The 288,358-nt window shown below is 43.2% G+C and overlaps 2 protein-coding genes and 1 pseudogene across 5 annotated transcripts; 2 read left to right on the top strand and 1 right to left on the bottom strand.

The window, feature by feature from the left end:
- The first annotated feature begins 10,904 nt into the window (after nucleotides 1-10,904).
- LOC140187636 (cytochrome P450 2D17-like) lies at nucleotides 10,905-58,428 on the top strand (annotated as a pseudogene).
- Nucleotides 58,429-127,875: 69,447 nt separating this feature from the next.
- Nucleotides 127,876-230,034, top strand: LOC140187480 (NADPH--cytochrome P450 reductase-like). Of its 2 annotated transcripts, none has more exons than XM_072242810.1 (17): nucleotides 127,876-128,671; nucleotides 139,649-139,737; nucleotides 162,601-162,805; nucleotides 176,243-176,291; nucleotides 179,523-179,651; nucleotides 194,194-194,343; nucleotides 195,063-195,187; nucleotides 196,075-196,164; nucleotides 202,141-202,239; nucleotides 210,112-210,228; nucleotides 211,458-211,576; nucleotides 212,273-212,454; nucleotides 212,963-213,112; nucleotides 214,587-214,854; nucleotides 219,261-219,406; nucleotides 224,113-224,198; nucleotides 224,454-230,034. In XM_072242810.1, exons 3-17 carry the CDS (start codon nucleotides 162,612-162,614, stop codon nucleotides 224,596-224,598), a joined length of 2,049 nt encoding a protein of 682 aa, XP_072098911.1. In that variant the 5' UTR covers nucleotides 127,876-128,671; nucleotides 139,649-139,737; nucleotides 162,601-162,611; the 3' UTR covers nucleotides 224,599-230,034. The 2 variants fall into 2 exon arrangements, with proteins under 2 accessions (XP_072098911.1, XP_072098912.1); XM_072242811.1 differs by lacking the exon at nucleotides 139,649-139,737 and having other exon boundaries at nucleotides 128,359-128,532; nucleotides 128,577-128,671.
- Nucleotides 227,716-273,007, bottom strand: LOC140187481 (transmembrane protein 120A-like). Of its 3 annotated transcripts, XM_072242812.1 has the most exons (12): nucleotides 272,820-273,007; nucleotides 265,641-265,759; nucleotides 264,608-264,724; nucleotides 262,607-262,666; nucleotides 262,427-262,522; nucleotides 261,170-261,259; nucleotides 250,112-250,177; nucleotides 247,668-247,729; nucleotides 246,503-246,595; nucleotides 245,552-245,616; nucleotides 244,517-244,585; nucleotides 227,716-232,854 (listed from the first exon to the last, which is right to left on the bottom strand). In XM_072242812.1, exons 1-12 carry the CDS (start codon nucleotides 272,880-272,882, stop codon nucleotides 232,738-232,740), a joined length of 1,017 nt encoding a protein of 338 aa, XP_072098913.1. In that variant the 5' UTR covers nucleotides 272,883-273,007; the 3' UTR covers nucleotides 227,716-232,737. The 3 variants fall into 3 exon arrangements, with proteins under 3 accessions (XP_072098913.1, XP_072098914.1, XP_072098917.1); XM_072242813.1 differs by lacking the exon at nucleotides 244,517-244,585; XM_072242816.1 differs by lacking the exon at nucleotides 265,641-265,759 and having other exon boundaries at nucleotides 272,820-272,931.
- Between the last annotated feature and the right edge of the window lie 15,351 nt (nucleotides 273,008-288,358).

The following is a 288,358-nucleotide window of genomic DNA, read 5'->3' as shown; positions in this document are numbered from 1 at the left end:
CCTAGGGAAGAAAGAGGTGCAACGCACAGCTCTCCTACACGTACGCGTGGTGGCCAGGCTGGCGCGGGGCCTTGTTCAGGCAAAGCGGCAAATATGATAAGGATTTTGGAAGAGATAAGGGAAGTCCAAAAAGGTATAAAACAGCAACTAAATGATATAAAGTCAGAGGTCGCTAACATCAATCAGAAAATAACGGTGGCAGAGACGTGAATTGAGAAGGTGGAAGATCACGTGCAAAACGTGGAACAGGTACTAAGTAAGACAATAAAAATATTAAATCAACAGGAAAGTAAATTGCTTGACCAGTTGGGAAGATCGCGATGGAAAAATATCAGGAATTACAATGTTCCTGAAGGAGCAGAGGGATTGTCGATGACGGAGTTTGTAGAGAAGTTGCTGCAGGAAGTGCTGGAGTTTCCCCCAAATATGGAGATTGAAATTGAGAGGGCGCATTGTGTGCGACCGGCCAGAGTCCGAGAAAGTAAGCCGCGCTCAAAGGTAATTAGATTCCTTCGATTCAAGAGCAAGGCGGAGATTCTACGAAGGGTTTAAGAAGAGAGTGTTTTGGAACGGGAAGTTAATATATTTCAATCATAATTACGCGCCCAACCCCTCGGTGGTCCTACGAAAACGGAAGGAATATTTGGAAGCGAAACAAATATTAAAGCAAGAAAAGATTAAATTCCAAACCCTGTACCCTGCTAAACTGAGAGTATTTTACGAAGGAGAGATAAAGCTATATCAGACAGTGGAAGAGGCAACTACAGACATCAACAACAGAGAACTGCCCGTTAGCATGGTCAAACCAAGGGAAAGTCTGGCTGAGCAGTTATTCTGATCTGCTAGGGAAATAGTAAGAGAACTGAGAAAGCAGGGTATGGGAGGAGGACGAGAGAAGTTTATTAGAAAGAGACTGTGGGTTCTCTGAAGACAGCCCTCACCTCCTCCAGAAGAGCCATAAGGTTTGGCTAACTTTAAAAGTGCTGATAAACTAAACGGAAGCAAAAATAGACGGTAATATACCGATCTCAAGAAATACGTATTATAATGTGGATTCATATTACTCAATTTTTTTATTCATTCATTCACTCCTTTTTCCCCACCTAAATGAGAATATATATATGGGAGGAATACACAGGGAAATCATTTCATGGGGGCCCTCAACTCACAGGTAGGAGGGGCTAACCCCACGGCTAGATGTTTTTTTCTAGCTCAACCCAGGGTCATCTAGAGACCCCAGCTTTGGAATCACACCTTTGTTACCTTTTTTAATATTTGCGTTTCTTTTGTTCAGGGAGTAGATCGATTAAGTTATATTCTGCAAATTTCAATGATATACTACAGATAAATACACATGGCTGAGGACAAAGTAAAATTCATTTCTTTTAATGTCAATGGGCTGTTAAATCCAATCAAATGAAGTAAAATTCTATCAAAAATGAGAAAAGAACAAGCCCATGTAGTATATTTACAGGAAACTCACAAGTGATAATGAGCATGGAAAATTAAAGAGAATGAGCTTCACTAATTTGTTTTTCTCATATAAATCAGGACATAGAAGAGGAGTTGCTATTCTCATCTCAAGCAAGCTGAATTTTGAAAAGGTATTCGAAATGAGAGATAAGGAGGGCAGATATGTTCTGGTAAGGGGAAATATAGACGGAAATCCACTTACCTTATTGAATATATACGCACCCCCAGGAAGTGATATTAGTTTCTTCCAGAAAATTACTAATATTATGGTAGCGGAAAGAGAAGGTCTCTTTGTATGTGGGGGAGACTTAAATTTACAATTACAACCAAAATTAGACTATTCCAATAGAAAAACTTATGAAACAAAGTCCTTACATAAGAAAGTTAACACTCTTCTTGAGGATGTTGGACTAATTGATGCATGGAGGGATTACACTCATTTTTCTGCCCCCCATTCAATATATACAAGAATAGACTATTTCATAACATTTGGAAAAGATAAAGACAAAATAAACACTTGTGGAATTGGGACAATGGATGCAAGTGATCATGCACCTATATATTTATCTGTTGATTTTGACCTACAACTAAAGAATACTATTTGGAAATTAAATTCAGGTCCACTCAATGTTTCCTATTTTAAGGAACAAATTAAAAAAGAAATTGGTCTTTACTTAGAATTCAATGATAATGGAGAAGTTTCACCTCCCATTCTATGGGATGCTCTGAAGGCTGTCTTAAGAAGGAAAATTATAACAATATCTTAATATAAGAAAAAAATAAGGAATAAAATATTAAAGGAATTACAAAATAGCTGAAAGAACTAGAAAAAAATACAAATTGAGTTTGGCACAGGATACACTAGAGGAAATTAAAAAAATTAGGAATGAAATTAATAGTTTGGCTACACAAGAAGTTAGAAAATGTTTTATGTTTCTGAAACAGAGACACTATGAAAGTGGATCTAAATCTATGAAAATACTGGCGTGGAAACGGAAAAAAAAGATAGCAGAAAATACAATTCATACAATTAGAGATCCAAGAACAAAAGTGATAAAAAAAATAAGCTAAGTGAAATTCAAGAGGCTTTTGAAATGTTTTACAAAACTCTATATTCCAAAGCTCTAGGGGGAAGCATAGCCCAGATTCACACCTTCCTGAATTCTTTAGAGTTACTCACTTTAAGCAAAGAACAAAATAGAACGATGACTGCTGACATAACTGAAGCTGAACTAAAAACTGCAATTAGTAGGCTTAAATTAAGCAAGTCACCAGGATCAGATGGATATATGGCAGAGTGGTATAAGGAAGTTAGAAGTGAGTTAATTCCTGCTTTACTCCCCACACTGAACTGGGCTCTAAGAAAGGCGCAAACGCCACCCAGCTGGAAGGGGGCGATAATCTCAGCTATACCGAAAGAAGGCAAGGATAAAATGGAATGTGGGTCATTTAGACTAATATCTGTTCATAATGTGGATTATAGAATATCTACCTCCATGATGGCCAAACGATTAGAAGAGTTTCTACCCACACTGATACATAATGATCAGGCAGGTTTTATACAACAATGCCAAACACAAGACAATATACAAAGGACACTTCATATTATGGATCATATTTTTAAAAAAATTAAATTGAAGCAATAGTGATAAGTGTGGATGCTGAAAAGGCATTTGATTCGGTTAATTGGAATTCTCTCTATAGAGTTTTACATAAATTTGGTCTACATGACACAATTATTAAACTATACAGGCACTGTACGACAATCCTACTGCTAGGATTAAAATCAATGGATAATTATCAAATATTTTTACCCTAGAAAGGGGCACGAGACAGGGTTGTGCATGGTCACCGCTACTCTTTGCATTATATCTGGAACCATTAGCTCAATACATCAGACAAAATGAAGATATCAGGGGAATTACTATTAAGGGGACAGAGCATAAATTGGCCTGTTACACGGATGACATTTTGATCTATCTAGGGCAACCAACATACTCTTTACCTAAATTGATGCAATCTTTTGAACAATATGGCCAATTATCAGGATACAAGATCAACATAAACAAAACCTAACTACTTTCCTGTAACTATAGCCCACCACGAGAAATTGAAAGTAGATATCCTTGGGCATAGCAAACAGAGTCTGTCAAATATTTGGGTATCACTATGCCAAAACATTTGGCAAAATTATCAGAATGCAATTATCAGCCTATATATATAAAAAAATTAAGGAAGACATAACAAGGTGGAACCTAATTCCTTTTCTTGGCCTCAGTTCAAGGATTGAATCTATTAAAATGAATATACTGCCTAGACTACTATATCTCCTTCAGACCCCACCAATAGAGACTAACCAAAATCAATTCAATGAATGGAACAAGATGCTATCAAGATATATATGGCAAGGTAAAAGGCCTAAAGTCCATCTCAAAACCTTGCAATTAGACAAGGAAACGGCGGGGGGGGATGGGGCCTACATTCTCTTAGAGATTACTATTTTGCGGCACAGTTGAGAGCTGTGATATGCTGGTGCAACCCATCATATGGCGCTCAATGGAAAAACATTGAGGAGAGGATACTTTCCATCCCCATACAGGCAATTTTGGCTGATAACAACCTACAAAGTTACATAAATACTATTGATAACCCATGGGTGAAATGGACTCTTAAAATATGGAAAACTATTATAAATGAATATAAACTAGAGAGAGATTGCAATTCTTAGATGGTGTGCATATGACTCAGATTTTACGCCAAACAAATTGGATGCTAGATTTAAGGGCTGGACAGCTAAAGGAATAACAGCTATTTGCAATATAATGAAAGAAGGAACCCTGTTCGGTTTTGAAATGCTCAAAGAGAAACACTTATTAGAAAAACAAGACTTTTACCGGTATTTACAGATGTGACAGTATGTTAATTGGACAGTTAAAAATGTAACCAAGGCAAGTACATGTCTGATAGAGCTATTTAGAAAAGCATAATTCAGACAACGGTAGTAGAATTATTTCAAGCGTGTATAAGGGTTTGTCAAATCTTAAAACACATTCGACTTCATACATTAAAACAAAATGGGAGGAGGAAGGAGGGATAATAATATCTGAGGAAGACTGGACAATAATATGGAGGGATCAATGGAAGTGTACCAGTTCAAAGTTTGGGTGGAAAAACTTGATAAGATATTTTGGAAGGAGTTTGGGTGGAAAAACTTGATAAGATATTTTATTACACCCTCTCAGAAATCCCATTATGATAGTTACATCTCTGTTTGCTGGAGAAATTGTGGAAATCAAAATGCAAACCATTATCATATTTTCTGGGAATGCCCTGTTATCAAAGACTATTGGAGTAGGATACATAATGCCCTACAAGACATCTTTAAATGTGAAATACCCTGAGAGAGTAAGACCATATATTTTGGGTATATACCTTAAGAATGGTTGAAAAGAGATAAATATTTAATGAATATACTGCTGGTGGCTGGTAAAAAGACCCTTACCAGGAAATGGTTATCACAGGAGAGCCCAACTTTAAATGTATGGATAGAAATTACAATGGACATTTACAAAATGGAGAAGATAACAGCATTAATCATAAGTTGGAACAATTTGATTCATACTGGGAAAAATGGTTTAACTAAATAACAGCTCATAAGCCTGATTTTATTCTCACAAGTCAATGAATATGTTGTACAAAAAAAGATCACTCCCTACTTTGTACATTGTTTTCTTCTTTTGATTGTTCTTTATTTCCTCTCTTTTCTATAAGTATCGTCATTGTCGTGGCTATCCCTGGAGGTTCAGGATGATGGTCTTCGTTCTGAAAAAGTGGCCCACAGAGCGAAGACGCCTGTGCGTGTATTTGTTAAATGTGTACTTGGTGTTGCACTCCAGGAAGCACACGATGCTTCACAAATCATCCAACTGATTCCAATGGCATGGAAACCACAACGATTGGAGCTGATGGATTTGTCGCAGCCTTCATCCGCCTTCACAGCCGTTGAGTACGAAGTAACTTTGTCCACCTGTTCCACCGTTGAGGTCTTGGTTGGATTGTTCTTTGTCAGGGACCTCACCCTCGACCTTACCACCATGGGTGACCCTACCAGGAGCATAGCTCCAGACGGCATCGCTCTCGGGATCTCAGGACCACACAAGCTTCTCCACCACGACAAGGTGACAATCAACAGAGAAGTCTATAAGTGTATACCTCAGATAAATATTATGTGGAGATTTGTGACAAATATGACTATATGATATATGTACAGTATCTCAAATACATCTTATGGAAAGTTTTGTTTGATGATGAGCTTCAATAAAAAATAAATTACAAAAAAAAAAGAATTTCAGAGTTGTTACTTTGATCATAAAATGAACATTTGAACATTTCTCTTTGCATTGTTGCAGATTGCATCACAATCTTTCCACCACTCTGTAGTTTTACACTCAGTGGTGTAAAACATAGAACATTACAACACAGTACAGGCTCTGTGGACCACAATGTTGTGCCAACCTTTTAAGCTACCCAAACATCAACCAATCCCTTCCCTCCTATGTTACCCTCCATTTTCCAGTGACATAACAGGCAGTGAGTAAGGAGGGGAAGGAGGATAGCTAGAAGGTGGTAGGTGAAGCCAGGTGGGTGGGAAAGGTAAAGGACTGGAAAAGAAAGAATCTGACAGGAGAAGAAACTGGACCATGGGAGAAAGGGAAGAAGGAGGAGGCCACAGTGGGGAATAGAAAAGGGAAGGGGGAGGGAATCCTTCCTCCCCCTGACTCACCACAGGGATTTACCCCCTCCCCCACATTGTTTGCTTTCTGCAGGGACCCTACCACCAAACACATCTTCACCTCCACACCAACACCGCCCCCCCGCCCCCCCGCACTTTACACAGGGATCGCTCACTCTGATTTCCTTCTATGTTCATCCATTCCCACTAACCTCTCTCCTGGCACATATCCCTGCAAGTGGCAGAAATGGTACAGCCATTCATTCACCTCCTCTCTTACCTCCATTCAGGGCCCCAGACTGTCCTTCCAGATGAGGAAAGACTTCACTTGTTGAGGTCATCTTTTGTAATCCGGTGCCCCTGATGCGGCCCCCTCTACATTGCTGAGACTCACCATGAATTGGGGGACCACTTTGTCAAGCACCTCCACTCCAGCTGCCATAAGCAGAAATTTCTGGTAGCCAACCCTTTTAATTCCTATCCTGTTCTGACCATTTTGTGAAGCATCTCCACTCCGTCTGCCATAAGTGGAATTTTCTGAGGTTGACCATTTTAATTCCTATCCGCATTCCTGTTCCAACATATCAGTTCACAGCCTCTTCGTTTGCCACCATGAGGCTACTCTCAGGATGAAGGAGCAACACCTCATATTCTGACTAAGTAGCCTCCAACTTGATGGCATGAACATTAACTTCTCCTTCAGGATTTCTTTTCTTCCCACGTTCATCTTCTTCTATGCCCCTCTCTGGCTTCAAACCTCTCCTCACCTGCCCATCACCTACTTTTTCCCTTTCTCCCACGGTCCACTCTCCTCTCCTATCAGATTCTGTCTTCTCCTGCCCTTTACCTTTCACATCCACTTGACTTCAACTATCACCTTACCCTCTTCCTACCTTTTTATTCTGACGTCTTACTCCTTCCTTTCCTGTCCTGAAGAAGAGACTCGGCCCCAAGCATTGATTATTTATTGATTACCATAGATGCAGCCTGTAGCTGAGTTCCTCCAGCAATTATTTGTGTGTTGCTCTAGATCTATTCTCCCTTTCAATGCCATGGTCCGGATCGGGTCCCTTTAAATTTACCTTATGTTACGATCCGCACCATTGATTCCCTGTTTTCCCGTGTCCCTCGGCTTTGGTGATTAGAGGCAATTAATGCTCGGCTGAACCAGTAGTTTATAGTCTCCGGCCTTCAGCCGTTCAGCGTGGGAGCATCTGCAAAGTCATCAAAGGTACGGTGTGCCAATGTCATCTGGCCGGAGCAAGCCTAGTCTCTGCCGAAGCGAGTGCCGGTAATTCGCCCTTCCTCACCGGAGCAATCCTGTCCAGTTACCTCGCTGAAGCGAACCTGCAAAGTTTCCTCATCAAGGTCGGTCCGTCAGCTAACCCGCCAGAGAGAATCAGGAGCCACTGTCTACTGTTATTGGGCCGAGTCTAGAGCTCGCCACTACCCGGAGGTTCCAAGTACCATGTCCTGGCTCCGGCAGCATCCAAGTACCATGTCCAAGTCCTGGCTCCGGCGGCTTCCAAGTACCACATCCAAGTCCAAGTCCTGGCCCTGGCGGCATCCGAGTACCACGTCCAAGTCCAAGTCCAAGTCCTGGCCCTGGCAGCACCCGAGTACCAAACCAAGTCAAGTCCTGTCCCTGGCAGCATCCGAGTACCAATTCAAGTCCTGGCCCTGGCGGTCTGTGATTCCTGTCCTACCCCTGTCTGAGTCCCTTTTCTGCCCCTCTCGCCTCTAGCCCTCGTCTGTAGCCCTCGCCTGCACTTCGGTCTAGTTCTATCGCTGGAGGTAGATAGGAACTGTGTTGTTCTTTGGTGTTTGTCTTGTCTTGTCCTCGTCTCCGTGGGGTAAGTCAGGCTGTCTTGCTGTTGCCCTGCGGGGGTCATGAGTCCCGGCCCTATGTCCTGTATCCAAGGAGGGGTCCCGGCTCTCTGTTCTGTGTGTGAGTCCCAGCCCTATGTCCTGTATCCAAGGAGGGGTCCCGGCTCTCTGTTCTGTGTGCGAGTCCCAGCCCTATGTCCTGTTCCCAAAGAGGGGTCCCGGCTTTGTGTTCTGTGTATGTGTCCATGGTTACATGTACCTGCTCTCCCGAGACCAAGGCTCTGTGTTCCCATGTTCCTCCTCTCCCTAGTCCATGTCATGTCCTTGTCCTTCTGGGGTCCGAGCCAGAGGCAAGACCCAGGTACTGGGTCCTTGCCCAGTCTCTGACTCAGAGTCCATAACCTAGCCTCTTCAAGTCTCCTCTAGTTCTGGGGTCCAATTCCCAGTCCTAGCCCAGACCCCTAGTCCCAGCCTAGTAATAGTCCTGAGTCCTTGTCCAGTTCGCTACTCCTGCTCCTGCCTAGCTCTCCTGGTATCAAACAATAACCTAAATCTAAGTAACCTCACAAGATGTGTCTTGCATTTGGGTCCACCCTTGCTCCCAATGCTCCCACCACTGTGATATTCAAAGCCTGCGTACCAGACCTTGAACTCACTAAGGAGTGACCCATCACACCCAGTTATGCTGTTGGGCTTCACACTACAGGAAATCATGACACACACTCCCTCCTAAAGCTGACATGCATTTGTAGCTTTGTTCCCAGATTCCCACTCCTGCCTTATTATAATATCGTTAGAAAGATCACCTATTTTTAGGTGGTGACAAATTAGCAAACCTTGGTGTTCAAAGGACCCTTTGGGGCCCCTGTATACGATCACTAACAGTTATCATGCAATGAAGCAAGTTAAGTAGAAAGGAACCGATTGTTAGCCTGTAGTGACATACTGCTGCAGTTCTACAGAGCTTTGCTGGGACCACCTCTGGGGTCCTATGTGTATTTTGACAACATCCACTTGCAATAGTCGAAAGATAACCTTACGAGACGTCAAAGAGTTGGTTGCTGAAAAATTGGATCAGAGAAAATCTATTAGTGCCTATATTTTATATTTCAAGTGCTAACAGAGCATGTGGTTTTGGAAAGGTGTTGCAGTGTCTACACACAGTCCCTGTGATATGGTGATATCTCTTATCCTGCAGCTTCAGATAGCTTCAGCATGTGTTGACCAGAAGTGAGTTCATCATTACTGCCTCAGGCCTCTTGGAGGACTGAGGTGGAGGGCTATACAGGATGTCAGCATGGGAGGCAGAATGGTGAGAAATCAGAGCACTGAGGTAGAAAACCTTGAGTATTGTGAACAGTTTTGGGCTCCTCATCTAAGAAAAGATGCATAGCGTTGAAGAGGGTTCAGAAGGATGATTCCAGGAATGAAAGGGTTATCATATGAGGAACATTTGATAGCTCTGGGTCTGTACTCACTGGAATTTAGAAGGATGGGGGGGGGGTTCTCATTGAAACCTTTCGAGTGTTGAAAGGCCTAGACATGGTAGTTGCGGAAAGGATGTTTCCCATGGAGGACGAGCCCAGGACAAGAGGGCACAGCTTTAGGATAGAGGGGCGTCCATTTGAAACAGAGATGTGGAGAAATTTCTTGAGCCGGAGGGCAGTAAGTCTGTGGAATTTGTTCCTACAGGCGGCTGTGGAGGCCAGGTTGTTGGGTGTATTTAAGGCAGAGCTTGATAGGTTCTTGATTGGACATGGCATCATCGGTTACGGGGAGAAGGCCGGAGAGTGGGGCTGAGCAGGGAGAAAAAGAAGGGTCAGCTATGATTGAATGGCAGAGCAGACTCCATGGGCCAAACAGCCTAATTCCACTCCTATATCTTGTGGACTTATGGAAAAGCCAAAGCAGAAGTGATTGTGATTGAAGGTCTTGATATCCAATATTGTAATAAATACAAAATGGTTGTTAAGAGTTACTGGGCTGTGTTTTATGTTAACAAATAGTATTCAGAATAGGTAATCAAATAGATCTGAGAAACAGAATGTGAGAGCAAATGAGTTTCAAACCAAAATAATCCACTAGAAATAATAGTGAATAATTTGAGGATATTAAGTACAGCTAAATGAAGGGTTTGGTAGAATATATTATTTCATTCATGTGAATAGCTAATTATACATATGTTTATTCTTTTCTTACTCCTGGCGCATGTCCCAAAATAGTGAAGGGCTCGGTAGGTCATGGGCTGAACACGGGCAACTGGGACAAGCAGGGAGGGTGCTGTGGTCAGCCTGCAGCATTTGGGCCAAAGAGCCCGTTTCCGTGCCGTGTTACTCGGTGTCAGTGAAAAGCTCAAAATAAATAGTTCATGGAGTTTTACCGAAGTTGTATCTAATTCATAGCACGGTGTCGCCATGTTCTGAAACTGTTTGCCCCTCCTTGAAATTAAACAATTCTCTGTGCGCCACTTCAGACTGCACAACAACCTTCGCGGCATTCTGCTGTTTTGCGTTCGACGTCGTATTTACCGTTTATTCATTATTTATTATTAACCATGTACTCGCGTCTCACACGAGCAAAGAATTTCACTGCAGCCTGCTGTATAAAGTCAGTAAACTAATCTGAATGTCTGGGCCTGAATCGAAGGAGTTAAAAACATTTCGATTGTTGTTTCCTCCTGTCTCACCTCATCCCGCGACCTGCCGCCGGTTTCAAAAAGCGAAAAGCTTAATGAACTGATATCTTCAATACCTTGGGGAAGATTTAAAATGCAAAGGAATGATTGAAGTAGAACTATTTCTTTCTGTTCAGCCGGGATTGGTTGAGCAATCTTCGTGCCAACATACTGGGATTTGTTTGCGAGCAGAGGTCAATGCTGGCGTCTCATTGCCTTTTACTGACTGTGCGCATTTTACTTACTGCCCGTTCGCTCTGGAGAACATGGAGTTCTCGGCTTTCCCCCTGCTCTTGTTCAAACTCTTCGACAGGCTCACGGTGCTGGCCTTGTTCCGCACCATCTTTTGTCTGGTCTTTGACTTCATGAAGAGGCGGAAGACGTGTGGGAACTACCCTCCCGGGCCCCGGGGGTGGCCTTTCGTCGGGAACATCCTGCAAGTGGATCTGAGCAACCCTCACCTGTCATTCGCAAAGGTAAAGGCTGAGAGACAGTGAGACTGTGTGAAGGAAGTGGCCCCCCACACTCCGGGACACCTTTAATCCTTCAGTTTCTCGTCTGCTCTTGGATGGCCTTCACTTCCACGCTGCCGCCCTGTTAGTTGTGCCTCCATAGCACCCTGTTCCCTTTTATCCTTCAGTTTTCCTTTGCTCCCGATTTCCATTCATACCTATTTTCAGTTCTCTATTTCTTCTTCCTGGATGGGATAGAAGCTGAAGTAAAACGAAGATGTAAAAAACTACTGACGTTGGTTCCCCGATGAAAAACAGAACGCTGGAGAGATTAGTGTCATTTTAATTTCTCTACTGTTCTGGAATGGCTTTAACATCCACACTTCAGTCCTATTAGATGCATCTCCTGCATTTTTATACCTACCCCTTTTATAGATAGCAAAACACACAAAACCAGGTTATCAGCATCTGCAGACCTCCCTCTGCTCCTCCGTTTATTAACAACTCCTTTCTGTCTTTATCTTTCTTTTTGAGTAAATGAAGCATGTGTTTGTAGCTGTCATATTGATTGAGAGAGAATTCTAGAAATAGGAAAATCTGCTCACTGACTGGAAGTAGTGCAGCCAGCCACCTTACCAGCAGCACAGAGGGACTGGTCTGCAGAATGTGCAGTACTGTGGGAAAGGATAACATAGAAACATAGAAAATAGGTGCAGGAGTAGGCCATTCGGCCCTTCGAGCCTGCACCGCCATTTATTATGATCATGACTGATCATCCAACTCAGAACCCCGCCCCAGCCTTCCCTCCATACCCCCTGATCCCCGTAGCCACAAGGGCCGTATCTAACTCCCTCTTAAATATAGCCAATGAACTGGCCTCAACTGTTTCCCGTGGCAGAGAATTCCACAGATTCACCACTCTCTGTGTGAAGAAGTTTTTCCTCATCTTGGTCCTAAAAGGCTTCCCCTTTATCCTCAAACTGTGACCTCTCGTTCTGGACTTCCCCAACATCGGGAACAATCTTCCTGCATCTAGCCTGTCCAATCCCTTTAGGATCTTATACGTTTCAATCAGATCCCCCCTCAATCTTCTAAATTCCAACGAGTACAAGCCCAGTTCATCCATTCTTTCTTCATATGAAAGTCCTGCCATCCCAGGAATCAATCTGGTAAACCTTCTTTGTACTCCTTCTATGGCAAGGATGTCTTTCCTCAGATTAGGGGACCAAAACTGCACACAATACTCCAGGTGTGGTCTCACCAAGGCCTTGTACAACTGCAGTAGTACCTCCCTGCTCCTGTACTCAAATCCTCTCGCTATAAATGCCAGCATACCATTCGCCTTTTTCACCGCCTGCTGTACCTGCATGCCCACGTTCAATGACTGGTGTATAATGACACCCAGGTCTCGTTGCACCTCCCCTTTTCCTAATCGGCCACCATTCAGATAATAATCTGTTTTCCTATTTTTGCCACCAAAGTGGACAACTTCACATTTATCCACATTAAATTGCATCTGCCATGAATTTGCCCACTCACCCAACCTATCCAAGTCACCCTGCATCCTCTTAGCATCCTCCTCACAGCTAACACTGCCACCCAGCTTCGTGTCATCTGCAAACTTGGAGATGCTGCATTTAATTCCCTCATCCAAGTCATTAATATATATTGTAAACAACTGGGGTCCCAGCACTGAGCCTTGCGGTACCCCACTAGTCACCCACTGCCATTCTGAAAAGGTCCCGTTTATTCCCACTCTTTGCTTCCTGTCTGCTAACCAATTCTCCACCCACACCAATACCTTACCCCCAATACCATGTGCTTTAAGTTTGCACACTAATCTCCTGTGTGGGACCTTGTCAAAAGCCTTTTGAAAATCCAAATATACCACATCCACTGGTTCTCCCCTATCCACTCTACTAGTTACATCCTCAATCTCAGACATGATTTTCCTTTCACAAATCCATGCTGACTTTGTCCGATCATTTCACTGCTTTCCAAATGTGCTGTTATCACATCCTTGATAACTGACTCCAGCAGTTTCCCCACCACCGACGTTAGGCTAACCGGTCTATAATTCCCCGGTTTCTCTCTCCCTCCTTTTTTAAAAAGTGGAGTTACATTAGCCACCCTCCAATCCTCAGGAACTAGTCCAGAAGCTAACGAGTTTTGAAAAATTGTCACTAATGCATCCACTATTTCTTGGGCTACTTCCTTAAGCACGCTAGGATGCAGACCATCTGGCCCTGGGGATTTATCTGCTTTCAATCCCTTCAATTTACCTAACACCACTTCCCTACTAACATGTATTCCGCTCAGTTCCTCCACCTCACTGGACCCTCTGTCCCCTACTATTTCTGGAAGATTATTTATGTCCTCCTTAGTGAAGACAGAACCAAAGTAATTATTCAATTGGTCTGCCATGTCCTTGCTCCCCATAATCAATTCACCTGTTTCTGTCTGCAGGGGACCTACATTTGTCTTTACCAGTCTTTTCCTTTTTACATATCTATAAAAGCTTTTATGGTCCGTTTTTATGTTCCCTGCCAGTTTTCTCTCATAATCTTTTTTCCCTTTCCTAATTAAGCCCTTTGTCCTCCTCTGCTGAACTCTGAATTTCTGCCAGTCCTCAGGTGAGCCACTTTCTCTGGCTAATTTGTATGCTTCTTCTTTGGAATTGATACTATCCCTAATTTCTCTTGTCAGCCACGGGTGCACTACCTTCCTTGATTTACTCTTTTGCCAAACTGGGATGAACAATTGTTGTAGTTCATCCATGCAACCTTTAAATGCTTGCCATTGCATATCCACCGTCAATCCTTTCAGTGTCATTTGCCAGTCTATCTTAGCTAATTCACGTCTCATACCTTCAAAGTTACCCCTTTTTAAGTTCAGAACCTTTGTTTCTGAATTAACTATGTCACTCTCCATCTTAATGAAGAATTCCACCATATTATGGTCACTCTTACCCAAGGGGCCTCGCACGACAAGATTGCTAATTAACCCTTCCTCATTGCTCAAAACCCAGTCCAGAATAGCCTGCTCTCTAGTTGGTTCCTCGACATGTTGGTTCAAAAAACCATCCCGCATACATTCCAAGAAATCCTCTTCCTCAGCACCTTTACCAATTTGGTTCACCCAATCTACATGCAGATTGAAGTCACCCATTATAACTGCTGTTCCTTTATTGCACACATTTCTAATTTCCTGTTTAATACCATCTCCGACCTCACTACTACTGTTAGGTGGCCTGTATACAACTCCCACCAGCGTCTTCTGCCCCTTAGTGTTACGCAGCTCTACCCATATCGATTCCACATCTTCCCGGTTTATGTCCTTCCTTTCTATTGCGTTAATCTCTTCTTTAACCAGCAACGCCACCCCACCTCCCCTTCCTTCATGTCTATCCCTCCTGAATATTGAATATCCCTGAACGTTGAGCTCCTATCCCTGGTCACCCTGGAGCCATGTCTCTGTGATCCCAACTATATCATAATCATTAATAACAATCTGCACTTTCAATTCATCCACCTTTTTACGAATGCTCCTTGCATTGACACACAAAGCCTTCAGGCGCTCTTTTACAACTCTCTTAGCCCTTATACAATTATGCTGAAAAGTGGCCCTTTTTAATGCTTGCCCTGGATTTGTCGGCCTGCCACTTTTACTTTTCTCCTTAGTACTTTTTGCTTCTACCCTCACTTTACACCCCTCTGTCTCTCTGCACTGGTTCCCATCCCCCTGTTGTGAACTAACCTCCTCACGCCTAGCCTCTTTAATCTGATTCCCACCCCCCAACCATTCTAGTTTAAAGTCACCTCAGTAGCCCCCGCTAATCTCCCTGCCAGGATATTGGTCTCCCTAGGATTCAAGTGTAACCCGTCCTTTTTGTACAGGTCACGCCTGCGCCAACAGAGGTCCCAATGATCCAAAAACTTGAATCCCTGCCCCCTGCTCCAATCCCTCAGCCACACATTTATCCTCCACCTAATTGCATTCCTACTCTCACTGTCACGTGACACAGGCAGTAATCCCGAGATTACTACCTTTGCGGTCCTTTTTCTCAACTCCCTTCCTAGCTCCCTATATTCTCCTTTCAGGACCTCATCCCTTTTCCTACCTATGTCATTGGTACCTATATGTACCACGACCTCTGGCTCCTCACCCTCTCACTTCAGGATATCTTGGACACGATCAGAAATATCCCGGACCCTGGCACCAGGGAGGCAAACTACCATCCGGGTCTCTGGACTGCGTCCACAGAATCGCCTATCTGACCCCCTTACTATCGAGTCCCCTATCACAACTGCCCTCCTCTTACTTGCCCTTGCCTTCTGAGCTACAGGGCCAGACTCTGTGCCGGAGGCACGGCCACTGCCGCTTCCCCCGGGTAAGCTGTCCCCCCCCCAACAGTACTCAAACAGGAGTACCTGTTGTTAAGGGGCACAGCCACCGGGGTACTCCCTATTACCTGACTTTTCCCCTTCCCCCTCCTAACCGTGACCCACTTGTCTGCCTCCCGTGGCCCCGGCGTGACCACCTGCCTGCAACTCCTCTCTATCACCTCCTCACTCTCCCTGACCAGACGAAGGTCATCGAGCTGCAGCTCCAGTTCCATAACGCGGTCCCTTAGGAGCTGCATCTCGATGCACTTGGCGCAGATGTAGACGTCCGGGAGGCTTGGAGACTCCAGGGCCTCCCACATCCGACACCGAGAACAGCAAACTGCCCTCACACTCATACTGCCCCTCTCCTCAAATAACAACAGAAAATGAATGCCAAACCTTCCTCGCCTGTTTCTGCCTAAGCCCGTTGAGCCGACGCCCTTAAGCCTTCACTCTGCTCCCGGCTCACTCCGCAGCCCGCAAACTACGCTGCCCGCTCTATGAGGCTCTGTTCCTTTTAAATCTGCCGCACTGCACAGCCCGACGTCACACGCCTGCACAGTCTCGCCTCTCAGAACGCCGTTGGAGAAAAAAAATAACGAAAATTTCAAAAATGTCTTTCTCCGCACTCCCACTCAGACTCTCAGACTCCTTCTTCGAATCAAACTCGAAGCAGGATGTCTGCCCTTTTAAATCTGCCGCGCTGCACTGCCCGATGTCACACGCCTGCGCAGTCCCACCTCTCAGAACGCCGTTGGAGAAAAAAAAATAACAAAAATTTCAAAAATGTCTTTCTCGGCACTCCCACTCAGACTCTCAGATTCCTTCTTCGAACCATGCAGGTCGTCCCAATATTGTACATAAATTAGTTAAAAGTTCTATTACAACTCCATGAGTTAGTCAAGTGTGTAAGTGGATGATAATTCCTAATGTATTAATGTCAAATATAGAAGTGACATTACCTTAAGTCATGGAGTCACATCTGCGGTGATATTACGTGCAATGATGTGCCAGTACATGATTGGACAGAGCACTGAGCATGCGCGGGATTGCCAGAATGTTCCGGCACATGGCTGGATTAAGACGTGTTTGTTTATTACTGTAAATAAAAGTCCTCTAATTCTTTCAGAATATAATTCTTTACTGCTAACCCACGGTACACTTAAACAGAAGTAACATAACATGGTGTCAGAGTGGTTCTGGAAGGATAATACGGGAGAATCGTGAATCGAAGATAATCAGAAAAAAAGAGAAGAAGAAAAAAGTTCGAACTGTAAATGGTAAAATGGAAGGTTTACAACCCCAACCAAAACTTCAACCGACTGGCAATGTAGCTGAGAATTGAAGGATCTTCAAACAACAGTTTGAACTGTACTTATCGGCGATCGATTATGAAGAAAGATCGGAAAAAACCAAAGCTGCGCCTTTGCTCCATGTAATCAGGAATGACACAGTAGAGGTATATAGTAATTTTGTCTTTGAAGATGGAGATAATTTCAATTTAAAGTTGATAATGGACAGATTTGAAGTATTTTGTATACCTAAGCATAATTTAATGTACGAGCTATATAAATTCTTCACATGTGCGCAGAGAGCTGCTGAAACAATTGATCAGTATGTTACTGAGTTAAGAAAGCGTAGTAGAACATGTGAGTTTGGATGGCTCACAGACTCTCTCATTAAAGATAGACTGTGGCATTCGAGATAATGCTCTGAGAGAAAGGCTGTTGAGAGAGCAAGATTTAAATTTTGAAAAAGCTTTGCCACTTGGCAAAGCTTCTGAGACCGTGGTATATTGCAGGCTGAAGAGCTTTTTGTCAAAAACTGCAATGTAAACACTGTAAAAAAGCACGAATTCATCAAGAAACATAATAATACGTCGATGAAACCAACAAAGAGCAAGAAGGCATCGGAAAGAAAATAGTTATGTGATCGCTGTGTGCAGAAACATCGTCCAAATCAGTGTCTCACATATGGCAAAATTTGCAATGGCTGCGGTAAGATTAATCATTTTTCACACTGTTGTAGAAGTAGAAAGAAGGAAAATAAAATGAAGCAAGTAAATGCTGTGCTTGAAGATGAACATGAGGAATTTTATGTGGATGTGCTTTGTGAAAATAAAGTAAGAATGACTGGACTATTCCGTTGCTGTCACGGTCCAGACCAGTTATTTACTGGTTCCCTTTAAATTTCCTTTGTGTCATGATGGGGACCGTTGACTCCTTGTTTTCCTTTAATTCATTGTTTCCCTGTGTTTCTTGGGCTCTGTAATTAAAGGCACTTGATTCTCAGCTGAACGAGCGGTATTTAGTGTCCGGCTTACAGCTATTCAGCACTAGACTGTCACCAGACGTCACTGAAGCAGGTGTGAGCAAGTTACCTTTACCTTGCCGGAGTGAGCCAAGTCACATCGCCATATCAAGTCAAGTCTTCTCCCCGAAGCAAGAGCCAGTAAGTCGCCTCTCCTCACCGGAGCCAGCCTGTCAAGTTAACGCGCCTGAGTGAGCCCGCTGTGCTACCTCGCCGTAGTGAGTCAAGAGCCGCTGCCTGTAGTTCCAGGGCCAAGTCGAGAGCTCACCGTTTGGAGCTACTTCGTGCCAAGATAAAGAACTGTCTATCGATGTGTGGTTTTGTCTCTTCATGTCCTCGCCTCCACTGGGTAGGTCCGGCCGTTTGCCGCTACCCTGAGTTGGGAACTGTCTCCTGTGTCCTCGCCTCCACTGGGTAGGTCTGGCCGTTTGCTGCTACCCTGAGTGGGGAACTATCTCTTTGTGCTCTGTGTCCTGTGTCCAAGAAAGAGTCCCGGCTCTGTGTCCTGCGTCCAAGGAAGAGTCCCGGCTCTGTGTCCTGTGTCCAAGGAAGAGTCCCGGCTTTGTGTCCTGCGTCCAAGGAAGAGTCCCGGCTCTATGTCCTGATGTTTCAAGTTCCAAGTCCATGTCCGGGTCCCGAGTTCCCAGGCCAAGCCCAAGTCGAAGTCTGGGTCCCGAATCCCAGGCCAAGCCTAGGCCTTGAGTCCCCGTCTTAAGTTCAGGGTCCGAGCCCAACTCCAGCCACACATATTCCTACTTCCGCTTCATTCACTCCTTGATGTCTTTCTGTACAATCCTTGCTTCCCTTCTTTTCTAGTAACTATTAATAAACTTTATTTTTGGTAATGCTACAAAATATTTTTGTGTCCTGCATTTGGGTCCACCCGTGCTCCGCACTTGTGACAATTGGAAGTGAATCAAAACAATATTCTGTTTAAACGTGATACTGGAGCGTAAGTAAATGTTCTTGCAGAATCTGAGTTTAATGCTTTAAAGGCAAGACCAAAGTTACATCAGACAAATATAAAAGTGACTGGGTATTCAGGTGCAGACATCCCAGTTAAAGGAACATGTGCAGCAAAGGTATCACACAAAAATATTGTGCACACGCTTTCATTTGTGGTTGTGCCAAAAAATGTACAGTCAATTCTGGGTTTATCTGCCCGTGAAAGACTTAATTTGGTGAAAAGAATTTTAGTTTTGGATAGTGACACAAAGTCAGAACACAGTGACTCGATGAAGGAGTATGAAGACTTGTTTAAAGGGCTTGGTTGACTTCTAGGAGAGCACTTGGTTAAAATTGACCATACAGTGCAACCCGTAATACATCTGTGCAGAAAAGTGCCTTTTGCATTACGTCATCAACTGAAAACGGAGCTAGACAGAATGGAAAGGCTAGGAATCATAAAAAATGATGAACCAACTGAATGGGTCAATTCGCTTGTCATTGTTGATAAGAAAAATGGAAAACTGAGGATTTGTTTAGATCCAAGAGACTTGAATCGCGCCATTAAATTTCAAATTGCCTACTCGTGAAGAAATTATATCACAATTTGCTAATGCAAAGTATTTTAATAAATTAGATGCATCCTCCGGATTCTGGCAACTCAAATTAGATGAACCGAGTTCAAACTTGTGTACCTTTAACACTCCTTTTGCCAGATACTGTTCTCTTGGATTCCTTTTGGAATTGCATGAACTCCTGAAGTGTAACATAAAACCATTCACATGTTATATGAGCACATTGAGGGCATAGATACATCTGTGGATGATATTATTATTTGGGGTGTGACTAAACAAGAGCATGACGCCAGGCTCAGACAAGTCTTTGAGGCAACATGCAAGGCCAACCTGAAATTGAATGAAGACAAATGTCAGCTAGGAGTGACTGCACTTACATTTGTGGGTGATATCATTAGCGAAGAGGGTGTGCGTCCTGATCCATTGAAGGTTTCTGCTATTGAGAACATGCCAAGACTGCAGTGTAAAAAGGATGTTCAGAGGTTTATGGGAATGGTTAACTATATCGGAAAATTTATACCCAATCTTTCGGAACAGCTTGCTCCACTGAGGCAGCTAACGGAAAAGAGAAATGAATGGAGCTGGAACCATGAACAGGAGAAGGCATGGCTAAATCTCAAGACAGTACTCACCAAAGAACCTGCGTTGAAATTCTGTGATGCTGAGAGACCCATCAAAATCTCATGTGATGCATCTCAAGCAGGCTTAGGAGCAGTATTACTCCAAAAACATGATCAAAAATGGCATCTCATTCATTATCTGATCCAGAAACAAGGTATGCCCAAATTGAAAAAGAATTGCTCAGCATTATGTTTGCTTGTGAGATATTTCATCAGTTTGTGTCAGGGCAATCTATTGATGTGAGCCATTGATTACATTGTTTAACAAACCTTTAAAGGACTGGCCTTTGCGAATTCAGCGAATGATGATCAAATTGCAAAGATATGCATTGAATCTGTCATGCATACCTGGAAAATTCATGTACACAGCTGACGCACTTTCCAGAGCTGTGGATCCAACAACAAAAGACAGTCACAGGAACGTTATTGATGTCCAGGTATTCATTGATATGGTCATAGAAACTGTACCTATTCCTCCCAAAAAGTTGGAACTGCTGCGTCTTGAGACAGAGAAGGACAGAATTCCCAGTCAGGTAATACAAGTGGTGTTGGATGGATGGCCAGGTAATAACTATGACTCAGTAGTACAAGATTATTGGAACCACAGATCAGAACTGTCTATTGTGGATGGGATATTGTACAAAGGTAGTAGAATTGTTATACCTAAAAGTCTCCATAAAGAAATGCTTGATAAAATTCATGAAGGCCACCTAGGCATTGAAAAATGTAAGAGAAGGGCACGGGAAGTGATGTTTTGGCCCAGGATGAATCAAGTGGTTGCAGGATTGTTGTCTTCTTGTCAAATATACCTTAAGCACCAACCTAGCAACCCTAAAGAGCCACTGTATCCACACCCGAATCCTCAGAGACCTTATCAGAAGTAGGTGTTTATCTTTTTATTAATACTGTAACAAGAAAGACTATCTATTAATAGCAGATTACTACTCATTGTATCCTGAAGTGTACTGTCTGGGCAGAATGACTGCAGAAAATGTAATTTACAGGCATGAAGTAGTTTTTTTCAAGACATGGTGTACCTGATGAAGTTTTCACAGACAATGGTCCGCAATTCAGTAGTGAATGCATGAAACATTTTGCTCGTGAATGGGGCTTCGTTCATACAACATCTAGTCCATTTTTCCCTCAGTTTGATGGATTAGTTGAGAAATCGGTAGGAATTGTCAAGAAACTGATGCACAAAGCAAAAGGTAGTGGAAGTGATTTTTATAAAGCTTTGTTAGCCTACTGAAGTACTGCACTTGAATGTGGATTTTTGCCTGCTCAGCTCTTGATGGGACGATGTTTGAGACCTAATCTGCTAATGGATGAGAGCCTTCTGAGAACAGAGGAAGGTGAACAAGTGAAAAGGTGGAAAGATGAACACAAAGCAAAGCAGAAGATATACAAAAGTTTGGGCACCCAAGTCAATACTTCTGTTACTGTGAATAGCTGAGCGAGTAAAAGATTTCCAAAAGGCATGAAGTTAAAGATGACACATTTCGTTAATATTTTAAACAAGATTGCTTTTTTATTTCCACCTTTTACAATTTCAAAATAACAAAAAAGGAAAAGGGTTGAAGCAAAAGTTTGGGCACCCTACATAGTCAGTACTTAGTAACACCCCCTTTGGCAACTATCGCAGCTTGTAAATGCTTTGTGTAGCCAGCTAAGCATCTTACAATTCTTATTTGGGGGATTTTCGCCCATTCTTCCTTGAAAAGGGCTTCTAGTCTGCGAGATTCGTGGGCCGTCTTGCATGCACTGCTCTTTTGAGGTCTATCCACAGATCTTCAATGATGTTTAGGTCGGGGGACTGTGAAGGGCAACGGCAAAACCTTCAGCTTGTGCCTCTTGAGGTAGTCCATTGTGGAATTGAAGGTGTGTTTAGGATCATTGTCCTGTTGTAGCAGCCATCCTCTTTTCATCCTCAGCTTTTTTACAGATGGTGTGATGTGTGCTTCCAAAATTTGCTGGTATTTAATTGAATTCACTCTTCCCTCTACCAGTGAAATGTTCCCCATGCCACTGGCTGCAACGGAAGCCCAAAGTATAGTGGATCCACCCCCGTGCTTAACAGTCAGAGAGGGGTTCTTTTCATGAAATTCTGCACCCTTTTTTTCTCCAAACATACCTTTGCTCATTGCAGCCAGAAAGTTCTATTTTAACTTCATCAGTCCACAGGACTTGTTTCTAAAAATTTTCAGGCTTGTTTAGATGTTCCTTTGCAAACTTCTGATGCTGAATTTTGTGGTGAGGACACAGGAAAGGTTTTCTTCTGGTGACTCTTCCATGAAGGTCATATTTGTGCAGGTGTCGCTGCACAGTAGAACAGTGCACCACCACTCCAGAGTCTGCTAAATCTTCCTGAAGGTCTTTTGCAGTTAAACGGGGGTTTTGATTTGCCTTTTTAGCAATCCTATGAGCAGTTCTCTGGGAAAGTTTTCTTGGTTTTCCAGACCTCAACTTGACCTCCACCATTCCTGTTAGCTGCCATTTCTTAATTACATTATGAACTGAGGAAATGGCTACCTGAAAATGCTTTGCTATCTTCTTATAGCCTTCTCCTGCTTTGTGGGTGTCATTTATTTTAATTTTCAGAGTGCTAAGCAGCTGCTTAGAGGAGCCCATGGCTGCTGACTGTTGGGACAAAGTTTGAGGAGTCAGGGTATTTATAAAACTTTGAAATTTGCATCACCTGGTGTTTCATAGAATCATAGAAACATAGAAAATAGGTGCAGGAGTAGGCCATTCGGCCCTTCGAGCCTGCCCGCCATTTATTATGATCATGGCTGATCATCCAACTCAGAACCCCGCCCCAGCCTTCCCTCCATACCCCCTGATCCCTGTAGCCACAAGGGCCATATATAACTCCCTCTTAAATATAGCCAATGAACTGGCCTCAAATGTTTCCTGTGGCAGAGAATTCCACAGATTCACCACTCTCTGTGTGAAGAAGTTTTTCCCAATCTCGGTCCTAAAAGGCTTCCCCTTTATCCTCAAACTGTGACCCCTTGTTCTGGACTTCCCCAACATCGGGAACAATCTTCCTGCATCTAGCCTGTCCAATCCCTTTAGGATTTTATACGTTTCAATCAGATCCCCCCTCAATCTTCTAAATTCCAACGAGTACAAGCCCAGTTCATCCATTCTTTCTTCATATGAAAGTCCTGCCATCCCAGGAATCAATCTGGTAAACCTTCTTTGTACTCCCTCTATGGCAAGGATGTCCTTCCTCAGATTAGGGGACCAAAATTGCACACAATACTCCAGGTGTGGTCTCACCAAGGCCTTGTACAACTGCAGTAGTACATCCCTGCTCCTGTACTCGAATCCTCTCGCTATAAATGCCAGCATACCATTCGCCTTTTTCACCGCCTGCTGTACCTGCATGCCCACTTTCAATGACTGGTGTATAATGACACCCAGGTCTCGTTGCACCTCCCCTTTTCCTAATCGGCCACCATTCAGATAATAATCTGTTTACCTATTTTTGCCACCAAAGTGGATAACTTCACATTTATCCACATTAAATTGCATCTGCCATGAATTTGCCCACTCACCCAACCTATCCAAGTCACTCTGCATCCTCTTAGCATCCTCCTCACAGCTAGCACTGCCACCCAGCTTCGTGTCATCCGCAAACTTGGACATGCTGCATTTAATTCCCTCATCCAAGTCATTAATATATATTGTAAACAACTGGGGTCCCAACACTGAGCCTTGCGGTACCCCACTAGTCACCGCCTGCCATTCTGAAAAGGTCCCGTTTATCCCACTCTTTGCTTCCTGTCTGCTAACCAATTCTCCATCCAGATCAATACCTTACCCCCAATACCGTGTGCTTTAAGTTTGCACAATAATCTCCTGTGTGGGACCTTGTGAAAAGCCTTTTGAAAATCCAAATATACCACATCCACTGGTTCTCCCCTATCCACTCTACTAGTTACATCCTCAAAAAATTCTATGAGATTCGTCAGACATGATTTTCCTTTCACAAATCCATGCTGACTTTGTCCGATGATTTCACCGCTTTCCAAATGTGCTTTTATCACATCTTTGATAACTGACTCCAGCAGTTTCTCCACCACCAACGTTAGGCTAACCGGTCTATAGTTCCCCGGTTTTTCCCTCCCTCCTTTTTTAAAAAGTGGAGTTACATTAGCCACCCTCCAATCCTCAGGAACTAGTCCAGAATCTAACGAGTTTTGAAAAATTATCACTAATGCATCCACTATTTCTTGGGCTACTTCCTTAAGCACTCTAGGATGCAGACCATCTGGCCCTGGGGATTTATCTGCCTTCAATCCCTTCAATTTACCTAACACCACTTACCTACTAACATGTATTTCGCTCAGTTCCTCCATCTCACTGGACCCTCTGTCCCCTACTATTTCTGGAAGATTATTTATGTCCTCCTTAGTGAAGACAGAACCAAAGTAATTATTCAATTGGTCTGCCATGTCCTTGCTCCCCATAATCAATTCACCTGTTTCTGTCTGTAGGGGACCTACATTTGTCTTTACCAGTCTTTTCCTTTTTACATATCTATAAAAGCTTTTACAGTCCGTTTTTATGTTCCCTGCCAGTTTTCTCTCATAATCTTTTTTCCCCTTCCTAATTAAGCCCTTTGTCCTCCTCTGCTGAACTCTGAATTTCTGCCAGTCCTCAGGTGAGCCACTTCCTCTGGCTAATTTGTATGCTTCTTCTTTGGAATTGATACTATCCCTAATTTCTCTTGTCAGCCACGGGTGCACTACCTTCCTTGATTTATTCTTTTGCCAAACTGGGATGAACAATTGTTGTAGTTCATCCATGCAACCTTTAAATGCTTGCCATTGCATATCCACCGTCAATCCTTTAAGTGTCATTTGCCAGTCTATCTTAGCTAATTCATGTCTCATACCTTCAAAGTCACCCCTCTTTAAGTTCAGAACCTTTGTTTCTGAATTAACTATGTCACTCTCCATCTTAATGAAGAATTCCACCATATTATGTCACTCTTACCCAAGGGGCCTCTCACAACAAGATTGCTAATTAACCCTTCCTCATTGCTCAAAACCCAGTCCAGAATAGCCTGCTCTCTAGTTGGTTCCTCGACATGTGGGTTCAAAAAACCATCCCGCATACATTCCAAGAAATCCTCTTCCTCAGCACCTTTACCAATTTGGTTCACCCAATCTACATGTAGATTGAAGTCACCCATTATAACTGCTGTTCCTTTATTGCACACATTTCTAATTTCCTGTTTAATACCATCTCCGACCTCACTACTACTGTTAGGTGGCCTGTACACAACTTCCACCAGCGTCTTCTGCCCCTTAGTGTTACGCAGCTCTACCCATATCAATTCCACATCTTCCCGGCTTATGTCCTTCCTTTCTATTGCGTTAATCTCCTCTCTAACCAGCAACGCCACCCCACCTCCCCCTTCCTTCATGTCTATCCCTCCTGAATATTGAATATCCCTGAATGTTGAGCTCCCATCCTTGGTCACCCTGGAGCCATGTCTCTGTGATCCCAACTATATCATAATCATTAATAACAATCTGCACTTCAATTCATCCACCTTATTACGAATGCTCCTTGCATTGACACACAAAGCCTTCAGGCGCTCTTTTACAACTCTCTTAGCCCTTATACAACTATGTTGAAAAGTGGTCCTTTTTAATGCTTGCCCTGGATTTGTCGGCCTGCCACTTTTACTTTTCTCCCTAGTACTTTTTGCTTCTACCCTCACTTTACACCCCTCTGTCTCTCTGCACTGGTTCTCATCCCCCTGTTGTGAACTAGCCTCTTTAATTTGATTCCCACCCCCCAACCATTCTAGTTTAAAGTCACCTCAGTAGCCCTCGCTAATCTCCCTGCCAGGATATTGGTCCCCCTAGGATTCAAGTGTAACCCGTCCTTTTTGTACAGGTCACGCCTGCGCCAAAAGAGGTCCCAATGATCCAAAAACTTGAATCCCTGCCCCCTGCTCCAATCCCTCAGCCACGCATTTATCCTTCACCTCGTCGCATTCCTACTCTCACTGTCGCGTGGCACAGGCAGTAATCCCAAGATTACTACCTTTGCGGTCCTTTTTCTCAACTCCCTTCCTAGCTCCCTATATTCTCCTTTCAGGACCTCATCCCTTTTCCTACCTATGTCATTGGAACCTATATGTACCACGACCTCTGGCTCCTCACCCTCCCACTTCAGGATATCTTGGACACGATCAGAAATATCCCGGACCCTGGCACCAGGGAGGCAAACTACCATCCGGGTCTCTGGACTGCGTCCACAGAATCGCCTATCTGACCCCCTTACTATCGAGTCCCCTATCACAACTGACCTCCTCTTCCTTGCCCTACCCTTCTGAGCTACAGGGCCAGACTCTGTGCCGGAGGCACGGCCACTGTCGCTTCCCCCGGGTAAGCTGTCCCCCCCAACAGTACTCAAACAGGACTAACGATGACTATGAACAAGCCATAGCCCTAACAAGCTAATTAAGGTCTGAGACCTCGGTAAAAGTTATCTGAGAGCTCAAATTTCTTGGGGTGCCCAAACTTTTGCATGGTGCTCCTTTCCTTTTTTTCACTATAAAATTGTACAAAACAAAAATAATACACTAATTTTGCTTAACATGTTGAAAAGAACGTTTCATCTTTAACTTTATGACTTTTGGAGATTAGGTCATCTTCTACTCACTTAGCTATTCACAGTAACAGAAATTTTGAGCGGGGGTGCCTAAGCTTTTGCAAGCTACTGTACTTTGATAGATGTTCTCATCCATTACCTGAACTGCATCAAGTAAGAATTCAAGACAAAATGAACACATGGACACAGAAAGCTGCAGTACTTGAGGAAGTAACCCAGATCATACATGGTCCAAACAGAGGAGGGAGCAGTGGTAAGAAGAAATCACCAAGACCGCAAGAAAGAGCCAACTTCAGAGATTCACCTAACGGATGCAGACGAAACAAAACATGTAAATAATAACAAGGAAACACAAGATCTATGTGTACCACTTAGGAGGTCTACTCGTGTTTGTAAACCCACAGAGCGACTGATAGAGACTTGTTGAATTATGTATTTGCTTTGATTAACGTTGTTAATTGTGTTTCTTTTTATGGAAAGAAAGATGTGTTATCACGTGCAATGATGTGCCAGTACATGATTGGACAGAGCACTGAGCATGCGCGGGATTGGCAGAATGCTCCAGCACATGGCTGGGTTAAGACGTGTTTGTTTATTACTGTAAATAAAAGTTCTCTAATTCATCCAGAACATAATTCTTTACTGTTAATCCATGGTACATTTAAACAGAAGTAACATAACAACATCCATCATTTTTATTAGCATCCTACTGCAGTTAGACCTCATTTGGCCAGTGTGGTTTGCTTTGGTGTTAATTTTCTAAATGCAAGCCTTGTAATTCTGACCCCAGATTCCCACTCCTGCCTCATTGTAATAATGGTAAAAAAAAATAAAAAGTTGGTATAACTTTAAATGGTGACAGATTAGATTTTGGTGTCCCCCACACAAATCTCGGAAGGTTAACGTGCATTGGCACAGGTACTTAGAAAGGAAGAGTTTGTTAGCCTGAGATAGTCGCTGAGGAATTGGATCAGAGAAGGTAAATAAATAGTGCAGAAAGATGGGGGAAAATGAGTTCATGTTTATGGGTTCAATATCCTTTCATAAATCTGATGGCAGAAAGGAAGAAGCTGTTCCTCAATAGTTGAGTGTGTTCCTTTAGGTTCTTGTACATCCTTCCTGATGAGAACAGGGCATGTCTTGGGCCATATCTGAACTGAGTAACAGCAAGTCTCGACCACACAAAGATGGACCCAGCAGACAGAGAGAGAGCAGCTGACTTTGGCCGTGAGATCCATTGGTCAGGTAGGAGCCAAGCTATAGGCAATGGAATCCGTCCTCGGTGAAGTTATGGAGGCAATGAGGCAGATAACCAGGTGCCGACAAGCGCAGTCCACAAACTTCAATGCGAAGTGTTAAAGGGAAAATAAACAATAAAGGACTTTCACAGACGAGTTAGTTTTTGATCAGTCGGTTTTTGTTCAGGACCCACTTAGTATGCCAGGAATCAAGGTGGGTCCTCCTTCTGTTGGATCACTCCTGTTGAGAAGCACACTGTACACTTTGTGATAATTTCACACAATACTCAATAAACTATCTCTCGTAAGATGTATATGAGGTCAGGCACTCTTGGAGGTGCATGGGTCACCCTGTTGCTACCTTGAATGTTTATCAATCGGCATAATTTCTGACAAACACTCCCAGTGAAATGCGTTCCTTGGTGGAAGTCGACGTGACGTGGCAATCCCCATCTAGGGATACAGTCTTTGGTCAGAGTTTTTGCTGCATGTGTGCCCGTGACTTTCCTTTCTGGAGTAGGTTCCACCTATCTTGAAAACTTGTCCCCTACTACCAGTATGTTGGAGTATCCATAATGCTTCAGCGAAGGTATGCAATCTACTTGTCAACAATATGTCAGCTCAGGATCTCCCGATGCTTCTCAGGTAGATATTTAAACCCATAGTGAAGCTTGTCTTTGTTGTCCATCTTGTTTTCTATGCCAACAATTTTTAGCCCAATGTCCTCTTTACCCCAATATTGACATTTTGTTTCAGGGTGGGTCTTGGCAGTGTGGTTCAAACCAAGATTGCATTGGATTCCAATACTGTTTCTTAACTGGTGTTGGCTACACAGCTACATCTGCAGAACCTGTGGCTGATGATGTAATAATCTCACTCAGACTTCTATATAGTGACCTACTTGCTTGACGGCTTGCACATGCTCACTATATGCAATGCTGACTTCACTCCTCTTTTATTTTGTCAGCTTCGCCAGTTTGGCAATATCTGGTTTCAGGCAATCTATAAAAGTTTACTTCAAGCAACGATATCTACTGTAGATTCCTCTGCCATCTTCATTTGCTCCCAGAACTCCTGAGTAAACTTATCTGCACATTCCTGCAGTGATCCTCATATTCAGAAAGATCCTCAGGTATCATTTGCTTGCATCAGCCACTCTCCTTTGATCAGTCTGTTTTTCCCAATCACCTCTCAACAACATCCCAAGCACTTTGTACATTTTGTTTATCATCTCCTATATTGCTATCAGCTCTACAAGTCAACTATCTGATTTGCCGAGAAGACAACATATTTCCAGAATTTGAATGCCATCACACGCATGTAATTCGTACATATTCTTAATACTTTGTTCAGCCCAAATCTTTAAACTTTCTTCTTTAGGATGTTAAATTTCTTTTGACTATTTATCAATTTTTTCTGGTTCAGGTGACTGATGAAGAGCCATCTGTGTTCCTTCATGGGTTCCATCTGCAGTTCTGCACATCTTCACTTTCGTGGCCTTTACTGGGGAAGTTGGGACATGGCTGTAAACCCTATTATTTCATCATTGTCATCCTCACCTGAGTCATTAGAGGTCGCTGTAGAATCCATATCATGTCGATCCCATAATTCCTCCAAGTTCAGATGATGACACTGCCTCAGAGAATTGACCAATGTAAGGGTCATTTTCCAAAGAGGAGCACCATCGTCTAATTGAAAACTTTGCTGGGTTTTCTGATACTGCTTCAGTTTTTTTTTGAAGCTTTGTGCAAATTCTGGTGGGCTGCATTGGGGGAGGGGCTACTGCATTGGATGAAAAGAAGCTGCAGAGAGTTGTCCTTTTCTCACTGTTACCATCAGGTAGGAGGTACAGCAGCCTGACGACACACACTCAGTGATTCAGGAACAACTTCTCCCCCCTGCCATCTGTTTCCTAAATGGACATTGAACCCTTGAACACTACCTCACTTTTGAAGTATATGTTATTTCTGTTTATTGCACTATTTTTAATCTATTCAATATAGGTAAACTGTAGTTGATTTACTTATTTATTATTTTTATATTTTATTTTTTTCTCTTCTATATTAAGTATTGCATTGAACTGTTGCTGCTAAGTTAACAAATTTCACGATACATGCCGGTGATAATAAACTTGATTCTGATTCTGCACTTCGATTTGATTGCACTTGTTATGTTTTTTTCACACATTCAGTTAATACAAGGATTTGCTCTTTAAACTTAACTTTTTTGCTTGTACTGTTAACTCACATACTTGGTTTCCTGGCTCAGCACATGGCACGTTTAAAGCCGCATATTCGATCTTACAACTCAGCATGTTCACATTTCCTTAACTGCGATAAAACTGCCATCTCCATTCAGTTTAATTTCTTTCCCTCAGGCATTCTCTGGAGTTTACCTCATTCCTTTTCAATATCATCTGGCAGCCAAATTTCATCCTGATTTCTACATTAACCTTATTAAAGTTAAATACATAGTTCAGATCAGAACTGAAACCCTCAGTTATCTGTTCACATCTTAGAACTGAAGGTTCAATCTCCCTTTTTCTGTACTGGGTTTCACAACTTTGACCATTTTCTTAATTTTGTCATGTAGAACACTTAATTTGTGCTTGCTTTTGTGAACAAATTGGATGATCAAATGAAAATTAGATTGCCACACCAGTTTGTAATAATTTTAATTTTATTGATGCTCTACTGCCCTGTAACAGTTGTTGTTACACATAACACATTAATTTGTGCTTGCTTTTTTCTCACCAAATTGCAACTTTATAAGTGTAATAGAGCAACATAAAGTTAATAGAATTTTCCTTCACTATTAAACTTCCTTTAGATGGTGTATTAAGGCAAGGACTAGGTGAATTCTCTGACTGTTTGGAACATAAGGAGCGTGGTCTTACATCCTATTAAATGTGTGCGCTAAAACTTACCCTTTCACTTTGGATTCTTCAATGTCCTTAAATATTCACAGCCATCCTGCCGACTATGCCAAGCTGTTGAATCCTGATGCTTTTGGGATCCAAATGTTATTCAGAAGTTAAGAATGAGCCATAAAACTTGTTGCTTATGATCGTTTCATGAAACAAGAGGAAAGAACAGAAAGGAAGATGTACGGCAAGGGACAAAAGAGAGCGACTAAACAGTAATGTGATTTTCTTATAGCAGACTAGAACTAACAGAAATTCCATTAATAACAATTAACCAATAAGTTAGCTAGATTCAGGCAATAGGCTAGCTGCTACTGAAACCAGAAAGTTTCCAGAAAAGTATTGAGGCAACTGTAACTACCAGAAAACTCACTGAACTCACTCACATGTATTCAGGTGATTATATACAATACAAACAAACATAATAAAGTTAAAGAATAAAACTAACAATTATACACCTCCGTCCACCAGGGCCTTGTTACTGGCTTTGTTGACTGACAGTAGACTGATTCGGTGGTATCAGGCAGATTGACGATGTCCTGTTTTATGTGAACAGGATATCCCTGGGCACCTTCCAAATTCAGTATCATCTTTTACTCTATTCTATTAACTTCCTTTTCAGTATCAGATTCACCATTTTGGACTTTCTGTTAGCATAAAACCCAGAGTTTCAAACATACAAGGGACATTCAACTGCAAGATGCTATAATGCATTTCTCAGCTGCAGTTGCAGAGGACATGGTTAAGGCCTCTTTGCAGCATTTGCTCAGGCAGTGGTGAACAACAGTGTGCACTCACTCCAGAGGTGCCTGCAAGCAGATATGGAGGGTTGAGTGAAAACATGCCAGTGCAGAACCAGAAGGTGGGGACTGCAGCATACAAGTGGGACGTGAAGAGCTGGGGCCCACTAACAAAAGGACATCTTTGGATGCTGACCTGTGGGACTGCAGATTCTCTTGGCCATCTTCCCAATGCAGTTTGTTCCTCAGAACCAGCATTTCACAACACTAAACCAGCAAGCGGGGACGCAGGGTCTACCTGAAATCTAGCAATTCCTTTCTTCCCACAGGTGCTGCTCAACCCACCAAATTTATCCAGGCTCTTAGTTACAATTGACATATGAAGGGTTAATTTCTCTGGAGTGTTGGAGAGATGATAGAAGTTCATAAATTTAAGAGGCATAGATAGGGTAGTCAGTCAGAATTTTTCTCCCAGGGTAGACGTGATAAATGTCAAGGGGCATAAAATTAACATGAGAGGGGGAAAGTTTATAGGAGATGTGCAGGCAGTGTTTTTACACAGAGTGGTAAGTGCATGGGTTGGTCTGCCAGTGTTAGAGGTGGGGGCAAAGATGATATTGGTGTTTACCGGGCTGTTAGACACATGAATATGTAGGGAATGGGATGGGGTGGAATAGGGATCATGACAGAGGAGATTTAGTTTCATTATTTGGCATGGTCAGTGTGGAATGGGGAGTCTGTTCCTGGGCTGTACTGTTCTCTGTTTACCACTGGGGCACTGGTATCTGTCCATCCTGGGGTGGATATGTGAATGTATCAGTGAGGAAACAATGGTGAGAGGAATCCCCTGTTGCATTCAATGTTACAGGGGCCAGAGAGACAAGCTCACTGGGCCCGGCACCAACAGCCACAGGGATGCAGAATAAACAGGTGCTGGGTCTGACAGAGAGCTGAGTGATAGAGCTGCCTCTATTCGATACTGCAGTAATGTCCTGGTGCTTTCTCTTTCAGCTGTGGAAGAAGTACGGCGATGTGGTGAATTTAGAGTTTGGATGGACAAACCTGGTGGTGCTGAGTAGCTTCAAGACCCTGAAAGAGGCTCTGGTGAAGAAATCGGAAGATTTTGCAGACCAGCCACCCTTTCCGATTTATGAGAAGTTCTTTCAGCGGGTCGGGGAGGGTGAGTATGAACTGGGCACCAGGGAATGTCCTGGGCACTGATGGGAGGGATTGGGGATCGTTGAACATCAGGTTTCTGTGAATGATCATTGCACTGGGAACCCGAACACCAGACTGGGGAGGAGGATGAGAGATCATCACGTCCAAAGAAATTAGGTCAAAAATATCCAGAAATACTAGAGACCAAGATCTCTGTAACTGCATCTTAATATGTACAGACAAAAGGAGTCTCACTGGGTTGTTTTGACGATTTAATGTTCTGCATGGTATTGAAGTGCCTCCTAAGACACTATTTTATCTTTTATTTCGTTATATATTCCCTTCCTCAGTAAGGGTCCAGAGGCAGTTGACAAGGATGATTCTGGGAATGAAAGGGTTATCATATGAGGAACGTTTGATGCCTCTGAGTTTGTACTCACTGGAACTTAAAGGGATGACGTGGAGCTCCTTGAAACCTTTCGAATGTTGAAAGGCCTAGACAGAGTAGACGTGGAAAGGATGTTTCCATGGTGAGGGAGTCTAGGACAAGAGGGCGCAGCCTCAGGATAGAAGGGCATCCTTCAGCCAGAGAGTGGTGAATTTGTGGAATTTGTTACCACAGGCAGCTGTGGAGTCCAGGTCATTGGGTATACTTAAGGCAGAGTTTGATAGGCTCTTGTTTGGACATGGCATTAAAGATTACGGAGAGAATGCCAGGGAATGGGGTTGAGGAGGGAGAGAAAAGGATCAGCCATGATTGAATGGTGGAGCAGACTCGAGGAGCCAAATGGCCTAATTCTGCTCCTATGTCTTATGGGATAAATACCACCAGTCTAGATATCATCCCTGAAGAAGATGGCAGAGTTTGTCATTGAAACGTCAGGTATAATCGATACCTGTACCCGGCTGGAAGCTGGAGAAGAGATTATTTGTCTTCTGCCACTGACAGTTTGTAGTCCTGACTGAGGTGAAATAATGTGAGTCTGGGATGATTCAGCCTTGTTAATTATGAATGAGTTATTGAGACAATGGGATGCTGGACTCACCTGATTTTGGTTATTTTGCCAGTTCACGATATTCATAAATATTTCTGAATGAGCATTGTAGAAAATAAAGCTGAATGGAAACAACAAACAATCTGATAGAGCAATGTAACAGATCAAGCCCCATCTCGGGAGGTGGAGGTGGAGGAATTGTCGATGTTTTGGTCTGAAAATCTGCGATCAGGGCCCACAACATTGACTATTCCTCCCCCCCCCCCACCTCCAGATGCTGCTCAAGATGCTGAGTTTCTGCAGCAGATTGTGTGTTGCTCCAGATTCCAGCATTCCAGTGTAAGGTGAATGTAACACTGTGTGGGTTTTCTGTTGTCCATTTTGTACTGCTGCTGGCATTTCAGTTAATGTTGTCTGTTTCACAAGCACACTCCAAAGTCAAAAATCATGGAGTCAAATGGCACAGAAACAGGCCCTTCAGCCCATCATGACCATGCTGATCATCAAATACCCATCTATACCAATCCCATTTACTAGCATCTGACCTATTGCCTCCCATGCTTTGGTGAATCAAGTGTTCAGGTAGAAATTCTTAAATGTCTTGGGAACTTATTTCCACCACTCTATCAGGCAGGGCGTTTCAGGTTCCAAACATCATCTGTCTGAGAAGCTTTTCCTCAGATCCCATCTAAACTTCCTACCCCTTCACTATAAACTTTAAACTCCTGTCCTCTAGCTTTTGACTTCTCTACCATGGGGAAATGTTTCTTACCATCTGCTGTCTTAGCCCCTGATAATCCCCACTGTTCCTGCAGGTATCGTCTTTGCAAAGTATGGGAACTGGTGGAGAGAACAGAGAAGATTCTCACTTTCCACACTGAGAAACCTTGGGCTTGGGAAGAAGTCGCTGGAGTTGCAAATTGTGGAGGAAGCAGAATTTTTGAGTAAAGAATTTGAGGAGGAGAAAGGTAACAAAGCAACTTTCTAAAGAACCAAGCGATGCCTTGACTGCTGTGGAAATGTAAACTATTTATTTATTCCAACACTGAAATCCACGAAGAATTTGGAAGGTTTGTCAATCTGGTAGGAAGAATGGAGAAAACCAAAGTAGAATAAAATATGTGGGAAAACAGGAAATATCGAAAATGCACAGCAAGTCAAGGAACACATGTAGGAAGAGAAACATTTGATATTTAATCTCTGAGACTCTTCATCAGAGCTGGGGAAGAGAGAAAATATGTTAGTTTTCTGTAGTGCAGAAGGTGAGGGAGGAATAGGTAGAACAGGAACTATCCCTCATAGGGAGAGACCAAATTAGTTAAAGTAACATTGGTTTGGATTTGTGTCCATGTGGGACTGGGGGACATGCCCAGAAAGGCCACGTATTCAAATACAAATGACTGAGCCCAAACACTGACTGGCAGAAATGGCTATTTCTGGTACAGACAGAAAGAAGGGGTGAGATCGCTGAAGCTGGAGAAAGTGATATTGAAATTAGAAGGCTGCATTATGCTGAAACAGAAAATTAGGTGATATTTCTCACTGTTGAAACCATGCAGCAAGTCCGAGTGGGAATGGAATGAAGAATTAAAGTTCCAGGCAACAGGAAGCTCAGGGTGCCTAAGATTTTCATTGAATAAAGAATCACAATCAGAATCAGACTTATGATCATGAACTTAAATGGTTTCTGAATCATTGAGTGTGGGTCTTCAGGTCCTGTACCTCCTCCACCTTGGTAGTAACAAGAAGAGGGCATTTCCTGGATGGTGAGGGGTTTTACTGATGGATGCCCCCTTTTTAAGGCCTTACCTCTTGAAGAGGTTCTTGAATGGGGGGGGTGGGGGGGAGAAGCTGTACCTTTGATGGAGCTGGATGAGAAAATGACCATTTGCTGCCTCTTGGGCCCTGTGCCAGAGAGTCTTTAGTGACACTCTGAACTCCGTTCTGAAAGGGCAACAGGAAGTAGAGGGGGGGCCTGGGTTTATGGGTGCATGCCATTGAAAGTGGTAGTGTAGGTTGAGAAAATGATTAGTATGACATAAACAATGTTGAACTTCAGCAGTAGAAGCAGAATGTATAAAAGTAGAAAATTCATGCTGGACCTTTATAACATTCTGGCCTGGCTTCAGCTGAGCCATTGTTTTCAGCTGGAGTCACCTCAATATAAGAAGGATCTGATGCCATTACAGAGGGTTCCAGAAAATATTGATGAGAATGGTTCCTGGGATAAGAAACTAACTTTACAAGGATAGACGAGAGACAGGCGGGCAGTTTCTTCAGAGAAAGCTGGGGAGATTTGGTAGACTTCTATAAAATGCTGAAAAGTCTGGGCAGTGAAAGGTCACAGGTACAAAACAAAAAGGAAAGGAACTAAGACTGACTTGAGGAAAGTCTATCTCATGGAGCAGGTACTTGGAATCTAGAATGCACTGTTGTCAGATGTGATGGTCCTGAGAAAATGGTCATTAGACAGCAGGGAAGTGACCTTTGACACATAAAAGTCAGGCGAAATCTTGCCTGACTGGCAGAAGGAAAACAGTGGGAACAACGAGGGCATTTTCTGACCGGCTGCCTGTGGATTAGCGGCATTCCATGGGGAGGGGGCGAGGGTGGTGTTGGGTCCACTATTTTTCACGTTGTACACTTGTGATCTGGATGATAGCGTTGCTGGATTTGTGGCCATGTTCACAGGTGACCCAATGATATGTGGAGGGGCAGCCCGTGTTGAAGCAGGGAGTGTTCAGAAAGACTTGCACAGATGAGGGGAACAGCTAGAAAGTGCAGATGGAGCAATGGAGCAAAGTCTGTGCTCATGCACTTTGGTCGATGGAATGAAGGTGTGGACTATTTTGTAAACGGAGCACGCATTCAGAAATCAGAGGTGCCAAGGGACTGGGGGCTCCTCATACAAGGTTCCTTAAAGGTTAACTTGCACTCTGAATCAGTGGCAAGCAAGGCAAATGTAATGTTAACACACATTTCCATTGACCAAAATATAAAAGCAAGGAATAATGCTGAGGCTTTATAAGGCATTGATTAGACCACAGTTGGGGTATTGTGAGCAATTTTGGGCCCCTTATCTGAGAAAGGATCTGCTAGAATTGGAGAGGGTCTAGAGGAAGTTTATCAGAATGATCCTGGAAATGAAAGGGTTAACGATGAGACCTTAGATAGCTATGGACCTGTACTTGCTGGAATTTAGAAGAATGAGGAGAGAGGGTCTCATTGAAACCTACCAAGCATCCTAGTATAAAGGCCTATAATGTATGGATTAGCAGAGGATTTTTCCAACAATGGGAAGTCCAAGTCCAGAGGGTACAATTATAAAATAGAAGGATGTCCATTTAGAACGGAGATGAGGAGGAATTTCTGTAGCGAGAACACAGCCAATCTGCGGAATTCATTGGCCAAGCCATTGGATATATTTAAAATGGAGTTTGATTGATTACTTAATTAGTGAAGGCATCAAAGGTTATGGGGAGAAGTCAGGTGAGTAGGGTTAAGGGAAAACAAATCAGTCCAGATTGAATGGTGCGGCAGACTCAATGGGCCAACTGGACTAATTCTGCTCCTATGTCTTATGTTCCAGACATCAGTTACTGAATCTCTTAATACCATTGATATATTTAACAAACGGCTTTTACTTACATCCCTACACTGGAACACTCACAGTTTGTCGTTATTGTTCCAGGACTTGCGTTTGATCCACATTTCAAGATAAACAATGCCGTCTCAAATATCATCTGCTCAATTGTCTTTGGATATCGCTTTGATTATCAAGATAAAAAATTCCTTCAATTTCTCCACATCATTGAAGAAGTTTTCCTCTTGGAGGGAGGATTTTGGGGTCAGCTGAGTTGGACTCAGAGTTTGTAGATATCAGAGAACTCAGTCAATGCGAGGTTAGAGCTTGAGCTAGTAGGTGTTCACAATGTCACTTGTGGGAGAGACTCAAAGAAAGGGACGTGACTACAAGACAAGGGGGTGGAAACATCCACTTGAAACATCAGGAGAAAAACAGAGTTAATGATCAGGATTGGAGAAGTGAGAAAAGTGTGTTTCAATTTTCAGAGAGAGGAAGGGATGGAGAGGGGACAGGAGAATGTCTACAGTAGGATAGGGACTAAGGTTGTTCTGGCATGAGTGACTCTCAGACCTATTGTAGGGTTTTGCCTTAAACCATCAATGATTCCTTTACCCCTGCGGTTGCTGAGTTCCTCAAGCAGAATGTTTGTTGCTCCAGATCCTGGCATCTGCAGTCCTTGTATCTCCTGTTTACTTATGTTGTGTTTGGAGGAAATACCGAGAATATTTCAGACACCATGAAGGTGAAAAGACCAATCTTTTTCCACTATAAGTCTTCTTCATTTCTTAATATGCAATCAATTTTACCTCCACCCACTTAACACATTGGAAAAATCCTTGGAAATCATTTAAAATGAGAGAGAGGGAATGGCTGGATTGACACCTTATAGTTTGCACGTTCAGCCAGTCAAATATTTGGTGTATTTTTGGTTCAAGTGTGATGCAGCAAGTGTTCCTGCCAGAGCTATCCGAGAACATCTGTCCAACATTAATAAAACACATTGACCATTTTCTGGTCAGATTGAAGCATTCCTCTTGACTCATACACTTTTCCCGCAAAACCCATCCACGTGTCTTTTAAGTTTATCGTTGAGACTTTCTGTTACGTTTATATCCCTGGGCCGTAGACATTCTACATAAGAATCATTTTACCAACCCTTTTGTTCCTTCAGCTTTGTGTTTTGCATCAAGACCATTGACGGGAGCTTTAATTTAATAGACTTATCAAACTGTACCAAACTTACAACAGATTTTATTGATGCTCCTACAATTCTTACATATGACTTAAATGAGTTCCAATCCACTTGAAACAACAAAAGATGACCCACTTAACCAGAGTCTTACAGAGTTTCATCAGATTGTCAGCTCAGGCCACCAGTCTACCTCAAGTTAACTGAGTAGTTCAAAACTTCTTCCACTGCAGCCTTAGTTGTCCAAGCTCTTTAACCTTGTTGTCCTCTGCTTTGGATGAGCTGCCTGACTGGACAATGAGGTCCACCTTTCCTCGTATTTTGCTTAGTATCTGTACACCTGTGTCTGGAAGCATTATGTCGCCAGGATGGCCTTGGTCCCCACCCGACTGTAGGCATTCCTTTTTTTCTCTCCATCCCTCTCTCTCTTTGTAACTTAAGATACATTTCTCCAGGCCCGAAACATTAATCCTTTATCTCTCTGCCCTGATGTATCTAGTGTTACTGAATATTTCTAGCATTTCCTGTTTTTATAGCAGATCTCCTGCATCAATTTTTGCTTCAGTTACCAGCCATTTACATGTTGCCCCCTCATGTAGATCTGAATTGTTAGGTTTTTGTCACTGTTAAATCCACAAGGCCCTGGCTTGTCCTGTGCTTCACAAATTGGGAGCTGCCTGTGGATGTGATACAAGCCCACACAGCTCGTGGTTTGGATCTCCTGGAAGAGATGTTAGTACCCCAGGCTTATCGGTATTTTCAATAGGTTACTCACCTCAAAGGCAGAAGAGAAAAGCAAATCTGAAATAAAACCAGTAAAAGTTAAAAATATACAGCAGACTGGACAGTGGAAAGAGCAACCAAGATGAGATTTCATCAAAAAGAGAATGTTTGAGCTTCAGAATCTGAGAGTAACAGTAATGTTTTCAATCCTTTCCAACTAATAATCAAAGGAAATGGAAAATGAGGGCAGCAAAATTCCAACCCATATACCAAGCTCTTTGCTCCTCTCCTGGACTTCTCATTGATCTCTCTAATATCCAACTCAAATAAAATTATTCTTCATATGTAAGCTTAGCATTGTTTAAATGAGCTTAAATCCTCACACTCACCAGTGATAGAGAGAAGAAAACCAGGAATTTGAGGAAATGCAGAGATTTATGGATTGTATGAGTATGGCTGGCAAATACAGAGAGGGGTTTCAACGTGGACAATTTATCAGTGCAGCGTTCAGAATGATGGTGTTCAGCAGTGTGACTGAAACCACAGTCAACATAATTAATTACCTTAATTACAAAATTAATCATGATTAGATCTTTTAGTTGCTCAGTAGCCCCACAAAATGCCCGTTATTTGGTGATTTGTTTCATGGATACAACTCTGTGTGATTATCTCCTGTGATTCCCTGCACTGCATCAATGATGACAATTCACAGGTAACACGTGGACTGTCTCTGCAAGGACCAGAGAAAATGCACATTCTGTATGTGGGTGTATCTGTGATGGGTATAGTGAATGAATTTCTACATTTTGAGTTTTCAAGAAAATCACATATAGGTTGTGAAGTTATATTTCAATCCCTGTCTCTATTGCAGATGATGAATACATTTCCCTTTATTCGTTGTCTCCCTGCGCCGCAGCATAAAATATTTGAAAATCAAGAGAAAGTAATTCACTTTTTACAAGAAATCGTTACAGCACATAAAGAATCATGGGATCCAAACACACCTAGGGACTTCATTGAGGCTTTCTTAGCCGAGCAGGAGAAGGTATGTAATGGAAAAGTTACATGTTTCAAAGTGACTCTCATCCGAAACATTAATTCTGTTTTTCTCTCCACAGATGCTGCCTGACCTCCTGAGTGTTTCCAACATTTTCTGCTTTTTTATTACAGATTTACAGCATGTGCAGTTTTTATTTTTGATTTTCTTTATAAGCTTCAAAGTTCCGTAACACTGAGTGCCTGCTGACAAACCACAGTTATGCATGAGTTGGAATAAAACCTTAAGATATAGGAGCAGAATTAGGTAATTTGGCCCATTGATTCTGCTGCACCATTTCATCATGGCTGATCCAATTTTCCTCTTCACCCCAGTCTCCTGCCTTCTCTCCATCTCCCTTCATGCCCTGACCAATGAAGAATCTGTCATTCTCTACCTTAAATATAAATAAAGACTTGGACTCCACACCCTCTGGCAAAGAATTCCAGAGATTCACCACTCTCTGACTGAAGAAATTCCTCCTCATCTCTATTCTAAAAGGATGCCCCCCTATTCTGAGGCTGTGTCCTCTGGTTTTGGGCTCTCCCACCAGAGGAAACATCCTCTCCACATCCACTCTATCAAGGCCTTTCACCATTCAATAGGTTTCAATGAGGTCACCGTTCACACTTCTGAATTCCAGTGAATACAGGCCCAGAGGCATCAAACACTCTTAATATGACAAGCCATTCAATCCTGGAATCATTTTCATGACCCTCTTTTGAACCCTCTCCAGTTTTAGCACATCCTTTCTAAGATAGGGGTATCCAAAATTACTCATAATACTCCAAGTAAGGCCTCACCATGCTTTACAAAATCTCAGCATTACATCCTTGCTTTTATACTCTAGTCTTCTTGAAATGAATGCTAACATTTCATTTGTCCTTCTCAATATAGACTCAACTTGCAAAGTAACCTTAAGGGAATTCTGCACAAGGACTCCCAACCCCTTTGCTTCTCAGCTTTTTGTATTTTCTCTCCATTTAGAAAATAGTCAACCCTTTCATATCTTCTACGAAAGTGCATGAACATACACTTCCTGAGACAGTATTCCATCTGCCATTTCTTTGCCCATTCTCCCAATCTGTCAACATCCTTCTGTAGCCTCTCTACTTTCTCAAGACTACCTGTGTCTCCACCTATCTTCATATCGTCTGCAAACTTTGCAACAAAGCCATCAATTCCATCATCCTAATCACTGACATATAATGTAAAAAGAATCAGTCCCAACAGAGACCCCGATGGAACACTACTAATTACTGTCAGCCAGCCAGCCAGAAAAGGCTCCCTTTATTCCCACTCTTTGCCTCCTGCCATTCAGCCACTGCTTTTTCCATGCTAGAATCTTCCCTGTAATACCATGGGCTCGTAGCTTGTTGAGCAGTCTCGTGTGGCATCATGTCAAAGGCCTTCAGAAAATCCAAGTACATAACATCAATCGATTCTCCTCTGTCTGCCCTGCTTGTTATTTCTTCAAAGAATTGCAACAGATTTGTCAGGCAAGATTTTCTCTTGAGAAAACCATGCTGACTGCAGCCTATTTTGCCATATGCCTCCAACTATCCTGAGACCTCATCGTTTATAATCAACCCCAACAGCTTCCCAACCACTGAGGTCATACTAACTGGCCTGTAGTTTCCTGTCTTCTACCTCTCCACTTGAAAAGTGGACTGACATTTGCAATTTTCCAGTCTTACGAAACCATTCCAGAATCTAGTGTTTCTTGGACGATCATTACTAATGCCTCCATGATCTCTTCAGCCACCTCTTTCAGATCTCTGGGGTGTACACCATCTGGTCCAGGTGACTTATCTATTTTCAGACCTTTCAGTTTCCTAAGAACCTTCTCTCTAGTTGTGGTAACTTCACATGACCCTTGATACCTAGAACTTTCACCATACTGCTGGTGTCTTCCACCATGAAGACTGATCTAAAATACTTATTCAGTTTGTCTGCTATTTTGTTGCCTCCCATTACTACCTCTCCAGCATCGTTTTCCATTGGCCTGATATTTACTCTCGCCTCTCTTTTACACTTTTTGTATCTGAAGAAAATTTTGGTATTTCCTTTAGTATTATTCGCTCACTTACTTTCGTGTTCCATCTTTACCTTCTTAATGACTCTTTTAGTTGCCTTCCGTTGTTTTTTTAAAAGCTTCCCGATCCTCTAACTTCCCACTAATCTTTGCTGTATTATATGCCTTCTCTTTGGCTTTTATGTTTTCTTTGACTTATCTTGTTAGCCACGATTGTGTCACCTTTCCATTAGGATACTTCTTCCTCTTTGGGATGTTTATATCCTGTGCCTTCTGAATTGCTTCCAGAAATTCCAGCTACTCCTGCTCTGCCATCATCCTTGCCAGTGTTCTTTTCCAATCAATTCTGGTCAGATGCTCTCTCATACCTCAGTAATTACCTTTACTCCACTGTAATACTGATACATCTGACTTTAGCTTCTTCGTTTCAAATTTCAAGGTGAATTTGATCATCTTATGATCACTTGCCCCTAAAGGTTATTTTACCTTAAGATCGCTAATCAATTCTGGTTCACTGCACAACACCCAATCCAGAATAGCTGATCCTCTCGTAGGTTCAACCACGAGCTGCTCTAAAAAGCCATCTCGTAGGCACTCTAGAAATTTCCCCCTCTTGTAATCCAACACCAAACTGATTTTCCCAATGAAGTCCGCTATGACTATTGTAACCATGCCCTTTTGGCAAGTATTTTCTATCTCCCATTGTAATTTGTAGGGATCATCCTTAATAGTGTTTGGGGGTCTGTATACAACTCCCAACAGGGTATTCTTACCTTTGCAGTTCCTTAGCTCAATCCACAATGATTCAACACCTTCCAACCTTATGTGACCTCTTCCGAATGATTTGATTTCATTTTTTACCAACAGAGCAATGCTGCCCTCTCTGCCTTCCTGTCTATCCTTTCAAAATGATGTATATCCTTGGACATTAAGCTCCAGCTGTAATCTTCTTTCAGCCATGATTCAGTGATGCCTAGGACATCATACCTGCCAATCTGCAACTGTGCTGCAAGTTCATCTACCTTATTCTGTGTACTGCACACCTACAAACACAACACCTTCATTGCCCTTTTGGCATGCATTTTCTATCTCCTGTTGTAATTTATAGGCCCCATCCTTACTCCTGTTTGGGGGACTGTTTACAATCCTTTTCACCCTTTCAATTTTGTCCACCTTTTATGTTGCAAGTCATCTTGTTGACTGCAGTTTTGCCCTATCAACAGCCTTTCCTCACTACACGTTGCCTCACTTTGTAAACCAGCTACCTCACTTTCAGCTCTATGATCCGCCTTTCCTATGATACCTCTTGCATGGAAATATACACAGCCCTGGATACTAATTGGACCGTGCTCAACATTTTGATTCCTAACTTTGTTTGAGGTCTTACCAGCATCTGTCTCCCCAACCTCTCCACTAACTGTTGTGGCACTCTAGTTCCCATCCCCCAGCACCTCTAGTTTGAACTTCACTGTGCAGCATTAACAAACCTTCCTGCTAGGATATTAGTCTCCCTTCAGTTCAGTTCCCACCTTCCCTAGAAGAGAGCCCAATGATCCAAAAATCTTCTGCATTCAACCCTACACCAACTCCTTAGCCACGTACTAAACTGTATAGTTTTTCTAGTTCTGGCCTCACTAGCACGTGGCACGGGTAACATTCTTGAGATCACAACCCTGGAGGTCCTGCCCTTTAACCTGGCACCTAACTTCTTGAACTCCCTGTGCAGAACCTCATCATTCATCCTACCCATTTCATTAGTACCTACATGGACCACGTCTTTTGGCTGTTCACCCTCTCACTTAAGAATGCTGAGGACTCAGTCTGAGATAGCCTGGACCCTAGCACCCGGGAGGCAACATATCAACCTGGGATCTCGTTTCCGCTCATAGAGCCTCCTGTCCATTTCCCTAACGAATCCCCTATTACCACAGCATGCCTCTTGTCCCCCCTTCCCTTCTGAGTCACAGAGGTATACTCATTGCTAGAGACTCAACGATTGCGACCATCTTCTGTTAGATCATCAGTGGTCAGATGGCGATCAGCATTGGGTGTCTTGCTTGATTTTGCTCTGCCAGATTTCTTTCCTGGCTGACAAATAGTGACTGGACATGATTAGAAATTGAATCTGTGTTGTCTTTGGTCCCTGATGACTATGACAGTAACGTACCGAGTCACCGGGGGAGCGACCAACCAAGCCAAGTCAAGGTCCTTTTGGAGTTTATTGTCATCTGAGAATCAATGTATCAGAATCGGGTTTACTATCACTGAAATATGTCATGGAATTTGTCATTCTGCAGCAGCAGAGGAGTGCAATACATAAAATATTTAATAAAAAAATGTATCTCTTAAAAGTAAGTAGTGCAAAAAGAAAGCAAAAATCGTGAGACAGTGTTTAAGGATTCATGGGCCATTCATATATCTGATGCTGGGAGTGAAGAAGCTGTTCCTAAAGCAGTGAATGTGTGACTTTAGACTCTTGTACATTGTCTTTGATGGTAATAATGAGAAGATACCTTCTGGGTGGTGAGAGCCCATAATGATGCAAGCCGCCTTTTTGAGGCATTGGATTTTGAAGATGACCTCGATGATGGGGAGGCTACTGGCCATGATCGAGCTGGCTGAGCTTGCAACTTTCTACAAGCTTTTTTCCCGATCCTGTGCAGTGGCCCCTCCATACCAGACGGTAATGCTACCAGTTAAAAGGCTCACCACAGTACATCTGTAGAAATTTGCTAGCCTTTGGTGACATATCAAATCTCCTCAATGAAATATAGGCGCTGGTAATTGTATCAGTATGTTGGGCCCAGCATCGATCTTCAGAGATGTTAACATACAGGAACATGAAAATGCTTACCCATTCCACTGCTAGCCTCTCGATGAGGACTAGTGTGTGTTCCATCAACTTCCACATCCTAAAGTCCACAGTCAATTTCTTGGTGTTACTGATGTTGAGAGTGAGTTTGCTGTTGCGTCCCCACCGAGCCGGATAACCTGTCTCACTCCTTTAGCCCTCCTCATCACCATCTCAGATTCTGCCAACAGCAGTTGTGTCATCAGTAAATTTATGGATGGCGTTTGTGCTGGGTCTAGGCGTGGATTCATGAATGTGGACAGAGTAGAGTTGTAGGCGAACCATGTACCCTTGATGTAGGCTGTTGTTAATCGTCAGTGAAGAGGAGATATTATTTCAATCTGTGCTGATTGTGGTCTCCCAATGAGGAAGACAAGGATACATTTGCAGAGGGAGATACAGAGGCCCAGTTTTTAGACCATAAAACCATAAAACATAGGAGGAGAATTAGACCATTTGACCCATTGAGTCTGCTGAAATAATGGCTGATTTATTTTCACTCTTAACCCCATTCTCCTGCCTTCTTTCCATAGTGGAAACATAGAAAACCTACAGCACGATACAGGCCCTTCAGCCCACAAAGCTGTGCCGAACATGTCTTTACCTTAAAACTACCTAGGCTTACCCATTGCCCTCTACTCTTCTAAGCTCCGTGCACCTATTCAGGAGTCTCTTAAAAGATCCTATCTTTTCTGCCTCTACCACCGTCGCTGGCCGCCCATTCCATGCACTCACCACTCTCTGCGTAAAAAAACTTACCCCTGATATCTCCTCTGTACCTAGCTCCAAGCACCTTAAAACTATGCCATCTTGTGGCAACCGTTTCAGCCCTGGGAAAAAGCCTTTGACTATCCACATGATCAATGCCTCTCATTATCTTGTACACCTCTGTCAGATCACCTGCCGTCCTCTGTCGCTCCAAGGAGAAAAGGCCAAGTTCACTCAACCTATTCTCATAAGGCATGCTCCCCAATCTGGGCAACATCCTTGTAAATCTCCTCTGCTGCCTTTCTATGGTTTCCACGTCCTTCCTGTAGTGGGGTGACCAGAACTGAGCACGGTACTCCAAATGGGGTCTGACCAGGGTCCAATACAGCTGTAACATTACCTCTCAGCTCCTAAACTCAATCCCACAATTGATAAAGGCCAATACACTGTATGCCTTCTTAACCACAGAGTCAACCTGTGCAGTAGCTTTGAGTGTCCTTTGGCTCGGACCCCAAGATCCCTCTGATTCTCCACACTGCCGAGAGTCTTACCATTAATACTATATTCTGCCATCATATTTGACCTACCAAAATCAATCACCTCACACTTATCTGTGTTGAACTCCATCTGCCACTTCTCAGCCCAGTTTTGCATCCTATCAATGTCCGCTGTAACCTTTGACAGCCCTCCACACTATCCACAACACTCCCAACCTTTGTGTCATCAGCAAATTTACTAACCCATCCCTCCACTTCCTCATCCAGGTCATTTATAAAAATCATGAAGCATAGGGGTCCCAGAACAGATCCCTGAGGCACACCACTGGTCACCAACCTCCATGCGGAATATGACCCATCTACAACCACTCTTTGCCTTCTGTGAGCAAGCCAGTTCTGGATCCACAAAGCAATTTCACCTTGGATCCCATGCCTCCTTACTTTCTTAATAAGCCTTGCATGGGGTACCTTATCAAATGCCTCTGGCTAAAGGAGTTCCTCCTGATGTCTATTCTAGAGGGACATCCTTCTATTCTGAGGCTTTGGCCACTGGTCTTAATCACATCTACTCTAGGTCTTTCAATATCTGAAAGTTTTCAATGAGATCCAACCCTCATTCTTCTAGACTCCAGCAAAAAATGGCCCAGAGCTATCAAACTCCCCTCATACCCTTTCAATCCTGGGATCATTCTCATGTACTTCCTCTGGGCCCTCTCTAATACCAGCACATTCTTTCTTAGATAAGGGCCCCAAACTGCTAACAATACTGCAAATGTGGTCTGACCAATGGTAAATAAAGCCTCAGTATTCCATCCTTGCTTTTATATTCTAGTTATCGAAATGAATGCTAATATTCCATTGGCCTTCCTTACCACTGACTCAGCCTGCATGTTAGTGTTTAGGGAATCCTGCGCAGGGACTCCCAAGTCCCTTTGCATCTCTCATTTCTGAATTTGCTCCCAATTTGCCTTTATTCTTTCTACCAAAGTGCATGAGCATACACTTTACTATACTATATGTTGATTTCTTACCAGCATTGATTCAGCCTATGACAGTGGTGTCATCAGCAAATATGAATATGGCATTGGGTCTATGCTTAGTCACACTGTCATAAGTGTAAAGCAAGCAGAACAGGGGGCTATGAACACAGCCTGTGCTGATGGATTCTGGAGCAGATGTTGATGCTAATCGAAACTGACTTAGGTCTGTAAGTGAGGAAATCAAAGATCTAATTGCACAGGGAGGTATTGAGGCCAAAATCTTGAACCTTATTCATTAGTTTTGAGGAAACAATAGTATTGAATATTGAGCTGATGTCGATAAAGAGCATCCTGACGTTTGTATCTTTGCCATCCAAATATTCCAGGTTTGAGTGAAGAGATAATGAGATGGTATCTGCTGTGGATCTGTTGTGCTAGTAGGCAAATTGGAGCCAAGTCACTTCTCAGTCGGGAGTTGATCTGTTTCATCACCAATCTTTCAAAATGCTCCACAACAGTGGATATAAGTGCTTCTTGACAGTAGTCATTGAGGCAGATTACCATGTTCTTCTTAGGCATCTCTAGAGTTGAAGCCTTCTTGAAGCAAGTGGGTACCTCAGACTGCGGAAGCCAAGGGTTAAAGATCTCAGTAAACACTCCAGATATTTGATCAGCACAGGTCTTTAGTACGTGGCCAGGTAGCCCATCCGGGTCAGATTCTTTCCATGGGTTCACCATCCTGAAGGATACTCCCACATCGGCCTCAGGGACTTTTATCACACAGGAGTTGTGGGAGTTCATGATCGTTCCTCTATGTCTTAAAGGTCAAAGTGAAGGCATTGAGCTCATCTGGAAGTGAAGTCCTGTTCAAGGTGAAAGAGAGCATGGAAGGCAATGAGCTCATCTGGAAGTGAAGTCCTGTTGTTGCTTATGGAGCTTGATTTTACTTTATGTGGGTGATCCCATTCAATCTCTGCTACAACTGTTGAATATCCTTTATTGATTTATGTTTAGTCCGGGAATGCTCATTCGCCCATGAGATGGCTTTCCAGAGATTTTTTCTGGACCTCTTTTCGCTTTCTTGGTTACCAAACTTAAATGCCTCTGATCTAGCCAATTTATACAATCTAATTTAAACAACGTGTATTGTTGGTTGTTAAGCTCCCAACTGTGATCTTTTTCAGCCATGACTCAGTGATGCTCTCAAGATGAAGCTTATTGATTAATACTGAGGGGATGATGGGATTGAATGCTGAGCTGTAATGAATAAACTGCAACCTGATGTAGGTATTTATGTTGTCCAGATGGTCCAAGGCCAAGTGGAGGGCTGGTGAGATTACATCCACTGTAGACCCATTGTGGCAGTAGGCAGATTGCAGCAGGTCCAGATCAGATCTTCGCTTCGGCAGAGTTAATTCTAGCCATGATCAATCTCGACTCTCAAAGAACTTCATCACATTAGATATGTGTGCAACTGGGCGATAGTCATTGAGACAGTTCACCCTGCTCTTGGGTACTGGGATGATTGATGTCCTTTTAAAGCAGGTGGGAACCTCCGACTGCAGCAGTGAGAGATGGAAGATGTGCTTGAACAGTCCTGCCAGTTGTTTGGCTCAGATTTTCAGAGCTTTACCAGGTACTATCAGGGCCTCATGCCTTGCTAGGGTTCAGCCTCTTGAGAGAAGTTCTGACATTGTTCCCTGAGACAGTTATCACAGGGTTGGCCATTGTTGCAGGGATTCGCACAGTTAGAGCTTTATTCTCCTTTTCAAAGCATGCATAAAATGTGTTTAGTTCATCTGGGAGTGAAGCTTCACAGCCATTTATGATGTTAGGTTTCCCATTGGCCTGCAAAGCCAGCCAGAGCTGATATGAAACTGATTCCGTGCAGAATTGCTTTTTTGCTCTCAAGATAGGCTCTGAAGGTTATACTTGGACTTCCTGTAGATTTCCGGATCACTGTTCCTGAATGACACAGAACTAGCCCTCAACAGACAGCAATTTTCATGGTTCATGCAGGGCTTTTGGTTTCAGGATGTCCAGTATGTTCTCAAAGCACACTAATCCTCAGTAGTTATACGAGTATGTATTTACACATACGCATACACACATTCCCAACACACACACATACAAACATTAACAGGCATGCAGCCATTTTCTTTATAGTCTCAGGTCCTGATGATGTCGGTGACAACTGTGCCAAATTTATTCCTATTTGAAGATGAATCCTGAATATGGTCCCATCCACAGATTCAAGCCTGTCCTGCCTTGACCGTATCAACACGGTCTTCCCCACTGGTGCAGTGGTGCTCAGTCTCTGCTTGTACACCAGGAGTAGAAGTGTAGCTAAAGAGCTACAAGGACTTGCCAAAGTACGGGTGTGGGATGGCATGTTAAGTGTTCTTTGTGCTGGTGTAACAGTGGTCATGTGTGTTGGCTCCTCTGTTTCTGTTTTTGATATGTTGGTGGTAGTTGGTCAGAGACTTCTCCAAGCTGGCCTGCTTGAATGATCAGGAAGGCATCGGGGGTGCTGTGTTGTGACTTCATCACAGTGCTCAGCTCCTTCAGTATCAGCTTTGTATTGGTCAGGGGCAGAATGTACACTGTAACCAGGATGACAACAGACAGTTCCCCGGCAGATAAAATGGATGACACTTGTACGCGAGATATTCCGGATTGACCGAGCGGGACTGAAACACAACTGCTATCTCTGTGCATCACAATGATGGAGCAAACACTCGTCTCTGCCTTTACCTGATGGCGCTCTCTGGTCCATATAGTGGAAGGTGAAGCCTTGAACTGTAGTCCTTTGTCCGGAGTGCTAAGGGTGAGCCATGTCTCTGTGAAGCAGGGTATGTAGCAGTCCCTGACTGCCCTCTGGTACTGCAATCTTGCTCTGTGGTCTTTCATTTTATTCTCCAGAGACATACATTTGGTAGGAAAGTGGGGCCTCAGTGCCCTGCATTTCAGTTTTGCCTGCAGTCCAGCGTGTTGTTCACATTTTGTTACAGGAAATCTGCACTCACTACCGAAGGAGTCGGCTGATTCTGAGGATCGATGCAATTTTTAAGCATCCTAAAACAATATTCCTTACTGAAGTACCTATGACTGTGCCTGTAGATTTGAGCTGCTGTAGACCTAAATGGGAATATTTGATGATTCCTTCGGAGTGCACGCAAAGAGCTGCCACTCTCCCGCGCCATCTCAACTGAATGGTCAAGTATATGAATACGCAGCTGAATTGAAAATGTACTTGCAGCAGCCCCACAGATGTTGCATCAGATACACAACAATCAGAAAATATAAATTAAACATAAATTATGCACAATGTTTGCAAGAAAGAGCACAACTAGAACAAAAGAAACATTGTCATATAAAGAGGTTAAAACAGTTGTCCTGTTGTTATACTGAGGTATCGATTAGGGTTGTGGAGGTTTGTTCAGGATCTCAATGGCTGAAGGGAAGTAGCTGTTGCTGAACCTGGTAATATTGGGGCTCAAGGCTTCTGTACCTCCTGCCTGATTGACTTCTTCACCTAGAGACATAGGTTAAACTCTGAAAATTCCCAGAGAAAGGCAATGCAACAGCTGAGACAATAAAGAACTGGTTGCGCAGGTATGTGGGAGATCTTCCTTCTCTTTGCAGCAGACGCTAGGACTTGCTGACTGCTGTGGCATTAGATGTAATTACAAAGAGAAGGACTCCATTGACTCCAGTTGGTGGGAAACCACTTGCACTCTGGATATTTCCTTCAGGATATATTACACTTGCTGACAATTTCAATGTGATTTTATTTCTGCATTTAGCAAAAGGATAATCCGGGGACAAGTTTCCAGGAATCGAATCTGATCGGTACAGCCTTTGGCATTTTTGCTGCTGGTACGGAGACGACCTCGACCACCCTACGCTGGGGTTTGCTCTTCATGATGCTCCATCCAGACGTACAGTGTAAGTGACACCGGGGCTTCTGTGCCTGAGTCAACTCTCCAATCAGATGAGGCCACAGATCACAGAGTCAAATCTCCGATCCCAGTCTCGACCTGGTTGTCACAAGCAGACTGCCTTCTATTGTAGTTGCAAAGTCACACAGCATGGCAACAGGCCCTTCGGCCCACTGACCCCATGCTAACTGTCGACCACCCATTTACAAGGGTGCTACACTAATCTCATTTTACTCTCCCCACATTCCTATCAACTTCCCCCTCAGATTCTAAACTCATCCACGCACAGGAGTTTATTTACAGTGTCCAATTTACCCACCAACCTGTCTGTGTTTGGGATGCGGGAGGAAACCGGCGCACCCAGGGAAACCCATACAGGCACAGAAGAACGTGCAAACTCCACACAGACAGCACCCGAGATCAGGGTTAAACCCAGGTCTCAGGAACTGTCAGGCAGCGACCTTACCATCTGTACTACCACAGAACTGAAAATGGTGTGTGAAAAACCAAAAATGTGAACTATACAACTTTCTGTAAATCCCGATTGCACTGGCTGTGTAACAGTGTGAATGGAGATGTAAGGACCAGTGTCCCCAAAGCACACAAAGGGGATGGCTGCCCACATATCCTGAAATATTGCTGGGGTTTGGGGTCTGACCAGTCTCTGGGTCAGCATTCCTTAGAGTGAGGGTGTTGACAGCGGAACACAGGCCAATGCTGGAAACAATTCCTGAAGCTTGGCACGTTGATGTACTTGGTGATAGAAAGTTCAGACACTCACTCACACTGTGTTGTTGGAGAGATTATCTGTAAAAAGAATTATGCAATCTAAGTTGTATGTTTGTTACAGAACTGAAGGATGATTCCATAAATGTCTGCACAATACTCCTTCACCATTGCTTCCTCAGGGAACGGGCACTGACCTCAGAGGATTATACACATGTTGTAGGTGCACTTAGTAATGGGACATTTGTGCCAATACTCTCAGTGATATTTAAACACAATTTCATGTGGCTTTCATTCAGTCAGTTCTAAAATAGGGGTTACACAGATCTCTCTTTCTAGGATGTTTGCAAGCTTTAAACTCCCAGTTTGACACAGTGGAAACAGCCCATCAATATATTAATATCCCTTCTGTTTCGGATCTAAGACCCACTCCAAAGATTGTGGACATAATTCTGGTTAGCTTTGGGACTGCTGTGTGGTCATTTGGATGAGGTATCACACTGAAACCTTTTTCTCTTTTCTTTCAAAGATTTGGGATTTATCCCTCAATTCACTGTATTGTTCGTGAGAGCTTTTGGTTTGGACTTTCTAATAGAGACTACATTTCAAAAACTTATTTTTTCTGGTTGTAAAGATGCCCTACTTATTGACACTCAACATGCTAGAAATACTCAGCAGTTCAGGCTGCACCAATGGAGAAAGAAAGAAAACTTACTTCCTGTTTCGTTCCTGCAGCTCGGGTTCACGAGGAGATTGACAGAGTGATTGGGAAGGATCGAAGGCCGAAGTTTGAAGACCGGGAGGAAATGCCATTCACGAACGCTGAAATGCCATTCATGAAACACAACGCTTAGGGAATATTGTTCCAGTCTCACTGCCCCATCAAATGTACAGAGATACCACAATTATGGCTTACACCATCCCTAAGGTACAATCTAGAATTAAACTTGGGTATGAGGCCATCTCCTCTACATAAGAAACAGGATTAGAAGTAAGCCTTGTGACCTCCTGGGTCTTCTCTGTCATTCAGCATGATCAGGGCTACTCTCATCTTGTCATCAGTTGCACTCTCTAGCCTGTTTCCCTCAACACTGACTTGCCTGCAGACCAAAAATGGCTCCATCTTGGTTTTGGATACTTTCGGCAACTCTGGCATCGAGACAACTCTGTGAGATAAGAAAGTTCTCATCATTTCTGTCTTAAGAAGGTGATTCTTCCTCAAGGGAGAATCATCCTTTTGGCATCTACAACACTAAGCCACATGAGAACTGTGTTCCAAAGTGATCATCTCTTGTTCTTCTTAACTTCAATGACTCGGTCCAATGTGTCAATCATTCTTTATAACAAGTTCTTCAACTTAGAAAGTATCATGATGAACCTTCTTTGAAACACTTCCAATAAACTATATCCATTCTGTAAAAAGAGACAATAATTATATACAGCACATAATGTGTGGTATTGTCAGTGACTGTACCAGCTATTATGCTCCACCCCTCCTTGTGTAATGAGGGCCAATGTATCATTTGCCTTCCGAACTACCTGCTGTACCTGTATGACAAATCTGTACATTAAGAACAAGGACAGTTTAATATCCCCAACCACTGTATTCTGTCCTCACTCCTTACTTACAGTGCCTTGGAAAAATATTCAGCCCCCAACCCTTTGTTCACATAAATGAGTATTACAACCAGTGATTTTGATCAATTTAACTGAGAATTTTTAATTGTGAATCACGTGCTCTTTTTTTGACAGTAGAGTCACATGTACCGCTTAGTGTTGAGGCCAAAAACTTCCACTTTAGTCTCATCCGACCACAACACCTTCTTCCACATCTTTACGTTATCTTCTAATTGACGCATTGCAAAGTCTTTATGGGCAAAGATATGCTTCTTTAGCAGTATGTGTGGTCTATATCTAACACTGTGAATCAGCCAGTTAACACGCTCCTTACTGGAAAGTATGGCGGAGGTAGCGTCATGTTATGGGGATACTTCTCAGCAGCAGGGACTGGAAATCTGGTTAGGAGTGATGGGATGATGAATGATGTTAAATACAGAGAGATCCTGGATAAAAATCTGCTCGCCTCTGCTTGAAAGTTTAAACTGGGGGAGGGAAGTTAGTCTTTCAGCAGGACAGTGACCCAAAGCACACTGCCAGAGCAAACATGGAGTGGCTTCAAATGAAGAAAATTGATGTCTTTAAATGGCCCAGTTAGAGTCCTAACCTTACCCCAATCAAACATCTCTGGCAAGATCTCAAGATTGCTGTCCACTGCCATTCTCCAAATAACCTGGCATCGCTTGAGCAATTTTGCAAAGGAGGAATGGGCAAGTATTGCTCCATTGCATTGTGTGAAGCTCATAGAGACTGGAAAGACTGCTAGCTGTAATAGCTATGAGAGGCCGTTCAACTAAATACTGAGTAAAGGGGGATAAATACTTTTCAACTGCTGACAGTTCAAATTTTGAATTTTTAGTTTTTCATGCTTTACAATTTTCCCTATTTTGTGGGGGGGGGGGCGGTCTGCTGTGGAAAAGAGGAGCATGAGATTCACAAATAAAAAATCTCAGTTAAATTGATTAAAATCCCTGATTGTAAAAATCAGTTCTGTGAACAAATGTTTGGGGGCTGAATACTTTTACAAAGGACTGTATATTCTTCCTGCCAAAGCTTCTGCTGTAACTTTCATTTTGCCACATCAGCAACACAGACAAAATGTTGGGAGAGATCAGCAAGTCAGGCAGTGCTGATCAAGGGCACCAGCTTGAAACATTGACTGTTTATGTTCTTCCATAAACTCCTCCTTGCCTGCTGACTTCTCTAAGCATTTTATGTGTGTTCCTCAAGATTTCTGGGATCTGTGGAATTTTTTGTGCAGAATTTCTGATGCATTTTAATTATTAGGGGAAGTGCTGAGTTTTTGATGTTATCTTCGGTAATCCATCGGGATAGGGTGACTCGTCTCCAGTCCAGTTTTAAGGTGTTTGTGTGTAGATGATTTAATGGTGGGGTTACTAGCATATACAGGCTGAACAAAGAGAGGTCCTGGGCCAATGACAAGAGGTCCAAGTAACTGGAGATAAGCCGTCATCGTACACAGTCACAGGTGTGCAGGCAAACACACACACACACACTTGCTCACAGGTATGTGCACAATTAAATACACAAATACACACATGCTTATGCACAAACATGCACATGCTAGCTCTCTCTCACACACACACACACACAAACAGCATTGATATACACAGAAACAAACACTTATGTGTGCACACACACAAGTACACACAAACACAAAACTTTTTCCGCTCCCTTGTTTGGACCGATCACCCTTCCCGAGTCTTCCCTAACTGTACCCTCCAAACTCCACCTACTCTTGGTCCCTCTCCCTTCAATTCACTGACTTCCCAGCCGGTGCCTCTGCCTGTCTCCGCATCTCTGCCTCTGCAGAGCTGCTCCCTGAAGTGTGATTACTCTCCCAGCCCCACATTCTGCAACCTGCAGCCCAGCCCGAAACTCCCCAAACTCCTCATGGGAACCTTGGGAGTTTGATTGCACATCAGTCAGCAAGCAGTCCCTGCAGTCCGTTAGGAGTACCGGTAGGTTTTACATAGTGGGAGCGTCTGCACGTTCTTCTGATCTAATAAGCCAAGAACACACAGGACCCAGACATCTATGGTGGATCAATAAGCCCCAATCTTGTATAGTGTGACTTCAATGCCATTAGACCACAATGGGGGAGAAATGTGTATGTGGACTGTTGATTATGTTCCATACAGTAATTCACATTCAGAAGGCAACTCCTTATTGCTCTGACTAATGTGTCTTCTTTAGGGAAAGCTGATTATTCCAAACCTTACCTCAGCCTTGTTTGACAACGACTTGTGGTCGACTCCATATCAGTTCAATCCAGGACACTTCCTCAACATAGAGGGCAAGTTTGTGAAGCCAGAAGCCTTCATCCCATTCTCTGCAGGTAATGTGGGATTCAGGGATTGTTCAACTTGCCAAAAGGTTGTCCAGTCCCCATCCATTTTTAGATGGAGGAGGTGAGATAGGGAATGTGTTCGTTTCCCGTCACATCTTGTCTGGGCTCTCTGTCAGGTCTCAAGCTCCTGGGACAAGAAGATACATAGTTTGGATTTATTTACATGTAATGCCCTGGGAACGATTTTTACTGCTTTGCTGTGAAGTATTTTTATTTTAGCAGATTTCTGTGAAAGCAGTGTGTCCTGCTGGTAACAGTGTTCTGGCTTCGGCTAAAGATAAGGAGCCATGTTGTCCAACTCAGGAAAGTGGTGTCAGCCAGTCAGGGTTGTCTTGGTACCTGCTGTAACTTTCTGCCCAGTGAAACATGCAAGAGTGCAGGATGGGAGCAAATTTCTGAAGGACAGTGGTCCAGTTTGGGGTCTTTTTGGTGGGAGCTGCGAAGCGGGGCAGAAGGGAAGATGCGTCAGAATGCCTTTCGAAGGAGAGTCCCATTGTAAGAAGAGCTTTGTGCAGATGAGTATTTCCAAGAAGGAAGCCAGTTCGTTCGATATAGTCTTCGAGGGAAGGCTGGACGGTGGCTGCTCTCTTTCACACAGTACATGGGTTCAGCGTGAGAGTATAGCGATACACACAACCAGTTCAGAAATGAGCTCCAACGTTTATGTGCACATTATAACTGTAATGGGCCCTTTTCTATTTCTTTCCTCTTCCTTTTAACTGTTTGATAAAGTAAAAAATTGGTAAATATACTTTCTTTATAATTTTACACCGGTGTACAATCTGTCATTTCTTGGCGACCGATGATTGTGTATGAGCAATTTTTATTCAGCAATCACTACAATCAATGTTCCTTAGTCAGAATATCCCAACTTTCCTGTTTGGTTGAACCCCAAATCACACCAGCCCTCAAAGTATATTGTTTATGAAGGTTACCTTCGCACCACTGATTCACGTGGCCATTAGCAGAGTTAGCTAACGAGCCAAGTTTGTACACGAGCCCCGCTCGGAGGGTTTTATACATAAGCTGGGGAGACCCAAGTAGGGAAACAGGGGAGGCACAAGAGAATGCAGATGCTGGAATCTGGAGCAACACACAGTTGCTGTCTGCACTCCTTGCTGTCTCGGTAAAGAACTGTAGTTAATCAAAGATCGCACCCATTCTGGACATTCCGGCTTCTCCTCTCCACCCATTGGGCAGAGGGTACAAAAGCCTGTTAGCAGGTAGCAGCAGGTTTAAAGACAGTTTCTTTCCCAGTGTTATAAGACAATTGAATAATAATTGGACTCTTGACCTCACAATCTACGTTATTACGGCTTTCAAACTTGTTGTCTCCCTGCACTGCGCTTCCTCTGTAACTGTAACACTATTATTGTTTTTCCTTGTCCTATGTCAATGCACTGATGTGATTAAATGATCTGTATGGATGGCATGCAAAACAAAGATTTTCACTATGCCTCCATACGTGTGACATTAATAAACCGATTTTATTTACCAGAAAGCTGGGAGAACTCAGCGGCTCAGGCAGCATCTATGGAGGGGAATGTACAGTCAACATTTCAGTTTGGGAAAAATCTGGAAGTAGTGTGTGTGGATGGGAGGTGTGTAGTGGTGGTTGGTTATGAAAACCATTTAGAAAAGAGGGGGTGTTTTTAAATTTTGGGTGATGTACTGGGGAGTCCATGGGGCTTCTGCTCCTGCATCATTACCTTATGTTGAATTTAAGACAAAACAAAATATCTGTGTAAGAATCTGCTTACCCCCTTTCCCAGTTCTGATGTAGCATCATAGACCTAAGAAGTTCACTGTGGCAGCCTGACTTGCTGAGTGTTTCCAACATTTTAAGTTTTTATTTTAGATTTTTTGATTTCTCAGGATTTTGTTGTAATGACCATTCACTCTGTATTTTGGGAACATGTAAAAGAAAGTCATACTTAGTTTGCAAAAGGATGGATGGCTTTATTATTTCTTCTTTCAATGTTGCCACTGCATTGGAAATTCTGACAGTTTCATGTCCAGAGTTATGTTTTAAAAAAAACAAAAAACTCTTTGCATTCCTTTGTGTGATAACACAAGTATATTGCCAAAGCTGTTAAAATTCTTGCTGGTTAAATTAGGAACAGATTTGTGAATTTCTGAGCAAGAGTTGGAATTGGCAGGATTGCTTCACAAAATCCATGGTTTCAGAATCACCACAGTGGTACAACAGTAGCAGAAGCAGATGTGGGAATTGATTGCTTAACTAGAGCTTGCCTGTCACTGTTCTGGGACACTGACCTCTCTTGCCCCTTGCCCCTACAGGTCATCGTGTGTGTTTGGGGGAGCAGCTGGCAAAGACAGAACTCTTCATCTTCTTCACATACATGCTCCAAAGATTTACATTCTTTCTCCCAGAAAATGAGCCAAAGCCAAACTACAGGGATGCTCAATTCGGAATTACCCTCAGTCCAGCCCCCTATTGGCTCTGTGTTAAAGTCAGATAAGATGTGTGCGGGACTTTTCCCAGGAATTTCCCTGCCTGGGTTTTGTCCATATTCCATGGCATACTGTAGTTTGAAATGATTTAATTTATACATTTACAGAAAAAACATGAAGACATAATTTGAAAGTATCCCAAGACAGTACAAAACTGCGGAAGAATAATGTAAGGAACATCAGTATTTGACACCCAACCCTCCTGCCACTGGAAATGAGATTATAGCCAGAAAATCTCTGCAAGGACAAGGGAACCAAAGTCAACATGTCTTCCAGTCCTTCACCCCTGTACTGATCCCCAGTTGCACCCACATGGCTCTGTTGGGCAGGCTCTGTCCTTCACCTGCTGACTGTTCATCTCATGATCTAGCCTCCTCTTAGTTGATGAAACCCGATGTAAATTGGGGGACTGCTTCGTTGAGCACCTCCACTCCATCCACCTAAAGTGGAATTTCCCAGTGGCCAAACGTTTCAATTCCTATCCCTGTTCCTGTTCTGACATGTTGGTCCATGGGCTCGTCTTTTCCCATGATGAGGCCACTCTCACAGTGGAGGAGCAACATCTCATATTCCGTTTAGGTAGCCTCCAACTTGATGGCATGAACATCAGTTTCTCCTTCTGGTAACTTTTCTTCCCTCTCTCTTCCCTCTTCTTCCATTCCGCACTCTGGCCTCTTACCTCTTCTCCTCACCTGTCTATCACCTCCCTCTGGTGTCTCTCCTTCCCTCTGGTCCTCCCTCCTCTCCTATCAGATTTCTTCTTCTCCAGCCCTTTACTTTTCCCACCCACCTGGCTTCACCTATCATCTTCTAGCTAGTATTTCTTCCCCTCCCACCCCCACCATTTTGTTCACTGTCTTCACCCTCCTTTTCCAGTCCTGAAGAAGGGTCTCGGCCCGAAACATTCACTGTTAGTTTATTTCCATAGATGCTGCCTGAACCGCTGAGATCTTCCAACAATTGTTTGTGTTGCTCTGGTTTTCCAGCATCTGCAGAATCTCTTGTGTTTAGCATCGACATTAATATCATGTGACTGAATCAGAAAATAATGTTCTTAAATCATTGGAAAACTATTCTATATTGCATTTTGCAAATTATAAACATAATCATTCTCTCTTGTATTTTGGTGATTACAAACATCATCTCCTTCTGGTGTCCAGTAGGATCAGAGGTCCATCACATCCACCTCACACTGACTAAACACATCTGGCTCCCATCTGAACTTGACTTACTCTTCACTCCTTCTGTCCCCCAAGTTCAGGTTTGGACTTGTGACAGGGTCATACAGCATAGAAACAGGCCTTTCAGCCCAACTGGTCCCTGCCAGCCAGGATGTCCATCTGAGGTAGTCACATCTGCCAGCATTTGGCTCGTAGCCCTCTATACCAGTGATTCCTAGAGTGGGTGATATTGCCACCCCAGGGGTGGTGGGAGTTTCTAAGGGAGCAATAGAGATAAAGCAGGTAGTGGGGGGTGCTTGGTATCAGTGGGGCAGCTGGGAGATTAAAGGTTAATTTAAGAAATGAATTAATTATTATAAGCATTTGATCTTACGGGTCTCATAGTTGATTATAATGATCATGTAATCACTCATCTCTTGCTAACCCACTGTTCAGTTAGACTTTGCTCATCGCGTGCTATAGTTGTTGAAAAGCAATGTGATGCTTGTGTATCTGGCACATCATGAGGAATCTGAAAGCAAGAAATCCTGTTATTTCTGGACCTGGCCCACACATTATTGCTGTTCTGTACTGTAGTAAGTGTTAGCGAGTACGATTCCCATACTCTAATCACGCAGTTCCTGTGCATTGGGGTATGGCATTCAATCGGGTAAAGTGCAGAATCAGCCCTCTCAAATGGTCTTGATCACATTTCTCCGGCCCACAACCCAACTGCTGCTCTATAGACAGAGAATCAGGTTTTGCATGAGCTATGATGATGTCATAACTTTCTCCCTTATGGATCACAGCACTTTACGTTGGACTTGGACAATAGGCAATTGGCAGTAGCCACAAATCCAGAATGAAAATGGCAGAAACAGACCAAACAAAAAGGAAGTGTAGATAGTGTAGTGTGGAGTATCTGAAATATGGATTTATACCAGCATTAAGCAACCTTACAGCCAATGAGTCTGATGTGTGAGTTTTTTTTCAAATGAGGCAATTAAACTGTCCAGGCTCCTTGAACATTTAAGAGAATACACTCTGATAAAGCAAACAAGAACTTGATTCATTTTCAGTCACTTTGTGAAAACTTTCAGAAATGTGAAACACTTCTAAACATGTTTCCAGTACTTCACAACAAAACAGTGATGGTTTGCATACCACATACAACATTCCATTGCTCATTGCTAAATCTGGAAAGCCCCATACAATTAGAGAAGAACTGATTTTTCCAGCAGTAAGGGAGGTACTGTATATTCTTCCCACCTAGGTGAGCTGCATAAAGACATTTCAGAGAGATTTCAGGATCTTCTGTCAGTCCTAATTCCAGATTGGGTAATCAATCCATTCCTGAACAATTGCAGTGAGCAATTAACAGGAAGGATGGAGGAAGAACTGATCTCGCTACAAAATGACTTTGAGCTGAAGCCAAGGTTCAAAATATCACACCAAGACTTTTGGTTGTGGAAAGAAATCTCTGAACACTATCCTCGCTATCCTGCAATGTGGAAAAAGATCAAAATATTCTTTATTGCCTTTCCAACATAATATTCAGTGCAGTCACCCAACTTCTTTCAAAGCAACAAAACAGACTGCAAATTGCTGAATGTGGGGATATGAGACACCTTCTGAGTGACATTCATTCTTCTGAGAAGCTGATATCACTGCACCAAGCGCATGAATCTTACTGAACAGTGAAAAAGCAAAGAAGTGCTGAATAGTTGGTCTGATAATGTATGCTCTAAAATTCTTGATGAAAATTGTTTTTCCTGTAATTAAATGAATAGTTTTATCTATAGCTTTAAATAGATTTGAATATTTCTTGCAACCAATTGTCTCTGCTTTGCATTTGCAGTTTCTATTTTTTTTTACTATGCATTGTAAATCAAAGTTCTTTATAGTTTTTATGCAATGGCGAGAAATAGAAATGGACATGTTGAGGATGTGATCTGGGAGCCAAGGGCATGGTAACCCAAAAAGGTTTTGGGAACACTTCTCCAAACTTTTCCTATCTAATTACCTGTCCAAGTGCCGTTTAAATGTTGTTAATGTATCTGCCTCATTCACTTCCATTGGAAGCTCACTCCATATATGGTCTACCTTCTGACTGAAAGTGTTCCCCCTCAGGTTCCCATTAAATCTCTCTCCTGTCACCTTACACCTGTTCTGGTTGTTGGTTCCCTAATTCATAAAAAAAGGCATTGTGCATTCACTAGATCTGTGCCCATCATGATTTTTATACACCTCCATTAGGTTTCCCCTCAGTCTCCTACGTTCCAAGGCAGTAAAGTTCTTCCCTACTCAATCTCTGTCTATAATTCAGTCCCTCACATCCTTGTGGATCTTTTCTGAATTGTTTCCAGCATCTTTCCTGTAGCAGGGTGACTAAAATGGAACACGATATTCCAAATGTGGCCTCACCAATGTCTTGTGCAACTGCAACATAGCATCCCAGGTTCTATACTCAATGTGTATCTTAACATTGAGACCAGAGGGTGAGACTGATCACTGAGACCATCTAAAGACTAAACCGAGGGAAGGTATTAAATGTCTTTGTGACTCTCCCCAGCACCTGAGCTTGATGCTATCTGTGTGGAATTTGCCTGCTCTCTCTCTCTGATTGTATGGGTTTCCCCGCGTGCTCTGATTTCCTCCCACAACCTAAATACCTGTAGTTGGCAGGTGGGTTGGTCATTGTAAATTACTCTGAATGTGTAAATGAGTGGAAAAAATTAGTGGGTTTTAATGGCATGTAAGAAAGTATTAATTTACAGATCTCTAACTAGGGATTGCTCTGTGAGCCAGCACTGACTCCATGGGTTGAATGGCCTTTATGTCATTGCGAAGTGAGAAATATTGGAATTTGTTTCAGGAGGAGGTATATTGAGGTGCTGTGTCAATTTTAGTGAAGGACTCAGTCTTTGTCCATCCCAGACCAAATGTACGCCCCATGTGTTATAAAAACCCGACTTAAAGAAACCCCTCCACATCAGGGAGCTCCCCTCATATCATTAAATTCACAAGTCTGACTTACATACGTACATTTGTTCCTGCAAATGGCAGAACTAGTTTCCTTTCTCCACTTTCCATAATTGTTCTTTCTTATCAGTCTTGTATGATTTTTACAATATTGTGAAGATGTGATTATAATAATGTGTTTTTCAGTATTTTCTAATTTATTGACAAAATCATTTTATGGATGTATGTAAGAATGGAACCCATTCCATACCCATGGATGGTCTGAATGACAAAGATCCAATACAAACAGTTTTTGAGAGACCGGTGTCTCAGATGTGTTGCCAAAGCTGCAAAGCCACATTCAATGCCCTGGGTTCATAAACCATAATCGACCACTGATAATCAAACACGCTCTTTCTTCTCCCCGAGGCTGTGTAATATTCCATTTGTTTTAATTGCTATTTTAACAATGCATTTAATGAGCACTTTTACTTCATTTCCTGGTAAAATGATGAAACACAAAGATTGCTGTGACATTGACATTGCTTTCACTTTATTTACTGCCCTCTTCACCCACCATTTTAAAGTGCCTTATGCTTATAACTGCACAGTCAAAAATCCAGGGGAATTATTCCTTATTATTTTAGGATCTTAAAGATTTGGATTTCTCTGATATTTGCTGATTGGCTTCAAGAAGTGGGAGGAAGCATTATTCTTGACCTACTGCTGGCTGTAGTTAACAAAGCTGACATAGTTAACATACCCTTTGCCAAGTCCACTCAGTTTCAGACTTCATCACACCATTGGTACAGGTTCCCCACTTTCGTGACCTGGAAAAATATAAGAACATAAGAAATGGTAGCTATTCAGCCTATTGAGCCTGCCCCGCTATTCAATAAGATCCTGGCTGATCTGTCCATAAACTCAGCTCCATCTACCTGCCTTTTCCCCATAACCCTTAATTCCCTTACTATGTAAAAACCTATCTAACCGTTTCTTAAATATATTTAGTGAGGAAGCCTCAACTGTTTCCCTAGGCAGAGAATTCCACAGATTCACCACTCTCTGGGAAAAACAGTTTCTCCTCATCTCCATCCTAAATCTTCTCCCCTGAACCTTGAGGCAATGTCCCCTAGTTCTAGTCTAACCTGCCACTGGAAAAAACTTTCGTACTTCTATCTTATCTATCCCTTTCAAAATTTTGTATGTTTCTATAAGATCCCCTCTCATTCTTCTGAATTCCAGAGAGTATAGTCCCAGTCTCCTCATAGGTTAACCCCTTCATCCCGGGAATCAACCTGGTGAACCTCCTCTGCACTGCCTCCAAAGCAAGTATATCCTTCCTCAAGTATGGAGACCAGAACTGCACACAGTACTCCAGGTGCAGCCTCACCAGTACCCTGTATAGTTGCAGCATCACCTCCCTGCTCTTGAATTCAATCCATCTAGCAATGAAGGCCAACATTCCATTTGCCTTCTTAATAACCTGTTGTACCTGCAAGCCAACTTTTTGTGATTCATGAACAAGCACTCCCAAGTCCCTCTGCACAACAGCATGCTGCAACCTTTCACCATTTAAATAATAATCTGCTCTTCTATTACTCCTTCCAAAGTGGATGATCTCGCATTTACCAATATTGTATTCCATCTGCTTATCCCTGTTCCCTCAGCGTCACAGAGGCTGAACTGTGGAAAGCCACACTTAAACAGTACTGCACCGAAAGGACTGCATTTTTTCAAGAAGATGGCTCAAAAGGAAATAAAGATGGAGAATGAATGTGGCCTCCTCAATAACATCCAATTCCCAAAAGTCTTCAAGAGCCAGTGAGCAATAAAAGCAGCTACAAGCTCATACACAAAACATTGAAAAGTACAGCCCTTTGGCTCATGATGTCTGTGCCAAATAGGATACCAAATTTAATACCTTCTGGCTGTTCATGGTTCATTCTCCTCCACTCCCAGCATTGTCATGTGCGTATTTAAAAGCATCTTCTATGCCACAATTATATTTACTTTCACTAAATGTAGTGCCAGCGTGGTGCCAACACCTTTGTATAAAATAAACATGATCTGCACATTCCCTTTAAACTTTTCCCCCTCTCACCTTAATGCTGTGCCCTCTAATATTCAACATTTCTGTCCTGGGGTGAAAGGTTCTGACTATCTCAGCGTTCCCCCCCCCCCGCCCCCATAATTTTATACATTTCTGTCAGGTCACCACCCAATACTCCAGTCAAAACAGTCAAATTTTGTCCAACTTCCCATTATAGCCAATAGCTTGTAATCCGGGCAGCATCCTGGTGAACCTCCTCTGCAAACCCTCCACACGCCTCCTGTATCTGAGCAGCTAGAACTGCATGTTTATCTTGAAGGTGATCACACAATACTGTAAGGTAGAGAGCTGCAAGGCTTTGATCCAACAGATACAAATGAAAGGGAATATGTATCTATGCCAGGATGACGTGTGACTTGCTGAGGAACCTGCAGGTAGGGTAGACCATTGACCTTGGGTGGTGGAGAGCACCAGTACATTGCTGCAGTTCCTTTAGTCAATGTTACAGCCAAGGTACAATCCTGAATGCATGCATGCTGACATCCCTGTTTATTTGTATGAAGGAATGGTGCCCATGCACATAGTAGGCAGGCAGATAGATAGATGACTGGACATTTCTACACTCGTGTTTGATTCTGGTTCTACAGTGACAAGAAAATCTCAAAATCTGGACGGCACAGAGAGTCAAAGCTATTCATTAATGTATAAAGCTCTACCATTTTGTACGCAGTCATTGCAGAAGCAAAAACATCAAGTGCAGCACTGCGACATAAGCATTGATCTGTTATAGCTAGTTTTGCTTATTCATGTTGAAAATGTTACACCCACCTCATCATACAGTACACACAGAAAAGATTTGAGTGTGCAATCTCATTATCTGTTTTTAAACTGGGTTCAATCTTTTAACAAAACTTAATTTACAAATGAATATTGATGCAAATCCTCGGGATATAAAGGGATATTTCCTCGTGTTCTCCCTGACTGCATGGTATATGCTTTTGGAAGTGCTGTGGAGAGCATTCTGATGGGCTGTCTGGTATGGGGGGGGGGGCGCAGGACCAGGAGGGGTTGTGGATTTAGCCATTCCATCTTGGGTACTGGCCCACAGCATACCTAGGACATCTTCAAGGAGATATCAGAGGTAAGTTTTCTATGCAGAGTGGTGAGTGCGTGGAAAGGGCTGCCGGCGACGGTGGTGGAGGCGGATACAATAGGGTCTTTTAAGAGACTCCTGGACAGGTATATGGAGCTGAGAAAAATAGAGGGCTATGGGTAACCCCAGGTAATTTCTCAGGTAAGGACATGTTCGGCACAGCTTTGAGGGCCAAAGGGCCTGTATTGTGCTGTAGGTTTTCTATGTTTCTATGAGTGGTGTCTCAGAAAGGCAGCATCCATTATTAAGGACCTCCAGCACCCAGGGCATGCCCTTTTCTCACTGTTACCATCAGGTAGGAGGTACAGAAGTCTGAAGGCACACACTCAGCAATTCAGGAACAGCTCCTTTCCCTCTGCCATCCGATTCCTAAATAGACATTGAACCCTTGGACAATACCACATTTTTTTAATATATATTATTTCTGTTTTTTTGTACAATTTTTAATCTATTCAATATATGTATACTGTAATTGATTTACTTACTTATTATTATTTTATTGTTTTTCTTTTTTTTTGTTTTTTTTCCTTCTATATTGCATTGAACTGCTGCTGCTAAGTTAACAAATTTCACGTCACATGCCGGTGATAATAAACCTGATTCTGATTCTGATATTGCAAATTCCAGTTGTTGGGATGGGGCTTTCCCAACTTGCATTGGTGGGATGAGATTTTACAGCCTTCCCAATGCTCCTGGCATGCACAGAGCTGTTAAAGTAGATTTCCCCTATCACATTCATGTCTTCACAAGATTTACTTTTAATTTACAACCTCTGCAGTGTTAGCAATGCCTTATCAATGGCATAAAATTGATAAAGAATAACTTAAGAATTACATCCAAGTTTATTAAGAATAAATAAGTGTAACAGGAAGTGTGGTGTACCACTTCCTGTTAGAATGGGAAGTGCAATCAACATATAACGTACTTGCTACAAATTGTTTTTATGACAGTTTTCCTCCTTATCCAACTGATTTGATGGATTGGATTATTTGCTCTCACAGACTGTCCTCTTTGTGCATTATCCACATATGCACACATAGAGAACTGACGGATAGAAAGGTATGGTACATTAGGACAATCACTCGCAATTTTCTGCTTACAGTTTCATCTGTCACACGTGTCCATCCTCCTTGTCACTTCTTACATTTACAAAATTTATGCTTTCTGAAAACTTTGATGCTATGCTTCAAACCAACAAATCCAGATTACAAATTTGCATTGAGTTCTTCCCTACTCCAAGGAACACTTCCATCCAGTGTGAAAAACTACAGTTCACTGCTCTCCTTAGCAACATTACCCAGACACTGATGTAACCATACTTACACACAGATACAAGCACTCAGATACAATATGTAGATATTGTGTGGGATGGGGAATAGAACTGGAACAGTATAGAATTAGTGCTTATTGAATCCCAGGGCAGGAGACAAACTCTGGATTGCTAGCCCAGTGACAAGCTGTGGCTAAGTTACTGGACCAGTAATCCAGGAGCCTTGGAATGTGTCTATATGGCGAGGGTGTGACAACATATGCACAGATGCACAGTCATTTGTCATTATCTACAGCAGGAAGGGGATCAATTTTTTCTTTTATTTTCGACAAGACATCATTGATTCTTCTGTAATTGTTCTGAAGTCTCGAACATCCACCTCTGACTGCTGTGAGGACCCAGGTCTCATTTCCTTCAAGACACACTAAAGGGCTGCCTCTTTGGACCTGCAACAAACCACAAACACAAGGTGATTAAATCCAGTGGACTATACCAGGCCTTTGGACTCAGAGAAGGAGGAGTCCCACACTAACCAACTTTTACACTACTGTGCACTCATTTCCAGTTATGTTCTTGCACTAATGTCTTGTTTTCCAGTCTTTTTCTTCTCTCTTGTATACTTTGTGTACAGTTTGTGTACAATTGTATGCCCTGTGTGCTTCTGAATCTGTGTGACTGTGACGCTGTTGGTGGAAACACGTTTTTCATTGTGCTTTTACCACACCATACTTGTGCACACAACAATAAGCTCAAATCATCAGGGAGATGACATCCAAACTCCAATAGTAATGGAAAACAAATAACATTGCAGATGCTGAAATCTGAAGTAAAATCTAACTAAAATGCTGGCAGAACACTTTCTTAACCAAACCAGCTTTGAGCTTGCACTCCTGTCTCAGCTCTGTGTGGGAAACTGTAACTCTTCCTCTCCAATTCTGACCTGAACTATTAACTGGTTTCTTTTCCCACAGATGTTGTTTGACTGGCTGAATTCTTCCAGCATTTCTGTTTTTGAATAAAATAGATTACATGGAGGAAGGACTCGGAAGATAAGAGCTCCCATGGATTGGAAGTCTCGAAAGAGACTGAATATAAGTACGATATGCTGTATTTGGTTTTTACTTTATGAGAAAATGAAAATAAATAGGAGTAAGGTCTACATGGCATAGTCGATCTGATCTATCCAGGGTTGAGACATTTCCATGCCCAGACCCTTGATTACTCCAAAGTCAGACTAAGTATTCTAATCATTTAATGACTCAGCAGCATAATCCTCTAGGGTAGGGAATTCAAAGATTCATGAGCACTCAGAGAAGAAGGTCCTCATCATTTCGCTCTTAAGCATCCAGTCCCTTATCTTGATCTTCCGCAATGTGGAAACATTCTCCTAGCTCTACCCGGACAAGTCTCCTTATACGTTGCACTGTGATCACCTCCTTTCTTCCAAACCCCAGAGGCTAGGCCTATTCTACTCATAGGACAGCCCCCTTGTTCCAGGAATCCAGCCACCAAGAGGCCAGAACTGTACACCAAGCTCCAGGTGTGGCTTCACAAATGTCCTGCACATCTGCAGGAAACCTTTCCTAGATGTGTACCCCAATCTCTTAACAACAAAGTTCAATATTCTACTTGCCTTCTAATTTTTTCCAATAACTTGCACCATTGAGGGCAAGAATGAGATGATTTGGCAGATGGCTGAAAACTAGTGCAGGGGGTAGGTCTTCAGATCTCTGGAACACTGGGATCTCTTCTGGGGGAGGTAGAATGTGTACAAAAGAGATAGGTTACACCTGAACCCGAGAAGGGCCAATACCCCTGCGGACAAGTTTGCTAGAGCTATTGCAGAGGGTTTAAACTAAATTGGCAGGGGGATGGGAAACCAGTTTTAGGGCTGATCATGATGGGACAGTTGGTATACAGTGTGCATTAAGACTGTCAGGAGGCACAGGCAGATGATCGAGCAAAATTGCAGTCAGTGGGATGAGTTGCAGTGTAAGTGGGGGACAAAATCCAAAAGAGTGTGAGTACAGGACTGAAGGTGTTATATTTGAATCCATGCAGTATATGAAATAAGGTAGATGATCAGTTAGACATTGACGTTGTTAGATATCAGTTAGTATGATGTTGTGGGTATTACTGAGTCATGGTTTAAAGATCATAGCTGGAAGCTTAACATCCAAGGATACACATTATATTGAAAGGGCAGGCAGGTAGGCAGAGGGTTGGAATGGCTCTATTGGTAAAAAAAATAAACCAAGTCCTTAGAAAGAGGTGACATAGGATTAGAAGATATAGAATCCTTGTGGGTGGAGTTAAGAAACTGCAAGGGTAAAAAGACCATGATGGGAGTTATATACAGAATGCTGAACAGTAGCCAGAATGTGCGCTTCAAATTACAATGGGAGATAAAAAACACATGTCAAAAGAGCAATGTTTTGATAGTCATGGAGGATTTCAATATGCAGATAGATTGGGAACATCAGATTGGTGCTGGATCCCAAGAGAGAGAAGTTGTATAATGCCTATGAGATGGCTTTTTAGGGCAGATTGTATTTGAACCTACTAGGGAAAAGGAAATTCTGGATTGGGTGTTGTATAATGAACAGGATTTTATCAGGGAGCTTACGGTAAAGGAACACTTAGCAGACAGTGATCATAATATCACTGACTTCACCCTGCAAATTGAGAGGGAGAACCCGAAGTCAGATATATCAGTATTACAGTGGAGTAAAGGGATTACAAAGGCATGTGAGAGGAGCTAGCCAAAGTTGATCAGAAGGCACACTAGCAGGGATGATGGCACAACAGTAATTGCCGCAGTTTCTGGGAGAAATTCAGAAGGCACAGGATAGATACATCCCAAAGAAGAACAGGTATTCTAAAGCTAGGAGGACTAACCATGGCTGACAGGAAAAGTTAAAATAAAAAGGCAAATGTAGCGGACAATGTAACTGTTCTGTTCTTTGTTCAATAGCCCAAGATATTATCTTCAATAATTTGAGTCCTCATCTTGTAGTAGTAACCAGCATACTGAATAGCTAATACCTTATACAGTGTGGAAACAAGCCCCTCTGCCCAATTCATCCATGCTGACCAAGATTTATCTAGAGATACTGCGTGGAATGGGCCCTTCTGGCCTTTTGAGGGGTACCGGTCCACATCCCCTGACAACCCCTAATCATGGGTCAATTTACAATGACCAATTAATCTTTTACCCTTTTACCAAAAAAAAAGATTTATTGGTCATTGTAAATCCAAAGACACACTACAACAAAAATTGAAAAAGGTAAACAGAACTCGGATCCACTGCACCCACTATACCATCATGTGCCAGTTTCTAACCACCTAAAACCGAGGAGAAGCTTTGCTACAGTGGAGGAACTACCGCACGGAACATCCCCCCAAACATTCAGGATTGACCTCTGGCAACAAACAGAAGCCTGAACCCCACCAAACAACACAGTGCAAGACCTCACAGAAATGTTGCCAGACGGGGCACTGCTTGACAGACGGAAGTGGTGCACTCTCAACAGAGCGAGAGCGGGAGTTTGTAGGACGGGAGACAATATGGTGAAGTGGGGTTGAAAGATCAGCCAATCCTGTGAGTGTGGCGACAGGGTGCAGAACATTGAACACGTTCTGCGCAACTGCCCACTCTCACCTGATTTAGCTGACACCGACCTGCTCAGCATCAACCAAACAACACTAGAGTGGCTGGCTGTCTGCTGTGACAAGCTGTGATGATGATGACCAGTTAATCTACCCGGTACATCTTTGGATTGTGGGAGGAATTTGGAGGACCTATAGAAAACCCACGCACTCCACAGAGAGAACTTACAAACCCCTTACTGAAGATGCTGGGATTGATCTCTGACTCCGAAGCCCTGAGATGTAATAATATTGCACTAAATTCTCCGCTACCACAGCGGCCTAGCTAAGATTCCTGTCTAAGATAATCCCATTTGCCTGCCTTTGGTCCATAAACCCCCATACCGTTCCTTTCCATGAACCTGTCCCAAAAACGTTCTAAATGTTGTAATTGTACTCATTATACCTCCTCCTCTCATTCCATATACCCACCACCCTTTGTGCCCCTTAAGTCCCCTTTAAATCTTCCCCCACTCCTATCTGTCAGAATCTGGTTTCTGATCAGGAATCCTTACGGTCCAGAATTTAGCTCAGACAGGACAGGAGTCAGGAGTTACATTGCAAACACAGGTGCTGCATGTCGATTGGATGTGCCTTGAAACTCATTGTTAGCATCTGCAGAATGAATGCACAGGCATGTTCCCTCTGCTAAACACAAATTCAGCAGTGTATAGACGTACCTGACAGTTTCTGAGATGTTGAAAAACTTCATGTACTACGATCCATTGCTCATCAGAAGCAATCACATACCATTCACCTGTTGGAAGAAACAGAAGGTCGATGATTGGGATTCTGGTACCTAACTGACCCCAGGAACAAACAGTTTACAAGCTAATTGGATTAAAGTTTAGATTGAAAGGATATAGATGCCAATCACTGACTATAATATCATTTTTGCAAACATTTTAGACCTATTTTCTTCATTTCTGTTATTGTGACAGCTTTTTTATTCCCTTCTCACTATATACTTCCATCTTGGATTGTTTTCTCTGAAGAGTTGGGAGCTGAGGGGGGGACCTGGTAGAAGTTTATAAAACAATGAGGGGCACAGATAAGATAGATTAGTCTTTTCTTTCCAGGAGAGTCAAATATTAGAGGGTATGCCTTTAAGGTGAGATTGAGGAAGTTTAAGGAAGATGTGCAAAGCATTTTTTTTTAACGTAGAGTGTAAAAGACGTCTGGAACACATTGCCAGGGTGGTGGAAGCAGATAAGAAAGAGGCATCTAAGAGGCTTTTAGACACTGACATGAAAGTGCAGGGAATGGAACGATTTAGATTATGTGCAAGCAAAACAGTTTAGTTTAATTTGCGTCATAGATGGCACAGGCAATGTGAGCTGAGGGGCCTCTTGCTGAGTTTTACTGTTCTATGTTCTGTATCCAATATGCAGCTGGAAGCCTCGCATGTACTTTAAGTATCCGGCTGCACTGATGCCCATTTCCCAGAGTGGTATCCCTGCTCTTGGCTTTTAGGGATTCAGTCTGTGCTGTACGGAAGTTCCTGTGTTTTTACTTCCCAGAAGTGAACTGAGAGCAGGATGTAGAAGGGGGATTGAATATTGGGTGCCTTGGTCCAATTATCCTGTGTTTGAACCCCACTTCATTTGCCGACCACGCTCAGTATTTGCAATAGGACACTGAGGAGCTTTAAGTTGAAGGGTAACTGCAGATACTGGAAACCAGAAATAAGTGGCAGGTCAGGCAGCATCTGTGGAGAGAGCAGTAGAGTTAATGTTTCAGTACAATGAACCCTCATAAGGTAACCCTCCCCTTTTGTCCACAGATGCTGTCTCACCTTTTGAGTAATTCCAACACTTCCTTATGTTGGTTCTAAAGGAGGCCATTCAGTCTGTCAAGTCCCGGTGAGCAACAGAGTCTGGGTCGAACTTGATTGCCTAAAGCTGTGTGGCTGCAGGGCTAAACGTTGCAACACTCTGACATGTTGCTTTTATTTTGTATATAATCCTTCTGTTCTGCACTGTTCCACGAGACAACATGTATCTGCATGCTAAATGGCAGCTTATCTTACCTTGACGTGTGGTGTCCCGCAGGCCTGTGACTTTGCAGCTGGTTTGAGCTGTTTCCGTTTGATTCATAGGGCTGGGCAGAGGAATTGGCTGAAAGCCGGTGAATGCCACCGGGGAGTCCAGAAGCAGGAGAGCAATACCTTCACCTGTACTGTCCAGAGTGTAACGTGATTCAATCCTGTATTTTGTCAGGTTGGGAGAGCCAGCACAAATATACTGGAAGGAACTGGAACAGACATCATGAGCAAAGCTAAAATCTCTTTTAACCCTAAAGAATACATTTTTGCAGAAGAAATGCAGGAAAAATATTGATGTACTTTCAAAACTGGGAAATGGTGACAATGCAAACACAAGGAAATCTGCAGATGCTGGAATTTCAAGCAACACACATAAAAGTTGCTGGTGAATGCAGCAGGTCAGGCAGCATCTCTAGGAAGAGGTGACGAAGGGTCTTGGCCCGAAACATCGACTGTACCTCTTCCTAGAGATGCTGCCTGGCCTGCTGCGTTCACCAGCAACTTTTATAAATGGTGACAATATTATTCACAGTCAGTGGGATGATTGGTTAAACTTCCTGTCACTCAAGCTCAGTGACCCCCACCACATAAATGACTAGGGTTAATTGTATAACATTTGAATGACTTCAATGGAGCTTTCCTCCATTCACTGAATTTTCCTGGAGGAATTACCCTATGTCTATTGAGTAAAGTTGTTGTAGTTTCAGGTATTAGCTCTCTTTTCTGAGTAAAGAGTCTCTGGTGTTAAATGGGACATTGACCTGAGTGCTGACATAATTTCTTTGCATTGTTATCAAACAACTCATCAAGACTCCCTCCAAACACATGATGTCTACCAGCAAGGACAAAGACACCAAAAGCTGGGGAACACCGCCGCTTGGAAGTTGCCCTCCAAGCCTGTAATATGAAGGGTTAGTTTATTTGCCAGTCGAAAGCCCCTTCCACTGTGCCAGTTGTTGACTGAGCCTTTTGAGGGATGTACCACCTCCTTCCCATTGGTCACCTTGCTCACCACAACACCAGTGTCAGTTTCCAGGCACCTGAAGGGTTTAGGAACAGCACGTGCAAGAGACTCATAGGCTTTCCTTTGTCTCCAGGGGCTCATCTTCACATTTTGGTCTCAACCAGTGCTGAAGAACCATTGGGAAAGTTTGCTGCAGATATAGGAGGGCCACGTGCACAATTAGGTAGGTATCTGTTGAATGTTTAGTTTTGTAGTTGTGTAACTTGGGGAGACTTAATGAAGTACCTGTTGAGTTTGAAGTGTTAGTGAATGGTTAGTGTTGTAGTTTCTGTAATGTAGGGTGACTTAGATGTTTGGTTGAATGTTTTACTGTTCGCCTGTAAATAAATGGTTTTTGTGTTGATTTTTAACAGTGCCTTCTGTCTCACTTACCAAACCTGTGAACCTGCTTCCTCCTAACAAAGGCACATGCCTTCATAACTTGGAAATACATCACCATTCCTTTACCATCGTCAGGACAAAATCCTGGAACTGTGATGAGAGTCCTTCACAAGGATGCTGTGGACCCAGATGCTGGAGTATCTGAGGCTAGAATCAAGGCACGGTATCAAACTGGATCGGGAACTGAGCACAAAACAAAACGCTAGACCAGCAGTCCCCAACCACCGGGCCGCAAAGCATGCACTACCGGGCCGCGAGGAAAAGATATGATTTGGCGATATGAGTCAGCTGCACCTTTCCTCATTCCCTGTCATGCCCACTGTTGAGCCATGACACATGCGAGGTCATTACCCGCGCGTCTTCCATGTCAGCGCGGGAAGAAGATCAACTCCTCGAGCTTGCAAATGACGGCGGGCTGAGAAGTATGTTTGACATAACATCTCTGCCGGCGTTCTGGATCAAAGTCAAGGCTAAATATCCTGAGATAGACGGGAAAGCACTGAAAACGTTGCTTCCATTTCCAACATATTTCTGCAATGAATGCAACGAAAACCAAATTGCGGAATAGATCGGACATGAGGAACCCCGTTCGAGTATCGCTGTCTCCCATCACCCCTCGATGGGACCGTCTTGTTGCAAGGAACAAGTATTCAGCCCAGGCCTCCCACTGATCCAGCGATATTGGTGTGTTGCAATGATTTTACATGTTCATACGGGGAAAATATGTGCTGTGTGTTTAATATCCAAACGGTACTTAAAATGTTATGATGCTATTGACTTGCTTATATAACCATATAAAAATTACAGCACGGAAACAGGCCATTTCGGCCCTTCTAGTCCGTGCCGAACGCTACTCTCACCTAGTCCCGCCGACCCGCACTCAGCCCATAACCCTCCATTCCTTTCCTGTCCATATACCTATCCAATTTTTCTTTAAATGATAATGTCGAACCTGCTTCTACCACTTCTACTGGAAGTTTGTTCAACACTTACTTCAAGCTCCACCGATAATAGACTTATCGCTATATTCATGCGAGGAAAATATGCGCTGTGTGTTTAATATTAAATTCGTTAGATAAACCCTTTTAGAAACGAAATTGAGTATATTAGCCACTCTATAAATCATTAGCCAAAAATGATTTATAGAAAAAATCGGTACGTAAACGCATGTGCACTTGTGACGCGCAAGGCTTCATGGTCATTGTAGTCTCGCGGTAAACAACGTATTTGACTGCTACTTTTGTCCGTTGGCAACCCTACCCGCGCCCCCGGGTTGGCTGGTCCGCAAGAATATTGTCAATATGATACCAGTCCACAGTGCAAAAAAGGTTGGAGACCCCTGCGCTAGACGATATCTCAGGTTGGGCTTATGATTAAGAATTGTGGCTCGGTTCAGGTGCTCTTTAAATACTTAATTCTCAGTGCCCCAAACATGACTGCCAATTAGCAGGACAGTCCTGAATCTTTAAAGGGGCTGTGCCAGCTACCCATACTCCAGAGAGTTAGAGCATCTAAACCCTGTAAGCTGGCGCGGTTGGGTAGGTGTCGTAACAAGACCCCCTCCCCTAAGGTTGACTCCTGGCGGCCCTGGCGGCTTGGTGAGATGATGCTGGTAGTCATGGATGAGAACCAGATCCAAGATGTCCCTTTCAGGAACCCATCGCCATTTCTCGGGTCGGAATCCTTCTCAGTCCTTGAGGAACCTCCGAACACCCTGAACAGTTCATGAATCCAAAATTCTTCTCCCAGTGAAGACCTGTTCCCCATCGACGAACTTGGGCGGCTGTGGGACTAATGGTGGAGGGGCTAAAGGGCTGGTGTTCATAGGTTTTAATTTGGAAATGTGGAAAGTGGGATTGACCTGAGGGTCTTGGGGAGCTGCAAGGTGTAAGCCTTTGGGTTTGCTTTCCTGAGAATCTTGAAGGGTCCAATGAACTTGGGCACCAATTTCCTGGACTCCACTCGGAAAGGCTATTCCTGAGTTGACAGCCAGACCTGCTGGCCAGGCTGCAAATCTGGTCCCCATCTTTTCTTGCAGTTAGCCTTTATTTCAGCGTTCTGAGTAGAAGCTAGCAAAATCTCCCTTGCCCACGTGCATCTTTCCCTGTGGCGTCGGACAAGATCTTTGGCCACAAGAACCCAAACTTTGGCTTCCTGCTCAGAGAAGAGTGGTGGAGAATACCCAAATTGGCATTTGAAAGGGGACGTACCATGCACCAAATGCCGTAAGGTGTTGTGGGCGACCACTGCCCTCATCAAACAGTAGAACCGCTCGTATGGTCTTTCAGAGGCCAGGCATCTGAGGGTACATTCTATTGTATATCCTAGTTCTCCCGTGCAGGTGAAACTCAGAAGAAAAACTCACTGTTGCCCTAATCAGTTTGGAAAATGCCCTCCAGAAATGTGATGCAAATTGCAGACTGCAGTCCGACACAATATTCACAGGAAAACCGTGGATCCTGAAGGCCTGCTGCAGGAGAGGCATCATAGGGTTCATTCCAAAGCTTGGTTCACCTGCTTCATCTGGCCGTTGGACTGTGGGTGAAACCCAGAGGAAAGATCTGCTGTTGCCCCAATCAGCTTAAAGAACACCCTCCTAAAACATGACACGAATAGTGGACCGCGATCCAACACAATGTCCACTGGAAAACCATGGATCCTGAAGACCTGCTGCAGGACTATTTTGGCTGTCTCCACCACAGACAGTAGTCTGTCCAAGGCAATGAATTTGCAGGCATTCAAAAACGATCCATAATTATCTAAGACTACCCGATCGTCTAATTTTCCCCATGAATGTCCAGTCTCTATACACCTCCATCCCCCACCAGGAAGTCCTCAAAGTTCTCCGTTTCTTTCTAGACACCAGACCCACCAACACTCTCCTCTGTCTGGCAGAACCTGTCCTCACCGAATAATTTCTCCTCTGGCTCTTCCCTTTTCCTTCAAACAAAAGGTGTAGCCATGGACACTCACATGGGTCCCAGTTATACCTGCCTATTTGTCAGCTACATGGAACAGTCTATGTTCCAAGCCTACACTGTATCACTCCCCAACTTTTCCTACACTACATCGACAGCTGCATTGGTGTGAGCTGTCGACTTCATCAACTTTGCCTTCAACTTCCACCCTGCCCTCAAATTTACCTGGTCCATTTCTGACACCTCCCTCTCCTTTCTTGATCTGTCTGTCTCTATCTCTGGAGACAGCTAATCCACTGATATCTTTTATAAACCCATTGATTCTCACGGCTACCTGGACTATACCTCTTCCCACCTTCTTTCTTGTAAAAATGTCATCTCTCAATCCCTCTGTCTCTGCCACATCTGTTCTCAGGATGAGGCTTTCCATTCCAGAACTAAGGAGAGGTCCTCCTCCATCAAAGAAAGGGGTTTCCCTTCCTGCACCATCAACACTTCCCTCAACCGCATCGCTTCCATTTTGCGCACATCCGCCCTCACCCCATCCTCCCACCGCCCCACCATGGATAGGGTTCCTCTTTTCCTCACCTACCATCCCACCAGCCTCCAATTTCAGCACATAATTCTCCGTAACTTCCGCCATCTCCAATAGGACCCCACCACCAAGCACATCTTTCCCTCCCTCTTGCTTTCTGCTTTCCCCAGGGATCACTTCCTATGTCCCTTGTCCATTCGTCCCTCCCCACTGATCTCCATCCTGGCACCTATTCTTGCAAGTGAAACAAGTGCTACAACAGCCCATACTCCACCTCCTTCATTACCGTTCAGAGCCCCAAACAGTCCTTCCAGGTGAGGCTACACTTCACCTGCGAGTCTGTTGGGGGTCATCTACTGTATCCGGTGGTCCCAGTGTGGCCTCCTGTATATCAGTGAGATCCAATGTAGACTGGGAGACAGCTTTGCCAGCATCTGTGATCCATCTGCTGGACAAAAAGCCGGATTTCCCAGCAGCCACCCATTTTAATTCCACTTCCCATTCTGACATGTCAGTCCATGGCCTCCTCTACTGTTGCGATGAGACCACACTCAGGTTGGAGGAGCAAAACCTTATATTCTGTCTGGGTACCTCGAACCTAATGGCATGAACATTAATTTCTCAAACTTCCGGTGGCCATTATGCGATTCATCCCTCTATAATCAATACATGGCCGCAGGCTCCTGTCCTTTTCCTGTACAAAGAAGAAGCCAGCACTAGCAGGTGAGGTAGAGGGCTGAATGAATCCCAGGGCAAGAGCCTTCTTAACATACTCCTCCATAGTGCTTCTTTCCGGGCCTGAGATTGCTTACAATTGACCCTGCAGAGGGCAAGTCCCTGGCAGTAGATCTGTAGCACATTATAGGGTCGGTGCAGTGGAAGAGTTGAGGACTTTCCCTTGATGAAGGCCTCCTCCAAATCTGTGTAAGCAGAAGGGATTTCGGCTGGCCTGGATGCTGGAATTAGCCCTGAACCTTCCTTTGAGGACAACTCCTGAGGCTCTCTGAGTAGCAGGGGTGATTCAGCAGGCCCCAGGGTCTTCTCCATAGGTTCACAAGTGTCTTTGGTGAAAGCAGAGGCCAAGTCACAGTCCAAATCCTCATCCGTATCCTCAGATATCGGCAGTAAGGCCTGACAAATGGTCCTCGAGCTCCTGGGACTAGGTTTTAAAGAACTCCATCTTGGAGTCTTCCCCTTAGATGGGATCTGGCAACTGGAGCCCTTTAGGTTAGCTGCTAGAGTTCCAGACCTCTTGGATACCTGCTTGGCTTGTTCCTGAATAGAGATCTAGTTCCAGCACACCCCGACTGGACAGGGCTGGGACTCGCACGGGCCTATTGCTGGAGCTGTCTTGTCTACCCTTGTTTCCTGAAGGCTCCAGGTTACCCTGAATAGAAGTCTGCTCCCTCAGTGGGCACTGGTCTCAGGGGAGTCTGGGGGTGAGAACACCAGGCCGAAAACTTACCTTCTTGCAGTGACTGGACCATGCAGTTCACGGAAGGGCGACGCTGGGAGGGCCAAGGTGGCCGAAGATCAGGGGTATGTAAGGAGTCAATGCTATAGAAACTAACGTCCTCCACATGATCTACTATCCCCATCTGCAAGACCAATGCCCGCTGCCGGATCTGCCCGGAACCAAGCGACAGCTGTCCAAGACAGTTGCGAACGTGGGCTGGCCCAACTCCTGCAGTGACATGTTCAGCCGATGCATGGTCCCCACGTCCAGGGAATTTCCAGCTGCCGCAGAGTCCAAAAAAGCATTCATCTTGTGTCAGTTCATACCCCAGCCCAGGAGATCTCCACCCTCAGCGTGACACCAAAATCCGTGAGGTTGGGAGTAGTGGCCACTACCGTCACAGTCCTCCCAATACTGGATGGTCTTAACAGTTCTCCCAACGGCTGCAGCTTCGGACGTTCAGCCCACTGGTTACCTGCTTTCCCGCAGTAATAGCAACAACCTTGACTCCGACGCCGGAACCTCTTATTGGCGGAGATTCCTATGCGGCCAATTTGCATGGGCTCGACAGTATCCTGACCAGGAGATGGGATGGTCATTATCTGAGATTGTGGGGTGGAACTTCAATGCCTTGAGACCAGGCTCGGGCTAGCCTTATTTGACCTCTTGATGTAGTTCTACTTACACTTATCAAGACGAATAGATTTGTCAATCAGAACCTCCAAATCCTCTGGTGGCTCTCCCAAGGCAAGGGCTTCCTTCAGTTCATCTCACAGTCCATGGTGTTATAGTGGCCAAGGCCCCCCCGTTCCAGCCTCTCTCTTGGGCTAAGGTCTAAAACTTGATAGTGTAGTTGGCCGCTGACCGTCTGACCTGTTGAATCTTCATCAGACTGGGGGGCTGGCTCCAGCAGGGTGCTGGAACACCTTCCTGATGGCGGCCATGAATTTCTCTGAATCCGAGAAAACCTCCGACCTTCATTCCCAACGCACAGTGGCCCAGGCCAGGGCTCTTCCAGTCAGAAGAGAGATAATGAAGGCCATCTTTCTGCACTCTGAAGGGAATTGGGACGGCTGGAGTTTGAACACTAATGAGCACTGGATGATGAAGCCACAGCAAGAGCCCGTGTCACTATTGAATCTCTCCAGGGCTGCAAGATGTGCTGGCTCTCCCGAGTGACTCTGGCTTCCTCCTGGTGAAAGTTGACAAATGGCTACCTGGAGATAGCATATCTCCAGGCTCTGTCTGGAAATCTTCTTGCTGTGTCTGATCAAATGTGGACAAAAGACACTGCTACCCCGTTGGGTCCTTGCTGGCTCAATCATACTGGGACGAGGATGGTTTGGACTCAAATGCTGGAGTATCTGAGGCTAGGATCGGGACATGGAATAAAACTGGATGGAGAACTGAGCACAAGACAAAACGCTAGACGATATCTCTGGTTGGGCTTGCAATTTAACTGAGGCTCCATTCAGCTGCTTTTTAAATACTCAATTTTTGGCATCCAAAACATGACTGCCAATTAGCGGAATGGTCCTGAATCTGTGCCAGCTATCCATATTCTGGAGAGTTAGAGCTTCTATACCCCAGAAGCTGGCATGTTTGGGTACGTGTCGTAACAGGAACTCCTTCCCTACTGGGATTGTGGATGCTTCCATTCCACAAGGACGGGAGTGGTTCAAGAAGGTAGCTCACCGCTGCCTTCGAGGACAATTATGGATAGGTAATGAATTGCTGTAACTCCACCATGCGCGGTCCCAAGTCTGGCTGTGAAAGGAGGGACGGGCGTGGGGTGGCAACCCCATTCCGTAAACACCCAGTGCTGCAGAGACGCCAAAAGAAGCTCCAAAGACCTCATCCCTGGGAGAGGGAGGATACGCCAAGAAGATGGGCCACACCTGGCTACAACTTGAAAGACTCAACCAGGATAGAGGACAGTAGCGAGCTACCTATGCGCTAGTGGGGGTGATAGGCTGAAGAAGAAGAATTAAATACTGTCTCAGCCTGCAAGGCCCATGTCCTTTAACTGAATAAAAATAACAGAAAGTGTGATATCAATAGAGACCGTTTAAATGAAAAGGGAGGCTGATGGATGAATGAATGAGTAAATATACCGTTAAATACACACAAAAAATGTGAAGCTGTACTGTATGAAGTAACAGTCTGCTGTGGGAACTCAGGAGGGTTGAGCAGCATCTGCAGCAGGAAAGGATCTGCTGATGTTTCAGGTTGAAACCCTGCATCAGTTTGTTCCTAATGGGCAAAGTGACAACCCTTCCAGCTCCTCAAGAAATTTGCCGCAACTGTGGATTAGGACGTGTGTGTTGGCATGATATAAAGTGGTGCTGTAGGTAGAGTTTCCATTTTGCAGCTCTGAAGACCCAGGTTAAGCCTGACTATGGATCTAGGTCTTGTTCTATAACGATATGTTATTGTCTGTGTGGAGTTTGCACGTTTGCCCAGTGACCTTGTGGTTTCCTCTCTCATCCCAAAGATATGGGCATTGTTTGGTAATTGTCTACTTTCCATTGCCCCTAGGGTATGGGTGAGTGATAGGAGAAGGAGGGTTGTTACTGGGAAATAGGTTACAGGGAAATAGTTGAGGGAGTGAGATGAATGGGATTGTGGAAGCTGGCATATACTCAATGGGCCCAATGGCCTTCTTCTGTATAACAAAGAAATATGGGCAAGTATCCCAAAGGGTCAGCAGCATTCTTTCATTTAGCCTGTCACATTTTAGAATCGAAAGCAAATGAAAATGAATTTAAAAATTAAGACTTTTTACACAATCTCAGAAAATCCCTAACCAATGAAATATTATTGTAATGCAGAGATGTGACAGCTAACTTCATGAGTCACTTGCTTCACAATCCTCAGCCTCTAACGTTCATGTGGCTGGTCCAGCCGAGTTTCTACTTAAAGGTGACACCAAGACGTTGATGATGGAGGACTTGGAAATTCAGAGTTGTGGCAAATTTCTTGAGGTACTGGAAGGGTTGTCCATTTGGGAAAGAAAAACCGATGCAGGGTTTCAACCTGAAGTATCAACAGGTCCTTTCTAGTCACAGATGCTGCTGATCCCGAGTTCCCGCAGCAGATAGCTTGTTACTTTATACTGTGCAGTTTTATGTTCTTTATATGTATGTATTTTTACTTATTCATTCATCCATCAGCCTCCCTTTTCACTTAAAGGGTATGTAATGATATCACAATGTAATTGATCATCTGGAATAAATGATTAATGTCACAGTTTTCATGCTATTACCCTTTCATCTCCCTTTGCCTGGGCATCTCAGTCTTGCTGCATGAGTAAGTATGCTTCTGGCAGTGAGCACACTGTCTCAACCTGTTATTGAAGGAAGAAGAATGGTCTTTATACCTGTCTTCAGCACAGCTTTCAGTGGTCAGCACCCACTTGTTGGAGATAAGGGAGCCTTGGCAAGGATTTCTATACTTTCTTCCGGTGAGGGTCACTACTGATGAGCAATCAGTGGCACGGGATATTTCACAATCTGGTTCAAATTAAAACAAGATAAACATCTCATTACATGGTAGGAATAACCTGGAAATGTATTGATATCTACAAGAGGACAGGCTGGGATTTCAGGAACGAGAGACATACACTGGAGGTGAAGTTCTCAATGTTTCCAGGGAGAAGGCAACAGAACACTCTACTGACCACCGTATCAGAACACATGGTTTCATGTCAGGGTGGTTGAGAGCAATAGTCCAGATCGCATTGCTCTGCAGCAGCTTAATCTGATGCAGGCAAGGTAGAATAAGCACAAATGGTTTTAAATAAAATAAATATCAATACTCAGCAAATCTGCAGAGAGAGAGAGAGAGAGAGAGAGAGAGAGACTCACACACTTACTATTTCATGTCAATGACCAGTTCTCAGAACTGGTGAAGGGTCACTGACCTGAAATGTTGACCATGTCAATACTCTCAGATGCTGCCTGTTGAATATTTCCAACACATTCCGTTTATACTTTCAATTTCCAGCATGTGTAGATTTTTAAATTTTTGATTTGTAATGGGCGTGTGAGGTTTTAGCTCAGTTTACCATGTATTCTAAAGGGATAGTGAAAGGAAATAATGAAATAACCATCATTTGTTAGTAGGTTAGAGCACTTGTGTTCATGGCCAACAGCTGTTTGAAATTAAAACTGAAAATGTTGGAAAGAAGGCAGTTGTGGAGAGAGAAACAAAATTAATGTTTCAGGATGAAACAGCCTCAAACTGCCTGAAACTGTTTGAAGATCCAGTGTTGCCTGAATCAGCATAATCTTAGAGAGCTTCTAAAGCAGCCAATGGGTCTTAAATTGGGCTCCTTTATAAGGGACTGCTGAGGTTCCAGCAAATAGTTACAGTTCTATTCACCCACTGTAGGCAACAGGATGAGGCAAGTCATCGAGACATGCAGTAGGAGAACACGGCCTTAAGCCCATGGTCTCCCATTTCCACAAAACCTACACGAATCCCCATTTATTATTCTTTCCATTATCTCATCAACCAACCCCACTCACCTACCCACCATTTACAATGGCCAATTAATCTTTCAACCTACGCCCCTTTGAGATGCGGGAGGAAAGCCGAGCACTCAAAGAAAGCCCATGTGGAGAATGTTCAAACTTGGCTTCCACCACTCTTTGAGGAAGAGGCTTGCGAAGGCTTCACAATCCGGTTGCCTAGAAAATGCCTTGCCATGGGTACACATCTCCAGCGTCTCCTATTTTATAAACATTCCCTGCTGGTTCCGTGCTCTGCCACCAGAAGAAATGCCCTCTTCACATCCCCCCTGCACAGAGATCTTGCAAACTGGTAGGACACAGCGAGGGCTGTTGAGAGAAAAACCCAGCTGGTTCCCGCCACTAGATACTGTTTGTGCTTCAGGTAGAGACATACCCTCTGGAACCACAACCCGGGACAGAGAGCAGTAACATATCGAACTACAAAGAAACATCTAGTAATATTTAAAGTTCAAAGTAAAATAATAAAATAATAGATAATGAGGCAACTCACCACAATTCCATTCGTCACTTCCATCAGAACAATCAGAATCACCATCGCAGAAGCCGCTGTCTTTATTTAAACAGTTGTCATCTGCACATACCATCATGCCCGCTGTACACTGCTGATCTGTGTTCAGGGTGGTTGAATTGCCTTCTGTGTTGAGCAAATATGACACATAATTAAGGCGGGGGCAAAATAATCAGAGGAGAATCAAAGCAAGTATTAGTTATGCAGTGAGTTATTGTAAACCCAAAGGAACAGCAACACAGGTGTGGAAGCTGATGGTAACTTTCAAAGAGACAATGACAGAGACATTTTTGGAGAGGAGAGAGGACAATGGAATAAACTGGGTGTTGTTTTTCAAAGACCACCACAAGTACAATGGGCTGAAAGGATTCTTCTCTCCGCCATGAATTTTCCCATAAAATGAAGAGAGATTTACCATTTTGTACATTTCTCACAAACAACAAGGTCCAAGAATTGTAGTCATTTTGGTACACAGCACGAAAACAGGACCTTCGTCGCAACTTGTCCATACCCACCAAGTTGTCTTTCAGAGTTAGTCTTACATGCCTGTGTTTGGCCCATATCACTCTAAACTTTTCCTCTTCATGAGTATGTCTAAATGTGTTTTAAACGCCCCTTCTTCTGGCAGCTTGATCCATATACCGTTTGCCTTCTGTGTAATATAAGTGTATAATGACAGAAGTCAGTCGGTGCACAGTTTGACTTCACAGAAGCCAAAGAGGCAGAGGTTAGGAGAGGAGAATTTGTGCGCTGAATGACAGGACAGTACAAACAGAACTAGCACTTGGCTAATGTTCCAGACAGCTCAAAGGGCCAGTAGGGATTATTCCACACTGGATCGCTAAATAAACAACTAAATAACAGGCAGATTAATTTTGTTGAGTTTATATGACAAGGTAACTTAATATATTTACTGAGGGCAATGTGGTCTCTATGGTTTTCTCGGACGCCAGTAAGACTTTTGAGAAGAATCCACACAGAAGGCTGATCAAAAAGGTTAGAGTCTGTGAGGATACTGGGTCCAAAATTGATTTGGTAATAGGAAAAGGATTGATGGTGGTGGGGTGATTTTGTAAATGGAAGCCTGTGATGAACAGTGTACCACAGGGAGTGGAGCTGGGACCCTTTTTGCCTGTTATTTTATTTACTTATCAGTTGAGAGATAGACTGTGGAATAGTCCCTTCCGGCCCTTCAAGCCGTCCCTGTCACCCGATGCGGACGTGGCCCAAGTGCGGAGTGATAGACACTGAAGAAGTTCGATAGTTCGCTGACTTTAATGCGAACGGTGTTAAAGGGAAAAGAAAACAATAAGTGCTAGGCCAAACAAGGCCATTAACTAAAACTCTTAAAAGGAAAACGAAGCCTACACTGCGACTGAAAAGAACAGCTAAGAATAAAACGAATACTGCTAGTCTTCAGAGTCCGTTGACTCGACAGTCCAATTCCTCAAGCAAGGCAGAATGCAAACAGGCAGCGAAGTGTTGCTGTGTCCAAGTCTCGACAAATACTTCAACGGAATGAAAGGAGTTAAATACTATCACAATGAAATAATACTTAGCTGACATATGCATATTCACGAGCGCAATTGCCGTATCTACTTGCTGCCGAATCTGTGGTTGCGACAGTCCCGACAATAACCCACCGATTAATCCTAGGCTAATCATGGGAAATTTATAATGACCAATTAACCTACCAACTGATACACCTTTGAACTGTAAGACGAAACCAGAGCACTGGGAAGAAACCAGTGCATACCATGACGTACAAACTCCTTACAGATAAAGTCAGAAGCAAACTCCAAACTCTGATGTCCTGAGCTGAAATACAGTTATACTAACTGCTACGTTGCTGTGGCACCCATACATTATACACAATAAGTACATAGATGTGAATGTCGGGAGTGTGATTAGTAAGGTTGCAAATAGCTCAAGATTTGGTGATGTCTTCAAAAGTGAAGAGGCTAGTCTTCTCCATCATGGCTTGCAGTGGGATCTGGGACAGCTGGAAAAATGGGCTGAAAAGTGGCAGATGGAATTTAAGCAACACACATCAAAGTTGCTGGTGAATGCAGCAGGCCAGGCAGCATCTGTAGGAAGAGGTGCAGTCGACGTTTCAGGCCAAGACCCTTCGTCAGGACTAACTGAAGGAAGAGTGAGTAAGGGATTTGAAAGATTGGAGGGGGAGGGGGAGATCCAAAATGATAGGAGAAGACAGGAGGGGGAGGGATGGAGCCAAGAGCTGGACAGGTGATTGGCAAAAGGGGATACGAGAGGATCATGGGACAGGACGTCCAGGAAGAAAGACGGGGTGGGGGGGGACCCAGAGGATGGGCAAGAGGTATATTCAGAGGGACAGAGGGAGAAAAAGGAGAGTGAGAGAAAGAATGTGTGCATAAAAATAAGTAACAGATGGGGTACGAGGGGGAGGTGGGGCCTAGCGGAAGCTAGAGAAGTCGATGTTCATGCCATCAGGTTGGAGGCTACCCAGACGGAATATAAAGTGTTGTTCCTCCAACCTGAGTGTGGCTTCATCTTTACAGTAGAGGAGGCCGTGGATAGACATGTCAGAATGGGAATGGGATGTGGAATTAAAATGTGTGGCCACTGGGAGATCCTGCTTTCTCTGGCGGACAAAGCGTAGATGTTCAGCAAAGCGGTCTCCCAGTCTGCATCGGGTCTCGCCAATATATAAGAGGCCACATCGGGAGCACCAGACACAGTATATCACCCCAGTCGACTCACAGGTGAAGTGTTGCCTCACCTGGAAGGACTGTTTGGGGCCCTGAATGGTGGTAAGGGAGGAAGTGGAAGGGCATGTGTAGCACTTGTTCCGCTTACACGGATAAGTGCCAGGAGGGAGATCAGTGGGGAGGGATGGGGGGGACGAATGGACAAGGGAGTTGTGTAGGGAGCGATCCCTGCGAAAAGCAGAGAGAGGGGGGAGGGAAAGATGTGCTTAGTGGTGGGATCCCGTTGGAGGTGGCGGAAGTTACGGAGAATAATATGTTGGACCCGGAGGCTGGTGGGGTGGTAGGTGAACTTCCACTTCCTCCCTTATCACCAGCAACTTTGATGTGTGTTGCTTGAATTTCCAGCATCTGCAGAATTCCTGTTGTTTGAGATGGAATTTAATGCAGACAAGTGCGAGGTGTTGAACTTCAGGAGGACCAACTAGGGTAGATTTTACATAGTGAACGGTAGGGCACTGAGGAGTGCAGTAGAACAAAGGGACCTGGGAATACAAGTCCATAATTCATTGAAAGTAGCATCACAGGTGGATAGAGTCGTAAAAATGGCCTACATAATCAAAGTATTGAGGACAGGAGATGGGATGTTAGATTAAAGTTGTATAAGGCATTGGTGAGGCCTAATTTGTAGTACTGTGTACAGTTTTGGTCACCCACCTATAGGAAAGATGTAAATAAAGTTGAAAGAGTATAGAGAAAAATTACAAGGATGTTGTCGTGACTGGAGGATCTGAATTTAAAGGAAAGATTGAATATGTTAGGACTTTATTCCTTGGAATATAGAAGATTAAAAGGAGATTAGATGGAAGTATACAAAATATTGAGGCATATAGTTAGGATAAGTGCAAGCAGGCTTTTTCCACTGAGGTTGGTGGGACTACCGCTAGATGTCCTGGGTTATGGGTAAAAGGTGAAAAGTTTAACAGGAACATGAGTGGAAACTTTTTCACTCAGAGTTTCATGAGAATGTGAAATGAGCTACCAGCGCAAATGATGTACGCAAGCTCAATTCCAACATTTAAGAGAAATTTGAATAGGTACATGGACAGTAGAGGTATGGAGGGCTATGGTCCTGGTGCAGGTCAATGAGAGTAAACAGTCTAAATGGTTCAGCATGGACTAGATGGGCCAAAGGGCCTGTTTCTGTGCTGTGTTTTCTATGACTCAATTACCCTAGTTTAATGCTAGAGAGTGATAGTAATCAGGTGGTACATTGGGCAGATGGAACTTAATCCTGATAAGTGTAAGGTGAATTATTTTTGGGGAGTGGGTTTAATACGGATAGGGTATTTAGAATTAATGGAAGGGCCCTGGGGAATACTGAGGAACAAAGCGGTCTTGGTGTCTAAGGCCAACGATCCTTAAAGGTGGCAGCACACATAGACAGATTGGCAAAAAAGACATACAGCTTACTTGCCTTCATTGGCCCTACCGTAAAATATAACTGTAGGGAGGTCTTGTTACAACTTTATAAAACTGTCATTGGGTCACAGATCGAATAATATGTGTAGTTCAAGTGTCACACTATGGGGAGGATGTGAATCCTCTGGAGATGGTGCAGTGGAGATTCACCAGGATGTTACCTGGGATAAAGAAAGTTAGCATGTCACGGTCAACCCTCACCAATTTTTATTGACCGGTAGGAACTGCAGGGGGTTGTGGACACAGCTTTGCACATCATGGAAACCAGCTCCCCTCTAGTCAACGTAATCAAAGACCCCACTCTTCCCAGGCATTCTCTCTTCTCACCTTTTCCATCAGGTGGAAGATATAAAAGCACTTACTAGAAGACTCAAGGACAGCATCAACCCTGCTGTAATAAGACTAATCAATGGTTCCCTATTACAGTAAGATCAACTTTTGACCTCACAATCTACCCCAGTGTAACCTTGCACTTTATTGAGGACCTGCACTGCACTCTCCCTGTCGCACTTTATTCTGCATTGTTATTGTTGTACCTTATTTCTCTGCAATGATTTGTGATCTGCTTTTATGTAATGATTTAATCTGTAAGACAAGGTGTCCACTGTATTTCAGTAGGTGTGACAATAATAAATCAATACTAACACCCATGAAAGATTTTAGTTCTGAGGAGAGACAGGTGGGCTGGCTTTGTTTTCTCTGGAGCAGACAAGCTAGGGGTGACCCAATAGTGTAGAATATTATGAGATGCATAGGCAGGGTAGATACTACAGAACCCTTTGCTAGAGACGAGGTGTCAAAAACAAGAGGCCATAGATTTAAGGGAAGGGGGAAAAGGATTAGAGTGAATGCAAGGAAGAATGTTTTTCATTCAGATGGTGGTTGAGATCTGAAACATAACAGGGGGCGACAGAGGCAGACACTCCCACAACACTTAAGAAGCTCTTTGAATTACCAAGGCATGGTAGTCTAGGCAGCAGGTGCCGGTAAGTGGGATTACTGCAGGTGGACCCTTGATGGTTAGCAATTTGGGCACTACAGTAGCATAGCGGTTAGCGCAATGCTGTTAAAGCTCGGTTGTCAGACTTTGGAGTTTAATTCTGGCAATGTCTGTAAGGAGTTGGTGCATTCCTGCTGTGACCGCGTGTGATTCCTCCGCTTACTCCGGTTTCCCCCCACCCCCCAGTCCGAAGACGTACTGGTTAGTAGGTTAATTGGTCATTGTTAATTGTCCTGTGACTAGGCTAGTGTTAAGTAGGCGGGCTGCTTGGCGGCATGACTCGTTAGGCCAGAAGGGTTTGCTCCGTGCTGTATCTCTAAATAAATAATTAAGTAGAATGTCTTTGTTCTGTTCTATATGACTCCGCAGACTCAAAGTGAAGGTTTTGCACAAATAGCTAGCGGGTGGACAAGGGAAGAGGCTTGAGTGAAGCATAAGTAACAAACTGGACAACATACATTGAAGACCCTACATGGGGTCGGGTTCAGGGTCACTGGTTGGAAGAGGTGCTGAGATCTCAGTGCGAATGGCTTGTGTGCTGTTTATGTTGAGATTTTGTTTGGGTGGGGAGAGATGGAGGAGAGGCATACTGCATCTGTTTGGTGAATGTTACAGTAGATCAGTGGGAGCCCCTGTCACCATGTCGAATTTACCCCCACTGCACTGTGGAATGATAGATAGCATGGGGTCATTTTGCAAGCCAACCGACCACAAACTGCTTCATCTTCTCCATTCCAGCAATCTTCAGTGCCATCACAAAATCCATTGTTTTTATTAATGCAGTATCCACTGGAACATCTTGGCATGCTGTCCTCACACCATATAACTGAAAAAAAGCAAATTGGTTCAGCAAGTTAAATAGTGCTGGTTGTAGTGCAAGACCTTTTGGCTTTGCAATGCCTTCCCTGGAATTCTTTTTACAGATCTATTCCACAGCTGCACATAATTAGCACATATTTGGTTAGTGAGTGTGTTATAGCAGACTACTCGAAACTCATGTGACAGGTCATACGGGAGTGAGATAGATCAGCTGGTTGAGTGATGTCGCAACAAAACCCTTACGCTCAATGTCAGTAAGACCAAGGAATTCATTATGGACTTCAGGAAAGGGAAGTTGAGGGAACACACATCAGTCCTTATCGAGGGATCAGTAGTGGAAAGGATGAACAGCTTCAAATTCCCAGGTGTCAACATCTCTGAAGATCTATCTGGAGCCCAACATATTGATGCAATTAGAAAGAAGGCACAACAGTGGTTATATTTCATTAGGAGTGTGAGGAGACTTGGAATTTCTCCAAAGACTCTTGCCAATTTCTACAGATGCACTGTGGAGAGCCTTCTGACTGGTTGTATCACTGTCCGGTATGGTGGGGCCACAGCACAGGATCAGGAAAATCTGCAGAAAGTTGCAAACTCATCCAGCTCCATCATGGGCACCAGCCTCCTAGCATCAAGGACATCTTCAAAAGGCAATGCCTCAAAAAAGGTGGCATTAATCACTAAATTTTCTCAACGGACAATGAACCCATGTACAATATCTCTATTTTTATCCAGCTGGAAGTTTGAGATTTCCAGGTAGCTTCCTACCTGATGGCATGAACATCAATTTCTCAAACTTCAGGTAATTCCACCTCCTCCTCTCCTTGACCATCCCCATTTCCCTCTCTCACCTTATCTCGTTACCTGCCCATCACTTCCCTCTGGTGCTCCTCCCTTTCCCTTTCTTCCATGATCTTCTGTTCTCTCATATCAGAGTCCCCATTCTCCAGTCCTTGATCTCTTTCAGCAATCAACTTCCAAGTTCTTTACTTCACCCCTTCTCCTCTCCTGGTTTCACCTATCTCCTACCACCTTGTACTTTTCCTCCCCTGCCCCCACCTTCTTACTTTAACCTCTTCCTTTCCAGTCCTAATGAAGGGTCTGGGCCTGAAACATCAACTGTTTACTCTTTCCATAGATGTAATCTGACCTGCTGAGTTCCTCCAGCATCTTGTGTGTGTTGTTTATAGACTTTATAATATGAGCCCTTTACCATCTCCACTCCTGGCTTACTGACAAGTTGCAATCAGTGCACGCTCACTTTTTAATATGCCCCCTCCAGTTCAACATCACAAGAATTTACTGACCTTGAGTAAAACCTGATGGTCCTTTCAGAATCAGAGTCATAGAATAATAACAGCATGGAAACTGGTCGTTCAGACCAACTCATTAATGCAAACCAAGGTGCTCAACTTAGCTAGTCCCAGTTGCCCAAGTTTGGCCTATTTCTACCCATGTGCCTGTAGAAGTGTCTTTTAAATGTTTTTGTACCTGCCTCAATGACTTCTTCTGGCAACTCATTCCATATACCCTCCACTCTCTGTGTGAGGAAGTTTCCTCAGAGGTCTCTTTTAAATATTTCCTCTTTCACCCTAAACCTGGGCCCTCGAGTTTTTGATTCCCTTTCCTTGGGAAAAAGACTATGCCCATTTATTTTATCTATAGCCCTCATGATTTTAACGATCTCTATAAATTCAGTCATATGTTCTAAGTCCTATCCTTCCCAACCTCTTTCTGTACCAGGCCCTCGATTCCTGTCAATGTTCTCACAACACACATCAAAGTTGCTGGTGAACGCAGCAGGCCAGGCAGCATCTCTAGGAAGAGGTACAGTCAACGTTTCAGGCCGAGACCCTATGTGTGTTGCTTGAATTTCCAGCATCTGCAGAATTTGTCATGTTAATATTCTCACAAAACGTCTTTGCATACTTTCCAGTTTAATGACATCTCTCCCGTAATGGAGTAACTAAATCTGTTAACAATACTGTAGGTGTGGCCTCACCAACATCTTATATAACTGCAATGTAATCTCCCAATTCCTTTTCACTTTTATCACCACCCAGTCATTTGCATTGTCTGGCTAGCTGTGGCATTGCCTCTACTAGAAGATATACTGTAGTCTATCATAAACACAAGAACATCTGCAAATGCTGGAAATCCAAAGCAACAGACACAAAATGCCGGAGGAACTTGGCAGGTTAGGTAGCATCTATGGAAAGGAGTAAACAGTTGATGCTTCAGGCCAAGAGCTTCTTCAGGACTGAGATGGAAAGGGGAAGACGCCAGAATAAAGAGATGGGGGCTGGCATCTTCCCCCTTCATTTTAAGTCCTGATGAAGGGTCTCAGCCCTAAACGTCCACTGTTTACTCTTTTCCATAGATGCTGACCAACCTACTGAGTTCCTCCAGTATTTGTGAGTGTTTCTGTTGTCTGGTAGTCTATAATTTCTAGTAGTGACAATGCTATAACTAGGAAGACAATGCAAGCAAAGTCTTTCTCATGAGGACCATTTGAAAGATATAAGTCAGCTTCACTCCTGGAAGATAGTCTGTCCAGTAAAGCGAAGCTCAAATGGTTAACAACTTGGAAAATGCTTTGTTGGATTAGGATGGAGAATGAAAGAAATGATTGCAACAAATGGAGCCTCCATGCTTCTACCTGATCACAGCATCTTCAATATCTGCCTGAATACTTCCACTGAACTTACAGTGCAGTTACAACAATGGAATGGCAGCAGCTGGTATTTGAGAAAACTATTCAGGTCAAGACATATGGTGAGTAGACTTACTCATGGTGTTGAGTTGAACCTTCAGCTGCTGGTTGTTGGGCAAATTGATGGTCCCCTCTGCTTTCTGAAAGACTGCTGTAATTTCCTCTGCACGGAATCTCACACTGCACTCGAGGTGCATCCAGAACCGGATAGCAGAGTAGACAGGACTGTAATGAGAAAGAGACCACATTGTGCAACATCTGTCCAACTGACCCCTAGCCATTTTGACATTGGAAACACAAGAAACTGCTAATGTTGGAACCTAGAGCAACATACAAGACACTAGAGGAACTCAGCAGATCATTGCAGCATCCATGGTGAGAGATGGACTATTGATGTTTCAGGTTGGCATCCTTCACCTGAGCAGTCCAGATGAAGGGTATTGACCGCTTATTTCTTCTTCATACATAACGCCTGATGTGCTGAGTTCTTCCAGTGTTTTGTGTGTTGCATTTTGACATTGGCTGATGTTTGGCCACAGCTTTGAACCTAGGGTGGAGGGATTAAGAGGGTGCTGTTAAAGACAGGTGGCATGTTGGAGATCCATCCCTACCAAAGGAGGTATAAAGCACTTTTTCCCTCCGCTATCCTGTAGGTCACCCTTGGGCACCTGCTTAGCCCCCGATCAGGATCACGTGAAGCTATGGGAGCAGGTGGCAGATGGTCGTACGAGCAGCCGGTACGCATCAGAAGTCCTTGTTATGCGACCACTGATTCCAGGCAGACAATCACTGAAGAGTATTGATAATGGCTGGGCTCACCCACCTTGTAAAGACACTGCCCAGAAGAAGACAATGGCAAACCACTTCCGTAGAAAAAATCATCAAGAACAATCATGGCCATGGTCACCCACATCATATGACACAGCAGATAATGATGATGATGTTAAAGATGCCATCTGCCCTCAGTAACATTTGTGCACCCTCTAGGACCAGGGTTCCCAACCTGGTGTCCACAGACACCTCGGTTAATGGTAAGGGTCCATGGCATAAAAAAGGTTGGGAACCCCTGCGCTTGTACATTACTCCTATAAATTGTCATCTAGAGCCTCCACCAGCTAATACCCATTCAGCAGACCAGGCCTGTTCAAGGTTTTACACACCCATTAAACCATTATTCTAACCCATTACCTGATCTCACCCAGCTATATTTGCCCAACATACGAAGAAACAAAGTAGAAAGACTGTCACTTGAAATATCATTATACCATCACATTGATTCAGCTTGTTAACAATATTTATTCAGCCCCACTTTCTAATCTGATGTCTAACTACGGATTCCTAAAGGGGTCAAATATCACTTCAACTAAATAGCCCTCTCCTTGCTTTTGACTAATTTTTTCATTTCTCCTTATCTCGTTAAATGATATCTGACCCTCTCACTAATTAAATCTTCTGTGATATATTTTTGTGAGAGGAGAGTACAATAGTGCCAGTCTTTACTGGAAACAGACACACACAGAAACTCATATTTTTTTCAGGGAAAATTTTTAACACCACCAAGAAGACTGGCTGACTGGCAGGAGACAAAGAGAGGGAATAAGGGGCGGGGGGGGGGGGGGTCTTCTGGTTGGCCATGGGTGACTAGTGACTTAACCTTTAGGGAATCCTGCACAAGGACTCACAAGTCCCTTTGCACCTCTGATTTCTGAATTTTCTCCATTTAGAAAGTAGTCTATGCCTTTATTCCTTCTACCAAAGTGCATGACCATACACTTCCCTACACTATATTCCATCTACCACTTCTTTGCCCATCCTCTTAATATGTCTGTTCTTCTGCAGACTCCCTGATTCATCAACACTTCCTGCCCCTCCACCTATCTTCATATCCTCCACAAACTTGACTTCAATCATCCAAATAATTGACGTATAACATGAAAAGAAGCAATCCCAACACTGCCCACCTGTGGAGCACCAAATGGTAAGGAAAGCAAATGCAATGTTAGCATTCGCTTTGAGAGGACTAGGATATAAAAGTAAGGATGTAATACTGAAGCTTTATGAGGCATTGGTCAGACCGTCCTTGGAGTAATGTGAGCAGTTTTGCCTCTTATCTAAGAAAGGATATGCTGGCTTGGAGAGAGCCAATGGAAGTTCAAGAGAACGATCTCAGGAACAAAAGGGTTAATATATGAGGAGCGTTTGATGGCTCTCAATCTGTACTCTCTGGAGTTCAGAAGAATTGGGGAGGGGAAATGGGGATCTCATTGAACCTTATCGAATGTTGAAAGGCCTAGACAGAGTGGACATGGAGACGATGTTTCCTATAGCGGGAAGAACATCCCTTTGGAACAGAGATGAGGAGGAATTTCTTTAGCCAGAGGGTGTTGAATCTATGGAATTCATTGCCACAGACAGCTGTGGAGGCATTGAGTACATTTAAAATGGAGATTGATTTGTTCTTGATTAGTAAGGGAGTCAAGGGTTACAGGGAGAAAGTGGGAGAACGGGATGCAGAGGGATAATAAATCAGTCAATCCCCAGTTCTCTACAGTGTCACGCTCTCTGCATCCATTCTCACAAAGGGAATCTACCCAAATTGAACATGCCTTAATGTCTGCACCATTGTCATTGCTATTTGGAGCCACTGTGACTATTGTTTAATTGTTTTAAGGTCTATGTTGTATGTGTTTCAGTGGAGGCTTGTCAGAGCTAGTGTTAGAAGGAAGGTTATTGATGTTTTGGATGATCCTTCAAGTGCACATCTTTAATTTCTCTGTGTAGTCAGCCACAAGCTCTTGTCTCCAGAAGTACTTTGTCCACCTTCTAATGATGTAGTTTGATTCACGTCACTACAATTACACTGTGGGAACTTTCACGAGTCTACTTCTCACCTTATTCCAATGACTTTAGTAGTTATATACACCGTGTTGAATGCTGAAGTTTTGTATGTACCATTTATCTGACAAGAAAAAAAATGGAATAGATTATTCAAAATTTCTCATAAAAATAATTAGCAAGATGAAGCAAATCAACCAACAAGCACAGTGCAGGTCATTTTAGGAAGTTAGTTACTGGAGGGAAAGTTCCTTGGGGTCTGTAAACCTTTAACACCAAATCAATGCATATGTTGGAAATGCACACCTTGATAATTGTTTCTCCTAGGCAAAATGTTTACCAAGCAAAAGTCTGTAAAATTACCCTTAAATCTTAACCCTTGGATTTAATGTTAATTTCTCTGAAAGAATTGAAGTCCATTTTGAGTATTAAGAGTATTTTTGTGTGTGACTGTAGTTTATTGCTGGCTTAAATGCCATGTGTGCTTTGTGCTGTGAATAATTGTTGGTATTATGTTTTGCATCTTGGCCCTGGAGTAACACTGTTTTGTTTGGCTGTATTCATAGAAATTCATGTATGGTTGAATGACAATTAATCTTGAACTTGAACTTGAGAAACCAAAGGAGGAATAGGAAGTTGCTGACACGACAGTACTCAAAACAGATCACCACTCAAACGTGCTCTGTGACATTCTTCCACACTGAAAAGTGAAAGCCAGTTTCAAAAACAACAATCCCAATACAGTATGGTGAAAAACATTATATGTGACCATTCCGGAAGATGCAGATCTCTGCCATAGGAAGCTTTATCAAATGAAATATTCTCTCACCATCACTGTCCCAAGTGCCAACAAGCTATGATTCAGCCCTGCCAAACACTAGTGACAACCCTGCCTCTCACCTCCCCCACTGGCAACTTGACAGTATCAATCAGGAGCAAGAGTAGATCACTCACCCCAACTTCCCTGTTCCATCATTCAATAAGATCCTGGTTAACCTGACTACAGATTCAACCCTTCATTCTGAACTTCTCCAGCTTGTGGTAAATTTATTCTCCCTCGTTTTTTCAATAATCTCCTTCAAAGAAGAATTTCTTTCCATTGGCCTTTGAGCAAAGAGTTCCAGAGACTCAGCATCCTCTGAGACTAAAAAAAAAGTCACCCTGTCTTGACCTTAAATGGGTAATGGTTATTCTTGAACAGTGACCTGGGCTCTCCCACAAGAGGAAACATTCTCTCCACATCCATCTTGCCAAGGTTGCTCAGCATTTTGTATTTCACTTGGGGATAACACTACGTTATCTATTCCATATACATTTTAATTCAAAGATAGAAATTTTAAAAATTATTGCTAATAAAATTATTTTTTTAATCTCAGCAGCTTCTTTTAAGGTAGCACAGTAGTGTCATGGCTATCACAAAGCTCTGCAGTGCAGGCAACAGAAAAAGTATGCCGATTAGAAAACAGTAGAATACCAGCAACCCAGGTTCAATTCCCGCCGCAGCCTGTAAGGAGTTTGTATGTTCACCCCGTGACTGTGTGGATTTCCTCTGGGTGCTCCAGTTTCCTCCCACAGTCCAAAGATCTACTGGCTGGTAGGTTAATTAGTCATTGTAAATTGCCCCGTGATTAGGCGAGGAATAATTTGGGGATTGCTGGGCAGCACGGCTCAAAGGGCCAGGAAGGCCTACTCCATGCTGTATGTCAATAAATAATTTTAAAAACTGCTTTCAGTTTTAAAATGCCTAAAAGACTTACCATCTTCTCTACACCTTCTGTAATCCTCAAATATTCTTCTGAGCTGGGATCACTGTTGAGTTCAATGGAGATATTCTCTTTTACCTCCATCTCTCCCACAAAGTAGCATCTGGCATTTGGGCTGTAGTTATTTGAATCAGATGTGTTTGTTGCACTTGTGTCATTACTGGCACTGCTGGAGAAGTTGAGTGTTTGGCTGGTGCTGCTCAGGATCGTTGTGGCTACTATACTCAAAGGGCGATTGGGAGCAAAGCCATTGATGATCACTGGGACCTCTGAAAGAAAGTACAGCTCCTTAGTTAGGTCATGTCTCGTGTTGGTTTGACAGAAAGTGATTGACACTCCTCATTTGATGGAAGAAGCTTCATTAAATCAGCAGGAACCAGAAAGGTGAAACACTCAGGAGATCAGGGGGCACTTGGTGAAAGGTATTGCAGATCAGTTGTCCAACCAGCTCAGATATACATCGAACACTTCACTTCAGGAATCAAACTACAGCTCCTTCACTGCACTGACACCAGCGCAAGTCTATCCACCTTCATAATATGATCAAAGCTGTGCACGGCACTCCAGGTGCCTTTTCCCCAATGCCTTGTAGAGCTGCAGCAAAACTTCCTACTTTTAATCCTCATGGCTCTGGCAATATGGTCATTTCCCTTCGCAATTACTTGTAGTAACTGAATGCTAACATTTTGTTTCATGTACCAGGACCCCGGATTCCTTTGCAGAAGATGGCAAGAAAATGTTTGCATTCTTAAACCTGAAGCATTAATTCTGCTGCTCTTTCCCAGATGGTGCCTGGCACATGGAGTGCTTTTGGTCTGTTTTTATTTCAGATTCCCACATAAGAAGTGGTACATAGATTCAGTACAAAAATTCAGAGCCAATGGCATGGGCCAATCTTAGAGTGAATCGGATTGTTGAGAATATGCTCAATGGTGGGGGCTAGAGCCTGAGGTCATGGGAAAGCAACCGAACTCTCCCCCACTCTGCCTCAAGGTTTGATGCTCAGATGTTTGAAGCTTCCCCTAGCAGTTTGACCCACTGCCTCCCTTCAGCAGCTGGATTTCCTGAGGCCCAGGAAACTTATCCAATCCATGTTAAATCAGGGATGGATTCAGCAACAGGTCATTGAAATGTTTTAAGGACCAATTCAGCCTGGAAAATTACAAGTTATCAATCAATCAGCTCCGTCACTAAAACCAAGAGCCAGAAATCAATTTACTTTAAAGGACCCAGCCACCTTCTCCCAAACCTGCACCAGGTTAGAGCTGCCAATGTGTGAAATTCTGCACTGGAGTGCAAAGAGGCTTCTTAGTCCCAGTATTGACCTTGCAGTCCAGGTGCTGCTCCCAGCATTAGAGACAGCCACATGGACAGCACCAAGTTATGCTCAGTCCAGTTATCCATTCTTTTCGCACTTGAGACCCTTGTTGTGAAGTTATCAGGAACTAAGTTTGTTGTGAGACTGTTTAGGAATTGATCATTGGAATGGTGTGCTATCTCAACATCAAGCATACAATTATGTTGACATGTAAGTTCTATGAATTGAATTGCTTTCTCACCAAGAACACCACGAATCAGTGTAATGGATCCTGCTATCAATATGAAGAGAATTAATCCGCTGATGATCGGAAGACATTTGAAGCAACAACTGGGACATTTTCTCTTGGCTGCCTTCTCCTGCAGATACATAATAATTTCATTATTACATTGGGATGTACATGAGGAAGTTTCTTGTATTAGCCATTGCAAGTTTCAGATTGGTTTACCTTGGCTCATTCAACAGCAACCTGAATGGGCAACAATTGTTTCTCCCTCTGCCACCTCTGTGACCTGTTTATTTTCTCCCAGCAGGTACTTCGAGCTGCATGCACCTCAGTAGCATTGCTTACTTTCCTATAACTGCTTGCTATCACCCTTACCCTGTGGCACCACTGCATGGAAACAGTGTTCATGAGTTCAAATCCCTCGTCGGCTCAATGTGATGGTTAAGTGAATTATTGTGTCATAACACCCCAGCACACACTGCTGCTTTGGTTGTTTATGTGTGTGGGTTACACATGGTGCAGCAGGTACCCGGGACCTAAACAGGATCCGTGAGGAAAGGCCTCTTATTTCTTAAGGCTCGCATGAAAGCAATTAAACAGCAGTGTAAGGTAGGGAAGTGGAGAATGAAGAGCTCTCACACTTCTCTGGACACCTTCATTTAGAGATACTTAGATGTTCACACATGAGCACAGAAATGCCAGGTGTTATTCCTACTGCTAGCCACATGTAGCTTCCCAGATCCCAGAGCTGGGAGTCGCTAAAGACATCCCAGTTGGAAATGTCCACAACTTGGCCTCATGAGATGGAGTATCAGGGGAAAGTCACCTGGTTGTCCCACTACCTATAGAGACAAAGAGGTAACATGGAGTCAAAGGTTAATGGATTCACTCCAAATTCTAAATAGTTTTCGTTGCTCCTTCTCAATAGAAAGCTGATATTAAGCCTGACAAAAGGAGAAGGCGCAGAGTCTAATGCGATCATGTGGAATGATTGAAGAGAAAATGAGGGATGACTGGCTTCATCAACTGTATTACGGGGTGTTAGGAGGGGAGATAAAGAGATGGGATTATGCCATGCTTGGTCTTCAAAGAAGGGAAAGAATATTTTAAAAATTTATTTTGGAAAATGGGTATCACTTCCCATCCCTAATTGAGAAGGTGATAATGGGTCACCTTTTTGAACTGTTTCAGTTGAAGGTTTTCTTCCAATGCTAGGGTTATTGAGTTTAGAGATGCCGTATCTTCACCCTATCAAGTCCACACAGACCAGCAACCACCCACTTACACTAATTCTATGTTAATTCCTTTAATTTCTGTTCTCCCCATATTCCCATCAATTGCCCCCGTTCTTAGCACCCATCCATGCACGGGTGGCAACTTGCAGCGGACGATTGACCTATCCACCTCTGATTCTTTAGAGTGCGGAGAAAGCAGTACAGGGTCAGTCAGGATTGAACCTAGCCTCTGATGCTGCAATGCAGCAGCTCTTCTACAGCGCTGTAGGGGAGGCAGTTCCAGGACAGGAAGAACCAGCAATAAGTCAGGATGGTGTAAGGCTTGGAGGGCAACTTGCAGGTGGTGGTGCTCCTGTGCATTGCTGCCCTTGTCCTTCTTGCTGGTGAAGGTAGTGTGACTTATGAGGTGCTGTCAAAGGAACTGTGATTTCAGTAAACTGCAGTGTCTTCTGTAGATCAGAGGTTCCCAAACGGGGGTCCACGGACCCTTGGCTTAAAAAAGGTTTGGAGCCCCTGGTGTAAATGATACACACTGCAGTCAATGTGAGCCAAAGCTGGAGGGAATGAGCGTTTAGTGTGATTGATGGGGAGCCAGTCAAACAGGGCATCTTTCTACAAATATTTGTTTTTGAATAAAGAATCAGGAACGATGTCAGTTTTGTTTGTGGAGCCAGCCATTGTCATAAGTTTCACCCTGGATAAAATTACATATCAAGTCTTTAATGAAAAGGGAGGTAGCTGTAATATTTAATACCTGGTAATGAATAGGCAAAGTCATCGCCTCACACCTACACCCACCTTGTTGACACGGATGCTTTATTAATTTGAAATATAAGGTGACCAACAAAAGATGTGAATTAATTTCAGCATCTGGGATAAATGTGCACCACCACCATTTTATACTTCCTTTTTATGATCATCTTTCTGTTTTATTGTGAAGGCTGAATCCCATGTGAAGGCTCAGGGAGTGTACAATGTTATAGTTCCGATTTCTCCCAAAACCTGCTGTAGGTACATTATTGGAAATCTGGTGGTGATATTGCTAAATCCATAATCCAGAAGATCTAATATCCATCTGATTTGGAATCTAAAATCCTACCATATGTGTTTAAACACTGCAATTCAGTTTCTACACATCCTTAAGGAAAGAACCGGCTTCAGTCATGATATGCATGAAGTTATTACACTGATGTAACAACAGAACCGATTCACTAATAAGACCATAAGATATAGGAAGAGAATTAGGCCATTTGGCCCATTGAGTCTGCTCCACCATTTCATCATGGCTGATCCATTTTTCCCTCTCAGCACCAATCTCCTGCCTTCTCTCCGTATCCCTGACTAATCAAGAATCTATCAACCTTTGCCTTAAATATACATAGACTTGGCCTCCACAGCCGCTTGTGGCAATGAATTCCACAGATTTACCACTCTCAGGCTAAGAAATTCCTCCACATCTCCATTCTAAAAGAACACCCATCTATTCTGAGGCTGTGTCCTATGGTGTTAGACTCCCACACCATAGGAAGCATCCTTTCCACATCCACCCTATTCAGTCTTTTCAACATTCGATAGGTTTCAATGAGGTTAACCCTCATTCTTCTGAAGTCCAGTGAGCACAGGCCGAGAGCCATCTAACGCTCTTCATATGACAAGCCTTTTAATCCAGAAATCATTTTTGTGAAGCCCCTTTGAACCCTCTACAATGTTAGCACATCCTTTCTTAGATAAGAAGCCCAAAATTGCTCACAATAAAAAAGAAGCATTCCATAGGTATCCACGCGACTCGAGCAATAGACACTTTATTTGACTCTGTAATGACTATGCAAAACAGGATGCTTTTGGGTTGGACAGAACCAAAACCTGATGCTTTAAAAATTGAATTAACTTGGTTCAAAAGATTCAAAGTACATTTTTTAACCAAAGTATGTATACAGAATGCAACTTTGAGATTAGCCCTCCCTCATGCAGCCACAAAATGAAGAAACACCATGGAACCCATTCAGAGGAAACATCCAACACCTTACGTGCACTAAAAGAACAAATTGCACAAACAGCAGAAAGTGAGTGAACAACACATAGAATATCAACATCAAACCATAAGTATTTTGTTTAGTTCAGTTCAGCTCCACACTGCTAGCTGACTGCAGGCTCTAGAACCAGTCTTCGCCAACCAGAATCCAGAAGTACATGCAACATGAACCTCAACATTCCCCCAAAACAAGTCCACAAGCCTCGCAGATCAATCCCCGCTACGTGGAAGGCAGGACTCCTGCACTTTCCTCCAACAGCAGCTAGTGAGAGGGAGAGGAAGACTGATCAAAAACAGACAGATGGCGCAAAGCACCCACCCGCACTCCGCTCTTGTCTTCGCCAACTCGACACCTCAAATCAGAGGGAAGCAATGGAGTCAATCATGGGCTCATGCCCCATGTCCAGGCTTACAGGCTGCCAGACTTCACACTCTGCTGCCACCCTCACTGAGCTCCCTTGGAGACATCAAAGTGCCAAATCACTCAATTGACCCCAAAATACACCATCAAAATATAAACCACTGGTTGCAATCATATGCAGCTCAGTAGCAGAAATAAAAGGGGTAAAAGAAATGGTTTCATGGACTGTCTGGAAAACGTTGCCGCTGGTCATGTCATTTATGGGTGCCATCTTGAACGGCTTTTTGATGATTGCTGCCTTGTGTAAATTGAACTTGTTAAATGTCATATGTAATCAATACCTGTTTCGGACCACACATGGATAATTTGGAAAAATGTTTACAGGTTTCCCCTGCCATCCAAAGGTAAAGTGTTCCTATGAAACGGTTTGTAAACCGAAATGTCGTAAAGCGAAGAAGCAATTACCATTTATTTACTGTATATAATAAATGTTATGAACCTTTCACAGTGATTGGTTTCTGACTGAGAGAGGAATTTTGTCAAAGCAGTCTCCTTCTGTAACAAGGACTGTGGGCATTTTTACACTTAGCGGAAGTCTTGGATCAGCCGCTGGGGTGGGAGTTGAGGCCGCGGTCTGGTGACACAAAGGAGATTAGAGGCAACTGAGAAAAAGTGACCTCATTTGTCTGGGTGGCAGACCCGGATCACCTTACTTACATTCTGAAACATGATGCTGTTCTAAACACAGCCCCACTCTAGTTTCCCTCAATCAATATCACAATTAGAACATAGACATAGAATAATACAGCACAGTACAGGCCCTTAAGCCCATGATGTTGTGCCGACCTCTTAACCTACCCCACAATCAATCCCCTCCCTCCTACGCATCCTATCACCCTGCATTTTTATTTCATCCATGTGCCTATCTAGGAGTTTCTTAAATATCCCCAATGTATCTGCCTCAACTAACTACTTCCCAACTGGTAGAGGGGAGTATTAGGCATTCATCCAAGCATATGGGCCGCATTAGGCATTCATCCAAACATATGGACCACATCAGGCACAAGAGCTGTGCTTTTATTTACTTTTAGCCGGACAGTAAAAGTCTGGTTATGCAGCTCTTTACTAACTAGTACACTTTAGTAACCAGCACTTCAGAGGAAGCACCTGGCTGACATCAGGCTAACCAGCCCTTTTGTTTAACTTCCAAAGGTCAAGTCCAGTGTGTTCCAGGTAGCCAAGCTTTCACTCTGAAGGGTGAGTCCACAGTCCTGGATCTTAAGTAAGGAACTCTGCTCACTCCAAGCATGGAGGGATAAGTGTTGAATCCCATTGACCTCCTACTCGAATTCCTTGTGAAACAACAAATTTAATGACGTAAACAACAGGAATTCTGCAGATGCTGGAAATTCAAGCAGCACACATCAAAGTTGCTGGTGAAGGCAGCAGGCCAGGCAGCATCTGTAGGAAGAGGTGCAGTCGACGTTTCAGGCCGAGACCCTTCGTCAGGACTAACTGAAGGAAGAGTGAGTAAGGGATTTGAAAGTTGGAGGGGGAGGGGAGATCCAAAATGATAGGAGAAGACAGGAGGGTGAGGGATAGAGCCAAGAGCTGGACAGGTGATAGGCAAAAGGGATATGAGAGGATCATGGGACAGGAGGTCTGGGAAGAAAGACAGGGGGGAGGGGGACCCAGAGGATGGGCAAGAGGTATATTCAGAGGGACAGAGGGAGAAAAAGGAGAGTGAGAGAAAGAATGTATGTATAAAAATAAGTAACAGATGGGGTATGAGGGGGAGGGGGGCCTTAGCGGAAGTTAGAGAAGTCGATGTTCAGCCCTGCTTTCTCTGGCGGACAGAGCGTAGATGTTCAGCTCTGCTTTCTCTGGCGGACAGAGCGTAGATGTTCAGCCCTGCTTTCTCTGGCGAACAGAGCATAGATGTTCAGCCCTGCTTTCTCTGGCGGACAGAGCGTAGATGTTCAGCTTGATATACTGCGTCCAGTACTCCCGATGTGGCCTTTTATATATTGGCGAGACCCGACGCAGACTGGGAGACCGCTTTGCTGAACATCTACGCTCTGTCCGCCAGAGAAAGCAGGATCTCCCAGTGGCCACACATTTTAATTCCACATCCCATTCCCATTCTGACATGTCTATCCACGGCCTCCTCTACTGTCAAGATGAAGCCACACTCAGGTTGGAGGAACAACACCTTATATTCCGTCTGGGTTGCCTCCAACCTGATGGCATGAACATCGACTTCTCTAACTTCCGCTAGGCCCCACCTCCCCCTCGTACCCCTTCTGTTACTTATTTTTATACACACATTCTTTCTCTCACTCTCCTTTTTCTCCCTCTGTCCCTCTGAATATACCCCTTGCCCATCCTCTGGGTGTCCCCCCCGCCTCCTTGTCTTTCTTCCCGGATCTCCTGTCCCATGATCCTCTCGTATCCCTTTTGCCTATCACCTGTCCAGCTCTTGGCTCTATCCCTCCCCCTCCTGTCTTCTCCTATCATTTTGGATCTCCCCCCCACCCCCCCAACTTTCAAATCCCTTACTCACTCTTCCTTCAGTTAGTCCTGACGAAGGGTCTCGGCCTGAAACGTCGACTGCACCTCTTCCTACAGATGCTGCCTGGCCTGCTGCATTCACCAGCAACTTTTATGTGTGTTGCTTTAATTTAATGACGTATGTCAGTGACAATAAAGCTGAATCTGATTCTGATTTTTACTCTTAAGTTTGCCTTTCAGGATGAGATAAAAAGTTTTCCTGACTTTCAATATTGGATGCTGGGAGACCCTGGAGCAAATGGAGTATTACTAATTCAAATTATTATCAAGGAGATGCAAGGGAATTATTATCGCACTCTTTCAGCACTTAGGGAACAGTACATGGGAAACAGACAGAATACATTCACTGCAAATTCATTGTAACTTTGACACAAACAGAACCTGTGAGTATTGGTAAGTAAGAAATTTACCTTAGCAGATTGACGACTTCCCTTATTTCTTGGAGTCTTTCTACCTTGAGTGTTTTTCATCTGTAAAGTTTCAGGGGAAAAGGATGGCAGTAAGTGGTAGATCCTGTAAAACATCCAGCCCTTAATGACAAATTCAAACAGAGCCACACAAAGACCATCTCCAGCGGGAAAGAATTGAACATCAGCTGTCAGCTTTACCATTAGCAGCTCCAACACCATCGGCATCCTGGGTATCATACTCGACCAGAAACTCAGCTAGACCTGCCACTTAAGTACTGGAGCATGTTAGAGGTTAGACTCTGAAGCATGGGTCATTTCCTGGCATCCCAAATTCTTTCCAACCATCTACATGGCATAAGTCAGGAATCCGATTTGAGTACTCTCCATTTACCTTCATGGCCACAATTCCAATAACTCAATATGTTCATCATTATCCAGGATTAAGCAATTCACCTGAATGACTCCTAGTCCACCACCCTAAACGTTCACTCCTACCGCCACTGCTGTACCTAGTCTGTTATGCATACCATTCACAAAATGCAATGCAGTTGCTTGCCCAAGCTACTCCAACATCTTCTTCCAAATCAGCAACTTCTACCACCAATAAAGATGGCAGGTTTCCCTACAGTTCGCACACAACATCCTGATTTGGAACTATACATTCTAAGTAAGTGCAGAAGCTACGTATTACACACACACACACACACACACACACACACAGTTTAAAGGAATACTGACAGTTTTTTTTGCAATGTTGTCGGAACCGGCGGAAACCCACACAAAGTCAGGAATTAACCCAAGTCACTGAAAGTGGGTCAAAACCAATCTGGTCTGTCCCACCACATTTCTACTCTAACTCCTCAACCGGGTAAGGAAAGGTGTCAATAACAGTGCGTTCAATTTAGATTATGCCAGGACCACTCAGCTCTAGACACTGCCACACCATGGATCAAAAAGCTAAACTCCAGTGCTAAGAGTGACTGCCATTGACATCAGGAAATACTTGACCAAAGTCATGCACAATTGTAGGATAAAGATGCCATTCTCAGAAGATGCAGATTTTGAGAGGCAATTCCAAAGCTGGAAGCTTCTTGGCTGATGTGGTCCAAGAAAGAGCAGGAAGGCTTAATTTCAGCAAGTTCTAGGACTGAAGGAGTTTACATAGGAAAGGAACAGGTAATGGGGGAAATCTAATCCAAGGAGGAGAATTTCTAAATAAAAGTGTTGCTACTGAACCTGCTGTAGGTCACTGTGGACAGGAGCGGTGGTCAATGAGATGGTGCAAATCAGGACACAGAATGCACAGTGCTGGGCAGCTGTACCTGTTGTTTTAAGAAGCCTCTGGTAATCAAGGTACACAACTTAAACATTTTACATGCATTTCATTTAACCTAGGTAATGCCTCAATCAACTTAGCAAATATCTTACATGCTTGCCTTTAACATGTTAATAACATATTTGTCTAATACTTTTATTCAAAATGCAAATACTTCCATTAACAAACAAGCTGGTTCAACAGATCTTGTTAATACTTCAGTAAACTGTGAAAATATGCAATATATTGATAAATCTTGAAGATGTTCAGCTGTTTCAACTTACTTAGGCAATGTTCAGGTTACATTAGTGGCACATTTAGATAAACAGCTGTGCTGGATATATTATTTCATAGCTCTCCACATTTCAACCATATTTTAATCAGACACCAGCAAAATCTTAGTAATGACATTACCATGCAAGTAGCCTGTCTTTGGAGAAAATCCAAGCTCAGAAACACTCTTAATGATCCCCAGCTTCTTCAGATCGGAGAAAAAGTGAACACCCTAAGGGCAGTCAACTCACAAACTAATCTGTGTTTGATTTTGAAAAGGACAACCGGGCAATTGAAACCGTACAAATAGAGGAGGACCATTAACAATGAATGTGTGAAGCCTCATTGAACATAAATAGTTGGTGGTTTTCCAATTAAAGCTCTGTGGAGCCTTTACCAGCCATGCATAATTGGTTATGTTAAGCCATATTGCAGAGATTCAGAGATCCATGCCATGTCTGATTACATTCTCCCAGCACTGTATTGTGATGCACGGCAACCTCACAATTATTGCTGAAAGGTCTGAAGTTGAGGAAATCTGGCGTGTCACCACCGACTAGCAGATGTATGGTGGAGAGCATTCTGACTGGTTGCATTATTGCTCGGTATTAGACTCCAATGTGCAGGATTGAAACTGTACACTCAGCCAGCCCCATCATGAACACAACCGTTGCCTACGTCAAGGACATCTTCAGATAGTGGAATCCATCATCAAGGATCCGGGATATATCGTCTTCTCATTAATACTATCAGGGAGCCTAAAGACCCATGCCCAATGCTTAAGGAATAACTTCTTCCCTTCAGTCATCAGATCTCTGAATGGTCCATGATCCCCTGAACCCTAGCTCACTATTCCTCTTTCACACTATTCATTTATTCTAACTTATAACAATGTTTTTCTCATGCACTGTACTGGTGCCAGAAAACAACAAATTTTGTGACATATGTCAGAGATAATAAACTTGATTCTGATGTAAATCCAGTTGGGTGACCTCTTAAAATAACAACTCATTAGGTTTGTTTTGGTTTACTAAGTGTTTAACTGAAACAATTCAGTAGTCTCCTGGGTAAGGGAGATGAAGTCCTGCAAGGGAAGCCCCAGTGAGGATGGGCATTATGGTAAAACTGGCCCACTAACAGGCCTGCAGCCTTCCATTTGAAAGAAATGATACAAACTTAGGACTGTTGTCCCATGAGTTCACAAGTAGCACAGCTCATGCAGATGTAAAACAGGTAAAGGTAAATCTGGCTACCTCCCCTCTGTCTTTCAACTCCGCTGAAAGGTCTTGGCCTGAAATGTCAGCTGTCCATTTCCTGCACAGATGCTTCTCTGTAGTTTTCCCTCCAGCACCTTGTTTGTTGCTCCAGATTCCAGCACTTGCAAACTTGTGCATCCAAACATACACCTTCTCTTTGTAAATACTGGGTGGCAATGGAGGAGCAGCAGTAAGTGCTAATGCCGCACAAGACCCGGGTTTGATCCTGAAATATTTATTCTGTTTCTCTCACTGCAGATGCTGACTGACCTGCTGAGTGTTTCCAGCTTTTTCTGATTTGTTTCAATTCTGATATGCTGCTGCCCGAGTTCCTTGTTCGCCCAGTTGGTCAAACACAATTCCTTGTCATACCTTGCAGTAAGGCTGCATTACTGCCAGAACTCTAGAAACCCACGTTCTTATAGAAATCGGTAAATCTTGGGAATTCTCTATTCTAGAGAATTGAGAATTCTAGATCATTAGAGTAACATAAGAGGAAGCAGATCTCTATCTAAAAGATCAGGGAATTAATAATAATAACTTTACTTACATAGCACCTTTCATACATTAAGATGCAAATTGCAGGCTATTTGAAACAGGCACAGAGCAGATGATCTACCATGATTGCGTTGAATAACAGATCAGATCTGTGGGACCAAATGCTCCTGCTCCCATCTTCTTGTATTCTTACCACAGTCCTGAAACTCAATGTGCCCCTCTGTTTGGAAAGGTGCCATCTGATTTGGGACTATCCCAATATAACACAATTCTCATGCACTGCCTGAGGGAGCAGAGGAGGCAGGTATTCTCACAACATTTATGAGGAATTTATATGATCACTTGAAATGCCGAGCGAGAGTTGCAAGCCGAGTTCTGGAAGATGGGATCAGCAGAGATAGGTACTTGGTGGCTGGCATGGTCATAGTGGGCTGAAAGTCTGCTTCCGTGCTGAATGACTCTATGACACAAATGAGTCATTTACATAGCTTGCATATGCTGGGCCACTAACAGTGAATATAAACATTGTACAGTTTATACACATGCTTAGTTCATCCTACTGATGATGTTATGATGAAATTACATTCCTCTATTAACCTTACATTAGACTATTGTTTATTGACTACAACTCTGCCTTCAATAATATAATCAACCTCATCTCCAAACTCTGAGAGCCAAGACTCAACACTGCCCCTTGCAACTGGATTCTTGACTTCCTGACCAACAGACTGTAATCAACAGGGATACGTAGCAACAGCTCCACAATTATTCCCAGCACGAGCTTCTGTCGTTAGCCCTCCCCTCCCCTCTACTCCCTATGCACTCACGACTGCATGGCCAGAGCCAGCTCCATCCACAAGCTTGCAGATGATGTCACCATAGTGGGCCGTATCTCAAATAACAATGAGTCAAGGTACAGGAAGGAAATAGAGAGGTTAGTAACATGGTGTCATGACGATAACCATTCCCTCATTGTCAGCAAAACAAAAGCGACTTCAGGAAGGGAGGCGGTGTTCATGCTCCTGTTTATGTCAACAGTGCTGAGGCTGAAAAGGTTAAGAGCTTCCAATTCCTAGGAGTGACCTTTACTAAAAGCCTTTCCTGGTCCAACCATGTTGATGCTATAGCTAAGGACGCTCACCAGACCTGGGTTTACTGTCCGTTCAGAAATCTGATGGTGGAGGGGAAGAAGCTGTTCTTAAGCATTGAGTGTGTTTCTTCAGGCTCCCGTACCTGCTCCTTGATGGTGGCAATGCAAAGAGGGCGCGTCATGGGTAACGGTGGTCCTTAATGCTGGATGCCGCATTTTTGAGTCATCGCCTTTTGAAGGTGTCGTCGATGACGGGGATGCTAGTACCCATGATGGAGCTGGCTGAATTTGCAACTTTCTGCAGCTTTTTCTGATCCTGTGCTGTGGCCCCTCCATACCAGAAGGTGATGCAACCAGTTAGAATGCTCTCCACAGAACCGTACCTCTGTAGAAATTTGCTAGAGTCTTTGGTGACATACCAAATCTCCTCAAACTCCTAATGAAATATAGCCATTGCTGTGCCTTCTTCGTGATTGCATAAATATGTTGGGCCCAGGATAGATCTTCGGAGATGTTGACATCCAGGAACATGAATCTGCTCACCCTTTCTACTGCTGATCCCTCGAAGAGGACTGGAGTGTGTTCCCTCGACTTTCCCTTCCTGAAGTCCACAATCAATTGCTTGGTTTTACTGACATTCAGTGCAAGATTGGTACTCAGACACCACTCAACCAGCTGATCCATCTCATTTTGGTACGCCTCCTCATCACCATCCTAAATCCTGCCAACTATAGTTGTCATTGGTGAATTTATATGCGGCAACTGCGCTTTGCCTAACCACACAGTCATGGATGTAGAGAGAAGGAGTGACCAGTGGGCTAAGCATGCATTCTTGAAGTGCACCAGTGTTAACTGTCCGTGAGGAGGAGATGTTATTTCAATCTGCACTGACTGTGTTCTCCTGATGATGACGTTACGTTGGTTAAGGACGTTAAGGGGGAGGTACAAAGGCCCAGATTTTTGAACTGTTGATTAGTATAGAGGGTATGATGGAGCTGAATGTGAGCTGTCATTAATAAACAGCGGCCTGATGCAGTTATTGCTATTGTCCAGGTGGTTCAGGGCTGAGTGGCGAGCCAATGAAGTTGCGTTCACTGTGGCTCTCTTGTGGTGATAGGTACATCACAGAAGTCAACCTCCCCTCCGTGAACTCTACCTATTTTTCTCACTGCTCAGTAAAGTAGCCAGCATAATCAAAGACCCACCCACTCTGGACATTCTCTCCTCTCCCCTCTTCCATTGGACAGAAGATACAAAAGTCTGAAAGCAGATACCACCAGGCTCAAGGACAGCTTCCATCTGTTATATTTTGTAACTTCAATACATTAAAACTAATTGAAATCAAAGCAAGAGTCGGAAGATAATTCATGCACTTTGCTTTTATTTTAAGCGAGGCACACATGTAGCAATTCACTTATTTTTACATATAATCCATAATGAGTTATGTAAATAAGGAATGCTTAATTGACAACATATTTACAAGGTTACTCAAATATTACTGAAATATTAAATACACAACACTCCTCCCTGCTTAGCTATCAGCTCGAAGTCAATAGAGAATATATCTAAACTCTATATACAGTATACCATATAATATAACTATATATAGACATCTACAGCATAGTCAAATTTTAAGTTGTCCTATTCAGGCCTAAAGATTTAATCGTTGTGAAGGATTCCTTGCCCTTGTGGGATACTGTCTTTCTTGACAAGGGAGGTCACTCTGCTTGGCAGGTGAGACCTGTGGCTGTGGAAACAATCTCAGATTCTAGGCCCTCCTCTATGGTGGTTGTACACATTCCGAGACTGCAGGAAGCAGTCCAAGAGAGCTCTGAGCACCTTTCTTCCTGTTTTCTCAGTTTTTCTCTCTGAATCTACTTCAATCCTTGCTTCTCCCAGTCACTACTTCTTTCTCTCTTTTTCCTGCTCTTTTTCTTCGTTTTAGAATGTGTATCTTGATCTTGGGAAGGTGCACTGAGGTATTGTCTATTAATCCTTCTTTTATACTCCCTTTACGAACTGATCTCTCCTCTAAATTTCCTCATCCACAATATCACCTGATGATTCCTCAGTTTTCATATATCCACTGACACAGTTCTCTTGGCCTTCCATTCACCCAGCTGGGTTCGGTCTTTGCATCTACTTTTACCAGCGTCTTTTTGTCTCCCACTTGAAGTTCATGCAATAACCATAATGCACGCAGAGCAAATTCTGAGCTCTCTAAGCTCACAAAAGCCGAATGCTTGCAACTTTTTTGAAGCTCCTTGAACTCTCTTCCAGCTTAAGCCACATGTCACATGCAACTACCTGATTAACATACAGAGGTTTTCTCAGATATGTTACTGGCAAAAACGGTTGTAGTTGGGCCCCTGCTTTCATTACTTTCATGATTCCTATGAGCAAAATAGTCCTTCTTTGGTCCAATATGTTTTCCAACCAGAGGCACAGAGGTTGGCGTCAACACCCGTTTGCCCTCTGTTAGGCAATGGTTCATGGTGTGCAGCATGATGACAGTTGTGGCATCATCCAGTATCTTTCTTAACTCACCTTCAGTTGACTCTCGCGAAAATGGCATGCAAATGGAGGACGGATCTCCAATCAAGTTGTAGTAGTCTCAGTAGTCCCCACAACAATGGCCGTACTGTTTTTAACCACATACAAGCCCAATGTGACCTGGTGGTTATTATATTTCACTGCTACAAATGTAATTTCCACCAGAATTAACTTGTCTTCAGTATAAGTTCTTGGCTGGATATCTGAGGGTTTCCGTTCAGTATCTTTGAAATATTCAAACTCATTTTGTGGAATGACTGAAACAGCTGAGCCAGTATCCGATTCTATTTTAATTAATTTGCCATTCATTTCTGGTGTAAGCCACATTTCTCATCTTTTGTTAGTTTTCACATTGTAGTTCTCAAGGCTGCACAGTCCTGTAACACTCTCCTCATTATCAGAAGCTTCTACAACAGCATTCAGATTAGTGTTCTTTTTGAAACTTCAACTTGACTTTTTATCTTTATCTCTTCACTGTGCAGTCCATTTATATTTGTCTGCCTGACATGCTCTTTGTATGTGTCCTGCCTTGTTGCATTTTCTGCAAATTTGGCCTTTAAATTTATATTGTTCTGGTGTATGTGAGCCTCTGGCACAACAGTAGCACAATTTGTTTGGCCACACAGGCCACCATCTAGACAAGGAGTTCCCAACCTGGCGTCGATGGTAGGAGTCCATGGCATAATAAAAGCTTGGGAACCCCTGGTCTAGACTCTGCAATTTTGTTCACGCTCACTTTCATAACTGAAAACAATTCAATTGCATCTCCATCTGCTGTTTCCATTAATACCGCTATTCAACTGCTCTTTTAAATATTTGTGTTTCAGTTAGAAGCCATTTTTGAATGATTTCTTGTAAGATTCCACAGACTAAATGATCTCTCAGTGCAACATTAAGCCCATCACTGAACTGACAATGCTCAGACAATCTCTTCAATTCAGCCACATAAGATAAAATGACTCCCCTTCCTTTTGTTTCAGCTTATGAAACCTAAACTGTTCTGCAATCAACAATAGTTTTGGTTCTAAATGTTCCTGCATTACTTTCACAATATCAGCAAAGCTCATTTCTGCTGGTTTGATTGGAGCAGTCAAACATTTCAGCAAACCATATACCTTTAAACCCAATGCACACAACAGAATTGGTACAGCATACAAAATCCAGTTATCTGCTGTGTGATCAAATGCATCAATCTTTCCAATATAGTCAGCTTTTTTTTAATAATTATTATCACCCAGTACTCACTGTTTATTAGCACGTGAACTCATCAGTTTTCTGAATTAAAAAAAACTCGATTCTGTCTTATCTTCCAAAGAACACATGCTGTGCTGCTGCTTTTTTTTAAAAGCACAAATATTTCGCTGAACTTCCACAGGTAGGTAATTGTATCAGGTTCATTTTAAAAATACCTCATCGCCACTGTTATGTTTTGTAACTTCAAAACATGAAACCTACTTAAAAGGAAAACAAGTGATTCGGGAGATAAGTCATGGTTCTTCGTTTTTACTTTAGGTGAGGCGCTCACATATAATATGGTAGTGTCATGGTGTACGCAATTCACTTACTTTTACATATATTGTAACCCATAATGAATTACTTAAACAAAGAATGCTTACATTTACAAGATTACTCAAATATTACTGAAATATTAAATACTCGACACTATTCAGCTGTTATAAGGCTATTGAACAATTCCCGTTTACAATAAGATAGACACTTGATCTCACAGTCTTCCTCATTATGACCTTGCACTTTATGATCTACCTGCAGTGCAATTTCTCTGTAACGCTTTATTCTGCACTCCATTGTTGCTTTACCTTGCACTACCTCAATGCACTGTTGTAATTAAATATTCTGTGTGAACAGTATGTAAGACAAGTTTTACACAGTGCCTTGATACATTTGACAATAATAAAAAAATTACTCTGCTCACTGGCCTACTCTAGCTCTCTGTTAAACAATGCCCCAATTTTAAAGTTTCCACCTATGTTTCCAAATGCACCTGTGGCGATAATATGCTCTAGTTCTACAATCCTTCTCCAGTTCCTGCACATTGAGGGGTTCTGACTTTAGTTGGTCCATTATCTGCAGCCTAGGAGCTGTGGTACGGAGCCCCCGCCTCAGTGGCTTTCACTCCATGAGATCTATCTCTTTGAGCTTTACTATTAGCAGTCCCTTAATCTGTAGCACATTGTCAAACTTTATTTGATAGCACTGCCATTAAATGTGTTATTCTAATAAAAATATTTTGAAAACTATATTTTGCCACAGCTGTTCCTTATCCTCTCCATGGCTACCCAACAAAAACATGTTGATCTCAGTCTTGAAAGCTTCAGTGTTCCCTCTGTTTTCAGGCAGAAAGTGCTATTTTTTTTTGTGTGGGAAACTGCTTCCTAACTTCCTGCCTTGCACTACCATTTATAATAAAGCCTTCTTTTCCATTTGCAGCTTTGGGGCTCTTCTCTCACACATACTTTATACTTTATTGTCGCCAAACGATAGATACCAGAATGTACAATCATCATAGCGATATTTGATTCTGCACTTCCCACTCCCTGGATTACAAATCAATAGTAAATATTAAAAATTTAAATTATGTATCATAAATAGAAAATAGAAAAATGGAAAGTAAGGTAGTGCAAAAAAAAAACCGAGATGCAGGTCCGGATATTTGGAGGGTCCGGCCCAGATCCAGGTCAGGATCCATTCAGCAGTCTTATCACAGTTGGAAAGAAGCTGGGAAATCTGGCCGTACGAGTCTTCAAGCTCCTGAGCCTTCTCCCAGAGGGAAGAGGGACGAAAAGTGTGTTGGCTGGGTGGGTCGTGTTGCGCTGTCTACATCATTTTATTCTCTCTCTTCACCTATCTGACCATCTCCCCTTCCGAATCCTCTCCCCTCACCTGGTTCTATCTGCCTATAGTCCCCTCCCCATCTCATTCCACCTATCCCCTATCCCATCTCCATTGTACTGCTAGCTACTGGCAATCCTTCCTCTTCCCTTTCAGTCCTGATGCAGGGTCTCAACCTGAAACTTTGACTTGCATGTTTTACCTTCACTGATTTTGCTTGATCCACCGAGTTCTCCCGGCTTTCTTTTTCTTTTGCCCTGGAAAGGAGCCATTTTCTTTCCAGCTAAACTATCAGATGCTTAAAGATAAAGATAAGTTTTGTCTGTCACATGTACATCGAAACATACAGTGAGGTGCTTCATTCGCGTCCATGGCTAACACTGTCCAAGGATGTGCTGGAGGCAGCTCGCAAGTGTCCCCATGCTTCAGTGCCCACATCGCATGCCCGCAACTTACTCACCTATACATCTTTGGAATTCAGGAGGAAACCCATGGAGAAAGGAGAAAGTAGACACTCCTCATAGACAGCAGTGGGATTTGAAGCTGGGTCACTGGGGCTGTAAAGCATTATACTAACTGCTATGCTGCCATTCCAAGCCGTGCTTCAAATACATCACCTCCAAGAGGACCACAACCTTGTCGTGGTTTGGAGACTTGCGTGCCTCAGTGACCCAGAGAGCGATGTTGGCTGGAGTCTGGGCTTTATGCTTTGGCTCTTGGTAGGATCACCCATGCCAAACAGATCAAAGGGTAGAGGATAGATTAAGAGTGGTCCACCGGTCCTCCAGGTTCAGGGGTTCAGCTCAGGGCCAACAAACCTGACTATAAAACAAAATTGTTATGGAAACAGCAATGAAGAGTCCTTCTACATCTAAATGCAATGGTATTCCTGAGTCTCCACCCGGGACCTGACAGTAGTGAAAACCGAGAGGAAGCTGCTGACACAATGAAGGAAACCCTGAACACTGCCAGAGATGGAGAACCTTCATTGCTGCCCTAAACATCAGTAGCCTAACAGGCAGTAAGTTCAAACATGTCGACGGAATCATCTTTCCACTGCCTTCCCTCAGGAAGTACAAGCCAAGTTATTGCCCGGGAGGGAGCAGTACCATCTCTAGGGTTGGTATTGCAGAGCAAGGTACAAAATGCTTCAACTATATGCCAGAATTGTACATGAGCGCCCTCCCCTGTAATGAGCTGGTACTTCTTCCTACTTCAATACTGGTTCATCCTGCATACTGTCAAATTCAAGTTCAAGTATATTGTCGTCATAGCCATACGTACGTAGTCCATAATACTATGGAAATGAGCATTTTTTATCAGCAGCAGCACAGTGTATTACAAACATGGCAAACATAAGCTAATATAGATGAAGCTTCCACCGGAAATCTAATGGTATTTCTATATTATTGTCACTTGTACCAAGATATGGTGAAAAGTTTTTGTTTGTATGCCATCCAATCAGATCATGCCATACATAAGAAAAAAAGAAAGACAGAATATAGACTACAATGTTGTAGTTATAAATAAAGTGTAGTGAGGGTAAAGGAAAAGTGCAAGGCCACAGCATAGTAAATTGGGAGATAAAGGTTCGGTCCTTCGCATATGAGAGGTCCATTCAAGGGTCTGATAACTGTGGGATAAAAGCTGGTTTCAGTCTGGCCAGAGGATTCGCAAATAACCTGGGTGAAAATGCTCACACTTACTCAGCCTTATAACTAAAAAGAAATGGAACAGCTAAATAGGAGAATTGAGCTCCAGGTAGCTGTGAAGTAATACTGCAGCTCTATAAGACACTGGCTAGACCACACTTGCAGTATTGTGTTCATATTTGGCCACCTCAGTATAGGGAAGATGAAGAAGCCTTAGAGAGTGCGCAGAGGATGCTGTCTGGATTAGAGAGCATGCCTTATGAGGGTAGCCTAGGCAAACTAGAGATTGTCTGTTTGGAGTGAAGGAAGATGAGAGCTGACCTGACAGAGGTGTGCAAGATGATAAGGGGCATAGATAGCCAGAGACTTCATTCCCAGGATGGAAGTCACTAATATTAGGGAGCATGTTTATAAAGTGATTGGAGGAAAGTATACAGGGGATGTTAGAGGTATGTTTTGTACACGAAGATTGGTGAGAGCATAGAATGCTCTGCCACAGGTAGTTGATGATAGAAAAAATAAAGGTAGTTAACACAGAATTCTCCAACTTCTGGTAATTCCCTCCCCCTCCCTTCCCCTATCCCCATGTCACTCTGCCCCCCTCCCCCAGCTGCCTATCACCTCCCTCTTCGTTCTGCCTCCTTCTACTACCCATTGTGTTTTCCCCTATTCCTTCTTCACCTTTCCTGCCTATCCCCTCCCTGCTTTCCCTCCCTCACCCCTTTGTCTTTCCCTTTACTGGTTCTTCACCTGGAACCTACCAGCCTTCTCCTTCCCACCCTCCCCCCACCTTCTTTATAGGGCCTCTGCCCCCTCCCCTCTACAGGCCTGACGAAGGGTTCCAGCCCGAAACGTTGACTGATCGTTTCCACGGATGCTGCCCGGCCTGCTGAGTTCCTCCAGCATGTCATGAGAAAAAATAAAGGGTTATGTAGGTGAGAAAAGTTAAATTGATCTTACAGTGGGTTATAAAGTCGGCACAACATTGTGGGCTGAAGGGCCTGTATGGTGCAGTACTGTTCTATGCTTTATGTTCTTAAAAAAGAAACATGATTATAAGAGAATAAACACAGAATTAAGCAAATGCCACAGAGAAAATGGTGACGTCAAGAACGAGCATTAGAATATTTACAAATTAAAGGCACACCACTGAATACATTACTGTTCACCCGAAGTAAAATAAGTTGTTTTGTTCCTTTCCACACCTTGCGGCTCTTCAGGCAGCAGCCTTGCACTTCTGTCTGTTTTTTAATAAGGCCAAGTTACTAGCTCAATGCTCAGCCCAGCACGGATGGAAGCGTGCAAGGAGCCCGTCAGATTCAAACCTGAGACCATTTGCCTCAAAGTCCTTTGCGGATGCCACTACAACGCCGGCCAGCCTAAGTAAAATAAGCTAGGGAGAGACTAAAGCACCTCTCGCGTCCTCATGATACCGGAAATTACTCACGATAATTTAAATGTTATTAATCCAAAAACTTATTATTGAAAATGCAGCATCTGTGGAGGGAAATGGAGAGTTGACATTTTGGGTTTCTGCATCCGGACTAAAACAACAGGGTTAGGTTGGGCTGTAGATCTATTATTTTTCTTGCAGTTTAGCTTTCTTATGCTTATTTACATTTTTATATAATCACATGTAATTGCTGAGTGAGTTTTTCAGTGGTTCCAGTTGCTTCTATATTATTCTGGAAACTTCTTGGTTTCAGTGGCTTGAGCCTGGTTATTTCATTGATAAATGTTATCGATGCAGTTTCAGTGGAACTTACTGTTATCAGTGGTCTCATATGAGAAGTACACACCACCTTCGCACTCGAAGTCAGCAAGATTAAAGAACTCATTGTGGACTTCAGAAAGGGTAAGATGAGGGAACACACTCCAGTCCTCAGAGAGGGGTCAGATGTGGAAAGAGTGTGTTATTTCAAGCTCCTGAGTGCCAATATCTCTGAAGATCTAACCTGGACCCAACATGTTGATGCAGCTGCAAAGGAGGCAAGACAGTGGCTTTATTTCATCAGGTGTTTGAGGAGATCTGGTATGTTACCAAAAACACTTGCAAACTTCTGCAGATGTACCATAGAGAGTATTCTAACTGGCTGCATCACCGTCTGGCATGGGGGGCGGGGTGCATGCAGTGGGCTATGGTAGAGGATTGAAATAAGCTGCAGAGAGTTGTAAACTTAGTTGGCTCCATCATGGCCACTGGCCTCCGTAGTATCCAGGAGCAACACCTCAAAAAGACGGCATCCATCGTTAATAACCTCCATCACCCAGGACATGCCTTGTTTTCTTTGCTACCATTAGGAAGGAGGTACAGAAGCTGGAAGGTACACACTCAACAGTTCTGGATCAGCTTTCTGAATTGGCATTAAACCTGTGAAACATACTTCACTACTTCTTTATTTCTATTTTTGCACTACCTATTAATTTAACTATTTAATGTATATACATATGGTTGGTTTGCATCCATCTGTATCAAAGGACAATGGGTCATGATGATCATTATTACAGGCCTGGGTGGAAGGTACAGAGATCCTGAGATGCCCATTTTTCGAGATCTCCCTCTCGGCCTCACCCCTGTAGTCCAAAGGAAAGCTTATGAAGCAATATGTTTTGCACCAGCTTGGCTGCAGGAGCTGCTGGAAGGATGTTCAATGACATCCAGCCGCCTTAGGCGCTCCACTTCAGGTTTGCTGTCTGGGTTTACTCCCGTAGCCTTTGTCTCTCCCGAGGCTGCCCACAAGGCAGTCGGTCTATTTACCCATAGCTGGGGATCTGGTTCATAAGCACCGAGGTGTGTTCACACACCGGTGGCCAGCATGATACGTGCAAAAGGGCCAGACCTCCTCCCCGTCCCCTGTAGTTCAACCTGAGTCCAAAAGGAGCTCAGTTTCTGTGTGTTGCCAGCGAGGAGACATGTCAAGAGGCTTGCTGTTGGAGAGGCTATGTGCTGGCTGGGAGAGACTCTCCTTTTCACAAGACTGCTAGCTAGCGGTGGAAGCTGAAAGTGAGAGGGACAACAACTACTCACTACACTACCATCACCACAACCATTTTAACACAATATATGTATATACAGTGCCTATAATAAGTATTCACCCCCTTTGAAAGTTTTCATGTTTCATTGTTTTACAACACTGAATCACAGTGGATTTTTCTTTTTTGACACTGATCAGCAGAAAAGACTCTTTCACGTCAAAGTGAAAACAAATTTCCACAAATTGATCTAAACTTATTACAATTATGAAACACAAAATAATTGATTGCATAATTACTCACCCCCTTTAAGTCAGTATTTAGTAGGTGCATCTTTGACAGCAATTACAGCCTTGAGTCTGTGGGAGTAGGTCTCTATCAGCTTTGCATATCTGAACACTACAATTTTCCCCCATTCTTCCGTACAAAACTGCTCAAGCTCTGTTAGATTGCACGGGGATCGTGAGTGAACAACTCTTTTCAAGTCCAAACACAAATTCTCAACTGGATTGAGGTCTGGACTCTGACTTGGTCACTCCAGGACATTAACTTTGTTGTTTTTAAGCCATTCTTGTATAGCTTTGGCTTTGTGCTTGGGGTCATTGTCTTGCTGGAAAACAAATCTTCTCCCAAGTCGCAATTCTCTTGCTGAATGCATCAAGATTTCCTCCAGGATTTCCCTGTATTTTGCTGTATTCATTTTACCCTCTGCCTTCACACCAAACATAGTGTTTAGTCTGATGGCCAAAAAGCTCAACTTTGGTTTCATCAGACCATAGAACCTTCTTCCAGCTGACTTCAAAGTCTCTCACTTGACTTCTGGCAAACTCTAGCCAAGATTTCATGGGTGAGTTTTTTTTCAACAGTGGCGTTCTCTTTGCCTCTCTCTCATAAAGCTGCAACTGGTGAAGTACCGGGCAACAGTTGTTGTTTGCGCAATCTCTCCTGCTGCTGCTTTGCCTCATTTCTGTAGACTCTGTGTCCATTGCCTAAGTAAATACAGATACAAACAATCCATTTAAGATTTCCGGATTTCTTTCTATTCCATGCATCAATGACCACACTTATGTTTATGTGAATCAATTTTATCCCTTACTATCCTTTTGCTCCTAATATATCTGCAGAAGCCCTTGGAATTCTCCTTCACCTTGTCTGTCAGAACAACCTCATGCCTTCTTTTAGCCCTCCTGATTTCCCACTCGCATTTCTTATACTCCTCTAAAGCCTAAATTGTTCCTTTGCTGCTCATTCCTGCTATGCACCTTCTTCTTCTTGTTAACTCGGGCCTCAATATCCCTCAAAAACCAAGGTTCCTTCAACCTTTTAATCTTGCCTTTTATTCGAACATACAGACTCTGCACTCAAAACTTCACTTTTGAAGGTCTCCCACTTACCAGACATCCCTTTGCCAGAAAACAACATATCCAATCCATGCCTGCCTGGTCCTTTCTGATACCTTTCTCCAATTTAGAATCTCGACCTGAGGACTAGTCCTATCCTTCTCCATAATTATCTTGAATCTAGTGGAATTACGATCACTGGATCCAAAGTATTCCCCTACATACATTTCTGTCACCTTGCCTATCTCGTCCACTAATTGGACATCCGATATTGCTCTCTCTCTCTCTAGTTAAGACCTATGTAGTGTATATTGATAAAGAAAACTTTCCTGAACGTAACTGAAAAATTCTGTCAGTGTCTAACTGCATCGTTTGACTCTGAAAATTCCACCAGTCATACCTCACTCCCTCTGAACACACTGCCCTCCACTCTCTCCGCACTCATCCCAACCTCACCATCAAACCCGCAAAGGTGGTGCTGTAGTAGTCTGGTGGATGGACCTCTACCTCACTGAGGCCAAACGACAGCTCTCTGACACCTCCTCTTACTTACCCCTGGAACAGGACCCCACCAAAAAACATCAAATCATAGTCTCCCGTACCATCACTGCCCTTATCAACTCCAGAGACCTTCCATCCTCAGCCACAAAACTCATAATTCCCACACACCGCACTGCTCGGTTTTACCTCATCTCCAAGATCCACAAGCCTGACTGTCCTGGTAGACCCATAGTTTCTGCCTGCTTCTGCCCCACTGAACTTGTATCTGCCTACTTAGACTCCACTTTGACACCCATATTTCAGTCCCTCCCCACCTACATCCGGGATACATCCCATGCCCTCCACCTCTTCAATAACTTCCAGTTCCCCGGTCCCAACTGCTTCATTTTCACTATGGATGTCCAATTCTTATACACTTCCATTCCCCATCAAGAAGGCCTCAAAGCCCTCCGCTACTTTCTGGACAATAGACCTCACCAGTTCCCCAACACCACCACCCTCCTCCGGTTGGCGGAACTGGTACTCACACTTAATAACTTCTCTTTTGGCTCTTCCCACTTTCTTCAGACCAAGGGTGTAGCTATGGGCACTCGCATGGGCCCCAGCTATGCCTGCCTCTTTGTTGGTTATGTGGAACAGTCTATACTCCAAACTATACTGGTACTGCTCCCCAACTTTTCCTTCGCAACATTGGCGACCACATTGGTGCTGCTTCCTGCACCCATGCTGAGCTCATCAATTTCATCGACTTTGCTTCTAACTTCCACCCAGCCCTCAAATTCACTTGGTCCATCTCGGACACTTCTCTCCCCTTGCTCGATCTCTCAGTCTCCATCTCTGGAGACAGACTGTCCACTGACATCTTCTACAAGCCCACTGACTCTCATAACTACCTCGATTATACCTCTTCCCACCCTGCCACATGCAAAAATGCTATTCCCTATTTCCAGTTCCTCCGTCTCTGCCGTATCTGCTCCCAGGATGAGGCTTTCTGTTCCAGGACATCTCAAATGTCCTCTTTCTTTAAGGATCGTGGTTTCTTTTCTGCCATCATCAATGATGCCCTCACCCGCATCTCCTCCATTTCCCGCACTTTGCCCCTCACCTCATCCTCCCGTCACCACAACAGGGACAGAGTTCCCCTTGTCCTCACCTATCACCCCACCAGTCTCCAGATCCAGCACATTATCCTCCACAACTTCCACCACCTTCAACAGGACCCCACTACTAAGCATATCGTTCGCTCTCCACCCCTCTCTGCTTTCCGCAGGGATCGTTCCCTCCGCGACTCCCTGGTCCACACGTCCCTCCCCATGGACCTCCCACCCGGCACTTATCCCTGTAAGCGTAAGTGCTACACCTGTCCCTACACCTCCTCTCTCACCATCATTCAGGGCCCCAAAGAGTCCTGTCAGGTGAGGCAACACTTCACTTGTGAGTCTGTTGGGGTCATCTATTGCATCCGGTGCTCCCGGTGCGGCCTCTCCTACATCGGTGAAACCCAACACAGATTGGGGGACTGCTTCGTCGAGCACCTCCACTCCGTCCGCCACAACAGACAGGATCTCCCGGTAGCCACCCACTTCACTCTGCTTCCCATTCCCATACGGATATGTCCATACATGGCCTCCTCTACTGCCATGATGAGGCTAAACTCAGGGTGGAGGAGCAACACCTCATATACTGTCCAGGTAGTCTCCAGCCCGTTGGCATGAACATTGAATTCTCCAACTTCGGGTAATTCCCTTCCCCTCCCTTCCCCCATCCCAGTTTCACTCTGCCCCCTCCCCCAGCTGCCTATCACCTCCCTCATGGTTCTGCCTCCTTCTACTACCCATTGTGTTTTCCCCTATTCCTTCTTCACCTTTCCTGCCTATCATCTCCCTGCTTCCCCTCCCCCACCCCTTGATCTTTCCCCTTACTGGTTTTTTACCTGGACCTACCAGCCTTCTCCTTCCCACCCTCCCCCTACTTTCCTTATAGGGCCCTGCTCCTTCCCTCTTCAGTTCTGACGAAGGGTCTTGGCCAGAAAAGTTGACTGTTTGTTTCCAAGGGCGCTGTCCAATCTGCTGAGTTCCTCCAACGTGTTGTGCGTGTTGCTTTGACCCCAGCATCTGCAGAGTATTTTGTGTTCAGAAATTGCAGGAGTTTGGCAAGATATTTAAAATGTCCTTAGCCACAGGTGAGGTGCCAGAGGACAGGAGGATAGCAAATGTTCCATTGTTTAAGAAAAGCACTAAGAATAAATAGAAAAATGATAAACTAGAGAGCCTGATGTCAGTTGTAGTTAAATTATTGGAAGATATTCCAAAGAAAACGATATATAAGATAGTAATCAAGGACACAACCCACCCAGCCAACACACTTTTCATCCCTGTTCCCTCTGGGAGAAGGCTCAGGAGCTTGAAGACTTGTATGGCCAGATTTGGGAACAGCTTCTTTCCAACTGTGATAAGACTGCTGAACGGATCCTGACCCGGATCTGGGCCGTACCCTCCAAATATCCGGACCTGCCTCTCGGTTTTTTTACACTACCTTATTTTCCATTTTTCTACTTTCTATTTATAATTTATAATTTAAATTTTTAATATTTACTCATTTTTACTATTTTTAATATTTAATATTTCTAATCCAGGGAGTGGGAAGCGCAGAATCAATTATCGCTGTGATGATTGTACATTCTAGTATCAATTGTTTGGCAACGATAAAGTATAAAGTATAGAGTATGCTTTGTGCGGTGCGGGTCACATCTAACAAATCTCACAGAGTTTATCATGGAGGATGATGAGAAAAAGTGGTGGACATTATCTACATGGAATTTAGCAAGGCATTTGACAATCCTGCATGGGACGCTGGTTCAGATGGCTAAGTCACATGGCTGCAAAGTTTTGGAGACTTAGACATGGGAACAGTCTTAACAGCAAAACCCAGATGAAAATGGAATCCAAGATCACTCACATCAGTACGTGCAGCATCCACATAAAGAATGAGGAAGCTGGGATTATTTGAGATTTGGCACGTCAACAAAGACTGCAGTCAATTTCAATAGATGCCAAATCAACAGTTCAGCCAGATGTCAAGTGAATCAGCAAGGAGCTTCAAGGTTGAGCAGGAAGTCCTAGCGCGTGATTACCAAGAAGACAAGTGGACACCCGGTGGGAAAGCACAAGATCTGGACCACTGATGTACACAGTGGATGTTGGCGATCAAACACGGGGACGTCATGTGGACCAGGTACTGGATGCTCAGCCGAAGAACACACCCGAGTTGGCTGCATCCAACAAGATGGACACATTACACCCACCAGACTTACCTCTCAGTAACAATCATGTCACTAACAACAATGTGATGCTTGAAACAGAGGAAGTGACCATACCTGAAGCCACTCCACCAGTCCAAAGGTGCTATCTTGAAAGAAACCCAGCGTCACCCAAAAGACTGACTCTCTGGTATAGTGAAGTTAGTTATGAACTGTTATTGTGAAAGCATGTTTATTTGAATATGGTTTGTTGAAGGGAAATTGAATGTTTTGTCATATATACAGTTTATTGTTACATTAATCTAAAAGGGGAGGAAGTGTAATGTATGGTTCACATTCTTGTAGAGCAATGACTCCCCTTAACACTGCATCTGGACTGATAACTTACCCAAGCGCATTGATCTGCTGTCTACGTATTGCATTGATCTCTGTCTCTCTCTCTCCTTGCAATGTGAATACAGTACACCAGTTAAAGCCATCCACGTGTGCTTTTATTTTAATTGATGTGTAGTTATACAGACATAACACTACCTGCCCCTCCACCAGTCTTTGCATCATTGCCTGCAAACTTGGCCACAAAGCCATCAAGTCCATCAACCAAATCGTTGCAATACAACGTGAAAAGAAACAGTCCCAATACTGGCCCCTCTGGAACACCACCAGCAGCTAACCAAAATAGGCTCCCTTTATTTGCTTTGCCTCGTGCTAATCAGCCAATCTTCCACTCACTCGAGTTAAACTATGGGCTCTTAGCTTCTTCAGCAGCTTCATGTGTGGCACCTTGTGAAAGGCCTTATGAAATCCAAGTACATCACATCTCCTCTGTCTATCCTGGTCCATTTGAGAAGGTTCAAACATCAGAGGTGCAGAACGACTTGGGAGTCCCTGTGCGTGACTCTCGGAGGGTTGGGTCTGTGGTGGTTGGTGGGGGGGAGGGAGCGGGTGCAATGTTTGCATTTGTTTCAGGGAGAGTAGAATGTAGAGGCAGGGAGGTGGTGTTGAGGCTTTCTGGTTGGGCCACACTTGGAGTATTGGCGACAGTTTTGGATCCAAATCTAGGAGGGAATGTGTCATTGTTGGGGAGTGTCTGGGGAGGTTCGCGGGGTTGATTCCAGAAGTGGGGGGGGGGTTAACATGTGGGGATTGTTTGGCAGCTTTGGGCCTGTGCTCACTGGAGTTTGGAGGGGTACTCAATTCTAGGAGGGGATGTGTTGTTGCTGGGGAGAGTCCAGGACAGGTTTGCAGTGATGATTCTGGGAGTGAGGGGGTTAACATGTGGGTAGCGTTTGGCCTGTGCTCACTGGAGTTTGGAGGGGTACTGGAAGATCTCATTGAGGCCTACCAGGTGTTGGGGGCACTGGATGTGGTGGATATGGAGAGGATGTCTCTTGGGGTGTGGATATCCGGGGTTGGGGGGGCAGCCTCAGAGTTGAGGGGTGACCTTTTGGAGCGGAGGCAGGGAGGAATGTTTTTGGCCAGGAGGTGGTGAACTTGTGGAATGCTCTGCCACAAACTGCAGTGGGGGCCAGGACTGTAGGTATATTTAATGCGGAAGCTGATGGTTTCCTCATCGGTTGGGGGATCAGGGGTTGTGGTGAGAAGGCAGGTGTATGGGGTTTAGTGGGATTGGGAATCAGCCGTGATGGAATGGCGCAGCAGACTCAATGGGCTGAACGGCCTAATTCTGTTCCTACGTTTATGTACCGCGGAGAGCATTCTAACTGGTTGCACCACTGTCTGGTACGGACGAGGCCAATGCACGGGATCAGAAAAACCTGAAAACTCAGCCAAGTCAATCACGAACACTGGCCTCCCCACCATCAAGGAAATTTTTCAAAAGGCAGCATCCATCATTAAGGACCCTCACTATTCACGACAAACACTCTTCCCATCAAGGAGGTACAGGAGCCTGAATACTCTCACTCAAGCTTTAAGAACAGCTTCTTCCCCTCTGCCATCAGATTTAGAAGCAAAGTCCAGTCGAGGCTCTGGTGATCGGAGGGCTGTCCAAGGGTTGGATGCGCTTGTCTTGTTCTGTTCAGCTTGGTGGGCACGCAACATTAGCACCGGAATGTGAAGCAATACTTGCAGGCTGCTGGCAGCACATCCTTAGGTTGCGTTGAGGGTTTAACGCAAGTGGCCGCCTTTCACTGTATATTCCGATGTAAATGTGATTAAATAATGAATCTGAATCTAAAAACTGGCGCTGTTTTCCGGAATTTGAACCTACAGTCACCCAGAAGCAGCAGACACACTGATGCTTCCGTCCGACTACACCCAGGGCTAAACTACTCAAACCAGAAACTAAATATTTGAATACCTTAAGTCCTAACACGTTTGACGTTCTGCCAAGTGCCAGCAGAGTGCAGCACTGGAAGTTGGCATACTCAGCATTAATCAGCACTTCGCTCTAACGTCGCAGCACCCCAATTCATGTCACTCGCGCTCCATAGCCCGACTTCAGTTTGAAAACAGTTTTCTTCCGAGGCAATAGTTATGTTTTTTCCCTGTTCCTGCTGCGCTTCCAATCGGCCGCCCATCAGCTCGGTCCGCCACCAGGGGGCGGGGGCGGGGCCGGGACCGCGATTGGAATGTACCACAATGTTATAGAGGGAAATCCCTGTTTAAGAATAATAATTATTTAGGCAATCGCACAGAATTATGTGCATAGTCCTTAGGTTTCCGAAGCAAAGGAACTAAATCAACGTGTTTGTACTTTAAGGAATGAATGCCTTGTTCAGGAAAGGGGTGGATGTGTGTGTGTCTCTCTCTGCTCCCCTGGCGGCTGCCGAGGTGTTGACGGTGGGCCGGAGCGACGAGAAGTCGCTCACTTGTCCTGTTGCCGGCCGAGGTCGAACGGACACCGGACCGTGAGCGCCGAGACACCCGTCCGACTCCGGGCCGTGAGCGCCGAGACACCCGTCCGACTCCGGGCCGTGAGCGCCGAGACACCCGTCCGACTCCGGGCCGTGAGCGCCGAGACACCCGTCCGACTCCGGGCCGTGAGCGCCGAGACTCCGGGCCGTGAGCGCCGAGACACCCGTCCGACTCCGGGCCGTGAGCGCCGAGACTCCGGGCCGTGAGCGCCGAGACTCCGGGCCGTGAGCGCCGAGACTCCGGGCCGTGAGCGCCGAGACTCCGGGCCGTGAGCGCCGAGACACCGGGCCGTGACCGCCGAGACACCGGCCGACTCCGGGCCGTGAGCGCCGAGACTCCGGCCGACTCCGGGCCGTAAGCGCCGAGACACCCGGCCGACACCGGGCAGTGACCGCCGAGACTCCGGCCATCACCGGGCCGTGTGCGCCGCGACACCCGGCCGACACCGGGCCGTGAGCGCCGCGACACCCGGCCGACACCGGGCCGTGAGCGCCGCGACACCCGGCCGACACCGGGCCGTGAGCGCCGCGACACCCGGCCGACACCGGGCCGTGAGCGCCGCGACACCCGGCCGACACCCGGCCGACACCGTGCCGTGAGCGCCGCGACACCCGGCCGACACCGGGCCGTGAGCGCCGAGATACCCAGCCGAGGTCGAGCCGACACCGGGTCGTGAGCGCTAAGACTCCCGTCCAAGGCCGCCGAACTGACACGGACCGTAAGTGCAGAGACACCTGTCTGGGGGAGCGAATGAGGGGAAGGGGAAGGGAGTGAGTGAGGGGAAAGGTGGGGGGGAGAAGTTTGGGGAGGGAGGGAAGGCGGTAGTGAGGAAGTGGAAGGGGGTGAGATTGAGGGAGTGAGGAATGGGGGAGGCAGTGAGGGAGGGGAAAGAGGGAGGGAGTGGAATGTTCCTGGAAATGTAACCCCTTGTAATGTAGGGTTCTACTATATTCAAAATGGAGTGTCAAGTGTTTATTCAGTATTATACCGGTATAAGCCAATCAGTTTGCCATGTTAGATCTACTTTTCAATAAGATTACTGAAATGTAGATTGATTCTATTCTGTCATAATTTTGTTCTCCTTAACTGCAAATAAGTATTTGATTTTGGTGTTTTATCAATTGTTTTAGTTTGGTGTTTGAAATTTCAGCCCATCTTTACCTAAGAAATTCTGTTGGGTACTGCCACAACTCTGATTGTTGTTCTCTCTCACTCCAGATTTTTGAAAATAAGTTTCCCGTTTACCCTACCGTCATTTACAGATAATACAAACATCTATTTCAGGATGATTTTCGTTGACTATAGCTCAATATTTAACACCACCATTCCCACAGTCCTGATAGATGGGCCTCTGCAGTCAGATCCTCAACTTCCTAACTGGAAGACCCCAATCTATATGATTGGTCATATTAGTGGTGTACCTCAGGGGTGTGTGCTTAGCCCACTGCTCTACTCCCTCTGTACCCATGACTGTGTGGCTGGGCATGGCTCAAGCACCATCTATAAATTTGCTAATGAAACAACCGTTGTTGGTAGAATCTCAGGTGGAGATGAGAAGGTGAACAGGAGTGAGATATACCAGCTAGTTGAGTAGTGTCACAGTAACTACCTTGCACTCAACATCAGTAAGATGAAAGAGTTAATTATGGATTTCAGGAAAGGTGAGACAAGGGAACACGAACCAATCATCATAGAGGAATTAGAAGTGGAGAGATTTCAAGTTCTTGGGTGTCAAGATCTTTGAGGATCTATCTGGACCCAAAATATCCATGCAGCTGTAAAGAAGGCAAGGCAGTGGCTATATTTCGTTGGGAGTTTGAAGAGATTTGGTTTGTTAACTAAAACACTCAAACTTCTATAGATGGATTGTGGAGAACATTCTGATAGGCTGCATCACTGTCTGATATGAGGGGGCCACTGCACAAGACTGTTTACTTGTTGGTCAAAAGCCGCTTCTGCTGTACCAGTTGTCAATTAGCCTGCTTGAAGGCTGCAGCAGCTCTTTCCTGTTGCTTGCCTTGTGTGCTACGGCACCAGTGTCCAGTTTTAGACATCTCGGCGGTATAAGAATAGTATGTGCGAGAAACTGGCTAGCTTTCCTTTGTCTCCAGTAGCTCATCTTCACACTGAGGCCGCCATATTGCTGAAGAACCATTGGGAAAGTGTACTGCAGGTATAGGAGGGCCATGCACATACTTGAAAGCTTAATTTTGTAGTTGTGTAACTTGGGGAGACCTGGTAAAGTACCTTTAAACGCAAACAACAGGAATTCTGCAGATGCTGGAAATTCAAGCAACACACATCAAAGTTGCTGGACTGGAAATTCAAGTAACACACATCAAAGTTGCTGGATCTATCCACGGCCTCCTCTACTGTAAAGATGAAGCCACACTCAGGTTGGAGGAACAACACCTTATATTCCGTCTGGGTAGCCTCCAACCTGATGGCATGAACATTGACTTCTCTAACTTCCGCTAGGCCCCACCTCCCCCTCGTACCCCATCTGTTACTTATTTTTATGCACACATTATTTCTCTCACTCTCCTTTTTCTCCCTCTGTCCCTCTGAATATACCTCTTGCCCATTCTCTGGGTCCCCCCCCCCCCTTGTCTTTCTTCCCGGACCTCCTGTCCCATGATCCTCTCGTATCCCCTTTTGCCAATCACCAGTCCAGCTCTTGGCTCCATCCCTCCCCTTCCTGTCTTCTCCTATCATTTTGGATCTCCCCCTCCCCCTCCAACTTTCAAATCCCTTACTCACTCTTCCTTTAGTTAGTCCTGACAAAGGGTCTCGGCCTGAAACGTCGACTGCACCTCTTCCTACAGATGCTGCCTGGCCTGCTGCGTTCACCAGCAACTTAGATGTGTGTTGCTGGTAAAGTACCTGTTGAGTTTGAAGTGTTGCTGAGTATTTAGTGTTGTAGTTTCTGTAACTTAAGGTGACAACATATTTGAATGTTTTACTGTTTGTAAATGGTTAATGTGCTTATTCATTATGTGTCTCTGTCTCAACAAACCTGTTAACCACCTTCTTTGCAACACCCAGCTGTATTGTTAGAACTGAGACCTGTCCATTCTTTACCCACTATTTTGAGGTAGCCAAAATGTTAAGTAGCTTTATTTTTCTCTCTATGTACTGTTTGACTGGCTGGGTTGTTCTGATAGTTGAAAACACGAGGGCCTGCAGATGCTGAAATCTCAACAGCAAACAATCTGCTGGAGAACTCAGTGGACAAGCAACATCTGGGGGAGGAAATGAATTGTTGATGTTTCAGGTCAAAATCTTAGATTAAGACTGAGAGTAGAGAGGTGAGATGAAATATTTCTGTTCACTGTCCTGTTCCACTTAATACTGACCATCTCACCTCTCTACTCTCAGCCCTGATGTAGGGTTTCAACCCATAGCATCAATAATCCTTTGTCTTGCAGGGTTGATGCTTGACTCTTGAGTTTCTCGAGCAGACTGTTTGTACTTAAATTTTTTAGTATTGTAAATATTTGAAACTGAAATGTGAAAGAACTTGAAAACTGAAAAACAATCAACATACATCTATCTTTTTTAAGCAATGGGTTTGTAATTTTTCCTGTGGGTATGGAAATGGATTACATCATATGCAAATGATTCCAGGAAATAAGTACACAGTTTTGGACCTTGCAGCTTAGCTGAGATTGCCAAGACCATTATCTTTTCATCACAGTACATAGATTCAGAGAATTATAGTCAAGAGACATTAGCTATGTAGATGTGACACGAGATTCTGCAGGTGCTGGAAATTCAAAGCAATAGGCACAAAATGTTGGAGGAACTCAGCAGGTCAGGCAGCATCTATGGAAATAAAGAAACAGTCCATATTTCAGGCTGTGACCCTTCATCAGGACTGGAAAGGAAGAGGAAGAAGCTATGTTACATACCTCATGGATATCTTGTTACTGTCTTGTAAGGATGATGTAATGGTCTTTTGGAAGTCACCTGATGTAATTTTCCCACCGATGTGAAGTCACGCGATGATCTGTTCTCATCAGGTATATAAGTGTAGACCCCTGGTGACGCAGTTAGTTTTCCAGTTAGAACATTAGCCAGATACTCCGCTCTGCTGCGTATTTGCCTTATGACACAGTTTTGATTTAAAACAGAGTTTTACATTCTATTGTAAGGTACAAAAGCGTTGGGCCAGCAGTTTAACCAATAGCTGCCAGATTTGTTGATGTATCTTTTCAGTAGTATTGGAGAGTGAAGACGGGACCCTGAAGGAGTTGTTCCAATGGTTGAAAGGATTGACCATTATTAAATTCGTTCAAGGAAGAGTGATCTGCATGAGATAGCCTCTGCTAAAAGTAGCAGAAAGGTTGTACAGTATCTAGTATCCAGAGGGAAAGGTCAGTGCCTTTAAACCGTTTTATTTCCGTCGTCGTGAATCCTGCGGACAAGGCAGGATCCGGCTGGGATTGGGAGTGACGTCATGTCTTTGAGGAATTCTTTACTTCAGGAAAGTCTCCTAATTGACTGTATAAATCTCTTGGACTTTCGAATTTACCATTCTAAGAACTGTGTTTGAATTTACCACTTTAAGAGCTATTTTTGCATTTATGGCTTTAAGAACTAGTACTGAGTGGCGGTTTGTTAAATGGCCGCATAGCAGTTTACTTCCGGTTGAGATTTCCATTTGTTTATTTTTTTTAATATTGAGCAGAGTTAATAAATGTTTGATTGTTTTTATAAAACCTGACTCAATTCTATATTCATTGTTGCCGGTCACGTGACAGCTAGAATAAGAAGGGGATAGGGGATGGAGGATGTTAGGTGATGGGTGGAAAAACTGAAGAACTGGAGAAGAAGGAATCGGATAGAAGAGGAGAGTGGACCATGGGAGAGAGAGATGTAGGAGGAGCACCGGGGGAGGTGATGGGCAGATGAGGAGAAGAGGAGAGGTAAGAAGAGGAGCCAGAGTGTGCAACTGAAGAAGAGGGAAAGGGGGAGGAATTACCAGAGGTTAGAGAAATCAGTGTTAATGCCATCAGGTTGGAGGCTACTCAGGTGGAATATGAAGCATTGCTCCTCCACCCTAACAGTGTCCTCATCATGGCAAAAGAGGAGCCAATATTTCAGAATAGGTTTTGGAATTAAAATGGTTGCCACTGAGCAATCCAGGTTTTTGCAAGTGGAGCGAATGTGCTTAACAAAGTGACTTCCCCATCTCATAGTCATAATCATACTTTATTGATCTCGGGGGAAATTGGTTTTCGTTACAGTTGCACCATAAATAATTAAATAGTAATAAAACCATAAATAATTAAATAGTAATAAAACCATAAATAATTAAATAGTAATATGTAAATTATGCCAGGAAATAAGTCCAGGACCAGCCTATTGGCTCAGAGTGTCTGACCCTCCAAGGGAGGAGTTGTAAAGTTTGATGGCCACAGGCAGGAATGACTTCCTATGACGCTCTGTGTTGCATCTCGGTGGAATGAGTCTCTGGCTGAAGGTACTCCTGTGCCCAACCAGTACATTATGTAGTGGATGGGAGACATTGTGCAAGATGGCATGCAACTTGGGCAGCATCCTCTATTCAGACACCACCGTGAAAGAGTCCAGTTCCATCCCCACAACATCACTGGCCTTATGAATGAGTTTGTTGATTCTGTTGGTATCTGCTACCCTCAGCCTGCTGCCCCAGCACACAACAGCAAACATGATCTCACTGGCCACCACAGACTCGTAGAACATCCTCAGCATCGTCCGACAGATGTTAAAGGACCTTAGTCTCCTCAGGAAATAGAGGTGGCTCTGACCCTTCTTGTAGACAGCCTCAGTGTTCTTTGACCAGTCCAGTTTATTGTCATTTCATATCCCCAGGTATTTGTAATCTTCCACCATGTCCACACTGACCCCCTGGATAGAAACAGGGGTCACCGGTACCTTAGCTCTCCTCAGGTCTACCACCAGCTCCTTAGTCTTTTTCATATTAAGCTGCAGATAATTCTTCTCACACCATGTGACAAAGTTTCCTACCGTAGCCCTGTACTCAGCCTCATCTCCCTTGCTGATGCATCCAACTATGGCAGAGTCATCAGAAAACTTCTGAAGATGACAAGACTCCATGCAGTAGTTGAAGTCCAAGGTGTAAATGGTGAAGAGAAAGGGAGACAAGACAGTCCCCTGTGGAGCCTAATTCGAGTTTCACCAATATAGAGAAGGCCACATCTGGATGATTCCTGGCCAAATGATTCGCTGGTGAAGTGTTATCTCACCTGGAAGGACTGTTTGGGGCCCTGAATGGATGTGAGGGATGAGATGAATGGGCAGGTGTAGCAATTTTGCCACTTACAAGAATAAATGCCAGGGGGAGATTAATGGGGATGAATGAATGAACGGACAAGGGAATCATGGAAGGAGTGATCCCTGCAGAAAGCAGAGAGCGGAGGAAGGTAAAGATGTGTTTGGAAGTAGGATCCCATTGAAGAAGGTGGCAGTTGTGGAGAATAATGTGTTGGATGTGAAGACTCATTGGGCGCTAGGTGAGGCCAAGAGGATCTCTATCCTTATTAAGATGGTGGGAAGATTGGATGAGGACAGATATTCAGGCAAATGGAGCATCAGTTGTTGAGGAAGGGAAACCCTATTCTTTGAAGAAGAATGACATCCCTGATGTCCTGGAAAGGCACGTGTCATCTTGGAAACAGATGTGGAGACAAAGGAACTGAGAAAGGGAAATGGCACTTTTACAGGAGACAGGTTGAGAAGTCCAAAAAAATTCAAAGTTCAAGTAAATTTATTATTAAAGTAAATATATCATTATATACAACTTGCAGCTTCTTGTAGGCATACTTAATAAATCTTTAATAGAATAATAACTATAATAAAATCGATGAAAGAAACTCATCAACTTGGGCGTTCAACCAGTCTGCAGGAAAGTCACTAACTTGGCAAATACAAGAAGAAAGAAATAATAGTGATAAATAGGTAAGCAATAAATATCATAAACAGGTGATGAGGAGTCCTTGAAAGGGAGTCCATAAGTTATAGGAATATTTTAATTATGAAGTGGAGTGAAGTTATCCCCCTTGATTCAAGAGCCTGATGGTTGAGGATATAGGCAAGATAGCCATGGGAGTCGTTTGGTTTATAAAAGATATCAGCAGACAGCTTGTCTCCAGAGATGGAGATACAGATTGAGAAAGGGGAGAGAGGTATCAGAAATGGACTGAGTGAATTTAAGGGCAGGATGAAGCTGGAGGCAAAGTTGTTTAGATTGATGAGCTCAGCATGGATGGATGAAGCAGCACCAATGCAGTCGTCAATGTAGTGCAGAAAGAGTTGAGGAGCATTGCCAGGGAAGGTTTGCAACATTGACTGTTCCACGTGCCAACAAAAAGGCAGGCATACAGTGGCATGCAAAAGTTTGGGCACCCCGGTCAAAATTTCTGTTACTGTGAATAGCTAGGTGAGTAAAAAATGAACTGATTTCCAAAAGGCATAAAGTTAAAGATGACATATTTCTTTAATATTTTAAGCAAGAAAACTTTTTTATTTCCATCTTTTACAGTTTCAAAATAACAAAAAAGAAAAAGGGCCTGAAGCAAAAGTTTGGGCACCCTGCATGGTCAGTATTCTGTAACACCCCCTTTGGCAAGTATCACAGCTTGTAGACGCTTCCTGTAGCCAGCTAAGAGTCTTTCAATTCTTGTTTGGGGGATTTTCGCCCATTCTTCCTTGCAAAAGGCTTCTAGTTCTGTGAGATTCTTGGGCCCTCTTGCATGCACTGCTCTTTTGAGGTCCATCCACAGATTCTCGATGATATTTAGGTCGGGGGACTGTGAGGGCCATGGCAAAACCTTCAGCTTGCGCCTCTTGAGGTAGTCCATTGTAGATTTTGAGGTGAGTTTAGGATCATTATCCTATTGTAGAAGCCATCCTCATTTCATCTTTGGCTTTTTTACAGACAGTGTGATGTTTGCTTCCAGAATTTGCTGGTATTTAACTGAATTAATTCTTCCCTCCACCAGTAAATGTTCCCTGTGCCACTGGCTACAACACAAGCCCAAAGCATGATCGATCCACCCCCGTGCTTAACAGGTGTTCTTTTCATGAAATTCTGCACCCTTTTTTCTCCAAACATACCTTTGCTCATTGCAGTCAAAAAGTTTTATTCAAAAGTTTCAAACGAACATCTAAACAAGCCTGATGCATTTCGGAAACAAGTCCTGTGGACTGATGAAGTTAAAATAGAACTTAAAATATTAAAGAAATGTGTCATCTTGAACTGATTTCCAAAAGGCATAAGTTAATCTCTTAATTGCTTAGCTATTCACAGTAACAGAAATTTTGACCAGGGTGCCCAAACTTTTGCATGCCACTGTGTAGTAGCTGGGGCCTTTGTGGGTGCCTGTGGCTACATCTTGAGTTTGGGGAAAGTGGAAAGATCCAAAAGAGAAATTGTTGCAATGTATCTCCTATGATAGTGGCATGGGTGAATTAAAAAAACACATTACTAACCAATTCAAAAAATCTTTTCAGAGTACTGCTGACCATTGAGATTGTGAAGAAAATGGTTGATGTTCTGCAGTACATTCCACAGAATTTATATAGTCAAGTTTTACTGAACCTTGTTGCTAGCCTGTAATCATTACTATATCTTGCTTGCCTGAATTTCCAAATCTTTGTTATTAAGTTGGATATGATGTATAGGGGGGATTTTAAAACTGGTAAGAGCAGGGGTATGAAAGTAGGATTTGAAACAAGCAGCTTTTTATCAGGAAGATGTAAGAATATGTTGCTTCTGATATACGTCGCATGCAGGAAAGTAAGATTAGATGTGGTGGTTCAAAGTTGATGTAATACTAGCACAAATGTGGACCAGGTAGTCCATTTCTGTTTATGACAAAGGCTATTTGGCCTGATTTGTCCATGCTTGCATGTGGCAGCCCTTTGTATTAAATGATTCATATACTGATGTGGACCCTTCTTAAATGCTATCATTGACTCAGGTTCAATCACTCTCTCAAACAGTGCTTTCCAAGTACCTACTGTTCTCTAGGTGAAACTTCTCTAGCTACACTTTCTGAGGAGATTGAAGTGTGCAAGGCTTCCCTTGTCCATTCTAACAACTTTCTGCAAGAGCACCATCAAAAGTGGCCTGTCTGGCTGCATCATTGTGTAGTATAGAAACTGCAAGGCATCATACTGCTAGACCCTTCAGAGGATGGTAAAAACTGCCAGATCACTGGGGTCTCCTTCCACCTTATTTGTGACATTTACAGAGAGTGTAGTATATCAAGGGCCCAAAAGCATTGTTGAGGATCCCTACTGTTGTGCATTTAATATTTCAGTAATATTTGAGTAATCTTGTAAATACATTCTGTGATTAAGCATCCTTTTTATATAATTCATTTTGGTTATACGTAAAAGTACTTGAATTGCATACATCATGACACTACCGAGTGATATGTGTGTGCCTTGCTTAAAGTAACCACAAAGTTAGACTCACATTTTGGGCTCCCATGTCTTTGAATTAGTTAAATGTTTTGACATTGCAAAACATAACAGTGGTGACGAGACATTTTTAAAACAAACCTGATATGAATGCTGACCTGTGGAAGCACAGTAAGGAATGGCGAGTATAAAAACAGTGCAGCACGTTCAGAGACAGTGGAGTTTTTTTTTAAAAAAGCAACACGTCATGTGTTCTTCAGAAGGAAAGACTCGACTGAATTTTTTTTCCAAAAGTCTGAAAATAGTAAGTACCAGGTGATAAATCAGGCAATTACTTGCAAAATGTGGCTTGGTTTTAAGCTGGAAGAGTGTTCAAGGAGCTTCAGGAAGGTTGTAAGCTTTTGAGTTCGAAGAACCAGAATCTATTCTGCATGTATTAAGGTTTCTACAAGTGTAAGGGAAAATCCTGCTTGTAAAAGCAGATGCAAAGAATAAAGCTTAGCTGGATGAATGGAAGGTCGAAAAAAAATCAATGGAGATACGAAAACAGAGACTTCATCAGATGATGTTGTGGATGAGGAAATCAAGAGGACAAACCGAAAGGGAGCAATAGAAGGATTAATAAACGAATACTCCAGTGAACTAAATGAACCTTCCCAAGATCAAGAAGGTGTGTGGCTACTGCTGTCAGAACCACTTCCTGCAGTTTGGGTCAACTCCTGCAACCACCACGGAGGGACACCCAGGACCTGACATTGTTTTTTTAGCCACAAGACTCACCTGCCAAACAGAAGGAATCCCCTTGTCAGGAAAGACTTTATCACACACAAGAGTAAGAAGCCTCAACAGTGATTAAATCTTTAGGCCTTAATGGGACAATATAAAAATGACTATACTGTGGATGTCTATATAGTAGTTGTATTACATGTTATACTTTGTATATAGTTGAGATGCATTCTCTATTGAGTTGGAATTTATAGCTAAGCAGAGAGGAGTGTTGTATATTTAATATCTTAATTTTTGAGTAATCTTGTGTATAGTATGATTAAGCATTCTTTGTTTATTTAATTCATTATGGTTATATGTAATAATACATGAATTGCAAACGTTGTGACACAATCATATGATATGTGCGGGCCTTGTGTAAAGTAAACATGAAGTTCGACTCTCATTTCAGATTCCTGTATCTTTGAGTTAGTTTAATGTTTTGAAGTTACAAAACATACCTCTGATCATTCATCCCACAAACTCTTTGACCCACTACTGTCAGGAAGAAAGTACAAGAGCATCAGGACTAGGACTGGGTAACATCTTTCTCTCCCAGGCTTTGAAACTAATGAATATCATGCCACCAAGGCTGCATCACTAGTGAGCTGTTTACTGTATATCTATGCTGCGCATTTCACGTGCATTTTAAGTTATGGTTTATTGACTTATTTGTGGTAATATTTAGTTTTATGTTTTGTGTGATATATGTATTGTAGGTGCACCATGATCCAGAGGAATGTTGTTATGTTTGGTTGTATGTATGTACAGTCAGATGACAATAAACTTGAACATCAGACTCATAACTGAGCCGCTCCTTTCTAGACAATTCCGAGAGGGTGCCTTCTTCAACCCTCTGCTCTATTGCATTCTTCCCATACCTTTGTGACAGAACTGCTGGTAATGCTCCAGCTGAGGTTTGACCAGGGTTTTATAAAATTAAAGCATGATCTTGCTACTATATTCAATGCCTTGACCAATGAAAGCCAGTAACCCTGAAGCTTGCCTAGCTACATTCACTGAAGTTGGGAGGTTCTGTTGCATATTTTCTACACCATGAAATAGCAAATGTGCACTGGGAAGGTAATGTAAATAACACAGAAGCTGAGGGGGTTCATTTCTAATTATATAGTTTGATAAATTGAAATAAAAATAAGATATTGCTCTGAGATTTGTTTGCAGTGGAATTTTGTTCACCCAGCTTGAACAAGAATCCAGTGTGACCATTTTCTAATGGCATGTTGAACTCTCATCGATGGAAAGATGTTGTACCCCTTGCCAATATCTCACTACTTTTAATGATTTAATTTTTTTTTAATGTAAACCTGTTCTCTCTCAATGGATGTAGCCTACTACTTCCAGCATTCTCTTATTATTTCAGGTTTGCCACATCCACAGTATTAACTTCTACATTTCATTCTAATAATGCTTTATTGATTCTGACATCTATTAGTGTTGCATTTTGTGAAACACTTTCATTTTTGGTTTCTCTTGACAGAGCTTTGGCATTCATAACTTGGCAGTTGTTTCAGACTCTGCATCTGGATTACTCTAATTCGGGTCCTGGGATCACCTCTAATTTATTAGGTATTTCCTTATTGTTTTTCTGACTTTATATCTTTTTATTAAGAGACTTGCTAAACCTAGTTCTTAAGTTTTTTGTTGAAAATTTGATGAATTGGTTCCTAATATTGTCCTTATTTTTATGGGGAAAAAAAAAGTGCTCTGGGAATTTTTGTTTCTTCAAAGGCACTATTTTGATACAAGTTGTATGTAACGTCGTGAAATTAATATTGCTATTAACCCCTGGGACTGTTCTAGGAAGAAGTCTGAAAGGGGTTTTTCTGTTGGAAAGTGTGCTTTTGTGGATGTCAGTTAAGGGGGGGATGAACTTGGATGGTCAGCAAAGTTGATCACGTTGCCAGCATTTGGATGAAGTTCATGCATAAAGTACAATTCTCTTTCCATATGAATGAGCAGTGGGCTCGCGAATGGTTTGCACAGAATGAATTATTGGGTACAAGTGAAATGCAGCAGTGTTACATTTTCAAGCTCAATCACTAGGGTATCAGCTTGCTTTTGTTTAGTGCCTTTTAATGTGAAACTTCCAAAGACAAAGACAAGGCTTTTGCCAAACAAAATTTGACCTGAGTCACAGTTGAAAATATAAATCATTTAATTTAAAACTTCTTCAAAAAGGAAGATAGCAAAGAAACTCACTTAATATGTGCCACTTCAGGGTTCACCTTGAAAGTTGCTGTTTGCTTTATTGGTTCCCGACCCTCCAAGCAGGCCATTGCCTTTGTCAGAGCTGGGGAGCAGCCAATGCCTGCCAAAAGAACATCTGCAGGCATTCTGACCTCTGCAAGGGACTGGCAGCTGTTGGTGGACCTCGAAGGGCAGCTGAAGTTCCCCAACCATATTGCAGCCACCACCCTGCGACCAGACATTGTCCTAGTGTCTGAGTCGACTAAGCAAGTGGTGCTGCTGGAGCTGACAGTCCCATGGGAAGATGGCTTAGAAGAAGCCTTTGAAAGGAAGCTCTCCAAGTATGCAGGACTGGTCAGCAACTGTCAGCAGGCTGGATGGAGAGCAAGGTGTCTCCCAGTGAAGGTTGGTTGTAGGGGACTCGTAGCCCATTCTTTAGTTAGAGCCTTCAGCATCTTGGGCATCGAGGGAGAGAGGAAGAGGAGAGCTATCCGCAGTACCACCAACGCGGCAGAGAGGGCCTCAAGATGGCTGTGGCTCAAAAGAGGGGAGCCATGGAGTCATAAGTAGCTAGCCATCTGGACACAAGCTGGGGTCTGATCAGCCCTGGCTGGGTCACCTGGAGGAGGTTGTATGATGTTGAAAGACCCGAAACACCCGATGATTCCAGGAACATCACTGAAGATGTGTCCAGAAGCATCAATAGATGTATGTACACAGCACACTTCCTGTGTAGCTTGAAGCTAAAGGTGAATTTCCAGTGGTAGGTTGAGTGTGAATCTGAAATGTAGATGATAATGCAAACTACCCTTTGAGTGCAGCATGTCCTATTCTGTTTTCAGATGTGATCCTGCATTAAAAAAAAACATAGAAAAACCACAGCACAGAAACAGGCCTTTTGGCCCTTCTTGGCTGTGCCGAACCATTTTCTGCCTAGTCCCACTGACCTGCACACGGACCATATTCCTCCATACACCTCCCATCCATGTATCTGTCCAATTTATTCTTAAATGTTAAAAAAGAACCTGCATTTACCACCTCGTCTGGCAGCTCATTCCTTACTCCCACCACTCTCTGTGTGAAGAAGCCCCCACTAATGTTCCCTTTAAACTTTTCCCCCCTCACCTTTAACCCATGTCCTCTGGTTTTTTTCTCCCCTTGCCTCAGTGGAAAAAGGCTGCTTGCATTCCCTCTATCTATACCCATCATAATTTTATATACCTCTATCAAACCTCCCCTCATTCTTCTACGCTCCAGGGAATAAAGTCCTAACCTATTCAACCTTTCTCTGTAAATGAGGTTCTCAAGTCCCAACAACATCCTTGTAAACCTTCTCTGCACTCTTTCAACCTTATTTATATCCTTCCTGTAATTTGGTGACCAAAACTGAGCACAGTACTCCAGATTCGGCCTCACCAATGCCTTATACAACCTCATCATAACATTCCAGCTCTTATACTCAATACTTTGATTAATAAAGGCCAATGTACCAAAAGCTCTCTTTACAACCCTATCTACCTGTGACGCCACTTTTAGGGAATTTTGTATCTGTACTCCCAGATCCCTCTGTTCTACTGCACTCCTCAGTGCCTTACCATTAACCCTGTATGTTCTACCTTGGTTTGTCCTTCCTCACATTTGTCTGTATTAAACTCCATCTGCCATTTTTCAGCCCATTTTTCCAGCTGGTCCAAGTCCCTCTGCAGGCTCTGAAAACCTTCCTCACTGTCTACTACACCTCCAATCTTTGTATCATCAGCAAATTTGCTGATCCAACTTACCACATTATCATCCAGATCATTGATATAGATGACAAATAACAATGGACCCAGCACTGATCCCTGTGGCACACCACTAGTCACAGGCCTCCACTCAGAGAAGCAATTCTCTACTACCACTCTTTGGCTTCTCCCTTTGAGCCAATGTCTAATCCAATTTACCACCTCTCCATGTATACCTAGCGACTGAATTTTCCTAACTAACCTCCCATGCGGGACTTTGTCAAAGGCCTTATTGAAGTCCATGTAGACAATATCCACTGCCTTCCCTTCATCCACTTTCCTGGTAACCTCCTCGAAAAACTCCAATAGATTGGTCAAACATGACCTACCATGCACAAAGCCATGTTGACTCTCCCTAATAAGTCCCTGTCTATTCAAATGCTTGTAGATTCTGTCTCTTAGTACTCCCTCCAATAACTTACCTACTACCGACATTGAACTTACCGGCCTATAATTTCCAGGATTACTTTTCGATCCTTTTTTAAACAACGGAACAACATGAGCCACTCTCCAATCCTCTGGCACCTCACCCGTAGACAGCGACATTTTAAATATTTCTGCCAGAGCCCCCGCAATTTCAACGCTAGTCTCCTTCAAGGTCCGAGGGAACACCCTGTCAGATCCCGGGGATTTATCCACTTTAATTTTCCTCAAGACAGCAAGCACCTCCTCCTTTTCAATCTGTACAGTTTCCATGATCTCACTACTTGTTTCCCTTAATTCCATAGACTTCATGTCAGTTTCCTTAGTAAATACAGACACAAAAAACCTATTTAAGATCTCCCCCATTTCTTTTGGTTCCGTACATAACCGACCACTCTGATCTTCAAGATGACCAATTTTATCCCTTACAATCCTTTTGCTCTTAATATATCTGTATTGAATGTGCATAATTAAGGAAGCTAACAGAACTTTACCAATATGAGCATTGTGATTTTTCATCAGTTCCTAACTTCCCAATTGAAATAGTCAACCAGTTATTGAGGAACTGGTGCTGGCTTGTCAGGGCAAAATGTTGCATAATATGCTTGAGGCAAATTTCTGGAAGTGGAGAGGAGTTTCTCTGCTGTTTTCTTTCTTTTTCACATAATACTGTAGAAAGAAACATTTAGGCCCGTTATCTATTCTGGTCTTGCTAGAGTAATGGTAAATTGATCCTGCAGTTATTCTCTGCTTTCTAAGATTCTTTTTTCCTAAAGAGATACAAAGTCCGCACCTCTGTTGGTCTCTGACAAACCATAATGTGCCTACAGTTGTCTGTGTAAACAAATTCCAATTATAACTAACTCAGTCCTGCCTCTTCAGCTTGGAGCAGTGGAACTTTTCAGTGTATTTTACCAGTTGATGCATGTTTCATTTTGTATAGAAAAAAAATCCTGTTTGCCTTATTAACCCTGGGTATCCTTGACAGCAGGTTTTGCGATAGTGATGCTCTTTTCTCACTGTTACCATCAGGTTGGAGGTACAGAAGCCTGAAGGCACACACTCAGCGATTCAGGAGCAGCTTCTTCCCCTCTGTCATCTGATTATTAAATGGACATTGAACCCTTGAACATTACCTCACTTTTTGAATATACATTCTGTTTTTTGCTCGATTTTTAATCTATTCAATATCTGTACACTGTAATATATTTATTTTTTTCTTCTATATTGTGTTTTGCATTGAACTGCTACTGCTAAATTTCACAACACATGCCGTTGATGATAAACCTGATTCTGATTTTAAAAAAAGATATTGTACCCAAAGTCTCTGTTTCTACCAACTGTTCTATGTTGTCTGCTCAGATAATATTTTTGTTTTACTTTGCTCTTAGCTGAAGTGGAACCATTAAATTGTGCTACCTCAGTTGTTGCATTGATCTAAATATGCATTGTACCTGATATTTCAAAACATTAACTACATGTGAAATTGAGGTACTAGTACAGCTTGCAATGGTATTCATAAGTTATCTCTTAGTCCTTTTGGGAAAAGTGGCTTGGAAAAATAAGGATTTTCTGATTCTTGTTGGTACATTTTGTCTGAAACATACAATGTTTTTAATTGTTTTCTCTTCTTCCTACCACATCCCCAACCCAGCTGAAGCAGCACGGCAGCTTAGTGGTTAGCACAATGCTTTACGATACAGGTGACACAGGTTCAATTCTTGTTGCTGCGTGTGTTGGCTTTGTACGTTCTCCCTGTGACTGAGTGGGTTTGCTCCAGTTTCTTCCCACAGTCCAAAAACCTACCAGTTCATCATTGTAAATTGTCCTGCGATTAGGCTAGGATTAAGTCAGTGGATTGCTGGGTGTCATGGCTCGAGGGGCAGGAAGGACCTGTTCTGCACTACATCTTAATTAACCGTGTGTCTTCAATACTTCTTTCAGTGCCTCCCATCATAGTGCAGTACAGGTCTTTCCCAGATTATGAACACTAACTTCTGCATAGCTCGTACATAAAAATGACCATTTTTGAGATCAGCAGTATGGATTTGCTGGCTGCTGGCTGGCAATACTGCTTGTGGCCACACTTCTAACTTGTGAATTGTCAGACTTACGAATTTCACAGGAGTAGAACCCTGCTGTTTTCTGGGGATGCTTGTCTGCACAGTTGGATATCCAAGCCAGAGTTTAGCCCAAGGGTGATGACGTTCATGTCTCTGGTTAATTCTATCCAGTTCAAGATAACTCACTTAACTAGTACATTAACTAGGTTCTTGATTAGACATGGCATCAAAGATTGTGGGGAGAAGGCCGGGAACCGGAGTAGAGGAGAGAAAAAAAGGATCAGCCATGATTGAATAGCGGGGCGGACTCGGTGGGCCAGATGGCCTGATTCTGCTCCTATGTCTTATGGTCTTATCTACCAGAATGAGCATTTACTTCTGTAACCATGGATGCACTGTAGCTGAAATAAGTAGCTCATGGAATATACTTTGAAGGAGAGGCATGGTAGCGTAGTGGTTAGCTCAATGCTTTACAGTACAAGCAACCAAGGTTCAATTCCCACTGCTGCCTGTAAGGAGTTGCTGCGTTTTACCTGTGACCATGTAGGTTTCCTCGGGGTGCTCCAGTTTCTTCCCACAGTCCAAAGACCTACTGGTTGTAGGCTAGTTGGTCATTGTAAATTGTCTTGTGATTAGACTAGGATTAAATCAGCAGGGTTGCTGAGCTGCGCGGCTTGGAGGCTGGAAAGGTCTACTCCACACTGTAACTCGATAGATAGATAAATAAACCTTCCTGAGGTCTTGCGCAGCATCTCTTAATCTACAATCTTCACTACCTGAAGGGGTAAGGGCAACAGGTGCACAGGAATGTAACGGCGCAGTATGTTCTTGTACCGCTTACGCATCACCTAACCTGGAAACCTGACGACGGGTTCCGGCCCGAAACGTCAACTGTACGTACCTCTTGTATAGATGTTGCCTGGCCTGCTGCATTCGCCAGCATTTTTTGTGTGTGTTGCTGGAAACATATTGGCATTTCTGTGCTGATTGATTTAAATAGTTCAACACATTGGCTGACAGTAATGTTTGAGCGTTTACATCAGACAAATTAACTGTTAAAGATAGTTCATTACTTTTTCTAAGGGTAAATAGGGATGGGCAGTAGATATCATTGGCACTTGTGTTGTATAAATTGAGGGGGGAAAAAAGTCAAACATGGTTCTGGTCAGTCTACTCTCAGATGCAATTTTATATCAGTCTCTTATAATGGCCACTTAAATTATTTTAACCCATAGAGATTCTTTCTTGGGGTTTATTTAAGGTTGTGTCAAGTCTGATTTATGGCCTTGTGCAATATTTGACTTGGTCCTGTACCCTCCGTACGTGTCCTTCCTAGGTTACGACAGGGCTCTGTTCTTGAGACCTCTGTACCCCAAACAGTTCACAAATTGGAAACACAAGTTCAAATTACATTTATTATCAGTTTGTATATATGTTATACAACCTTGAGATTCTTCTAACATGCAACCATGAAACAAAGAAACCCAAAACTTTTTTTAAAAAGACCATCAAATGCCCAATGTGCAGACGAAAAAAGATACATGTAAACAATGAATGCAAGTTAATAGCGTTCTGAACTGGTCCAGAAAGGGAATCCGTACACAGACCCTTAATTCAGCACAGAGTTGAGTAGCACTGCCTTGCCTTGGGCCCTGACACCCTGACCCTTTCAATCCGGCCTGGCACTTAAATTGTTCACTCTCTTTGATACACTCTGGGTCCTGGACCCCACTGCCTTGATTTGGCCTGTACCGCACTTTCTGATTTGACCTGATTGAACCTTGGGTCTTCCTTGCTCTCATCTTCACCTTGCCTCTGTTCTGCCACATCAAACTGCCTCCAAGTTCAAAGAGAAGTTAGATACTATTGTTTGCAATGATCATTTATCAGAAAAGGTGATTAACAAAGTATTTAATTGTTTTCATTATTTCAATGCCACCAGCCAGAAGTTAGAGATTCACCAGCACCATCTTAAAAAAAGTTTTGTGAACCCTAAGTTTTCACGTGGCAGATGTCAGCAGCAACTGGCAAGTCCATCCTGCTGGTCTCCAAAGCACTTGTATGTGTGTATGAATTGTTAAATGTTCATAAGCCGGGGTTGATTGATAATGTTATGTACCCCGTAACTGGGTTGCCAAACCAGCAGAAATGGATCACTCAGTTGGAGTCTGGATTACTAGATTTAAGAAAGTTTTATTAAAGAAACAAGCAACACAGTAATCGAAAGGATAATAAATGCAACAGTTCAGCAATGATAAACACACATGTGCACAGAATTGAGATAACAGGATCAATCAAGCTCTATCGTTGTCTAGGGGTAAATGACCAATTTCAAAGTGACACAAAGTCCAGTTCAATTTAGTTCAGTTTGCAGTAATCGTTGCCATGGCGATGGACAATGTGGGGGGAAGGAGAGAGAGAACAAGAACGAATGATCATTCAAAACGGCTTCCATTCACAGACCTGCGATATTGCTCACAAGCAGCTTTCGGGCGAGTCCTTTGTGATGTCACCTGAGGTCACCGACTGTGACCCCTCCTCCAGATGCGGTCGATCCTCTGCAGTGAACCTGGCACCCAAGCAAGGGTGGACACACACCGGGTTCCCACTGATCGTACCTTTCCACCCTATGCGTCTATGGCTTGGTTCCGCAACCAGCCTTCCAAAACGACTCCCGCCGACTTGCGGGGGGGGCACCGCTTCCAGGGTCTCGTTACCTCATGGTGTCATGTGTGTCCTGCCTTAGCGAACCTGTCTCTTTTTATCCCCCTGCTGGGGTATCGCCTGTCCATCAGTTCAAACAGTTCAGGGTTCAAAGGGGGAGCTGCTCTAGACAGCGCTCTCTCCCGTCCCTTCATTACACATCTCCGGATGCTGCCTCATTGTCTTCCTTATCTCTCTCTCTCCCGAAGACAGGTGGCAGACCAACTGCTGATCACACAGGACAGCTAGCATCTATGTGTATTCTTGTCACACTTCCCCCCCTTTAAGGATTTTTACCGGGGGGTAAAAATTACGAACATGAACACATTATTTGATACACACACAAATATACATCTTTATCAGCTATTTGGCTAATACAGCGAGTTTGAAGTTGTCAACACCTTGACAGACAGTCAGCCATCACATTTTCTGTTCCTTTTATATGTTATTAATAATCCCTTGGACGAGGCTCCAACTCAGCAAACTTCATAGTGGCCAAAAACACTGATGAATTGTGATCAATGTAACCTCTCATTTGGTTTTGTCCCGGACCACAATAACAAGGGTTGTCCCATTCCGACTTAATTTTCTCTCGCAAGGGCTTAGTAGGAGAGGGAGGGGTAGTGACCGCAGAGTTATTGCAAAACTTCCTACAGTACCCCACCACCTCCAAGAGCCTTCTGAGGGCCCTCTTGTCTGTCGAGGTTGGGAGGTCAGCGATAGCCTGCGCTGTAGCTTTCATCGCCGCCAGCTGCCCCTGTGTCACCACAATTCCCAGGTAAGTGACCTTCGTGTGGCCAAACTCATTTTTATCAAGGTTCAGTATCAAGCTGGCTTCAGGCAGCTGTATTAAATTGCCAATACACACCTCTGTGTTCGTCAGCTCTTTAGTCACTGAATTAATCATTCTATATGAATGTTGCTTACTAGGCTGACCTATTGTGACAGACACCACCCAACGTCCCAGTTCTTTGCATCGCCTCGGGACAATCAAACACACGGGTGCAAGTCGTTTAATTACTTCTCCTAAAGAGTCGCTTTGTTTGGGAATTAAGGGAGAGGCCTTATCAGCAGACCTGGCCAAAACAATAGCCTTCTCCCATCTGATGGATACCATACTAATCTTTTCAAAATGGTTTTTTTTCTTATCAGGGGGCCCCTAGCTTCATTGATTTCCACGCTTACACCGACTAGGTTTATTAGCATATCAAAAGCCTGTGACCGTCTCAGTTTGCGTCGGTCATAATCAATAACATCCTTCCCCCTGTGCAGCCGGTAAACCTCTTTCATGATTCCACCACGTGTTTCCTCCAGCACCGCAAAATGTCTACCGGGGGGTACCTTGTGGGCCAGGTTAAAAACCTCATCCCCATAACTCTTTTGCACCACCCCCCACTCCTCATCTGCGGGCACGGTACTTGGTCTCCCTTGCTTCCTTAGCACTTCCTCCTCCACACAATAGCCTACTAGTTCCCTTGTCAAGTCTGTGTCAGAGAGAGCTGTCTCTGCCAAAACCATCAGCCCCTCGTCTCGCTCCTGCGTCTGCACAAATTCTTTCCTGGCTACTGCTATGTCTGTCCCAGCTCCCTCACTACCTCTTGTCTCACTACACTCCTTCTTTTCATTTTCTACCCCCATCTCGTACAAGACTGGCAGAAACGTCTCAGCTAAATTCAATACCGCGGTCCCATGATGAACCTGTGAGTCCATGGGCGGGGCCTCAATGCTGGCAGGCTGACCTGTCAATCTCACGACTGGGAACACGATTCCCCCAGCGAGGTCATTACCGAGCAAGACTTCCACGCCTTTCATCGGTAATTCGGACCTCACCCCGATCGTGACTAGTCCAGAGACCAGGTTGCTTTGTAAGTGTATCTGGTGCAAAGGGACTGACTCTGTCCCTTCCCCAACACCTTTGACCTTTACCTCCCCAGTCTGGGTCTCTGAGCTGAACTCTAATACACTCTTCAGTATTAGTGACTGACACGCTCCCGTGTCTCTCCAGATCCGCACTGGAACTGGCATTAACCCCTCCTTCACTGACACCAATCCGGCCGAGATAAACTTCTCGCACCCTTCCTGAACTTTGGTAGACCTGTCCTGTCCTAGCGGTTCGCTTACCAGCTCGATACAGCCAGTCAAAATTGCTGTTTTCCCTTTTCCCGTCTCCTTCTTTGGGGCAAAGCACCTGGACGCAAAGTGTCCGACTTTCCCGCAATTATAACAGACGACCCCAGGAGACTTCCTACCAGACTGCTCCCGGTCTACCTTATCCTTCTCACTAGTCCCCGGCTTACTTTCTGACTTTTCCGGCAGACTCTCCCCGCCGTCCTGACTACCCTTCTGGTAGCCTTTACTCGGGGCAAACTTCATTTTATGCGTCAACGCATACTCATCCGCTAACTTAGCAGTTGCGGCTAACGTGGCTGCCTCTTTTTCATCTAGGTAGGGTCTCATACCCTCAGGGACACAACCTTTAAACTGCTCAATCAGGATCAGCTGCAGCAGTCTGTCATAATCCCCCTCTACCCCCTTCGAGGCGCACCAACGCTCACAATACGTCTGCATCTCACGGGCAAACTCTAAATACGTGCGGTCCCACTGCTTCCTCACATTCCGGAACCTCTGCCGGTATGCCTCCGGGACCAACTCATAAATCCTGAGGATGGCCTCTTTCACCACCTCATACCTCTGGGCATCTTCCGCGGACAAAGCGGAGTAAGCTACTTGGGTTTTCCCTTTCAGTACACTCTGAAGCAAAACAACCCACTTATCCCTCGGCCAGTCCTGACTTATAGCCACTTTTTCGAAGTGGAGAAAGTACCAATCCACATCGGTATCATCAAATGGGGGAACCAGCCTAACCTCCTGGGTCGCCCGGAGCCCTCCACCTTGGTTCGGCACGAGCTCCTGCTCTGCCCTTAACCTTAACTTCTCCAGCTTGAATTCCCTTTCCCTCTGTTTCTCCAACTGCCTCTCTTCTCGCTCCCACTGCCTCTCCCTCTCTTGCCTTTCTAACTCTCTCTCCTGCTCTTCTCGCTGTAACTGTCTGTCCCTCTCTTCCTCTTCTCGCTCCAACTGCCATACCCGGAACTCGTGCTCGAGTCTCAGTTTTTCAAGCTGCACCTGTACCACGTCTCCAGCAGGCTTTTCAATAGACACCACCTCCAGCTCCCCTTGGGGAAACACACCTTTAGATACATAGTGCTCTACGATAGCTCTGTGTATCTCCTCTCTCCTCATTGTCGATTTCCCCTTAGCAAGATTCAACCGTTTGGCCACAGCTACCAATTCCGATTTCCTGGCATTCTCTAATGTCCCCAAGGTCGGCGCCTTTATAAATTCCTCAGCCTCCATTTCTGCTGTTTGTCTTTTCTTTCTTTTGGGAATTTTGACCCAATCAATTTACTCCGTCCAAAATTTAGCGTTCAAAATCGCGGACGAGAACCCTACTTATGTTACGTACCCCTTAACTGGGTTGCCAAGCCAGCAGAAATGGATCACTCAGTTGGAGTCTGGATTACTAGATTTAAGAAAGTTTTATTAGAGAAACAAGCAACACAGTAATTGAAAGGATAATAAATGCAACAGTTCAGCAATGATAAACACACATGTGCACAGAATTAAGATAACAGGATCAATCAAGCTCTATCATTGTCTAGGGGTAAATGACCAATTTCAAAGTGACACAAAGTCCAGTTCAGTTCGCAGTAATCGTTGCCATGGCGATGGACAATGTGGGAGGAAGGAGAGAGAGAACAAGAACGAATGATCATTCAAAACGGCTTCCACACACAGACTTGCGATATTGCTCACAAGCAGCTTTCGGGCGAGTCCTTTGTGATGTCACCTGAGGTCACCGACTGTGACCCCTCTTCCAGATGCGGTCGATCCCCTGCAGTGAACCTGGCACCCAAGCAAGGGTGGACACACACCGGGTTCCCGCTGATCGTACCTTTCCACCCTGTGCGTCTATGGCTTGGTTCCGCAACCAGCCTTCCAAAATGACTCCCGCCGACTTGCGGGGGGGCACCGCTTCCAGGGTCTCATTACCTCGTGGTGTCGTGTGTGTCCTGCCTTAGCGAACCTGTCCCTTTTTATTCCCCTGCTGGGGTATCGCCTGTCCATCACTTCAAACAGTTCAGGGTTCAAAGGGGGAGCCGCTCTAGACAGCTTTCTCTCCCGTCCCTTCATTACACATCTCCAAATGCTGCTCCATTGTTTTCCTTATCTCTCCCTCTCCCGAAGACAGGTGGCAGACCAACTGCTGATCACACAGGACAGCTAACATCTATGTGTATTCTTGTCACAATAATTAACTCAATAATTGATGTATACAGAAACAAAATCCTATTATTGCCTTTTGTTGATATTTCTTAGGTTGGCACTGGAATTTAATTTTTAGACCATTGCACCTTGGCCTAGCAATTTAGCAATTTCAACCAGAAGTGGTTGCCCTTTATCTGATAAAAAAGGTTAAGGTTCTGATTTATAAATTAATTGCTTAAATTATATGGATTGTAGGCCGGCTTGTTGCACAATGACATCAGCGCCAGACTCTGGAATGGAGGTCCCCAGGTTCAAACCCAGTCGGGTCCGCTCCTGAGTACGCTTTCCATCCGTCCCGGGTTGAGTGTCGAGATCGCAACTCAACCTCGTAAAATAAAGGGAAAAATACTGCAAAATGTCTGTGTGAGGAGTGGCGCACCACACAGTCTCTCTCTCTCGCTCTGCGCCTTGTGAAAGGCATGAAAAAGACATTGTCCCACCAACATCACGCACGCACACGCCAAAAATAAATGAATAAATAAATAATATGGATTGCAGCCCTGTAATGATTTTTGTAATGCTTCTTTGTTGTGGAGTCCAGATATTGTTTTGATAAATCTAAAATCATTTGTTCCAAAGCCATTGTATCCTTGAGGTATGATGCTCCTGTGCTTGGAGGAGATCTAATCAGTACTATCAAGATCATTAGATTCTGGAATAGTTATGGAGGACTGGAAAATGCAAATATCATTACACCTTTTAAGAAGGGAGGGAGGCAAAAGACAGGAAATTATAGGCCATTTAGCCAGATCTGAGTGGTTGGCAAGAGGTGAGTATTATTAAAGATGAGGTTTCAGTATACGTGAAAGCATATGATAAAATAGGCCAACGTTAGCATGCTTTCCTTATGGGGAAATCTTGCCCGTCATATCATTTGGAATTCTTTGGGGAAATAACTGACAGAATAAACAAAGCAGAGTCAGTGGATGTTGTTTATGTGGATTTTCAGAAGACCTTTGACAAGTTGCCGCACATGAGGCTGCTGAACAAGATGAGGGCCCATGGTGTTACAGAAAAGATACTAGCATGGATAGAAGATTGGCTTCTATCTTTGGAGGCAAAGTGTGGGAATAAAGGCGGCCCCTTCTGGTTGGCTGCCAATGACTAGTGGTGTTCTGCAGCGGTCAGTATTGGGGTGCTTTTCATGTGATTTTTTCCCCCATGATTTGGATGATAGAATTGATCACTTTGTGGTCAAGTCTGCAGATTGGGAGAATGGGCAAAGAGGTAGCAGATGGAATACAGTGTAAGGAAGTGCATACTCGTGCATTTTGGTAGAAGGAATAAGGGTGTGTCCTATTTTCTAAATCGGGAGCAAATTCAGAAATCTGAGGTGCAGAGGGACTTGTCTCTGCACAAGATTCCCTAAACCTGAAGATTAACTTGCAGGTTGGGTTAGTAGTACTTGCAGATTGAGTCAGTTGTCAGCAAATGCAAATTGAAGGATGTAATGCTGTGGCTTTATATAGCATTGGTCAGACTGCACTTAGCATATTGTGAGCAGTTTTGAGCCCCTTACCTAAGAAAAAATTTGCTGGCATTGGAGAGGGTCCAGAGGAGGTTCATGAGAATTAATGCAAGAATGAAAGGGTCAACATATGACTAGCTTTTGATGGCTCTGGGCCTGTACTTGCTGGAGGTTAGAAGTGGGGAAGAACTTATTGAAACCTATCAAATATTGAAAGGCCTTACTAGAGTGAAGACAGTGTCTACATTTCCTATAGTGGGGGAATCTAGGTCCAGAGGGCACAGACTCCAAACACCAGTGCATTCCTTTACAACAGAGATGAGGAGGAATTACTTGAGCCAGGTGGTGAATCTGTGAAATAAATTGCCAGACGGCTAAGGAGGCCAAGTCATTGGGTATATTAAAATCAGAAGTTGATAGGTTCTTGATTAGTGAGGGCATCAAAGATGATGGGGAGAAAGCAGGGGAGTGGGATTGAGCGAGAAAAGAAATTGGTCATGGAATAAGCAGAGTAGCCTAATACTGCTCCTATGTTTTATGGTCTTAAGTACAGCTATGATACTACTTGTACCCCTTTTAATTCCAGTCTCTATAGATGCTTGAAAGCTCAGTGCCATTCACTGCTTTGACTTCTGTAATGGCTGCATTTTATTTCATGTAAATAATGAGGCCTAGTCGTTATCAACCTGAGTTGCCACTGAGTTCCTTCAGCATTTTGTGTGTGTTGCTTGCATTTCCAGCATCTGCAGATTTTCCTCTTGTTCTCCTAACTAAACAAATGCTGACCAATTTGTGTCTATGTGCCCTCCTGTGAAAGGCTGTCAAAGAATAAGCCCACGTCATCAGAGAATATGCTTCCTTCTGGAGCCAGCGGGTTGGTTGTATTTCATTTTAACAGCCATGACATGTTACTTTGTACTTTGAACATGACAACCTTTTCCTTAATACCCAATCTACTTTAATTTAAGTAGATTGGGTGTTAAGGGAAAAGGTGTCATGTTCTGTACTTTCAGGTGGCATATACAAAGGTATCTAGCGTGCCCTAAAAATGTGCATTTGATAGATACCATCTGATGCCTTCAACTATCAATAGCCGCAGGTGAGCCTGCTAGTGAGTATCTAAGCCAATTCACTGTACAGCCATTTCACGAAGTATTATCCTGTGCATTTGCCCAAGAGATGCAGCAAATATTAATAACCACACCAGCCAATTAAAGTAATGAAATTCCATTTCAATTTTGAATGCATTAGTGGTCAACTGAATCCTTTTGGCAGAGTTCAATATGAACAAGGAAATGAATCTTTTTCCCAGGTGTGTGAAGCCCAATTGGTTGAAGTAGGCAGATTCTGAATACTAATGTAGATGGGCTGTCAAATTTTACTTCTGCTCTTTATATTAGAATGATTTATTAACTTTTGTTTTAAGCTTTTAATCTGTTACTTTGTACAGTGTTGAATTGCGCTTAAAATAATATTGGGTTGAGGAAGGGGGTGGGGTGGTAAGCTATGTTCCCTCTAAGCTGTGTGCGCGCACACGTTTTTCAACCAGCGCAGAAAGGAAATTAATGCACGCACAGAAGGTTAGTTACATAAAATAATGCAGTAATTAATTATACTTATTGAAAATAATCTTTTAGCTAAATGTTTCTGTTAACTAGTTAGTCGGTTTTTCAAATACCACAATGCACGTCACTAATTTATGTCACCTCACCTTTTGTTCCGGTTTGTACAGCTGCATCACGGCGGCAGCCATCTTTGGCGGACAGTGTTAATATTGTAAGGTTTACAAAGATCTGTTTCAAATCCTGTAGATAGCTTACTAAGTTTTTATTGAAAAACATATTGATTCACTATGTGGAATTCAAAAGAAGTGAAGGGCATGAAGCACAAAAGAACTGCAAATTTGTTTAAAGTTGAATGGCTTAACAAAATAGTAGTAACTGCTACACCAAAAGCTCATGAGGTCATGAACATTCAGCAACGAGAAATATTTACGTATGATTCGAAAACTGGAGTTATCTGTTTGTATTGTCGTGGTGCGAAAGTTGCTGGAGAGTTTGCTAGTGGAAAGAAGTGGGATGATATTTGAAAACTTGACTCTTTGAAGCGACATTTGGCAAGTAAATCATATTTGGGTGGTGTACAAAAGCTCGGGCAACAGAACCTGTTATTACCCGTTACAGGAGTGCTATGCATGTTATGGTTGAGTGCAGATGAGCAAGAGTGAAAATGATCAAACCTAGAGGAGATCAAAGTTCTTATCGACAGTGTGTTGTTAGCTGTTAAAATGAATAACCCTTTACATTCAGTTCAACACATTAATGAACGTATGAAAAAGTATGTTCAACTCCCAGACAGCTGGCAAAGTGAAAATTTTGCGTTCGAATTTCTGGAGGCTATCAACTATATTGTTCAGAAAGACATGTTTGAAGAAATAGCATCAGCAGATTTTCACATGTTAGCAGTTGATGAAGATGAGGTACAAGAATCGTCAGCTTTTGATTCCTCCGCAATTGCAGATTGTGACTTCACATTTGGCGATGAACAAGTTAATGCCTTATGCCTAAAATATCATGATTTTCTAGCTGAAAATACTGTGATAGACAGTTTAATGATTTCAAATTTTCCATGCAAGAAAAAATTAAATCCAAATTGATTTCAAACTTTGCTCAAATGGTGACATTTGTACTTCAAAATGAGCAGTTTTGTGACCTTGCACAGTTGATGGACATTGGGGGAACCTTTCTTGCGTCTAGTGCGGACTGTGAGTGAAGTTTTAGCCTAATCAATCAACTCAAAAACAAGCTGAGAAACCAATTAGGTGAATGTCATTTGGATATGTTAAAAAGCTATCAATTGGATGGAAGTTCTATTAGTCTAGATAGAGTTTACAAAGAATGGGTAAAGCCAAAGACGGGAGAGAGAAAAAATAACTGAGTGACTTAAATATGTATGTTATTTTGTTGTTATTCTGTGCAGTTTTATGTCAAATATTTTGTAAACCTACATAAACTGCACCATGTGTGCATTCAGTGCACACATACTTTGTCACAGAAAAAAAATTTACACAACGTAATATTTTTGTGCACACTGACTACTAAAAATTAGAGGGAACATTAGTGGTAAGCCGGAGTAAGAGAGTGGGGATAGGAGTACAAGTTGGCAGGTGTCCTTTCCAGTTGTAATGAAGGCTTAATACCTTATCTATTTAATACCCTCTATAGATAGTACTTGACTCGCCAAGCCTCTTCAGCATTTTGTGTTGCTCAAGATTTCCAGTATCTGCAGAATCTTGTGTGTGGATAATTTTGATCAATTTGATGTTTTGATCCTTAATGTATTATTCCGAATATTAGTCAATCCAAGTGTCCAGAACTCATTGCTCATTCCAACAGATCTAGTATTATCTTACATGATTTGAAGAATAGACCTAATGAAGGTGCATCTTCCAGGCTGTAAACACAGGATATTCTTCATATGCTGGAAGTCCAAAGCAACACACAGAATGCTGAAGGAACTCGCAGGTCAGGCAGCATCTATGGAAATGAATAAACAGTTGGCATTTCAGGCCGAGACCCTTCATAGAAACATAGAAACATAGAAAATAGGTGCAGGAGTAGGCCATTCAGCCCTTCGAGCTTGCACCGCCATTCGGTATGATCATGGCTGATCATCCAACTCAGAACCCTCTACCTGCCTTTTCTCCATACCCCCTGATCCCTTTAGCCACAAGGGCCATATCTAACTCCCTCTTAAGTATAGCCAATGAACTGGCCTCAACTATTTCCTGTGGCAGAGAATTCCACAGATTCACCACTCCCTGTGTGAAGTTGTTTTTCCTCATCTCGGTCCTAGAAGGCTTCCCCTTTATCCTCAAACTGTAACCCCTCGTTCTGGACTTCCCCAACATCGAGAACAATCTTCCTGCATCTAGCCTGCCCAATCCCTTCAGGATTTTATACGTTTCAATAAGATCCCCCCTCAATCTTCTAAATTCCAACGAGTATAAGCCTAGCCGATCCAGTCTTTCATCATATGAAAGTCCTGCCATTCCAGGAATCAATCCAGCGAACCTTCTTTGTACTCCCTCTATGGCAAGAATGTCTTTCCTCAGATTAGGGGACCAAAACTGCACACAATACTCCAGGTGTGGTCTGACCAAGGCCTTGTACAACTGCAGTAGTACCTCCCTGCTCCTGTACTCAAATCCTCTTGCTACAAATGCCAGCATACCATTTGCCTTTTTCACCGCCTGCTGTAGCAGCATGCCCACTTTCAATGACTGGTGAATAATGACACCCAGGTCTCGTTGCACCTCCCCTTTTCCTAATCGGCCGCCATTCAGATAATAATCTGTTTTCCTGTTCTTGCCACGAAAGTGGATAACCTCACATTTATGCACATTAAATTGCATCTGCCATGAATTTGCCCACTCACCTAACCTACCCAAGTCACCCTGCATCCTCTTAGCATCCTCCTCACAGTTAACACTGCAACACTGCCGCCCAGCTTCGTGTCATCCGCAAACTTGGAGATGCTACATTTAATTCCCTCGTCTGAGTCATTAATATATATTGTAAACAACTGGGGTCCCAGCACTGAGCCTTGTGGTACCCCACTAGTCACTGCCTGCCATTCTGGAAAGGTCCTGTTTATTCCTGTCTGCCAGCCAGTTCTCTATCCACATCAATACCATACCCCCAATACCGTGTGCTTTAAGTTTGCACACTAATCTCCTGTGTGGGACCTTGTCAAAAGCCTTTTGAAAATCCAAATATACCACATCCACTGGTTCTCCCCTATCCACTCTACTAGTTACATCCTCAAAAAATTCTATGAGATTCGTCAGACATGATTTTTCTTTCACAAATCTATGCTGACTTTGTCGGATGATTTCACCGCTTTCCAAATGTGCTGTTATCACATCTTTGATAACTGACTCCAGCATTTTCCCCACCACCGATGTTAGGCTAACCGGTCTATAATTCCCCGGTTTCTCTCTCCCTCCTTTTTTAAAAAGCGGGGTTACATTAGCCACCCTCCAATCCTCAGGAACTAGTCCAGAATCTAAAGAGTTTTGAAAAATTATCACTAATGCATCCACTATTTCTTGGGCTACTTCCTTAAGCACTCTGGGATGCAGACCATCTGGCCCTGGGGATTTATCTGCCTTTAATCCCTTCAATTTACCTAACACCACTTCCCTACTAACATGTATTTCCCTCAGTTCCTCCATCTCACTAGACCCTCTGTCCCCTACTATTTCCGGAAGATTATTTATGTCCTCTTTAGTGAAGACAGAACCAAAGTAGTTATTCAATTGGTCTGCCATGTCCTTGTTCCCCATAATCAATTCACCTGTTTCTGTCTGTAAGGGACCTACATTTGTCTTAACCAATCTTTTTCTTTTCACATATCTATAAAAGCTTTTACAGTCAGTTTTTATGTTACATGCCAGTTTTCTCTTATAATCTCTTTTCCCTTTCCTAATTAAGCCCTTTGTCCTCCTCTGCTGGACACTGATTTTCTCCCAGTCCTCAGGTGAGCTGCTTTTTCTGGCTAATTTGTATGTTTCTTCTTTGGAATTGATACTATCCCTAATTTCCCTTGTCAGCCACAAGTGCACTACCTTCCCTGATTTATTCTTTTGCCAAACTGGGATGAACAATTGTTGTAGTTCATCCATGCAACCTTTAAATGCTTGCCATTGCATATCCACCGTCAAACCTTTAAGTATCATTTGCCAGTCTATCTTAGCTAATTCACGTCTCATACCTTCAAAGTTACCCTTCTTTAAGTTCAGAGCCTTTGTTTCTGAATTAACTATGTCACTCTCCATCTTAATGAAGAATTCCACCATATTATGGTCACTCTTACCCAAGGGGCCTCTCACAACAAGATTGCTAATTAACCCTTCCTCATTGCTCAATACCCAATCTAGAATGCCCTGCTCTCTAGTTGGTTCCTCGACATGTTGGTTCAAAAAACCATCCCGCATACATTCCAAGAAATCCTCTTCCTCAGCACCCTTACCAATTTGGTTCACCCAATCTATATGTAGATTGAAGTCACTGATTATAACTGCTGGACTGTTGACTTTTGTGATCCTGGCAGATCAGTATGATGTGACTACAAGCTCATATTTTCTATTAGGATATGAGATTTGGTGATTTGATTGTTGGAATGAGTAGAGATTCCAATTTTGCAGCTTAAAGCTATGACACTGACTTAAATTATAAAGACTAACGAAGTTATTTTGGAAAAAGCCTTTTAAATTATCAGTTTAAGTGTTAACTTAATCATAATGTTTGTGTTGATCCTATAGTTAAACAGATTTCTTGAAGTTGTTGCAGGTTTAACGTAACAAGAAATTATTGCTAGTACTATAATCACAGTAACTTTCAGATGGCTTTCATGAATATTTTGGTACATACCACGGGTATATTTTCCTCTTCCCAAACTCCTTGTACCTTCTGGTTTTATGTCAGTTTTTCCATGTTTCTTGATGTATATATTGGGCACATATTTCTGAATCTGAAAATCAGATCATAGTTTGAAGTCCAGAAGCTTGAGCATCTAATCTAGGCAGGTGCTGCAGAAATGTCTGAACTATGGTCGCTTAGCTGGGAAGACATGATACTGAGAAACTACTCTGGATGAGCAGGAGTTCTAACATTATGTCCTGAACAATATTTTTTTCTATCGCAAAAACAAACATGCGCACTGTCATTATTACACAACTACACCCAGAAGCTCGCTTTGCATGCTTTGGCTGGTTTATTTTAAATATAAAGCATATTCAGAATCTGGATTTGTGAGTCATATTTTGGCAAAGATTTAGCTGCATTCTCTCCTGTTTTTTCTCTTATACATTATAATGCAACTTTTCTCCCCCTTGAGAACAGATGTTGCTCTTGTGTCAGCCTATCCACTATCTTTTAAGATTTGGAACAACTGTGCACCATGTCACTTTAAATTATGTTAGAAATGACAGCTTTATTTTCTTTGGTAAATTTTGCAGTATCTGGATATCACTGGCAATGCTAGCATTTATTGTGCACCCCTAATTCTCTTGAAGCTGGTGGTGAGTCCCTATCTTGAACAGCTGTTGTCCTTCTGGTGCTGAGCACTGTTGGGGACTAAAGTCCTTGGTTTGGAGGTAGCAATTGCAAACTTAGGAGGTGCTGTCAGAGTATCTTGGTGACTAACCGCAGTGCATGTTGTAGATGGTGCAAACTATAATGATTGTGGTGGTGATAAGAATGAAGGCGAAGCTATCCTATTTATTAACCTCCTATGTACCCTCTTAATTCTCTCCTTCACTGAAGTATAGTGGCTGAGTGCATATTGTTTACAATATGTAAACGTATTGTATGACAATAAGTTGCTTATAACCTTTCCCGGGCTCACATTTGGAAGAAAAAGTGCAGCAAGTGCAAAAACACAAATGTTAATGTTTGCAAGTTTCCCTGGGTTATTGTACTCAATTGCTGGAGCTTATTAACCAGTGCCTCAGTGCTCCATCTTGAAGAACTACAGTGGTTCAAGATGGCAACTGACAATATAATGCTGAAGGACCTCTTGGAGATTAAGTGCTTCCTCTGCTCTCTACGCCAACATACGTGGTGAATGAATCAAAGAAAACAGTGCTGCAGCTTGGGTACAAAAATGCGAAGTTGTTTGCAATGATCATCAAGTTTAACTGTACTCAAAAGCCAGGTGGCATTTTTGTTTGTTGTGTACTGGGCCTAAATTTACTTGCGTATGTTGAAAGCACTTTTCACCCATGTGAAAACAGTGGTTTATGAATGGCTGTAAAATATTAGGGAATAATGGGTCCACTAAACACTTGTTGTTTTGGATTTAAGAGAAATAGCTCTATCTCAATTTGCACTAAAAAAATACTGAGATAAGCCTCACACACAGAGCTCTAGGAATTCAGCAGGTCGGGCAGCATATATGAAGAGGAGTAAGCAGTCAGTATTTTGGGTTGAGGCCCTTCATGCCTGGAGTAGTTCTGGTTTACTTGCCGAAGAAGGGATGTAATTTCCCTAGAGCAGGAGTTCCCAACCTTTTTATGCTTGGATCCCTACCATTAACTGAGGGGTCCAAAGACCCCAGCTTGGGAATCCCTTCCCTAGAGGAAATGTAGTAACAGTTCATCAGTCTGATTCCTTGGGGTGGCAGGCTTTTCATATGAATGATAGGTTAACTTGAACATTATTCACTTGAGTTTAGAAGAATGAGAGGAAGCTCCCTGGAACATACAAAATCTAGGCAGACTGGATGTCAAGAGAATGTTTCTGGAGGATAGGAGAAATGTTTTCACTGAATGGGTTTATAGAAACATAGAAAATAGGTGCAGGAGTAGGCCATTCGGCCCTTCGAGCCTGCACCACCATTTATTATGATCATGGCTGATCATCCAACTCAGAACCCCACCCCAGCCTTCCCTCCATACCCTCTGATCCCCGTAGCCACAAGGGCCATATCTAACTCCCTCTTAAATATAGCCAATGTACTGGCCTCAACTGCTTCCTGTGGCAGAGAATTCCACAGATTCACCACTCTCTGAGTGAAGAAGTTTTTCCTAATCTCGGTCCTAAAAGGCTTCCCCTTTATCCTCAAACTGTGACCCCTCGTTCTGGAAATGGCTTCCATGAATTACTATATTTCTATAAAATCAATAATCATTTGACAGAATCTCTGGAATCATCTAGTATGGAAGGCCAAGTACTGTATGTTAATGTATCTATGTAGATTTCTGGACCCGATATCACAAGGGCTATGAGGAGCAAGAAGATCAGGATTAACTGCATTAAATGATGGAATGTGTTCAATTGTTTGAATGGCCTCCTCATATTTAATGTCATTAGGCTTTCAACTGTTGCCTTTGGGTGGATTAATCTTCCATTCCACACCTGAATTCAACAAAGGACTTTTACCAGTCACTTGCAAGCTTGGTGTCATTGTGATGGAGATATTTTCATCTCTAGAATTTGGAACTTGGAAAATTGTAAGAGTGACACAAAAATTAGTATATTTGGCTATCAATAAAACTCAAGTCCTGGAAATGGGATGATCTTATTCAGCAGTTTTAGCACAAATGTGTCTTCCCACCCTGCTTCAAGTACCTGAAAATATCCTTCGTCCTTCCTAGATGTTGCTCGCAATAAATTCTACTGACTACCTACTTCCAGGGGCACATTAGCAGCTTAATATTCAATAACTGTGAGAAATAGTCATCCTCACAAGAGAGCACACTGTGACTGGAATCTTTTTTTCCCCTTTGCTGCACCTCATTGTATCACTTTTGAAGTAAGTGTTTAGATCCTGAACAGCTTGTATCTCTAATATATTTCCCGTCTAACAAACCCATTACTAGGAAAAAGATATTTGTATATTTGATATATTTTAGTGTGGGGAAACTCTGATTTAATTTTTCTAAGACCAATAATCTATCCTTTTTTTTTAGAATCCTCGTTGATGAGAAACATGGATTCTGCTGAAGCAGAGAATATTGCATCCACAGCAGGCAGTGCTGCTGAGCTAGTGGAAGGATCATTCTTCAGTACGTTGGACATCTTTCTATTCTCCCTTCTTGCTGGGTTTGCAATCTATTGGTTTGTCTTCAGAAAGAAAAAAATTGAAGCCGCTGACTACAAAACAATACAGCAACAGTAAGTGTTTAAATAAGAGATCTGATAAAGACATTAAATTAATTGATTTGTGTTCTCTGTGGGTAGTTGGGGAGTATCCTGAGGTTGGCAAACAGTGATAGAGTCATTCTTTGAAATTTTCTGGGCTGTTTGTAGGAATGGTTATCATATTTTATCCTTCAGTTTAATTTCACCTTAATGCTGTCACCAGCCTATGTATTTCTCTCATGTTTCTAGACTCTACCTCTAGTTAGATTTGGAATGAAAGGATTATTTTTACTAGATATTAAAACAAGTGTTTTTTTTCCTCCCCTAACAAGAAAAAACAAAAAATTCCTGAGTGCAGTTTTGTTCAGAGTAAATCTATTCTGGCATTGCTGAATGTCACACAGTCATAGTTATACAGCACAGAAACAGGGCTTTCATCCTACTGCACTCATGTAGATCTTTTAGCCGAACAACAATTATCCCATTTGCTTCAGTTGTGGATACTGTCACTGGGCCACTTGCAATCTGATTTTTTGTTTAGGAAGTGGGAGAATGTCTCATGAAAAAGAAAGGATGCAACTAGCAACCTCTGCCATCACTTTCTCCAGTACTAATACTGGTTGCTGTTGGGGGTCTACTAAAGTTATGAAATGAAATATCTTTATTGTCATTGCATAGTACAATTTGTCATGCACCAATACAGCGAAAATGGGTTTGCAACTCTCATACTCAAAGCTATAAAACAACAAATAAAATAAATAAAACAATAAATAAAATCAAGTAACCAGCCAGTACAAGCAATGTCCAGCAGTACAAAAGCACAACTCAGATGCATGACGACCATAAAACCAGTATTAAAGTAGCAATATAAGAAATTTATGGGTGATGCTTGATCGATTGGTTCAGAGCAATTATAGCTCTGGGGAAAAAGCTATTTTTCAGTCTGGAAGTGCGGGCATAGAAAATCTTATGCTGGGTGAACTCAGCAGGTCGGGCAGCATCAGTCAGAAACGATGAGTTGACGTTTCGGGCCGGAACCCTTCGTCAGGACTGAAGAATGAAAGCTGGGGAAAGATTTGAAGAATGTTTGTAGCGTCAGTTGATAGGCCAGTAATTTGAAAGACAAAGGGGTGGGGGAGGGGAAGCATTGACGTCATAGCCCTGAAAACAATGGGTGGTAGAAGAAGGAGGTGGAACCATGAGGGAGCTGGGGGAGGGGTAGAGTGAAATAGGGATAGAGGAAGGGAGGGGGAGGGAATTACCGGAAGTTGGAGAATTCTATGTTCATACCAAGGGGCTGGAGACTACCTAGACGGTATATGAGGTGTTTCTCCTCCAACCTGTGTTTAGCCTCATCATGGCAGTAGAGGAGGCCATGTATGGACATATCTGAATGGGAATGGGAAGCAGAGTTGAAGTGGGTGGCTACCGGGAGACTGGGGGACCGCTTCGTCGAGCACCTCCACTCTGTCCGCCACAACAGACAGGATCTCCTGGTAAAGTAAACTTTAAAAACTTACAAAAAAAAAAGGTGAGAAAGGGTGAAGTATAAATATAAGCTAGCCAACAATATGAAAGAGATAATAAAAGTTTCTAAAGATATGTAAAGAGTAAAAAGAGGCGAGAGTGGATATTGGACCACTGGAAAATGATACTGGAGAGGTAGTAATAGGAGACAAAGAAATGGCGGATAAACTTAGGTATTTTGCATTGATCTTCATTGTGGAGGACTTTTGCCAAGTGCCAGAAATTTGAGATTGTCAGGGGGTAGAAGTTAGTGTAGTCCCTTTTACTAAGGAGAAGGTGTCTGGGAAGCTAAAAGTAGATAAGTAATGTGGAACAGATGGACTACACCCCAGGGCTTTGAAAGAGATAGTTGAAAAGATTCCCGAAGCATTATTAATTATCTTCTAAGAATCACTAGATTCTGGAATGGTTATTGGAAAATTGTAAATGTCACTACACTCTTCAAAAAGGGATGGAGGCAAGGAATTATAGGCCAGTTAGCCTGACTTCAGTGGTTGGGAAGATATTGGAGACAATTACTTATGGATGAATTTTTGGGGTACTTGGAGGCACATGATAAAATGGGCCAACGTCAACATGGTTGCCTTAAGGGGAAATCTTGGAATTAATGGCTTGGTAGCCAAGTTTGCGGACAATGTAAAGATAGTTGGAGAGACAAGTAGTGTTGAGGAAGCAAGGAATCTGCAGAAGGACTTGGATTTGGTGAATGGGCAAAGAGGTAGCAGATGGAATACAGTGTAGAGAAGTGTACGGTCATGCATTTTGTCAGAAGGAATAAAGGTGTAGGTTATTTTCTAAATGGAGAGTGCATTAGCCATCAGAGGTGTGAAGGGACTTGGGACCCCACATGCAGGATTCCTTAAAGGTGAACTTGCAGGTTGAGTTGGTGGTAAGGAAGGCAAATACAATGTTAACATTCATTTCAAGAAGACTAGAATATAAAAGCAAGGACGTGATGCTGAGGCTTTAAGACATTGATCAGAACGCACTTGGAGTATTGTGAATAATGTTGTGCCCAGAGGAGAGTCGAGAGGAGGTTCACAAGAATGATCACGGGAATGAAAGGATTAATGTATGAGGTGCGTTTGATGGTGCTGGTCTGTACTCTCTGGAGTTCGGAAGAAGCTTATTGAATAATGAAAGGCCTAGATAGAGAGGATGTGGAGAAGATATTACCTATAGTTGAGAAGTCTAGGACCAGAGGGCACAGCCTCAGGATATAAGAAATATCTCTTTAGAACAGAGATGAGGAATTTCTTTAACTAGAGTGTGGTAACTCTGTGAAAGTCATTGCCGTGGATGGCTGTGAAGACTGTCATTGGGTATATTTAAAGTGGAGGTTGATAGGTTCTTAATTAGTAAGAGTGTCAAAGGTTATGGGAAAAAGGCAGGAGAATGGAGTTTGAGTGGGATAATAAATCAGGCATGATGAAATGTTGGAGCAGACTTGATGTGGCCAAATGGCCTAATTCTGTTCCCGAGTCTCATAGTCCTATGCTCTTAAGCACTAGAGGGCATCCGGAGAGATTTAATAGGAACCAGAAAGGCAACTTTTTCACCCAGAGGGTGTTTAAAATGTGGGAATGTGCTGCCAAAGCAAGTGTTTATAGCACTACATTGGTTATGGCTTTGTATTGAATCACTCTTCTCTCACTTTAAGATGATGCCCTTTTTGTTCTTGATTTCCCCAACTGTGGGAAAAACACTATGCCAGGAGTTTCCAATTTTTTTAAGCCATGGAACCTTACTATTAACTGAGGGGGTCCGTGGACTCCTGGTTGGGAAACCCTGTACTATGTGCATCACTCTGGCTACACCCCTCATAATTTTGTACATCATTGTAAGATCATCTCTCATTCTCCTGTGCTCCAATGAAGAAAGTCCAAACTACTATTGTGTATTCTTGTTATATAAGAATAACCAGCATATTAGAACCAAAAGCTCGAGAAAATCTGTAGATGCTGGCGATCCAAAGCAACACACACAAAATGCTGGAGGAACTCAATAGGCCAGGAAACTTCTATGGAAAAAAGTGTTAAAGTTGATGTTTTAGGCCGACGCCTTTCATCAGGACTCAAGGTTGCCAAGTAGATTTGAGATGATGTTAGACAAAATTAAATTTTGAAACAACTTGAATTTCAATGAAAAATCAAAGTTCAATGTTGTGATTCTGGCTCAAATTATTCTATTGCAATTTCTTTTCCCCTGAATGAAAACAGACTTGCAACCATCCTTCAGATTATCAGGGATGTTGGTTTGGGAATGATTAAAAGTGAATGTGAAAGAGGAGCTATGGCTTCTTTCATGTGTGGCTGTGAGTTAGCTGATATTTGATGAGAATTTATGCACATTTTCTGCAAGTGTTCACTGTCTCACAATTAACTTGGTAAGTGCTATTGATAAAAATCAATTTTTGTTTTAATTTTGCATTGTAATTAGCAAGCACGAATGTTGATTGTTACCTAGTATTTTTTTTTGCTTTCTGTAATTGTTTGATGTAATGCAGCATTCATTTGAAGTGAAAAGAACAGGATATGTCGTGAGTACTGATCTTTTATGATGGATTATGTAACCATAGCAGCAGACTACCTCAGTTCAGCCCTGAAACATCTGCCTTTAAGCTCGGCTAGTCTCTTCAAGAGGGTATTGAATGTGATGCTGCTGTTGCCAAGGGAAGCACCAGTGGAAAAGAGAAGCGGATTGCAAAAAGATTCCCTATACAGAAGAAACAACTAGAAAATTGAATTTTAATCTAAGTGCTCAAAGGCCGGCAAATGATAGTATGGGTATAGTGACAGTGCAAATTTACATCAGTTGAGATTTCCACTGAAGAATTGTGAGGCTATACTTTATCGTTGTACTGAAAGATGTTGATTCTGGATTGCTGACAAGAGTGAATAGTTCACTGGGGACAATTAGAGATAAAGGTGGCATAAATGCAAGGGAATTCTGCTGAATTTGTCTGTTTCCATGATAAGCTGGGAAACTTGCAACTGGAAATATGGGCTGCATGTACTCTGTTTGCCAGCAGGATACAGATCTAAGCAGGTTGGTGTTTACTAATTAATGTTGTTGAATTATACTTGCGCATTCTGTGCTAATATATTGAATGCTTTAGGTTTGACTTGTGTTACATCGAAAGTGGAGGCTGTCTCCAGAAGGCAGTATTTCCTAGTTGTTGCTAGGATCTTCTTTGATGTTACTGTTTGGAAGACTGGTAAGAAATGAGTCATAAAAGAATTGCACATGTTTAAAATACAAATCAAAGGACTGGAAGTGCTCAGCACATCAGACTATGAGGGAAGCTGTTCACATTTTGGGCCAATGGCCTTTCATCAGGAGAGGTGGGAACAAGCATGTTTTGTGCTACCTCTGGTCTGGCTAAGTGCATTACCAACAACTCAGAAGTTCAACACTATCTAGGATAAAATTGATTGGTACTCTAAATGCTCATTCATTCCCTATACCATCAGCACATGGGGGTAGAGTTACTTCCCTGGGCTAGCTGGATAACTCCCAAGCCTGAGACCCTTAAATCAAGAAAGCGAGCAGCAGATGAATGGGAGCCCCACCCATGTTTGTTCCTCTTTCAATCATATACTTTCTGACTTGGAAATGTGTCATTGGATCTTTGTCACTGGGTCTAACTTACAGAATTCTCTACCTAAGAGCATCTTGGGAGTACTTTCACCAGGAGGACTATACAGTATTTACTACCATCTTGAGTAATAAGTTTATTTATTTTCATTTAATAAGATTCAGTGCAGAATAGGTCCTTTGAGCTACACTGCCCAGCAATCCCTTGATTTGATCCCAGTCTAAGCACATGACAATTTCCAATGAGCAATTGACTTACTAATTGGTACATCTGTGGACTCTGGAAGAAACCCATGAGGTCACTGGGAGAATGTACGAACTCCTTAAAGCCAGCGGTGGAAATTAGTCTTGTCAAAACCTGAAAATAATAAAAGAATGTTTGATAAATGGAAACTAAGAGAGGCTGATGAAAATGATGCTGCTAGCTGAGAGGGTGTGCTGAAAGTTTGTTAATTGCACATAAAAGAATGACAGAAAAGAGGGGGAAAAAATGCCTGAAATTGAGTTAATGGAAGTCGGAAATTGAGAATGCTCGATATACTTGAGTGTTAGGGCAGCATCTGGAGGAGCTGATGCCCTCTGGAAATGATGTAACTTTAATGTTGCCATTAATGATGGTAGAGGCTTTCTCCATCTTCATATCAAATGTAAGTTTGTAGCTGCACTACCTTGAGCAAAGAGCAGTCACAAAATTGAGATGACTTGCAAGATATTCTCTGTTCAAAAAATTTTCAGGAATATTAGTTCCGGCATTTTCTTTATATTTAAAATAATCATTAGGTCAGGCAGGAGAGAAACAGCACTTGAGCAATGAATTTTCATTGGCGTGCCTGTTCTATGAATAGGAACTGCATTATGCTTGCACAACACTGGATGGACTGCTATCTTGTCTAGCAATGTCATTTAGTGTAGGGAAACAAGTCTAAGTACCCCACCAGCTGCTGTTTTGAAGTTAATCTCTTGGCACCTGAGATGAGGATTAAAGGATATTTTGTTTTAGTTTGACGTTTCAGTTAATATATTTCATGATTTGATGCTACTGGATAAAGCTTCAAAGCAACGTTAAATAAATTGCTCATTTCCCACAAGGTGTGTAGTTTCACTTGACTTAAAAGACACCTGCAAAGTGGGTTGTTAAAGTTCCAATAGGGCTTCAAGAGCTTTGTCTCTGTAAGACCTCATCATGCAAAGCAGCACCAGGTTAAGTCAGCATCCACTTACTTTTGTATTTGGTGCACCCTTTTATGCTGAAACAAATTGATTTTAAATTATAATTAAACACTTTGGAATAAATAAGACTGCCTCCAATGAGGTCTAAGCTAATCTTTTCTTTGTCAGTATCTTTGAAGATTCCTTTGTCTCCGAACAAGTCATACCAGGTTCATCTTTGCTTTTCTTTGAATGTGTTTTGTGATTTCTGTTGGAAAGATGGTTGATTTTTTAAAAGTACACATTAGTAGCCATTGTGTGCTGGTCTTGTAAGGAATGAGTATTTAGAGTGGTTGATTGGTGCCCTGTCTTTTTCTGAAAATTACAAGTTCAGCCATACCTGCAAGGACCAGATTTGATTCTGCTCCATGGAGATGCCTGTTGATTTTTGTTCTCTTTTTGACTGCATGGATTTCCTTGGGTTGCTCTAGTTTCCTCCCACATCACAAAGATACACTATGATTTAATTGGCTACTATAGTTGACTCCTTGGTGTAGGTTAATAAAAGGGAGTTGGTAGGTATGTATGAGAAACTAAGTTGCAGGACTACTGGGGACACAAAATGAATCAACACATAATACCGGATAAACTCAGCAGGTCAGACAGCATCTATAGAGAAAAAGAACAGTTGACGTTTTGGGCCAAGACACTTCTTCAGGAATAAAAAGAAGGAAGTGGAAGCCAGGATGAAATGGTGGGAGAAGCACAAGTCTGGCAGTGATAAATGAATCTAGGTGGGAGGGGGTAAATAGGTAGCTGAGGGAGGGAGTGGGAATGATGTGAATAAGCTGAGAGATAAAGGATTGAAGTTGCAAAAGGCTGAAAAATATGGAATCTGATAGGGGAGCACCATGGACCTTGAATGGAATAAAAGGAAGATGAAAGACCAGAGAAGGTGTGGGTTGTGAGAGTGGGAGAGGGAAAGGGAAAAGATAATGGGGTCAGAAGGGAAAGGGAAAATGAGTGGATGTGGGGCAGGGAGGAGAGAAGAGAGGCACAGGGGAATGGTTGATAAAAGTCAATGTGGATGCCATACTAGAGTAAGGAGCGGGACCAGAAATAAGTGATTTGTAAATATAGATGAGGTATTCGAGGTTGCGACGTTTTTTAACTATGACATTGGAAGTTAATGAACTGTAGTGTAGCCATGAACAATTTTGAAAAGTGTTGTATAGATCCCAAGACCCCTATTCAATCCTAATCTTTGCTGTCCCTATAGAGTGTGAAATCTTTCTGTATATACTCTGATTCTCTTGGATTTGTTTCAGATTCTGCCAGTGTGGATTTTCCCTCAAGTAAGTGGGTGTTAGAAGAATTGGTAGGTGGGGAAAGAGTAGATGATCATATAAATGTATAGGTTACATGAAAATGGAGAAAAAGACTGATGGGAATATTCTGAGGACCAGCATTCACATGATGGGCCAAATAGCAGCCTCCAATGTCGCACAAAAAATCTGAAGTGTTAAAAAGGTGAGAGTTCTGGATTTTGTTAGAGGCAATCAAGGAGAAAGCACTCTTGGGACAGTGGTCCTGCTTCAGTTCGATTGAACGTAATTAAAGGAAAAGGACAAAGATAAAGTGGGAGTAAAGGTTTTCATTGCATTTATACCAATTTTGCAAATTAAGTGATTTTAGCCACAGTGACCAGAAATGACTGCTTGAGGATAAATGGGTTTCGCAACAATGGAAGGCATTGAGATGATTCAAGTGGTTCTGTTCATTATCAGAGAATGTATACAGTATACAACCTGCAATACATGTCTTCGCAGACATCCACGAAAAACAGAAGAACCCAAAAGAATGAACAACAGAAAAACGTTAGAACCCCAAAGCCCCCTCTCCCCCATCCATTATAGCAAAAGTGTCAATACCCACCACCCACCAAGCAATAGCAAAGCATGCAAAGAGAGACCATGAACTGCAGTCACAAAAACAGGTTCTCTCTCTCATTTACAAGGGACAGAACGATATTAGTCTGCCGGGTTGCTTTTTATTCCGAGATTCCCTGACTTGAGAATCGGCTGCAAACTCTCACCCCCGCCCCCCCGCCCCCCACCATCGAGAGAGAGAGAGTGTGTGACTGCTCAACTACAGAGACCTCTGTCCATACATTCATCACAGCAAAATCCTGATGTTCCTTTCCCCACGACGCCTCAGTTGCCCACGCCAGCCTGGAATTGGTTGTCCACAGGGCCTCAACCAGAGGCACCATTTTCCAAGCCCCATCTGAAGAATGTCAGAAAAGAGTTGGCCAGCGAGCTCTAGGAATGGGAACTCATCCGCTACTTTTTTTTAAAAAAAAAAGAAAACCTTAGTTTGAGTGTATTTGCAGATCATGACCTTGATAGAACCCTAACCACCTTGAAAAAGGGGAAAAAAGAGACATCAAAGAGAGAAATTTAAGCTGTTTCTGCAGATGAGCTCGAAGAGGCAGCCACTTGGTGCCATCTTAAGTCTGCCCAGTTAGTTTGGGGTAAATGTTCTCACACAAAAAACAAAGTTGTCAAAATTGTAGGATTGTCAAAAACAAGAGAAAATTGCAGATGCTGGAAATCCAAGCAACACACACAATGCTGGAGGAACTCAGCAGGCCAAGGCAACATCTATGGAAAAGAGTACAGTCGTCATTTCGAGCTGAGAAGGGTCTTGGCTCGAAATGTCGACAGTACTGTTTTCCATAGATGCCTGGCCTGCTGAGTTTCTCTAGCATTTTGTGTGAGGATTGTCAAGCCTAGAGCCCCCTGGATTATTAGATGCTTAGATGGGTAGTACAAAAACGAAATCTGTTAGACACCAGGAGCTGAATACAGCTATTAGTTGATTTCCCAAAGAGCTTTCCTGAAAATTGTTTAGTTGAGCAAAATTTCATAAAACTGAAAGACTTAGTACAGTACATTGTAGGTATTTCATTACAATGTATTTCTCTCTTGGAGAATACTAGGATATTTGAAGTAGCAGGAAATCCCTTCATAAGTAGAAGGGACATTTCCCAAAGTATTGAATCTGTTGAAGATAAAATATTACAAATTAAACATAATTAAATTTTAAAAAACACAGATGCAGCAGAAAACCAAGAAGACAATGCAAAGTGCATGGGTGAAATTGGAAAGGAAATTAAGAAATGAGATGGTTTCCAATGTTATAGGCAAGTAATATCCAGAAAATTAAAAATCCTGTTTCATGTTCAGAGAGAGCCAAAGGATAACTAGTAGACTAGTAAGGTCTAATGTGGTTTAAAGTGGTAGCCTCTGCGTATAGGCAGATGACATGAGTAAGGTCCTTGAATAACTTGCAACTCTCCACAAAAGTGTGTGATGTTGATGTTGAGATTAAGCTGTATGGGTGAAATATTGGATGCAATACGCAATGTAAGTGGAGATGAAAATTAATTGCTACACCAGGAGGGACTATATTAGAGTATTTTTTTTAAAAAAGAAAAAATTGTGGAGGCTCTGGCTGTACGAGTTAATGGCAGAATGTGGGAGTGCTGTTCACCTTTAAAACAGAATGGGCAAACCATGTAATGAACTAATTTAGCTTCAATGACATTGTTATAATCCATTGTACAAGACAGTATGAACCTTGTACTGTGTTTTACTCTGGTTATGATGGTACAGGAGTGACTAATTGAAATAGAGACCATGCAAACATACGATGACGTTGGCAAGACTGGCAAACTATATCTTGAAAAAAGGTCAGATAAGCTGGAGTTTTTTTTGGATCAGAATCAGGTTTGTTACTATTGACTGGTATGTCATGAAATTTGTTTTTTTCAAACTGCAATACAGTGAAAAGACATAAATCAGAAAGACAAGGTATGATTTAAGTGAGGTTAATAAATCTAAGGAACCCAGGCAATAAATAGGCTTTTCTCTTATTACAGAGACCAAAAGCAAGCAATCATAGGTTTTAAGCAATTGCTGGAAGGAGACAAATGTTTTCACCCAGAGTCTAAATACACAGATGGAATATGAGGTGTTGTCCCTCCAACCTAAGTGTGGCCTCAGCACAACAGTGGGGGAGGTTATTGATAAACATATCTGAATGGGAAGTGGCCACTGGGAGATTCTGATTTTTCTAGCAGACAGCACTCAGCGAAGCAGTCTCCCAGTTTATGTCAGGTCTCACTGATATGCAGGAGGCCACATCGGGAGCTCCAGACACAGTGTAAGAACCCAACAGACTCACAGGTGAAGTGTTGCCTCATCTGGAAGGACTGTTTGGGGCCCTAAATGCTAGTAAGGGAATAATTGTAGGAGTATGTGTAGCACTTGTTCTGTTTGCAAGGATAAATGCCAGGAGGGAGATCAGTGGGGAGGGACGAATGGATAAGGGAGTCACAGATGGAATGATCCCTGCAGAAAGCAGAAAGGTGGGGGGGGGGGTAGGGAAGGATGTGCTTGGTGGTGGGATCCCGTTGCAGCTAGTGGACTTCTACCCATTGCATCCATTTCATCATGTTCCTGTAGCTGCATTGGATTCAGGTACAAGATCGGGTGTGTGGGCATTGCGTTAATGGGTTAGTACACATGAGCAGGTTGTCCACAAGGTCAGAATGAAGAGAGGCATCTGATGTTTCCTTGTAGATGCTAACACGAAGCTGGAACTGATCCATTGTTTGGGTGTCAGATTTCATTTGGAAGGCCACTGGGAAATGGCTGTATGCAACTCTGCTTTTACTGCAGATGTAGTGTTAACATGATTTGTTAGTTATCTAGAGTAATTCCTGTTCATTAAGTAACTAATCAGTACTTTATTTAACTTTAACAGCAAAATGCAGGAACAGGAGAAGGCTAAGATTTATTGCTATTCAGTGAGGTTATAGGTGATTCGTACTACCTTAGTTTTTTACCTCCTGACATTCTCACCGAACAAATTCTGTCTAGGCCTCATGAAGGTTCCTCCAGCTTTCTGTGTCTGCTATTTTGATTTCTGGCATCTGCAAATTTTCTCTTGTTTGAAATTCTGTGCAATGTGGTTTGAAATGTTTAAGTGGCTAAGCTTTTTCCCTTTGGAAGGAAGGGAATTATTTCCTGTTTAGCATTTCACTCTTATTATTCTTTTGTCTGTGTTCTTGCTCTCTAACTGCTCCAATTTATTCATTGTGCAGATAACTTTGTTTGCAGCTTATCCCCATGGTTATCCTGGCTTTACCCATCAGAGACGGCCTTCTCCCCATTCTTCCTGCAGTTTAACAAGCTGCTACACTTAACCAAGCTTTGGCCTGAAACGCTCAATGGTTCATTTTAATGTCAGAGATGGTATACAGTATACAACCTGAAATCCTTGCTTTTCGCTGACATTCATGAAACCAAGAGAAAAAACCCCAAAGAATGAATGACAGAAAAACATTAGAACCCCAAAGCCCACATCCTCCCTCCCACACACAGGAAGTAGCAAGGCATCATCCCTCCCCCTTCCCAACTTGTTCAAGCAGAAAGTGTCAGCCCCCACTACCCACCAAGCAATAGCAAGTCCCCAGAGACCATGATCCATAGACAATCAAAAACTAGAATTAGAATTATTTTGCACATTACAGATGTAGTTCTTAGAATGTAATACTTGCTACCTTGGTAAAGATAATGTAGATGCCTATAAAATTGGACAACTACATGAAAGATGTGCTGGAAACCTGAGATTTGCATATGGGATGAGAAGAGACCCTAACCCTAACTCAGTACTGAATAGTTGGGCTGAATAGCTTATTTTGCCAAATCTGCAAGATCTACGGCACTGGTAAGGTTATTCAGTCATGTTTTCATTATCTATCAAAAAGACACTGTTTGAGTTAATTACACAGGACTTCAGAATTGTTTACATTGTTTGCTTGTTCTCAGAATGATTTGGCTCACATTTGAGAGTTGCAAGTCTGATTTCTGACCATTCGCTGTTATAATATTAATGCTCCACTGCATTTAATTCACTTTTTCAAATATGGTACAGTAGAGTAATAAATTTTCTTGCGAATAAGGGAAGTTTAAAGACACCTACCATATGAGTTTAATGGGAAAACAGCAAATGGACCCCTAATATGTGATGGGAGGGCAGTAAATCATCTGTTGAGCCAGATGCCAAAAGCTTGAAATTTTTAAATATTAATTTAGTGCATTATTGATGTTTTAGGTAACTAGCAAAAGAACTGGAATGAGTTGCATTTTAATTTGGCAAGTTGATTTAAAAATAGCTGAAAGAATTGTGGAAAACTTTGAAAAAGAATGAAATAAGTAGGGATAATTGACAATAGGCAAAGCAAGGGCAAGAGCAGGCATGTGGTTTTAATTGGCTCTTTGCAACAAATAATTCAAGGCAACTTGGTGGGCTGAGCCACCATCTGTGCTGTTATGATTTTGATTTATTTGCACAATATAAACTCGTTTTCCTTAAAGTATAATGTGGAAGGATAGTAGTGATGTGAAATTTTTAGCATTTTGTATGGAATTGGTAGACATTTATTTTTCACTAGTGAATGATTGTGAACAATGGTCTAGAACTTATATTTTGACGTTCAGTAATTCAGAGAAGTAGGGAAGGCCATCTCACAAGGACTAATGATTTACAAAAAGGTTCACAGATTTTTGCCTTTTTGCCTTTTTGCCCTGAACCTCATAGCTTGGCACTGAACGCCACACTGTGCACCTGGGCCAGCCCTATACCAGCCTCCACAGTTTTGCAAAGTGAAGCAGTAGAAATGGAGGACAAGAATTTTCACCAGCTCCTAGCACAGTAGTATGCAGCCCAGTGCAAATTTGTTTTTAAGCATATAGCTGTGCGATCTTGTGAGTGATCAGTTGGAGGGCAGAAGAGTTGTAACAAATTAACTCTGTATTGGGTCGCACTAAACAAGGTGTAGGTTGGGTTGAGTTGACTAGAATTGCCCACCTTGACAGCAAATAGTTAATAGATGGGGTAATTAAGGTTGTTGATCGAATCATCTGATAGCATGTCTTAGGACAAGATAAAATAAATGTGTGTCTTGCATTTTCCTTTGGTAGTATGGGTGATAACAAAATGATTAGCTAGATCTTGTCAGTCACTGCACAGGTACTATTAAGACTTGGCTGTCATAAAGAAATCCTTCAACAACTATCGAGGTTCTTGTTCAGATCCTGTGTCTAAGGACTCAATTTATCTTTTCAGAACACCAACAGTACGAGAAACCAGCTTCATTGAAAAAATGAAGAAAACAGTAAGTGCATTTTTCACTTTTGATATATATTGCGGGAGATTAATGCAGTCAGTCATTATATGGAGCAGACAGTATTGAACTGGTTTCCTTTCTACCAATTTTGTAGTTTTCTAATAGGTTTCTCTATATACCAAGTAGAACTAAATTGCACTTCACAAGCTTCCTACTTTACTTCCTCTGTGCAGAGTCCACTTTATTTTGATCATCTTGGTAAACTATTTGCTGAGATTAATTCTAATTTACTTTTCACTATTTTGGATTTTCACAACAGTTGTGGTTTAATCGTGTTGTGCTCCAGATTTATCTTCTCCACTCGTTTCTGTTCCATCAGCTCCTTAAGAACCTCTTTCAGATACCATGGCCATCTTAAAAACAAGTTTAGTTTCTTGACATTAGGCAGCCTTGTGACATTATGCATTAGTCTTTTTTTTTCTTCCTCTGAGGCATACATTCTTGTAAAGATATACTTAGTCTTGACCCTCATTGTTCCAAGGAGAACAGTACTACATGTTCCATCCTCTTCTTGTGAATTAAAAGCCTTTATCTCTGGAAAACTTGGATAATCTTTCCTTTTAATAATTCTCCTGAAGTAAGTTCAGAATTGGCCACGTTCAGCTGAGACAGGTTAGTAATATACCTCTTTCCATATTGGACCTCCGTAGCTGGTGTGTGTTTACATCGTTTAAAACGTGTTAGGGAGTTAAGTCATTCTGAAGCTTTAAGCTATATTCATTACTCCTTTCTGCCATTTTTGTAAGTTTATATTGCAGTTTTGGTCATCAAGGATATTTTTAATGAAAAGACTTAATATCTCAAATGAGTCCTGGCAAAGTCATTTGCTTCCCCGGGTGGAAAACATTATTATTACACCACTGAGCCAATTCTGTAAGCAAGCTGCCACTTTCTGATTAACTTCATGGGCTTTGATCATTTTAGTTACTACTTTGTTTAATTTTTTTCCCATAAGTCCATATATAGTACACACATCGCACAGATTGATGAATTGTGTGTGTTACGTTACCAACAGTTCACTATTATAAAGCCAAGGAGGGTCTCCTTGAACATTCTGTGTGACTTTCCAATTTTGTTCATGATAGCTCTCATTCATTTCCCCACAACTGGCATTAATCTTGTGTTCATATCCTTTACGTTTGAGTAGGTCACTGTTTAACCTGTCCAACAAGCTTGCACAATAAACCTCAAATAATCAGCTATTTAACTGTTTGGAAATTCTTAAGGTTTGGCATCTGGCTGTTCAGGTGATAGTCACCGTGCACGCTTCTCACTGGTTGGGTTCACTACATCGCTCATCTTTTTTTACTGTGCAGTATCTTAAAATAGAAGTAAATTAACTGTTTTGGGGTATTGGAATAAAGCATACTAAAGTCCAGAAAATCTGTAAGCGAGGCTCCACCGAGGTCCCAAGCATGTTGGATTAATGGAGTTTTAATTAATAGGCAAATCTCCACATGAGAATTTAGCATTTTTTAAGCTCCTGCGGTTCTCGATTTCATCTAAATCACAGCCTCTTGTCTAGTTGAGATTTCAATATACTGACCAAACAAAAGTCTGAGCCAACTTTCCTCATTGATGACTATAGCAAACTGTGCAATATGCTCTATCAGTTTTATTCTTAGCATATTTTAATGCTGTCTGCAGTAATCTAGCTAAAACTTAGAGTAGTGAATGACTGCTTCTTATTCCTTCACATCTGGCAGTATAACTGCAGTACTCTATAGTTCCTTGTGCAAATATTCAGCCGCAGCCACCCTTTGTTCACATAAATGAATATTACACCAAGGATTTTGATCAATTTAACTACAAATTTTTATTTGTGAATCCTTTTCACAGTAGAGCCCAAAAAACAGGGAAAATTGTAAAGCATGAAAAACTAAATATTCAAACACTGAAATGTCAGTGGTTCAAAAATATTCATTCCCCTTTGCTCAGTACTTAGATGAACCACCTCTCAGTCTGTATTAGTTATGCAGAATGTGATGGAGCAAGATTTAACATTTTACTGTCATTCTTTGGGATTCTCTTCTGTTTTTGTGGATGTCTGCGAAGAGCAAGAATTTCGGGTTTACACTGTATACATTCTCTGATATTAAATGGAGCCATTGAACCATTGAAGATTTGCCCATTCCTCCTTGTAAAATTGCTCGATCTGTGTCAAGTTAGTTGGGGAGTGGCAGTGGACAGCAGTCTTGAGGTCTTGTCAGATATGTTTGATCGGGTTAAGCTCAGAACTCTGGGCCACTCAAGGACATCAATTTTCTTCATATGAAGCCACTCCATGGTTGCTCTGGGAGTGTGTTTGGATCATTGCCCTGCTGTAAAACAAACTTCCTTACCAGTTTAAGCTTTCTAATAGAGGCTAGCAAATTTTTGTCCAGGATCTGTCTGCATTTAGCAGCATTCATCTTACCATCAATCCTGACTAGATTTCCAGTCTCTGCTGCTGAAAAGCATCCCCATAGAGTGATGCTACCTCCATCATACTTTACAGTAGGGATGGTGTTACTTGGCTGAAGGTCAGCATTAGATTTATGCCACACACACTGCTTAGTGTTGAAGCCAAAAGGTTTCACTTTAGTCTCATCTGACCACAATACCTCCTTCCACATCATTACAGTATCTTCTAAGTGATGCTTTGCAAAGTGTTTATGGGCAAGAATTTTATTTTTTGAGCCAGAAACTGCTGCAGCTCATTCAGAGTGACTGTTGATGTCAATAGTAACTTATCTTATAAGTGCCTTTCTTCTCCGGCGACTAAGCTTAAAAGGGTGGCCTAAGCTAGTCAGTGTGACTGTGGTTTCATATTTTTTCCACTTTTTCATGAAGGACTGCACCGAGCTCTGCGGTGTGTTCAGTGCTTTTGAGATGGTCTTGTACCCTTCCCCAAATTTTTGCTTCTCTGTAATTATCTCCCAGACTTGAATGTTCTTTTGTCTTCATTTTGGTTTCTCATTTTTAGTAAATTGTTTTACAGGGTTTGGAGTTTTTATTTTCATTTAACATGATGTACACAGTTTTGTAGATTAGCTCAAAAAATCCTCCTTCAATATATTTTAAATTTAGAAAGAGACAATAAAGTGTGTAAATAGTTGTGGGGAGCTGAATACTTCAAGTCTCTTTATATGTTTGTGTGAAGACTATCCTAGAGGCTTCATATGTCAAATACCTCTTAAACGTATTCTTCTTTTGCCTGTATTCTACTCTTCTCTGCAGGGAAAAAGCATGGTTGTATTTTATGGCTCTCAAACAGGAACAGCAGAAGAGCTTGCCAACCGACTTGCTAAAGATGCTCAACGTTATGGAATGCGGGGGATGGCCACTGATCCAGAGGAGTACGATATGGTTAGTACAAAGTTTTCTAGCCAACGATGGGAAACCCTAACTCTAAACTGAGGAAACCAAAGTATATTTGCCAACTAGTCAACCTTTTGGGAAGGGAGGGATTTCCATATTTGCAATATTGGACCCCCTTGCAAAGAGGCAGGCAGAAAGGAACAAAGTAGCGGCAAAAAAAAAGGATAGAAAACATTGCAAGATTTGCCCTGACAAAATCTTCATCAATATCCAAAGTAAAAATCATCAATGTTGAGCAGTTTTAAATTGAACAAATGCAAATACAGTGGATTCTGGTTAATTGGGAGACATTGGGACCAGTACATTTTTGTCCCAGTGTACCAAACTCATATAGTAAACTTAGAGTAAATGATGTTGAAATTGATAAAGTCATAACCATAAGACAAAAGAGCAGAAGTCGGCCATTCGGCCCATCGAGTCTGCTCCGCCATTTTATCATGAGCTGATCCATTCTCCCATTTAGTCCCACTCCCCCGCCTTCTCACCATAACCTTTGATGCCCTGGCTACTCAGATACCTATCAATCTTGCCTTAAATACACCCAATGACTTGGCCTCCACTGCCACCCATGGCAACAAACTCCATAGATTCACCACCCTCTGGCTAAAAAAATTTCTTAGCATCTCTGTTCTGAATGGGCACCCTTCAATCCTCAACTCATGCCCTCTCGTACTAGACTCCCTCATCATGGGAAACAACTTTGCCACATCCACTCTTTCCATCCCTTTCAACATTCGAAATGTTTCTATGAGGACTCCCCTCATTCTTCTAAACTCCAAGGAATACAGTCCAAGAGTGGACAAACGTTCCTCATATGTTAACCCTCTCATTTCCGGAATCATTCTAGTGAATCTTCTCTGTACCCTCCCCAATGTCAGCACATCCTTTCTTAAATAAGGAGACTAAAACTGCCCACAGTACTCCAAGTGAGGTCTCACCAGCACCTTATAGAGCCTCAACATCACATCCCTGCTCCTATACTCTATTCCTCTAGAAATGAATGCCAAAATTGCATTCGCCGCCTTCACCACCGACTCAACCTGGAGGTTAACCTTAAGGGTATCCTGTACGAGGACTCCCAAGTCCCGTTGCATCTCAGAACTTTGAATTCTCTCCCCATTTAAATAATAGTCTGCCCATTTATTTCTTCTGGCAAAGTGCATAACCATACACTTTCCAACATTGTATTTCATTTGCCACTTCTTTGCCCATTCTTCCAATCTATCCAAGTCTCTCTGCAGACTCTCTGTTTCCTCAGCACTACCAGCCCCTCCACCTATCTTCATATCATCAGCAAACTTAGCCACAAAGCCATCTATTCCATAATCCAAATCGTTGATGTACAACGTAAAAAGAAGCGGCCCCAACACGGACCCCTGTGGAACACCACTGGTAACCGGCAGCCAACCAGAATAGGATCCCTTTATTCCCACTCTCTGTTTCCTGCCAATCAGCCAACACTCTATCCACGTATGTAACTTCCCCATAATTCCATGAGCTCTTATCTTGTTAAGTAGCCTCATGTGTGGCACCTTGTCAAAGGCCTTCTGAAAATCCAAATATACAACATCCACTGCATCTCCCTTGTCTAGCCTACTTGTAATTTCCTCAAAAAATTGTAATAAGTTTGTCAGGCAGGATTTTCCTTTAAGAAAACCATGCTGAGTTCTGCCTATCTAGTCATATGCCTCCAAGTACTCCTTAACCTCATCTTTGACAATGGACTCCAACAACTTCCCAACCACCGATGTCAAGCTAACAGGTCTATAATTTCCTTTTTGCTTCCTTGCCCCCTTCTTAAATAGCGGACTGACATTTGCAATCTTCCAGTCGTCCGCAACCATTCCAGAATCTATCAACTTTTGAAAGATCATCGCTAATGCCTCCGCAATCTCCACGGCTACTTCCTGCAGAACACGAAGGTGCATTCCATCTGGTCCGGGAGATTTACCTACCTTTAGACTATTCAGCTTCCTGAGTACTTTCTCTGTCATAATTGTGACTGCGCACACTTCTCTTCCCTGCCACCCTTGAGTGTCCGGTATACTGCTGATGTCTTCCTCAATGAAGACTGATGCAAAATACTCGTTCAGTTCCTCCGCCATCTCCTTATCTCCCATTTACAATTTCTCAAGCATCATTTTCTATTGGTCCTATATCTACTCTCACCTGTCTTTTACTCTTTATATACTTGAAAAAGCTTTTAGTATCCTCTTTGAAATTACTTGCTGGCTTCCTTTCATAGTTCATCTTTTCCCTCTTAATGACCTTCTTAGTTTCCTTTTGTAAGCTTTCAAAAACTTCCCAATCCTCTGTCTTCCCACTAATTTTTGCTTCCTTGTATGCCCTCTCCTTTGCTTTAACTTTGGCTTTGACTTCTCTTGTCAGCCATGGTTGCATCCTTTTTCCATTCGAAAATTTCTTCTTTTTTTGGAATATACCTGTCTTGCACCTTCCTCACTTCTCGCATAAACTCCAGCCACTGCTGCTCTGTGTCCTTCCCACCAGTGTCCCTTTCCAGTCAACTTTGGCCAGTTCTCCTCTCATGCCACTATAATTTCCTTTACTCCACTGAAATACCGACACATCAGATTTCAGCTTCGCTTTTTCAAATTTCACAGTGAACTCAATCATGTTATGATCATTGCCTCCTAAGAGTTCCTTCACCTCAATCTCTCTAATCACCTCTGGTTCATTACACAATACCCAATCCAGTACATCCGATCCCCTAGTGGGCTCAACAACAAGCGGTTCTAAAAAGCTATCTTGCAGACATTCTACAAATTCTCTCTCTTGAGATCCAGTGCCGACCTGATTTTCCCAATCCACTCGCATGTTAAAATCCCCCACAATTATCATAACACTGCCCTTCTGACAAGACTTTTCTATTTCCTGTTGTAATTTGTAGTCCACATCACTGCAGCTGTTTGGAGGCCTGTATATAACTGCCATCAGGGTCCTTTTAGCCCTGCTATTTCTTAGCTCAACCCGTAAAGATTCTGCACCTTCTGATCCTATGTCACCTCTTTCTAATGATTTGATATCATTTACCAATAAAGCCACGCCACCCCCTCTGCCTACCTTCCTATCCTTCCGATGCACCGTGTATCCTTGGATGTTCAGCTCTCAGAGACATGCATCCTTTAGCCACATCTCAGTGATGGCCACAATATCATACCTGCCAATCTGTAGCTGTACGACAAGATCATCACCTTATTCCTTATGCTGCGTGCATTTAAGTATAACACCTTAAGACCAGTATTTGGTACCATCCCAATGGCTACAAATTTACCCCATCATCTGCCTGTCTTTCCTGACATCTTTACTGCTCACTATCTTAGATTTATTTCTGTTTTCCCCTTCCTCTGCTCTATCATTCCAGTTCTCAGCCCCCTGCTAAATTAGTTTAAACCCTCCCTAACAGCTCTGTTAAACCTTCCCGCCTCGATATTGGTCCCCTTCGGGTTCAGATGTAACCTGTCCATTTTGAACAGGTCATACTTCCCCCAGAAGAGATCCCAATGATCCAAGAATCCGAAGCCCTGCCCCCTGCACCAGTCTCTCAGCCACGCATTCATCTGCCTGATCCTACTCTTCTTGCCCTCACTAGCAAGTGGCACAGGTAGCATTCGCAAGATTGCTACCCTGGAGGTCCTGCTTCTCAGCTTCCTTCCTAACTCCCGGAAATCTCCCTTCAGGACTTCCTCCCTTCTCCTATCTATGTCATTGGTACCAACATGTACCAAGACAACTGGCTGCTCGCCCCCTCCCTTCAGAATATTCTGGACCTGATCGGAGACATCCTGTACCATGACACCTGGGAGGCAACACACCATGCGGGTATCTCTCTCAGGCTCACAGAATCGCCGTCTGTTCCCCTGACTATGGAATCCCCTATGACTACCGCATTCCTCTTCTCCCTCCTTCCCTCCTGCACAACAGCGCCAGGCTCAGTGCCAGAGATCCGGTCACCGTGGGCGTCCCCTGTCAGGTCATCCCCCTCAACAGCATCCAGGACAAGATATTTATTGCTGAGGGGGACAGCCACAGGGGTGCTCTCCACTATCGGGGCATTTTCCTTCCCTCTCCTGACAGTCACCCAAGTATCTGAAACAAAATTTTTAGGAGTGGTAATAGATAATAAATTAAGCTGGAAATTACATATAAATTATGTCAAAGCAAAAATTTCAAAACCTATTGCAATACTGTACAAAGCGCAAGATTTTTTAAATCAGGAATCTTTGTATACATTATACTGTTCACTTATAGTCCCATACATGACTTACTGTGTAGAGGTATGGGGAAATAAATACAAACTCAATCTTTCTACTCCAAAAGAAAGTCATACGAATTGTAAATAAGACAAGTTATTATGAGCCAACCAATCCACTATTTATTCAACTAAACACTTTTAAAATTCAGAGATTTCATAGATTTTAAAATAATACAAATTATGTATAAAGTAAAAAATTGACAGCTACCATAAAGTATCCAAAGGTTGTTTAAAATGAGAGAAAGTTGGCATGATTTGAGAGGAACATGTATTCAAAAACAAAGGATAAGAACAAATGCATAAAATCATTGTATTTCAGTCAGAGGGGTGGATCTATGGAATAGTTGTGAGAATTTAAAAAGATGTACCACACTTGAGTTTAAAAAATTATTTAAAAATTTAATGAACAAATATAAAATACGTGATTTAAAATGAATGGGAGTAATGTAAATTTGGAATTGGATTTTGTGTTAAAAGATTATGAAATTTTTTGTTTTGGTGTGATGATTGATGCCAAATATGTTGTTGTGTAAGTAAGAAGGGTAGGCGTAATAAGCTGTAGCTTCAGCCTACACCCTTTCGGTCTGTTTTAAAGAATATCTACCTTTTTTGTTGTAATTTTGTCCTACGAAATCATCGTTGAAAATGATGCTTTTTGTTCTGTTTGTACTGACCGAAATAAATTTCATTCATTCATTCATTCATTTATTCATTCCCAATTAAGCAGCTACCCCAATTAGTTGAACATATTGAAATAGTTTAAAAATGCATTTAAAAAAAAGACAAACTACTATTTAACTGAGTAACAAATTATATATTTGATGAAATACAGAACAAATTAGAATACTGTCAATACTACTGCAGTACTATAAAACTATTAGTTCCTAATAGTTATCAATGCTGCTGCGTTCTTTTAATTGACTGTAAATTAGCACGATCAGCTCGGACACCTAGTGTAGAAAATAGACTGCCTTTGTACAATGTTATCAAAGATTGTTCTCCAAGTCTTCATTTGCACTGTAACATTCAAGATGATTGTCGATATCTTCAAATTCTTTGAGTTCCTAACTTGGAGCAATTAGGTTGTTTCATTTTCACTCCCAGCCATTTCTGGCATCTCCAAGTGTGAATGTTTCTCCACAGTGAGTATAACAGTTCTGAATTGTCTTGCGACATATTAGTGGCAAAAATCACTGCTTTTTGAACACAAGCACACACAACTACACTATTTTAAAAACTGTTTGCTTTAAGCACAGTGTAGTGTCTAATGGCCACACGTGTATGAGTCTGACACTAGTTGGATACTGTTCAACAACAGTCTCCTGCCCCAATTAAGCAGCATAGTGTCTCAAATAAATGAAGTTAATTCGGGCTATTTTCTCAATTAGTTTTTGTTCTTTAGTAGTTGTCCCAAATAAGCAGCTGCCCCAATTAACTGGAATCCACTGTAATTAGAAATAGTTTACTGTGATTGCTATCAAAGAAAAAAACAATCAGGACTGCAATTATTTGAGATTTTTAACATTTAAACATTATTCCACCTGAAACATTACCCAAGTTTCATTAGCTAGCAATTTAAAACATAACCTGACAAGCTTTGAATCTGTCATCAGGCTCTTAGGGATTGGATCCTCCTATAGCAGCGTGAATATCTGTAATTTTAAAAATAAATTCATTGTCTACATTCTTCATTTAGTTTTATCACTTTGAGTAGTTTTGCATTTGGCTGTGTTATTGAGGATGGAACTTGGCATTTCCCTGTAGAGCATGTGACTGGGAAAATAATTACAACCATTTGTCCTTGTGCTCAGTGCCAGGTTCAGTTTTTCATGTATTACACAATTGTAGGGGTCATGGCTTAAAAAATCTTCTTGAAGCTGCTGCAAAAGATGCGTGGGAGAAAGTGATAGACTGCGGGAGGATATTGATAAACTGATGAGGTAGGCTGAAAACTGCCAAATGCAATTCAGTCTGGAGAAGTACGATATTGTGTTTGTAGACATCAAACAATACAGAGGAATGTACGTCCAGTTGAAGGATTCTGAAAAATGTGGAGAAAATAATCGGATGCTAAAGATAGCAAAGAGGTAGTTACCAAGGATTGTTGCATGTTTCCTTTTTTAGCCAAGATGTTGAATAGGAAGATCATACCTGAACTGTGTAACAGGTGTGATGGTGCAATAGGAAAGATGTGGTCAATGAGGTATAGAGAAAATTTCAAAGAATATTGCCAACTTGGAAAAGGTAACTTTTTTAAGAGAACTTTGAAAATAACTCTTGAAAAAGGCGAGGAAGTTTGATAGAAAGTATTAAAAAAATCAAAACAATCAAAACAGAGTACATGGTAACAGGCTGCTCCTTAGTAGAACAGCTGAGGACCAGAGGTCGTAGGTATAACACAAAGTTGAAGAGGATTGAATGGTGGACAAAACTTTTGGGGGTGGGGTAGAAAGATGGGTTGGAATGTGCTGACTGCAAATGTGGTGGAGGCAGACATAAAGCAATTTCTGTGTGTGACCAAATAGAAGGAACAGGAATGGAAAGCCGTAGCAGTGATTGTTGCATGTAGTCCTTATTCTGAATTTGCTTTTGAAACGAGTGAGCTTGGATTGATCTCTCCCATTGACACTACCAGCATACCCTGGAGAAAACAGTGACGTAGTTCACCAGGGCACAGGCTGATTGAGAATGGGCTATAGTTACGAACCCTGAACTCCAATAACGATAGGGAGAAAACTGGCATCTCTAAACATGAGCAGTGTGAAGAGTATTGTGTGTTGTGTTAACGCCTTGCAATACCTTGTCATGATCAAGGGTAGATGTGGCTTTTCTACAGGAGTTATGAGTTGCCACACCTGCCTTTAGAGGTGGTCACAGTGCAACCTTGCACTCATTGTCAGGAAGATCAAGGAATTGATTGTGGATTTAAGGAAGGGGAAGTTAAGGGAACACACACTCGTCCTCATCATAGGATCAGAAGTGGAAAGGGTGAGTAGTTTCAAGTTCCTGGGTGTCAACATCTCTGAAGATCTATCCTGAGCCCAACATATTGATGTAGTTACATGACAATGGCTATATTTCATTAGAAGTTTGAGAAAACAGCTGACCTATCGCACTCTTGTACGTCTTCTCGTCACCATTTGAAATTCTACCAACAATGGTTGTGTCATCAGCAAATTTATTGATGGCATTTGAGCTGTGCCTAGCAACATAGTTGTGGGTGTAGAGTAGAGCAGCTGGCTAAGTATGCATCCTTGAAGTATGCCAGTGTTCATTGTCAGCACGGAGGAGATGTCATTGGGGGTTGGGAGGGGGGACACGTGGAATTAACAATCAACACTGGCACTCCTCAGGGATGTGTACTTAGCCCATTGCTCTACCCTCTCTATACCCATGACTGTGTGGCTAGGCATAGCTCAAATGCCGTCTATAAAGTTGTTGGGTGTGGAAGTGAGAGGAACCCTAAGAGGTGAGGAAGTAAGAAGCAGCGCTCTCTGCCTCTGAATCCTCCAAGGGCAGCTTCCAGCCCAGGGTCCACACCGTGGAGTGGATTGAAATGTGCTCCGTCTTCTTCCAAAAGGTTCATGGGGGAACTGTATGATCCACAACCTTAAGAAAGAGGGTGGCTTGGTAATATGCTCACAGACAGACACACTTCAGTTTGATTGGGATCCCTCAACCTACCTATGAGTCGTAGGGACGCTTTAACATGTCTTGAACTAGTGAGGCCTGGCAGTGCCCATCCCTCTCCAGGCCAGACCACAGCAGATGTCCTCCAACTCGGTGGCTTACCCTGGTCTTGAACACGTGGTCATTGTGGTCCTTCGGGGGGCTCATTCGTCCTGGCTGGTGACTTCGTCGACGAGGTCCTTTGCCCATTGGTGCCTTGTTACCACCACCCCCACACATCATTTAGCACACCGGCTGAGGTGCTGTACTGGGGTGTGCCACTTGGAGGCAGACGTGAGAGATTTAGGAGATGGATGAGGACCAGTGATGCCTGTCCACCATACAAGGTAGAGTGCATCTGCCAGACATCAAAGGTACATTACTACCTCTACCCAGAGCTGCCTCCACCCCAGAGATATACTAACATCCTGCAGATCCATGTATGCTGGTCTGTATGTCAGAAAGTTTACAGAAAACACAGCTTCCCAGACTTTTCCTGTCCTGGATGATAACGTGGGCCAGCCTGATTACAGAGGAACAGTTTATTCTTGTTCTAACTTGTCCCAATAGGCCAGAGGAACGTTTCAGAGGTTTAGGTACATGGTTTAGATATAGAGGGATGGGGATAAATAAACAAGCTAAGATGGACATCTTGGTTGGTATGGATAAGTTGGGCCAAAGAGCATTCCATTCTCTAATTGAATAAAGAGTTCCAAGGAAGCAGAAGAGGCAACCTCATTAAGCATATTTAAGACATGGTTAGATACCTTTTTGCATAGAAGAGGAATTAAAGGTTCTGGCAGGTAGGTGGAGTTGAGTCCACGGCCAGATCAGCCACGAACAGCGGAGCAGGCCTATTCTTCCTATTTCTTACGTTATAGTTCATAGTCATACTTTATTGATCCCGGGGGAAATTGGTTTTCGTTACAGTTGCACCATAAATAATAAACAGTAATAGAACCATAAATAGTTAAATAGTAATATGTAAATTATGCCAGTAAATTATGAAATAAGTCCAGGACCAGTCTATTGGCTCAGGGTATCTGACCCTCCAAGGGAGGAGTTGTAAAGTTTGATGGCCACAGGCAGGAATGACTTCCTATGACGCTCTGTGTTGCATCTCGGTGGAATGAGTCTCTGGCTGGATGTACTCCTGTGCCCACCCGGTACATTATGTAGTGGATGGGAGACATTGACCAAGATGGCATGCAACTTAGCATCCTCTTTTCAGACACCACCTTGAGAGAGTCCAGTTCCATCCCCACAACATCACTGGCCTTACGAATTACGAATTATATACTGTATGTTCATGTTTGTATTACTTAACTGGTTATCTGCACTGAAAACAGTGAAGTATTCTTTAGGTTCAGGGCTATGGAAAGAGCTCGTGGTGACTTTTATCTGCAAGATGTATGCAGTACTCTGCTGCTGGGAATGATTGCAAGGGCTAAGGCTCGGGCTATAGAAATTGAGATTGTCTGGATTTTCTTTGCCCTATTTCTATTGCCATGACACTCTCTAACTTGGAAGTTAATATCTACAGACAGGATTAAGGAAGTGTGGAGGGATGGTTTTTTAAGCCTGGAGATTGAGGATGCCTATGTTTTCTGTAAATTACAAGATTTTCTTTGTTCAGGGAGACAACAGTAATAGGATATTTGAATGTGACTTATGTAGGATTGCAGAATTTGGCAGCTAAGTGGAACTGTTATAAGGGATGAGAATATGGCAGCTAAATAAGAGGTGGAAGTCAATAATCAAGTTCTGCTTGAGGTTAAATAAATTTAAGATTGTGAACAGATGAGTTTGCCTTTGTTCAATTGAATTTGAAATGTGTGTGGAAAATAGTGTAAGTGAAATTTGAAGGTATTGGCTGTATTGTCATTGACACCATTCTTACATTTGACGGAAAGAAGCTGCAGAGGGTTGTAAATTTAGTTGGCTCCATCTTGGATACTTGCCTACAAAGTACCCAGGACATCTTCAAGGAGCAGTGTCTTAGAAAGGCAGTGTCCATTATTAAGGACCTCCACCACCCAGGGGTGTGCCCTTTTCTCACTGTTACCATCAGGTTGGAGGTACAGAAGCCTGAAGGCACACACTCAGCGATTCAGGAACAGCTTCTTCCCCTCCGCCATCCGATTTCTAAATGGACATTGAACCCTTAGACACTACCTCACTTTTTAAAAATATATCTGCTTTTGCATGATTTTTAATCAACTCAATGTATGTATACAGTAATTGATTTACTTATTATTTTTTCTTTTATATTATTGCATTGAACTGCTGCTGCTAAGTTAACAAATTACATGACAAATGCTGGTGATAATAAATCTGATTCTGATTTAAAAGGCTACTAAATTCTACCACTCTGGGTTTAAAAAAAAAACTTGCCTCAACTTCAGAGTCCTCAGCAATAGTTTTGTTTCTTTGTAGAAAGAAATCAGAATGGCAAGTTCTGGGTACAAGTCCACCCATTATGTGGACAAGGGAGAGAAGAATAACTTGGGTGGAACCTAGTTCTTATAGCAGGCTTTTTTGTATTAGCATGGCAACTGGTGGAACCCTAGTTCATTATACAAAATTGATTAGTGCGTTGTGTTGGAGAACAACAGGAAAACATAGCAACAGGAGTGTAGACCATTCATCCTTTTCTGTTGGCTTCACAGTTCATAATAGTAGAGTTTGATTACAAGTCAATCAACCTTTTACCTTGATTTCATTACCATTGCCATAACAAAAATAGTCATTGATTGATTCTTTTTAATGTTTTCAGAGACTTTTTCCAGAATACTTGATTTTCCAACTACCTTTTTGTCTGCTGAAATACCCTAGTTGTCCTGTTTATCTGTCCCAGTGGAAATAATTTCCTTTTTTTACCTTGCATTATTTATTTGTAAGAATATCACTCTTTGAGAACCAAGAATTGCTAGAATAGAGCACTCAATACAAAAAAATACTTGGTGGTTAGATGAATGAGGGTCCCCGACACAAAACATTGATTGTCCATTTCCCTCCATGGACTCTGCCTGACGCCCCCCCCCCCCGAGTTCCTCCAACACTTTGTGTGTTGCTGGTGGTTAGAGGAGATGTCTCAAGAGTAAAATGGATGAAGATATGAACAGACAGGAATGTAAAGATGATGGAACACTTTCGTGTAACATTAACACCACAGGCTGATTGGGTTGAATGGCCTGTTTCTATAACATTCTGCAAAGGGAACTGTATGGTTGGAGGTGCCATCTGTAGAATGGAGCAATAAATTAAGCCCTACTTGCACTATGCTGTTTGATTATAACCGGGGTTGAGAATTCCCCTTGCATCTTGATTAATATTTATTTCCTGAGCTATCATTTCTTAAGTTTGATCATTGTCTCATGATAATTTACAGGGTTGCAATGAGCACAGATTGCCAGCTGCATTTCTTGCATTGCAGTGGTGCTGGTATTTCAGAAATATTTGGCTGCAAACCTCCATTTTGAAAGTGGCGTAAATGGAACACAGGTCTATTTCTTTTCTCCTACAAACGTTTAAAGAGAACAAATTGCATCATAGAGTTTAGGAAAATATTTAGATAAGCAACTATTTGCAATATTAGCCAGCATGGCACAAAAGGAGAGCTGAAATTTTAAGATTGTACTGAAATCAGGATTGTGGCAAGGAGATGGATTTGAGTTGGGGAATAGTAGTAAGAAGTTGGCCATCCTGGGAGTGCTGTGCAAAAAATAATCCATTCCCAGTGCACACATTCTGATTACGAATGTAGGATCAGAGATTCAAGTTGTCTCCTCAATCTGCTTATCTTCCACTGGTTTGCCTCTTGTTTCCACCCACAATGAAATATGCTTATAACCCTGATGCAAAGAGTAATGGGGCTAGATCTACAGTGCACCAGCTACAACATAGAGCTGTACTTCAGGTGTGTGGGAGAGCAGACTGAATAGATAAAGAAGATCTGCTGTGATTGCCTGTTAACTTAAATAATGTGAGTTCCTGGACAATTATGGCTGCATTATTGCTATGTGACTCTACTGAAATAAACAGGAATTCATAAGCAAACTGGCAACATAACAGTAATTATCAACAGATAGAATGTTCAATAATAATTTTGAGCCCTGAGAAGAGAAGTCAGATTTACCAGGGTAGATAGGAAATTTTAAATAATTGGATAAATCGGGAATAAAAAGCTAGCATTGGCAGTAGTGACTAATCCATCTAGTATACTGACTTTCAGAGAAAAGGATTGTCTGGCCTATTTGTGATCCAAAACAATCAGCAGTATGGTTTTTAACAGTCACCTGAAATGGCTAAGTTAGCCAGTAAAAGGGCAACCAGTAACAGGCCAGCCATACTACGAATGATTTCTTTAAGAGATTGGGATTTGCTCATCCCAGACTCTGTCTCTATAATTTTGTAGGTGCGCTGACTAATTGGTGCACCATAGTGAAATGTAGAAATTAAAATATTTAGTGTTTTGAACTGGCATACATGTTGCATTTTCACACAAAAAATGCTGGTGAACGCAGCAGGCCAGGCAGCATCTATAGGAAGAGGTACAGTCGACATTTCGGGCTGAGACTCTTCATCAGGGCTAACTGAAAGAAGAGACAGTAAGAGATTTGAAAGTGGGAGGGGGAGGGAGAGATCCAAAATGATAGGAGAGACAGGAGGGGGAGGGATGGAGCTAAGAGCTGGAATGTTGATTGGCAAATGGGATACGAGGCTGAAGAAGAGAGAGGATCATGGGACGGGAGGCCTAGGGAGAAAGAAAGTGGGGGGGAACCCAGAGGATGGGTAAGGAGTTATAGTGAGAGGGACAGGGAGAAAAAAGAGAGGGAAAAAAAAGGGGAAAGAAAAAAAATAGAAATAATGAAGCAATAAAATAAGGGATGGGGTACAAAGGGGAGCTGGGGCATTAGCGGAAGTTAGAGAAGTCAATGTTCATGCCATCAGGTTGGAAGCTACCCAGACGGAATATAAGGTGTTGTTCCTCCAACCTGAGTGTGGCTTCATCTGGACACAGCCCTTCCAGGTGAGGCGACACTTTACCTGTAAGTTGGCTGGGGTGATATACTGCGTCCAGTGCTCCCCATGCGGCCTTCTATATATTGGCGACGCAGGCTGGGAGACCATTTCGCTGAATACCTACGCTTTTCTTTCCCCCTTTTTTTCTCTTTTTTTCTCTTTTTTTTTCTCCCTCTGTTCCTCTCACTTCTTGCCCATCCTCTGGGTTTCCCCCTTTCTTTCTCCCTAGGCCTCCCGTCCCATGATCCTCTCCCTTCTCCAGCCTCGTATCCCTTTTGCCAATCAACATCCCAGCTCTTAGATGCATCCCTCCCTCTCCTGTCTTATCCTATCATTTCAGATCTCCCCCTCCCCCTCCCACTTTCAAATCTCTTACTGGCTCTTCCTTCAGTTAGTCCTGATGAAGGGTCTTGGCCCGAAATGTCGACTGTACCTCTTCATATAGATGCTGTCTGGCCTGCTGCGTTCACCAGCATTTTTTGTGTGTGTTGCTTGAATTTCCAGAATCTGCAGATTTCCTCATGTTTGCATGGTGCATTTTGTTATTTTTGTTCTTTTCAGTTTGTTTAACCACTAAATGTCACACTGATTTCAGCCTAACTTCCACAGTCTGATTTAAAAAGCTGTCACAGAGCCGTGCAGTGCAGTGACATGCCCTTTAGACTACCATATCCATGATGACCTTTATGCCCATCTACACTAATCCCATCAGTCTGCATTAGGACTGTATACTGTATGCCTTGCTTACTTGAATGTCTTTCTAAATGGCTCTTAAACATAGTGGTTACTTCTCGTTAGAGATATCAACCACTCTCAAGAAAATCTTTCCCCTCAAATCCTCACTCTCTTCTTAAGTGAACTCATTATTTAAACAAAGCCCCTCTTCAAACTATTCAATACGTAAAAGCTAAAGAGGGCAAACTAGTATGCAGCAAGATTGGGCTTTATTCAGATTGTGAAAACTTGAACCTACTCAAGAGGGATAAGCCATGTTAACAGCTTTTTAAGTGTGGGTCCAAGTCCCTTTCCAGGACACTTGACTAATGCTTCACAGTCTAGTACATTAGGCATATTGTGTGTAGAGGTGCAATCACATCAGGATAAAGAGAAATTCATTGCGGTTCAAAGATGTTTTCAAAGCTGGAATTCAAAAAAAAAAATAGCAGCCAATAACAAATGAATATTTCTGAAGTTATGTCATTGTAAGAAATATGATAGGCAATTTCTAAGTAACAAAATCCACAAACTATGTCTTTTAGATTGTGATTTAATGAATAATTATTTTCCTTTGTTATGATGTATTCAGGTAATGGGGAAAATTCACAATATATTATGGAAGGAAAGTTTAACTGCATTTTGATCTCATTTAGTCCATTCAAAGATAGTGTGGTTATTTGGTGCTTGTGAAACCTTGCCTTTTATCAATTATAGCAGGAGTAGTACTTCAGTTGTAATCTAGTGGTTATAAAATAGTGTTATATAGTCCTGAATTTATTAAGGATGCACTTGCAATTGTTTGTATTCCACAATTGATGTTGGGATTAAATTTTCTGTTCCTTTCAGTCTGAATTAAGTCGACTTACTGAACTAGAAAACTCCTTGGCAGTCTTCTGTTTGGCTACATATGGAGAAGGAGATCCCACTGACAATGCACAAGACTTCTATGACTGGTTGCAGGAAACTGACACAGATCTCTCTGGTGTAAAATATGCAGTACGTATCATGGGGTAGGAAGTTATTTGGGATTTTATAAAGGTTTCTATCATGCCCTAATCGGATGATTTTAGTGTATTGTCTATGTGTTTAAACAATATTGAATAAAAAGGCATGAAATCTTAAGGCTATTTAATGGATAAATTAATTGGTTCAATGAAATAACTTTGCCTGTGGGGGAGAAAAAGGAACATAGAAAGGTGGTGTGAGGCTCTGAAACTAGGTGCTGGGAGATTAGAAGACTACTAATGTTTCACTACTGTTTATAAAAAAAAAAAGAGGAAAGAATAAATTTAATTTGTGGCCAGATTGTTCAATTGTAGTACTGGGCAAAGTATTGATAGTAATTATGTGGTATGGTTTAAGCCATCATTTAAAATAATTTATTAAGGAGAGTTGTCTTTATGAGAAAGTTGTGTCTTACAATTAAACTTTTGAGTCAGTAACAATGATGGTTAAAGAATATTTGATTTAGATTAAATTCAAATATTGAATTGAGGTTAATTGCCTTCTTAGTCATAGTGATTAGTGGTTAAAGTTACTTTTATCTTCATAATTTATATGTATCTGTTGCTCCAGAAGCAGACAGATTCATAAGTAAATTGATAATGTGCTCTTTAAAACGTATTTTTTCAATGATCTGTTGTCAATGTATATTATTGAATTGGATATTCAGAGTTATCTGGATGGAAAAAAAATTAAATTTGTTTTTCTCAAAGGTCTTTGGGCTTGGAAATAAAACTTATGAACACTTTAATGCAATGGGACAGTATGTAAACAAAAGAATGGAGCAGTTGGGAGCAGAAAGGATCTTTGAGCTCGGTCTGGGAGATGATGATGGCAAGTGAGTGTAATTGCACAAGAAGCTTTTTATGACTTGACGTTCACAGACGATGCTCTTCTTTAAGAGCAGCGCATTTGATTGGCTCAGTTGAACACACGGTCACTTGTTTATGGTATTGCTCCATAATTCAAGATTTTAATCATTGAATGCTACTGTATACGTTTGGAGACAGGAACTCTTAACATTTTAGGTGTTGTTATTTTTAAAAAGCTCGCAGCATGGAAAAACTCTTACAAGGCCAAATCCAATGTTTTGAACTTGTAAGGCTTATGCAATTGTGTTAATTTGTTCCTTTTGGTAAGGCAGTGATAAGTCCTTGAGCAGAGACTAAGCAATGAAGTCTAAGTAGTTGAGTGGTTGATTCTTTTGAGCAAACAGACCTTTAATGTTGATACAGAAGTTACATCAAATGACTTCCTTCTGCTATGATCTTTTGTGGCTTGTTGACTCGTGAGTAAAAATGAGGTCCAGCTAGCACAGTTTCTTCCTCCCTATCGTGTAGTATTTTCATTCTTACTATTTCACACTTGGCTTGATTCCATTCCTATTTAAAAACAGTGAATGAAGCTGACTTTTCAGATGCAAACATTGATTTATCAAATTTGGCTGAAAAACTTGATTAGAACGCAAATAAAGGTACAGGGATTTAATACTTCATTCTTGAATACCAAAGAGAGGATAGTAAGGTTTGTGCTCTGAATTTCAGGCATCTGCCATTCTTTGCTTTTGTATTCTTCCCACTACTGGATACCTGCAAAACTATAATGTATTATACAGCATGGCATTTATTTGAGACATACCATGTCATCTTGTCTAAATTCTAAAGTTTTAATTGAACTTTGACTTTGATTTGTAATATATCTGGGATTTATTTTGAAATCTCTTAGCCTGGAGGAGGATTTCATCATGTGGCGCGAACAGTTCTGGCCAGCAGTATGTGTGCACTTTGGAGTGGAAGCCACTGGCGATGATTCCAGGTGAGTCTCCAACTAAGCATTTTATTGGGCCAATTCTTAATGTTACTGATTTTTCTAGAAAGAACTTGGACCATGGAGAACAGAATAAAACTAATCAACAAATTTAAGGGATTTACACCTGTGTCCTGAACAATCTGTGAACCTATGCAGCTCTTTTGCTTCAGGCTATTCATCTTGTCAAACTGTTGTTTACTCTAATGATGGTTCTTGCCAGTGACCATTAATATGATCTACATGAACCTTTGTGGTCACTAAATACTGACATTGGTTTTACAAGATGATAACTTGTGTGCACTCTACCATAATCACTGGTAATAGGTATGAATAATGTGATGTAAAATTATCAGCTGCATTCATGATTGTGTATTGCTGTGTATCAGTCACTCTAAATGCATATGAAGTCTACAGTGTATGAATCACCAAGAGATACAGGGGATAGCATGTAATCTACATTTGTATGTGCACTTGTGCATATTACAGACATCCCACCTCTCCCGGAAGTTCCTGGAGTCTCCCGCATATGAATAGTGGCTCCCTGATGCCCGCAAGTTATATACAATATTACGGAAATCAATTTTTTGAGAGCGAGAGAGAGAGAGAGAGAGAGAGAGCATGAGAGAGCAAACAAGCGGGAGAGAGAAAGCGAGCAAGAGAGAAAGCAAGGGAGAGCGGGAGAGAGAAAGCAAGCGAGAGAGCGTGCAAGAGTGGGAGAGAGAAAGCGAGCGAGAACGCGCCATGGCAGAGTGTTCCAAAAAAAAAGAAAATATAAAACGTACGTCACCCCAGACTACACTAAAGTGTACCCCTGCCTAATAGGAGTCAAAAATAATGAGTGTTGCTCGCTGCACTGTTTGCAACAATGACTTTTCTATTGCCAATGGTGGGTTAAGACTGTAAAAGACATGTTGAGCTGAGTTTAACAAGTGTCATTCGTTCATTAGCATAGCTAATGTTATTTAAACTAGCTGGCTAGCTACTAAGGAGCTACTCTATTGCAGACATCCCACCTCTCCCGGAAGTCTCCCGCAAATTGATGGTGCTACCTCCCTGAAATCGGTTTTTGCAGGGCGGGATGTCTGATATTACGTGGCCTTACATTTGAACTATACTGCTTTCTGAAACGTTGATTCACATATTCAGAGCTAACCTCTGCAGATTTGCTGAGTCTCTGGTAAAGGAATTTATCACAAAGTTCAGGATGATGTCACTTGATTCAGTTCAGTGGAATATTTTATCATTTCTGGGATCTGTAAGGGATCAATCTGGTATGCACTCATTAAGTAACATATCTTTCACTGCAGTTGTAATCTACATGCAAACTACTTTTCTTGTTGGAACTTTGTTAATCCAATATCCCATTTCTGAATGTAAGACTTTCATTTTTTAAATAATTCTCTGTGGCTTAAAACAGTTTTGTTTCTGTTACACTCTTCCCTCAAGAATTGTCTGAAGTAAGCTCAATTGTGTCTTCTCTTCAGTAGTAACATAGCAGAAATTTAGCCTGTGTGGAATGTAGCATTGTTCCGTAGATGACAAAGGTTTGTTAATCAATATATTGTTGTAAACGTGCACAATTCCAATAATTGTTTCACAGGCCCTATTTTAGCAATTTCATTGCTCTGTGCTGTGTCATAATGCCATATGACCTACAGGGTTGTTGAGGTTTTTATTTGCCTTGCATTTGGTTTTACTTCCTTAATTGGTTTTCATCCATTGACATTTACTCTTAAGCCCAAGATGAAAATAATTTCTGTACAAGTGTATGATTGTTTGGGATGATTTGGAAGATGAATTTGTGGCTAAGGAACTGGTGCAGGGAGCAGGGCATCAGATTGATATCTCTGGGGAAAGCATGACGTGTACAAAAGCAATGGGTTACACCTTAACTCGAGGGGATCAATATCCTTGCAGGCAGGTTTGCTGAAACTGTTGGGAATGGTTTACACTAATTTGGCAGAGGAGTGGGAATCTAGGTGCTAAGGCTGAGGATGGGACAGCTGGTAAACAAGCATAGGCAGTGAAACTGTGAAGAAGGACAGGCAGATGATAGGGCAAAATTGCAGTCAATGTGAAGAGTTGCAGTATAATGGAACAAAATCAAAAAGGGAGACAAATACAGGGACTGAAGGTGTTATATTTGAATGCACACAGTGCAAAATAAGATAGATGATTTTGTATTTCAGTTAGAGATTGGCAGGTAAGACATTGTGGCATCGTTGAGTCATGGCTGAAAGAAGATTATAGCTGGGAGTTTAATGTCCAAGAGTACACCTTGTTTCGAAAGACCAGGCAAGTAGGCCGAGGGGATGAGGTGGCTCTGTTGGTAACAAGTGAAATTGAAACCTTAGAACGAGGTGACATAGGATTGGAAGATACAGAATCCTTGAGGGTAGAGTTTTAAAAAAAACCTTTATGGGAGTTATATACAGTCCTCTGAACAGTAGCCAGGATGCGGGCAGAAGTGAGTCCAGTTGCTCTTACTAGGGAGATGGTGCTTGAAGAAACTGAAATTTCTGAAGATAGATAAGCCACCTGGACCAGATTGTATGGGCACTAGGGTTGTGAAAAAAGTAGCTGAAGAGATTGTGATCTTTCGAGAATTAATAGATTCTGGCCTGGTTCTGGAGGTCTGGAAAATTCACAAATGCCACTTCACTTTTCGTGAAGGGAGCCAGGCAGAAGAAAGGAAATTGTAGGCCAGCTAGTCTGACCTCAGTAGTTGGGAAGATGTTGGAGTCAATTGTTAAGGATGAAGTTCGGATTACTTCATGGCATTTGATAAAATAGGCCAAAGTCAGTATGGTTCCCTTGAGGGAAAATCTTGTCTTACAGATCTGTTGGAACTCTTTGAGGAAATAACAGGCTGGATAGACAAAGGAGAGTCAGTGGATGTTGTGTAATTGGATTTTCAGAAGGCCTATGACAAGGTGCCGCACATGAGGCTGCTAATTTTTGCTATATTATATGCACTTCCTTTGGCTTTTAACCTGTCTTTGACTGATCTTGTCAGCCTCATCATCCCTTTCTCCTTCTCATACTTCAGGGTGAATTATATCATATTATGATCACTGTCTCCTGTGGTTTCCTTTACCTTAAAACCCCCATCACTATCGTAACATTGCTCTTATTACAAATCTTTTCTATTTCCCTTTGGAAATATATGTCCAACATCCTGGCTACTGTTCAGGGGCCTATATATAACTCCCATCAGGGTCTTTTTACTCTTGCTGTTTCCTCGCCCTACCCACAACAATTCTACATCTTCCAATCCTATGTCATCTTATTCTAAGGATTTGAATTCATCTTTTATTCAACAGATGCACCATCCCTTCTGCCTACCTACCTGGTCCTTTGATACAAGGTGTATCCTTGAATGTTCTGCTCCCAACTATGATCATCTTTCAGTCATGACTCAGTGATGCCTACAAAGTCATACCTGCTCATTTCTTACTGCGCTATAAGATTATCTACCTTATTCCTTGTATTGCTTGCATTCAAATATAACACCTTCAGTCCTGTATTCATCACCCTTTTTGAATTTGCCCCAATATTACACTTCATCTCATCCTATTGACTGAAATTTTGCCCCATCATATCCCTCTCCTTCCTCAGTGTCACTACACACTACATCGACTTGTAAACCAATTCTCAGTTCTATCACTCTAGTTTCCATCCCCACGCAAATTTAGTTTCAACCCGCCCCAATTTCTCAAGCAAATCTGCCTACAAGGATATTGGTCTTCCTGTTGTTTAGGTGTAACCTATCCTTTTTGTACAGGTCATACCTTCTCCAGAAGAGATCCCAGTGATCCCTCCCCCTGCACCATTTCTGTAGCAACTCATTTTGTAATATCACCCTATTCCTGTCCTAACTAGCATGTGTTATTGGGATTAATCCAGAGATAACTATCTTGTCCTGCTTTTCACCCTCTTCCCTACACTCACTGTGCAGAATCTCTTCCCCCTTTCTGCCTATGTCAATGTGTACCACAGTCTCTGGCTGCTCACCCTCCCTCTTGAAAATCTTCTGCATCTGCTCTGAGACTTCATGGAACCTGTCACCTGGGAGGCAACACGCCATCCTCTAGCTAGACTCTGATGTTCATCCTAACTATTGAGTCTCCTATCTCTATTGCTCCGCCTGACTTTTCCCTTCCCTGCTGACTCTCAGAACTGACAAATTTCACATCACGTGCCGGTGGTGATAAACCTGATTCTGATTCCGACCACAGTGCCACTGGCCTGGCTGCTGCTGATGTGCCCTGATAGGTCTTCTCCCCAGCAGTATTCATAAGGGTATACTAGTTGCTGAGGGGAATGGCCACAGGGGACCCTGCACTAACTCTTACCACACCCCTATTTACTTCTGGTGGTCGCCCATCTACTGCACTCTGGGCAGTAGCACCTCAGTAAAAGTCTCATCTATCAAGTTTTCAGCATCCAAATGAACTTCAAGTTCACTATGCTATTTATTTCTAATTATTTGTTGCCAAGTTCTGTTTCTCAACTTTGTCAGAAGCACCATTGTTCTCACTAGCTTCAGTACAATATAACTTTATTGCAAACACTTATTTTGTGTAGGAAGTGCACCACCATAACTTTGGCAAGGTATTTTTGTTCTAAGCTTGTGCAGAAGTGCCCTTTCTTCTGATAGTTAAAGTATTTCACCATTTTGAATTGACAAATGTAGAAAGCTCCTGCTGTAAGTCCACCCCAGGTTACAAGTGCCCAACTTGTGTACAGCCCATACATACTGTATAGGCATTTGGGACCAGCAGTTTGGATTTGCGCACCACTGCACTGCCACCTGTGAACGTGGTTCATGGCTGCATTCATGCTTTGTAGATAGCATCGGTTGTGAATAGTTCAGGAGCAGATGTCCTTGTCTTAGGATGACCTGTATATCGAACAATCTTGACCAAGGACTTTGTGTTCTGCTTTTAAGCCTGCAGCTTTGTTGTTGTTTTAAGCACTATCATATTTGTGAGCTATACTGGACAAAATGTGTTAGGCATGGTCAAATGTGGGACTCTATGATTCTATGCATTCAGTAACTATGATCAAATTTGTTTATTGGTTGAACTATTTTAAAGAATTTTTCCATGCCATGTGTATTCTCATAAAGTGACATATTTGTGTTATTAATACTACCATTAGTATTGCTCAGACAATAGACTAGCTGATTGTCTCATCTTTTTGAATTCTTGTTGCAGATCTGTACTCTATAATTTGAGGGCTGTTGATTAAAATAATCTGCAAGTTTTGCATGCCACTAAACAAATCATCTTCCCTGGCAGGATTTGATAATTTGTTTTTTTTTTTTTTTTTTTTTGAACACTTTTTCCAATTAAATTGCTTTGTCGACGCCTGCATTGCATTTTTGTGAATGTTTTACCATTTCACCATTGCCATCAATTTTCACTGTTCCTATATTATATTTCCATGTCATCTGAAATATTCACACATACAAAATTGTACACCTATGTAGTGAGCTTAAGTCTCAGTAGTCTATTTTACACAGTATGTGCATAGTCTCATTCTTCGTACAAGAATTGCTGGTTCTTGCCCTAAGTAATTACCCACAAGTCTCTTGCCATCCCATTCCCTTTTTGCAGAGTTGGCTTGGGACTCCTGACTCTGTGTTTTCTGGTGGTTACTTAAAGTCAGCTGCAGTTGTACTAAGCAACACTGCCTCAATTGCTGCTGTGATCATCAGTGCTGTCAGAGAATATGCCTTGCCTGAGGTGTTCTATTTCCTTCATGCAAGTCCTTATATCCTTGACACCAAGCTGTAATGTACTTACGGATTCTTTTTTTGAACTGAAGTAGTGCCCGGACTATAAGGTATATCTTAAGATATACGGAGAACTGCTAAAGCACAGGTATCTTTACTGTACTCTGTCCACGTATGAGTAGTCCATTTAACTTTGCTGCAATAAGCAATGTTTAATAAAATCACCTCACTTTTTTTTGCAGTATTCGTCAATATGACTTGGTACTGCATAATGACATCAACATGAATGCAGTCTACACTGGAGAAATGGGACGTCTCAAATCTTATGAAATTCAGAAACCGTGAGTGTTCTTGACAATTACCTTCGTGATTTCTGCTTTTGCTAAAATCACTGAACAAGCAGTAATCCTATCTTCAGTACAAACAATAGATTACTGGTTGATTTAAGAACATAAGACATAGGAGCAGAATTAGGTCATTTAGCCCAACATATCTGCTCCACCTTTTGATCATGGTTGATTTTATTTTCCCTCTCAACCCTTATTTTCCTTCCTTCCCTGTAAACTTTGACACCGTTTCTATGAACGTATGAACTCCACTTTAAATATACCCAATGAATCCTGCTTATGTCCATCAGTTGTTACCTTACTTAATTTGATACATGTCATGGAAATATTGGATTGTAGCTTGCAACAGAAGTGATTACACAATAATTTTATGGTTATAAAGATCATAAACTGTTTTCATCCCATGAACAGAACTCATGTTTATGTGGCTGGGTTTTGTAAGTATTGAAATCTGGTTGATTCACACTTCTGCCTTACTATCACTTCCTATTCTTTGTGCACAACTTATGAGGTCAACTTTACTTTTCAGGTGTTGCTTCATGCCCAAAGCTGCCTTTTCTTTGAGAAAAATCTGCTCATTATTTATTTCATAGAAAAATCTAGACTGCTGAGAACCTGTCAGGAATTTGAGGAGTTCCAGATTTGCTGCTGATTCAAAGCTATGGACTAAGTGTGGTGCATAGTGGCTTCAGGGCAGTGTAGATAGGTGAAGTAAATGGGTTAGGACATGGCAGATGGAATTCAATGTGATTCACTTTGAAAATGTGCATTTTCCATGTAGGAAGATTGAAAAGTATTGGTGTTCAGAGGAACCATGGTACTGCTTGATTCATTGAAACAATGATAATTATTTTAAGAGAATCTGAGTGTCTTGCTCTATTTAGGTAGGGCCCTGCTGAGACCACATTTGAAGGATTGTACACAGATTTGGTTTCACTTCCTGGCAATTAAGGCAGCCGTGAAGGCTCTCTGGATCGATTCTGAAGATGGTTTATCATATAACAAGAGTTTAAAAGGAGTGGTCCTATACTCCTGCTCAGAAAATAAGAGATGATCTCACTGGAATCTAGAAAATTCTTGGGGTTTGATAGAGTGGGTGTGGGAGGGATAGTTCCATTGGCTGGGGTACTGAAACCAGGAGTCTTAAAGTTTCAAAGTAAGGAGTTGGGCATCATTATGGAGGCTGCACTTTCTTGGCCATAGCATCCACCAAGACAGACTACTGGTGACGTTCACTCTTAGGAACCTTCTTGACTTCACATCATTGATGTAAGCGGGAACATGAGTACTGCCCCTCTCTCTGAATTCAATGACCAACTCATTAATTTTGCTGACTGTTTCTCCTTCCTGTACTCATCGTTGTTTGAGATTCTGTCCACCACAGTGATGTCATCTGCAGACTTGTAGATGGAATGTGGAGCGGAATCTGGCCACGCAGTTGTGAATATATAGGGATTGGGGTAGGGGCTCTGAAGATGCAGTCTCTTGAGCATCGCGTTAAAGGTAATTATGGTGGAAATGTTGCTTCCTATAGTTTCTGAAGGGCAAGTTGATGGCTGGACACATGGTTAGTTATTGAATTGGAAGCATGAAAACTGAGTGAAGCTGTCTGTGGAATGTGGATAGCTGATCACCTTGCTTAACTGAATAAAGTTCATGGAATGCATGTCTTAGTCATAAAACCAAAACTACTAATCTTGGGCCCATTGACTTGGTTCATTTAGTTCAAGCCTATTTGATGAACACATGAGCTATACTAGTATTTAATGCAATACTGAGTACAGTACACAGTATGATCTTCTAAATTAATTAAACCAAGCCCTTGTTCAAATGAATAGAACATAGAACAGTACAGGTCCTTCAGCCCACAATGTTGTGCCGACCCTCAAATCCTGCCTCCCATATAAGCCCCCACCTTAAATTCCTCCATACACCTGTCTCGTAGTCTCTTAAACTTCACTAGTGTATCTGCCTCCACCACTGACTCAGGCAGTGCATTCCACGCACCAACCACTCTCTGAGTAAAAAACCTTCCTCTAATATCCCCCTTGAAGTTCCCACCCCTTACCTTAAAGCCATGTCCTCTTGTATTGAGCAGTGGTGCTCTGGGGAAGAGGCGCTGGCTATCCACTCTATCTATTCCTCTTATTATCTTTACACCTCTATCATGTCTCCTCTCATCCTCCTTCTCTCCAAAGAGTAAAGCCCTAGCTCCCTTAATCTCTGATCATAATGCATACTTTCTAAACCAGGCAGCATCCTGGTAAATCTCCTCTGTACCCTTTCCAATGCTTCCACATCCTTCCTATGGTGAGGTGACCAGAACTGGACACAATACTCCAAGTGTGGCCTAACCAGAGTTTTATAGAGCTGCATCATTACATCGCGACTCTTAAACTCTATCCCTCGACTTATGAAAGATAACACCCCATAAGCTTTCTTAACTACTCTATCCATCTGTGAGGCAACTTTCAGGGATCTGTGGACATGTACCCCGAGATCCCTCTGCTCCTCCACACTACCAAGTATTCTGCCATTTACTTTGTACTCTGCCTTGGAGTTTGTCCTTCCAAAGTGTACCACCTCACACTTCTCCGGGTTGAACTTCATCTGCCACTTCTCAGCCCACTTCTGCATCCTATCAATGTCTCTCTGCAATCTTTGACAGTCCTCTACACTATCTACAACACCACCAACCTTTGTGTCGTCTGCCAACCCACCTTTCTACCCCTACGTCCAGGTCGTTAATAAAAATCATGAAAAGTAGAGGTCCCAGAACAGGTCCTTGTGGGACACCACTAGTCACAATCTTCCACTCTGAATGTACTCCCACCCTCTGCCTTCTGCAGGCAAGCCAATTCTGAATCCACCTGGCCAAACTTCCCTGGAGCCCATGCCTTCTAACTCTCTGAATAAGCCTACCGTGTGGAACCTTGTCAAATGCCTTACTAAAATCCATATAGATCACATCCACTGCACTACCCTCATCTATATGCCTGGTCATCTCCTCAAAGAACTCTATCAGGCTTGTTAGACATGATCTGCCCTTCACAAAGCCATGCTGACTGTCTCTGATCAGACCATGATTCTCTAAATGTCTATAGATACCATCTCTAAGAATCTTTTCCAACAGCTTTCCCACCACAGACGTAAGGCTCACTGGTCTATAATTACCCGGACTATCCCTATTACCTTTTTTGAACAAGGGAACAATATTCGCCCCCCTCCAATCCTCCGGTACCATTCCCGTGGACAACGAGGACATAAAGATCCTAGCCAGAGGTTCAGCAATCTCTTCCTTCGCCTCGTGGCGCAGCCTGGGGAATATTCCGTCAGGCCCCGGGACTTATCTGTCCTAATGTATCTTAACAACTCCAACACCTCCTCTCCCTTAATATCAACATGCTCCAGAACATCAACCTCACTCATATTGTCCTCACCATCATCAAGTTCCCTGTCATTGGTGAATACCGAAGAGAAGTATTCATTGAGGACCTCGCTCACTTCCACAGCCTCCAGGCACATCTTCCCACCTTTATCTCTAATCGGTCCTACCTTCACTCCTGTCATCTTTTTTTTCTTCACATAATTGAAGAATGCCTTGGGGTTTTCCTTTACCCTACTCGCCAAGGCCTTCTCATGCCCCCTTCTTGCTCTTCTCAGCCCCTTCTTAAGCTCCTTTCTTGCTTCCCGATATTCCTCAATAGACCCATCTGATCCTTGCTTCCTAAACCTCATGTATGCTACCTTCTTCCACCTGACTGGATTTTCCACCTCACTTGTCACCCATGGTTCCTTCACCCTACCATTCTTTATCTTCCTCACTGGGATAAATTTATCCCTTACATCCTGCAAGAGATCTCTAAACATCGACCACATGTCCATAGTACATTTCCCTGCAAAAACATCATCCCAATTCACACCCGCAAGTTCTAGCCTTATAGCCTCATAATTTGCCTTTCCCCAATTAAAAATTTTCCTGTCCTTTTTGATTCTATCCTTTTCCATGATAATTATAAAGGCCAGGGAGCAGTGGTCACTGTCCCCCAGATGCTCACCCACTGAGAGATCTGTGACCTGACCCGGTTCATTACCTAGTACTAGATCTGGTATGGCATTCCCCCGGTCGGCCTGTCCGCATACTGTGACAGGAATCCATCCTGGACACACTTAACAAATTCTGCCCCATCTAAACCCTTGGAACTAATCAGGTGCCAATCAATATTAGGGAAGTTAAAGTCACCCATGATAACAACCCTGTTATTTTTGCACCTTTCCAAAATCTGCCTCCCAATCTGCTCCTCTGTATCTCTGCTGCTACCAGGGGACCTATAGACTACCCCCAGCAGAGTAACTGCTCCCTTCCTGTTCCTGACTTCCACCCATATTGACTCAAAAGAGGATCCTACTACATTACCCACCGTTTCTGTAGCTGTAATAGTATCCCTGACCAGTAATGCCACCCCTCCTCCCCTTTTTCCACCCTCTCTATCCCTTTTAAAGCACTGAAATCCAGGAATATTGAGAATCCATTCCTGCCCTGGTGCCAGCCAAGTCTCTGTAATGGCCACTACATCATAATTCCATGTATGTATCCAAGCTCTCAGTTCATCACCTTTGTTCCTGATGCTTCTTGCATTGAGGTACACACACTTCAGCCCTTCTACCTTACTGTCTTTACACCGTTTATTCTGCTTCTCTTTCCTCAAAGCCTCTCTGTATGTTAGATCTGGCTTTACTCCATGCACTTCTTTCACTGCTCTATTGCTCTGGGTCCCAGCCCCCTCACAAATTAGTTTAAACCCTCCCGAACCATGCTAGCAAGCCTACCTGCAAGGATATTGCTCCCCCTCGAGTTCAGGTATGAATGTAGAGGCACCCTAAGCCCTAAAAATCATTGACGTCCTTTTAAGTTAGTGTTTACTTTTCTTGCTTTTAGCATAAAATTATTATGGTTTAGAAAGTTAATATGATGCAGAGGTTGAGACTATTTAAGATTCAAATTGAATTTTGTATTGTGTCAAGAAGCCAAAACGGTAGTAAGAATACATTTTTCGATGATGTGTAAAATAGCAGAAGTAACTGCAGCATGCTTTTGTGGGTGTATTTTGTTCAAACCTTTTGAAGATTCTACAAAAATGCACATTCAGTCTGACTTACCTCAACTTTTGATATTGTAAAGTACGCGGTTTTTGTATCAGGATTTCCAATCTTTTGATCTTAGTCACACTGGAAACACATGTAACTCCATCCACACTTTAGTCACTTTCAGCATTTCTTATACAAGTTGTCAATTGCTAAACCTCGTCTCTGTGAAGTGAACTGTAGATTAAGATCCCTTGCTGGGATATTAGAACATAGAACAGAACAGTACAACATCAGGGAAGGCCCTTTGGCCCGCGATATCTGCTCCAAGCACAATGCCAATTAAATTAATCCTGCACATGATCCATATTCCCCTAATTCATGTGCCTTTCCAGAATGCCTTTATCTTATGTCATTTCACCACCACTCGTGTCAGCATGTTACAGCACTCTGTGTAACAGGAAAAACTTCCCTGCATATCCCCTTGAAACTTTCCCACCCTCACCTTTAAAGCTATGCCCTCTAGTTTTTGATATTTTTACCCTGGGAAGAAGATTCTGATTGTCTACCCTATCTATGCCTCTCATAATTATATAAACTTCTATCTGGTCTCCCCCTGCTCTCTGATGTCTTGTAGTGTTGAAGATCTTGATGCTGAAATGGAAGGCATGAAGAACCTATTTTACTCTGTCATTGAATTGCACTGGCAAATTCCTGATAAATGCATCACTCGTTACAAAATATTATGTTACTTAACCTGCAAGTCAAACAATGCAGTGTTTTATGTCATGATCTCAACTGATGCTCTGCTCCTCAATCTAGAATTTCAAATAATGATGTTGACGGATGATAGTAAATTAAATTGAGTTATATTGTCAAATGTACGGAAGTACAGTGAGAACCTGTTTTGTCTGCCATCCCTACAAATCATTTCATTCAGATAGTACAAAGGAAAGCTATAACAGAATCTGCAATGGGTTTCTATGGCAAAATGAAAACTAGATATTTGAATCACTTTTAAAAGGGCTTTCTAAAGGCAGTGGGATACACGTTTAGGGGGACAAAATGAAAGCTGTGGTTCTATAGCCAATGAACTGGAGAGCGGGACAGATCTGGACAGGCAAGATGAATAATCTGGTTTTCCCACAAAAGAGAAAATCTGCAGATACTGGAAATCAAAGTAATACGCACAATATGCTGGAAGAATTCAGCAGGCCAGGCAGCATCTATGGAAAAGTGTAAACAGTCAAGGTTTTGGGCTGAGATCCTTTTTCAGGAATGGATAGAAAAGATGAGAAATCAGAGTAAGAAAGTGGGGGGAGGGGAGGAAGTAGGTAGTAGTTGATAGGTGAAACCAGGAGAGGGGGAAGGGTGAAGTGGATTGGTGAAAGAGATAAAGGGCTGGAGAAGGCAGAAGGCCGAGGAAGAGAGAGGGGCACCAGAGGGAGGTGGCGGTCAGGTAATGCTATGGTGAGAGAAGGGAATGGGGAATGGTGAATTGGGGGAGAGGTGATTAACGGCAGCTCAAGAAATCTATGTTCACACCATCAGGTTGGAGACTACCTAGACGGAACACAAGGTGCTGCTCCTCCAACCTTAGTATGGCCTAATCGCGCTAGTAGAGGAGGCCATGGATTGACATGTCGGAATGGGAAGTGGAATTCAAATGGGTGTGGCCACTGGGAAATCCAGCTTTTTCTGGAGGGGGTGGGCAGAGCATAGGTGCTCGGCAAAGCAGTCTCCCAATCTACGTCGAGTTTCACTGATTATACATGAAGCCGCACTGGGAGCACCAGATACCGTAGATGACCTTAACAGACTCGCAGGTGAAATGTCACCTCACCTGGAAGGACTCTTTGGGGCCCTGAATGGTAATGAGGAAGGTGGTGTAGTGGCAGGTGTAGCACTTGTTCTACTTGCAAGGATAAGTGCCAGGAGGGAGATCAGTGGGTGGGGAGCAACCCCTGGGCAAAGTAGAAAGTTAGGGGAGGGAAAGATGTGCCTGGTGGTGGGGTCCTGCTGGAGATGGCGGAAGTTGCAGAGAACTATGTGATGGACATGGAGCTGGTGGGGTGGTAGGTGAGGACAAGAGGAACCCTATCTCTGGTGGGGTTGCGGCTGGATGGGGTGAAGACAGACATGTTGGAAATGGAAAAGGTATGGGTGATGGTAACGTTGACGATGGAGGAAGGAAAGCCCCTTTGTTTGAAGAAGGAGACCATCTCATTAGTTCTGGAATGAAGAATCTCATCCTGAAAGCAGATGTGGCAGAGATGGAGGAATTGAGCGAAGGAGTGGCATTTTTCCAAATGAAGGGTCAGAAGAGGTAGAGTCCAGGTAGCTGTGAGAATCAGTGGGTTTATAAAAGATATCAGTAGATAAACTGATGGAGAGCAGTGCATTCAGAAGGAGTGAGGTTAGAATTGGAGAGAGGAGTAGTAAAATCGAGATGGTTGATATGGTGGTAAAGTGAAGCTGGTTGATGTGGTAGAATTTTGCCCTGTTTTGTTTCAAGAGGCAAGATTATAAGATCCATATGAAAAAGCATTAAGGCGATTGTAAGAAAAGTTAAGCCAGTTTAAAAATTTATGGCCGTAGTGAATTCTAAGACTATCGATAGCAGGAAGAAGAGAGTGAGTAGCCTTTATTGCTTTTATCAGAAGGTAGCCAGACTGTTACATTTAGAAAGTTCAATCTTCCTGGCTTCCTTTCTTCTCTAATTAATCTGATGAAGTTCTTCTTAGACCAAGTTTTTCATCAATGTTTTCATGTCCACCCTAGACCTTTTGATGCAAAGAACCCATTTTTGGCACCTGTGACACTGAATCGAAAACTGAATAAAGGAGGAGAACGGCACCTCATGCACCTGGAGCTGGACATCAGTGGTTCAAAGATAAGGTAATGTGACAACTTCAAGTATGTGAGTGCCCCTTTGCTTTTGTATGAAACAAGAACTATAATAGGAGGAGTCTCTTTGGCTCCACAAGCCAGATATGGTCTTCCATACAATCATTTTAATCTCATCCTTGTTAACGCTTTTCTACCTCATTCTCTAATGTTGGATTTAGCTGCAGTCTGAAATTTTGACTGTTCAACAACCCAATGAGGAAGAGAATTCTAAAGATTCACAAGCTTGAGCCCATGTCTAAGTTTTACGTGCCGAGTATTGCAAGTGCCTTTATTCTGTGTGTCCTAGTTATAGCCATTTCACCAGTGAAGCATTTTCCCCTTGGATCATTCATCTAAATCTCAGAGTAAAGGCCTATTCAAATTGATCTTTCCTCGTAATACAAAGCCCTCATCCTTGGAATCTATCTAGTGTAACTTGCACCTTCTCCAAGTATGTTATTCCTTAAAACAAACCAAAACTGTGCTCATAAAAGTTGCTGGTGAACGCAGCAGGCCAGGCAGCATCTCTAGGAAGAGGTACAATCGACGTTTCAGGCCGAGACCCTTCGTCAGGACTAACTGAAAGAAGAGCTAGTAAGAGATTAACTTGTAGTTCTAATGTCTCACCAAAGCCTTGCATGTGTGTTGCAAGACTTCATAGTTCTGCTCTTTAACCTTCTTACAATAAGATTCAACATTCACTTTACTTGATCAGTGTTTATGTGAGTACAGCAATTGTGTTGTGGAGGAGGATGTTTAAAGCCCCACAGCATAGAAATAATGATTTTTTCCTGTCAAACATTCCTTTTAAATAGTTTGTCATGCCATTTTACATAATTTGTCTTGTACTAAGAAACTATAGAAACTTATCACACAAACAAGGCCATTGTAACTGTTGTCATTGCTAATCAAAAGAGTTGCCCAATCTATTTCTGTCTTGCCGCATTTAATCCTTCACAGTGAACCACCCAGAGTTATGACTTGCCACTTGTTAAATGTGGTAAGGGTTTCTGTCTGTACCACGCGTTCAAGGAGTTCTTTTCAAACCCGATGACATTCTAGATCTATCTTCATATTTCCTTTAATCTTTTTTTCATTTACTTTAAATCAACATGATACCCATGTATTAACAATCTGTGTTTAGTTCCAGCATGACCTTTAAGACCAGCTAAGTAGGTATGTGGTTATTTACACTTGTGTTTCTTACTTTTTTATGGTTGCTTTCCTTCCTGTTGTAGATATGAGAGTGGTGATCATGTGGCAGTGTTCCCCGTGAATGATTCAACAATTGTCACTGAAATTGGCAAAGTGCTGAACTCAGAATTGGATGTAGTATTTTCTTTAAAGAATCTTGATGGTAAGTGTAAAGTAAGCTTCATAATTAGGTAAGTCGTAAGAAAAGGAAAAGTAGGAGAAAAAAATGACTATATGTTGAGTGACAGTATATAAATGGCTCCTATTCAAATTGAAAAATTGGTTAATTTGTGAGTGAAAGGGACAATTTACCTAAAACGTAGTATAACCAATTTTAACTGTTAATATTGTAATGTTTAATGTAACCAAAATATGGCGCAGTAAAAGCCACTGGCTATGTAAGCACTGAGTTCATTGTGATTTGATCATGAAATTTCAGACCTGATCACAATGTGAGGGATTGGGAAAATAATTCAAAATCAGTGAGTATACACCTGGAATTTTCAAAAGAACTATAGCTAACTGCAGTACTTTTCCAACAGCAGTGACACTTTTTTTAAAAAAAAAAAAAATCTTTTTTACATTTCCAACCTTTTTATTTCTTTCTGCACATTAAAATTAATTTAATTAAGGTATGTTGTGCATAAGACATGTAATCTGCAGCAAATCTATTCAAAAGAAGTGGAATTCAGTTTCCTTTCTAAGAACTTTTAAAACCTTAAGCTTCACCTTGTTTTGCTTGAAATCAGTTTTTCTGAATGTTCTGAATGCACATCTTTATTAATCCTCATTGCAATGAATGTTCTACTGTGACTATGAGTGTGCTGTTAATTATTCATTTGTGGTTGTATGGTTCTAGAGGAGTCCAATAAAAGTCATCCATTCCCATGCCCAACCACGTACCGGACAGCACTGTCGCATTATCTGGATATCACCAATCCTCCACGTACTAACGTCCTGTATGAGCTGGCACAGTATGCATCAGACCCCAAAGAGCAAGATTTCATGCGGGAAATGGCTTCTTCCTCCCCAGAAGGCAAGGTAAAGCGTGTCAGTAATTACAAAGAACCTTGTTAGGCAAATGTTTTTTTAGGTATCTAGTGAACTTTTTCAATCATTAGTTACAGCATTTGCCTTCAATGATCTATTCTCAATACTCTACCTTTTAAACTTTACAGTTTCTCTCTCAAACCTTTCAATTCCTGTCCCTAATTAAGACTCCTTTAAACAGACCAACCTGTTTTAATTTTTATTTACCTATCCTAATGTGTGGTTTGAGTCAGTAGTAACTGCCTTGGAAAAATTGTAAGATGATAACGGTGCTATAAAATAGTCACAATGCAGTGACTATAACAGAATAAACTATTCTGTTTATCTGCGTGAATATGGCTTGCGTTAATAAATGTATGTGCTATGGTTATTTGAGTTGATGCTATCTGTATACAGTAGGCTAATGTATTTTCGTGAATGGTTGGCTTGATTTGAAAAACAATGGCAGCATGGAAGGCTTCCATTGGGCCAGCTCTGAAGTGACTGTGTTGTCTTTCAGTCCCAATACTTGAAGTGGGTGGTAGAAGATAGAAGGAACATTCTGGCCATCCTGGAAGACTTGAAGTCTCTCCGCCCTCCCATTGATCACCTCTGTGAGCTGTTGCCCCGATTACAGGCCCGCTACTACTCTATTGCTTCATCTTCAAAGGTGAGATGAGCTGAGAAGTTCTGTCAAATGATTATTGATTTTATAGAAAAATAGTAATTCATGGAAGCCATTTCCAGAACGAGGGGTCACAGTTTGAGGATAAAGGGGAAGCCTTTTAGGACCGAGATTAGGAAAAACTTCTTCACTCAGAGAGTGGTGAATCTGTGGAATTCTCTGCCACAGGAAGCAGTTGAGGCCAGTACATTGGCTATATTTAAGAGGGAGTTAGATATGGCCCTTGTGGCTATGGGGATCAGGGGGTATGGAGGGAAGGCTGGTACAGGGTTCTGAGTTGGATGATCAGCCATGATCATAATAAGTGGCGGTGCAGGCTCGAAGGGCCGAATGGCCTACTCCTGCACTTATTTTCTATGTTTCTATTTATAACATGACGTTGTACAGTAAATCAATTTTAAAATTTCATTTTAAAAATGCATGGATGAATAATTTTAAATTTATCTGATCAACTGCATTTAAATTGAGCTAGATTCGTGCTTTATGGTGAATAGACAGTGGGATGTGCTGTTTTTCATATGGCTACTTGCAACTGTCAGCTCACTTTCAGGACCATTTAAGAGCACAGAGTTTGTGTATGGTGTTTGCCCCATTACACCGATAAACCATTTTCTTCATTGCATGTTTTCTTGTATAGAATAGTAAAAATAAACAATGGTCTTTTGTAAAAGCCGTTTTGTTTGAATATGGATTCCTTAAGTTGAGTTAATTTAGTCCAATGATTGGCACTGCATGTATCCTAGGACTAATACACTGCTGACCTTGCAGGTCATTGACGTTATTCTGCAGGACTAGAAGCTGAATGATTAATAAAGTTTGCTTGGGAAAACCCATTTGAAACTGGACATCAGAGGGAACACCTGATTGCCTTAATTTCCCGCTGTGGCTTGAAGAGAGGTGATTGGAGTTAAGGCCAGTTACCTGCAGTCTACTCAAAACAACACTTCCTACTTGACGGTTCAAGCATCACAGCAGACACATGATAACATGACTAAATTTTGCCCTGTAATGCACTATTTAGGGAATGATTTACTTTGCAGTACCTTTATGGTATAAAATCACAACCTTGTCTTGATAGTTGAACAGATGTTGCAGCATTACTTTGGTCAGGGAAACTCAAATCCTTGTTATTCAATATACCTTGTGTTCACAGCAGAAAGACTTGTGACCCAAAGGGTCTATACCAACTGTGAGCCACTCCATTATCACACGAACATGTACTTTGATACGTATCCATCAAAGGATAGCTGGTAACTTGCTGTAGCCAGTTAATCTACCAATCCAGGCATCCTGAGTTTCTGGGAAGAAATCTGGGCACCCACACAGTAACTGAAGTTACTTATCCCTTAATCAACCAACGTCACCTTATTTAGTATGTTTGTAAATTAATTTTCTATTTGTTAATGAGTTTGTATTCTTTAATGTCATATTTTAAATGGTTTTAAAATGTTTGCTTTAGGTTCACTCCAGTTCAATTCATATCTGTGCGGTTGTGGTGGAATATGTATCGAAAACAGGGCGTACCAACAGAGGTGTTGCAACAACCTGGCTACGCAACAAAGTGCCAACAGATAACGGCCACAAGCCCACTGTCCCAATGTATGTAAGGAAATCTCAGTTCCGGCTACCTTACAAACCTAGCACGCCCATCCTTATGATCGGACCTGGCACAGGCATTGCTCCCTTCGTTGGTTTTATTCAAGAACGAGCCTGGCTGAAGCAACAAGGTACAGGATGAAAATCATACTTCTAATGTTTGCAGACCACTGTTCCTTTTGCACTGTAAGTGTCGTGCTGATTATGACATTCCTTGTACTCTTTTTAGCTCCTTTTGAGATGATTCCTAATACATGCCCACTCCTGCATACTACTGCCTGCCTTGTTTAGTGCAAGGAATAAGAATGCTAGTGCAGTCTGTGACAATAGAGGCCATTATATTTTATTTGGGTTCTTGGACTGTGCAGAGAACCTTTCCGCCCCACTGTTGCACAGGAGCTCCCACCACACCGAGATAGTTAACCTAATCTCACCGCTGCAGGCCTTGATATGAGATGCAAGGTAATGTGCAGAGGCTGCCTCTGAGGACTGGTATGGCTACGATTCTGAGCTGTGGGATCTGGGATTATATAATGTGACCGTAAGGTCTGGACACAGTGTTATCAGAAATGACCCACAGCCGCTGCTGGTCAGGATGCAGCCCAAGCCCAGCAAATAAAAGCAGGAGACAGCTGTTTATTCTTTCTGCTCGCTCCATCATTCAGTGCAATCACAACTGATTTTTGTTTTATTTCGGCAACACTTTCCTGCATTAACTAACAATCTTAAGATCGGGGGAAAAAATTTAAAACTTGATCCCTTTATTAATACACTCAACATGAGTCTTAACAGCTCATTTGGATAATTCCAAAGATTCACTATCATCTGGGTGAATATTTTATTCTGACCAGGTCCCTATTCTGGATGCCCAATTTGAAATTAACTTCTCTACATCTACCACATGAAGCCCTTTAAGCATACTGTACAGCATGTTAACTTCCAGTGTTTTTATGCAAAGACGTCAAATTACTTTGACTGTCAGCTTGCCACTTGTAAGTAACACAACTTTCAATTTTTTCCTCCAATGTAGATGACTTTGCACTCCACATTAAATTTCATCCTAGTCCAGTCATAGATTGTCTGTGTGCCCTGAAGCCTTTCTGCAACTTCTTCACAGCTTGCACTTCCATCCAGCTTGTATCTTTGGTAAACTTAGTTATACAATGTTACACTTTGTCCCCTCATTCAAATTGTTCATTATATCTTAATGAGACCTCTCCACTGATCCCCACAGTCCACCAAATCTGAAACTGTCCTGTTCCTTAAAGTTTTCCTCTTCACCAATTCTCCATCTGTGCCCTCAGTAATGTGTGCTCTGGCTTTTGTTGAATGATCTGAGGTGGCACCTCATCCAAATACATCAACCTGTTTTGCAGCAACTTCGAATTATAGCAGGTTTGTCATTCATGATTTCCTTTTCGTAAATCAGTGCAGTGTCGCTACTACCCAGGTCTAATTTTTTAGTGGTACTTATTAAAATATTTTGCTACTGTTAAACTGTTAGGCTAACTGGTCTACAGTTTTCTTGTTTTCTTTCTGCTCTCTTGGGTGGTGGGGTTATATTTGCTGCCTTGCAATCAATGTGAACCATTCTGGAACTAGTGAAACTTTGGGAAGATGGGAATACGAACATCCACTTCCTCCAGATCTGCAATCTGCAGAGCCCTAGGATACAATTTCCCAATTCCTGTGGACCACTGTTTCCAGGAGGTTTTCTGTGTTGTCTTTCCTGAAGATAGAGAAATATTTTGTTTCTGCTATTTCTTTATTGGACGGCACAGTAGCATAGTGGTTAGAACAACACTTACAGTACCAGTGGCCTGGGTTCAATTGCTGTTGCTGTCTGTAAGGAGTTTGTGCGTTCTCCCTGTAACTGCGTGGGTTTTCTCCGGGCGTCTGGTTTCCTCCCAAAGTCCGAAGAAGTACCAGTTGGTAGGTTAATTGGTCATTGTGATTAGGCTAGGGTTAAATTGGGGATCGCTGGGCAGCACAGCTCAAAGGACCAGAAGGGCCTATTCCACTCTGTATGTCAATAAATAAATAAATATACATGCTGTTTCTCTTATTCCAGTCTGCCAATGACACACATTAACCACAAGTGCTCCTGTGTCCTTGCCAGCAATTTTTTCTGCTGATCAGTACTGTCAGTAGGCGTACTTGTTCCATCCTTTGTGGTACCTTGCTGTAATGCAGTGTGGTTGCTCTGTGACGTGAATTGGGACAATTTGTTTCTTGTGATATTAAGTTGATTCTTAGAGACTGTGCAGTACAGTATGAAGTCATTGATGCTATTGCAGCTTGGGGCATCAGAGTTTAAAGCTCAATTCTGACAATACCTTAGATGTGGATACTATAGAGAGAGTGCAGAGGAGATTTACAAGGATGTTGCCTGGATTGGAGAGCATGCCTTATGAGAACAGATTGAGTGAACTTGGCCTTTACTCCTTGGAGCAATGGAGAATGAGAGGTGACCTGACAGAGGTGTATAAGATGATGAGAGGCATTGTTCGTGTGGTTTTATTTCCCAGGGCTGAAATGGCTAACATGAAGGACATAGTTTTAAGGTGCTTGGAAGTAGGTACAAGGGGAATGTCAGAGGTAAGTTTTTCACACACAAGAGTGGTGAATGCTTGGAATGCACTGCCAGCAATGGTGGTGGAGGCAGATACAATAGGGTCTTTTAAGAGATTCTTCGATGGGTACTGTCACGTACCCCGTGATGGGAATAATGAAACCAGCAGAAATAAAAACCACTTTGGAGTCCAGTATTGCTATAAACTACTAATATTTATTAGTAACTATGCAATACAGTAATATGAATGTACATAAATCAAACAGGATAGCAATGATTATATATAAAAGTAAGTGTGGAATATATGTGTATGAAAACCAAGCTTCTTTAAGTCTAGGGGTAAAAAGATACAGTCTTATGATGTTGAGTAAAGTTCAGGGCAGTTCATGGCATTTAGTTGAGTAATGATGGAGAGACAGAGAGAATGAGTTGAATCCTCAGGTGAGCTGATGCCGTCAATCTTGTCGTCATCCTCCGAAATCCTTCACAAGTCACCGACTGTGACTTTAACCAGGGGGACCAGTTTTCCTGTGGTGGAGCTATCACCCCGGCAAGGGTGGACACATAGACAACTCCGCACCAGTCAACCCCTTCTCCTACATTGGAATAGCAATTTGGATCCATCCGCCTGATCGATCCTCCAAAACCCACTTTCTCTGTGGGCACAACAATGCTCATTCAGTGTCCAGATCATGTGTCCTGAGGTCTGTATCATCTGACCTTCCATTTAGCCCACCAGGCTGAGCATCACCTGTCACTCAAAGAGCCCCTCCCTCCTTTGTCTGTGAAGAAATGCACAAGCAGGCAACAAGTCCTTGAAGGAACATCAACAACCTGCTGAAAATCATAACATCGAGTGTCCATTAAATAATACTGCCTTCGGTCACCATAGCAACTTACGAGCTGCTGGGTGCTGTCTCCAGCTCCAAACTCAGTAAAAGTCCAAAGTTACTTCCAATGCCTTAAAGTGACAGTCCAACCGTTAATCTTCATCTCTCTCTTTTCAAAAGCAACATATCGGTGGTAAATAACTCTGTCTCTCTCTCCTTTCCAAACAAACTATCAATGATAAATGTCTCTCTTCAATCAGTTAATAGAGGCATTCCTGAATCCCCTCACAGTACATGGAGCTTAAAGAAATAGAGGGCTATGCGGTAGAGAAATTCTAAGCAGTTTCTAGAGTAGGTTACATGGTCGGCACAACATTGTGGGCTGAAGGGCCTGTGATGTGCTGCAGATTTCTATGTTTCTATTATCTGTGTGTCCTCCCTGTGTCTGGATTTTCTCTGGGTGCTCTTGTTTCCTCCCCCAGTCCAAAGACGTACCTGTTAGCAGGTTAATTGGTCATTGTACGTTCTCAATTGATCAGACTAGGGTTAAATTGGAGGTTACTGGGCAGCGTGGCCCTAATGCCCAGAAAGGTCTATTCCCACTGTGTTTCGATAAATAAAGTAACTGGATCTAGTAGCAATCAATGTGTAAATTGAGAGCTTTGCAATAGGACCTAATAACATACTCTTCATTCAAATGCTCATTGTGTGCTGTTCTCTCCATTGAAACTGTTCTCACTTTTTTCCATATTTGTACCATATTTACTCCATTTAAATGTTGCCATGCATCATCTCCTGCATTTCTAGATCAGATATAATAGATTCATGAGTCACCATGGTGACTGGGCTCCTTGAAAAGATTGCAATAATGCAACAAATAAGCACAAACCCAATCTAAAACAAGTTTTAAATATCTCAGCTAAAAATTCAGCTGGCTATCTGCAATTTGTTCTATTCATCACTTGCCATTCTATCAGGCTTCTTGCTGATTTGACATCCCTGTCAGCTGTCACTGAGTCTGCTTTCATTGCTTGCTATTTTGCTTCCTTTTTGTTAGTCCTCAAGCATTTTTGGGTCTCTATATCTGATTATGGAAGGAAGTGGTGATGACAGGTCTGTCCATCTGGTTTTACAGGAAAGGAGGTTGGTGAGACTGTTCTGTACTACGGCTGCCGACACGAGAATGAAGACTATCTGTATCAAAAAGAACTGGAGGGCTTCCAGAAGGATGGTGTTCTCACTCAACTTCATGTAGCATTCTCCAGGGACCAGGCAGAGAAGGTAAATTGAACTGAAAACACGTAATCTATACTCTGTTCCTGTTTCTGGCCTCCCATTTGTTTTGAAAATGCTATCTCCCAGGGTTTGCAGCTGGTGTCATTTTACTCCTAACAGTTGTGGGATTGGTTGCCCATGTAAAGTCAGGTTACATGGGCAAGCAGCCTGATTTCTAGACTTTTGATCCAAGGGCATAATGTTGTAGTAATAAGGGTATTTAAATTCAAAACACAAAATAATCTGCAGATGCTGGGATCAAAGCAACACTCACAACACACTGGAGGAACTCAGCAGGTCGGGCAGCAGCCGTGGAAATGATCAGTCAACGTTTTGGGCCGGAACTCTTCGTCAGGACTGTAGGGGGAAGGGGCAGAGGCCCTATAAAGAAGGCGGGGGGAGGGTGGGAAGGAGAAGGCTGGTAGGTTCCAGGTGAAAAAGGGAAAGACAAAGGGGTGGGGGAGGGGAAGCAGGGAGGTGATAGGCAGGAAAGGTGAAGAAGGAATAAGGGAAAACACAATGGGTAGTAGAAGGAGGCGGAACCATGAGGGAGGTGATAGACAGCTGGGGGAGGGGGCAGAGTGAAATAGGGATAGAGGAAGGGAGGGGGAGGGAATTACTGGAAGTTGGAGAATTCTGTGTTCATACCAAGGGGCTGGAGACTACCTGGACGGTATATGAGATGTTTCTCCTCCGACCTGAGTTTAGCCTCATCATGGCAGTAGAGGAGGCCATGTATGGACATATCTGAATGGGAATAGGAAACAGAGTTGAAGTGGGTGGCTACCGGGAGATCCTGTCTGTTGTGGCGGACGGGGTAGAGGTGCTCGACGAAGCGGTCCCCCAATCTGCGTCGGGTTTCACCGATGTAGAGGAGGCCGCACCGGGAGCGCCGATTGCAATAGATGACCCCAACAGACTCACAAGTGAAGTGTTGCCTCACTTGGAAGGACTGTTTGGGGCCCTGAATGGTGACAAGAGAGGAGGTGTAGGGACAGGTGCAGCACTTAAGCTTACAGGGATAAGTGCCGGGTGAGAGATCCGTAGGGAAGGACGTGTGGATAAGGGAGTCGCGGAGGGACCGATCCCTGCGGAAAGCGGAGAGGGGTGGAGAGGGAAAGATGTGCTTTGTGGTGGGGTTCTGTTGAAGGTGGCGGAAGTTGTGGAGGATAATGTGCTGGATGCGGAGGCTGGTGGGGTGGTAGGTGAGGACAAGGGGAGCTCTGTCCCTGTTGTGGTGGCGGGAGGATGGGGTGAGGGCCGAAGTGCGGGAAATGGAGGAGATGCGGGTGAGGGCATCATTGATGACGGTAGAAGGGAAACCGCGATCCTTAAAGAAAGAGGACATTTTAGATGTCCTGGAACGGAAAGCCTCATCCTGGGAGCAGATGCGGCAGAGACGGAGGAACAAGGAATAGGGAATGGCATTTTTGCATGTGGCGGGGTGAGAAGAGGTATAGTCGAGGTAGTTATGAGTCAGTGGGCTTATAGAAGATGTCTGTCTCCAGAGATGGAGACCGAGAGATTGAGAAAGGGGAGAAGTGTCCGAGATAGACCAAGTGAATTTGAGGGCTGGGTGGAAGTTAGAAGCAAAGTCGATGAAATTGACGAGCTCAGCATCGGCGCAGGAAGCAGCAGCAATGTAGTTGTCAATGTACCGAAGGAAAAGTTGGGGAGCAGTACCAGAATAGGTTTGGAGTATAGACTGTTCCACATAACCAACAAAGAGGCAGGCATAGCTGGGGTCCATGCGAGTTCCCATAGCTGCACCCTTAGTCTGAAGAAAGTGGGAAGAGCTGAAAGAGAAGTTATTAAGTGTGAGAACCAGTTCCGCCAGCCGGAGGAGGGTAGTGGTCTGTTATCCAGAAAGTAGTGGAGGGCTTTGAGGCCTTCTTGATGGGGAATGGAGGTGTATAAGGATTGGATATCCATAGTGAAAATGAAGTGGTCGGGCCTGGGGAACTGGAAGTTATTGAAGAGGTGGAGGGCATGGGATGTATCCCGGATGTAGGTGGGGAGGGACTGAACTATGGGTGACAAAATGGAGTCCGGGTAGGCAGATACAAGTTCAGTGGGACAGGAGCAGGCAGAAACTATGGGTCTACCGGGACAGTCAGGCTTGTGTATCTTGGGGAGGAGGTAAAACCGAGCGGTACGGGGTGTGGGAATAATGAGTTTAGCGGCTGAGGATGGAAGGTCTCTGGAGTTGATAAGGGCAGTGATGGTGCGGGAGACAATGGTTTGATGTTTTTTGGTGGGGTCCTGTTCCAGGGGTAAGTAAGAGGAGGTGTCAGAGAGCTGCAGTTTGGCCTCAGTGAGGTAGAGGTCCGTCCGCCAGACTACTACGGGCACCACCTTTGTCAGCGGATTTGATGGTGAGGTTGGGATTAGTGCGGAGAGAGTGGAGGGCAGTGCGTTCAGAGGAAGTGAGGTTGGAACAGGAGAGAGGAGCGGTGAAGTTGAGACGGTTGATATCTCGGCGATAGTTGGAGATGAAGAGATCGAGTGCAGGTAGAGGGCCCGGGCGGGGTGTCCAGGAGGAGGAGGGGGGTTGAAGACAGGAGAAGGGGTCATCTGTATGGGGAGGGGAATCCTTGCCAAAGAAATAGGTTCGGAGATGTAGGCAACGGAAGAAGAGTTCAGCGTCATGGCGGGCATGGAACTCACTGAGGTGTGGATGGAGGGGGACAAAAGTGAGGTCCTTGCTAAGGATGGAACGTTCTGCCTCAGAGGGGAAGGTTAGAGGGGATGGTGAAGACACGGCAAGGGTTGGGGCTGGGGTTGGAGGAGGGTGAAGAGTGGGAGGTCTCAGGAGGGAGAGGGGGGTTGGGATGTTCAGGGAGAGTGGGGTTAGGGGAGGATGAGGGATCAGAGGAATGGAGGGGCGATGAGGGGTAGAGGGAAGGGTGGGAGTTGCAGGGAGGAAAGAGGGTGGTGGGAGAATAAGATGGGCAGTAGGAGCGCAGGGAGGCTAAATTCAGGTTGGAGCAACACCTCATATACCGTCTAGGTAGTCTCCAGCCCTTTGGTATGAACATAGAATTCTCCAACTTCCAGTAATTCCCTCCCCCTCTGTTCCTCTATCCCTATTTCACCCTACCCCCTCCACCAGCTGCCTACCATCTCCCTCTTGGTTCCACCTCCTTCTACTACCCATTGTTTTCCTGCCTATCACCTCCCTGCTTCCCCTCCCCCACCCCTTTATCTTTCCCCTTACTGGTTTTTCACCTGGAACCTACCAGCCTTCTCCTTCCTACCCTCCCCCCACCTTCTTTATGGGGCCTCTGCCCCTTCCCCCTACAGTCCTGACGAAGGGTTCTGGCCCGAAACGTCGACTGATCATTTGCTGCCCGACCTGCTGAGTTCCTCCAGCGTGTTGTGAGTGTTTATTTAAATCCAAGTTGTAAATAAATGTGATATGTTACAGTGATAATTGACATTTTAAAAAAACTACAGGACTGTCCTCCGGGGAAGGAAATCTACTGGTTTCTGACTCCAACGTAGTTGAGTTTTTAAAGAAGCTACATTTGCAATTTCAAAAGCAACTCTGTTATATTTGAAAATCAAGTATTCTTTCTGTTGCTGATATCTGCAGTTCTATTTTTAAATCTATTGATCATGCTTTGCCAAGAAGTATATGTATCCACTGAAAATAAAATTTTTATATAAAAGGCTTGAGTTGTTGAATACCCTGAAGTAAAATTTGGAGGGGAATAATGGGCTTTTTGAAAGAGCCAAGAATAGATTACCCATTTTTTTTTGGTAATGTTTGTCTGATTCCATCCACAAGATTGAGCAGTTTATGTTGGGCTCTGAATGCAGGAAGTAGGGTTTCAGCATCAGTCCCTGGAGTTTCATGAAAGGGATGAGGGTGACAACTGCTTCCGGAGCACTGCCGTTAAAAGTGTGGACAAGCATGACTGGTACAGATTGTATTTGGAAGGAATCATGACAGTTGAAATAAGATAAATAATAGACTTTTTTAAAAAAAATTCGATGGTGCAAGTATTTAACTAATGGAATCTGTGATCTGAGAGTAAAACCCAAATTTATCCCTGCTGTGAACTAGAAAATGAAAATATCACTGAGATTAGCAAATCAGTACAGTATGTCAGTTGCCTTGCTGCTGAAGTTGGGTGCTTACATCTTGGACTGCATCTTGAGAATTGTACTTGGTTCTGGAGACTCCACAAGAAGTTTGGGGACTTTGAAAACTAGCTTGAATAGAAAAGGGTAATTGAAAGCTTAATCTCTTAGTTAACTACAGACTAAAATTTGAAAATTTGAGAGGCAGAAGTTAGTTGAAAGCAAAATTGGGACAATTTTGGAAAATGTAATTTCACTTACTATGATTAGTAGCTCTAAATATATCCACCTCTAATCCTTAGCAATCTTTAGTTTCTTGACCAGATGTTCAACCACCTTTTCTAATATATTACCGCCTTCAGGTCAGTATTAGATTTTTAGTAATGGCCCAGTAATGTATCTTTGAGGTTTTTTTTTAAGTGTTTTGTGTTCTACATAAATGTCAGTTATTGTTACGATTAGCTTTTAGATAAGGCATTGAAACAGAATAGTTAAATCTTTCATGAGGTTTGAGAAAAGTGAGCCAGTGGCGATGTCCATTTGTATATTGTGTGGTCTTGGATGATTCACTTTAACTCTCTGTTCTTCCCCTCTTCTCAATGATTCCTTCAAAATAAAAACTTTAGGTTTATGTCCAACATTTATTGAAGAAAAATAAAGAACATGTGTGGGATCTGATCCACAAGGAAAATGGGCATATTTACATCTGTGGGTAAGTGAAGTGTGTGAGATGCATGTAGTTCCACACTTGCACTGGATCAAGGGAAATTCTAGATACATTTCTGTTTTAAGAGGGGGGAGATATGAACTGCATAGAATATACAGCATGTATCAGGACACATACCTAATAAAGTAACCTCTGAGTGTATATATGTTTTTAAAGTATTTAAATGACTAGTGTGATTTAGGATCAACTGAGGCTGGAAAAAATACAATGTAAATGCAAGACTTTCTATTTTTATTTCAGTGATGCAAAGAACATGGCAAGAGATGTCCAGAACACATTCTATGAAATTGCCGCTGAGCTTGGAAATATGAAGCACGAGCAGGCCGTTGATTACATTAAGAAACTGATGACAAAAGGCCGTTATTCTTCGGATGTGTGGAGCTAAGGTGGAAATTGGGGCAGTAAGCCTTTGCTGCATTGTACAAATGAACAGGACATCAGTAGTTCACAGCTGGTGACCTACAATAATCAATGCAAAGATCATTAAAACTAAAGAATGAGGCGATAATTTTAACATAATGTAGAATCTGTGGAGGAAAAGCTTTGTGCTACAGTCAGTGCTGTGCTCCATCAGAATTGATACCAAAATTTATCATGAGATACTTTCCGTAACTGACTTTTAAAAGTTATTCTGAATTACAAAGACTCAAATTCTGGCAAACTGTTTTTAATAAGAATTGTTTAAGTTGGTCTGCTGCCACACACGACAGAGTATAACTCCTAAGGTTAATTTCCTCTGTATTGGTCTTGTATTTTTTTTAATGTTTCAAATAAAATAATTGAATGATATTGTAGGGAAAACACAACTAGTAACATTGAAAATAACAGATTTTCAATAAGAAGAATCAGTTTGCATACATTGAGCAGGCCGTTAGATTTACACAGTTGTCAGTTATATATCCTTCTGTTGTTTTTATTTTGTTTTTGAGAGAAAAGCTGGTGGTGGGTGAGGTCATCGGACTGCATTACTCCCTGAGCTTTCTTCATCCTTTCAATTTGGCATAGCCTGCAAATTTTTATTTAATATCCTATAACTAAATAGAAATATTACTAAATTATGCTGATTTACAGTATACTTGATCTTAGAAGAATAATTGAGCTCTTGATCTTCAGATTGAAACAGAATGGTTGTCTCTAATGTACTGTTTCCTTTTATCGTAAGTAGATTCATATAATTGTGATCCTTACTTTGGAAAATTTTTAGGCACTATTGACAATTGGAAAATAGCAGAAGTCTAGCAAACACAATATCCAACAGAAGCTTCAACCTGGAATCCCCTTTTTCATGCTTAAAACCTGTAAGCTAGTGAAACACGTTAGGGTCTTCTTCCATTCTGCAGTGCTGCAGTACTTCCATAGCTGATGTCCGTGCAACAGAGCAAACCTGAGATCTTCATGGTTTCTGATGAGCCCCTCAGTCTGAAGTCCATCTCTTGCATTAAAAGGAGATAAAATAGAAGTGTGGAAATGCTGGAATGATGCAACAACAAATGAAATTGCAGGCACTATCTGAATGAAGATTATTGCCCAAAGGCTGACCTTACACACACTGGCCTGTAATGCATTTCCCACATTTTTCTGTTATGAGTTTTGGCTATGAAACATTAAATTATTGACTCTCTGATCCTTAGAGAAGGTGAAACTTGGCAAATGTCAGAAAGCAGGTCAAGATTTAGTTCACTGCCTTTGGCAGACATTTATTCGATTTTGTATAAAAAAAAATCTTGGATGCATTTGTCACAGCTCAAATCTGCTGTTGCATGTGTAATCTTTCGCTGGTGAATAACTTAAGAAGCATTAATTTTTATGAGATCAAGTTTTGAATACTTATCAAATGAGAAACAATTTCATTTGTAAAATTTGATTCCAAAAGCTTCAATGGTTGTTTTGGCTCACTTTCAAATTGACTACAGATTTCCTCCTTTAATCAGTAACATGCCAATTCTATTGAGAGGTGGCTGCTAGGAACCCAAGTCTTGTCCTTAAATAACTTGCCTTTGTGTGCGAGTTATTCAAGGGAAGTTCTGGCCATTTCTCATTCTTTCATTGCCTTCAAGTTCTCAACACCAACATCCCTCTGCTCAGTCTCCAATTTTTGTTATTTTTCATGGGTTCTGTCTTTTTTTTAAAATGCTTATGCCCCTTTTGGGCATAATGATGTTCTGAAGGGACAATATTACTGACTATGGGCTATTTCTGAATCTAAGAGTGGACTTGATTGGCACTCATTTTTGAGATCATTCATAGTTCTTTAACAGACAAGTAATGAAATTATTGGGATGGGGAAAGGTTACCGCAAGTGTGCTGTACTCATAATTGTAGAAATTTTGTGGCAGTATTTGCTATTTTAATTGGGATTCTTGGTCCAAAACATATAATGGTTTGTCGTTACTCAATCTTTCAATGTTTAAAAACATTCCAAGCTTTCTCAGATTGAAATGGTTATTTGCAACTTAACAGTATAACTTCGGACTTGCAGTACTTCAACTGAAGAACACCTGATTTTTAACCCTCTAAACTGTGTGTTCTAAAGCACTTTAGTATTACTTGCCTGCAACAATGTCTCAACAGAAACATGCCTGTAGATTCAGTAATATAGCTTTGTGATTCAGAACAAACACTTGCTTTGTAAGTTAGGATAATTCACTAAGCAGTTGAAGTCCATATGAGTGCCTTGTACCTCTGTACTCTACTGCCAGTTACGTTGGTGGCATTTAGTGCAGCAATGAAAGTCCTCTATCTCTAGCGGTGTTCAGGGTTTTCTTCATCATGTCAGTAGCTCAGTTTTCACTGTTGTCAGTCGTGCCAGTTCCAGGAGGAGACTCAGGAATACCCTCACACTCATGTAGAAAGATTCTTCATTGCTATTTCCATAACAATTTTGTTTGCCACTCAGGGTTGTTAGCCCTGAGCTAAATCCCTGAACCTGGAGGACCAGTGGTCCACTCTTAACCTGGCTGCTAAGCTTTGATCTATTTGGCATGGTTGACCTTACCAAGAGCCAAAGCATAAATCCCTGACTCCAGCCTTCAAACCACAACAATGTGCAGGCCTCTCTCGGTGGAGGACCCTGTGCAATCATCTGTTTATTGTAGATAAGCCTTTTAAATATGGAATGTGTTGATGAACTAGAGTGAATAGCCTTCCTGTGTGTAGAAAAATGTAATCATATCTATTTATGCTTCTATATGCTGGCAAGTCTATTGAACCTTTTATGTGTAGTAAGAATTTTGTTGAACTTAGCAAACTCTACCATGGTCTTTCATACTGCTTCGATTCCTGTTGTTCACAGTCACGCATTGGGCATACTCTCCTTAGCTGATCTGTCATTGTCCACTGTTTCAGCTTCTTGCGTATCACCAGGAGAGGAATGTTAAATTTTCCAGTTTTACTTTAATGAAGACAGTGGTCAACTTCTCCAGAACATGGAGAGAAAAAGTTGATCGATGCAATCTCTGGTAGAAAAAAAATGAATTCAGTAACTGACCAGAAGCAAAAGATGTAACTGAGTTCTGTAGTGTTTATTTTTGAACAAAAACTATTACTGGGCAAATTGAATGCCCTTGTTTGGATCAGGCTTAGTTAGTTGAATGCCATGTCTGATTGGGTAGGACCCCAATGAGAGTAGAATTTATGCAGCCATTATAGTGTGCTCTATTGACAACTGTGCTGAAGTCTTTCTAATTGCAATTTTCAACAATTTAGGAAATTGGACTGAAAATAGGCAGTGTTCCCAGGGTAACAACTGTGTTAACCACTTTCACTACATTGAACATGCACAAACAAGTGTTTTTGAAAGGACCAGAAATCAACAGAGAGTCAAATTACAGCAGTGCAGGAGATGAGAAGTGGATTGAGGAGGAGGAAACTAATAAAGGGCAGGAATACATCAGGAAGGGTTGTTACTTTGGGCTGTTCACTGTTGAAAGTGTAAGGGAAGGGGGTGATGCCTTCTGTCTGTGTAATGGTCACCGTGAGTATAGATAAGAAGGGTTGCCTAGTGCCAAAACAACTGGGAGAACTTCTGTTGTTAACTGTTTAGGGTAGAAATGGATTATGACAGGGACACAATACACTTAACAACATTGTGACAAGCAGCTCTACAATTGCTAATGACTCTTGAGCAGAATGTAATTGATATTAAATGTCGCGTTAGTCTTGTTAAAATTCCTTCTATCTGATATGCACAGCCAGTAGGATGGACAGACTGGCTTAGTTGTACCTTACTTGTCATTTGGGAAGTGTGCTTAAATTACATTGCACTGTAATACAGTAATTACATTGTCTATTCAGTGATTATGTCAGCAGCTGGCCTTTCAACCAATCAACACATTTCCATAACTCTCCTATATATTGGTTGCCATTTGCATCACATCCACATAGTCCACATTCTCACTAGTCTGAATAAAATTTCTCCTCAATCTCTTGTAATTTGCATTTATAGCAGCCTTGTTTTGGTATCTACCTTAAACGTTTTTAAAAATCTCAATTGAATTCCAGCACTTTCTTTTTTTGAAGAAAAAAATTATTTTGAGAGTTTAAAATCTCATCAGTGGTTTATGAGTTGTTAGATTTTTCATTTTGTATTTTACTGAGTAGAATTTTGTCCAGTACCTTGCAGCTATATTCTAACCAAATAAAAAATTGAGCCCTTTCCAATTGATGAAAAACCCAAAATTGAGCTTTAATATTAATAGCTTTACAATGTCCAGCTGATTAATTTGTATTAGGGTTCAGTGATATACACACTAGAAATTTGGCCCAGGAGGTTCTGTATTAGTTTGACTTGTTTGATTTTTATGGACCTGTAGGTTGTAAAGAGCTGGAGATCAAATCCAAAACAACATCTGAAATGCTTCTTCAATTTAACATGAATGGGAGCTTGGAGGAAAACTTTACATGTGATTATTGAGACATACAGCACACATCCTTTATTCAGTTCTGAAATCCTCATTACTTTGAGATCCTGACAGCATGTTTGACAGGAAGTAGAGGAATGCAAGTGGATCTCTTGATGAGCAGAGGCATTTGACCTTGCATTGGCTCAGCTAGTTCTAGCTGTGGTTGGAAGATTAGGATGGCATTGCCCAGCAAATGAATGAAATTAGGTTGAGAAAACCATAAGTTCATCTATTTCAAAATTGGAGAACAGCCAATGTATGCATCTCTTATAAATATGATGGTGTTTTATCTTTCAGCATGTACCGTGGGGAGACGATTTGTTCCCTTGTGAAAAGTCAGGGTTAGCTGCTCATCTGGTTAACATACTATGCTACGTAAAGCTGCCCACTAGACTGAACTGATCTGAGTGCTCGGCTGTGTTGGGGCTTTGCAATTTTTCCCATTTTGAATGAGAAATGTAACCTGTGGGAAATCTTTAAGGAGTGGCGAGGCTCAGTGGAAAAACTCCAGTTGCATCTGTGGGCCATTTGCATCGCAATTTAATGCTAACTTAGAAAATAACTTCCCTGTTATCAGAGTCATGCTGAGACAGTTGGGTACATATGCATGTTGTCAAATCACTGTCTACAGAGCTAATGTAGAATTCTGTTCATATGGTTGTTAACTTTTTAAACAATCAAAATTGCCAGTACATGTTAATGCAAAGCCTTTACCACGTTATTACTAGTAAATTTATTTTTCTAGATACCAGGCAAGCACAACATCCCGTTGTACATTTTCTAATCTCTTCCCTTGACCGAATGTAATATCTTTATCCACCTCTATAACTTTTGTTGCTAATGTTTCTATGATGCTTTGTGTATGTGTAGACTTATTATCACGTAATTTGTCTTAAATGATTAAAAAAGGTTTACAAACATCCTGGACTAATTTCTTGACTGACCATTTGGGGCCCAAACTACTGTAACTTACCTCACTGGCTGTAGTGATCAATTAAGAATACTCAAAAGGTAGTATCCATTGCACCTTATGTCCAGAAAGACCACTTTCATTGATTCTTTTATACTTTTCTGAGCTTTGAGTATGCCCACAAGAAAATGAATTTCAGGGTTGTATATGGTGACATATGTACTTTGATAATAAAATTTACTTTGCGGCTGGCAGGTCCAAAGGTGAAAGGTGCCAAAACACTGGTTGCACAGGAAAGTTGGTACATTCAAAAAGGCAAAAACAAATATTAAAATTCCAAGAACTCAGAACTGCTAATAGAGACAAAGATGTATAGGGGGTACCTACCGAAGAACATCAGCAATGAAAGATGTATTTTGTGTTTTTTTGTATGTGTGAATGCGAGTCACAATAACCCAGCAATTCTTTTTTGGAAAAAATGTATTTGTTTGAAGCTGACCATTGATTAAATTATCAAAAGGTAAAACCATTCTATCCAGTTAAGAATCTTATTAATGAGACCTTGAGCTAAGACCATGGCCTGAAAAAATACTGCTTAACGTGAACAAAAATGTTGGAAACATTCAGCAGGTCAGGCAACTGCTCTGGAGAGAGAGGAAGAGTTAAGTTTCACATCAGGTCTTTTGTTTGTTTTTTTACTCTTGAAAATGCTAGCCAATTTATGGTTGATTAATTAATTAATCTGTCCTTTTTCCACAATCTCACCCTAATCCATCTGTCTGCTAGTCTTTCCAAAGTGGGTAGGTTGATGATCGAGTGGGGAGAGCTCCCCTTAGCTCACACCCTTTTCTCCTCTTGTATGAAGCACTAATCCAATTGTTTTTTTGATGGAAGGCCATTGACTTGTTAACTATTTCCATTGATGCACCTGCCTTCCTTCTGTTTAAGTCAGACTTCCAGCATTGGAGAGGTGGATTTTGTTGGAACAGCTACTACTGGCTCACCACATAGTCTCCTCTAACCTAGAAAGGGACAAAGGTACAAGCCGACCTTTAGCACACAGTGTCTTGAAAATTTGTGTGCTTAGAGTAGAGCCCATAACTGGATACCTGCCCTGGGCTATATTAAGCTTCTGTACAAAAATGATCTAGTGCTTTTCCTATGTATATGATGATAAACTCTTCTCTGGCTTCAAGTCAGGTGCAGGTATCGATTACAACAAACATTTCGATGACAAACTCTGCCATCATCTTCAGGGATGATGCCTGGGCAAGTCTAGTCTGGTGGCATTTGTACCTGTTTTCGTCCCTCCTGATTGGATGAGGACTAACCAATCAGGTTTCTGCTCTCCCACCTAGTTTACAATCCAATTCCAGTTCTTAATTAGAATGAGACCTTTGTCTTTGTTAACATTCTTTTCCTCTAGTTTTATTCCAATGGCTTCCTTTACCAGGCAGTCCCAAAAACCACTGGCATGGCACAGCAGACAAAGTCAATCCTAGGACCATTGCAAATGCAGTGATCTGCTACCGCCAATTTCTCCAGGTAACCCAAATGGATAGGCCTCACATGCGGATTTCAATGTGGATTTCCACTGTGCATCCTATCTGGCTGATATATACTGGAAGGATCACCAGGATCCTAAATAAATACTGGATTAATATTATCCACAAACCTGCAAGGAAGTTGAAGTCACAGCTTATGTGGGTAAAGATGACCTGACACTCAGGACAGCTGATGTTTACAGGACTCCCTGTGAATATGGAGCAGTGTATATTGGCCAGACAGTGGAAACAACAACCACCACCACAGACACCACCCCCCCCCCCAAAGGAGCACAGGAGGTATATCTGTTTGGGTTACCTGGAGAAATTGGCCATAGGATTGGCTTTGACAGCACAAAACTACTGCGCTGTGCCAATGGCTTCTGGAATCACCTGGTAAAGGAAGCCACTGAAATAAAACTAGAGGAAAACAATTTTAATAAAGGTCCCGCTCTAAGAACTGGAATTCGATTGTAAACAAGGTGGGAGAATGGATGAGGACTAACCAATCAGGTTTCCAATCAGAAGGGACGGAATACAGGGGTATAAATACCACCAGACATCATCTCTGAACAAGATGGCAGTTTGTCATCAAGATGTTGGTTATAATCAATACCTATACCCGCTTGAAGCCCGAGAAGAGTTTGAGCATCTGTACAGTTTCTAAATAACCCTGCAGACATTTAAAAGCTATTTGAAATAAACTTTAGTTTTCAAGTACAATAGTTTTTTTAATCCATGACAGCAAAACCATTCCAGTGTAAACTTGATCAGATGCATGTTTCTGTACACGTGTGGAAGTCCAAACTGTACCGGATGTGTAATGACAAAATGCATTGCTGGTTAAGTTTAGTCTTACAGTAGCTCCTCTAGTCATTTCCCCACCACTATAATGATAAAGGATAGGTCTTATTAAACACTAGATTGTACTTCTGTGGTGCTCTTGAGTGGGCCTGTACAACTTTATTTGGAGGTAATTTTAAGTGTCAGTTCATGAACTGATATACTCTGCATACATACACCTACTTGGTCATCTGTTGTGGGACCTGGCAAGAACAGGTGAGGGGCAGTGAAGAGAAGAAAGCTACAACACAACACAGTGTATTTAAACTGCTGCATTTCACTGGGGTGTGACAATAACCAGCCCAGATCTTGGTCTTCCTTGCGTCTCATAACTGTTTCTTGGCCTTTTCCCCCCTTTGTTTCTGCTTCTGGTAAATAACACGGACTGTTGTAAGGAAATTTCCAAGGAAGAGAACAAGAAATGTCATCCCACACATGGAAACCTGCAACAAAGATGAGTGTAGCAAGTTAGACTGGAGAGAACTGAGAGAAACTAGAACAAGAGTTTTAAAAATCCACCTGCTGTTAGCCTCTTGAAAGAAAAATAACTCCAACCTTTAAATAATTCTCCCACTACTCTGTTTGGGATTAATGAAATGTATCAATCTTTATGATTTGACAGAAATAGGGCCAAGTTATCCTCAATTCTGGCAGTTGGGGATTGGGAAGAACAAGCAATAGGTTTAAAGTTATCTGCATAAGTTGTTGGCAAGATCGTATTAGCTCAGCATAGGCACTGTGAGCTGAAGGGCACATTTTGGTTCTGACATTATCTTGTCTCATAAGCTCACCACTCCATATTATTAAAGAATTGTCACAGCATCCCTCAGTGACACTTTGATCTTTTAGGCAAGAGAACCAGTACTGAACACAATACTCCACACTGATGTCAGTACACCATCAGCGGAATACCAGTCAAGTGTTCCTTCCATTATTGAATTAGTGACAGCTGCAAATCTGCCATTACCGACGGCGTTCTGAGAGGCGGGACTGCGCAGGCGTGTGATGTCGGGCAGTGCAGCGCGGCAGATTTAAAAGGAACAGAGCCTCATAGAGCGGGCAGCGGAGTGAGCCGGGAGCAGAGTGAAGACTTAAAGGCTTCGACTCAACGGGCTTAGGCGGAAACAGGCGAGGCGAGGGAGGTTTGGCATTCATTTTCTGTTGTTATTTGAGGAGAGGGGCAGTATGAGTGTGAGGGCAGTTTGCTGTTCTCGGTGTCGGATGTGGGAGGCCCTGGAGCCTACAAGCCTCCCGGACGTCTACATCTGCGCCAAGTGCATCGAGATGCAGCTCCTTAGGGACCGCGTTACGGAACTGGAGCTGCAGCTCGATGACCTTCGTCTGGTCAGGGAGAGTGAGGAGGTGATAGGGAGGAGCTGCAGGCAGGTGGTCACGCCGGGGCCACGGGAGGCAGACAAGTGGGTCACGGTTAGGAGGGGGAAGGGGAAAGGTCAGGTAATAGGGAGTACCCCGGTGGCTGTGCCCCTTAACAACAGGTACTCCTGTTTGAGTACTGTTGGGGGGGGACAGCTTACCCGGGGGAAGTGACAGTGGCCGTGCCTCCGGCACAGAGTCTGGCCCTGTAGCTCAGAAGGGTAGGACAAGGAAGAGGAGGGCAGTTGTGATAGGGGACTCGATAGTAAGGGGGTCAGATAGGCGATTCTGTGGACGCAGTCCAGAGACCCGGATGGTAGTTTGCCTTCCTGGTGCCAGGGTCCGGGATATTTCCGATCGTGTCCAAGATATCCTGAAGTGGGAGGGTGAGGAGCCAGAGGTCGTGGTACATATAGGTACCAATGACATAGGAAGGAAAAGGGATGAGGTCCTGAAAGGAGAATATAGGGAGCTAGGAAGGGAGTTGAGAAAAAGGACCGCAAAGGTAGTAATCTCGGGATTACTGCCTGTGCCACGCGACAGTAAGAGTAGGAATGCGATGAGGTGGAGGATAAATACGTGGCTGAGGGATTGGAGCAGGGGGCAGGGATTCAAGTTTTTGGATCATTGGGACCTCTGTTGGCACAGGCGTGACCTGTACAAAAAGAACGGGTTACACTTGAATCCTAGGAGGACCAATATCCTGGCAGGGAGATTAGCGGGGGCTACTGAGGTAACTTTAAACTAGAATGGTTGGGGGGTGGGAATCAAATTAAAGAGGCTAGGTGTGAGGAGGTTAGTTCACTACAGGGGGATGGGAACCAGTGCAGAGAGGCAGAGGGGTGTAAAGTGAGGGTAGAAACAAAAAGTACTATGGAGAAAAGTAAAAGTGGCAGGCCGACAAATCCAGGGCAAGCATTAAAAAGGGCCACTTTTCAGCATAATTGTATAAGGGCTAAGAGAGTTGTAAAAGAGCGCCTGAAGGCTTTGTGTGTCAATGCAAGGAGCATTCGTAATAAGGTGGATGAATTGTAAGTGCAGATTGTTATTAATGACTATGATATAGTTGGGATCACAGAGACATGGCTCCAGGGTGACCAGGGATGGGAGCTCAACGTTCAGGGATATTCAATATTCAGGAGGGATAGACATGAAGGAAGGGGAGGTGGAGTGGCGTTGCTGGTTAAAGAAGAGATTAACGCAATAGAAAGGAAGGACATAAGCCGGGAAGATGCGTAACACTAAGGGGCGGAAGACGCTGGTGGGAGTTGTGTACAGGCCACCTAACAGTAGTAGTGAGGTCGGAGATGGTATTAAACAGGAAATTAGAAATGTGTGCAATAAAGGAACAGCAGTTATAATGGGTGACTTCAATCTACATGTAGATTGGGTGAACCAAATTGGTAAAGGTGCTGAGGAAGAGGATTTCTTGGAATGTATGCGGGATGGTTTTTTGAACCAACATGTCGAGGAACCGACTAGAGAGCAGGCTATTCTGGACTGGGTTTTGAGCATTGAGGAAGGGTTAATTAGCGATCTTGTCGTGAGAGGCCCCTTGGGTAAGAGTGACCATAATATGGTGGAATTCTTCATTAAGATGGAGAGTGACATAGTTAATTCAGAAACAAAGGTTCTGAACTTAAAGAGGGGTAACTTTGAAGGTATGAGACGTGAATTAGCTAAGATAGACTGGCAAATGACACTTAAAGGATTGACAGTGGATATGCAATGGCAAGCATTTAAAGGTTGCATGGATGAACTGCAACAAATGTTCATCCCAGTTTGGCAAAAGAATAAATCAAGGAAAGTAGTGCACCCGTGGCTGACAAGAGAAATTAGGGATAGTATCAATTCCAAAGAAGCAGCATACAAATTAGCCAGAGAAAGTGGCTCACCTGAGGACTGGGAGAAATTCAGAGTTCAGCAGAGGAGGACAAAGGGCTTAATTAGGAAGGAGAAAAAAGATTATGAGAGAAAACTGGCAGGCAACATAAAAACGGACTGTAAAAGCTTTTATAGATATGTAAAAAGGAAAAGACTGGTAAAGACAAATGTAGGTCCCTTGCAGGCAGAAACAGGTGAGTTGATTATGGGGAGCAAGGTCATGGCAGACCAATTGAATAATTACTTTGGTTCTGTCTTCACTAAGGAGGACATAAATAATCTTCCAGAAATAGTAGGGGACAGAGGGTCCAGTGAGGTGGAGGAACTGAGCGAAATACATGTTAGTAAGGAAGTGGTGTTAGGTAAATTGAAGGGATTGAAGGCAGATAAATCCCCAGGGCCAGATGGTCTGCATCCCAGGGTGCTTAAGGAAGTAGCCCAAGAAATAGTGGATGCATTAGTGATAATTTTTCAAAACTCGTTAGATTCTGGACTAGTTCCTGAGGATTGGAGGGTGGCTAATGTAACTCCACTTTTTAAAAAAGGAGAGAGAGAGAAACCGGGGAATTATAGACCGGTTAGCCTAACGTCGGTGGTGGGGAAACTGCTGGAGTCAGTTATCAAGGATGTGATAACAGCACATTTGGAAAGCAGTGAAATGATCAGACAAAGTCAGCATGGATTTGTGAAAGGAAAATCATGTCTGACGAATCTCTTAGAATTTTTTGAGGATGTAACTAGTAGAGTGGATAGGGGAGAACCAGTGGATGTGGTATATTTGGATTTTCAGAAGGCTTTTGACAAGGTCCCACACAGGAGATTAGTGTGCAAACTTAAAGCACACGGTATTGGGGGTAAGGTATTGGTGTGGGTGGAGAGTTGGTTAGCAGACAGGAAGCAAAGAGTGGGAATAAACGGGACCTTTTCAGAATGGCAGGCGGTGACTAGTGGGGTACCGCAAGGCTCAGTGCTGGGACCCCAATTGTTTACAATATATATTAATAACTTGGATGAGGGAATTAAATGCAGCATCTCCAAGTTTGCGGATGACACGAAGCTGGGTGGCAGTGTTAGCTGTGAGGAGGATGCTACGAGGATGCAGGGTGACTTGGATAGGTTGGGTGAGTGGGTAAATTCATGGCAGATGCAATTTAATGTGGATAAATGTGAAGTTATCGACTTTAGTGGCAAAAATAGGAAAACAGATTATTATCTGAATGGTGGCCGATTAGTAAAAGGGGAGGTGCAACGTGACCTGGGTGTCATTATACACCAGTCATTGAAAGTGGGCATGCAGGTACAGCAGGCGGTGAAAAAGGCGAATGGTATGCTGGCATTTATAGCGAGAGGATTTGAGTACAGGAGCAGGGAGGTACTACTGCAGTTGTACAAGGCCTTGGTGAGACCGCACCTGGAGTATTGTGTGCAGTTTTGGTCCCCTAATCTGAGGAAAGACATCCTTGCCATAGAGGGAGTACAAAGAAGGTTCACCAGATTGATTCCTGGGATGGCAGGACTTTCATATGAAGAAAGAATGGATGAACTGGGCTTGTACTCGTTGGAATTTAGAAGATTGAGGGGGGATCTGATTGAAATGTATAAGATCCTAAAGGGATTGGACAGGCTAGATGCAGGAAGATTGTTCCCGATGTTGGGGAAGTCCAGAACGAGGGGTCACAGTTTGAGGATAGAGGGGAAGCCTTTTAGGACTGAGATTAGGAAAAAACTTCTTCACACAGAGAGTGGTGAATCTGTGGAATTCTCTGCCACAGGAAACAGTTGAGGCCAGTTCATTGGCTATATTTAAGAGGGAGTTAGATATGGCCCTTGTGGCTACGGGGGTCAGGGGGTATGGAGGGAAGGCTGGGGCGGTGTTCTGAGTTGGATGATCAGCCATGATCATAATAAATGGCGGTGCAGGCTCGAAGGGCCGAATGGCCTACTCCTGCACCTATTTTCTATGTTTCTATGTTTCTATGACATTGATGGCAGTTATATACAGGCCTCTGAACAGTGGCTGGGAGGTGGACCACAGGTTACAACAGGAAATAGAAAAGGCGAGTCAAAAGGGCAATGTTATAGTAGTCATGGGAGATTTTAACATGCAAGTCGATTGGGAAAATCAGGTTGGTAATGGATCTCCAGAGAGAGAGTTAAATGCCTAAGAGATAGCTTTTTAGAGCAGTTTGTCATTAGGGGATCAGCTGTAGCGGATTGGGTGTTATGTAATGAACTGGAGATGATGAGGGAGTTTAAGGTAGAAGAACCTTTAGGAACCAGTGATCGCAATACGATTGTGTTCAACTTGAAATTTGATAGGGAGAAAGTAAAGTCTGATGTAGCAGTATTTCAGTGGAGTAAAGGAAATTACAGTGGTATGAGAAAGGAGTCGGCCAAAGTAAATTGGAAGGAGCTGCTGGCAGTGATGTCAGCAGAGCAGCAACGGCATGCGATTCTGGGAAAAATGAGGAAGGTGCAGGACATGTGTATTCCAAAAATGAAAAAAATACTGAAATGGTAAAATAGTACAACCGTGACTGACAAGGGAAGTCAAAGCCATTGTAAAATCAAAAGAAAGGGCATACAACAAAGCAAAAATTAGCAGGCAGATAGAGGATTGGGAAGTTTTTAAAAACCTACCGAGAGCAACTAAAAAAAAATCATTAGGAGGGAAAAGATGAAATATGAAAGCAAGCTAGCAAATAATATCAAAGTGGATAGCGAAAGTTTTCTCAAGTATGTTAAAAATAAAGGAGAAATGAGAATGGATATAGGACTGCTAGAAAATGAGGCAGGAGAAATAACGGGCAAGAAGGAGATAGCTGATAAACTAAATGAGTATACTGCATCAGTCTTCACTGTGCAAGACACTAGCAGTATCCCTGATGTTGTAGTGTGAGAAGGAAGAGAAATGGATGCAGTTACTGTTACAAGAGAGAAGGTGCTCAAAAAGTTGAAATACCTAAAGGTACATAAGTCAGGACCAGAGGGACTGCACCCTAAGCTTCTGCAAGAGGTAGCGTTGGTGATTGTGGTGGCATTAGAAATTATCTTTCAAAAATCACTGGATTCTGGCATAGGGCCAGAAGACTGGAAAATTGCAAATGTCACTCCACTCTTTAAGAAAGGAGGAAGGCAGCAGAAAGGAAATTATAGACCAGTTAGCCTGACCTCAGTGGTTGGGAAGATGTTAGAGTCAATTGTTAAGGATGAGGTGGTGGAGTACTTGGTGACACACGACAAGATAGTACAAAGTCAGCGTGGTTTCCTTCAGGGAAAGTCCTGCCTGACGAACCTGTTGAAATTCTCAGGATTGCTGCCAGTGCTACGTGACAGAGATGGTAAGAACTGGAGGAGATGGCAGTTGAATGCGTGGCTGAGGAGTTGGTGCCGGGAGCAGGGTTTTAGATTTTTAGGTCATTGAGATCTCTTCTGGGGAAGGTTGCACCTGAACTCGAGGGGGAGCAATATCCTTGCAGGTAGGTTTGCTAGCATGGTTTGGGAGGGTTTAAACTAATTTGTGAGGGGGATGGGACCCAGAGTGATCGAGCAGTGAAAGAAGTGCATGGAGTAAAGCCAGATCTAACATACAGAGAGGCTTTGAGGAAAGAGAAGCAGAATAAACGGTGTAAAGACAGTAAGGTAGAAGGGCTGAAATGTGTGTACCTCAATGCAAGAAGCATCAGGAACAAAGGTGATGAACTGAGAGCCTGGATACATACATGGAATTATGACGTAGTGGCCATTACAGAGACTTGGCTGGCACCAGGGCAGGAATGGATTCTCAATATTCCTGGATTTCAGTGCTTTAAAAGGGATAGAGAGGGTGGAAAAAGGGGAGGAGGGGTGGCATTACTGGTCAGGGATACTATTACAGCTACAGAAAGGGTGGGTAATGTAGCAGGATCTTCTTTTGAGTCAGTATGGGTGGAAGTCAGGAACAGGAAGGGAGCAGTTACTCTGCTGGGGGTAGTCTATAGGCCCCCTGGTAGCAGCAGAGATACAGAGGAGCAGATTGGGAGGCAGATTTTGGAAAGGTGCAAAAATAACAGGGTTGTTATCATGGGTGACTTTAACTTCCCTAATATTGATTGGCACCTGATTAGTTCCAAGGGTTTAGATGGGGCAGAATTTGTTAAGTGTGTCCAGGATGGATTCCTGTCACAGTATGCGGACAGGCCGACCGGGGGAATGCCATACTAGATTTAGTACTAGGTAATGAACCGGGTCAGGTCACAGATCTCTCAGTGGGTGAGCATCTGGGGGACAGTGACCACGGCTCCCTGGCCTTTATAATTATCATGGAATTTATGAGGCTATAAGGCTAGAACTTGCGGGTGTGAATTGGGATGATGTTTTTGCAGGGAAATGTACTATGGACATGTGGTCGACGTTTAGAGATCTCTTGCGAGTCGTAAGGGATAAATTTGTCCCGGTGAGGAAGATAAAGAATGGTAGGGTGAAGGAACCATGGGTGACAAGTGAGGTAGAAAATCTAGTCAGGAGGAAGAAGGCAGCATACATGAGGTTTAGGAAGCAAGGATCAGCTGGGTCTATTGAGGAATATAGGGAAGCAAGAAAGGAGCTTAAGAAGGGGCTGAGAAGAGCAAGAAGGGGGCATGAGAAGGCCTTGGCGAGTAGGGTAAAGGAAAACCCCAAGGCATTCTTCAATTATGTGAAGAAAAAAAGGATGACAGGAGTGAAGGTAGGACCGATTAGAGACAAAGGTGGGAAGATGTGCCTGGAGGCTGTGGAAGTGAGCGAGGTCCTCAATGAATACTTCTCTTCGGTATTCACCAATGAGAGGGATCTTGATGATGGTGAGGACAATATGAGTGAGGTTGATGTTCTGGAGCATGCTGATATTAAGGGAGAGGAGGTGTTGGAGTTGTTAAAATACATTAGGATGGATAAGTCCCCGGGGCCTGACGGAATATTCTCCAGGCTGCTCCACGAGGCGAGAGAAGAGATTGCTGAGCCTCTGGCTAGGATCTTTATGTCCTCGTTGTCCACGGGAATGGTACCGGAGGATTGGAGGGAGGCGAATGTTGTTCCCTTGTTTAAAAAAGGTAGTAGGGATAGTCCGGGTAATTATAGACCAGTGAGCCTTACGTCTGTGGTGGGAAAGCTGTTGGAAAAGATTCTTAGAGATAGTATCTATAGGCATTTAGAGAATCATGGTCTGATCAGGGACAGTCAGCATGGCTTTATGAAGGGCAGATCGTGTCTAACAAGCCTGATAGAGTTCTTTGAGGAGGTGACCAGGCATATAGATGAGGGTAGTGCAGTGGATGTGATCTATATGGATTTTAGTAAGGCATTTAACAAGGTTCCACACGGTACGCTTATTCAGAAAGTTAGAAGGCATGGGATCCAGGGAAGTTTGGCCAGGTGGATTCAGAATTGGTTTGCCTGCAGAAGGCAGAGGGTGGTGGTGGAGGGAGTACATTCAGATTGGAGGATTGTGACTACTGGTGTCCCACAAGGATCTGTTCTGGGACCTCTACTTTTCGTGATTTTTATTAACGACCTGGATGTAGGGGTAGAGGGGTGGGTTGGCAAGTTTGCAGATGACACAAAGGTTGGTGGTGTTGTAGATAGTGTAGAGGATTGTCAAAGATTGCAGAGAGACATTGATAGGATGCAGAAGTGGGCTGAGAAGTGGCAGATGGAGTTCAACCCGGAGAGGTGTGAGGTGGTACACTTTGGAAGGACAAACTCCAAGGCAAATGGCGGGATACTTGGTAGTGTGGAGGAGCAGAGGGATCTCGAGGTACATGTCCACAGATCCCTGAAAGTTGCTTCACAGGTGGATAGGGTAGTTAAGAAAGCTTATGGGGTGTTAGCTTTCATAAGTCGAGGGATAGAGTTTAAGAGTCGCGATGTAATGATGCAGCTCTATAAAACTCTGGTTAGGCCACACTTGGAGTATTGTGTCCAGTTCTGGTCACCTCACTATAGGAAGGATGTGGAAGCATTGGAAAGGGTACAGAGGAGATTTACCAGGATGCTGCCTGGTTTAGAAAGTATGCATTATGATCAGAGATTAAGGGAGCTAGGGCTTTACTCTTTGGAGAGGAGGAGGATGAGAGGAGACATGATAGAGGTGTACAAGATAATAAGAGGAATAGATAGAGTGGATAGCCAGTGCCTCTTCCCCAGGGCACCACTGCTCAATACAGGAGGACATGGCTTTAAGGTAAGGGGTGGGAAGTTCAAGGGGGATATTAGAGGAAGGTTTTTTACTCAGAGAGTGGTTGGTGCGTGGAATGCACCGCCTGAGTCAGTGGCGGAGGCAGATACACTAGTGAAGTTTAAGAGACTACTAGACAGGTATATAGAGGAATCTAAGGTGGGGGCTTATATGGGAGGCAGGGTCTGAGGGTCGGCACAACATTGTGGGCCGAAGGGCCTGTACTGTGCTGTACTATTCTATGTTCTATGTTCTAAATTCTTTGAGATTACAAGTAGGATAGATAAAGGAGATGCAGTGGAAGTTGTATATTTGGACTTTCAGAAGGCCTTTGACAAGGTGCCTCACATGAGGCTGCTTACCAAGTTCAGAGCCCATGGTGTTACAGGAAAGTTACTTACATGGTTAGAGCATTGGCTTATTAGTAAGAGGCAGCGAGTGAGAATAAAAGGATGCTTTTCTGATTGGCTGGCAGTGACTAATGGTGTTCCACAGCGATCAGTGTTGTGACCACTTCTTTTTATGCTGTATATCAATGATTTAGTAAAGGCATCCGTTAGTCTTGCGAGGCCATGGATCTGCACCTGGAAAGTCTTCACTCTCCAGGGCGCAGGCCTGGGCAAGGTTGTATGGAAGACCAGCAGTTGCCCATGCTGCAAGTCTCCCCTCTCCACGACACCGATGGTTGTCCAAGGGAAGGGCATTAGGACCCATACAGCTTGGCACCAGTGTTGTCGCAGAGCACTGTGTGATTAAGTGCCTTGCTCAAATTCACAACACGTTCCCTTGGCTGGGGCTCGAACTCACGACCTTCAGGACGCTAGTCCAATACCTTAACCACTTGGCCACGTGCCCACACATCAATGATTTCGATGATGGAATAGATGGCTTTGTTGCCAAGTTTGCAGATGATACGAAGATTGGTGGAGGGGCTGGTAGTGTTGAGGAAACAGGTAGGATAAAGAAGGACTTAGACAGATTAGGAGAATGAGCAAGAAAGTGGCAAATGAAATACAATGTTGGAAAATGCATGGTCATGCACTTTGGTAGTAGAAATAAATGTGCGGACTATTTTGTAAACGGGGAGAAAATCCAGGAATCTGAGATACGGAGGGACTTGGGAGTCCTTGTGCAGAACACCCTGAAGTTTAACTTGCAGGTTGAGTTGGTGGTGAGGAAGGCAAATGCCATGTTAGCATTCATTTCAAGAGGCCTACAATACAAGAGCAAGGATGTGTTGCTGAGACTTTACAAGGCACTGGTGAGGCCTCACCTTGAGTACTGTGAACAGTTTTGGGCCCCTCATCTTAGGAAAGATGTGCTGGCATTGGAGAGGGTCTACAGGAGGTTCACAAGGATGATTCTAGGAATGAAAGGGTTATCTTATGAAGAGCATTTGATGGCTCTGGGTTTGCATTCGCTGGAATTCAGAAGGATGACGGGGGATCTCTTTGAAGCCTTTTGAATGTTGAAAGTCCTACACAGGGTAGATGTGGAAAGGATGTTTCCCATGGAGGGAGAGTCTAGGGCAAGAGCGCACAGCCTCCCTTTCAAAATAGAGATCCGGAGAAATTTCTTTAACCAAAGGGTGGTAAATCTGTGGAATTTGTTGCCACATGCAGCTGTGGAGGCCAGGTTGTTGGGTGTATTTAAGGCAGAGATTGATAGGTTCTTGATTGGACATGGCATCAAAGGTTACAGGGAGAAGGCTAGGAACTGGGATTGAGGAGATAGAAAATAAGGGTCAGCCATGATTGAATGGTGGAACAGACTCGATGGACCAGATGGCCTAATTCTGCTCCTATGTCTTATGGTCTAAATTCTACAGCCAGTGCAGAGCTAACAGTGTGAAAACTCTTGCTAGTATTTGTGGGATGCCGGGGCGGGGGGGGGGGGGGGACGGTGGTATTAACAATCAAATCTCAAGAGTATTGCTTTACATTTAAGTGTTCTACTTTTTTTTAAGATTTTCAAAAGTTGTGACAAAAATAAGAAATGTTGGAAAGAGTCAGGCTGTAACTGTAGAAGGAGAAACCGTAAGTGTTTCAGGTCTGGGACGCTTCAGCAGAAATGGAGGTGGTTGAAATGATATTAAATTTTTGTCTGATAAATCAATCACAGAGATAATTTCAACACTGATTTTACAACAGTAATTATATTGGCTTCACTGAAATTAAAACATAATTGAAATTATATTGGCTTCATTGCCCTCACAACAGGAGGCACCCAGCACTCAAGTGTTGCACTGAGCTGTCTTAATCAGGAAAATGTGGCTATGGGGATCAGGGGGTATGGAGGGAAGGCTGGTGCAGGGTTCTGAGTTGGATGATCAGCCACGATCATAATAAATGGCGGAGCAGGCTCGAAGGGCCGAATGGCCTACTCCTGCACCTATTTTCTATGTTTCTATGTTTCAAACCTGAAAGTGCGTCCAAACGCTTCAATTCCCATCCCTTGTGTAAAGCAGTAGGCCTTCCACAATCAGGCATTGCTCCTCGACTGACCCAGTGCCCGACCTCCCGCTTATCAGTAAAGGATTTCCCTATAGCACTGTCCTAAAGTGTGCACAAGGAAGTCTTTGCAGAGAGCCCAGGTTGTAAAGCGAAAGCTCCCTGATACAATACATGGATAAATCTCACTCATGCGGTGCTTACCTGCCATTCTTTACACTCTGGGTGCTCTGTTAGTTTGAACAGGGTGATTGCGTTAAATAATTGCCAGAACTGCAAAGCAAGATGAGCATCAGGTTAGCCAACAGCCTATTGTCAGTGCTCTGGGGTTGTCTACGTCCCCTCCCTGTTGAGAGGGAGTGCACACCGTGCCTAGGTACCCATTTGCATTCACACAGCTTGTTGTCTGTTGCATACTGATTGAACGCCCAAGTTGGTGCAGTCTTTCACGGATTATATTATGGTTACTATTCCATTACAGGTTTACTGAGTATGCCGCAAGACAATGAATCTCCAGGATGTATATCGTGACATATGTACTTTGATTTACTTTTCTTTGAACTTTGATATGAAGGGACACCTCCCCCTTTTGGACATGTGGAACGCACACTTCTCCTCTACACACAGCAGAGCTGCAGGAATATTAACCCACAGGTCCAGGACCTGGCTCTGGGCCTGAATTCCGCATCCAATTTCTCGCTGCGTTGGAGACGCCAGAGGCAGCAGTCGCTGGAATCTGGCACAACAACCCGCCTGCGGGAGGAGTGAGAAAACAAGGGACAATGGAAATTTTGGATTGAGACCCATCACCTGATGGAAGGTTTCAATCCCAAATGTTGACAATACCATTCCTCCCACAGATGCTGCTCGGCCTGCCGAGATTCCCCCCCAACCCCAGATTGTTTCTCACTGTATATCCCGGCTCCTCTTGCGAGCTATTGATTTGCACTGGGATACATTTCTGATAATCCTCTGTAATCTCATGTCAGTGGCTATTTGCTGTGCACAACACCAGGACATAGACTTTGGCTGTCACAAGGCCATGCAGTCATGGGCCCAATCCTAACTCAGCCACTGAGCACACTTCCCAGCACTGGCCACCAACCAGGGCACTTCAGCCCCAGTCCAAAGCTCAAATTAATGTCCCTGCTCCCACAGCCAAAACAGCTGGTTCAAGGCCGATCACGGACTACACTCGGACCTCAATTTGACAACAGCAATTATTTCAAAATGACTCACGTGACCGAAGAACAGAAACGGGAGGAGAAAGGTGAGGCCTCTCCACATCCATGACTGGAATCCTTCTGTAAAGACAAATCCCAGAGCCATTTCAGGGTCAACTCTTCCCAAGAACCCAAACATTTGATGTCAGACGGTCTTTAAACTTTGAAAGTTTAGCTTTTACGTCGTCTCTGATCCATAAAACGTCAAACTTACTGAGCTCTCCTCATGTAACAGGAATAGAGGAAGTGTGTAAACCCCGCTATCATACTAAAGACTTACTTTGGGTCTTCTACCTCAGCACCATCGTTCTTAATTCACCGTAACGTGCAAGTGACATCCTCTGGGGAAGTGGGAGAAAGGTTGGTGGGCAGCCGTGACAGCAAATTCTAAAGGCTCACTCGGTCCGCAACTGCAGACTCAGAGTAAATGGCTCATGTGAACGGAAAGGCCCCTTTCTATGCTGTTTGACTCCAGGATTGTATACGAAATGATACGGCACCCAGAATCGCCACTTACGGTATACTTAAAGTGCAGGCCGATCGCTTCTTGATTAGTAAGGACTTCAGTGTTACGGGGCGGGGGAGGGGGAAGGCAGGAGTATGGGGTTGAGACGGGAAGTCAGTCAGCCGTGATCGAATGGTGGAGCAGACATGATGAACTAACTGGCCTCACACTGCTCCTATGCCTTGATATCCAACTCATTCATAACGTCACGTTATCTAAAGGGACTACGCAGAAATGTAAGGGTATTCATTAAGTCACTGGGCAAGTCCAAGGTCGGAGAAATCATCACCCGTTTATTACCCTTCTCTATACACACAAAAGATTATTCAATACTAAAACTTGTAAATTAATCTTGAATGTTAATGCACAGGAACGACTGACTTCAAGCAAGCAGCATCCAGCTTGTTGGCGCTGTCCTGATCCTCCCGCTCCTTGACGTGAGCTGGTGTTGAGTGGACTTACCTACGGTCAAGTCCATGTTGTGCCTTTCTCCCAAGGCTCGGAGTCGGTACAGACAGCCACTCTGATAGTAGTACTGCAGAAACTGCACAAAGCCTGCACGACACAAGCAGACCGTGGGTCAGGACCCCAACAGCCAAGAAATAACAGCCCTTCTGCATCTATCACTGCAAAGGATATGGTTTAAAAGGTCCTATTGTACCCCTGTACCATGAGGGAGAGGTTCCTCGAGCCCCCTTTCACACGGGGAGCTTGATGCCAGGCTTTAATGTTATAACAGATAAAATGATCAGTCACAGACACAATACTATTCCAATTCAGGAAACTCGGCTGACAGCTTTCACATACCCAGTCCTGGACAGTTAATGATCCTGCTACACCAGCCACCAGGAGAGGATCCATGTATTTAGCGTCATGAAAGTGCTACATGTCCCCAAAGAGTTGTCACCTCTGCTCTGGGGGACTTGTGGGCGCCAGACCACAGTCATGAACTCACGTCATCGTAAGCCTTGGGTAAAGGGCACTTTCACAGAATGACATGGCTCAGACTTTCCACACTGCCTTGTCCCATTCCTTGGGAAGCATTACCCAGAAATGTGAGGTTCACCAAAATGAAGTCGAAGAAAGCACACTTACACAGAGCCCGCCACAGCTCTAGCACTGGGAAAGGAGCCCGAGGGTGGTCAATGGGTAGAAAGAGAAGTTACTGCAGGGAGGGGGTGTTGGCAAGCATGTGAAAATGTAACCATCAGCTCAGCTACGATCTTAGTGAATGGTGACTCAAACTCCAGTAGGCCACTGATTGATATGTTGATCCATATGCTTTGAATGACTGGATTACGAGGAGCTTTGAAGATACAGGTTAACTACCTGGTAGTTTCAGAGACAGAACAAAGAGTTTCTAAAGAAGAATCAGTTTTCCAGGGATGAATTAGCTAACTTCAGCTAGATTATTTAGCTTTTTACTATGCCACAGGGTGAACCATACAGCTCTGAATACGACTCCGTCAACGTCCCAGGAGTTAAACACTGCATCAGGGAGCACCCAGAACTCAATTTTAGCACACACTGACTTGGACATGCCAAGAAGAGCCATGCCGACTGGAGACACTGCACACCTTGCGGCACCCGGTGAGGGAGGGGCGGCGTGCAACAATGGTCTACTTACTCTGGTACATGGAGAACGAGAGGAACTGGTTACGAAACAGCTGGTACATCTTCGAGTCAGGCCTAGAGACAACAGAGCTACACTTGTGACTTTGCCCACCACATGAAAAATGTCACCTCTGTCAGGATTCCAGGGTTTTTACTGAAAGCCCGGTAACACAATCGGACAAGAAATTGAAGCAGGAGGAAACTATTAGGCCCAATAAGATCACAGGTGATCTTGCTGCACCTTCCTGCACAACCCTGACACCCCTACATCTATTGATATAGGTACAGAAAATCATGGAGATACAAGAGATGCAGATGGTGGAACCTGGAGCAATACAAAAGGCGTTGGAGGAAATCAGAAGGTCAGGAAGTATCTATGGAGGGAAAGGGGAAAGGACTTGATCTGAAACACCGATTATCTACTTCCCTTCCTGGCTCACTGAGTTCCTCCAGAACCTTTTGTGTTGTCAAATATAAAATTATGAGGGGTTAACTAGTTTGTCCCTTTCCCAGTATCAAATATGAGAGGGCACAAGCTTAAGGTGAGAGAGGGAATGTTTAAAGAAGATTTGTGATGCAATTGTTTCTCAGAAGTACATAGAGTATGTGCCTGGAACACACTGCTGAGGGAAGCGGGAAAATCTCATTGAAACCTATCAAATGTTGAAAGGCCTAAATAGAGGGGATGTTTCCCGTTATGGAGGAGTTTAGGACCAAAGGACACAGCCTCAGACAAGAGGGACGTCCATTGAGAATGGAGATGAGGAGGGATTTCTTTAGCTAGAGGGTGGTTGGTCTGCGGAATTCGTTGCCACAGGCAGCTGTGGAGGCCAAGTCAAGCCACAGCTTGGAAGGTGTGGAAAGGTTATGGGGAGAAGGCAGGAAAATGGGGTTGAGAGGAAAAATGGATCAGCCATGATGAAATGGCAGAGCATTCACGATGGGCTGAATGGCCTAACTCTGCTCCTATATCTTATGGTTTATGTGCAGGTACATGAGATTAAGGGCTGGCTGGTGGCATAGTGGCATCAGCACTGGACTTCAGGGCAGATGGTTCTGAGTTCAAACCCAGCCGGGTCCCAACCTGGCCAGCAGCAGTATCTGCGCAATCTGCTTCCACATCTTGCCATGAAAACCCTATGGACCCTGTGGTCAATGTCACAAAGAGTCAGGCTTGACTAAACGACTAAACAAATATGAGACCAATCTAAACTAACGTCATAGTCATTGTGGACCGAATGGCCTATTCGATGGGTAACAGGCAGTGAATATTTTGCCTGTGATTTATGGATCAAACAAATTTCAAGACCTTTCGAGCAGGACCTGCTGAAGCTCCGTGTTCAATCAGATCAGCATAGTGGACAATGGAGTGTATGAATCTAGTGCCCACTACACAAACGTTGTCAACCCCCCAAGGTCATGGAAAGGATTGTTCAAAATCCACCCATCTGGACAGTTGTCTGTTGTCAGCATTACAGTTGCAAAGTTAGATGGTGCAGGAAATCGACAAGGTGATTTGAGGGGTGCAGCAACACCTCATCTGCTGGACGCACTCAACATCTGCAGGAGGAAAGGAACTGCCAAAACCCTGCATCAGGACAGAGCGAGAAATGACCCGTGTATGAGATACACGAGTCAGACTCAGAAGTGGAAATGGAAGAAGGGAAAAGAAAATGACAGTGATATGGAGAGAGTGAAACGAAATTTAAAGCGGGTTTAATCAGACTGTTCCTGGGAGGTTCGTTCTAACTGAAATATAGTGGGGAAAACACACTTACAAACCCATTCCCCCCTCCCCACTCACACCCCCATCCTCTCACCCCCACACCCCTCCACCCCCTTCCCACACAACCTGAACCCCCTCCTCCCCTCACACCCCCAACCCCCTCCCCACTCACACCCCCACCCTCTCACCTCCACCCCCTCCCCACACCAACCTCCTCCTCACTCACACCAACCCCGTCCCCCTTCACAGCCCCAAACCCCTCCCCACTCACACCCCCACCCTCTCACCTCCACACCCCTCCACCCTTCCCACACAACCCGAACCCCCTCCTCCCCTCACACCCCCACATCCCCCAACCCCCTCCCCACTCACACCCCCACCCTCTCACCACCACACCCCTCCACCCCCTCCCTACACAACCTGAACCCCCTCCACCCCCCACCCCTTCACCTCCTCCCCACTCACACCCCCACACAACCCGAACCCCCTCCTCCCCTCATACCCCCAAACCCCCTCCTCACTCACACCCCCGAACCCCTCCTCCCTCACAACCCCCAATGCCCTCCCCACTCGGCTCCAAACATCCTCCCCCAGTCTCCCACACACCTCAGCTCCTCTTCACCGACAACAGCTCCCCACCCCACCGTGCCACACCCTGTAGTGAAGGTCAGTCACTTGCGGTGCACCAGGACATGGTGAAAGCTCAGCACACCCACAGGGGCTGCACTCACCAGGTTAACATCACGCCCGAGAGGAAAGCTGAAACGTAGTGGTGCATCACCCACCAGCCTTTAATCCTGGGGAATGTGGAAACACGATTGATTAGTAGAGCAAGCTCAAACCTCAGCAACAACATCCACTCCACAGAAAGGACACTCTGAGTTATCAGCTTCTGGCCACTTGTGTCTGCACTTCCTTGTCTGGGGCAGCGGCCGGGGTCACTGACCTCCTACCAGCTCAGCCCCGGCCGTGCAGAAGGCCGAGGTCCTGTTGCTCGCTGACCACCGACCTCCAGTGGTACAGCTGGTAGACCAGGAGACTCAGGGTTCAACTCCAACCTCGGCCACTGTCTGCGTGGGGTTTGCACGCTCTCCCTGGGACAGCTGAGGTTTCCCACGCACGTTCCAGGTTCCTCCTGGTATTCCGATGGCTAACCAGTGGCAGAACGCGGGTAATGGTCCACAAAGCACCCTGCCAGCAAAGAATGAGCATGACACGATTGCAGCCTAGCTCAAGACAAAGGACAGCCGGGGGTTAACGGCGATGTTTACAAAGGCAAATCAGCTGTAATGAAATGAGCATGTGAATCTAACAAATACTGAAAGGTCTGACTTGAATAAACTTGGAGAGGATGGTCTTACAGTGCTGGAATCTAGAATTCGAGGGCACAACCTCAGAATAGAAGGATATCCCTTTAAGGCAGAGACCAGGAAGAATTTCTTTAGCCAGAGGGTGGAATTGATTGAAGGCCAAGTTTTTTGGTAATATTTAAAGTTCAAGGTAAATTTATTATCAAAGTACATACATGTCACCATGAGATTCACCTTGTGCAGGCATATTCAGTGAGTCTAATAACCAGAATAGAATCCCAGTGTGCAAAAGACAATAAACTGTTCAAATACAAAAAGAAAGAAATAATAATAAATAAACAATAAAATATCGAGAGCATAAGATGAAGAGTCCTTGAAAGTGAGCCCATTGGTTGTGGAAACATTTGAACCGTGGGGCAAATGAAGTGAAGTTCAAGAGCCTGATGGTAGAGGAGCAATAACTGTTCCTGAACTTGGTGGCGCGAGTCTTTGGCTCCTGTACTTCTTCCTCAGCGAGAAGAGAGCATGACCTGGGTGGTGGGGATCGCTGACAATGGACGCTGCTTTCCTGTGACAACACTCCGTGTAGGTGTGTTCAATGGTGGGTAGGGCTTTACCCGTGATGGACTGAGCCATATCCACTTTTTGGAGGCACTTCCATTTAAGAGCATTAGAGTTTCCATGCCAGGCCATGATGCAAATAGTAAATACACTCTCCGCTGTACAGTACATCTATAAAAAAATCATCAAAGTTTTAGATGCCAAGCCGAATTTTTGCAAACTCCTCAGGAAGTAGAGGCGCTGCTGTGCTTTTTTCATAATTACACTTAAGTGCTGGGACAGGTCCTCTGAAATGATAACACCAAGGAATTTAAGGTTCCTGACCCTCTCCACCTCTCATCCCATGTTGACAACTGGCTCATAGACCTCTAGTTTCCTCCTCCTAGAGTCAGCAATCAGCTCTTCGCTCTTGCTGACATTGAGTGAGAGGTTCTTGTTGTGGCACCACTCAGCCAGATTTTCAATCTCCCTCCTATGTGCTGGTTCATCACCACCTTTGATTTGGCCTACAACAATGGTGTTGTCACCAAGACCTCGCCTGGCTGGCAGTGAGAGGGGCCCTCCCAGTCAGAGCCCTCCTGTACGCCCGGAACGTCGTCTCTGCACCCCGCTGCCCACGGGAGGACTGCAGTGAGGAGGAGTCTGTGACCCAGCTCTTCGCACACTGTCAGTTCGCAAAGAGGGTGTGGAGAAGGATGGACAGGCTGGTGTCACGTTTCATCCCCAGCAGCTGCATAACATATCCCTTTAAGGCAGAGACGAGGAAGAATTTCTTTAGCCAGAGGGTGGAATTCATTGGAGGCCAAGTTATTTGGTATATTTAAAGTTCAAGGTAAATTTATTATCAAAGTACATATATCACCATGAGATTCACCTTGTGCAGGCATAATCTGATCTACGGGCTGTTCCTGGGGACACACACAGAGACCTACATCTGATGCTGCTGGCAGATCATCAACTCGGTGAAAGTTTGGTTGGCCCGAAACTTGATGGTCTACCAGCACATGGAGATGTCCGTGGGAGAATGCTGCCGACTGGCACATTCTCAGCTGCAGGAGTACGTGCTGAGGGACGCCCTGAAACTTGGTGCAGCCACCGCAAGGGCCCGGTGGGGAAGGACCACAGTTTAGGGTTCTTCACCCGTGGGAGTGGGAGGGGTCGGGTGGCAGGTAGTATACCCCCCAACAATGATGTGGTAAGGTGAACAACTGGACCGCCACGTGGGTGGCCATAAGTATGCATATGTACTGACTATAATGGAAACGTATGTAAAGGATGGAAAGTTATTGAATGATTTATTGTATATAATTTTATTTCTGAATAAAGTATATTTTGAAATATAAAACAAAATGGTGTTGCCAGCAAACTTGAATATGGCATTGGGGCTGTGCTTAGCTATATGGTCATAAGTGTAATTTGAGCTTTGAAGTGCAAAGTAAGCAGAGCAGGGAGATAAGCACACAGCCTTGAGGTGCATCTGTGCTGATGGAGATTGTGGAGGAGGTGCTGTTGCCAATCCAAACTGACTGGGATGTGCAAATAAGGCAATCGAGGATCCAGTTGCATGGGGACGTATTGAGGCCAAGGTCTTGAAGCTTTCTGATCAGTTTTGAGGGGATGATGGTAGTGAATGCCGAGCTGTAGTCAATAAAGATCGTCCTGATGTGTGCATTAAAGCGGAGGTTGGTAGGTTCTTGATTAGTAAGGGTGTCAAAGGTTAAGGGGAGAAAGCAAGAGAATGGGGTTAAGAGGAGATAATAAACCAGCCATGACAAAATGGGCCGAACGGCCTAATTCTCCTCCTATGTCTGATGGTCACTGATGACTGTTTTCTCTGGAGCACCGGAGGCTGAGGGAGATCTGATCGAGGTTTACAAGATTACGAGAGGCATAGATAGATAGACAGGGAGTATCTGTTTCCCAGCGTTGAAATGTCTAATCAGAGGACATGCATCGAAGGGGAGAGGGGGTAGGTTCAAAGGGGATGAGACAGGTAATTTTTTGTCCTCTAAGAGTCTTGGATGTCTGAAATATCTGCCTGGTATGTGGTAGAGGAAAATATATTGGGGACTTTTAAAAGACATTTGGATAGGCACATGAATTGTGAGGATGGAGGGATATGGATATGCAGGTAGGAGGAATTAGTGTTTGGGTGTGTAAGGGGGTTTCATCTTTTACTGTGTAGGCTAATTAAGATAGCTTATTTGTTATGTTATACTTGGGAATGCTTCTTTGTTATGTTAAACGCTGAGAAAGTTTTGTGCTGTCAGCTTGTTTTGGGTTAGGGGGTGATAAGATGATGTTACGAACCAATTGGGATAGCTGTTATGATTTTGGTGTATCTGGAAGATTTGGATGCGCGGGGTTTTGGAGGGAGAAGGCAGGAGAGAGAGACAGAGAATGGACCAGGTGCTGTGAGTCCACTAACGGGGTCGGACCCCGAGGAGGGCGTTCGGCGAGGAGAGGAGATGGAGACGGACTCGTGTGGAGCGTCTGGTCGACCACCGTTGTTAGTCCCAGGAGGCCGGTTGAGGTGGTCTGAGGGGTCGCAGGGTGAAGAAGAAGGGTCCCGAGCTCCAACTGTTTGTGCACGAAGAGATTGAACTTTGATAAGTGTGGCGCCTTTTATTTTCCTTTTATATTTTATTCTCTATTAATTATATAGTTCCAGTAATACCTATGAACTGTAAATCATTTAATTGTATCTGGTGTATTGTCTGTTATTTGGGCGGGGTGGGGTACATCACACAGCATCCACACAAACTATTTACCCAGTTTGGCGGGGCCGAGGGCTGTTTCCCTGGACGACAGCGAGCCGAGCGACCCTGAGGGTGGCCAGGGGACTACAGGTGTTTTCGATTTGCTTTTTAGCTAGTCCAGCACAACACTGTGGGCCAAATGGCCTGTTTTGTGCTGTTTTGTGTTCTCTTATATTCACATCCATGGCTTCAGTAGCAGGGGGAAGAGGTAACGGGTTTGAGGTGTGAAGTCCTTGTGTGACTGTCAGGAGACACCAATCTTATCCTTCAGTGTACCAGATTGGCCCACCACCAACAACCAAGGCGATTCATGATGAAAGCGAAAATGAAGACGGTAATGGAACATCTGATGGTCCAGTTGTACGGGGATGAAAGTGGATGAAGTAGGTCAGATCAGGACTTGACTATCAATGCAGCATCGACTCAACAGAAGGGACAAGAGGGAGAGACAGGATTCAACTCCTTACTAAGTCCTTGAGCCTGGTGTGAGAACCTTGGAATGACATTCAGAAGGACATGCACCCTCTGGGCCTCAGAGAATTGGGCCATGACGGGGAATATATTGTGCAAGGGTGTGAGTGCTTGCATAACAAAAACTCTGCAGAAGGAACTCAGGAGCTGAGAAAGGGTTTGACCTGAAATACTGACAACGCTTTTCCTCCTACTAGGATCCCCCAGCAGACTGTTGCTCCAGATTGCAGCATCTGCTGTCTCTTGTGTCTCCTCTGAATCCTAGTACTTTGTCTTGGAAAGAATTGTAAGTGATTGAGCACTTCTAAATTCACTAGTTGTGAGCAGTGCAGACATCCCACCTCTCCCGGAAGTTCCGGGAGCCTCCCACATATTAATATTGGCTCCCTGATGCCCGCAAATTATATACAATATCATGGAAATCAAATTTTTTGAGAGCGAGCGAGAGAGAACGCGAGAGAGAAAGCAAGCGAGAGCGCTTGAGAGCGCATGAGCGACAAGAGAGAGCGAGTGAGAGCGCGCCATGATAGAGTGTTACAAAAAAATATATAAAACGTATGTCACCCCAGACTACACTAAAGTGGACCCCTGCCTAATAGGGGTCAAAATAATGACAGTGTTGCTCACTGCACTGTTTGCAACAGTGACTTTTCTATTGCCCATGGTGGGTTAAGACTGTAAAAGACGTGTTGAGGTGAGTTTAACAGGTGTCATTCGTTCGTTAGCATAGCTAACGTTATTTAAACTAGCTGGACAGCTGCTAAGGAGCTACTCTATTGCAGACATCCCACCTCTCCTGGAAGTCTCCCGCAAACTGATGGTGCTACCTCCCTGAAATGAGTTTTTGCAGGGTGGGATGTCTGGCAGTGCCCTGTGTATCAGGCACAAGTGCAGTACAACTCGGCTCTGAAGCAGTAAAACAGCGACCCCTAGTGGGGAAGCTCTGGCCTTGGAGCTCGGCTGTGATGCCTCTACAGTTAACAAACAGCAGCACCAATGCTTTAACCACAAGAGGCTTCAGGGTGAACTTTAAACAGAAACACAAAATAACATCTTTCAGCAGGCGAGCCAAAAGTAGCAAGACCTAAGGAACACCTCATAAGGAGAAAGGGAGCTGGAGGGATTGAGGAGGCAATTCTAGATTTCAGGCCTTCTCCGGCAGTGAAACTAAAGGATTAAATTTGGGGATAGTCTATGAGGCTGGAAATGAACCCCAGATATCCTGGGGGCAGTAAGGCTGGAGGAGGTTACAAATTGCAGGGCCATAGAGGGAGCTGAAAACAAGACCTGTGAACACAGGTCCAATGAACAAACAGGAATGAGTTGAAGGACAGTCAGAGCTTAGGACAGGGGAGAATGAGACAGCAGATCTGGACAGGACAGCTAACAAGCCTGTCTGAACAGGGCAGGAATTCCAGCAGCAAATGAGAAATGAGACCATGGGGAGGATTAACCACGCAATAGATGGATGGTTGGTCCCAGGCTGCTCTCAGATCAAACACCAACAGTTTGATTTAACCACGGAGAAGGAAACGGAGGTGGCAGCAGCTAATGAATGGAGCTGACGTTAGGGAGGGTGGACAACCTGTTCATGCCAGTACCCAGCTGAAGGGGATTTCCACTCACTCACACTGATTGTCAGGAGGGCACTCTGACAGTCTGGAGGTGTCGGAGCGGAGGTGGAGCAGGAACGTGGGTATCACTGGACTTTCAAACAACATTACTGAGTTGCAGCACAAGGGCGGCAAATAGGAGAGGGACAACGGGAAAGCACCGGAGGCTAGGGGAAGGGGAAGAGGAGCCGTTAGTGGTGACCTTCAAGTCAAGCCTATTGTCATTTAAATATGTAAAAAAAACATAAATAACCATATAATGTATATAGAAATTAGATGTTTCTTCGAACCAGAGTGTAAAGCACAGTAGCACACATAACACACGATAACTTATGAAGGCAAAGATAAAATCTACAGATGAATCACAGATAATTAACAAACTAAAGTGCCTAAATTAAATATTGCAAGGTATGCCAAGAGGCAGACAAGGGCCCACGTGCACAGAGGATCACTTCACATCCCTCAAATGTTAGTCCTGGCTGTCGGCCCAGTGGGTTGACAATTGTGCTCCTGAGATCTCCAACAGACAGCAATAGGGGTTAAACTGGGCAATGGTCTGTGCAAGCACAGACACATCGACAGTTACTTTTCCGCATATTTAAATATCAAAAATGTGAACGCAAGACCACACAGCATAACAGTGAAGTTCGAAGATAATTGGAATGCTCAGCAGATCTTAAGTGGGAAGGGGGTCTGGTGTTGGGACACAATGACCTGGAGGTTCTGCCCTACTCTCAACCTTCAGAACACAGCTTCTATCTATCTATCAGCCAATCACAGACAGCAAACCATGAAGGAAAACACCATTTTTAACTATCTGGGTGATTAAAAACTTTGCAAAAAAAATATCTATTTCAGAAGCCAACATATTTTCAAAAAAAGATTACTGTATTTCAAAATCCAATGGGCCAGGCTCAACTAGCCGAGATTCAGTGCCCACAATCACTCAACAGCCAAGCATCCCTGGTGAGACTTGGAGGGGCACAGCACTGGCGTAAAGTACCCAGGACCTCAGCAATGAACCCAAACAACTAAGAGGACTTCCATCTGAAACCCAAAGCCCTGCTCCCAGCTATTCTGGCTGTCCTCGATATCTTGAAGTGGCAAGGTGAATATTGGTACCAACGACACAGTAGGAAAAGGGAGGGGGTCCTGAAAGCAGACTACAGGGAGTTAGGAAGAAAGTTTAGAAGCAGGACCTCAAAGGTAGTGATCTCAGGATTACTGCCTGTGCCGCGCGACAGTGAATTTAGGAATAGAGTGAGGTGGAGGATAAATGTGTGGCTGAGGGTTTGGAGCATGGGGCAGGGATTCAGATTTCTGGGTCATTGGGACCTCTTTTGGGGCAGGCGTGACCTGTACAAAAAGGACAGGTTGCACTTGAATCCGAGGGGGACCAATATCCTGACAGGGAGGTTTGCTAAGGCTATTGGGAAAGTTTAAACTAGAATTGCTGGGGGGTGGAAACCAAACAGAAGAGACAGAGGAAGGGGCAGTTGGTTCATAAATAGAGAAAGCTTGGAGACAGTGCAAGAGGGAGGATAGGCAGGTATAGAGAAGGGATGCGCTCAGACCGATGGTTTGAGATGAGTCTATTTTAATGCAAGAGGCATCATAAACAAAGCGGATGAGCTTAGAGCATGGATCAGTACTTGGAGCTGTGATGTTGTGGCCATTACAGAGGCTTGGGTGGCTCAGGGGCTTTAGATGTTTCAGAAAGGACAGGGAGGGAGGCAAAAGAGATGGGGGTGTGGCACTGCTGATCAGAGATAGTGTCACGGCTGCAGAAAAAGAGGAAGTCATGGAGGGATTGTCTACGGAGTCTCTCTGGGTGGAAGTTAGAAACAGGAAGAGGTCAATAACTCTACTGGGTATTTTTTTATAGACCACCCAACAGTAACAGGGACATCGAGAAGCAGACAGATTCTGGAAAGGTGTAATAATAACAGGGTTGTCATGGTGGGAGATTTTAATTTCCCCAGTAATAATTGGCATCTCCTCAGAGCAAGGGGTTTAGATGGGGTGGAGTTTGTTAGGTGTGTTCAAGAAGGTTTCCTGACACAATATGTAAATAAGCCTACAAGAGGAGAGGCTGTACTTGATCTGGTATTGGGAAATGAACCTGGTCAGGTGTCAGGTCTCTCAGTGGGGGCACATTTTGGAGATAGTGACCACAATGCTATTTCCTTTACCATAGCATTGGAGAGGGATAGGAACAGACAAGACAGGAAAGCATTTAATTGGAATAAGGGGAAATATGAGGCTGTCAGGCAGGAACTTGGAAGCATAAATTGGGAACAGATGTTCTCAGGGAAATGTATGGCAGAAATGCGGCAAGTGTTCAGGGAATATTTCAGTGGCGTTCTGCATAGGTACATTTCAATGTGACGGAAAGGATGGTAGGGTACAGAAACCATAGTGTACAAAGGCTGTTAAAAATCTAGTCAAGAAGAAAAGAAAAGCTTACGAACGGTTCAAAAAACTAGGTAACGATAGAGCTCTCTAAGATTATAAGGCTAGCAGAAAGGAGTTTAAGAATGAAATTAGGAGAGCCAGAAGGAGCCATGAGAAGGCCTTGGTGAGCAGGATTAAGGAAAACCCCAAGGCATTCTACAAGTATGTGAAGAGCAAGAAAATAAGACGTGAGAGAATAGGACCAATCAAGTGTGACAGTGGTAAAATGTGTATGGAACCGGAGGAGATAGCAGAGATACTTACTGAATACTTCGCTTGAGTATTCACTACAGAAAAGGATCTTGGCGATTGTAGGGATGTCTTACAACAAATTGAAAAGCTTGAGTATATGGACATTTAGAAAGAGGATGTGCTGGAGCTTTTGGAAAGCATCAAGTTGGGTAAGTCTCCGGGACCGGATGAGATGTACCCCAGGCTACTGTGGGAGGCGAGGGAGGGAGGCAGAGGCTGAGCCTCCGGCAATTATCTTTGCATCATCATTGAGGACTGGAGAGGTTCCAGAGGATTGGAGGGTTGCAGATGTTATTCAAAAAAGGGAGTAGAGATAACCTAGGAAATTATAAACCAGTGAGTCTTACTTCAGTGGTTGGTAAGTTGATGGAAAAGATCCGGAGAGGCAGGATTTATGAACATTTGGAGAGGCATAATATGATTAGGAATAGTCAGTATGGCTTTGTCAAAGGCAGGTCATGCCTTACGAGCCTGATTACATTTTCTGAGGATGTGACTAAACACATTGATAAAGGTTGCGCAGTAGATGCAGTGTATACGGATTTCAGCAAGGCATTTGATAAGGTACCCCATGCACGGCATATTGAGAAAGTAAGGAGGCATGGGATCCAAGGGGAGCTTGCTTTGTGGATCCAGAATTGATTTGCTCACAGAAGGCAAAGTGTGGTTGTAGATGGGTCATATTCTGCATGGAGGTTGGTGACCAGTGGTGTGCCTCAGGGATCTGTTCTGGGACCCCTTCTCTTTGTGATTTTTATAAATGACCTGGATGAGGAAGTGGAGGGATGGGTTAGTAAATTTGCTGATGACACAAAGGTTGGGGGGTTCTGTGGATAGTGTGGAGGGCTGCCAGAGGTTACAGCGGGACATCGAAAGGATACAAAACTAGGCTGTTAAGTGGCAAATGGAGTTCAACCCAGATAAGTGTGAGGTGGTTCATTTTGGTAGGTCAAATATGATGGCAGAATATAGTATTAACAGTAAGACTCTTGGTAGTGTGGAGGATCAGAGGGATTTTGGGGCCCGTGTCCATAGGACACTCAAAGCTCCTGCACAGGTTGACTCTGTGGTTAAGAAGGCATATGAAGGCTATAGCACCATCGACCGTGGGATTGCGTTTAAGAGCCGAGAGGTAATATTACACCTATATAGGACCCTGGTCAGACCCCACTTGGAGTACTGTGCTCAGTTCTGGTTGCCTCACTACAGGAAGGATGTGGAAGCTATAGAAAGGGTGCAGAGGAGATAAACAAGGATGCTGCCTGGATTGGGGGGCATGGCTTATCAGAATAGGTTGAGTGAACTCGGCCTTTTCTCCCTGGAGCGGCAGAGGATGAGAGGTGACCTGATAGAGGTGTATAAGATGATAAGAGGCATTGATCGTGTGGATAGTCAGAGGCTTTTTCCCAGGGTTGAAATGGCTAACACGAACCTTTCGTAAAGAGAGCTTTTGGCATATTAGCCTTCTTAAATCAAATTATTGAGTACATGAGATGGGATGTAATGTTGAAGTTGTATAAGAGATTAAAGGGGCCTAATTTGGAGTATCCTGTGCAATTTTGGTCACCTACCTACAGGAAAGATGTAAATAATGTTGAAAGAGTGCAGAGAAAATTCACAAGGATGCTGCTGGGGCTGGAGGACTGGAGTTATGAGGAACGTTTGAATAGGTTAGGACTTCATTCCTTGGAAGGTAGAGGATTGAGAGGAGATTTGATAGAGGCATACAAAATTGAGGGGAAAAGATAGGGTAAATACAAGGAGGCTTTTTTCACTGAGGTTGGGTGGGACTACAACCAGACTGAAAGGTGAAACGTTTAAAAGGAACAGGAGGGGAAACTTCTTCACTCAGAGGGTGGTGAGAGCGTGGAACGAGCTGCCAGTTCAAGTGATGGATGTGGGGTTGATTTCAACATTTAAGAGAAGTTTGGATAGGTACATGGATGGCAGGGGTATGGAGGGCTGTGGTCCCAGTGTAGGTCGATGGGAGTAGGCAGTTTAAATATTTGGCAGGGACTAGACAAGCCAAAGGGCCTGATTCTGTGTTGTACTTTTCTATGACCCTATGACTCTTTGGGATTCCCATGTTAAACGCGACATGTGCAAAGTTGTTGTCAGTTTCATGGTGCAATGACGCCAAATGCCATTGCCCTTCAGGTAGTCCAAGCCAGTGAAAATCTTCACTGCATCACTATAGGAACTGGAAGGAAGATTAAAGACTTGTGGATTTGCTTCCAAAGCTTAGGGCCATTACAGAGGGAAGTTTAATGACCTGACAGTGATGGCCCAGGGTACGAGCGAGGCATTGGAGCAGAAGTAAGGTACAAAAGTGCCTTGTGCAGTTCTCAGACGGGTGGCGATGCCCTTACCTGGATCCATTGTTAATGAGGATACTCTCCCTGATTGTCAGCGTGCAGTAGTACCACACCAACAGGAAGTTGAACACTGAATCTGCCACCCTGCACAAGAACAAATCCAAAGGGGTAATAAGTTAAATCATGTGGACAACGCCTTGATCAGCAGAGTCATCGGGTTGAACGCAGACTCAGAATTAAAGGGCGTGTAAAATCTGAACGACCATCCGCGGACGGTGGAGTATCAGAACACAAACGACCTCTCAGCAAGGCCGCGCGGCCTGCTGGATACCAGACATTCAGCAGGGAGATGCCAAGCCAGGACGTCCTTGGCTGGATCACAGGGCTGACCAAAGCGGTGCAGCTCTGATGTTATTACAGCAGGGATTCCTTACTAAGACACCAGCCATTTGGCCCATTGGCTCAATGCTAACTACATCACTCCCAATCCATTTGCTCCTTATTTCCCTGCAGCCTTACAGCTTATCCTGTCTCATCTCCACCCTCTCACTCCTTACCACTTATCTATACCCAAGAGTACCAAACAGAGGTCGGTTAATTGTTGAGATGACTTTGGGATGCAGGGGGAATCTGGAGCACCCGGTGGAGATCCACCTGGTCACCGGGGTGGGGGAAACTGGTAGGCTCCACGCAGACAGCACCAGGGGTCAAAGCTGAACTGTGTAGCAAAAGGCAGCAGCTCTACGAGTTACACTGTGGACTCTTTCCCGTCCCAAGACCGGCCTCAGCACCAGAGTGTTAGGAAGGCTGAAATCGCCAGCATTTCTACCTGGGGTAGGATTGAGAGAACAAGTGCCCATGCTGGGCAAGGACAGGGTCTGGCACAGCTGTAAGACCGTTGTGCCACTTACGTGAAAGCTGTGCTCGAGGAGCAAACGGCCAAGTGGGGGAGCCATGCCCAGTAACTGCAGCTCCTCTAGCTCAGCGTGCAGTAAAGAGGGACAAGAACCTTTCCTGCACCTACTGTAGCCCAAGGGCATTTAGTTTCCTTTCACCCCTCCTCCATGGCAATACACAATTTCAATCTTAACTGCCCAAAAAAACTTTCTGGCATATGATCTGCTCTAATGTTGTCTTCCAATTGCTCAACATCCCAAATTCTAAGGAAACACTTGAGCAACCAAACATCATCCTTCACCGGTCGGAGGTCGTGAGTTTGACTGGAAGAGAGAGGGACTGGAGTGCAAGTGCGCGGTTGGTGACCTCCTCCCCACTTGTTGGAGCAACGCTATGCGCCAAGCAACACCTCACCTGGAGTTCAGCAGGAACCTGCAGCTGAAGGAGATGAGGAGAAGGATGATGGTGAGACACAGCTTGAACTTCTCATACTCATCCTTGTAGGCAAACCTGGCGTGTGGAAAACGAGCATATGGTCACGCGCGAGTTCAGAGGAGACAGAGAAATGCAGGTCTAAGCCTTGGAGTTACTCACTTTGCCTGCTTGCTAAGCAGAGTCACATTCACATTCCCGAGCACCAGAGTTAAGTACAACCTGCAAGAGGAGAAGACGATCAGTAGATGGCCGAAAAGCACAAAGTCGTCAGAGCAGTGAGACAGCTTTCAATCAATGGCGCACTGCGTAGCTGAAATGCTGATGGTACAGGTGCCAGCCCTCAAAACAAAACTGCAGAGACTCCAGGCAATCCACGACACTTTGACAATGACAGCACAGGACCTAATGGCAGATCTTCCTCTCTTACAAATGAGTGCATTGCATAGAAGGATAACTGGGCCAGAACCCTAGTGTACCCAAATTCCCAGCCGTGGTATTTGTTATGTGACGGGATCCTGAATTATTCCTGTGAACTGTGCTTTTAAAAGAGAGGGAGAGGGAGAGGGAGAGGGAGAGGGAGAGGGAGAGGGAGAGGGAGAGGGAGAGGGAGAGGGAGAGGGAGAGGGAGAGGGAGAGGGAGAGGGAGATGTGCAACACAGGCACCTTATAATTAAAAGAGAGAGAGATGTGCAACACAGGCACCTTGCTATTAAGAGACAGAGAGGCGAAGACTGCTTTGAAATGGTGTTACGGTTTCTCTGCAGCGTGTTTACACTTTTGCAAGGACACTGCCAACTTCTGAGTTCCTACACAGAGACAGAAGGGAGGAGCTACTTGATGGACAGCTGGTGTTCAGCACAACAGTATTTAAAGCAGCGTAGTTGCTTGTTTCACAGGACATGCAGATGCACAAGGGTGTGGTTAAGTTACCACTATCCTGTTCAGATGCCCACGACTGTGGGACTGAGGATCGATTATGAGGTATCGATCTGTGATTATTAGTGTGTGAAAGAGTGACCTTGTGGAGTCTACCAGTGTGTCCAACCCTCGCCTGGGTTGGTAGATTATCACTCGAAGACGGTGCTCTTAAACTGATCAAGTTTGGCTAACTTGGAAGTTTCAGAGGACAACGGGAAGATCGACGGCATCAGCTCACCTGAAGAACAACAACACCTCTCTCTATCACTACTCAACTCAATACCACAAACTGAACTGAACTTTACTCATCATTGTAAGACTGTATCCATTTACCCCTAGGCTTGAAGGAGCTTGGTTTCTATATTTCCACACTTATATATATAATCATTGCTAACCTGTTTGATACATCTGATTTTATACTACTGTATTGCGTAGTTACTAATAAGTACCACTATTTAATAGCAGTACCAGACTCCAAAGTGTTCTCCATTTCTGCCGGTTCTTTAACCCGTCACGGGATACGTGACAGTAATAGGATCCCTTCCTGACCAATCACCCTTGTATCTAAGGTCAGGAAATTCATTACAATCTGTAATAAGAGGAAACTTTCCCAATAACCCAGGGTAAGGAAGATACTTGCGTGTAAAGCTGTAACGCACGTGCATTTGTACTTCCTTCTCTATTGCATGGTTTAACTGCAGCGTTTTCCTTCTACAATACAAGTGGTGGAAATTTCAATTTAAAAAGTTGTTGTTTGCTGATAATACATCCTAATATGGTATTCCAACAGATCAACTGCTCTGGTTCCAAGCAAACACATACAAAATGCTGGAGAAACTCAGCAGGTCAGGCAGCATCTATAGAAAGGAATAAACAATTGACACTTTGGACAGAAACCCTTCTTCAGGACTGGACAGGAAAGGGGAAGAAGTCAGAATTCAGGAAGGTGGAAGGGGTACAAGCTAGAAGGTGACAGGTGAGGGGGGAGGTGAAGGGGGGGAGGTGAAGGGGGGAGGTGAAGGGGGGGGAGGTGAAGGGGGGGAGGTGAAGGGGGGGAGGTGAAGGGGGGGAGGTGAAGGGGGGGAGGTGAAGGGGGGGAGGTGAAGGGGGGAGGTGAAGGGGGGAGGTGAAGGGGGGGGGTTGTGAAGTGCTGCTTATAAAGCTTGTGTGTTTCTGGAGATACAAACTCATCTACGATGCCCAAAGGATCACACAGACAGGTTCTCCATAATCACTGCTTACCCATTTTTCTTTGGGAGAAAAGCTTCCATTTCAAAGAAGATGTTTTGCCTTTCCTTCATCAACTCCTTGATGAATTCAATGTCTCTTGTATGCTCTTCATTCTCCAACGGTTCACATCTGTGAGAAGAGATCTTACATCAGATTGACCGATCCCACTGCAGTGTGAGAGAGACACTAAGGATTAGCACACTCTTCACAGTCCCACTGCAATGTGAGAGAGACACTAAGGATTAACACACTCTTCACAGTCCCACTGCAGTGTGAGAGAGACACTAAGGATTAGCACACTCTTCACTAGGGGTCCCCAACCTTTTTTGCACCACGGACTGGTTTAATATTGACAGTATTCTTGCGGACCGGCCGACAGGGGGGGGCGCGGTGTTCAAGTTCAACAGTGCGTGACAGGGAATGAGGAAAGGTGCAGCTGACTCATATCGTTTCATATCCCCAAATCCTCGCAGCCCGGTAGCAAATGCTTTGCGGCCCAGTGGTTGGGGACCACTGCTCTTCACAATCCCACTGCAGTGTGAGAGAATTACTGAGGATTAACACACTCTGCCCAATCCCACTGCAGTGTGTGAGAGCCACTAAGGCTTGACACACTCTTCATAATCCCACTGCAGCATTAGAGAGCCACTAGAAACTCTTAGCTCAGTCAGCTGCCCCGTCACCTCTCAGTTAGAAGATCCAAGATCATGATCCAGTGCAGCTCTTCTGACTGAGGTGTTGTCTGTTGGCTGAGAAGTTGAGAGGGTAGATTGAGAGTATGTACAAGATTATAAGGCACTGTGGACAGCACTTATCCCTTGACAAACATTGTCATCTCTTTTCTCCACTCTATGTTTACGATTCACCAGTATTTAATTATGAATAATAGAATACCTAAAAAGTGAAATGCTATAAGAGTTTCCACTTAACTTTGTTTCCTTTCTTTCTCCTGGAAGAGGACAGCAACGTTATTTGAAACAAAAAAGGGAGCAGGGACACTTGAGAATTTAGCTAAGCAGACCCATCTACTGAAAACATTATTTACCGTCCAAGATTATTGGAGAGCGCCTTGTATTTCTTCTTCTGGCGTTCAATGGAACTGAGGCATGAATTCTGAAGTTTGATGACCTCTTCTAACTGCTGCTTGTAGAGCCTGTGTGTTTCCTGAGGTGCAGAAGCAGGGAAAATGAAAATATCCTTGTAAACTTACCGGCTGCAAACCCTTCGCACCATTGATTTTGCTTGACAACTTAACTGCAGCCCACAGATTAACAATTGGTACAGCAAAATGGAAAAGGCAAGTTTTCTTTTGGATTTATAAATTTCCATTTCCCTACGCTCATCTCATACACAGTTTCTTTCACCTCATCTTCAAGTATCCTGATGTCCTAATGTTCTCATGTTTCCTACCAATCCCTCCTCTCGCTTGAAAATATCAATGGCATCACTTTGTACTAAGCTGGACTAACATCATCTTATGCAGGCTCCTGTGCATAGCCTTTAGGTAATCTGCTCCAACTTGGGTGAGATATAAAAGCAAGCGTACATTGGTTGGAAAAAGATTTGGGATCCCTCAGCTTTAACTTGGTACACACGCAATATACTTCACTCGTAGAATACAGGCAAGAAAAATATTAAACAAAAATCATAAAATCATATTTTCCATCAGGGAGAATAATTTTATCTAAAGCATGCTTTCTTTTCATTGTGGTGTTGAAATAAAGAGGAAGAAAAATAGAAGGAATAAAATTTTTCACAACCTGGGAGTTTAACCTGTATAAGATCCATCCTTATACTCAATATAATCTGGAATAAACTCATGTTTGTTGTCTTCTAAGGATCAAGCTATACTCTATATTTAGCTGATACCTGGCTTCCCACTTCAGCCACCAACGCTCCGCTGTCACCTCAGTGTTTACAGATACAAAACGTTAGCAGCCACTCAGTCGCGAGCTCAACCTCTTGTCGACCGTTTTTCTGCTATCTACCTTCTCTGTTTCCTACTTTGTCTGCAAAATATTTGTGTCGTTAGAAAATAAATCAAGTAGACAGCAGCAAACATTTCCCACTTCAGACCTGAAGCTTTAAGTACCCTTGGACAGAGTAAGGAAGCATCATAAAGCTCCCGTGGTTTGCTCCGAGGTCCTGCTGCAGAAGGATGGTCGTAATTACACAAGTCTGATACTTTGCATTTCACATGAAAGCCTCCTTGTGACCTGAATGAGAAGACTCACAGTCATAGGGGTCTATGGCTTCAAGACACCTTCCAGGACATGAGCATACGATTAAGTCTGATACTTTAGTGCAGTATTAAAACGGACTTACACTAAAAGAGGTACACCTTCTAGCCTTGTGATTTGTTCCACCAAAGCTCTTTTTGTGCCATGACCAAAATTCCTCTTCAATGAAAGTCAGCACCTTCAATGAAGTTCTCAATAAGTAATGTATCAGTCTTTACTGATGCCCAAGATGCCTTGAGTATATTCTTCAAAATATATTGCCAACTGCAATATGAATGCAAGCAGGTTCATCCTGGAGACTACTATCAACAAAGTTGCCTTTCACAAAATGCTGGAAGAACTCAGCAGGTCGGGCAGCATCTATGGAGGGGAATAAACAGTCATTGTTTCAGGCCGAGACCCTTTATCAGGACTGGAAAGGAAGAGTGTAGAAGCCATAATCCAGTATTTTATTATCGAAGTGTGGTTGTAACTCACCTCATTCCCAGACAGTCAAATAGAGGCAAAATCATTTAATGTCTCTCAGGAAAATATACAATGCAGGAAGGAATGAGGAAGACATGTGGGGCAACCAGAATAACAGATTTAGAGTCATGGAACACTACAGCACAGAAACAGGCCCTTCAGCCCATCTAGTCCATGCTGAACTATACATTGGTCTAGTCTCATCATCCTGCACACAGACCATAGCCTTCCACACTCTTCCCATTCACGTACATATGCCAACTGCTTTTAAATGCTGCATCCATTGGCAACTCATTCTACCTTCCCACTACCCTCTGAGTGAAGAAGTTCCCTCTCAGGTTCCCCTTAAATATTTTACCTTTCTCCCTTCAACTATGACCTCTAGTGTTAATCTCACCCAACCTCAATGAAAAAAAACCTGCTTCCATTTATACTGTCTATACCCCTCATGAATTTGTATACCTCTTTCAAATCTCCCCTCATTCTCCTACGCTCCAGGGAACAAAGTCCTAATCTATTCAACCCTTCCCCATAACTCGGGTCATTTACAGCAGCAGATGCGTAAAAAGGGTCCAAAGGATCATTGGGACCCGAGTCCCCCCAACCACAATCTCTTCCGGCTGCTACCATCCGGGAAACGGTACCGCAGCATAAAAGCCAGGACCAACAGGCTCCGGGACAGCTTCTTCCACCAGGCCATCAGACTGATTAATTCACACTGACACAATTGCATTTCTAAGCAATATTGACTATCCTGTTGTACATCTTACTGTACATATTATTTATTACAAATTACTATAATTTGCACATTGCACATTCACACGGAGACGTAACGTAAAGATTTTTACTGCTCACGTATGTGAATAAAGTCAATCCAATTCAATTAAATATAATTGATATCCTTCCTGCAAGTAGGTGACCAGAACACATACAACACACAAAATTTGGCCTCACCAATGTGTTATACAACTTCAACATAACATCCTGACTCCTGTATTCAATACTGTGATTTATGAAGGCCAAAACATCAGAAGTTCTCTTAATGACCCTATCTACCCATGACACCGCTTTCAAGAAATTATAAATCTATATTCCCAGATCCCTTTGTTCTAACTCATTCTTCAGTGTCTACTGTTCACTGTATAGATCCTACCCTTGTTTGTCCTCCGAAAATGCAACACCTCACACCTATCTGCCATTTCTCAGCCCACTTTTCCAGCCGATCTGGATTCGCTGCAAACTTTGATATCCTTCCGTGCTTTCCACTATGCTCTCAATCTTGGGGTCATCTGCAAACTTGCTGGTCCAATGTACCATATTATCATCCAGATTGTTGATACAGATGACTAACAACAGCCAGTCCAGCGCTGATCCCTACAGCACATCACTTGCCACAGACCGCGTCAGAGACGCAACCATCTACTACCACTCTCTGGCTTGTCCCACTAAGTTAGCGTATATAGCTTCATCCCGAATGCCAAGCAACTAAACCTCCTGAACCAGCTTCCCATGCAGAACTTTGTCAAGGGCCTTTGTTATAGACCACGTCCATGGCCTTTCCTCCACTGACTTTCCCGGTAAACTTACTGAAAAACCTTTTGGTTGGACATGACCTACTAGACACAAAGCCATGTTGACTATGTGGCAAATGGAATATGTTTGTTTGTTTGTTTATTTAATTTAGAGAGACAGTGTGGAACAGGCTCGTCTGACCCTTTGAGCCATGCCACCGAGCAACCCACCTATGTAACTCTAATCTAATCACGGGACAATTTACAACGACAATTAACCTACTAACCGGTACGTGTTTGGACTGGGGGTGAAAACCCACAGATTCCACGTGTAGGATGTGCAAACTCCTTACAGAAGGACCAGGATTAAGTTCCAACCTCCAATGCCTTCAAGTTGTAATAATGTTATGCTAACTGCTACATGACCAATTATGAATTCATAGAACATAGAAAACCTACAGCACAATACAGGCCCTTCGGCCCATAAAGCTGTGCTGAACATTTCCTTACCTTAGAAATTACCTAGGGTTACCCATAGAATCAGAATCAGAATCCTTTATTATCGCCAAGTATGTGGATATATACAGGGAATTTGATGCCGATTTCCCTGAGCTCTCGCTGTACAGAATTAAAAAGCAAACAAAACAATAGCGCAAGTGATCGTGAACTATATACAATGAGGCATACCTGTGTATGTACAGGTGGACTTGGTTTATAATAGACTAAAATTCAAGTGTTCATAAGACTGATGGCGTACGGAAAGAAACTGTTCTTGTACCTATTTGTCCTGGCATACAGTGATCTAAAGCGCCTACCAGAAGGAAGGAGTTGGAATAGGTGATGTCCAGGGTGTGATGGGGTCTACAATGATGCTGCTTGCTCGTTTCCTGACTCTAGATGCATATAAGTCCTGGATTGAGGGCAGCTTCACACCAATAATCCTTTCTGCAGCCCTGACGGTTCTTTGGAGTCTATTCTTGTCTGGTTTGGTAGCTGATCCAAACCAGACAGTGATGGACGAACAGAGAACAGACTGGATTATTCCTGAATAGAATTGAATCAACAGCTCCTGAGGTAGGTTGTACTTCCTGAGTTGACATAGGAAATACAACCTATGCCGAGCCTTTTTGATAAGACTGTCCGCGTTGGGTGTCCACTTCAGGTCCTGGGAGATTGTGACACCCAGAAACCTAAAGGTCTCCACAGCAGACACAATAGTGTTGAGTATAGTGAGTGGGGGGAGTATTGGGGGGCTCCTCCTGAAGTCCACTGTCATCTCCACAGTCTTGAGCGTATTTAGTTCCAGATTGTTCTGACCACACCAGAGGGCCAGCCGTTCCACCACCCGTCTGTATGCAGACTCATCACCGTCTCGGATAAGGCCAATGACTGTTGTGTTGTCTGCAAACTTCAGGAGTTTAACAGACGGACCCTGTGAGGTGCAGTCATTAGTGTAAAGGGAGAAGAGCAGTGGGGAGAGTACACATTCCTGGGGGGCACCGGTACTGATTGTCCGGGTGCTAGAAATGATGCTCCCCAGCCTCACTTGCTGCACCCTGTCAGTCAGGAAGCTTGTGATCCACTGACAGATGGCGAGGGAGACAGTGAGCTGGGTGAGTTTGGAGTGGAGGATTTCTGGGACGATGGTGTTGAAAGCCGAGCTGAAGTCAACAAACAGGGCCCTCGCAGAAGTTCCTGGGTTGTCCAGGTGCTGTAGTATATAATGCAGTCCCATGTTGACTGCATCATCCACTGACCTATTTGCCCGATAAGCAAACTGCAGGGGGTTCAGCTTTGACTTGTTGGTCCATCTCCTGACCGTCCTGACACCAGGCTTAACCGCTCTTAGTTTCTGCCTGTATGTCGGGAGAAGGTGAACCAGGCAGTGGTCGGAGAGTCCCAAGGCTGCCCGTCTAACAGAGCGATATGCATCCCTTATTGTCGTGTACCAGTGGTCTAGTACGTTAGTGTCCCTGGTGGGACACTTAATATATTGTCTAAATTTTGACAATTCGTGGCCAAGGTTTGCTCTGTTAAAATCACCACGAACAATGAGCAAGGAGTCTGGAATAGCCCTCTATTTTTCTGAGCTCCATGCACCCGCCCAGGAGTCTCTTAAAGACCCTATCGTATCCACCTCCACCACAGTCGCCGGCAGCCCATTCCACGCACTCACCACTCTCTGCGTAAAAAACTTACCCCTGACATCTCCTCTGTACCTACTGCCAAGCACCTTAAAACTGTGCCCTCTCGTGCTAGCCATTTCAGCCCTGGGAAAAAGCCTCTGGCTATCCACGCGATCAATGTCTCTCATCACCTATCAGGTCACCTCGCATCCTCCGTCGCTCCAAGGAGAAAAGGCCGAGTTCACTCAACCCACATTCCCACATAATGGCCATTGATTTGAATAAACTGTCACGGCAGTAGAAGTAGAAAAGTAAGCTCTTTTTGCCCCTGACAATTAGTACCACCAGAAGACCTGGATTGTTAAATTAAACAAAATTTAATCTGCTTGATCTACGTAATCAATGCACTTGAAATGTACAGTATTCATATACTGTGGATCCCGGTTAATTGGGCCACCAGTTAATTGGGGTAGCTGCGTATTTGATGCAACTCTTTAAGAAGAAAAACTAAATCCAGAAAATAGTCAGGATTCCCTCTGTTTATTTGGGACACTATGCTGTTTAATTGGGGCAGGAGACTGTTGCCGAACGGTTTCTAACTAGCATCAGTTGCGTGATCATTAGTCACTTTACCATACTCTGAGTGATCAGTTTTAAAATAGCATCAGTTGTGTGTGCGTTTGTATTCAAAAAGCAGTGATTTTTGTCACTGATAGTTGGCAAGAAATAAACAGTAAGACAACTCAGAACTGTTTTGCTCACTGCGGTTCCAAGCATTCAGGCTTGGCGATGCTAGAAATGGTTGGGAGTAAAAATTAAATGATCCCACTACTTCAACAAGATACGAATTACAAAGAATTTAAATGCATTGACAATGTGACAATGTGACAATGAAAACGCAGATTTGGAGGGTGTAAGTGTCTAAAACATTGTATGAAGGCAGTCCATTATCTGCACTAGGTATCTGCGTTGATTTTGTTCATGTAGAGTCAATTAAAAGAACACGGCAGATGAATTCCTCTGTCAATAACTATTAGGAACTAATACACAGCTTTATAGTACTGTAGAGGTATTGGTAGTGTTCTAAATTGTTCTGTATTTCATTTGAATACATAAATTGTTACTCAATTAAACGACAGTTTGTCTGTTTTATATTTTTTTAACTATTTCTATGACTCTTTGGCTAATTGGGACAGCCACTGAATCTGGGCCAAAATGTACCCTATGTGTCCCAATTAACCAGAATACACTGTATATAAATGGCACTTTGGGTAATTAAGATTACAAATAAATTTATGTTGATACTTAATAAAATAAACTATCCATCTTTTCTCCTTTACAGGTTTTTACTCAACTTTTCCGACAATTTTGTTATTAACATACTGTAAATCATACGTGCTAAATATCAAAGGTATATATTAAGCACTGACATAGTCAATCACTTCAGTCACACTCCCAGCCCGTCTATAGCTCAGCCAGAAATAAATCACTGCACAAAGAAAGGAAAATATAAAGATTTAAAAGTATATTAAGATGGTTGCAAACAGCTCTCATTCAAAGGATGCAATTTAACAGTAATGTTGGTTATTGCTAGTTATGCTGAATTAACGTCCTTTTTATAACTGAATTGGACAGATAAGATATATTGTGGAGAGGAAGTATTTGAGAAGCTGTTCTAAAACTGGACTTTATAAACTCTGGCCTTTGGATAACCCGGCCTCATCAGGAGCAGAGAGCTAGACAGATGGCATCGTGGCCAATCAGAAGGAAGGGACTCAAGAAATTCACCAATAGGAGACAGGCAGAGGGTGGGGTCTATGTCAGTGACCCTTGAATCTCAAGTCGAGGTCTACGGCCCTGGAAGGAGACGGATCGTCCTCACCTGCAACATCTGGTAATCCTTGTCCAGGAGTTCCCATTCCTCCCAACACTCCTGGAAAGCCATCCTGCTCCCGCCGGATCCCCCTCCCGGACTTGGATCCGGGTGCGTCTTCTCTACAAGTAGCGCTACATCAAAACAAAATAGGCCGCACGCTTCCGGGTAAGGATGCTGTGACCAATCACTGTCGTAGTGCCCGCCCTCTTTTCCTCTGCCCAATGGAATCGCAAAGAGAACAATCGCCGCCGAATGCACGTGCAGGCCTTTGGCCAATGGGCTGCAAGAGCGGTGTGTCAGTGTCAGGGGCGGGACTTCGCTGGGTTCGGGGCCGCAAGTCCGGACATCACAATGGTTAAGATTACTGCTCTTCCCCAGACCTCCGCAGAGGCTGCGGTTTGTGGTTACATCGGATGTAATTTGCCTAACACCGGGGTGTTTCAAAAGGATTGGCAGATAAATAAGTATTTTTTACAGGAATTTAAAAAAATGTTGAAAATATTCAACAGGTCAGACAAAAGAGAAACTGATTACGTTGCCTGACACTTCTACATCTGTAAGCTGACATGCTGGGTGTTTACAGCATTTTCAGTTTCTTAAATTGAATTTTTTTAAAAAATATAGGGTTGTAGGGAACCCAAGAAATTTGGACACAGCAAATTGTGCTATAATACTGTAATATGTACAGTAGTGCGCAGCAGCGTACAACCCCTGTGGATCTTCACTGACCACAAAACTCCACTGCACCAGCCACATAAGCACCGCAGCTGGAGGCCTGGTATCCCAAGCTCTCAGTTCAAGGGGCCATCTGTGGCTGAATGCCCTGGCACATTGAATTGCCCCGGTCCACGTGCTAAAGAGCACACGATTGCTTGGTGCAGCCACAGAGGCTGTAAATGGAAAGGTCACTGTCTTAAGGGTCTCCCTCCGTTGAACATTGAGGGGCGAGAAAACTTTGTACTATTTGCTTCAGGAAGATTGATATAAAGTAAATGGAATGTCTTTTGCTGGGAATATTTTTAAAGTTTGTATAGATAGTTTATATTATACAGGCATCCGTTAGTCTCATGAGACCATGGATTTGTGCCTTGGAAGGTTTCCAGGGCGCAGGCCTGAACAGGGTTGTGTGGAAGACCGGCAGTTGCCCATGCTGCAAGTCTCCCCTCTCCACGCCACCGATGTTGACAATGGGAAGAGCATTAGGACCCATACAGCTTGGCACCAGTGTCGTCGTAGAGCAATGTGTGGTTAAGTGCCTTGCTCAAGGACACACACACTGCCTCAGCCAAGGCTCGAACTAGTGACCTTCAAATCACTAGACGAATGCCTTAACCACTTGGCCACACGCCAAGTGTAAAATTTTTATAGATAGTAAAATTTTTGAAATTAAATTTAGTCCTTTGATATCCTCCTGCCTTCCACCAGTCAACCATATGGACAAGTGAAGAGCATTGTATCCCTGTGATGGAATACTTTCCACTTGTCTAGGTGAGTGTTAGACCATCAACACACAGAAGTGTAACACCATAAGGGACGAAGCAACCCACTGTACTGGTTTGCCATATGCCACCGAAAGCAACCATCAGCCCTCCACCCTTACCTTTCTCTTCACCCCCTCCCATCCTACCCCACCCCCTGCCATTCTGTAATGGCTGCTAAGTCCTTTTGATAAAAACACCACAGTTGTTTATCTGGACGAGAACACCTGGGGCTACATCGCTGAATGTGGCAGCCTGTGGTCTGGTATTGGGTGATGGGTAAACCCTATCATTGGTCTTAGAAGGAAGAAGAAACATATGAGAACTGCATGATAAGGCACAACCTTCCCTATTTGTCTTTCCGCGTTTCAGCTCCCTCACTGCTCATAAATTAATCCTGAGACTCAAGTTCAGAGAGGTGGGCTGATCCCCCTGTGTTAGAGTTGCACTTTCAGATAAGATATTGTATTCAAATCAATATGGAAGCATTAAAGAAAGAATTCCCAGTGGCCAAACATTTTAACTCAGATTCCCATTCCCATTCCAACGCTCCTCTTGTGCCAAGATGAGGCCACCCTCAGGGTGTAGGAGCAACACCTGGGTACCCTCCACCCTGATGGTATGAATATCAAAATCTCCTTCCAGTGAACATGTTCCACCCCTCCCTTCCTCTATTTCCCACTCTGACCTTTTACCTCTTCTCACCTCCTTATTACCCCCCGGGTTCCCTCCTTCTTCCTCTTCTCCTATTGTCCACTCTCCTCTCATATCAGGTTCCTCCTTCCCACCTTGCTCTTGACCTTTCCCACCCACCCCGTTACACCTATGATCTATCAGCCAGCCTCTTTCCTCTCACCCGACCTTTTTATTCTGGCATCCTCCCCCTCCTAATGAAGGGTCTTGGCTCGAGAATGTCGGGTGTTTACTCTTTCCCGTAACTGCTGCCTGACCTGCTGAATCCCTTGCGTTGCTTTGGGCGTTTACTCATGTTTGTGCAACGTTTCCACTAGCTATGGAACCAGGGTTACATCCAAGTAGCCTATCTCATTCGAGATTTGTAAACATATTCTGGCTGGGCTGTCTGGGGCTATTTTCTGTGTGTGCAAATGAATCAAGAAGCATAAAAGATCCTGAGGCATTGCTGAACGGAGGGGATTTGGACCAGTCTCTGTGGTTTGTCCCTATGCCAACACATATAAGACAGATGTTTAAGCACTTTGCACTCTATTATGTGGCTGCTGTGTTCCCTGCATTCAAAAGTGATTACACTCTAGCAAGTATATATTTGCAATAAAAAGAAAGTCATGAAGCTGTGAAAGAAGATGTCTATTACTGGTGTTCTTTTATATAAATGCATAGAAATGCATGCTTTAGATCCTGTTATTAAGTAGTGAGTAAATGGCTCTAATTTGTTTTAACCATTAATTTCAATGCACTTCTTGTCATTTTCCTAGTTTGCCTTATGAACAAACTAGAAATTAATGTGCAGCCTCATAACTTTCTGCATAAATGAGGTCCTCCAACCCTGCATTCTAGCTCACTTGACATTTGGATTGGCATCTTGTCTCTCAACTTCTGGAAATAATTTGATCCTTCTGTAGCCAATCATCCTTTAATCTGTTAAAACATGTATTATATCTATCCAATTGGGTGTACTGTACTGAACTGAAAAGATGTTTTCAATAATTGAATTACTGTTTTTTTTGTATCAGTAGCATCCTACTGAACTTCACTGAGCCTTTTCTAAAGCAATTAGTATCCTGTGAACCCCAAAACTGAAAGATTACAGCAACAGGCATTATTAGGAAGTGACCTAATCACACCACTCATAAATTCTTGAATATTAATTTTTATATTACTTTACGAGCCTCCAGCTAGTACAGACACCATTTGTGCAAAGTCAGAGAGTGATTCATCTTGTCAAAGGGCATGGCTTTAAGATAGTTAATGAGTTAAAGGGTAGAGATTAATTATTCACCATGCAAAAGGACTCAATCACAGATCGGTACAACACAAGAAGAGGCTATTCAGTCCATTGCATCTGCATCAGACAATCCAAACTATCCCACATATTGGACTTCAGTTTCAATTTTCCCTCCAAGTCTTGATCCAATTTCTTTCCAAGGACTGCTGATCAATTTGAATTCAAACCACTTGTATGCAAATTATTTTCCTTATTTTAGTTCAAATTCTTTTGTGAATCACTACAAAACTATGCCTTCTCCAATCATTAGAAGGAGATTCTATCTCTAAACCCTGTAACGTTTTGATAACTTTGTCAAAGTTCTTCATGCTAAGGAAAAACGTTCCAGCTTTTCCAGCCTATCCACATAACTAATTTCTTTTGGTTGGAATAATTTCAGTAAATTTCTTCTGTATCCTGTTCAAACTCTATACTTCTCTAGTCTTTCTGTAGTTCTCTGGATGGGGCACATACAACTGGCCACAATATTCCACCAGAGCCATCTTCGTGTCCTGTATAGGTTTAGTAGAAAATCTTGACTTGGGAGGTCTTTGCCTCCATTTATAAAACCCAGGATTCCATGTGCTTCATTAAGGTAAGGATGCAACAGACAGATATAGGTAGGTTAGGGGAATGGGCCAAGATCCAAAACTGAGATATAATAAGGGAAATATGAAATATCCATCTTGGTTGGAAAAGTGAAAAGGCTACTATTAAAAAGGGTGAGAGACTGAGAGCTTTGAAATAGAGAGAAATCTGGTATCCTAGTGCATGATTCATACTAAGCAAACAAAATATTATCATTTATTGAAAGGCTGTTTTAAATCAAAAGTGTAGTTGTTATGCATCAGTTGTAAAGGGATTTAACAAGACAAATCTTAGTACTCTGTATAGTGATGGTCTTCTTAAGGAAGGGTTTTAATTCGTTGGAAGCAGCTTTGAGAATGTTAACTGGACTGATTTTTGCAATTGGTGATTCATTTTATGAGGAATGTTGGAGCAACTAGGGTTGAATCCAATGGAATTTAAAAAATGTAAAGTGATGTATATGAAACACTTAAGATCCCAAGGGGTCTTGACAAGGCAGGTGCAGAGAGGATGTTTCCTATCGTGGGAAAATCTAGAAATGACAGTCACTGTTTAAAAATAACGGGTCACCCATTTATGGAAGAGATGAGGAATATTTTGTTTTTTCACGGATGGGTTTGAGTTCATGGAACTTCCTCCAGTGGCAGCAGAATCTTTGGATGGTCTTTAAGGCAGAAGTGGACAGATGCTTGGTTAACAAAGGGGTGAAAGGCTACTGTGGGTAGCTGAGAATGTGAAGTTGAGATTAGGCATGGTCCAGTTAAACGATGGAGCAGGGTCAACGGGCAGAGAGGCCTAATCCTGGTCCTAATTTGTACGTTCATATTAACTGGTGACATAATAGCACAGCTAGCAGAGCTGCTGTCTCACAGCACCACTGTCTCAGTTTCAATCCCAGACTGTACTCTCTGTGTGGAGTTTGCACAATATTCCTGTGACCACATGGGTTTCTTTGGATGCTCCGATTTCCTCCCACAGACTAAAGATGTGCAGATTGGTAGGTTAATTAACTGTTTTAATGGTGTAAGTTGGTGGGATGTGGTTAATAGAACCGTAGAGCTAGAGTAATTGGGTGTTTGATGGTTGGCGTGGACTCAATGGTCGGAAGCAAGTGGGTCCATTGTGTTTATGTCGCTATAACTCAAAGAAATTAAATAATCTTTATATTAAAATAATTAGAACATTAAACCAAAATAAGCTAATAAAAATATAACTTTTTAAATTTATCTTTCTTCCTTGTCATCTTATATTCTCCAGCCAAATGCGTGGGAACTGTGGTTGCTGTGCTGGGACTCATGAGAATAGAATAGAATTTATTTCTTTCATGCTTCACATGCATGAGAAGTAAATATCTTTACATTACATCTCCATCTAAATGTGCAATGTGCAATCGTAGTAATTTATAATAAATGAAACAGTCAATGTAACATAGAGTACACTCAAATCAGTGTGAGTTCATCAGTCTGATGGCCCAGTGGAAGAAGCTGTCCCAAGCAACACTCACAACACACTGGAGGAACTCAGCAGGTCCGGCAGCATCCGTGGAAAAGATCGGTCGACGTTTCGGGCCGGAACCCTTCGTCAGGACTGTAGAGGGGAGGGGGCAGAGGCCCTATAAAGAAGGTGGGAGGAAGGTGGGAAGGAGAAGGCTGGTAGGTTCCAGGTGAAAAACCAGTAAGGGGAAAGATAAAGGGGTGGGGGAGGGGAAGCAGGGAGGTGATAGGCAGGAAAGGTGAAGAAAGAATAGGGGAAAACACAATGGGTAGTAGAAGGAGGCAGAACCAAGAGGGAGGTGGTAGGCAGCTGGGGGAGGGGGCAGAGTGACATAGGGATAGGGGGAGGGAATTACCAGAAGTTGGAGAATTCAATGTTCATACCAAGGGGCTGGAGACTACCTAGACGGTATATGAGATGTTGCTCCTCCAACCTGAGTTTAGCCTCATCATGGTAGTAGAGGAGGCCATGTATGGACATATCTGAATGGGAGTGGGAAGCAGAGTTGAAGTGGGTGGCAACCGGGAGATCCTGTCTGTTTTGGCGGACGGAGCGGAGGAAGATGTTAACTGTCCTGTGCTATCACCAGTGGGATCATCAGTTGATCTGCCACCTGTCTTCAGGAGTTTCAGCCTGCTTATGATCAAGACTCCCTCGAGGTGGTGGGCCAGCACTGGTGAGCTTAAAAACTTGGCATCTGCCTCCATCAGAGTTGTTGGTCACTTCCATCCAACAGATAGTCTGCTCTTCAGGTGTCTATGCAACTACTGAAGGGTTTGCAAAAGATGTATACACTGTCTGACAATCTGCCCCTCTGGACATACTTGGTCCATACGGTACCGTTTCCTGGATGGTAGCAGCTGGAATAGATTGTGGTTGGGATGGCTTGGGTCCCCAGTGATCCTTCGGGCCCTTCTTACACACCTGCCGTTGTAAATGTCCTGAATCATGGGAAGTTAACAACTACAGATGCACTGGGCTGTCCACACCACTCTCTGCAGAGTCCTGTGATTAAGGGAGATACAGTTCCCATACCAGGCAGTGATGCAGCCAGTCAGGATGCTCTCAATTGTGCCCCTGTTGAAAGTTCTGAGGATCTGGGGGCTCATACCAAACTTCCTCGACTGTCTGAGGTGAAAGAGGTTGTGCCTTTTTGTACACTGCTGGTGTGTACAGACCACATGAGGCCCTTGGTGATGTGGATTCCGAGGAACTTGAAGCTGTTTACCCTCTCAACCCCAGACCCACCGATGTCAATAGGGGTTAGCCCGTCTCCATTCCTCCAGTAATTCACAACCAGCTCCTTTGTTTCTGCGACATTGAGGGAGAGGTTGTTTTCTTGACACCACTGTCAGAGAGATGACTTCTTTCCTGTAGGCCACCTGGTTATTGTTTGAGATAAGGCCAGTCCAGTGCAGTCAATCTGATAACGTGTCAGGGGTTGAAGTTCCTGCTCCATTGTTGGCTTAACTAGGGAGTACTGATGCATACCAGGATAATCACTGGCCAGGCATGGCAGTTCAGGACTTCAGTACATGTGTACTGAAACTTAAGAGCATTTAATTCTGAGAAGGTAAAGTAGTCAGAAAAAAACAAATGCATCTGATTTGACATTGTATGTCACATCCATGAAGACTAAGTCTCCCATGTCATCTGCAAATGTCAAATCTCATTACTTACTTACTGCCTGTTACGCCACTGGGTTTGGGGCAGCAATGAAGGTCCTCATCTCTGTCATTTCGAAGCATTCTTCATTGCTGTGTCTGTAACTATTTTTTGACCAGCCAGGGTTGTAAACCCAGCGCTGAACCTCTGAACCTGGAGGACCGGTGGACCACTCCAAGTCTGGCCTCTACCCTTTGACCTGTTTGGCATGGGTGACCCTACCAAGGGCCAAAGCATGAGAACACAAACAACAGGAATTTTGCAGATGCTGGAAATTCAAGCAACACACATCAAAGTTGCCGGTGAACGCAGCAGGCCAGGCAGCATCTCTAGGAAGAGGTACAGTCAACGTTTCAGGCCGAGACCCTTCGTCAGGACTAACTGAAGGAAGAGTGAGTAAGAGATTTGAAAGTTGGAGGGGGAGGGGGAGATCCAAAATGATAGGAGAAGACAGGAGGGGGAGGGATGGAGCCAAGAGCTGGACAGGTGATTGGCAAAAGGGATATGAGAAGATCATGGGACAGGAGGTCTGGGAAGAAAGCCGGGAGGGGGGAGAAAGAAGGTGTGTATAAAAATAAATAACAGATGGGGTACGAGGGGGAGTTGGGGCATTAGCGGAAGTTAGATAAGTCGATGTTCATGCCATCAGGTTGGAGGCTACCCAGACGGAATATAAGGTGTTGTTCCTCCAACCTGAGTGTGGCTTCATCTTGACAGTAGAGGAGGCCGTGGATAGACATGTCAGAATGGGAATGGGATGTGGAATTAAAATGTGTGGCCACTGGGAGATCCTGCTTTCTCTGGCAGACAGAGCGTAGGTGTTCAGCAAAGCGGTCTCCCAGTCTGCGATGGGTTTCGCCAATATATAGAAGGCCACATCGGGAGCACCGGACGCAGTATATCACCCCAGCCGACTCACAGGTGAAGTGTTGCCTCACCTGGAAGGACTGTCTGGGGCCCTGAATGGTGGTAAGGGAGGAAGTGTAAGGGCATGTGTAGCACTTGTTCCGCTTACTTGGATAAGTGCCAGGAGGGAGATCAGTGGGGAGGGATGGGGGGGACGAATGGACAAGGGAGTTGCATAGGGAGCGATCCCTGTGGAAAGCAAAGAGGGGGGAAGGGAAAGATGTGCTTAGTGGTGGGATCCCGTTGGAGATGGCAGAAGTTACGGAGAATAATATGTTGGACCCGGAGGCTGGTGGGGTAGCAGGTGAGGACCAGGGGAACCCTATTCCTAGTGGGGTGGCGGGAGGATGGAGTGAGAGCAGATGTGCATGAAATGGGGGAGATGCGTTTAAGAGCAGAGTTGATAGTGGAGGAAGGGAAGCCCCTTTCTTTAAAAAAGGAGGACATCTCCCTCATCCTAGAATGAAAAGCCTCATCCTGAGAGCAGATGCGGCGGAGACGGAGGAATTGCGAGAAGGGGATGGCATTTTTGCAAGAGACAGGGTGAGAAGAGGAATAGTCCAGATAGCTGTGAGAGTCAGTAGGCTTATAGTAGACATCAGTGGATAAGCTGTCTCCAGAGACAGAGACAGAAAGATCTAGAAAGGGGAGGGAGATGTCGGAAATGGACCAGGTAAACTTGAGGGCAGGGTGAAAGTTGGAGGCAAAGTTAATAAAGTCAACGAGCTCTGCATGTGTGCAGGAAGCAGCGCCAATGCAGTCGTCGATGTAGTGAAGGAAAAGTGGAGGACAGATACCAGAATAGGCACGGAACATAGATTGTTCCACAAAGCCAACAAAAAGGCAGGCATAGCTAGGACCCATACGGGTGCCCATAGCTACACCTTTAGTTTGGAGGAAGTGGGAGGAGCCAAAGGAGAAATTATCAAGAGTAAGGACTAATTCCGCTAGACGGAGCAGAGTGGTGGTAGAGGGGAACTGATTAGGTCTGGAATCCAAAAAGAAGCGCAGAGCTTTGAGACCTTCCTGGTGGGGGATCGAAGTATATAGGGACTGGACATCCATGGTGAAAATAAAGCCGTGGGGGCCAGGGAACTTAAAATCATCGAAAAGTTTAAGAGCGTGAGAAGTGTCACGAACATAGGTAGGAAGGGATTGAACAAGGGGGGGATAAAACCGTGTTGAGGTATGCAGAAACGAGTTCAGTGGGGCAGGAGCAAACTGAGACAATAGGTCAGCCAGGACAGGCAGGTTTGTGGATCTTGGGTAGGAGGTAGAAACAGGAAGTGCGAGGTGTGGGAACTATAAGGTTGGTAGCAGTGGATGGGAGATCCCCTGAGCGGATAAAGTCGGTGATGGTGTGGGAGACAATGGCCTGGTGCTCCTTAGTGGGGTCACGATCGAGGGGTAAATAAGAGGAGGTATCCGCGAGTTGTTGCTGTGCCTCGGCAAGGTAGAGGTCAGTACGCCAGACTACAACAGCACCTCCCTTATCGGCGGGTTTAATAATAAGGTTAGGATTAGTGCGGAGGGAGTGGAGAGCAGAGCGTTCCGAAGGAGTGAGGTTGGAATGGGGACAATGTGCGGTGAAGTCGAGACGATTGATGTCCCGTCGGCAGTTAGCGATAAAGAGATCCAGAGCAGGCAGAAGACCAGAGCGGGGTGTCCATGAAGAAGAGGAGGGTTGAAGACGGGAGAAGGGGTCATCGGTGGGGGTGGAAGAGTCCTTGCCGAAGAAGTAGGCTCGGAGACGGAGACGGCGGAAGAAGAGTTCCGCATCATGCCGAATGGTGAGGCCCTGACTCCAGTCAACATAGCTTTCTGGGTCTTTCAGGCACACAAGCCTCCAAACCCTGTGACAGGGTTGTGATCCTCTTGGAGTACGCATTAAGATATGTCAAAAATGCAGCAGTTAAGAGTAAAAATGAGCCATTCACCACAACTCTGTTTTTGATCCTTGAGTGAAACTGAATTCATCCAGGCAAGTAGAAAACAATCTACCACACACTGACCTATGGACCTGAAGATGGTGGAGATGTTTTAGGACATCAGAAAGTGAGAGAGTCACCGTAGGAAAGTGAGCTTGCTCTTTGGGGGGAGTAAATTTTTAGGACGGAGATGAGGTGGAACAGCTTTTCTTAAAGAGTGGTGAATCTATGGATTTCTCTGTCCAATGAAGCAGTGGAGGCTACCTCATTAGATATATTTAAGACAAGGTTGGATAGATTTTTGCATAGTCGGAGAATTGCAGGTTATGGAGAAACAGCAGGTAGGTGGAGATGAGTCCATGGTTAGATCAGCCAGGATCTTATTGAATGGCAGAGCAGGATTGATGGGGCAGATGGCCTACTCCTGCTCCTATTTCTTATGTTCTAGCTGCAGTTTTTAATTCCTGGTTCGTGGTGCTGGGGTCTTGAGCAATGAATGTCAGGACTAAGTGGTTAGATATTCCTTGTGGGAGATAGTCATGGTTCAGTACTCCTTCAACACGAACATTACTTGTCATTGTTAGTCCGTTGTTAATTGTTCTCAAGGTCTTCCTATGACTATGGATGCACAGGTTCATTTACTGAGCAGCAGTGAATGGACATGAACATCATACAATTATTTCAGAACATCTCCATCTCCACTTCCAAGCTTATGATAGAAGCATATTCATTAAGCAACCGTAGGATGCTGCCACAAGGAATTCCAGTGGCCAGCATTCTCTCCTGGGCCCAGAATAATTGACAACCAACAACCACAACCACATTCCTTGTTTGAAGGTCTTCCTCCAGTCAAAGTAGAGTTTTCTCCTTGATGCTCATTGATAAGCTTTAATCACAAATTCATGTCGTGATGAATCAAATTCTGCCTGGGTATCAAAGGTGGTCACTCACACAGCACTTCTGGAACTCTCCTCTTTGGACCATGCATGGAATCAAGCTATGATGAGGTCTGGAGCCAAGTAGTCCTCGCAGGGCGCAAACTGGGCATTGGCAAATGCAAATGCTGCTTGGCACAAGAGGGTACCTTTTATCACTTTGTTGATGCATGAGTTTGGGCAATAATTAGCCAAACTGGCTTTGTTCTGCTGTTTGTGGACAGGACATTCCTGGGCAATTTCTCACAGTGGTATTACCAGACTACTCTTGGTGATGAACTTTTCCAGAATACATTCCCTGCCCTCAGTACTTTAGGTGCTTCTCCAAGTGTTATTGAAAGAGCATTAATTCTTCAGCTAAAGGTTGATAGAAAGTGGTAATAAAGTTTCCATGTTCTTACATGGAATTCATGGGACTCATAGTATGAAATCTTGTGAAGTCCTGAGCTTATATTTAAAACTCTCAATTCTACTACCTCCTGCCTGTCCATCAAGTCTGACTGGCTTGTGGAATGGGAGATACCCAGGAACTACAATGGATGAGGTTGGCATATTATTTGTAGGTACAGTTCTGAGCAGATCTGCATTTAATATAAAGATTATACTATAGTAGTTTTATTTGTCACATGTAATGTTGAAGCACTGAAAATTACATAAAATGCGTCATTTGCACTCAATCAATCCAACGATGATTGTGCTGGGGACAGCTAGACTGAGTGTCACCGTACTTTCAGCACTAACATAGCATTAATAACCTTAACCGTGCCTCTTTCGAGGAAACAGGAGCATCTGGAAGGAACCCAAGTGGTCACAGGGAGAACAGACAAACTCGTTAGAGACAGCGGTGGGAATTGCACCCTGATCAGTAATTGCTGCTGCTGTAGAGTGATTGGGCTAACTGCAATACTACCGTGCCACTCCTGTTTGGCTGTTACAGACTGGTCTATGGGCCAGCTCTCAACTCAGCAAAGTTTCAGTCCTTTCAACTGTACAACATTTTTGGAGCTGTTGTAACTTTGAACGAGCCACATGGAGACTGGAGTTGCAAATGTAAAAGGTTACAGGTTAGCACACTAAGCAGACTTCACTGAACTCCAAAGCACACGGAGTACTAACTGCCTGTTACAGCACTGACACTAAGGGCAGCAATGAAGGTCCTCCATCTCTGTCAGTTCTTGGCCACCTTCTCTATTGTGTCCCAGGTGTGGATCAGGGTTCTCATTCTGCCTCTATTGTACGGCGCCAAGTTGCCTTTAGTCTCCCATGTTTCCACCGTCCTCCGGTGGGCCAATGAAGTGCTGTCTTGATGATGGAGTTGGCCTCGCTTCTCATCACATGCCCAATCCATCTCCAACATTTCCTTATTATGATTGTGGCCGTGTCCTCTTGATGACACTGAAGGAGAAGGATGTGCTTGGAGATCTTTTCCGGCCAGGAAGCATGGAGGAACTTTCGGAGGCTCATGGTGTGTAATGACAACAGCCTGGCCAGGTTATCCTCTGTCACGTACCAGCATTCTGAACCGTACGAGTGTACGGACAGAACACAGCTCCGGTACAGCTTCACCTTGGTGTGGATGCTCTACCCGGTTGATCCTTATATGTTGCTCATTGATCTGAAGACAGTTCTATCTTTGCTGAGTCTTCCTTGGTCCCACCATCCTGCCTAATGATGCTGTCCAGGTCGGTGAATCTGCTGGTGCTGGGTAACTCAATGCCATGTGCCAAAGTCATTGTCCTACAGATTACAAATGCTGTCAATGTGGGCTTGAGGAAGGAGCAAGCTGGCTTCAGAAGAACAGAGGCTGTGTTATCCAGATCTTCACACTGTGCAACATCATATAACAGTGCACAGGCTGGCAGAGACAACTATATGTGAATTTCATGGTCTTTGAAAAGGCCTTTGATAGCATTCAAAGTACATCAAGAACAAAAAATAAGCAGGCATTTGAATATAATTTCAATAGATATAATATCATAGTTTCAATATTTTAGGTGTAGATAGATGGTTCCATTGAATTATATTTTTATAATGGGAACACATCTCGACACTCAAGACATCTTTGAATATTCAAACAGTTCTGCTGCAACAAAGTAATTCACATGAATGGTCTAAAAACTTCTGAGGACAGAAAACGCAAACACTCGTTTTAGTGTTGCAAGGGCTGTCTCTGGGTATAGGCCAGTAATTGATTAACAACAGAAAGATCCAGGTGCAAGTCAATGGGACTAGGTAGGATAACATTTTGGCATGGACTAGATGATCAAATGGCTTATTTCTGTTCTGTGGCACTCTGCAACTCTCTGTGTTCACCCCTAAGTTAGATGTGCTAAATGACAAGACAATTAATCTTACCACAATGGTGTAAAATATCTTAGCTGAAGGTGTCTGATGCCTGTTTGATGTAAGCCAATTAACGTGGCCCCATTGGCTTTTATTTTTTGTGAACTGGTTTTTGTTTGTATTAATGGCTGCTATTCAAATAATTCCTGATGGATACTCTGTCTAAGAGTCCTAGCACAGGGCAAAGAGTGCGAGGTGAGTAAAGTTAACACCACACTGGGGCACGAGGAAAGGAGCAGTAGATGAATATATAGTTAGGGAAACAAGATATTCTGCAGCTGCAATCAAGAGTCCTGAAAGGCCAGGTTGGCTGTTCATTGCCAAGGTTAGGAACTTGGGAATGGGACAGGAAAGAAATTGTTGAGCAGCTCAGGGTTAATTTAAAAAGTAGAATAAAAAGACAACAAATGCCTGAGGCACGTACAAATTAGTATGCAGTCAATGGTACCAGAAGGTTGAATATGTGGCTCAAAGACAGCTGTGAGGAAAGGTAAGTTTCCATTCATGAAGTACTTCTTCTTGGGGAAAGAGGGAGCTGTTCAATTTAGACAGACTCACTTAAATGAAGCAGGGGAAGTAGTATCCTATCACATAGAGTAGCTAGCAATATAAATAAGGTTTAAAATTAAATAGAGTGAGGGGCAGTTCCATTGAAGAAAGGACGATGCAATAGTGAAATGCATCATGAGCTTGATTGGATCCAAGACAGAAATGCAGAAAATATTGATGGGTGTTTACAAAAACACTTAATGGTACCGTAAGACAGTATGATGAATGAGGAAGTGTTTGTAGAAATTTGTGTAGCAAGGGTAAGAATTTTTGTGGAACTTTAAACTACATATACGAAGGATGAATCTCAATTTGTCTGTTGAGGAGCAAATAGGGTTTTTTTACATATAGCATTATGCAAAAAAAGAGCTAGTTAACTTTGTAGTTGAGAGACCTTTAAGTAAGGTAATTATAGTATGATAGCAGATTATATTAATATCAGAAGAGATTTACTTCAATCTGAAACTGTTGTGCTCAATATTGAGGGAGAGTATAGAAAGCACACAAGGCCCCCAGCATGGAGGACATTCAACTGAACTTTATTGATAATGCTGCTTGTACAGTATGTAAACTCCTCCCACATGGGCGTGGCTAACCATGGCATAGGATTAACCCTTAACTACCACATCTCCATTTCTTGGAAAAGAAAGACTAGGTATGTACTTCGTGTACTGCATTCAAATTACAGTCACTGAAATTGAGCGATTCAGTGTGGAGCCCTTTAGCAGCAAACAATGAAGAATGGAGAGTGTGTCTCTTTCTGGTCAATAGGGTCTGAGTTCTTGAGCTCCTTTTGGAACAGCTGGCCATCCTTGCTGCAGATTTGGTCCTTTTTCAACTCAGTGCGAATTCAATCCAGTTCACTCTGTGATGCAGGAAAGCTCTCACATACCTGAGCTAAATAGATGCAACACACATCAAAGTTGCTGGTGAACACAGCAGGCCAGGCAGCATCTCCAGGAAGCGGTACAGTCGACGTTTCGGGCCGAGACTCTTCGTCAGGTTAGTCCTGATGAAGGGGCTCGGCCCAAAACGTCGACTGTACCTCTTCCTGGAGATGCTGCCTGGCCTGCTGCGTTCACCAGCAACTTTGATGTGTATTGCTTGAATTTTCTGCATCTGCAGAATTCCTCATGTTTATGAGCTAAATAGATGTTGGTGTCTTCCATGAGGATGGAGTCAGCTTCCATCCATTCCCTTTTGCATGGTTTTCTCAACAGAGTATCGGGTGTTGTGAAAGATCTGCCGGGGAAATGTTCAATGGTATAACAGTATCACATAAGTCTCATTCTGAATCGTTGCAGATGTGGAGGTGACAAGTGGCTTGTGGTCTGTTTCAAGTAGGAACTTAGTGCTATCAAGTAGCAGCTGAAATGTTCACAAGCTCACACGTGAGCCAGCGTCTCTGTTTTGATTTGAGCATAATGCTGATCAGTAGGAGTCAGTTATCTTGGTGCATATGCCACAGGTTTCCATACGCCACTGCAATTTTGCATGAGCGCTCCCCCTAGGCCAAAGGCAGAGATGTCTGCAGAACCTTGGTTGCTTTGTTTGGATCAAAGAATGCCAATGTTGGCAGAGAGGTAAGCTCTACTTTAAGGGATGATAATCCTCTGGTGCATCTCAAGTTCATATGTTTCTCTGAGCGAGGTGGTGTCATGGTGGCTTTGTTTTCTCCGCCAAATCAGAAATGACC

This window comes from Mobula birostris, chromosome 25 (genome assembly GCF_030028105.1).
Source record: "Mobula birostris isolate sMobBir1 chromosome 25, sMobBir1.hap1, whole genome shotgun sequence".
Classification (NCBI taxonomy): Eukaryota; Metazoa; Chordata; class Chondrichthyes; order Myliobatiformes; family Myliobatidae; genus Mobula; species Mobula birostris.
This window is presented reverse-complemented; position numbering and strand designations above follow the sequence as displayed.

Excerpts from the sequence above, each read along its gene's own strand:
- LOC140187480 (XM_072242810.1), top strand. The coding sequence starts at position 162,612 with ATGAGAAACATGGATTCTGCTGAAGCAGAGAATATTGCATCCACAGCA. Across the intron at positions 196,165-202,140 it reads GCCACTGGCGATGATTCCAG|TATTCGTCAATATGACTTGG; the intron begins GTGAGTCTCCAA and ends TTTTTTTTGCAG. Across the intron at positions 224,199-224,453 it reads GGGCATATTTACATCTGTGG|TGATGCAAAGAACATGGCAA; the intron begins GTAAGTGAAGTG and ends TTTTTATTTCAG.
- LOC140187481 (XM_072242812.1), bottom strand. The coding sequence starts at position 272,882 with ATGGCTTTCCAGGAGTGTTGGGAGGAATGGGAACTCCTGGACAAGGAT. Across the intron at positions 262,523-262,606 it reads CTGCTTAGCAAGCAGGCAAA|GTTTGCCTACAAGGATGAGT; the intron begins GTGAGTAACTCC and ends TCCACACGCCAG. Across the intron at positions 232,855-244,516 it reads CAGAGTGTAAAGAATGGCAG|GTTTCCATGTGTGGGATGAC; the intron begins GTAAGCACCGCA and ends TCTTTGTTGCAG.